Source organism: Stenella coeruleoalba (genome assembly GCF_951394435.1).
Source record: "Stenella coeruleoalba genome assembly, chromosome: 4".
Classification (NCBI taxonomy): Eukaryota; Metazoa; Chordata; class Mammalia; order Artiodactyla; family Delphinidae; genus Stenella; species Stenella coeruleoalba.
This window is the reverse complement of record NC_137149.1, coordinates 118,130,148-118,418,505: the sequence shown is the minus strand read 5'-3', so window position 1 is coordinate 118,418,505 and position 288,358 is coordinate 118,130,148. Positions and strand designations below refer to the sequence as shown.

At 40.7% G+C, this 288,358-nt stretch overlaps 1 protein-coding gene across 4 annotated transcripts; it reads left to right on the top strand.

Moving 5' to 3' along the window:
- Positions 1-57,866: 57,866 nt before the first annotated feature.
- On the top strand, positions 57,867-272,744 carry TRIM2 (tripartite motif containing 2). Of its 4 annotated transcripts, XM_079920734.1 has the most exons (16): positions 57,867-57,980; positions 68,781-68,915; positions 121,271-121,455; positions 126,165-126,402; positions 137,510-137,661; positions 139,084-139,264; positions 140,069-140,792; positions 153,903-154,006; positions 154,249-154,416; positions 200,264-200,329; positions 203,700-203,757; positions 207,003-207,151; positions 242,416-242,490; positions 245,630-245,744; positions 267,490-267,534; positions 272,581-272,744. In XM_079920734.1, exons 3-16 carry the CDS (start codon positions 121,322-121,324, stop codon positions 272,685-272,687), a joined length of 2,316 nt encoding a protein of 771 aa, XP_079776860.1. In that variant the 5' UTR covers positions 57,867-57,980; positions 68,781-68,915; positions 121,271-121,321; the 3' UTR covers positions 272,688-272,744. The 4 variants fall into 4 exon arrangements, with proteins under 4 accessions (XP_079776860.1, XP_079776861.1, XP_079776863.1 ...); XM_079920735.1 differs by lacking the exons at positions 57,867-57,980; positions 68,781-68,915; positions 200,264-200,329; ... (4 more) ...; positions 267,490-267,534; positions 272,581-272,744 and adding exons at positions 74,926-75,709; positions 161,406-161,574; positions 162,637-162,707; positions 167,393-167,533; positions 173,054-177,535; XM_079920737.1 differs by lacking the exons at positions 57,867-57,980; positions 68,781-68,915; positions 200,264-200,329; ... (4 more) ...; positions 267,490-267,534; positions 272,581-272,744 and adding exons at positions 161,406-161,574; positions 162,637-162,707; positions 167,393-167,533; positions 173,054-177,535 and having other exon boundaries at positions 121,280-121,455; positions 126,165-126,432; positions 137,462-137,661.
- Positions 272,745-288,358: the final 15,614 nt, after the last annotated feature.

Sequence of the window (288,358 nt, the reverse complement as noted above, 5' to 3'; positions counted from 1 at the left end):
TCACCTGACTTTCCCTGTTGATAGATCACAATAACCAGGAAGGATTTTAGCACTTGGCAGTTTTGTACCTTGGTTCTGTCCTGGAAGCGGGGCGGGGCGGGGGGGCAGTGGCGGGTGTGACATTTACAATCAGTAACCAAAGATCAAGGTCAAATGAATGGAGGGCCTAATTAGTTCCCTAAACAAAGAAATATGTCTGGTGCCTTCCTGGCCCTGTTCTCCTCTGAGGGTGCTGTTGGCTCCAGCCCAGAAGGCTCTGCATTCTTTGGTTCCAGTTCATGTTACTGAGATCACCTGATCTTAAATGACATTGCTAATGTCATTTAATTATTGCTAATAATAAATATTATTTAAATATTGCTGACTAATGCTAATATACGTATATTTTTAAAGTTTAGATGAATCATGTGTACCTCAAAGAGAAAACAGAATTTAAGCCTTGGAGTGAAATAGGGTGCTTAGTCTGCCGTGACCAAAGAGGACTGGAAATGACAGGAAATTGGGAAGGGGTGGGGGGTGAGGGGAGGTCCAGCCAGAGCAGCCCAAAGACTCAGCCTCAGCTGCTGTATTTCTCCCCTCTCAGCCCATGTGGTGACACTTTGAGTGCACCCTGGGCTTCCAGCCCAGAAAACAGAAGCCAGGATAAGTGGTTTCTATAACATAATGGGGCTAAATGAATGGTTTCTGACTCCAACTTTCAATTACAGTTTAGAAAATGTTTTAGTAATAGATTTGAAGTTAACAAGAGATCAGCTGGAAGAAAGATGTGGAATCAGATTTTCCAGTGTTCCAAATAGCTCTGGGGGACGGGCTATTCATTGATTCAACAAATATTTTTGTTATCCAGCAAATATTTATCCAAGGCCCACTCTGGGCAGATCCTGGGTTACAGTGGTGAACATGACCCTGTCCACATGGGGTTTATGGTCTAGCCCAGAGGAGATAAACAATAACCAAGTGACTGTGCAATTCCACTGAGGGTAAGGGCTGGGCATGAAACATACACGCACATTTATATATAGTTAAGAAAGTCTTAGATGAACTTTGTGGATTAAATGGGTAGAGAAACTCCCAGTATAGAACACCTTAAAATGCTGGATAAAATATAAAAACCTTAGTCTTTTTTGTCCATTCTGTTCAGGTATTATTTACATATAATGAAATTCACTGATTTTAACTGTACCATTCAGTGAATGTCGACAGATGTATAGAGTCACGTAACCAGCACCATAACCACGATACAGTACAATTCCATCACCCCACAAAGTCCCCTGTGCCCCCTTATTGTCAGTCCTTTCCCCCCCCCTCCCCCCTGGCAACCACTGATCTATTTCCAATTACTATAGTTTTGCCTATTCTAGACCTTCATATAAATTAAGTCATACAGCATGTAGTTTCTGTGTTTGTTGGAGGAGGTAATCAAGAGGACATGACCAATAGTTGACCCAAGAGCTGGGCAATTGGAGGCTCCTTACCTCCTTCCCTGTCCTTGGAATGTGAGCTTTGCCTGCCTTCCCTGTGCTAGAAGCCACCCAAGGACGCAGCCTGGAGATGGTGATGAGGTGCTGAGGCCATCGGGACAGCACACAGGACTAAACTAAGTTAAGGCCTCTACATAAATTTTTAAGATTCTGGCAGGCAGGTGTGAAGATGGACCCATCTTGCAGCTGCCCCAGACAAGCCTTGTAAGTAAGTTCCCTTGGTTATTAAACCTGCCACCTACCAATATGAAGTGGTCTGCCTCTTTCTTCTGTCTCTTCCTGCCCTCTGTGTATGGGAGCCAGTTTCAGGTTTCAGAATAAAGTAGACCAACCAGTATTCAAATTCTTCCACTGAGCACCATGATTTGGCGATTTCTCCATGCTGTTGTGCGTGGCAGGAGTCTGCTCCTTTCCTATTGATGAGTGGTGTTCCACTGAATGGATATACCACAATCTGTTTTATTAATTCACCAGTTGATGGATATTTGAGTTCTTTCTGGCTTTTTGCTATAATGAATAAGCGGATATAAATATTTACCTATAAGTCTTTGTGTAGACATATATTTTCACTTCTCTTGGGTAAATACCTAGGAATGGAATGGCTGGCTCATATGGTATGCTAAGCAGAATTCTGAGAAAGACTCCCAATGACACTCACCCTTGCCTAATTCCCTCCCTTTTGAGTGTCACTGGGACACGTGAATATGATGAGCTATCGCCCCCATGATTATGTTACCTTAACACAGCAAAGGGAGATTAGCTGGGTGGGCCTAATCTAATCATGTGAGCCTTTTAAAAACTTTCAGACAAAAAAAAAGTCTGAGAGATGTGAAGCACAGGGGAGATTCAATGCGTCCTCACTGACTTGAAGACAGAGGGGACCCCTAAGAAGGAATATGGACAGCCTTAAGAGAGAAGCCCTCACCTGACAGCCAGCAAGGAAATGGGGACCTCAGTCTTGCAACCACAAGGAACTGCATTCTGCCAACACCCTCACTGAGCTTGGAAGTGGATTTCATCCTAGAGCTTCCAGAAGAGGACTCAGTCTGGCTAACACCCTGACTTCAGTCTTGTGACACCATGAGCAGACAACCCAGCCACACTGTCCCAGACTTCTGACCTTCACAGCTATGAAATAAAAACCAACTGTAGTTTTAATCCACTAAATTTGTGGTTTTGTTATAGCAATAGAAAATGAATACATATATGTATGTTTAACTTCATAAGAAACTGCTAAATTGATTCCCAAAGTGTTTATACCATTTTAAATGCCCATCAGCAACGTCTGAGGTTTGCAGCAGCTCCATGTTCTTGGCAATACTTGATATTGTCAGTCTTTCTCATCTTTTGGCCATTCTTGTGTAGTGGTATTTCATAATTCGCATTTCCCTGATGTTCTTATTTGTTATCTGTATATCTTCATCAGTGAAATGTCTGTCCAAATCTTTTGCCTATTTAAAACAATTGAATTGTTTGTCTTACTCTTTCAAAGCACTGCGGAGCTGGTGGTAAAGTAAAGGGAAGGCAGAACTATGAAAAACCTTGATTGTAGAGGGGAAAGCAGGCCTTTGCTGAGAGGGATGAAGGAGAGGGGGCACTGGCCAACCCCAGAGTCTCAGTATGAATGAGCCACATCCAGGAGGCAGGAGATAAAAAGCAGTGGGCTTGAATAAGGTAGGAGGCAAGAACCCCTGAAAGAGAGCACAATGGCTATACCAGAGCACAGCCTGCCTGCGTAAGGAAATGTTACCTACCTCAGTCCTGGCACTGGGAAGAAAACTCTGCCCAAAGTACTTCCAATGTTAAGCTTCCACTCACAAGTGTTTGAGCCTGAAATTTACATCTCCTACATGGACCTGAAAACTTTAAACATAAAGTTTATTTTAAAGTGGTCCCACGTTGGTAGTGCTTCTACCTCCCCAGCCCAGCTACCTGAGCATTTCACTTTAACACAGGACTCAAAGAGGTCCCACTGATAAAGTTCAAAGGTATGTGAATTCACAATAAATAAGTCACTAAGGGCTTCCCTGGTGGCGCAGTGATTGAGAGTCCGCCTGCCGATGCAGGGGACACGGGTTCGTGCCCCGGTCCGGGAAGATCCTACATGCCGCGGAGCGGCTGGGCCCGTGAGCCATGGCCGCTGAGCCTGCGCGTCCGGAGTCTGTGCTCCGCAACGGGAGAGGCCACAACAGTGAGAGGCCCGCGTACCGCAAAAAAAAATAAAAAGTCACTAAATAAATAAAGAAATGAGACTCTTGTGAGCCAATAAACTGTAAAGGCTATGAATACTGGATGATTGGGCATAGAATATTAAATAAGTGTGTTTAATGTTTTTAAAGAGATAAGATAATGGAATAAGGGCATAACAAAGAACAAAACATTCAAAGTTGACAGATATCCAGAAAAAAGCGAAAATTACATGACAGCTATTCTTCATTAGCAACAGTGAAGCCAGGAGACAGTGGAATATCTTCAAAGTGCTGATTGAAAATAACCATGAACCTAAAATTATATGTCAAGTGAAGCCACATTTCAAGAAGAAAATCAAAAGAAAGACATTATCCAACCAAAACTGGGAGATTTCAGTAACAAAAATCCTCACTATGAAGGTTCTTAGGGATGTACTTTAAGGAAAAGGAAAGTAATCCCAGAGGAAGTTCTGAGATGCAAAAAGGAATGATGAGAAGTTTAGGTAAAAACTGTGGACAAATGTAAACAACGTTGCATATATGAAACAATAATTTCTAAAGGAAGCTTCAAAAATATTCAGTGTAGAATTAAAATCCTGGGAAAAGTAGCCTAAAAATTGGGATTCATGTATTTGCTATAATGAACACAGTGTCAGGCCCTGTGCTGAGGTCTTATATTACTTAATCCTCCCAACCACCTTATGAGGAAGGTGCTATTCTTAGCCAAGGTTTTCAAATGAGAAAACACACATAGCCAGGAAGTGTCAGCTGGAACTTAAGCCAAGTCTATTTGATTCTGAGCCTCCTCTCTCAAGCAGCCTACCGCACTGCTCTCACGGGTAATATTTGTTGTGGAAACCATAGGCAAGTGTAGAGAAAATATAGGCAAGTGATATAGGCAAGTGTAAAGCCAAGAATTCCCCTGCATCATCACTGTCATATGTACAGGTACACACACACATAACTTTGAAAACAATTGGGATCATAACTATCTACTGTTTTGAATCTCAGTTAATATTACCTATGAATACGATATTTTAAATATAATCGTCTTCCTCTTAATTATTTTCTGGAGCAATATTTTTAAATGGTTCATTGCTTAGTATTTTTTAACTGCTTTACCCCTATTCTTCTACAGTATTCACTGTTAAATTTTGTTAGACGTGAAGATAATCTATTTGATACTTTTATTTTCTCAAACTTGAAATGTAATAAGAGAGAGAAGTGGATGACTATTCTATTGCTGGCTATACTTTTTTGTTTTAGAGATCTTCATTTGCAGATAAACATCACATCACATGATTCCAAAATTATGCGCTTCAAAGCAGATTCAGGATACAGCATGTGGATTTTCAAAACATGTAAATTAGATGGTTCTTCTTGATGAAAATCTTTGCTTTATGACAAAAATTTCCTATATGTTTTCTTTCACATAAACTGTTTTCTTAAAATATAGAAATATCACTTCCTTTATGAAAATTAGGTGCATGTGGAACTTAACAGAAATGCATTTATGACTTTAAAGAGATGAGTTTGTGTATACACACACACACACACACACACACACACACACATACAAATATGTGTATTTCAGTCTCAACCCAGAGGTTAATTAAAATCATCCTATTATTATAATGTGTATAGTAAAATCTCCTCGATTCAAATATGCCATTGATTTTAAACTTTCAATAACTCAGATACTAAACATACAATTTAGAGTAAGGAGAAACCAATATGAGGTACGTGTGCATTTGTCTGCAATCCTATTATGCCTTGCTCGAAGCACATTAACTTGTTTCATTTTACGTGTGAACACCGACTTGCTTGACAAGTATCAAATGCCCATATCCAAAAGTAACAAGATGGCATACGAACCTTTGAACAAACATGGATAGTCTCATCCACCCTTCTCCTTTTCCCCACCCAAACCATCACATGAGTTTAATTTTGTAGCCATGTGTTTTCCGTGGCCTGATAGTGCAGAGAGTGCACAGTCAAATATTATTCACACCAGGTCTCCCCTCGGCTCCACACATCTTTGTGGGCCTCTCCTCACTTCTACCGGGAACTAGCTATTGCTCCGTCTGTGCAAAACAACTTTTATATAGTATCTTAAGTAGAATAGAGAAAAGGAAATATGCTGAAGAGAATGACGGAATTTGTTCTAGAACCAAGTGTAAACTCGTTTAGTGGGGGGGGGGAAGGAGGGGAGATATGCGGTCCCCCGGGCCTGCGACGTCCACTATCCCCACCCACAAGCAGGCTCCCGCGGCTCCGCCTCCATTCCCAAATATCACTCACTGCCCTCCTGTTTCTGCCCTCCCACCCTTGAGAATCTCTCTGAATCTGTGATTTAAAGCGGGCATCCATTGCCATCCTTCCTGGACCGCCTAATGCTAGGTCGCAGTTGTCGGGGTAACAGCGTGTCCAAAGCGAGGACTGGCTCTCCGGAGTTTCCACGGAAACCACTCCCCGCAGAAGCAGGTGCGGCGGGCGCAGCGGGTGGGGCTGGGAGGAACCCTCGGGGCGGGGCTGGCCCTAGCGCCCTGTACGGGTTATATATGTACTATATTTTATCAAGCACTACCTTCGGTGGGACATTTCACATGTAAAACAGAACCACTAATTCCTTCCGGCTTGATAAAAACCCAGTGGCTCTCGAGGCGCTGCCCGCGCTTTGGAGATGGTCCAGGTCGAGGAGGAGCTGCAAAGGAGCCCCCCACCCCCACCCCAAACAGTAAGGTTCTCCTGGCCAGTGTCCTCTGGAGAGGCTGGAGCATTCGTGTGCGCGACAAAACGTGAGCGAAACCCAGTTTGATGAGCTTCTTGCGCTTTGCATAGTGCCAGGATATTCCACCAGTGCCCAGAAAATCAAGTATTAATAGGTTTGAGGTTTGCTGCGTTCCTCTAAGTCCCCTTTACATTTGAGACGCCAGGTTGGGTTAACTGGAAAGGCACTCACCCTCTTGCTTTGTTTCACAAGTATCGTTGGGAAGAGTATCAGTTTTATGTTCAGAGCGACTAGGAAAGAACTGAGGTTTCTGGAGAATTCCTAGGTCAAGGCTGGAGTTTGAACCTTTTCCCGGTCCGTGCCTGCGCAGTCATTCCAGCTGCGGCATCGCTAGGGATGAGGCAGGGTGACTGCGGTCGAACATGCTCTCCTTGGTCCCCAGCCTGTCATCTTTGTGTCCCTTTTTGGGGGGAGGGGCTGTCTGACACAGTTATTAAACCTGGCAGCTGCGTTGGCGGCACCGAGGCGCATTTTGAGTGAGCCTGCAGAAAATGAGGGGCTTTCAGCGGGGCGCCAGCTTGTCACTTCTCGCTGCCTGAAAGGCGGCTCTCAGGGCGCTTTCTCTGGCTTCTATTAGTGGCCGCGGGGAGTGCGCGCATTTCACGAGAACAATTGGAAACGTGAGTATCTGTGGCTCCGCACTGCTTGCAGGCGACTCGGCTCCTAGGGCTTACAGCCTAGTGGCGGGCACGCAAAGGCAGCGGGAGGAGAGGCCGGCCCGCGGGGGATCGGGCTGCGGGAGGGCCTCGCGACGCACGTCGCCACGCCTTGTCTGTAGGTGGTGCGCACTGGCGCGACAAGGAGGCGACAACCGGGCTGGCTGCGAGAGGGGGCTGGAGCGCCCGGTTTCTAGCGCACGCCTTGGGATCTGGTCCTGTGCTTTGGGGACGGATGCACAAAGAAAAGACCTCGGGCCTAGACAGCCAGGGGAGACAGTCCTGTTCAGCCCCCAGTACCTCGGGTCCTTTTTGAGAAAGGGGAGAAGCTGCATTTTACGGTTGGCTCGAAACAATGAGATTAGGCCTCCCGCCCGGGAGGACCCTTGTGCAATGGCAGTGCCCACCGCGGCCAGGCCTGCGGGGAGGCCAGGCCTGCGGGGACCCGGGAGTGGCGGCGCCTCCAGGGTCGCGCCTCCCGACGTTGGCCCATCCGGATTCTTTTGCGATTAAAGAGCCTCTTGGGCCTCAGGTCCCAAACCCCGAGCTTGCTCCTTCCCTTTGCCTCCTCTCACACTGTGTTCTAACAGGGCAGATATTTTATGAACACCATGCGTAAATAATTCCCTTTTCTCCCCGAAGTATGAGTGTGAAGGGATGTGCTTTTTCTTACTATTGGTTGCTAGAGGGAATCTTGAAGTTCAGCTTCGGTTTTATATGTATTTCTGGACAAGATTTCCAACATTCCAGAGCTGACATCATGCCAGGGTGGCTCCGTGGTTTATGTATTCCTTAAAGAACCTTGGCTTTCCCCTAGGGGTTCCAAGGAGCGTTTAACAGCGTCAGTTGGCTCTGGAATATCATGTCCAATATTTCGTGTGCGTTTCCCTGTCGATCTGGTTCAGGCCTGAATGTGTGGTACCCAGACATTGTATCGAAAGCCTCACTCCTGCCATCTCTGAGGCTGGATTTCTTGCTGTGCTGTCTGATATCCAGCGTCAGGTAAGGTTCACCTTGCCCAGGGGGCCGGCCAGAGCCAGGACTCCTCTGATGTTGGGTGCGTGGGCAGTCAGCTGTGGGGTGGGAGAGCTTTTCCAGGCCTCAGTTTCCTAATCTATAAAATGAGCACAACAAAATAATAGAGAGATGCTGGTGTTTCAATCCCGTCTCCCACTAAGCAACTTTTCTGTTATAACCTGATAGTTGAGGATTATGTTAATGAAAACAAAAAGGAAAGAAAGGAGAAGCCTACAAAATGGAAAAAAAATTAAATAACCCTAAGAAAAGCAGTTATCAAGTTAGCTTGGAAATTCCCTAAAAACAGACTAGCCTGTTGGGAGGAAATTAATGTATAGGTGAAGAAGTAAAACTGTCATGGATGTGAATATGGCCTATTTATTTATTTATTTTGGCCACACCATGCCTTGAGGGATCTCAGTTCCCTGACCAGGGACTGAACCCCAGCCACAGCAGTGAAAGCCCGGAATCCTAACCAGTAGGCCACCAGGAAGCTCCCCGTATGGCCTCTTTAATTTTACATTATCAGGTTGTGGCCCGTGAGGAAGTTTGATGTCCCTCTAACAGGGAGACGAGGGTTGATATTCGGTGCTTTATTTGCCCCCAAACTTGGTTTTCCATCCTGGAGTGTGGTGTCTCAGGTTTTTGCAAATGAGTTCCTTGTTAACAAAAACCAGATGATAATTAAGTTTAAAAAAAAAAAAAAAAGCATTGTGAAAAGAAATTAATGTGGTTCTGAGGTGTTAAGTATGATATGATAGAACCAGGAAGAAATGCCCCTACCGAATTCTACTCTAGTAAAATAATGGTTAGGGTATTGTTTCTAATTTTGTCCATTGTACTTTAAAAAGAATGTGGAGAAACTGGAGGAGGGGGTTCAGAATGGAGCAACCAAAATAACAATGTAGCAGAAAGAGGAGAAGCTTTCAAAAAAAAATTTTTTTTTTAAATCCTGAGGCTGGGTGAGGTTCTGAAAAGAATGGAATAAGAGAAAACCAGATTTCGATAGAATAGAATGAACTTCTAAAATGGTGAAAGAATAAAATGAGGCACTGAGGAGCTTCAAAAGGAGGATAATTTACCACCTGCCCTTCATGGTCTAGCCCCCGCCCTGCATGAACCTGGCTGCCTGCTCGCATCATGTAGGGACTTTAAAACTCTTCTAAGGCCCAGGTCCCTCCCTAGGCCCAGATTCTGTCTTCACTCGTCTCAATGTGGGTGTGGATATTTTGTTAGAGCTTCCTAGGTGAAACCTGAGGTAGGGAAACATTGGTCACGCCTAAGAGGGCAAAGTCCATGGCTGCAGGGACCAGCAGGGAGCATAAATGCCGGAGGAGGGCCAGGGGCTGCTGGGGCTTAAGGAGGGAAGGCAGCTATGATCCACGCGGGGATGTCAGCCAGCTTTGCCACATCTTCCACTTTATCAGGGATTTCTGGAAATTCAGTTATCTATTTACTAATATGAAATCTTCAGATCTTTAAGGGTTGCAGCTAAGTAAGAGTAAAACATTGAAAAGTAAATTGTGCTTGCCAAACAGAACACATCCCACAGGCCAGATTAGGTAACCTCAGCCGCAGACTTGTGCCTTCTCTTCAGGGCTGGAGCAGGGGCAGGACTAGGGCCTATCCCAGGGCCTCTTCTAGTTTGAGTTCTGTTGTTTTGCTTTGTTTCGTTATTTGTTTTAGTAAATTTATTTTATCTATTTATTCTTTTTTAAGTTGAAATATAGTTGATTTACAATAATGTGTTAGTTTCAGGCATATAGCAAAGTGATTCAGTTATACTTATATGTGTATATATATGTATCTATTTCAGATTCTTTTCCCTTATAGGTTCTTATAAGGTATTGAGTAGAGTTCCCTGTGCTATACAGTAGGGCCTTGTTGGTTATCTATTTTATATATAGTAGTGTATATCTGTTAATCACCAACTCCTGATTTATCCCTCCTCCCCTTCCCCCTTTGGTAACCATAAGTTTGTTTTCTGTGTCTGTGGATCTATTTCTGTTTTGTACATAAGTTTATTTGTATCATTTTTTTTAGGTTCCACGTATAAGTGATATCATGTGATATTTGTCTTTGTCTGACTTACTTCACTTAATATGATAATCTCTATGTCTATCCATGTTGCTGCAAATGGCATTATTTCATTCTTTTTTATGGCTGAGTAATATTCCCTGTATATATGTACCACATCTTCCTTATCCATTCATCTGTTGATGGACACTTAGGTTGCTTCCACATCTTGGCTATTGTAAATAGTGCTGCTATGAACATTGGGGTGCATGTATCTTTTAGAATTATCGTTTTCTCCAGGTATCTGTCCAGGAGTGGGATTGCTGGATCATATGGTAGCTCTAGTTTTAGTTTTTTAAGGAACTTCCACACTGTTCTTCATAGTCCTGTACCAATTTACATTCCCACCGACAGTACAGGAGGGTTTTCTTTTTCTCCACACCCTCTCCAGCATTTCTTATTTGTAGACTTTGATAGATCTCTCTAGATTATTTGAATGAAGAAACATTCTCTGTTCCCTAAGCTTCCCCTGACTGTAAGTTAAAGGGGCTGGCACTGGGGATTGGGATAATGCCCACAGGCCCCCGAGGTAAGAAGCAACCAGCATGCCCCCTGCCCAACGTCTACCACTCAGAGTTTCTGGCTGCCTCTGCTGATCACAGAGATAAGGCGAGTGAGGATTGGGAGGCTTGATCCGTTCTATGGGAGGCCTGGGAACTGTCCTGAAGCCGCCTTCTGCTGTCACTTGGGTTGGGGGGAGGGCATGGGTACCATAAATTGTCCATGCATATAAGCAGCACTGATGTTGAAATGTGATTTCAAAAGTCCCCAGTTCAGGGTTTCCCTGGTGGCGCAGTGGTTGAGAGTCCGCCTGCCGATGCAGGGGACATGGGTTCGTGCCCCGGTCCGGGAAGATCCCACATGCCACGGAGCGGCTGGGCCCGTGAGCCATGGCCGCTGAGCCTGCGCGTCCGGAGCCTGTGCTCCACGACGGAAGAGGCCACAACAGTGAAAGGCCTGCGTACCCGAAAGAAAAAAAAAAAAGTTCCCAGTTCACACATCTTTTAAATTTCCCTCAAGCCTTCCCTAAGCTGCACAAGCAACGGAAGAAGGCGTGTCTCCACGAGCAAAGAGGAGGCATTGAACACCACTTTCCGCAGATAAGAGCTTAGCCAGAAGTAGAAAAACTCAGAGGACCTTAAAATGTGACTTGGCTGGATTCTCCCTGCCTTTTCCCTCTGGTTTAGGGCTGCTTTTATTTTGCTCGTATGTGGGGTCAGGTGAAGTAACAGGAAGGCAGAACACCTGCCTCTCTCTGGCTGTTCCTCCCACTGTAATGCTGAGACCAGGGTGGTACCTCCCTCCCCAGACACAAGGCAGCCTTGCAGGCTAACACACAGACCTGGGTGTGCACAGTGGCAGGGATTCAGCACAGAGGGGATGACCACTTACCCCAGGGCAACGAGCAGATGCCAGCTTTGTTCAAAACAGCTTTGTCAAGCAAGGCGGCCCGGTACGTAAATGAGAAAAGCACTTTAGCAGCTGCCATTTTCGCTTCCCATAGGCTCTGGGTAGGCAGGCAAAACCAGAGTAATTGAACAGATGCCTGGCTCCCCTCTACAGGCTGTGCAAAACCTCCCAAAGCCATGGCCATGTTGTCTTCAGTCCTTTTGCCAGCCCCTCGGCTCTCCAGTCAAAAAAGCAGTACCCGTGATCAAAGATTTCACTAGCAAGGAGAAAGGAAGGAGAGTTTTGCAGCTAGAATGTGGAAACAGTGCTGAGAAAGGGGAAGGAAATAGGATCCAGGTGTTTGGTTGGATTCTGGGTGCCAAAACCCAGAAATTAGTTGCTTGGAGGGGGCAGAAGCCGTATCAGCCCTAATGTTGAGCTGCCAGGGCCTTAGGCTGTGGCAGAGATGCTCTGCTCTGCTATAATCTTCGTCTCTCCTAAGGACTGCATAAAAAAAAGGGGTTGATTTGATTCTCCCATGGGAATCCTAGATGAACACATTCTATCCCATCAGCCTTTGCCACTAGCCGGGGACCAGCTTCGGAGGACCAGGGTGTAAGGTGGGGTGCTGTGAGGTCCCTTTGAGGGTCTGACTCACGTCACAGCACCGGTGCGGCCTCAGGACTGTGGCTCAGGAATGGGCCGCATACAAGACTGCTCCCACTCGTGCTCCTTTTAGTCCTGGGACCAACCTTCAGAGTGTTCTTTGGAATCAGCTTCCCTTTATGTCTGTCCTTCTTCCGGCCATAGCCCAGGCTGACTGTTAAATATACCAATTGCCTGCCCTCCAATGCCTGGAACAGCAAGTTCCGTCCATTTCTGGCTTGATAATGACAGGTTGCCTATGGAGCAGCCTGGCCGGTGTGCTGTCTACCAGGGTTACGCAAGCAACTTCTAGTTTCTCTTGAGGTAGTTTATCCGGTTGCCTTTCCATCCTATAAACTTCCTGTTGGCTCTTCTTAGTAAATTACTCTTAACAGAAGATCTCTTTATGTGTGTCTAGGGACAGAGAGAAAAGGTAAAACTCCATTCCACTTTTTTGAATTTCTTCATGATGGTGGTAGAAAAATTGATTAAGGGGAAATTTGATACTGTTGGCTAAAATGCAACTATATGTTCATGACCCTTCAATTCATCTCTGTCCTGCATGATCAAATATTCTTGTTATATGAGATTAATAAGAATATTAGTAAAGTTCAATTATGCAGTGATATGAACTATAAAGGGTTTAAAAAAACAACAATTCCATTGGAAATTTTATTTTAAAGTAGATTATTCTCATCACCATATAGTGGTAAGCCAAAAGTAAATTATCCTAATGTGTAGTTATATATAGTGGGTAACCAAAATGCAGAAAATTTTATTTTTTAAGTTTTATTGAAGTGTAGTTGATTTACAATGTTGTGTTAATTTCTGCTGTACAGCAAAGTGATTCAGTTACACATATATATTCTTTTTCATACTCTTTTCCATTATGGTTTATCACAGGATATTGAATATAGTTCCCTGTGCTATACAATAGGATCTTGTTGTTTATCCATCCTACATATACTAGTTTGCATCTGCTCACCCCAAACTCCCAGTCCTTCCCTCCCCGGCCCCCCGCCTTGGCAACCGCAAGTCTGTTCTCTGTGTCTGTGAGTCTGTTTCTGTTTCATAGATAAGTTCATTTGTGTCCTATTTTAGATTCCACATGTAAGTGATATCATATGGTATTTGTCTTCCTCTTTCTGACTTACTTAGTATGATAATCTCTAGGTACCTCCATGTTGCCAAAATGCAGAAAAATTTAAATTAAATCTATGAAATAGTTACCCTGTTTCTCCCACTAAGTATGAAAAAAGAAGGAAGCATATGACCATTTTAAAAACTAGCTCTTGCCATCATGGTTAGAAGAAAGATTTACACACACAAAAACAGATAAAGAGTATAACAAAGAAAGTGTTAGGTGGAGTGCTAGACTGACTAATCAAATGTGGGAGCAAGTGACACAGACAGTCTGTTCTATGCCAAAGCCAGAAAGGGGGACATTGATGCTTGTGGGTATAATCAGGTATTCTGTGGTGGCTCCAGGGCTTTGAGGAATGGTCTAGAACTGGAAAGGTAAGCAGAGAAGGTGGAGGTATTTTTCACCTAAAGGCAGACAGCTTAAGCAGTGGCTCAAAAGTCATGGATTTGGGAACTTATTTTTTTTTAAAAATTGAAGTATAGTTGCTGTACAATACTATATAAGTTACAGGTATACAATATAGTGATTCACAATTTTTAAGGGTTATACTCCATTTATAATTATTATAAAATATTGGCTGTAGTTCCCACATTGTACAATATATGCTTGTAGCTTATTTTACACATGATAGTTTATGCCTCTTAATCCCCTACCTCTGTCTTGCCCCTCCCTTCTTCCCTCTCCCCACTGGTAACCACTAGTTTGTTCTCTATTTCTGTGTGTTTCCTTTTTGTTATATCCACTAGTTTGTTGTATTGTTTAGATTCCACATATAAGTGATATCATACACTATTTGTCTTTCTCTGTCTGACTTATTTCACTCAGCATAATGTCCTCCAAGTCCATCCATGTTGCTGCAAGTGGCAAACTTTCATTCTTTTTTATGGTGGAGTAGTATTCCATTGTATATATATACCACATCTTCTTTATCCATTCCTCTGTTGATGGACACTTAGATTGCTTTCATGTCTTGACTATTGTAAATAGTGCTGCTATGAACATTGGGGTGAGTGTATCTTTTCGAGTTAGTGTTTTTGTTTTTTCTAGGTATATACCCAGGAGTGGAATTTGCTGGGTTATATGTAATTCTGTTTTTAGTTTTTTGAGAAACCTCCGTACTGTTTTCCACAGTGGTTGCACCAATCTACACTCCCACCAACAGTGTATGAAGGTTCCCTTTTCTCCACATCCTCACCAACATTTGTTGTGTGTGTTCCTTTTTTTTTTTTTTTTAAGGAAAATAGTTTATAATCATTGGAAGGAGGAGAGTTCTTTCTTTCTTCCTTTTGATGAAGGCCATTCTGATAGGTGTGAGGTGTTATCTCATTGTGGTTTTGATTTGCGTTTCCCTGATGATTAGCGATGTTGAGCATCTTTTCATGTTGGCAGCTCACTTTTGATGGTTAACAGAGAGAAAGAAAACAGGCCTTCTCTCTGGAGGCAGATGATAGGTATTTGTATCCAAAGATGTGTGACCTTGAGCAGTTTGCATAACACACATAGATGAGCTTCCTCATCAATGAGTGGGGATGACCTTTCCATTTTTAAGGAATAAAGGGAATTGATGTAAAGGGTTCCGCATGGTTCATGGCACCCAGATGATTAACCTATCATGAGTATTGTTTTGTTTTTTTATGTTTTTGTTTTGCGGTCTGTGGGCCTCTCACTGTTGTGGCCTCTCCCGTTGTGGAGCACAGGCTCCAGACGCGCAGGCTCAGCGGCCATGGCTCACGGGCCCAGCCGCTCCACGGCATGTGGGATCTTCCCGGACCGGGGCACGAACCCGTGTCCCCTGCATCTGCAGACGGACTCTCAACCACTGCGCCACCAGGGAAGCCCTATCATGAGTATTGTTAAGAAGAAAGACATACGGTAAGGCTCTACCCAACTTCAATATCCTCAAAGAATGAGGAATTTGAACTTGTTCTTAAGACAATATGGCACCATCGTAGAATCTTTAGGAAAAGGAAAATGTCTTGTACCACTTATAGAAAAGCTCACTAAATTTTTACAAATTCCTATATGACCATTTGAATCTCTGCTTGGATTTGTTTTCTCTTCTTTTTTGTGTTTGTAATTCAAACTTTAATACTTGGACAAATTAACCAGAATTTAAATACACTCCTCTAAATCTGTGAGAAGACTGCAGCTCAAGATGGTTTGTCAGGAAACTGTGTGATCTGTGGCCAGTATTGTATTGGCCTCCAGCCTCCCTGGAGAAATAACAGTAGCTCTGAGTTTAATGATGTGATAAACTCTGTCAGTTACTTTTTTGACAGATGAACCTTGTGAAAATTCACTACTCAAAAATTTTTATTAAATATATAGGACTGCCTCATTTCCACTAGCATATTATTCTTCTTGGACTTTTCCTCACAACCCTTTATTTTTAGCTCTTTTAAGTAAAAGTTACAACTTTACTATGCTTTTGGTTTGGCAATAAGCAATATGTTTCCATTGTTATATCTCTATTTTACAACTTTCCAGAATTGTTTGGTGTTATTTTTAGAATATGAGTCAGTTGCAGTCTTCACACTGTGGTTTTGAGAGTGTTTTTATAACCCTTCTGAGCGAAATGTTTCTCTGGAATTTTTCTCCCTACTCCTCCCCTCCCTCCTTTCCTTAATTCCTTTGAGTTTGTCTTTATTAAACATAATCTTGAAGCGGAGTAAACTTTGCTCTCTGACTCTCCCCCCTCACCAAGTTCCTAAGAATAAACATTTCTGAGATAATCCAGCAAAAATCACTGATTTCATTAGTTTCCCCAAAGGAAAACAAATCAGTCTTGTGAGGTAGTATCAGGATTTTTAGAAGATGATTATTTTCCAGGCTTAATTTTTAAAGGGGGGCGAGGAGGGCTGGGGGCCAGCTCTGTGCCTCACACACAGTAAAGACTTCCATATTCTGTTCTTTCATTCACATTTATGTTTCCCTAGGAGGGAGAGGGAGACCAGGCACGGTCTTCTTGCCAAGGTGAATTAGCTCTTCATTGGCCAGATTCTTTGGACATCCACTTACCAGCCATCCTCTAGTTTTCTGAGTAACGAAGATCTTGTTTTACTTGGAACTAACATAGGTCCTTTGTTCAAAAAGCTCAACACAAAATTTTGAAATGAGAACCGTAATCCTTCCTTTATAAAGAAATGCTTGGCAAAAGCTAATGTTTATAACCAACCCTACTGCTTTTACAAGCACAGAGATGGATCAAAGTTCCACCAGCACTCCGTGGATTAGCATGTGTGCTATATAGCAGACACTGTCCTTGCCACTGTGCAGCTGGGATCCCATTGAGTCCTAACAGGAATCCTGTGAGAAGGTGCTCTTGTCCTCATTTTAGAAGGTCCGAGAGGCTGGATCAGTTGTCCAAGGTCACCAGCTACTAAGAAGCAGGCCCAGGAGTCTGCCTCAGACCCGTCTGACTTTAAAGCCATAGCTCTTTCCAGTACACTCTACTCTATTCTCATACAGTATGAGACACAGCAGAATCCTTTGGAATAGTCTGTTCCCCAGTTTGGGTTTCATTAGAGTTCTCTAATGAGTGAATGGTTCACACTCAAACAATTCTCACAGACAAGACCAGGACTAGTTTTCTTTGAATCATCTAGTTCTCATAAACCAACCGGTACAAGGCAGGTCCAGCAAATTTCCTGGATGATTGACTATTGGCCAGTATTTCAAGGTGGAAAACTGTGTCTAAGACCCACTCAGAAGTGTAGTAAGGGTAGCTGCACGGACCACCAGCGGGTAAATGCACTGTGTCCTCAGCAGCTGGCCTATTAGGGTGTGGGAAGTTGTAGCTTTTCACTAGAACCTTCCATCCACTGGAAAAAAACAGATAAGGCAAGACTGGAAAAGCCAAGTACTTAAGCAAATTTGATGAGGCTCTGATCATGAATAAGCCTGATGAAGCCTGAAGCTCCTAAATGAAATTCATGCGTAAATTCTCTCTTGCCAGCTTACTCTTAGGAGAAACTATTTGTGGTCATCATTATTGTCAAATTTCTAAGTTTCCAAAGGTAAGGACCGTCATTTTAACTCTTTATCCTGGCACTTAGCTTGTTGCTTGGCACACAGTATATGTTAAATAAACATTTGTTTGAATGAGTGTATTAGTCAGGGTTCTCCAGAGAAACACAACCAATAGGATATTGATTGATTGACTGATTGGAATTGGCTCATGTGATTTTGGAGGTTGGTAAGTCCAATCTGTAGGGAGGACAGCAGGCTGGAGAGGCAGGGAGAGCCAATGTTCCAGGTAAAAGCCATCAGGCAGGAAGAGTCAATATTGCAGATGAAGTCCAAAGGCAGTCTGCTGGTTATCTTGCTCTTACTCGAGAGAAGGTCCATCTTTTTGTTTTATTTAGTCCTTTTAAAAAAATTTATTGAAGTATAATGGATGTACAGTATTATATAAGTTACAGGTGGGTGTACAATATTGTAATTCACAATATACTTCGTTCATAGTTGTTATAAAATATATGCTATATTCCTTGTGTTGTACGATATACCCTTGTAGCTTATTTTATACATAATAGTTTGTACATCTTAATCCCCTACCCTGTATGGCCCCTCCCGCTTCCCTCTCCCAAGTGGTGACCACTAGCTTGTTCTCTATATCTGTGAGTCTGCTTCTGTTTTGTTATATTCACTAGTTTGTTGTGTTTTATTTTTTTATTTATTTTTAAGCATCTTTATTGGAGTATAATTGCTTTACAATGGTGTGTTAGTTTCTGCTTTATAATAAAGTGAATCAGATGAGGCCCACCCATATTATGGAGGGCAATCTGCTCTACTCTACCAATTAAAATGTTAATCTCATCCAAAAACACAGTTGCAGAAACACCCAGAATAATGTTTGACTAGATATCTGGGCACCCCGTGGCCCAACCAAGTTGGCACATAAAATTAACCATCACAATGAGTGAGTGAGTAAATGAGAAGCAGCAGTTTCTGGACTGCAGCAGAGCAAGTGGGATGTCAGGGGTTGGTCTCTTATTGCAGGCTTCAGTTCAAATGACATCTTGCTAATAAAAAGGAATCTTCTTCCTCGTGGGGCAGCTCCAACAGACCACAGAGTTTGAAACCATGATGCCCAAGATTCTGGGAGAATCTTCCTTTGGCCACTTGTGCCCAAGTGATCAGTAACCACTGGATCAAGTGAATTAAAGGGGTTGACACACGTATCATGCTCTCTGGAATTGAGGAGTAAGATTTTTTTGGCATCAGAATCCTAAAAACATGTAAGAAGCTAGCTTTTCCAAGACGTAAGGGAAAAATTAACCTTTATGTTACCCGAGTATACATAGCCATATTCAAGACTACTTTCTTTAGTTGCCCTTTTTCTTTTTTTTTTTTTTTTGTGTTACGCGGGCCTCTAACTGTTGCGGCTTCTCCCCTTGCGGGGCACAGGCTCCGCACGCGCAGGCTCAGCGGCCATGGCTCACGGGCCAGCCGCTCCGCGGCATATGAGATCCTCCCAGACCTGGGTACGAACCTGTGTCCCCTGCATTGGCAGGCAGACTCTCAACCACTGCGCCACCAGGGAATCCCTCTTTAGTTGCTTTTTAACGCAGTTAGGTGGTTACTGAAGATTTCTGAAATTTGTAGATTATTGATTCTCTAAAATCATAACTCATGTCATGTACTCTGGGATCAGTTTTCTAGATTTACATGTTAAAAATGTGCTGTAATGTAAAGAAACTTAGGAAACATGTCCCTTCTTTGAGATTTAAGTAGTATTTCTTTTTGTTATTCTCATACAAATTTATTTTCTACTGTACCTTTTTAGACAAAAGGTGTTTGGGGGGAAAAAGGTGTTATTAAAGACATTAACATTTTGCTCACTCAGGGTTGACATCTGCATAAATTCCTGCTATAGCCAGTTTTCTTTCACCTCACCTAGTTTACCTCTACAATTGTTCTCATAGTCTAATGTTGTTCTGACTTTTTATTTATATAAATACATGCACTTCATTTTAAAAATAAAATGGTATTGTTAAAAGCTTATACCTAAATACAGCAGGCTCTTATCTGTTACCCCATCCCCCAGTTCTCCTTCCTAAAAATAACCCCTTTGACAGTCTTAACCATTTTTCATTAGCTGTTTCATGTTTCTAAAAATGATCCTCTTTCTGCTATCTTTTTAAATTATTTCTTTTCTTTATTCAAAAAGGTAGTATATCAACACAGTTCAAAATTCAAAAGAAAAAAGGGTAAAAATAATGAAAAGTCTCCTTTTAACCCTGGTCCCCAGACAGTCTAATTCCCTCTCTGGAGGCAACCAATATCACCCACCCCTCATGTATTTTTCCTGAGATTTCCTTACATATACATACACTACAGTTTACTGATCAATTTTGGGTATTATCTGTTGACTCAGTCACAGAAGATGAGAATTTAGGTTTCTCTCTTATACTCTGTTTCCTCACTTCCTTCCCCACAACTTAGTTATAGTACAAGTCTTGATTAAATCATTATTTACATTATGACCATATAAATGTTTCACTGCTGAGCAATGTAGTTTATATACTGTATTTTATTTTACCCAGAGCTAATAAACACTTCATTTTTTCATTAGATTTTCTATGGGCCAATTGTTAACATTTTTTTCAACTGTCCTAGCAGATGTGTCACATGGCCTCTGTTCTCCAGTTTGGACCGTTTTTTTGTGTTGTTTTTTTCTCTACTCCCAGTGAGCTGTTGTTTGGAGACATGCTTTTGTCAATTCTTCTGTGTTGGATTCTCTTTTCTTGGACCCCAGTGTCTTTTTCTTTCTTGATTTAATTCTGTTTTTCTGAAATACATTCTCCAGTAGCTTTTTAAAGAAAGGGTACATACAAGGTAAATTTTGAGTCCTTGTATATCTGAAAATGTCTTTATTCTACCCACTGACTTCATAGTTTGGCTGGGTATAGAATCTCTAGATGAAGATAGTTTTTCCTAGAATTGTAAAGGCTCATGTACTCGCCTCTGGTCTCCATTATTGCTACTGGGAAGTCCTTTGCCATTCATTCCCTTTCTCCATCTCCTTCAGTGTTTTTTCTCCCTATATATTCTGCTATTTCACAGCTATTTGCCATGATTTGAGTGTTTTTTCATTAATTATTCTGATCACTTGGCCCTTTTTAATACAGAAACTCATGCTTTTCTTTTCTGGGAAAATGTACTTTATTTTCACTTTACTGATTCCTTCCCTTTTATTTCCTCCTGTTTTCTCTTCTGGAACTCTGGTTAGCTGAACAACACACCACTTGAACTGATCTTCTAATTTTCTTATCTTTCATGCTATTGAGATCTTTTGTTTTCAAATTTTTAATTTCTAAGGTGTCATTCTTGGTTTTTAATTTTTAAAAAATATCTTGTCATTTCATGGATGCGTATCTTCTTTTTTGGCTCCAAAGATATTAAACACAGTGGATTTTTAAAAACCTTTCTTCTACTCCCTGTATTGTTTCTATGGCCTCTGAGTTCCATTATTTTTGTTTGTTTGTTTGTTTGTTTCAGACTCACGTGTCTGGAGATCTTTGTCCACACACAGTTAAGAGTGAGGCTGTAAAACGTTTGATTGCAGGCTTTGTGTAATTGATTGGTTTGGTAATTGGTGGACCTCCTTTGAAGAATGATCTGGCAGTGAGCCAAGTTTTTCTTCGGGCAACCCCAGAAGGCAGTGTTGTAAGGATTTTTCTTTAATGGGAACATTTAGTTTCTTCTAAGACTAAGAAATCTCCTAAGAATACTTCTGCTTTGGATGGATAAAATTGATTTCCACAATTCTGGGAGCATGAAAGAGAACAGAATCTGGAATGCTATCATTCGTTATGCAGACTTCATTTTAATCTTTAGCTTTCAGTTTGAGATGCTTTGACCTCCCAGGAGTCCATCTGGTGAACTCAGATTAAATTCTCCTCTCGAATAATTTTTAAACTTTTTACCTAACCACAAAACTGGGTGTGTGTGGTGGAATCAGCCATATAGTATATAATATCAAGAATTTAGACTCTGCAGCCAGAATGTTTGGGTTCATATCTCAGTTGTGACCTCGGTCAAGTTCCCCAAGCCCTGTAGTTCATGACTCCATGCTAAAGGTGAACATCGCAATGCCCAGGGAAGAAAAGAGCACATTTCTTTTTCAGGTTAAAGAGAATTTATTTCTCTTTAATCTGAACTATTGATTTTGTATTTTTAAAATGATTTCTCTTGTACAACCAAACCAATGAAAGCACAAAGGAGTACAATTGCACACATGATCTTTCTGCAAAGATGGTATGGAGTTTCCCACTGAAGTAATTCATTGTTCACAGAACTTGGCAAAAAGAAAAGAAAAAGGTCTCTAAACAAATAGCCCATTGAGAAATATAGCATGACAGGAGGATGATGCAATGGCAAATTGCAACATAGAAAGAAGTCCTGAATGAAAATTTTGTGTTACAAAAGGATCAAAAGCAGTCCAACGAAATGGCAAGGAAACAAAATTTATTTTGAAATCTTATTTGGTTTTCATGTTTGGAATCTTTAACAAGTTATTTATTTCCAGTTCACCACCACACGCCATACCTAGAGTTAGCATGAGCTAGTCCTCAGCTCCTGAATTCCCTTTGCCTCTGGGAAAAGTATGACTATGGGATGCAGAGAACCTGACACCTCCCACAGTGAGAATGGGAGTAGAGCAACTGCCCCACGAAAAGTGCAGGAGAGGAGAGATGCAGACAGACTTTGGTCAAAACCTCACTAACAACACAATTCAGGAAGGAGACAGGCCTGAGGTTCTGTCCCCCAAGGGCTTATGCTTGTTGTTGAAAGTGTCCCTAAATCCCTCCACCTAGAATTTCTCTTCTTCAGATTCTCTGGTTCAAAACCATAGAAAATGACAAAACATGAAGGGTTTGAGTAATATAAAATATAAAAACATGTACTTTCCATGGCTCATTTGCCAATTTCCTTGTCACTTAATTCTTGATTTATCTATGGTGATTTAAAGACAATAATAAAACAGGGGAAGTATAACCAGCTACTTATATGTAAAGAGAACATTTTTTTCTGTTTTGGCTGCACCATGGGGTATGTGGGATCTAAGTTCCCTGACCAGGGATCAAACCTGCTCCCCCTGCATTGGAAGCGCAGAGTCTTAACCACTGGGCCACCAGGGAATTCCTAAGAAAACATTTTAAATAGGAGAAATTTGCAAAGGTGTATGTACAAGAATTTTTTTTTTTGCATTTGTTTATAATATTGATTTATCCACATAGGGGATTGGTTAAATAAATTATACTACATCCATAAAACAGCATACTATGAAGCTACACACCCAAAAATAGGCTTATAGGCCCAAACATTTCCATAAGGGAAGTTATCCATGATATGTTATTGGTAGGAAGGTAAAAGAAATGATAAATTACTGTGAATTATTTTGTTTTAATAAGCACTGTTTTGCTAATATGTTTGCCTAGAAAACCATCTGACATGATGCTGAATTGTTAAGTAATCATTTCTGTGTGGTAGGATAATAGATGACAGTTGAACTTTTGCAAAGAGCATTTATTGCTTTTGAAACTAGAAAAAAAAATGTATATAGCTGTAAAGTGACCAAAGGCAGACAATGGGAATCAGGGAGTTAGAAAAAGACCTTAATATACACATAGTGGATAATCAGGATTGATTGAGATTAAAACTATAGAGACCTTCTTTGAAATAACTCAAAATGTTAATTTTCCATTTTCTCAAATGAAACCAGTTAAATAGGCTTAAAGATATAAAAATAATGTTTCTTAAATTAGAAAGCATAGTGATATACAGTGGTTGACTTAATTGCATTGTTAAAAGATCTTTAAAATACATTCCCAAAGTGTTGACTTTTCCAGCTCTAATCTAGCACTTACTCAAATTTCTTTAAAAGATTTTTATTTGATACAAATTCTGTGGTACTGGAGGCACCTTGTTCTCTTCAAGAAGTCAATCCACGTTGAAGGGTGGAGAGGTTGTTACTCATGACATAGTTAGAGCCAATTATTTCAAGCAGATTCTTGGAAGAAGTGTATCATTGTGACTGGCATGCCTTAGAAAATGTAGACTCACACACCATGCTTTAATATAGATTTAATGTTTCTTGTTTGCTTTTAAAAATTATCCTTACACTTGTTATCTGGAAGGCAGTAGTCTTAGTTATCGGACTAGTCAAAAAAAACTGTGTAATATGCTGTGCTATTGCAATCTACCTTGGTATATGAATTTGGATTTAATTTCCCTTGACTATTTGAGGCAGCATTTTTTTAAAATAAATTTATTTATTTTTATTTTTAGCTGCGCTGGATCTTCGTTGCTGCGCACGGGCTTTCTCTAGTTGCGTCGAGCAGGGGCTACTGTTCGTTGAGGTGCGCAGTCTTCTCATTGCAGTGGCTTCTCTTGTGGAGCACCGGCTCTAGGCACACGGGCTTCAGTAGTTGCAGCACGCAGGCTCAGTAGTTGTGATGCACAGGCTTAGTTGCTCCGCAGCATGTGGGATCTTCCCAGACCAGGGCTCGAACCCGTGTCCCCTGCACTGGCAGGCAGATTCTTAACCACTGCGCCACCAGGGAAGCCCTTGAGGCAGCATTTTTCACCTGTCATTTTTCTGGTGTCATGCAAAGTTTATAAATGTATGCAAATGTATACGTAATTATAGGGCATTTTACTAGAAAAGGTAGTCCTAAGCCATAGTGTTTGTAAAGATGTTAATATTGATGAAGGCTCCCTGTGATCCTTGGCCGTAGCAATGACAAAAGCGCCAACCTTATGAAATATTTCTCCAGCCTTCCAGATAGTCTGGAATGGATTTGAATATATTTGCATTTTTGATTTCTGAATGTCTACACATGGCATCTGCCCATGCCTGAATGTCCTGAATGTGGTACACGTGAACCATGTACATTTCCTCCTACAGCCCAGTGCTTTGCATGAGTGAGGCACGTGTCCCTTCACAATGGCATCCTCGCAGTCAGGCACATTCTAGCTTCATTTGCATCTACAAAACAGATGTGCACTTGTGTGACTATCCATGGAAGCGTTCATGGCGCCTGCAGCTGGGATGTGGATGGTACATTTCAATCCACCACATAGCAAAACACTTGCTGAAGTGAATGGCCTGATTGTTGGCCATAACAGTGTTTGCTTTTTTTTTTTTTTTTTTTTTTTTTTTTTTTTGCGGTACGCGGGCCTCTCACTGTTGTGGCCTCTCCCGTTGCGGAGCACAGGCTCCGGACGCGCAGGCTCAGCGGCCATGGCTCACGGGCCCAGCCGCTCCGCGGCACGTGGGATCTTCCCAGACCGGGGCACTAACCCGCGCCCCTGGAATCGGCAGGCGGACTCTCAACCACTGCGCCACCAGGGAAGCCCCCAGTGTTTGCCTTTTAATTAAAGAAGGGGTGTGGGGAGGAGGAGGAGAAAGAGGAGACAAAACAAAATAAGGGATAATCAAGACTAGTGATAAAGTAACTTTCATTCCCAGTAAAACAAGCAATTAATCTACATTAATACATTAGTCACCATTCCTATTCCCGTCATTTAGGAGAAATGAAAATACAATTTTAAAATCCATCAATAGGATTGAACACTAGGAATGGCATGTTTAACACGACCCCAGCACTGTGAGGTTAAGCCTGGTGGTGGAGGGGCAGAGTGGGCATGGGGGGAGTTAGTTGTAAAGCGTCTGCTGTATAGGTGGTTGTTTTTTCTTAACCTGGCAATCCTGCCACAATGACCCCCAAACACAAGTTGGTCAGCGCCAAGCACCAATGTGCTTTTTGAATGCTAAGCACATTCATCCACACGCTCAATTGTAGGCAAGCTCTGGAGCTTTCCTTCCTTTTGGGAAATTTGAGGGGGCTCAGGGTGGGCCTGGGAAACGTATGCAGAGGCCCCACCTATGATATACAGATTGAGCCCTACACAGGGGAGTCCGGCCAGGGGTAAAACCAGCCACGCCCTTCACCCTTGTTCCTGGCCGCGCCAGCCCGAGAAAAGGGCACTTTTTTTCTAATGACACAAAGGGCTACTGCTAGGCTGCTCTAACCACATCACGATGTTGGTTATTGTCATTGGCTCCGTATCAATAGCCTAAGCAGGTACTAGGCTAAGCCCGTCATTAATACTCATAACCAGCTCACGAAGTGGGTCCTGCCATTAGCTGCTTTTTATAAATGAGGAGACAGAGGCTTAGGAAGGGTAGGTGGCTGGTCCAAGACAGCCTGGTTAGTAAGGGGTGTGACCAGCTTTAGAATGGAGGCTGCTGACTACTGATGAGCATACCCAGCTTCCAGGAAGAGTCAGGGTTTTCCATGCCCAGGCAACCAAGTATAAACCACCAGAGATATTTATCCTGTACATATTTGATATCTGATCATGTCTTATGTAGCTCTGTACCCCTCACAGTTCCTACCTCAATGCTTTTCACATAGCAGGGTTTCAGTAACTATGCATTGAATTAACTAATGGAAAAAAGATGATACGACCTGGTTCAGGGGTTGGAGATTGTGGATTCCACTTGTAAAATATTTTTCTTTTGAAAGGTTTCAAAATTACACAGAAAGTAGAAAAAATGGTATCATGAACCTCCATGAATCCAAACTCGTGTCAACAATTATCAACATTTTGCCAGCCGTGTCCCTTCCGTGCCAACTTTTTGTTGTTTTGTTTTTTGCTGTTATATTTAAGCGAATCCCAGACAGGTCATTTCAACTATAAATACTCAATATGGATAACAGACTAAGACTTCAAAAAAAAACCCAACAACATAACTACCATGCAACTGTCATACCTAATGACATTAACAGTAACATTTTAATATCATGTAATACCTCATGCATATTCATATTGGTTGTCACAAAAACATTTTTTTATACTTTGTGGCATCAGAATGGAAATGATCTGCACATTGCATTTGGTTGTCTCTTGTATTTTTTCTTTTATAGTCCCTCCCGTGCCTCTGTTTTTAGTGACTGACTTTTTCTTTTTCCCTTCCTCCCTCCCTTCCTCCTTCCCTCCCTCCCTTTCCCTTTCTTTTCTTTTCTTTCTAGAAACCAGGGCATTTTTCCATTACAGTGATTTTTAGCTGACTCAGGAAACACTTCCTGGAGGGCGTTGATGGTGTCCAGTTTTCAGGAGTTCTTCACTCCCAGTATCCTCTGGAACGGTGTCTATGTTGATGGGATTCTGGGTTAGATCAAAATCCTTCCTTCAGCGCACAAATGTGTATTGAAGGCCTGCTGTGTACCTGCCCTGTATCCACTGTGGGAGATATAGCAGCATCGCAGTGGGGCTACAGCTGGATGGGGACAGAAGTTAGAGCACTGATGTCTCTATCTTTAGGTTCAAAGTTCTAAAAAAGAAATGCAGGTGACACACTCTCACAGTGGCCTCAGGAGAGACAGCCCCAGAAGTGCCAGGTCACAGGTGGGAGCAGCCCGCCACACCTCTTCTCTCTGGCCTGGAGCCCCACTTCCCTCTAAGCTGGCCCACCCTCGGCCATCAGAGCATGCACAAGGGCAAGGGCGCCTGCCTGACAGCCACAGCAGGAAACACTTTAACGACGGCTTCCTTCTCAGGGGAAACGTTTGCACTGACCATGGTTTTCTTCTCACCCATCCGGTGATTCTGAATCAATGCAACTGTAGTTTGAAGATGTGGCAGCAATTATGCAGACAGCGGTCTTCCCTGAACGTGCAATGACCCTCCCACCCCATCCCTATCCTTTCCAGCTGGCTGGAGTCTCCAGGCTGCAGCCTGAGACCCAAGTTCAATGGAGAGAAACAGCACGTAAGTGTCTCCTAGGCCAGTGAGGTTATCGTTAGGTGTGGGGCTTCCCTGGCTCATCAGCAGGATCCCCAAAGGTGTCCAAAGGAGGGGTCCTTGTCAACTCACTTATCAGGCCGCCTGCCCGCCCCGCAGAGCAGCAGCCAACCCGCCCCCGATGATTCCTCGGTAATTCTTTCTTGGGAGCCGAGAGACCATTTTAGACCATTTAGTAATATACCCATCTATGCCTATTAATAAATTTCATTAATTAAAAAAATCCTATCTCTTTCCTTATAAAATGGAAGGAATTGACTGGTGCCTAAATAATAAGCTCCGTGAAGATGCGTGGAGAGCTCTGCTGCACATCGATGGGTTGTCAGCAAGCCTGGTTCTTGCCGTAGAGACAGATATGGTGGAAATAAACCCTCAAGGATGAATAAATCATACCTCCTAAGTCACCTTATCAAATGCATTCAAGATATGGATTGCTGCTACATCTGAACAAAACTTAGACAACTGTTTAATGGCTGGTTACATCCAGGAGGCTTAAACGATCACTGTTCCCACCTCTTTGTCAAGTGCCCCGTGCAAGTTTTTCCAGTGTATTGAGTCCATCAGGCAGTTATTGGAAATGGTGTGCATGATGGCGTGATCTCCACTGCTGACTACCCCGTAGGTGAGAATTGCTAACACTGAAGTTACCACAGCCTCGCTGTGACTGGGACGCTCAGAACTCCTGGAAGTAGCATGGGGAATAATGGGAGAAGGGGGTGTGGGCAGATCTAGAAAGACACATTGGGGTGGGGGTGCTGCTGCATTCAGGGGCCTAAAATTGAGCTTGACAGCAGGAGAATGGCAGGTTTGTGAATCACTAAAGAGGTAGAAGTGGCGGTGAGCTGGATATGCAAATAATCTGATTTCTTTTTAATTTGGATTCTTCTTTTTCTTTTTTTTAAAGAAATACTCCATTAAAAATGGTTATCTGAGATACAACAAATAAATATATGATTCTAATTGGATCCTGAACTTTTTCTTATGGTTTATAACTTTTAATGAGACTGTCCTTTTTTATATAAGTTTTTATTGAAATATAGTTGACTTACAATGTTGTATTAATTTCAAGTGTACAGCAAAGTGATTCAGTTATATATAAATAGGTGTGTGTGTGTATACACACACACACACACACACACACACACAACACACATAAATATTCTTTTACAAGGTATTGAGTAGAGTTCCCTGTGCTATACAGTAGGTCCTTGTTGGTTATCTGTTTTATATATAGCAGTGTGTATCATCTAATCCCAAACTCTGAATTTATCCCTCCCTCCCTTTTGGTAACCATGTTTGTTTTCTATGTCTCTGTTCTATTTCTGTTTTGTATATAAATTCAGTTGTATCATTTTTTTAGATTCCATATATAAGCAATGTCATATGATATTTGTGTTTATCTGTCTGATGTCACTTAGTATGGTAATCTCTAGGTCCATCCATGTTTTTTATGGCTGGGTAATATTACATTATATATATACACCACATCTTCTTTATCCATTCATCTGTCAATGGACACTTAGATTGGTTCCATGTCCTGGCTATTGTAAATGGTGTTGCTATGAACGTTGGGGTGCACATACCTTTTCAAATTATAGCTTTCTCCGGATATATGCCCAGGAATGCTGGATCATATGGTAACTCTATTTTTAGTTTTTCAGGGAACCTCCATACTCTTCTTCACAGTGGCTGCACCAATTTACATTCCCACCAATAGTGTAGAAGGGTTACGTTTTGTCCACACCCTCTCCAGCATTTATTATTCATAGACTTTTTTTTTTAATTTTATTTATTTATTTATTTATGGCTGTGCTGGGTCTTCGTTTCTGTGTGAGGGCTTTCTCTCGTTGCAGCAAGTGGGGGCCACTCTTCATCGCAGTGCGCGGGCCTCTCACTATCGCGGTCTCTCTTGTTGTGGAGCACAGGCTCCAGACGCGCAGGCTCAGTAATTGTGGCTCACAGGCCCAGTTGCTCCAGTGGCATGTGGGATCTTCCCAGACCAGGGCTCGAACGTGTCCCCTGCATTGGCAGGCAGATTCTCAACCACTGCGCCACCAGGGAAGCCCCTATTCATAGACTTTTTGATGATGGCCATTCTGATCAGTGTGAGGTGATACCTCATTATAGTTTTGATTTGCATTTCTCTACTAATTTGTGACGTTGAGCATTTTTTCACGTGACTTTTGGCCATCTGTATGTCTTCTTTGGAGAAATGTCTACTTAGATCTTCTGCCCAATTTTTGATTGGGTTGTTTGTTTTTGAGCTGTGTGAACTGCTTGTATATTTTGGAAATTAATCCCTTGTCGGTTGCGTTGTTTGCAAATATTTTCTCCCATTCCGTAGCTTGTCTTTTCGTTTTGTTTATGGTTTCCTTTGCTGTGCAAGAGCTTTTAAGTTTAATTAGGTCCCATTTGTTTATTTTTTTTTTTTTTAATTTCCATTACTCTAGGAGGTGGATCCAAAAATATATTGCTATGATTTACGTCAAAGAGTGTTCTGCCTGTATCTTCCTCTAGGCGTTTTATAGTATCTGGTCTTAAATTTTGGTCTTTAATCTGTTTTGAGTTTATTTTTGTATATGGTGTTAGAGAACGTTCTAATTTCATTCTTTTACATGTAGCTGTCCAGGAAAAGACATTATTGGGGCAACTGGCAAAATTGGAATATGAACTATAGATTCGGTAATAGTATTGTATCAATGCTAAAGTTCCTGAATTTGGTGACTGTGTTTATGTGGGTGCTCTTGTCCTTGTTCACAGTGAAGTACTTAAGAGTAAAGGAGCATGATGTACACAGTTCCTTGTCAAGTGGTTAAAAATTGTGTGTGCATGAAGGGAAAGTGAAACAGAGAGGTTAAGAATGATAAAGCAAACGTGGCAAATTATTAACAAATTGGCAAATCTGGGTAAAGAGCATACCAGAATTCTCTGTAATATGCATGCAACTTTTCTGTAAGTTTAAAGTTATTTCCCAATACGAAAATGTTTAGGCACTATCTGTTGCATTAGTTAAGACTTAATTCAGCTGTGACAGAAAACCCACAACAACTTAATCAAGAGGAAAATGTATTTCTCTCTCAGGTAAAAGGGATCCAGAGGTGAGTAGCCCAGTTCATAAAGTAGTCAGGGTCTAGGGCTCCAGTGCTCACGTTTTTTTGGGTACCCTCTGTAACTGGCTTCTACCTCATGGACTAAGAGGGCTGCTTAAGTACCAGCCATTTCCCTCAATCTAGTCAGCAGGAAGGAAGGGTTTGAAGAAAAGGGTGAGGGAGAACAAAAGGGCCCAGGTCAGCTGTCCTAAAACAAGGTCTCCTGGAAGCTGTCACTCAGTGTTTCCACGTACATCTCACTGGTCAAAACGTAGTCTCTGGCCACAGCTCGTTGGAAGAGAACCTATGAAATGAATCCTTTATAGGTGTTCCTGGGTCCATTTAAAAATCAGGGCTTCTAGCAACCCCACTCTTGGGTATATATCCAGAGAAAAACATGGTTTGAAAGGATACATGTACCCCAATGTTCATAGCAGCACTATTTACAATAGCCAAGACATGGAAGCAACCTAAATGTCCATTGACAGATGAATGGATAAAGAAAATATGGTGTATATATATACAATGGGATATTACTCAGCCATAAAAAAGAATGAAATAATGCCATTTGCAGCAACATGGATGGACCTGGAGATTATCATACTAAGTGAAGTAAGTCAGACAGAGAAAGTCAAATATCATATGATAACACTTATATGTGGAATCTTTTTTTAAAAATGATACAAGTGAACTTATTACAAAACATAAAAAGACTCAGAAAACGAACTTATCGTTACCAGACAGGAAGGGTCAGGGGGAGAGATAGATTGGGAATTTGGGATTCACATGTACACACTGCTGTATTTAACATAAAATGCCTTTCCATGAAAAAAATTTTTTTTTTAAATCAGGGCTTCTGGTATATGGAACAAAGGGAGAACGGACAGTGAGCAAACAATTAGCAGCCTCGACCAAATGAGGTCACCTGACAGAGACAGCTTCTGCCCAGCAGCCTCCATGAACTTGTGGCCCAAGGGCCCAGCTGGGCCGTCAGCCCGGCCCCCCTGAATACAATTCAGGTAATGCAGTGGGTGACGCTTGCAGGCTGTTGGTGCCATAATACTCTGCCATTTCAGACAGCGCCCCACCACCACCCCAACCCCACTCAGCCAAACCGGATTTATAGGAGACTCACTTGCCAGGGACCAATTATTCTACTTGTTGAAGATTATTCCCTCAGAAGGTTTTGGTCTAAGAGGACAGACTATTAAACAAACAACAACAAAAAAAACTGAAGAGGATGTCTTGAGTCGGAATAAAGACTCTAGAGCCTTCTGGTTGCCTCCCGCACTTATGGGCAGACAAGTAATATTCTTCTGGGGCTTCCCTGGTGGCGCAGTGGGTAAGACTCTGTGCTCCCAGTGCGGGGGGCGCAGGTTCGATCCCTGGTCGGGGAACTAGATCCCGCATGCATGCCACAACTAAGGAGCCCGCATGCCACAACTAAGGAGCCCACATGCCACAACTAAGGAGCAGGTGAGCCGCATCTAAGGAGCCCGCCTGAGGCAACTAAGACCCAGAGCAACCAAATAAATAAATAACAAAATAAAAGAGTAATATTCTTCTGGCTGCTTACAGAGACACAAGAGTAATATTTATTTTGCAGTTGATGGAGGGTAAGAAGGCCTATTTTGTGGAAAAGTTTGCTATGCTAATAAGCAGTTTTCATAGTCCCTTGAGATATTGGCTTTGAGGCAAGGGGAATGAAAAATGATTTCTGGTCCAACCAATTTGAGGATCATGTATACTATAATCTTGTTGGAGGATCATGTATACTATAATGTTCACAATACATAATAATACACTAAAAACTCTGAAAAGTTCTGCAGTAAGGAAGGCTGTTTAATTCAGTCCCCAGCCTTCTTGTTGCCAACTTTTCATTTTTTCCTGCTGTCTCTTACTTGCTTCTCTCCCATGGAGCCCACCTTGGAAAATGGTATATCAAGGATGCTTTTGCGTCATGAATCTCTTATTAAACTGCTTTCAGCTTCATATTGATATAGCAACTCTGGATTCTGATGGTACATATTGTGCAAAAAATGGGGCATACGTCACTATTAAACATAATGACAGGTTTTTTTCAGATGGCTGAATTTGGAAGTAAACGGCAGCTGCAGTCCTGCGGGGAAAGGTGGATTGGCGCCTGAGTGGTTTCTAAGGAATGTGTAGAAGATCAACACATTGTTTGTGGCAGCAGGCCTGCCGGGGCCCAGAATGGAGATGGCCATGGCTCTGCGTGGGTTAGGGTGCCTCCTCAGGGGGAAGACAGCCTTATCTGTGAGACTTTCATCACCCGGTCTATAATGGTTAACCGGACAAGGAATGAAGGCCTGGAGTTCTCTTCCAGACTGTGTCCCGTGTTCAGAGTACATACTAAATGAAGTTCTATTTAAGCTGGTGAGGAGATGAGGACGGATAGTTTCACTTTGCATTTGAATGCTGCAGTGAATAAATGGATTTGCTTTTTCTTCAGAAAGCTGATAACACTGTACCCTTGCCTCTGGGAAGGGAACTAAACAAGAGGAATTGGTCTTCAATAAATGAACAGCCCCATTAACTCAATGTGTTTTGGGTACATTTTAAATAATGTTGCTTTATAGGAATAAATAGTAAGGTTTTCTTTTGCAAATTTCATGGCACATTTCCCATGCCATCTCATTAATTGTGACCATAGCCCTAGGATTGGGTGTTGTTATTCTTATCAGAAAAAAGAGGCTTTAGACAGCCTCAGGTGTTGTAGCTAATTGGGACATGGCTGGAAGCAGAGGCAGGGCTCCTGGTCCCAAGTCTTAGCTGTGTGAGCACAAAGCCTTTGAAAGGCAAGTTGGGGGGGTTGCAATCTTGCCCAGAAATTAAAAAAAAAAAACTCCTTGGGAAAAATACTAACTAGCCATTCTTGCTAGCTCCTAGGCATCGAACAGAGCACTGCATTCATTCATACGTTCAGTAAATATGTATGAAGTACCCACTGTGCCAGGCATTGTCCTGAGCACCAGGGGTGCCCCACCCTCAGAGCTGTGCCTGTCATTTGTCCCAAGTGTCACATAGAGCCCTCTGGGTGTGTAGAAAGTGACAAGGGCTGAGGAAGAAGACCACAGGAGAGTGAACATTTATAATTGTAATAATGAGAACAAGAGCTAACTCTCACATAAAGAGCCTTGCACTCTTCTAAGTACTTACTTATGTATTCTTATCATGATGCCGAAACTTGGCCTCTCTGCACCAGTTGCCAAATTGAATCTCGGAGACAGAGTTTTGGGTGAAGTAGAAAAGAACAGCTTTATTGCTTTGCCAGGCAAAGGGGGTCACAGCAGGCTAATGCCCTCAAAAACTGTGCGTCCCAACCCGGGAAGATTTGGTGAGGAGTTTCATAGCAGTGGTTCAAGGGCGGGGTTGCTGATAAGGATCAGGGTGTGTGCAGGGCCTGCATTCCTTTAATCTGGCCTCAGGTGATCTCCTGATTTCTGTGGTTATCAAACTGTGACCTTCTCTCTGAAATGAAGAACGCTTCTGCAGGTAGTTAACGTCTTCCATTTGTTGGGGGTTTTAGTTCTGTAAAGAGCTCAAATATATTGTTATGTGTATCCCTTGAGGTGGAACCAGGATCCTTTCCCAGGGCTGCACTATTGTTCCTTGACTGTTCCTCCCTTGTCTCTGCATCCCCTCCCTTCCCTGATTAGCAAATGTTTGAGCCTGCTCTTTGGAACGCAGGGAAGGTCATGGAGGCTGGAGTCTATTGCCTACAAACAAGAAACAGGTGACACAGAAAGGTTTCCATGCTCAGGAGCCCCACAGGGTCCTGCTCGGTTTCAATCACAACTCTTTGAAGTGGATACCGTGATTAAATCCATTTTACAGATGAGGAAATAGAGGCCCACAGTGGTGCAGTGACCTGCCCAGATCTCACAGAAGAGGTGGAATCCCATCCAGGCAGTCTGCATTAACCACTCAGCCGTACTGCCTCTCTAGAAAGCCCTTAAGAGGCAGGCTAGGGAAAGGAGGCAGTTCTGAAGGCCCCATGAGCTCTGATCACAAGTGTCAGGCCAGGGCAGTGGTTCTAGCACGCAAGGCAAGGACCATGTGATGGCCAAGGGCTGAGTCAGGTTGGGATAGCCGTTGAACAGAATGAAGGTTCACTGCCTTCCCAGCCCCCAGCAGACACACCACACCAAACAAACACCTTCCGGACTGTGAGAGGCTGTGCAGACTGTGGTCCTGCACCCCACCACCTCCCGGTCTGAAGGCAGCTCTGGCTTTCAGCCTTCCCTCACCCATCAAGGATAAGGGTACGGGGCCAGAATACAGGATACAGGGATGTGGCAGTAATGAGTCCTGGCGCCCCTCCCCTCTTGTTTGGACTCAATCCCAGCGTTCCTGTAGACCAGCATTCCTGTAGACCAGGGCTGCAGGTAGCACGCACAGGGCATCCTGCTTACTTGGGGCCGTCGTGGCCCAGCTCATGACTCCCTTCCTGTCCCCAGATGACACTTGGCGCCCTGTGCTGGGGATGGTGCTGGACAGGAGTCAGAAGACGTGGGTTTCCACCTTCCAGGCAGTTGTCTGGCAATGGAGTACTTTGCTTTTAGAAATGGGCGTGCTCTAGAAAATGGCGGGGCTGAGTCCTAATGAACAGGTTTGCTTCATCCGGGCCTCTGACTCCTTCTGGTATTTGAGGGGAAAGCTAGGAAAGGGCTGAGAAGACTCCCTACCCACTTTAATCCATTGAGGACTCACAGCAGCCCATTTTACAGGTGACAAAATTGAGGCCCTTGGACAGATAATACGTGATAGGAGGTGAGGAAGAAATCCTTTGGTTCAGAATCAGAAGTGAAGCCGGAGCGGCGGGGGCGCTGGGGTGGTGAGCCTCCTGAGGCTGCAGCCTGAACCACTGTACTTGCAGACACTGAGTATTTTTTGAGATCATAGAACTTGGGAATAGTAAAGAGACTGGAGTCCAAGTCAGGCTTCTTGATGTAGCTGCCCTTCTCCAAGGGCCTTAGAGAAAAGATGTCAGAAGTGGTGTTATGACTGAGCCCAGGCCTGGAGCCCGAGTGCGTGGGTTCGAGCCCCCATCTGCTACTTCTCAGCCATGTGACTTTGGGTAACGTGTGCCTGTGACTCAGTTTTCTCATCTGTAAGTAGGGCATGCTCCATAGGGCTGTTATTAGGATTGAGTGAGGTACTAAATGAAAATAAAAGCAGTGAGCACAGTGCCTGCCATGTAGTAGATGCCCACCCAGTGTTGGCGTTATGGAACAAGAGTTCATTTTCAGAATAATGCCATTTGTGGCAACATGGATGGACCTAGAGATGATCATACTAAGTGAAGTAAGTCAGACAGAGAAAGACAAATATATGATATCACTTATATGTGGAATCTAAAATATGACTCAAATGAACTTATCCACGAAACAGAAACAGACTCACAGACATAGAGAACAGACTTGTGGTTGCCAAAGGGGAGGAGAAGTGGGAGAGGGATAGAGTGGGAGTTCAGTTATATATATAACCGAATCACTTTGTGGTACACCAGAAACTAACACAACATTGTAAATCAACTAAAATTTTAAAAAGAGTTCATTTTCAGTATTTGGAGTGCATACAATATAGAATGGTTCATTTTACGATTTTGTGAATTTCTTCCCCAAACCATCAGGTGTTTCAGAATAATTTAATTCTTGAGTTAAGTTAGTAAAACTGTTACTGTCTTCCAGCCCCATTGGCCTCTTTGTGTTCCTCATTCTCAAAAAGTGCTTCCCTACCTGAGGGCTGCTCCTTCCTCGGCCTAGGGTGCTCTCCCCACTTCCTCAGGATGCACTTCCTGTCCCTTGGACCCTCTATCTCATCACCCTGGATAGTCCTTTAGAGCCGTTGTCGCAGCCTGTGATCCATTATTGTCTGATTTCCCCAGAGAGCATGTTCACTGCTGTATCTCCAACACCCAGCATAGGACCTGGAACACCATAAAGATTTGATGAATGAATGAATGAATGAATGGGCATTTGGCCCCAAAGCCTGAGCCCACCACACGTTACTGCCTCAGATGCCACTTGCTCTGGGGCCTTTCCTGCCTGTGCTGGTGTACAGCCACCCCTGTCTCTGCAGATGCAGCCTTTGTGTCTGTGGCGTCCCTGGGAGACGATGCATGGGCTCCTTCTCACCCCTCAGACTCGTCTTTATGATTTCACAATTGCAGGGTTTCCCATTCCCATGATGAAGCCCTGTGGCCTCAGTGGGATGACAAATGTTCCTGCATTGTGTGAAGGAAAAGAAAAAGACATCTGCTAGGTAGCAGAGGGCTGTATTGAGAAGGTGACAAAGCTTGGAACAGGGATGGGGACCATGCCTCCAGCCGCAGCTCTGCACACAGGTGCTGAGAACCTGAGCTACACCCAAGGGGTAAGACAGGATGGTCCAGAGTGCTATAGGGGAAGGGAGAGGATGATGTGAGATCAGGGCCACATCAGTACATCCGAATCTGTAGGAAGCTCATCCAGGAGAGAGGATGTGGAATGCAGGGGCCTGGCCTGTGGGTGAGAAAGAGCCTAGGGTGCCCCATGAAGGAATAAGCAAGGTCAGAGATTCGCAATGAGAAAAACACCCAAGCAGAAGTTAGCAGCCCTTGCAGGTGTGGGTCGAACGACAAGGAGCTTTCAGAGCTGTGTTCTATATAATTCCAGCTCCACAACACAGGTCAGACTTATCTTGGGCAAGTTTCTTAACTGTTCTAAACTTCACATTCCTCATCTGTAAAGTGAGGATGACAATTGCCAACCTCATAGAGATTCAGTGGGAGCAGCAGGGTAAAGCATGTACACCCAATAGTGTAAAAGCCAGGCTGCATGGGGATGAGCTTCCAGATCGGACTGTGTGAACCAAGGGCCTTTTACCTTGGGCAGGGCATTTGCTTGGGCTGTCATAACAAAATACCACAGCCTGGGTTGCTTAAGCAACAGAAATTAATTTTCTCATACTTCTAGAAGCTAGACGTCTGAGATCAGGGTGCCAGCATGGCTGGGTTCTGGAGAGGGCTCTCTTTCTGGCTTGCAGATGGCCACCTGCTTGCTGTATGCTTACACGGCATTTCCTCAGTGTGTGTACGTGGAGAGAGAGAGCAGAGCTTTTTGTTGTCTCTTCTTGTGAGAACACAAATCCTGTCAGATCAGGGCCCCACCCTTATGACCTCTTTTAACCTTAATTATTTCCTTGAGGGTCCATCTCTAAATACAGCCATATGGGGATTAGGGCTTCAACATATGAATTTGGGCAGGGGCACAAATATTCAGTCATAAACGGGGGGATAAGGAGCAGCTTGAGGGACAGGAAGTCCTCTGGGCACTTTGAAGAGGGCCTGTTCTCCCCAGCTGTAGCCTGGGCGGGCTTTGGATCCCAGGTGCAAGGATGGATGGGTTCAGCATTGCTCTCCTGTGATTGGCCTCACAGTGATATTCCCGTGTGCATGGCAAGGATCGGCCCTCTGGAATTCAGGACGTTTCCATCAGTACTGCTGCTTTTTTCCTGTCCTCAGGAAGTGGCATGGGGTCTCTCAGATACTAGAACCCTCACCAGAAGTACAGGCCCACCCTTCACACCTGGCGACGCCACCCAGAGCACCCATGTGCCCCATTATCTTCTCTGTGGTGGGGATGCCATGCCTAGTTTGGGGAGTCAAATACAGTCCACTTTCAAATGCCACTTTCTAGGACAAATTCCCTAGCAGGGCGTCCTGATGTTCCCTCAGCAGCATTGTTCCATAATGATTCGTCCTTTTTTACACATACATTCTTCCCAAGTATTTATTGAATGAATGGGTGAATGGATGAATGAGTCTCTTTCATTTTGACTGTAGTTTCCTGATAGCAGAGTTCCACAAAAGCTTTCTGGCTGAAAGAGCACCTAATATGGTTAGTTCCTTAAGGGACAGACTCATCATACAGCTATTTACTTAGTATATACATTTGGAAATCTCAGGAATATTTTCATTTTTGCTGTGTTGGCCTTTTTACTTCAAGTGAGTTCCAGCCTCACTTACATAAAGTGAAAAAGAACGTCGATCTTCAAGACTTTACCTCCGTGTGCTCACAGCCTGTGCGTTCTCCGGATGACTCCGCGGGTCTTGAGCCCTAGAGCGACTGCCCTTGAGTCAGTTTCCAAGGGACGTTCCTTTCACCTTTGCTCTGATGTTTACACGTGTGATCTGAGCAGCTGTGCCTTCGTGTTTGAACAGAGCCTTCCTGAAGTGTTGGTTGGCCAGTGGCCTTGGTGGTGCTTCTGTTTTGTCCCTAGCACTGCAGGCAGTAGGGGCGGCCATGGGTTGAGTTACGCCAGTCAAGGAGGATACACCTCTACTCTCAGGAGCTCAGAAAGGAGTCGGGGAGGCTGTACATAGACAGGAAATCAAGTGAGGAGAACTGATTTCTGAGGATCTGTTAACCCAACTGGGGCTCATCTCTCACTGAGGCATTTGATGAGAAAGGTTGAGTTTGATTAGCAGTTGGTTAGGAGAAGGGAACTGAGGAAGGGGGGCTTGTGCAGACAACCTTGTTATTAAAACTGGGTATCCCTTAGCCCAGCGTGGGAAGGGGGCCGAGGAAATTGCTAGACCAGTCGTTCTCAACCAGGGCTGATTCACCACTGCCCCACCCCGCCTGCCCCCCTGCCACCGGACATTTGGCAATGTCTGGGGACATTTTGGGCTGTCACCACGGAGGAGGGAGGAGAGGTGCTCTGGCTTCTGGTGGGTAGAGGCCAGGGATGCTGCTAAACATTCTGCAGTGCACAGGACAGGCCCACAACACAGAATTCTTCAGCCCAGATAGCAAGAGGGCCGAGGCTGAGAGCCCCCGTGATAGGCTGGAGGAGAGGCTGGAGTCCGGTCAGAGTGGAGGGAAGTGGGCCACTTCGCCTCCCTGGGTCACGGTCTCCTTATCTATGACGTAAAGGCCTCTTAGGTTACATTTGGCTCTAACATTCTGTGATGCAGTGAAGCTGACTCAACCTGGAGATTAAAGACGGGATGTGAATATCTTCAGAATTTCATGCTTTTAAAGAAGCAGAAGAAATGTGGAGGGTTTTTAAGAGACTTACTAAGAAATAGTGCTTAAACGTCAGGCGGATCTTTAAAAATTTGAACCATTTCATCCTCATAAAATCTGTAAAAGGAACTGCAAGAGCCTCATTCTCATGCTTTGTCACTAAGGAAGGAATTCTTGTTGGGACTCAAGGGACAGCCTGGAACAGAATCTTCTAGAGTTACACAGAATCTAAGATGCTAGCCGGCTGCACCTGAGGGCAGCTTTTCAAGTATTGTCCCAGCTGCCAAGTCCCTGAAAGGGAGGCACAGCTCTCTCAAGCCTGGGCCTTTCTTCCCTGTGCTCTGAATGAATTAGAGCCGCTCCCTGTCTGCCACCCATCTCTCTTGTTATCAGAAGGAGCCTGCTCTTCTAGACCTTAAGAAACGACCAGAAGGGAAAGAATGAGAAAATAAGCTTTGCCTGCGTGGGGAAGCTGGTCTATGGAAAACACAAACTGTTGGAGCTGCCCCAATAGATTGATGATATTACACTTATTGGTACTTTCCAGAAAAAGAAATCAATTCTAATAAATTAATAAATTTATTATTAAAATTATTAATAAATAATAAAGTAAAGGCTATTTTTGTACTGCAAAATTTTTTTTCCAGTATTAAAAATTCAAATCATACTTGTAAAACCCACTGTTTACAAAGAGAAAATTCTATATGATATAACTCTAATTAAGGATCTATTACCATATCACAAATATGATAAATTCGAATTTCAGAAAGTTTGAGCAATATTTTCATGGAAATATCAGAATTTATTTGTAGGTATTTACAGTCACCAATCATATATATGTAATTAGAATGTTAACACAGAATGCTTTCTGTATCGGTGAAATCAAAGTCTCCAAAGGTCAAGAAAAAGTTAGTAGATGCCGCCTACGCTCAGGAGCAAAAGCAAGATAAGTTCTCCGTGAAGGACTTACCAAGGCGGGGACCAGTACCTGTTTTGTGGCCCTGAGCCCATCACCCACTTTGAGGCTTTCTTTGGATCTTTGGAAAGGTTGTCACTGTGTGCGTTTCCCTGTCCCACCCCCGCCCATGGCCGAGGGAGGGCGTGCTTCCTGCTTCCTGCTCACCTTAAACCACGTGACAACCGGGAAATTCAAGAGGATTGTTCAGGGTTTGACACTCATCCCAAAGGCTGTAAGAGTGTAAGGACTAGTATGAGACAGAGGGAGAGGAAGAAGGTGACATTGAGAGTCACTGCTGCCCCCGAGTGGTGGGGACAAGTCCCCCTCTCCTGAGGGCCCAGTGGGAGCCACTTCAAGAGGCCCTTGCCCAAGAGGGCTGCGTGGAGGAATGCCTGGGCCTTGACAAAGGGAGAGTCTGTGTGAGGTCGACCCTGAATGGTGAGGCACTGACCCTCAGTGGCAGCCACATCATGGGAATTCCGACTGGGGTTCACAACCCAGCAAGCTCTAAGGCCCCCAAAAGCCTTCCAGGAGACAAGTACCAGCTTCAGACATCTGCCAAGTCCCAAGGGCACCAGTGTCCTATTATATCTGTACCCAAAGACTGTGACCATCTTTCCCCAATTCTCCCTCCTTAGGGTAACTCTAGAAGGTCAGAAACCTCACAGCATTGGGAGAAGGAAGTAAAATCTAGCAGAAAGAAAAAAATCCCATTTTTCCTCAAATCTCCACTCGGGTTTCCAGGATGAAAGCATAAAGGAACCGGGGAAGGAGAAGCCCTAAATAAACCAAGGGGTCGAAGTTGTCATCGCTACACTGGAAGGGGTAAGATTCCCTTTGTTAAGAGGTCTAACTTACATACAATAAACTGCACCCATTTTGGGTGCACAATTCAGTGAGTTTTGACAACTGTGTGTCAACTGAAAAAAAAAAAAGCACGACCTGAAAGCTGAGAATTACGTTTGATTTGGCGGACTAGCTGAGGACTTAAGCCTCAGAAACAGCCTCTCAGAGAGCTCTGAGGAACTGTTCCAAATAGATAAGGAGGATCCGGGATGTATAGGAGTTTTTGCAACAAAGTCCAGGCAGTCGGAACATCAAAAGATTACCGTTAATTAAAGAAAAGGAAACATCTCAAGTTAGTGCTTTTTTTTTTTTTTTGGCTCCGGACACACAGGCCCAGCAGCCATGGCTCACGGGCCCAGCCACTCTGTGGCATGTGGGATCTTCCCGGACCGGGGCACGAACCCGCGTCCCCTGCATCGGCAGGCGGACTCTCAACCACTGCACCACCAGGGAAGCCCACTGCTTTTCTGTCTATGGGAAGATACAAGAGTCTGGGCTTAACTGAAGTTGTCCCTTCGATAGGTGCCTTAGCTATCTATGGCCAGTATCATGTTTTTCTCCATCCTAAATCCCCTCAGCCTACAGTGGCTGATGGTTTGATGGCCACAGCATCCTTTGTTTACTAATATAGCCGGTGACGTTCTTTGACCACCTGTCTATACCTGCATACCCACCACACTGTCAAGACACACAGTATTTCCACCATCCCCAAAAGTTCCCTGTGCCCCTTGACAGCCATTCCCTATCCTCCCCCAGCCCCAGCTAACCGCTGATCTTCTCCCTTCTGCCCCTGCAGATTAATTTGCATTTTATACAATTTCATACAGATGGAGTCATACTAGTATGTACTCTTTCTTGTCTGGCTTCATCCACTCAGTGTAATATATTTGAGATTTATGCATGTCGTGTGTATCAGCGGTTTGTTCCTCTTTAGTGCTGAGTAGTGCTCTATTGAATGGATAGACCATAGTGTATTTTCCATTCACTTATGGATGGACATTTGGGTTTTTTCCAGATATGGGCTAATATTAATAAAACTATGAACATTCTTTACAAGTCTTCATTGTACATGATTTCATTTTTTCTGGGTAATTACCTAGGAGTGGAAATGGTTGGGTTGTTTGATAGATGTGTGTTTCCCTGTAGAATGAATTGTCAAAATGTTTTCCCTTACTGGTTGTTCCATTTTCTATTCCTCCAAACAACGTGTGAGAATTCCAGTTGCTCCACATCTTTGACAACTTTTGGTCATGTCAGACTTTTTTAAAAAAATTATTTATTTATTTATTTTTGGCTGCATTGGGTCTTCGTTGCTGCATGTAGGCTTTCTTTAGTTGCGTTGAGCGGGGGCTATTCTTCATTGCGGTGCATGGGCTTCTCATTGTGGTGGCTTCTCTTGCTGCGCAGCACGGGCTCTAGGCACGTGGGTTTCAGTAGTTGTGGCACGCAGGCTCAGTAGTTGTGGCTCACGGGCTCTAGAGCGCTGGCTCAGTAGTTGTGGCGCATGGGCTTAGTTGTTCCATGGCATGTGGGATCTTCCCAGACCAGGGCTCTAACCCGTGTCCCCTGCATTGGCAGGTGGATTCGTAACCACCACACCACCAGGGAAGCCCAGACTTTTAAATTTTAGCTATTCTAGTGGTTTTGTAGTGCTATCTCATTGTAGTTTTAATTTTCATCTTCTGGATGACTAATGATGTTGAGCATCTTATTATGCACTTATTGGCCATTCATAGACTTTCAGTTGTCAATGCCTGTTCAAATGTTTTGTCCTATTTTTTGTTATTTGTTTCCTTTTTTTTAAATCTTTATTGGAGTATAATTGCTTTACAATGGTGTGTTAGTTTCCGCTTTACAACAAAGTGAATCAGTTATACATATACATATGTTCCCATATCTCTTCCCTCTTGCATCTCCCTCCCTCCCACCCTCCCTATCCCATCCCTCTAGTTGGTCACAAAGCACCGAGCTGATCTCCCTGTGCTATGCGGCTGCTTCCCACCAGCTATCTATTCTATGTTTGGTAGTGTATATATGTCCATGCCACTCTCTCACTTTGTCACAGCTTACCCTTCCCCCTCCCCATATCCTCAAGTCCATTCTCTAGTAGGTCTCTGTCTTTATTCCCATCCTACCCCTAGGTTCTTCATGACATTTTTTTTTCTTAAATTCCATATATATGTGTTAGAATATGGTATTTGTCTTTCTCTTTCTGACTTACTTCACTCTGTATGACAGACTCTAGGTCCATCCACCTCATTACAAATAGCTCAATTTCGTTTCTTTTTATGGCTGAGTAATATTCCATTGTATATATTTGCCACATCTTCTTTATCCATTCATCCGATGATGGACACTTAGGTTGCTTCCATCTCCTGGCTATTGTAAATAGAGCTTCAATGAACATTGTGGTACATGACTCTTTTTGAATTATGGTTTTCTCAGGGTATATGCCCAGTAGTGGGATTGCTGGGTCATATGGTAGTTCTATTTGTAGTTTTTTAAGGAACCTCCATACAGTTCTCCATAATGGCTGTACCAATTCACATTCCCACCAGCAGTGCAAGGGTGTTCCCTTTTCTCCACACCCTCTCCAGCATTTATTGTTTCTAGATTTTTTGATGATGGCCATTCTGACCGGTGTGAGATGATATCTCATTGTAGTTTTGATTTGCATTTCTCTAATGATTAATGATGTTGAGCATTCTTTCATGTGTTTGTTGGCAGTCTATATATCTTCTTTGGAGAAATGTCTATTTAGGTCTTCTGCCCATTTTTGGATTAGGTTGTTTGTTTTTTTAATATTGAGCTGCATGAGCTATTTGTAAATTTTGGAGATTAATCCTTTGTCAGTTGCTTCATTTGCAAATATTTTCTCCCACTCTGAGGGCTGTCTTTTGGTCTTGTTTATGGTTTCCTTTGCTGTGCAAAAGCTTTTAAGTTTCATTAGGTCCCATGTTATTTGTTTTCTGATTATTGGGTTGTATGAGTCTTCATGTGGTCTGGACACAAGTTCTTTGTCAGATATAGTTGCTAATATTTTCTTTCAGTCTGTGATTTGCCTTTTCATTTTCTTAATGGTATCTTTTGGAGACCAGATTTTTTTGTTGTTGTTGTTTTTTGGCCCTGCTGCGTGGCCTGTGGGATCTTAGTTCCCCAACCAGGGATTGCACCTGTACCACTACAATGAAAGTGCCTAGTCCTAACCACTGGGCCACCAGGGAATTCCCCAGGAGACCAGATGCCTTTTGGGGGGGTGGGGTACGCAGGCCTCTCACTGCCGTGGCCTCTCCCGTTGTGGAGCACAGGCCCCGGACACACAGGCTCGGCGGCCATGGCTCACGGGCCCAGTCGCTCCGCAGCATGTGGGATCCTCCCAGACCAGGGCACGAACCCTCATCCCCTGCATCAGCAGGCGGACTCTCAACCACTGCGCCACCAGGGAAGCCCGAGACCAGATGTTTTTAAATTTTGATAAACTTCTGTTTATCAAATTTTCCTTGTTGTTGTTTGTGCTTTTTGCTTTATAAGGCATTCGAATTACTGAAATGAGGTTTTCCTGGTATTGAAAGTGCTCAGCAGACCTTTACTTATTTAGTTTTTATATTTGTATTTTAGATTTTTTGGTAAAATCCGTATCTATATATATTTTAAAGTTTCACGTATACAACATTACATTTCTAACAACACTTCATGAAGTTGTGAGACTGAAGGAAACCATGCTTAGTGCTCTTAGGACTGTGTGCCACATGATAGGGTCTCTATAAATACAGACTCTTGTCAGAACTTTTAATTACCTGCATGTGACTGAAAAAGCTATCGGGGACCTGCCAGCAATTCCATCCTAAGGCCGAGAAAGACCAGCTCCCTTGGGGGCCACCTCTGTGTCATGGGCCATCCCAGAGAAGGAGAAATCACTATAATTTGGACAGCTACCATCAAGTGGATGTGTAGAACACAATAATGAGGGACATGGGTACCTTTAAGCTTAAAAATGTTTAAATCAGAATGCATAGTTGTAATTGTACAACTGATTCAGTGTACACAGGGTTCAGTGGAACTCAAGTAAGCTGTGCTTGGGGAAATGTACTCGGGCAGAATTCTAGGGAGATGTTAGCTAAGATACCTGTTTTTTGTAGGAATATATATATATATATATATATATATATATATATATATATATATTCCCCTTCTTTTCAATAACTTCAGAGACTGGGAGTGAAACAATTTGCAGTGTTTTTTGTTTGTTCATTTGTTTGTTTACAAATGTCCTTAAAGTCATCATGCTGCAAGTCAAGTCAGTTTTCTTCCAGTTTGTTCTCAGAGGAAATGGGTAAGAACACATAAGCATCTCTTCTTCATACTAAGTAATTGCATGTTCAGATCCTAAAATGTCCCTTCTGGATTTATTTTCCAATTCTTTTATTATGTTAGTTACTCTCTGCTACAAGCCCGTCAACTATCTCCGAAATCCCTGTTGGATGCTAAGCCCAGATTTAAGTGGTCAGTCATCTAGTGAAGCCCTGAGGATAATGGGGTCGTTCCTAGCGCCCACTGCTCCGAGCATCGTGGTGATTGTGTAACCACAGTGCCACGCGGCCAACTCATTTCATTTCTATTCCACCATAACCAGCACTGTATCCATATGCTAAAAAGCATTAAGGCTCTAAATTCACAATCAAAGTCTCAATCTCTAAACATTTTGGAGGAAAAAAAATTTCAAGATATTTTTAAAATTTAAATGTCAAGGTCTGCAAGTAAAACTCATGAACTTAATGAAAGTTCAACAAATTGTGCCCATCCACAGTCAGCCAATCCGCAATAGCCCCTGAACAAGTAGATGCCAGGGCCTCTCGGCCTTTGTACCTGTTATTTACACTGCCAAGGATGGTCTTTCCCCAGGCAGCCCCATGGCAGTCTCCCTGGGCCCATTCAGGTCTTCCCTCAGAGAGCATCTTCCCAGCAAGGCCTTTCCTGGTCATCCTCACCACAGCTCTCTCGTTCAACCCAGCCCACTCCAACCCACCCTTGGAAATTCCCAGTCGTCCTTTTAGGCTATTTTACATTTCTTCACGGCATGTAACAGACATGGTCTATATTTTTAGTTGTCAGTTCGTGTGTTGTCTGTCTCCCCTAGTGGAAAGTAATTTGTGTATGTTATGTTCACTGCTTTATTCCCCAGCTCTTAGAAGAGTTCCTGGCACAAAGAGCTCCTCAATAAATAACTTTTGGATGAATAAATCTATGAATGCAAGTAGAATTCTTTGTGATGAGAAAGAGCATTTGAGCATTTACTTTTATCTCTTTATTTTATGGAAAATGTATATAATGTTTACTACGTGCTAAACACTGTTCTAAACTTTCACAAATATATCTCATCTAATCCTCATGACAATCGTATGAAGTAGGACTATTACTGTCCCCAGTTTGTGGATGAGGAAACAGAGGCACCTGCAGCCTGTTCCAGAGTCTGTGCTCTCAAACACTACCATGCTGCCTCCCCTAATTAACTGAAATATATTTGGCAGAAACCCAAAACTGCAGATTTGGGCTGGGGCCAACCATAGGATGCTTTCTGGGTAAGGTGATTGAGCACGGATGTTGGAGATGAGGCAGTGAATCACATCCAAGTGTAGAAGAGTTGAAGTTGGCAACTCGGAAGAGGCAAAAGAAATAAGGAGGCCTATGCAAGTGAGAGCAGGGGTGGGGGGACCCAGGTAGACATGGGGAGAGGAGTGGGCCTTGGGAGAGGCTGACGAGAAGCAGCTAAATTAGACTTCAGCAGCTGCCTTACTAGGACCCTACTCTCCAGCGTGGAATTCAGGAGCCAATGGCAATATTGGGCCAATGAGGGCCGGGGAAAGAAGTGTGGACATGGGCCTGAGCATGTGAGAATAATTTGGAGGTGAGGCAAGGAGAGAGAAGGAGGAAAGAAAGAGGAAAACCCAGATTCTGAGAAATTACCCTTCATGTCCTCTCATCTCTCCCCCTATCTTGGAATATCAAATTAATTCACTGATTAAAGCACTCCTTTAAGAAGTGAGAAGATAAACAAATTGTGCTATGTTCATATAGTAGAACAACATTCAGCAATAAAAAAGTATGAACTACTGATACACCCAACAATCTGGATGAATCTCAAAAAAAGGTGGAATAAAAGAAGTTTCTGTGGTCCGCATGTTCATGTCCCCCGCAAACTCGTATGTTGAAATCTTAATGCCCAATGTGATGATAGTATGAGGGGTTGAGGCCTTTGGGAGGTGATTAGGGCATGAGGGTGGAGCCCTCATGAGGGGGATTAGTGTTTGTATAAAAGAAGCCCCACAGACCTTCCTACTCCCTTCCACCACATAAGGATACAAACAGACATTTGCGTCCCGGAAGAGGGCCCTTACCATGCTGGCAGCCTGATCGTGGACTTCTAGCCTCCAGAACTGTGAGGAATAAATGTCTGTTGTTTACAAGCTAATCAGTCCGTGGTATTTTGTTCTAGCATCCTGAATGGACTATATTCTGTATGATTCCATTTTAAAATAAAATACTAGATAAACGGGCTTCCCTGGTGGCTCAGTGGTTGAGGGTCCGCCTGCCGATGCAGGGGACACGGGTTTGTGCCCCGGTCCGGGAAGATCCCACATGCCGCGGAGCGGCTGGGCCCGTGAGCCATGGCCGCTGAGCCTGCGCGTCCGGAGCGTGTGCTCCGCAACCGGAGAGGCCACAACAGTGAGAGGCCCGCGTACCGCAAAAAAAAAAAAAAAAAAAAAAAAAAAAAGCTAGATAAGCAAATTAATCGATAGTAGCAGAAAGCAGATCCATGGTTGCCTGGGGCTGGGGCTGGGGTACAGGAAGGGCAGGAGAGAGGGATTATAAAGGGCTACAAGGAAACTTTGGGAGAGGATGGATATATTCCTGTCTTGATTGCTGTAATGATTTCGTAGGCGCACATTTATGTCAAAACTTATCAAAAATAGTCACAAAAAATTGGGGATGATCAGATCCATAAATCTGTTCTTTGGGGTTGTTCTCCCAAGGCTTTTAAGTTGAGAACTTTCACCTTTTCCTAAGATTTGATAAATAATTTCTTTTCTTCTTAGTGTTTTTTTTAAGTCGGGGATGAGGGGTGGTAGTAGAAACACCTTTGCTCAGCAGATTTTCCCTGTATAGGGTTAACTACGCTTGCCCTTCTCTTCCTTTCTGATATGAGGAACCCTCCCTGGCCCTGGAGTTTTCTCAGGGTTCATAGTGGATTGAATTGTGACCCACAAAAGATATTCCACTTGGAACCTCAAAAGTGACCTTATTTGGAATAAGGGTCTTTGTAGCTGTAATTAAGGTAAGGATCTCAAAATGAGATCACCCTGGATTAGGCCCCACCCTAAGTCCAATGACAGTGGTCTTAAAGCAACATCAAAGGAGAAGACACAGACACGCTGAGGGGAAGGCCATATGAAGACAGAGGCAGGGGCTTCCCTGGTGGTGCAGTGGTTGAGAGTCTGCCTGCCGATGCAGGGGACACGGGTTCGTGCCCCAGTCCGGGAGGATCCCACATGCCGCAGAGCAGCTGGGCCTGTGCCATGGCCGCTAAGCCTGCGTGTCCGGAGCCTGTTGCTCCACAAGGGGAGAAGCCACAACAGTGAGAGGCCCGCGTACCGCAAAAAAAAAAAAAAAAAAAAAAAAAAAAGACAGAGGCAGAGATTGGAGTGATGCAGCTGTAAGCCAAGAGCTGCTGGCACCCACCACAAGGTACAAGAGAGGCATGGAACAGAGTCTCACCAAAGCTCCAGAAGGAACCAACCCTGCCAGCACCTTGATTTTGGACTTCTGGCCTCCAGAACTGTAAAGCAATAAATTTTTGTTGTTTTACACTTACAGTAATATGTTACGGCAGCCTTAGCAAACTAATGCAGGGCCCCTAGGTATTTTTATTCCTTACTATCCTTAGCTGGTTATAACTCTATGTCTTCTTTTTTTTTTGGCTGGTGCCACGTGGCTTGTGGGACCTTAGTTCCCCAACCAGGGATTGAACCCGGTGCCATGGCATGGAGTCCTAACCACTGGATCGCCAGGGAACTCCCCTTATACCTTATTTCTGCTGTTTGTTTTTCCTTCTTGGAACTAGTCCTGTTAGAATTTTATTTCCTTGGTATTTGGCTACTTCTACCTAGATGGCTATTCATTAACTTCTCTAACCTTCAGTTTCCTTGTCTGTAAAATGAGTGTGAGTACCTGCTGCCTAGGGTTGGTTGGGAGGATTAAACGAGTTAATATATGTATATGCTCTTATAACAGCACCTGGCATATTGCAGATGCTGTATACATATTTTTACCTCTATTCTTAAGTTCTGCTCCCACTTCTGAAGGGGTGGCTCAACTTGTAGCTTCCTAAAAATTGATGATATCTTTTCTTCCATCATATGGGTAATTGGTGAAAACACTGCATTATTCTTGGAAGGACCTTTTCTTATGGGTCCTGGTTTGAATTCTGAACTAGGTTTTCAGCAAACCCCCTCATGATCTTTACAAACTAATTGAAAGCCTTTGTGGTGTCAAAGCTTGTCACGCTTTAGCTCTATGGGCTGGGTGAGTAGATGGGCCTGAGGTCATTGCTTCGTCCACCATATAAGTCAATTTACCTCTCTTTTCCATGACTACAGCCTAACTTTAAGCATTATTTTGCAAATGTGGGCCATTGCTCATTTAGGGACACAGCAAAAGACTATAGGAGGCTTGTAAAAATCCACCAGTGTGGTTGGAAAAATAAAAGTATGTTCATGTTGATGTGTGGTTAGCAGAGTCCTCTTCATGGCCCATCTTCATCTGAACCTGACTTTAACCATTACCATTGCTGTCTTCCTCAGAGAAGTACAAAGATGTCAAATAGAATAATAATATTGGAACATCCACATAATTAGTTATAAATGCCTCATCTGCAAAGAACAAGTGAGTTTGAGGATGATGAAAATTTAGTGGAATGTGTTTAGAACTTTTCATCTCTTTAAGAGGTTGTGGGCAGACCAAGAATGAATGATTTTTATCCATAATTGACAATGCATTAAGGAGCAGCTAAGCAGAACAAAATCAAAAGCTTTGTCAAGTTAAGAAAATATTGTAACTCTCATTCCTTCTATCTACAAAGTCCTTCAATGTCACTGATGGTTAAATTTCAGCTTCTCCTCTTTATTAAGCCATGTTGCCTATTGATCACTTATATTTCCCTAAAAAGAAAGTAAAGGATTTAGCCTTAGAAGTTTATAATTTCCAGAATCTTCTGAGAAGACTTAAGGCGTCTGACCATTCATCCATATTTTACCCAAAGGACCTCTATTTTGACTACTCAATTCCATTAACTGTATGCTCTGCTAACATGAGAATCTAGTATTATTTGTGCATCACTTTAAAAAATATATCAGTAGACCATTTAATAGTTTTCCTTCAGTATAGTGTGTTGTATGTTGGCAACTCAGGGGCTTGATAATAAGAGAACTGTGGGATGTTGAAGTAAGTCAGTTAATTGAGGCTTCAGCTCTTAGGAGGGTTGGGTGAATGGGTAATTGAAGCTTCAGGTTGCCAAGAACTGGATGACTAAGAGGTAGCTGTTTCGGATCAAGGGTAAAATTTTAATTGGATGATGAGCGTTCTCAAAGGGGGTATAGCAATTTTCTGAATTGCATAATCCAATGGTTTGAAACTTAGAAAGTAATGATGTCACCTCCCCATCTTTTAAAAGAACATACATGTCCCTCTGTAATTATTTTTTGTGTATTATGTTTAATAACAGCAATAGGCCAATGTCAAAGGATACAGGGGTCAGGAAAGACCAGGCCTCAGGGGTGTGTGGGACAGCATGTTCAGAGACTTTCAGTCCTACGTGGTTGTGTTTTCTTGATTCACAAGTTATAATTTCTTTCTCACCTTTGATAGAGAGTGTGCAAGTGGGTCTCCTGGCACCCACTGCCCAACAGTATCTGATGCGTAACAGATGCTGGACAATACACAAATAATGAATGATTGAATAAAATAAATCTTCTTTAAAAATTTTTTCATACATATCGTTAATTAACTTAAATGTGAACGGATTAAATGCTCCAACCAAAAGACACAGGCTCGCTGAATGGATACAAAAACAAGACCCATATATATGCTGTCTACAAGAGACCCACTTCAGACCTAGGTACACATACAGACTGAAAGTCAGAGGATGGAAAAAGATATTCCATGCAAATGGAAATCAAAAGAAAGCTGGAGTAGCAATATTCATATCAGATAAAATAGACTTTAAAAATAAAGAATGTTACAAGAGACAAGGAAGGACACTACATAATGATCAAGGGATCAATCCAAAAAGAAGATATAGAAATATAGATATATATAGATATATGCACCCAACATAGAAGCACCTCAAAACATAAGGCAACTGCTAACAGCTATAAAAGAGGAAATCAACACTAACACAATAATAGTGGAGGACTGTAACACCTCACTTACACCAATGGACAGATCATCCAAGCAGAAAATTAATAAGGAAACAGAAGCTTTAAATGACACAATAAACCAGATAGATTTAATTGATATTTATAGGACATTCCATCCCAAACCAACAGATTACACTTTCTTCTCAAGTGCACATGGAACATTCTCCAGGATAGATCACATCTTGGGTCACAAATCCAGCCTCAGTAAATTTAAGAAAATTGAAATCATATCAAGCATCTTTTCCAACCACAATGCTATGAGATTAGAAATGAATTACAGGGAAAAAAACGTAAAAAACACAAACACATGGAGGCTAAACAATGCGTTACTGAATAACTAAGAGATCACTGAAGAAACCAAAAAATACCTAGAGACAAATGACAAGGAAAACACGACGATCCAAAACCTATAGAATGCAGCAAAAGCAGTTCTAAGAGGGAAGTTTACAGCAATACAAGCTCACCTCAGAAAACAAGAAAAAATCTCAAATAAACAGTGTAACCTTACACTTAAAGGAACTAGAGAAAGAAGAACAAACAAAACCCAAAGTTAGTAGAAGGAAAGAAATCATAAGGATCAGAGCAGAAATAAATGAAATAGAAACAAAGAAAACAATAGCAAAGATCAATAAAACTAAAAGCTGGTTTTTTGAGAAGATAAACAAAATTGATAAACTATTAGACAGACTCATCAAGAAAAAGAGGGAGAGGACTCAAATCAATAAAATTAGAAATGAAAAAGGAGAAGTAACAACTGACACTGCAGAAATACAAAGGATCATGAGAGATTACCACAAGCAACTCTATGCCAATAAAATGGACAACCTGGAAGAAATGGACAAATTCTTAGAAAGGTATAACCTTCCAAGACTGAACCAGGAAGAAACAGAAAATACGAACCCACCTATCACAAGTAATGAAATTGAAACTGTGATTAAAAATCTTCCAACAATGGGCTTCCCTGGTGGTGCAGTGGTTGAGAGTCCACCTGCCAATGCAAGGGACAGGGGTTCGTACCCTGGTCCGGGAAGATCCCACATGCCACAGAGCGGCTGGGCCCATGAGCCATGGCTGTTGAGCCTGCACGTCCGGAGCCTGTGCTCCACAATGGGAGAGGCCACAACAGTGAGAGGCCCACATACCGCAAAAAAAAAAAAAAAAAAAAAAATCTTCCAACAAAAAAAAGTCTAGGACCAGATGGCTCCACAAATGAATTCTATCAAATATTTAGAGAAGAGCTAACACCCATCCTTCTCAAATGCTTCCAAAAACATTGCAGAGGAAGGAACACTCCCAAACTCATTCTATGAGGCCACCATCACCCTGATATTGAAACCAGACAAAGCTACTACAAAAAAGAAAATTACAGACCAATATCACTGATGAATATAGATGCAAAAATCCCCGACAAAATACTAGCAAACAGAATCCAACAACACATTAAAAGGATCATACACCATGATCAAGTGGGGTTTATCCCAGGGATGCAATGATTCTTCAATATACGCAAAGCAATCAATGTGATACACCATATTAACAGACTAAAGAATAAAAACCTTATGATCACCTCAACAGATGCAGAAAAAGCTTTTGACAAAACTCAACACCCATTTATGATAAAAACTCTCCAGAAAGTGGCCATAGAGGGAACCTACCTCAACATAATAAAGGCCATATATGACAAACCCACAGCAAACATCATTCTCAATGGTGAAAAACTGAAAGCATTTCGACTAAGATCAGGAACAAGACAAGGATGTCCACTCTCGCCACTATTATTCAACATAGTTTTGGAAGTCCTAGCCATGGCAATCAGAGAAGAAAAAGAAATAAAAGGAATACAAATTGGAAAAGAAGAAGTAAAACTGTCACTGTTTGCAGATGACATGATACTATACATAGAGAATCCTAAAGATGCCACCAGAAAACTACTAGAGGTAATCAATGAATCTGATAAAGTTGCAGGATACAAAATTAATGCACAGAAATCTCTTGCATTCCTATACACTAATGACTAAAAATCTGAAAAAAAATTTAAGGAAACACTCCCATTTACCATTACAACAAAAAGAATAAAATACCTAGGAATAAACCTACCCATGGAGACAAAAGACCTATATGCAGAAAGCTATCAGACATTCATGAAAGAAATTAAAGATGATACAAACAGATGGAGAGATATACCATGTTCTTGGATTGGAAAAATCAACATTGTGAAAATGACTATACTACCCAAAGCAATCTACAGATTCAATTCAATCCCTGTCAAATTACCAATGGCATTTTTTACAGAACTAGAACAAAAAAATCTTAAAATTTGTATAGAGACACAAAAGATCCCGAATAGTCAAAGCAGTCTTGAGGGAAAAAAAACAGAGCTGGAGGAATCAGACTCCCTGACTTCAGACTATACTGCAAAGCTACAGTAATCAAGACAGTATGGTACTGGCACAAAAATAGAAATATAGATCAATGGAACAGGATAGGAAGCCCAGAGATAAACCCACACACCTATGGTCAACTAATCTATGACAAAGGAGGCAAGGATATACAATGGAGAAAAGACAGCCCCTTCAATAAGTGGTGCTGGGAAAACTGGACAGCCACATGTAAAATAATGAAATTAGAACACTCCCTAATACCATACACACAACTAAACTCAAAATGGATTAGAGACCTAAATGTAAGACTGGACAATATAAAACTCTTAGAGGAAAACATAGGAAGAACACCCTTTGACAAAAATTATAGCAAGATCTTTTTTGATCAACTTCCTAGAGTAATGGAAATTTAAAAAATAAGCAAATGGGACCTAATGAAACTTAAAAGCTTTTGCAAAGCAAAGGAAACTACAAATAAGACGAAAAGACCCTCAGAAAGGGAGAAAATATTTGCAAACGAATCAATGGACAAAGGATTAATCTCCAAAATATAGCTCATGCAGCTCAATATTAAAAAAACAAACAACCCAATAAAAAAAATTGGCAGAAGATCTAAATAGACATTTCAGCAAAGAAGACATACAGATGGCCAAGAAGCACATGAAAAGCTGCTCAACATCACTAATTATTAGAGAAATGCAAATCAAAACTACAATGAGGTATCACCTCATACCAGTTAGAATGGGCATCATCAGAAAATCTACAAACAAAAAATGCTGGAGAGGGTGTGGAGAAAAGGGAACCCTCTTGCACTGTTGGTGGGAATGTAAATTGATACAGCCACTATGGAGAACAGTATGGAGGTTCCTTAAAAAACTAAAAATAGAATTACCATATGACCCAGCAATCCCACTACTGGGCATATACCCAGAGAAAACCATAATTCAAAAAGACACATGCACCCCAATGTTCACTGCAGCACTATTTACAATAGCCAGGACATGGAAGCAACCTAAATGCCCACTGACAGATGAATGGATAAAGAAGATGTGGTACATATATAATGGACTATTACTCAGCCATAAAAAGGAATAAAATTGGGTCATTTGTAGAGACGTGGATGGATCTAGAGACTGTCATACAGAGTGAAGTAGTCAGAGAAAAACAAGTATTGTATATTAACGCAAATACGCGTAACCTAGAAAAATGGTACAGGTGAACCAGTTTGCAGGGCAGAAATAGAGACACAGATGTAGAGAACAAACGTATGGACACCAAGGGGGCAAAGTGGCAAGAGTGGGTGGTGGTGTTATGAATTGGGAGATTGGGATTGACATATATACTCTAATATGTATAAAATGGATAACTAATAAGAACCTGCTGTATAAAAAAGTAAATAAAATTCTAAAATTAAAAAAAAATTTTTTTCAGTATACTCGTGGGATGACCTTTCAAGGAAGGCTCCTGTTGACTCCAGAAGATAGTGAAGCTATAAAAAGTAAGATAAAACATAAAATTCACCATTTTAAAGTGAACAATTCGATGGCATATAGTATATCTGCAGTTATGCTACCACCACCTCTATCTAGTTCTAAAATAAACTCTGCATCCATTAAGCAGTTTCTCCCCCTTCCCTGCTCCCTCTAGTCCCTGGCAACCACCAATCTGTGTCTGTCCCTATGGACTTACCTGTTCTGGATATTTCACATAAATGGAATCGTACCATATGTGACCTTTTGTGTCTGGCTTCCTTCATTTACTATAATGTTTTTGAGGGTCATCCATATTGTAGTATATATCAGTACCTCATTCCTTTTTATGGTTGAACACTATTGCATTGTGTGTATGTACCACAATTTGTCCATTAATCTGTTGATGGGCCTTTAGAATATTTCTACCTTTTGGCTATCTGTGAATAATGCTGCTATGAACACGAATATACATGTAGTTGTTTGAGTACCTGTTTTCAGTTCTTTTAGCTACACACCCAGGAGTGGAATTGCTGGGTCACATGGTAGCTCTATGTCTGACTTTTTGAAGGAATGTTTTCCACGGTAGCTGCGCCATTTTACATTCCCACTAGCAATGTACTGTACAAAGATTCTGGTTTCTCCTTATCCTCCTCAACACTTTTTTTTTTAATAGCCATCCTAATAGTTGTGAAGTGCTACTTCATTGTTTTGATTTGAATTTCCCTAATGACTAATGATGTTGAGCGTCTTTTCATGTGCTTGTTGGCCATTTGTATATCATTTTTGGAGAAATTTCTCTACAAGAATTTTGCCCATTTTTAAATTGGGTTGTCTTTTTGTTGTTGAATTGTAAGTGTTCATTGTATATTCTGCATACTAGACCCATATGAGATATATGATTTGCACATACTTCTCCTATTCTGTAGGTTGTCTTTTCACTTCCTTGACAATGGACTTTGATACACAAAAGCTTTTAATTTTGATGAAGTCCAATTTATCTGTTTTTTTCTTTTGTTCATGCTTTTGGTGTCCTGAAGCTTTTTTTATGACAGAGACTTAATGCTTTAGAGGAAAACTAGACCTTTTCCAGAAGGTAACTTTTACTTTAAAATCCAGAGCCTTGCAAGTACAGATGTAACAGCTCCTTTGGAATCAATGGAAGAATAGAAGGGTCAGAAGCCACCTCAAGCACTGTTTAGAGAAGCTACTAGAGGAATCTCACTTCAATACAAATTAAACATCAGTGGCAGAATCATAAATATTTTAAAATTACCATAGATCAGAAAGGACAGTGTCTTTGAATTATTATTTTTAAAATCAAAGTCAGAAAGCTTGATACAAAATTTGTGGAAATGATTATACTGAGTTGGCCAAAACGTTCATTCAGGTTTTTCCATAACATCTTATGGAAAAACCAAAATGAACTTTTTGGCCAACCCAGTATTTCAACATTTTTCTGTTTCCATGCTAGTTAATTTTGATAGCTACTGTGCTTCCCTTTATAAATAAGGAGACTATTCCAAATTGCAATGACTGTATTTTTCTCAAAGTTTGTTTGCCTATAATTTACCTGATACCACAAATCAGCCAAATGGATCTTAACTTTATTTTTACCTCAGTGTATTATTTAGAAATATATACAGGGGAAAAGAAGCCACAGTTTATTTTCTGGTTCTTGTTTATTGTCATAGGGTATTGGAAGGTTAAGCTGATCTAGTAGCTTTACAAGCAGAATGTAGTTAAGCTCAGAAGAGAGAAAACAGCCACTGTATTTGCCTTCTCCCAAACTAACTTCTGTGTCGTGTGCGTAAGTATGATCAGATTAAGTGAGCATTTTTTTTTAATGTGAGGCATTTATATTTGGGGAATAAAATAAGCCCACTTCTCTGGGTTTTGAAGACAAATGTATCAAATGAAGCCTTTTCTCTGTAGATGTAGTGAGTACGTCTCATCGGATATTATATTCAACAAAATAAGTGGGTCATGAAAGCATTGTCCTTGGGCTTTGTTCCTTTCCTTTGTTCTTTGATTGAAAAATTCCATTCTACCCAATGAATACTACATTTTTTATCCCCAGGAGACCAGAGATGGCTAGTGCAACACAAAAGTCTGTGAGTTCTAAAAATATATATTATTATGTGCGAGGCATACAAACTCCTCCTTGAAAATGCTCTGCGAGCGGTGATTAAGCTTTTCAACTTGGACCCCTTTCATGCTGCTGGGCTGGGCCTTCCAGTGTTCGCTCTCTGTCTCCCCTTCTTCAAAATGAAACACAATATCTTAAGCTAACAGAACCCAAAGAGGCTGATCATTGGCTCCCATTGTCCCCTGAGGCTGCAGCCCCGCCCCCTTGGCTTGTGCTGACAAGCTGTTTATATTTTTGTAAGGGCCACCCTTTAACTGGGCAGCCTGATGACTATAATGGGCCCGATTGTCTGTGGGCTGCAGAGAGCTAAGTCCCCACATCTGAGGAGGCTGGGGCTCGTCTCTGATGCACTGGAGTGGCTGATATGGGACACTGGTAAGGGCGCTTCTAAGTGTGTGGTGATGCTTTTTCTGGGTTGGCTGGTTGATCCTGAGCACTGTTTTGGAGAAACAAGTTGTGATTGAATTGCTAGCTTTTTCCTGGTTTTAATTTTCTGCCTGCTAAAGACGGAAGGAAGAGATTGGTTCTCTGAATTTGCAGGCGAAGCTCGTAGGGATCCCTGTCAATGCTGACAAGAAAGGAGCAGGGAAGGAAAAAACTGGGGAGAGATGCAAGCAAGCGGGTTTGACACCAAAGCAACACGGAAGCGGCAAAGCGTAGGGCTACTTCGGTGATGCTGTGAGACTCAAAGCCTGTTTTATTTTCTAACTTAGCTGTTCACAGACGGGAGTTTAGCTTTGCCACTGTGGGGTTTCTGTAAGCCAGCTGTTAGCCCGTGTAACTCAGCTAACCCGCTTTGAAAGGGTCTAAGATCTGCTGGTGTTTTCAAAGGGCAAACCGTAGTAGTCTTGTTTGCCATAAATAGTTCTATTCAGAAATTTGGGAACGGTTTAGAACTGCAGGCTGTAAAGTTTTATTGCCCCATAAAAGTGCTCAGAGGGTACTAAAGCCGGCTGCAGTGGGGCTCAGGAATGACGGAAAGCCCCCAGCGATTAGAGCATTTGTCCTTGACTAGCCAAGAGAGAAGCCTGTGGAGCCAGAGGACATCACGTGAGAGGTGGGGCTGAGCCCTGAAATGGGTTTCGCTAGCGCTCCTGGGGCTCTGTCTGGTTTCCGGCATGTCAGTGAGCGAGGGCAGAGGGCTGTTCATCGGTGCCTGATTTCATCACCCTGGATGCCCCCCGTGGCGGAGTAGACACCTCTCCTAGGGCAGAGGGCCACACGAGGCAAGGGAGGAGGTGTGCTGTTGCTGGGCGGTCAGCAGGGGCGAGCGGATGGACCGTCATTTTCTTTCTTATTCTCTCTGCCCACCAGCTAGCTAGCTGTTTTAAGATCCACAGTGCGTCCTGCAGTGGAGGCAACTCTTGTGCCAAACGCTTATCGAAGAGGTGCTAGGGGCTCCTCACATCCCAAGACCGGCAGGGTTAGGAACCAGGATGGCTTCACATTCTTTCCTTTTCTGTCCTGCCGCTCTCTTCCTCGTCCTCCCTTCCTCGCTCAGAAATTTACGGATCCCTAGTTACTATGTGCAAGTCCCTGGGGACATAGAGCTCAGAAGCATGGTGTCTGCCCTGGAAGAATTCACAGTCTGTTGGAGAACCACCAGGGCAGAGTTATGATAGAAATATGTACAAGGCGTGGTGGGAGGGTGGGAGGGACCACCCTTAGCCAGATTGGGGATATCAGTGAGGGCTTTGTGGAGAAAGGGAGGATTCCAGAAGGGAGTCTTGAAGACGCAGGAGGAGTGGGTCAAATGGACATGGAGGGAAGGGTGACTAGTGCTAGAAGTCTCTGATGTGGTCGGTCAGTGGTGGGTCTTGTGAATATCTGTGTACCACGGCTGGAAACCACTGAGCCAAAGGGTCCAGAGGTAGGAGGCAGTATTCAGGGAACAACTAAACTGCTCGTTTAGTGTGGTTGAAACCTAGCATGTGAGTGAGTGAGTGATCCTGGCTGAGATGAAACTGACAGAAAATGAAGCCAAAGAAAATTGTTCCATAAAGATGAAGCAAAGTGGCAAGATCTTGACACCTGTTTTACCAGGGTAGTAGATATTTAGGGATCCGTCATCTACTTTTTTAAAAATATAAATTTATTTATTTATTTATCTTCGGCTGCGTTGGGTCTTTGTTGCTGCTCGCAGGCTTTCTCTAATTACGGCGAGCGGGGACTACTCTTCGTTGCAGTGCACGGGCTTCTCATTGTGGTGGCTTCTCTTGTTGCAGAGCACAGGCTCTAGGCGCGTGGGCTTCGGTAGTTGTGGCATGCAGGCTCCAGAGCACAGGCTCAGTAGTTGTGGCGCACAGGCTTAGTTGTTCCGCGGCATGTGGGATCTTCCGGGACCAGGGCTTGAACCCGTGTCCCCTGCAATGGCAGGCAGATTCTTAACCACTGCGCCACCAGGGAAGTCCTCCATTATCTACTTTTGTGTTTGTTTAAATTTTTCATAATAAATTTTGTAAAAAGTAGAATGCACCAAGACCAGAACATAGCTCAAACAGAGCTGAACTTGAATCCCAGGTCTTCTGGTTTCTAGTGACTACTGGAGACCTTGTCAGGTTACTGAACCCCTCCAGTTCTCATTTTCCTCAGCTGAAAATGGGAGTAATAATGTCCACCTCACTGGGCTGTTATGAGGACTGAGATGATAGAACATGCAGACATCCCTCCATAGTGTTTGGCATGGAATCATACCTTTTCCCTCTCAGATGAACCGTCTCATCCATTCTGATTGAGGTTTCCAGATGATGCTGTAGAGGGTTCCAAGCAGGGAACCTTGAAATGTTCTGTAAGCTACACAAGCAAGAATTGAGCTGGAAGCACATCTGGGGCTAGACAAGTGGCCTGAAAAACATTCACGCCACAGACTGACATGTGTGAGTTTACAAAGGTTAGCCCTGCAGATGGCTAAGGGCCAGAGAGCCCAGTGACCTTGGCTCTCCCAAGGCCTCCCCACCTAGAGCAATGGAACCCCAATTTGATTTACATTTATAATCCCTTGCATTTCACGTATTCTCTACTTAAATTGTCAAGTGAGACACACTCACGCCACCACTCACATGCAATTAATGATAACTAATAAGCATGCAATTTGGTCATCCTGGGTGTTAAAAGGACCCATCAAGAAAGATGGAAAGCAGATCAGAACCATAGACAGGGATTTCATCCCCTGGGGAGCCCCTGGGAGCCATTTAGATAAGCATCATCTCACCTCAAGCCAAACCTGCTGGGAACAGGATCCCTTATCACACGGGCAGTCCTGTTCAGCCTTTCAAGGAGAGCATTTCCTGGTATGTAGGTCTTTAACTACCAGGTGTGTTTGCCCACTCTTGGCCCTTGCTTTCTAGTACCATACCTGATGAGTCAACACTGAGGGAACGGCACACTTCACGTTTTGCAACTGTTGTGCAAAATAGAACTTCAGTGAAATTCCTCAACCTGTTGACTGTACAGAAACTGCAAGGAGCCAAAGGGCCAACCTCTGACTTTACAAACACCAGATACGCTTCTTGACACCCGTCTCTGGAACTAACTTGGCAAATGCTGTCCATCCTTAATGGTTGTGTAGGAGGGAGGTATTTAACTCTATAGCATGCTCAAAGCCTCGGTACAGACCTAGTCAGGGCAGACCGTGTCCAATGTGTGTTCTTCAGTGTGTTAGGGAGCTGAGCCTATCTTCACTGAGATCCCACCAGGGACCCTCCAAGGACAGAGTTCTCATTGGGTGCGTTTTCCCCCCCTCCGACTTCTCCCGTTCTGCCCACAAGGGTAAAACAGAGTTCACGCTGAACTTTGAAGCTGTAACCTGGCCTCAGAACTATGTACCATAAAGAGCACTCACGTGTCTTCCAAAGAAGTTTCAAGTCCATATAGTTTCCTAGTTGCAACACTGGGTGATTTCACTTTAACTGCAGGAGCTCTAAGCAGAATCTTTCTGAGGAGCCTCTTTGTGCAAAAGCCCTGTGAAATCTGCGAGGCCAACTCCTTCCGTGGTCCTCAAGCGCTCCGCAGGCACCTGGACCATCCCTGCATTTCCAGGACTGCCCAGGAGAGCCGAGTCTCTTTGCTATGTCACTGACACACAGGTTCTTTCGCTGGGAACCAAGCGACAAGAACCAGGACTCTTAGGATGCAGGATTCTTGTCCTGTGCTTCTCACTGGATGGTTCTATTATCTTAAGAGCATTGTTAAGGAGAAAACAGCAGCCACCGTTGATTTCTCAGAAATGTGGCCCATTTCAGTATACCCTCAGGGAGGCTAGCTATTGTGTCTTCTGGATACTCTCTGTGATCTGGGCACGCTGGCGGTGGGGGGCAGCATAAATATTAATTAATGCCCGTCCATTAGGAAAAGAAAATGGAAAGACCCCTATAGCAGTGACCCTACAAGCCCCAGAGGCCTTGCTGGAACTGTGACAAGGAAAGGCAGTGACACAGCCTGAGAAAAGCAGCCTTCTTCCCACACTCAACTCAGGCACTGAAGCAGGGGTGGCATTGTCTGCGCTGTCGCTGGCGGGCGGGAGGGGTCCCTGGCAGCCGCCCAGCATCCCCCATCGCTGTCCGGTGTATTCAGGTAACGCGGGCCTCCTTGCCGACCGACTGGGGCTCCCCAGCTGCCTTCTGCACATAGACCTGGGGCAGGATCCTCGGGGGAGGGAAGCTGCTGCTAGGGAGGGGACCTGGGCTCAGGGCAGAATAGGGCCGGTGGAAGGAGGGCTTGGCGACCGCTGATCCTTGCCCTTTCCGGGAATTGGAGTCACTGGGTCAGAGAAACGTCTCAATACCTTCCGGGTTTCCAAGGCTGGTTGGAAACCTGCTCCTTTAGGGTGGAAACCACGTCCTTGTATCCGCACCCTTATGAGGGTTTTAGGATCCGGGTGGGGAAGGGAGTCCCATCAGAGCAGCTCCCAGTTCTTTCTGTGGAAGCTGATACTGCAGATCTCCTCCCCCAAGTGGTTGTAAATCTCCCTTCTCCTCCATTTTTGTTCTTTAGTCTCTGAAAAGCCTGAGAAGGGGATGGGGGCGGCAGGCAGGGAGAAGAAAAGAGGCGGAGGGGGGCGGGGCTGAAGAGGAGGAAAAGCTTCCAGCTCCTTCCTCTCTCCAAGGCTTGTTTGTTACTGCGGTGGGAGTTTTTGTTTGGGGGCCTTTCGTTTTTCCTTTGAATCAAAGCAATCCGTTCTGATGCATCCCGTGGAACAACTCTTTCCAGCTCGTAGCCCCCAGGCCGAGGCTTGTGTCTCTAATTCCTTCTATTAACGCCAGAGGAACTTAGGTTTTGTTCTGATCTCCTCCAATTCCCAGGCACGTACTTTCCCAGCCCTGGACTGGGAAGCTTTGTGCGTGTGGTAGATCACAGAGCCGTCAGGCTCCAGCACTTAAAATGGAGGGACTAACACTGATTGAGCACCAACTGTATGCCAGGGACTGTTCTAAGTGCTTTGTGTATATGAACCAGTTACCCCTCCAAGGTAGGTATTATCATTCTCTATTTTCAGGTGAGGAAACCAAGCTTGGAGAGTTAAGAAAATTGTCCAAGGTTGCACAGCTGGTCAGGGGCAGGCTGGCATTCTGGCTCCGGAAGCTGCATTTTTAACCAATATGCGATACCCCCAGGGATGCGTTGTATTCTTTCGTATGTATACAGAAGAGTGTATGTATTCAGGCCCCTATTTCTGGTTATTTAACTTCGTTCAAAATTTTTTCCTATTATTGATAATATAATGATGAATGTTTCTGTAATAATAGCTAATAATTCTTAACATTTATTGAACTGCTAACGGTGACAGGCACTGTTTCAAGTTCTTTATGCATCGTAACTATCTTAATCTTTGTGACTACTATTAGTACTGTTTAACCAATGAGAAAAATGAGGCCAGAGCAGTTGGTTAAATATTTTGTCCCAGGTTGCACAATTAGGAGGTGGCAGAGTTATCTCAAAGCTGTTGGTCTTATGATGCTGTCTAGACATAGGTCTGTGACCACACTTCTGATATTGCTTCAGGAAAGATTCTGAAGCTGGAATTACTAGGGCAGAAGATAGAAATATTTTTAAGGATCTGGATATATATCACAAAATTATTTTCCAGGAACACTGGATACTTATGCTAATTTGTATTCCCATGAGTGCTATGCAGTTGATTAAGGAATCTAAAGAGTTGGATGAGCCCCTGGGCGATGTTCCATAAACCTTTTGGATATTGTCAGTTAATCCAGGCATTTACTATCATTAATGGTATTATTTTTATGAAAATAAAATATATGTCTGCCTCAAAACTACATTTCGGTGGGAGCATCTGAGGTGCTGGTAATGTTCTATTTCTTGATCTGAATGGTGTTTACCCTGTTATCACAAGGATGAATTATCCTTGTGATAATTCATGAAGCTATTGCCTTAGAACTTATGCACTTTTCTGTTTGTAATTTATACTTAATAAAAGTTTATTTACACACTACTATGTGTAAAATAGGTAAACAACAAGGACCTATTGTATAGCACAGGGAACTATATTCAATCTCTTTTAATAACCTATAATGGAAGAGAATCTGAAAAAGAATATATATAACTGTATCACTTTGCTGTACACCTGAAACTAATGCAACTTTGTAAATCAATTGTACTGCCATTCTAAAAATTTTAACATTAAAATTTATTAAAAAAAACTATCAGGGACTTCCCTGGTGGTCCAGTGGTTAAGAATCTGCCTGCCAATGCAGGGAACACAGGTTTGATCCCTGGTCAGGGAACTAAGATCACACATGCCACGGAGCAACTAAACCTGTGCGCTACAACTACTGAGCCTGTGCTCTAGAGCCCGTGCACCACAACTAGAGAGAAGCCCAAGCACCACAACGAAAGATTCTGCATGCCACAATTAAGACCCATCGCAGCCAAATAAATACATTAAAAAAAAAACTTTAAATATAACCTTTTGGAAGTTAGGGATAGAATACATTGGAATCCATTGTAAAGAATAAGAAAATGACTCAGTCATCACCATGTTTTCTCCACATGTTGGATAAAAGGAGATTTTACAAGAAACAGTTTCTTGATTCCTTTTTTTCTCATCTCTAATACGAGAAATGAATAGACATTAAACCACAACATTCCTAAGAAATACAGTTCTAAAAAAGTCCTTTGCCTGTTTCTATTGTTTTTGTTTTGTCCAAGAAAGGTTTTTTCTTTGAAACTTCAAAAGTATGACACAAATTTAAAATAGTCAGAGTTATGATGAATGAGTTTTTGGCAAGGACTTGAGAACAATGATTATGACCCCAGAGAGAGTTGTTCTCTTTCTGTCTTTGCTTTCTAATGTGTTCTTCCTTAATATTTGGTTTTGAGGTACTGGGTTCTGATATGGCCTGATGCCTCTATTCAGCAATGTCCCTAAAGACTCAGGTACATCTTTCCATGGCTAATGGATCAGCCCAAGAAGATCAATATATGATCATTTCAAGAAAACATTATAAGAAAGTATGTTCTTACTCTAATGGAAGCCAGTTGCAATTTCCTTATCAATTTCCCAGTTGTTGTAAAATATTATTTTAGTGCTTATTTCCCTCTGCTGACTTTATATTCAATCTAAAATTAATTATTTAGCCCCATTCAATTTCTTAGTTCCTGGACTCCAGTTGTAATTTTTATCAGTTTTTATTCCTCTGCCACAGAGGACTGAAGTGGCTGCAGGATGAGGACCTTTCATGACAAGACAAAAGGAGCCATGTTTCCCAATTCTCCCTTTAGCTTCTACCCCCACCCCCTGCCAAAGTCTCAACGTGAGATTCTGTGAGTTCTTTTATTGAGTTATTAATATTCCTTTATTTAGACTGACTTTCTTCCATTTCTACCAAATATCTCACCACTGTGTTAGTCTGCTCAGGGTGACATCACAGAACACGGTAGGCTGGGTAGCTTAAACAACAGAAATGTATTTTCTCACAGTTCTGGTGGCTGGAAGTTCAAGATCAAGGTGCCCACATGGGTGGGTTCTGATGCGAGCCCTCTTCCTGGTTAGCAGATAACAGCCTTCTCACTGTGTCCTCACATGGTCTTTTCGCTCTGCATGTAGAGAGAGAGAAATCTCTGGTGTCCCTTCCTCTTCTTATAAGGACACTAATCCTATTGGATTAGGGCCATACCTTATGACTTCATTTAACCTTAATTACTTCCCTAAAGGCCCTGTCTCCAAATATCCCTGAAATAAATGGGGGTAAGGGCTTCAACATATGAATTTGAGGGAGGGCACAACTCAGTCCATAACGTTACCAGAGTCACTACAATTAAAATTAAGCTTTGTTGGGACTTCCCTGGCAGTCCAGTGGTTAAGACTGCGCACTTCCAACACAGGGGGTGTGGGTTGGATCCCTGGTTGGGGAACTAAAACCCCATGTGCTGCGCAGCCTAAAAAGAAAAAGAAAAATTAAGCTTTGTTTTCCCTTTCAAAGTAGGTCTTTTTTTCCCCCTAGTGTTTCTGTTAAATGACATTGAATTTTTTAATATGTAAAACATTTTTGGATTTCTGCTAACCGTACTATGGGAATCCAGACATAAAGAAGACATAGACCCTACTCAAGTAGATGCCTCCAGGAGTTTATATAAAGTAATGAAGGAGATGATTGCATGCACAAAGAACCAGAATACCTAGAAGACTGGAGATTCTTTAAAAGACACCGTGCTATGCTATGGGATTCAGAGGAAAAGATTATCCTCCTCCAAGGGCCACCATTTGAGCATCATAATCAGGGACAGGCAGGCTGTGGACTGGGGAAGATATAGACAAGGCCACACCAGGCTCAGCAGGAACAGGCACCAGGAAGCAGGAAAGTGCAGTGCAGTTGGAACTGAGGGAGTCAGGAGGGAGCACTGTGGAGGCTAATCTTAAGGCATAAGAGCAGGTTGGTCACGCTCTGAAATCAGCATTTAAAAAGGGTCACTGTGACTAAATGGCCCTTGACAATCTGGATATTTTGTCTCAGTAATTCTGATGCCATCAATTTTTTCTCCAGGGTTGCAACAGACCAGTTTCTTTGTGCACCAGATGAAGTATGTAGCTGGCTGTGCTGTGTGTGGGAGAGGGAAGGGGAGACAGAGGAAAATGAAGGAATGAGACTGTATCTTCAAAAAATAAGATCACACTTACCTGCCGTGGCAGGATGCTCACACAAAGAAAGCCATGAGGACACCAAGACTAGCAGAGAGAACAGCAGAGTCTTTCCAAGTTCCCCCCCACCAAAATATTTCACTTACAACACTTGATGTAAACATATGAACTGGCAACATAAAGAAAATATTCTTGGAAGGGAGCATATTCAAAATGTTCCACATCACTAGTGATCAAATAAATACAAAATTTAAAAACAATGAGTTACTATTTTCTCCTTATCAGAGTAGCAAATATTTTAAAATGATACTGCTGGTGAGGGTGTGTGTCTCATGGCACACATTGCTAATGGGAATGTAAAGTGTTACAACCTTTCTAGAAAGTAATTGAGCAATGTTTTACTCTCTTGAGAGCCCCAGAAATATTAATACACCTTGATGGGATAATTCCACTTACAGGAATCTATGCTGAGAATACAGAGGTGTGGACAAAGGTGTGTGTTTAACAATTTCACTGAAGTTTAATTTATAATAATTGGAAATTTAGAAACAATCTAAATGTGAACTCTTGGAAAATTGGCTGCATAAATGACATATTAATTAATGGAATATTCTTCAGCTGTTTAAAATTGTGTTTTCAAATAATTTTACTGATATAAATTTGCATATTATAAATGTTTTAAAAAAGCATTTTCCAAAATTATGTATGTAATAAAAATATGCATGAGAAAAAATAGAGATAATAAATTGTAATGATATTTATTCATATTGCAAATATTTATTAAGCATATTGTATGTCTGGCAATGTATTCGTCTGTAGGTAGTGGGTCTATAGATGACCTATTTTATTCTTTATACTTTGCTGGGTTTTCCAAATTTTCTAGAGCATTTAATTGCTTTTTGTCCGAAATATGCATTTTAATAAAACCTTTCTTAATAAAACCTTTCTATCTTTTAGGGCCCAAGTCCACCCTTCCATAAAGTATTTCGTGGTTACACTAATAGGAAATAACTCTAGCTTTTCTATGACTCTTTCATACTGAGCTTAACATATATGGTCTTGAATTGGAGCCGCTGTATGTATGATGTTCATCCCAACTGGTTTGGGAACTACTGGAGAACAGGGATTATGATTTAGAGGTCCTGAGTATCTAAGCAAAAGCCTAGCTCTCCTTCCCCACCTTCCATAAAGCCTTTCCTTCTACTTGAAAAAGTGGGTGATTTTTTCTTCCCTTGAATCCTCAAAACAGCTTTTATGCCTCTTTTATTGGAGGTCCATTCTGCTTTGGATGATAGCTAATTGTGCTTCTCTTGACCCCCTATTCGTCACCCAACTCCTGATTATAGGAAATGTATCTTGTTCTTCTCTGTGCCCAGAGCGGTGCCTTGTATAAGGTGTGTGCTTAATAGACAGTTGGACCTATGACTGAATGTGTATTGTGTTAGAGAGTGTTCTAATTTCATTCTTTTACATGTAGCTGTCCAGTTTTCCCAGCACCCACTTAATGAAGAGACTGTCTTTTCTCCATTGCATATTCTTGCCCTCTTTGTCATAGATTAATTGACCACAGGTGCGTGGATTTATTTCTGGGCTTTCTATCCTGCTTCATTGATCTATAAGTCTGTTTTTGTGTCAATACCATACTGTTTTGATTACTGTAGCTTTATATTATAGTCTGAAGTCAGGAAGCCTTATTCCTCCAGCTCTGATTTTCTTTTGCAAGATTGCTTTGGCTGTTTGGGGTCTTTTGTGTCTCCATACAAATTTTGAAATTTTTTGTTTTAGTTCTGTGAAAAATGCCATTGGTAATTTGATAAGAATTGCATTGAATCTGTAGATTGTCTTGGGTAGTATAGTCATTTTGACAATATTGATTCTTCCAACCCAAGAACGTGATGTATCTTTCCATCTCTTTGTGTCACCTTCAGTTTCTTTCGTCAACATCCTAAATGTTCAGAGTACAGATCTTTTGCCTCCTTAGGTAGGTTTATTCCTAGCTATTTTATTCTTTTTGATGTGATGGTAAATGGGATGGTTTCCTTAATTTCTCTTTCTGATCTTTCATTGTTGGTGTATAGAAATGCGACAGATTTCTGTGTATGGACCTATGACTGAATGAACATGGGCTCTTTCCAGCTATTTCCAACAGGTGCCCTGCAGTTAGCACCTGCTCAGAAGAGTTGCAGACTGCTGTACAGGCCCAGGAGCAGAAGGTGAGATCAGAGATGCCTACAAAGACTAAGTAGCCCCAAAGCACTGAGCAGTGGTAGTCATGAAGCCCAACCCCCCAGAAGAATCTGCCAGGAAATAACTTCACCTTAGACCTGCAATGCCCCCAATACTACTCTTTAGCTCCTCTCTGGGTCCTGAGAACTTCATCTGTAAAGCTTTGCCTTCTTTCACCATTTCACAAACTCAGAGGTGAATTCCCCAAAGAATTCCACTTCTCCAGTCATAAATTGAACATCATAGATTTGCCCTGCTGCCCATTTCAGGCCCTAATCCCCCAAAGGTGGTCATTAAGAGAAAAGTTTAAAATCAACTGCATAAATATAATTTTAGAATAAAAAAACACAAGGAAATAAGGCACAAGATTTGGTTCCATGGAACTTGCGTTTATTGTGCTCCAAATTTTTGCAAAGCCTTGTCCTGGGCACTGAAAATAATCCAAAGATTAAATAGGACATTGATCTCATTCATTAGATCCCGCATGAATATACGGCACTGTAACAGGAAAGGGGGGAGTGGAGGGGAGGGGGGGGGTCACTGCACAGGGCTGCAGGGGTCTGCAGGGGTCTGGATAGAGGTGGAAAATAAATGGAAGAGCTGCTAGAAGTTATGCTCATAATTGTGGACATTGATACTTTGGGTCTGTGCCCAGGAAATGTAAGATGTGGGTGTAAAAGAGTTCTGAGCACAATTTTCAATGTTTGTATGGGGGCTGGGTCCCCCGACACCACCAAGCAATTCTCTGTAACACCAGCAGGGTGTCCTACAATTCAGCTCAATACTGACACTGCTACCTCGAGAGAGCATCAGACTCCACAGGTTAAAGGTTTGGTCGCACAAGACTACACCCCCCCACACATTCCCCCCCCCCCTTCCACCCCCTTCTGAGGCCAGTCACAAGTCCAGGTTGTCACCTATGCTTCTGATCCACCAGCTACAGACAAGAGGTTTCAACGACCCCCTCCTTGGGCTCGATTAATTGGCTAGAGCAGCAGCCCACAGAACTCAGAGAAACATTTTTCTTGCTCGATCACCAGTTTATTACGAAAGGCTATAACTCAGGAACAGACAGATGGAAGAGATGCACAGGGCAAGGTGTGGGGAAAGGGTGAGGAGTTTCTATGTTGTCTCCAGGCGCACCACTCTCCCCAGATCTCCATGTGTTCCCCAACCTGGTTCTCAGAACTGTGTCCTTCTGAGTTCTTATGGAGGCTTTATTACATAGGCACGACTGATTAAATCATTAGCCATTGGCGATTGATTCAACCTCCAGTCCCTCCCCCTCCCCAGAGGTCAAGGTGTGGACTGAACATTCCAACCTTCAAATGACAATGTTGGTTCTCCTGGCAACCAGCCCCCATCCTTAGGTGTGGTCCAAAAGTCACCTCATTAACGTAAAAAAAGACATTCTTAAGGGTCTCAACACTTAGGAAATTCCAAGAATTTTAGGAGCTCTGTGCCAGAAATGGAACGAAGACCAAATATGTATTTATTGTAAATCACAATATCATGGGGTGGGATTCAGATAGAATAGGAAAGGCTTTAGGAAAAAAAACAAAAAACAAAATCCTAAGGCAATATTGGATAGAATGTGTGATGTGAGACAGGTTGTTATAGAAAAAAAAAAAAAAAAAGACAGAAAAAGATGGTATTTAACAGAACCCAGCGCATCTGTCAATGTTCTTAGCTACTGTCAACACTAGTTAGTTTGAGCATAAAAGGAAGTTGTTAAAGAATATTAAAACACCATCAAGAAAGTGAAAGAACAACTTACAGAATTTAAGAAAATATTCTCAAGTCATATTCCAATAAGGGATTTGTTTCCAGAATATAAAAATTAAAAAATAAATTTAAAAAGACAATTAAAGGGACTTCCCTGGTGGCGCAGTGGTTAAGAATCCGCCTGCCAATGCAGGGGACATGGGTTTGAACCCTGGTCTGTGAAGATCCCACATGCCGCGGAGCAACTAAGCCCATGCACCACAACTAGTGAGCCTGCACTCTAGAGCCCGCGTGCCACACTACCGAAGCCCGCACGCCTAGAGCCTGTGCTCTGCAACAAGAGAAGCCACCGCAATGAGAAGCCTGTGCACCGCAACAGAGAGTAGCCCCCCGCTCGCCGCAACTAGAGAAAGTCCACGTGCAGCAATGAAGACCCAACGCAGCCAAAAATAAATAAATCAATAACAAGACAAAAATAGGCAAAGAGGGCTTCCCTGGTGGCGCAGTGGTTGAGAGTCCGCCTGCAGATGCAGGGGACACGGGTTCGTGCCCCGGTCTGGGAAGATCCCACATGCCGCAGAGCGGCTGGGCCCGTGAGCCATGGCCACTGAGCCTGCGCGTCCGGAGCCTGTGCTCCGCAACCGGAGAGGAGAGGCCACAACAGTGAGAGGCCTGCGTACCGCAAAAAAATGATGATTGCACAACAATGTGAATGAATGTACTTAATGTCACTGAACTGTACACTTCGAAATGGCTAAAGTGGTAAATTTTATGTATTTTTAACCACAATTAAAAAAAATTTTTTAATGGTTAAAGGATTTTAATAGACATTTTTTCAAAGAAGATACACAAATGGTCAAAAAGCACATGAAAAGATATTCAACATTATTAGCCTTTGGGAAATGCCAATAAAAACCACAATGAGATACCACTTTATACCCAGTGGGAAATTGGAACCCTAATATAATATTGCTAGTGGTAATGTAAAATGATGTAACTGCTTTGGAAAACAGTCTGGCAGTTCCTCACATTTTTAAACATAGAACTACCACATGACCCAGTAATTCTCCTCCTAGATATATACCCAAGAGAAATGAAAATATATTTCGGACAAAAGCTTGTACACAAATGTTCATAGCAGCATTATTCATACTAGCCAAAAGGTGAAAGCAATCCACTGATGAACGGGTAAACAAAAGGTAGTATATCCAGACAATGAAATACTATTCGGCAAAACAAGGAATGCTGTACGGATATGTGCTACAACATGGATAAATCTTAAAAAAATTTTGCTCAGTGAAAGAAGCCAGACACAGAAGGCCACGTGGTGTATGATTCCATTTATATGAAAAGTCCAGAATAGGCAAATTCACAGAGACACAAAGTAGATTAGTGGTTGCCAGGGGCTGGGAGGAGGGGGAAATGGGGAGTGAGCAGCTGGTGTGTGTGAAGTTTCTCTTCAGGGTGATGAGAATGTTCTGGAATTAGATAGTGGTGATGGTTGCACTACCTTGTGAACATACTAAAAGCCACTGGATTGTACACTTTGGTTTTTTTTGAAGATTTTTTTTTATTGAAGTATGATTTATAATGTGTTAATTTCAGGTGTACAACAAAGAGGTTCAGTTATACATATATATATCTCTTTTTTTTAAAGATTTGTTTGTCTTATAGGTTATTACAAGATACTGCGTATAGTTGCCTTTGCTATACAGTAGGTCCTTGTTGGTTACCTATTTTATATATATGGGTTGTCCACTTTAAATGGATGAATTTTATACTATGTGAATTATATCTCAATAAAAGCAGTTGTGGGCTTGGGTTTTTTTTTTAAAAGAATATTACATGACTCAGAGAATCTTCAAGAAATCCAGAGACTTGCATTTCTTGAAGGCTTGGAGGCTACCCCACTGAGAACAATGCCTGAATGGTATCACAGGATGGTTCCAGGATGAGCCCCAGTACTGCTCCTCCGGGCACAGGCACCTAGGACCTTCACCCCTGCTGCCTCTGGGCCTCCATCCCCTTCTACCAGACTCCATCACCTCACAGAAAGCAGCTTCCTTAGAGTCTGATTTCCCATATTGCTTTCCTCCAGACCGAAGCCTAGCATCTATCCTCCTGACTGCCAGAGCCTAGGCCGCAGTTTCGAGCCCTAACTGCAAAGGAGGCTGAGAAAGCAGGTTGGTTGTAGGAGACGAGTCAAACAAATGTCCACCCACCCCCTCCACTTCCCTCAGGGAGTTTGCTGGACAATGACTTTATTTTATTGTTTTATTTTAATGTTTATTTTTTTTGGCCATGCCGAGAGGCATGCAGGATCTTAGTTCCCCGACCAGGGATTGAACCCATGCCCCCTGCGTTGGAAGGGCGGAGTCTTAACCACTGGACCGCCAGGGAAGTCCCTGGACAGCGATATTAAAGTCACAAAATATTGGAGCTAAACAAGCCCTTTGAAGTTCATGTGTTCTGACAGTTCTCCAATGACTACCACACTGCCAAAGGCAATGGCAATTTCTAGTGCTGTCTTGGCTGACTTTGTAAGCATCTGGCAATATTAATCATTCCTCTCTTAAACATTTCTCTTCACGGTTTGTAGGTCACCCCTCTTGTACCTTTCTAATCATTTTTCTCTCACTTTCCACCCAGAGCTGCTCTCTTTGTCCACTTAAAACTAGTGTTTCTCCCCATCTCCAAACTCAATCCTGCTCTTTTTTTAGTCTTTATTGAATTTGTTACAATATTGCTTCTGTTTTATGTTTTGGTTTTTTGGCCAGGAGGCATGTGGGATCTTAGCTCCCCGATCAGGGATCAAACCTGCACCCCCTGCATCGGAAGGTGAAGTCTTAACCACTGGACCCCTGGGGAAGTCCCTTCAATCCTGCTGTGAATTCACAGTGTGAATGTTAGGGGTTAAATTGTGTCCCCCTAAAATCCGTATGTTGAAATCCTAACAGCCAGTACCTCAGAATGTGACTTTATATGCAAATAGGGTAATTTCCGAACAGGAAATAGAGATAAGGGCAGATGTAATTAGTTAAAATGAGATCATACTGGAGTGGGGTGGCCTCTAATCGAGTTATCACTGGTGTTCTCATAGAAAGGGGACATTTGGACCCAGACGCTCACACAGGGAGAAAGCCATGTGATTGAAGTACTGCTGCCACGAGCCAAGAAACTACTAGAAGCCAGGAGAGAGTCCTGGCACAGATCCTTCCCTGGCGCCCTCGGGGGAGCATGGCCCCATTGACACACTGATCTTGGATATCCAGCCTCTAGAACTGTGGGACAATAAATTTCTGCTGTTGGAGTCACCCAGTTTGTGGTACTTTGTTATGGCAGTCCTAGCAAGTGTGAATATCCTTTAGCCCCGTATTTATCTTCTTCTATTATAGGTGGGCAACTGCTTAATTTATGTTTTTAGCCCGTAACACCCCCAAATACCTTATAGATCCATGTGGCAGTGTTGTCTGCTAGGACATTTGCATGTGGATAGCCCACAGAAACTAGAAACTCTTAAACCACACTCGTCATTTCTCAGATGCCACTTGTTCCCCCTTTTTCATTTGTCTCTTGCTGAATCTACCCCATTGCCCACTGTCAGAAACCTGAGTGACAGCCTACAACTCTGCTCCCCCCCTTATGACGGGCCATCAAATACTAAAGGTTACACCTCTCACCCATCTCTGGAGTCTTTTCTGTCCACCCCAGACCCACCTCCACTCCCTTCCAGATGCCTTCCACAGCGATCTTTCTGAAACACAAATCTAATCAACTCACTTATCTGCTTTAAAAATTCTTCAGAGGGGCCTTATAGCTTCCAAACAAAGGTCAAATCCTGGAGTTTAGCTGATAAGATCTTTATGGTCTGACTGCTTGCCACCCTGGGTAACCCCATCTCTCACCTTTGCACCTTTCGCCTGCTTTCTGCTGACATACAGACGTTCAGATCTCCTCCTACCTGTCTTCATTCTACCTGATGCCTGCTCAGTCTTCAAAACTCAAACGCAGCCTCTTCTGGGAAGCCTTCCTTGATTTCCAGCATGATTCAAAACCTGCTTCTGGGTGCCAGTAACCCTCTGAGCGTAGACTATTACAGCAATTTCACAATGCACTGCAATTGTTGGTTTCCACCCCCTTTCTCTCTCCCCGCCCCCCGCCCCGCTACTAGTAAGGCACTTGAGAGTAGAGACTTCAGGCTTTTTCCAACTTTCTTTTCACAGCCTAGTGCCTGGTACACGCAAATGTTTCCAGGTGGAAGGAAGGGGAGGGGAGAGAGGGGGGGAGACTCTCTACCCTAACCTGTTTTACGGTGTAAAATATAAGACCTTGAGACGCAGTAATTTCTCCTCATTTTCGGTGACGATTGTGTCCTCGTTGACTCATTGTCAGAATTTACTGAAAGTAAACGCAGAGATTTTTTTCCTCTCTCACTTTCAGGAGTTGTGATTGCTCTGAGTAATGAGCCATTCTGTCCTGGAGACTGGCCCTTTGCAGCCAGGGCAAACTGAAGTCATTCCCCCGAAGGCACAGACTTTGCAGCGTGTTTACAGGGCTGGGGGGAGGACGCGTGTTCTGGAGTAGCTCTGAGAACCGCGCCCACCTTTCTGCCCGGGGACCGCGATTGGTCCTCCGCCGCGGCGGGCCGCGGGAGCCCGCAGTCAGCGCGCGCGAAAAGCAGTCAGGAACCGGGCGCCGCGTTGCGTGTGCTCTGCCTTACGCGTGTGCGGAGATTAGCGGCCGCGCCGGGGGCCGGAAACGCGGCGGGCGCTGGGCAGTGCGTAATCCAGGATTTGCCGCGGTCGCGCGGTTGATGGAAAACAGATGTCTCAGCCCTGGGCCTGAGCACAGTATGGAAGTGACCGATCCGAGCGCCTCTTGGAAGCGAGGACACCGAGTTGAGGCTCTTCGGGATCCAGCCGGGAGGCGGCTCTTCCTTGGCTCGTGGGTTTTCGCGGCTTCAGCATAGAGCCCGAGAGCGCCGGGCGGTGCCGCGGCTTCACCCGCCGCGGGCAGTGCGCGCCTCTTCTGTCGCCGAGCAAGTCGCCGTCGCTTAGTAAGTCGGTTGTTGCTGGGCCGCGGCCCGGGCTGTGCGTGCGCGGCTGCGCAGGTGGGCCCGACCCGGCCCCCTGGAGCCTCTCCTCTGGGCAAGGTTTGCGTGGACCGAGGTGTGCGGAGCCACCGGAGGCTCCGCTTCCGGGTCCTAGTCGGTAAGGCGGGGGTGTGCATGGGGGGGAGCCAGGGACCGGCCGCTAGCCGGGCGCCTGCCTCGCTCTCCTGGGGCGGGGACTCTCCGCCAGTCCCGAAAAGTGTGCGCCAAGCTTCGGAAGAAACGCTTTTCTCGTCATTTTGCAACTGAGGGGAATAGAAAAGAAAAGATATTCTTCAACCTTAAAGCAGTAGGTGTAATAATTGTTGAAAAGACGGGTTTCCTTCTCTCTGTCTCTTTACATTTCGGTCGTTTCCCTACAACCAACTACTGAAACCGATTTCCTTCCTAATCAGCCTCTACTCAGATCCTCTGCCCAAGTTCTTAGAGGAGAGAGATGTTGATTTTTGAGGGTTTTCAGGGCTTTGTTGGTTTGATATATTATGAAAAGGCATGCCCCATGTTGAAAACTGCATGCTGCGTACAAATTAGGTAAGAGGCTGGGAGTGGAGAGGAACATTTGTCGCGTGAAGTGCCTGTCAGATCCCAAGCTTTCTATGAACTCTAAATTGGTTCCCACCTGTAATCCAACCCCACAGGCAACTGGGTCTTCACCCCTCCCCTCCCCTCAGAATTCAGGAACCTTAATTTATGAACAGAGACAGCTTTAGATTCAACCGCTTTTGAAATGGTTGATTTTAAAGCACCTAGAGTTCCAGCCATCCAAAGAGTGGCTGAGCCCCTAGGGTGGTAGGTATGCTCACCAATGCCTTTTTTCCCCGACGAGACAGTTTTTAGCCTATTTTCTTCTAAAAATGGAGTGTAACTTTTCCATCAGTCATTTTAGAATACAGTTATGGGCTTGTTGCGCGGCTCCTTGTATTTCCGAGTCCTTTACGGGGGGGGTGGTGGTGGTGGTGGTGGTGGAAGAGGTAATGTGCTTGTTTCACTACCACCCTGCTCTCTTGACCTCCAGTCTCAGTTTGCCACGTGATTTCAACCCTGCAGACCTAGTACCTGCCTTTCGGTGGAAAGAAACAAAAGAGCAGGAATGACTCAGAATCCTTGGGTTACCACAACCTTAACCAAAGATGCAAGGGATTTGATTGAATTCTTTATTATGCACATTACTTTGTTCCTTCCTCTTCAAACCTAAGTATATCTAGCAATTAAGGATCAATTATAAAAAAACAAGCAAAAACTCTACCTCCCTCCACCCTTAGGATAAACACAGATTTGGTTGAGTCGGGCATGGCCACCAACACTAATGAAATGTCTTCATGGTGAGATAATTCATATTCTGGACTGGGTACAAGAGGATAGCACCAGATCACCCCCATATTTGCACATTCTTTTCCCTGGACCCTTCCTTTTTTTCCCTACCATTTTCTATACTCTTATTTAGGTACATACCATGCCACTCTTTTGGATCATGGAATCTAGGATATAATTACCTTTTAGAGTCAACTTTGTTTAGATGACAGTGTCCCCTTATCAGTATTCTCAGAACATTTTTCCAAATCCTGCCTTTATTTCCCTGGAAAACTCTTTGTCTATTAAATCCTCCATTGGAAATTCCGTTGTATCTTTCAAAAGCAAATAATGGCACCTACATCTTGAATTCTTTTTCTTGCATCATCATTTTAATGTTGACTTGCATGGTTTCCTGATTGTCTGGTCAGCTTACTTCTGCTTCATATGGAAACACAAATGGAAAGAACTTCGCGGGCTTCCCTGGTGGCGCAGTCGTTAATAATCCGTCTGCAAGTGCAGGGGACACGGGTTCCAGCCCTGGGCTGGGAAGATCCCACATGCCATGGAGCAGCTAAGCCCATTCGCCACAACTACTGAGCCTGTGCTCTAGAGCCCGTTCGCCACAACTACTGAAGCCCACCTGCCTAGAGCCCATGCTCCGCAACAAGAGAAGCCACCACAATGAGAAGCCTGCGCACCGCAAAGAAGAGTAGCCCACACTCGCCGCAACTAGAGAAAGTCCGCGCGCAGCAATGAAGACACAGTGTGGCCAAATTAAATAAATTAATTAATTAAAAAAGAGAAAAAAAAAAAGAAAGAACTTCGCATATAAGACACTGAATATAAGTGGGTTAAGGAGTCTCCCTGAGAATTAAGAGCACACACTCTGGCCTTTTCTTTGGTCTGTCCTAGGGTTGAATTCTGCCACTGGAGTTTCTGTCCACTGCTTCCTCTAGAAAGAGGCTGGATACTTACCTTGGGGCTCGGACGGGATCTGTTTATTTGGCCTTTTCTGAGCAGCAGTAACTCACCACCTCTCCAGCCACTGCTTGGTGAGAATTTGGCCTGCTCAACAGAGATAACCCAATCTGGTAATACAGCAATGCTGGAAAAACCTTTCAAAGCGCCATACTGAAATTCTAAAATCTGGGAAGATAACATGTTCTTCTTCTCTCATTACTCCACTAAAAATGACACTGCTTGGTTTATACCAAAATCCATCTTGGATTATAAATTCGCAGGAGACAATCTTAGCTTGATTTATACAGGCTCTAAAGGTTTATGCTGGCAGGTGTTGGCAGTATGCTTCTGCTGCTAATGATGCAGCTAGGAACGGTGACGGTTTTCCTTGGGGGTTTCATAAGAAAAATATAATACTTTCCCGAATATCTGTTTGAGTGGCTTCTCTGAGACTGTTATCTTACAAACCCTGAGTCAAGGCTGAGTCACTGGCATACTCCGTCTCCAGCATTATTTCTTATGCTCTTAGATATCAGACCTTAAGACTGACCTGCCAGTTGGCAGGTCTGAAAAAGTCACTGCAACTTATCTGAGAGTTTAGTTTATTTTCTCTGGAAGAGAATGGTAGGTCTTTGATATGGTTAGTATTTGTTCTTAGAAGAACTGGTAAATGCAACCTTTGAGATAAGTAGCTGGAGGGGAAATGAAGAGGAATAAACCTAGTGAGACTAAACCAACTGTTTACCAGCCACTCAGCTCTTATGTATTTTTTAAGAGTTTAGTGGAGGGCTTCCCTGATGGTGCAGTGGTTAAGAATTCACCTGCCAATGCAGGGGACATGGGTTCGAGCCCTGGTCTGGGAAGATCCCCTGTGTTGTGGAGCAACTAAGCCTGTGCGCCACAACTACTGAGCCTGCGCTCTAGAGCCCGAGAGCCACAACTACTGAGCCCAGTGCTACAGCTACTGAAGCCTGTGTGCCTAGAGCCCATGCTCTGCAACAAGAGAGGCCACCGCAGTGAGAAACAGGCGCACCGCAACGAAGAGTAGCCCCTGCTCTCCGCAACTAGAGAAAGCCTGCGCGCAGCAACGAAGACACGGTGCAGCCAAAAATAAATAAAAGAAATAAACTTATAGAAAAGAAAGAGTTTAGTGGAAATTCAACCTCAGAATTTGAGCTCTTGTTGGCAAATATTTTGCCTTAATGAATACTGATTCCTTCCTATGTAAAACTATTATTTTTGCATATCCTGCCTTTGAATCTCATCTTAATCCTTGAACAGAAATGTCCTCTCCCTAGAATTTACAATACCTTCTTCTTTTTCATAACATACTGGATGTCTAGATGAAATTTATTTAGGCAGAAGGGCTGGCCAGGAAGCTTAGGACGTGTCCTTGAGTCAGACAAAAACACCGTATAGGTCAGCATCTTTATTAATTTATGACAGTTTAGAAGGTCCCAAATAGAAGTTGTGAAATTGGTTCTCTTCCAACCCGACTGCAGTAAAATGAATCAACATGCAGACTTCTGGAACCAGAGCAGTTTGTACAAATATGCTGGAGGCAATTGGAGTTCTGGGAGTTGCTTAGCTTTCTAAATCACCGTTTCCTTATTAGAAATGTTTTTCAGGTTTCAGAATGTCTGCTGTTGGAGGGATGTCTTTTTTTTTTTTTTTTTTTTTTGCGGTACACGGGCCTCTCACTGTTGTGGCCTCTCCCGCTGCGGAGCACAGGCTCCGGACGTGCTGGCTCAGCGACCATGGCTCACCAGACCAGCCGCTCCGTGGCACGTGGGATCTTCCCGGACCGGGGCACGAACCCATGTCCCCTGCATCAGCAGGCGGACTCTCAACCACTGTGCCACCAGGGAAGCCCGGAGGGATGTCTTTTTTAGTTTACATATAGTAATTGATTTAAACCAAAGTATGGAGAGAGGCATAAAGTCTGGCTGACCTGCTTCTTTCCTATTAGGATCAGAGCTAGCATTTTAGGACTCTCATCGCTGACCTTCAGGGATGCCGATTGTGAGGACCAGGAAGCAAACAACATGGAAAGGTTCTCAGATTAAGACTCTTGAAAAGAGAGATCCGACTGAAGACCAAAAATGTGAAAGATTAGACCCAGTTTTGTTTTAGAGTGTTCTGTCCAATCAGGTAGAAGAAAGGAAAGCTGTGTTTCCAGCCCAGTCTGCCATCAAGACAATTTATTGAACAAATATTATGTTTCAAACCCCCTGCTTTATGATCTGAAAAGTACAATAGTGTAAAAGGCAGAGCATAAACCTTGAAGGGATTTTCAAGCCTTGGTGGTACCTTTAGACATTAGCGAGCATCTTTCTCCCACCTGTTCTCTGATTTCCTTACCTAGGAAACCAGGTCTAGGGCTGTGGTAGGAGCCCCCTCTGTAGTTCAGCTCAGATTCCTGAGGGAATCATGATGTCCCCTTGACCTGAGAGTTGATTCCTTTGGCAGCAGAAAGTGTGTTCCTGGCTCTTCACCACGACGCAGACAAAGTGACACTTTCTACCTATCCCGGAGACTCCTATTCGGTACAGGCTCTATTCCTATAATATTCCTTCCCCAGCCATCAAGCAGTTCGACAGTGACCAGGCTAGCATCAAAATTACCCATAATGGGGGCATAGCTATCCTTGAGATTTGCCTTAATTAAGAGGACGAGATCAGGTCTCCTTAATCATGAAAATAACCTCTCAGATTAAACAAAGACAGAACTGTCTCTTTTGCTGAACACATGCAAGTTATTTAAATTAGTGTTGCACATTCGACAATGGTGTCAAAGCTATATTATAAAACCACCTAAAAGAATGAATTTTCTGGGCCTTTGCTTAGGGATAAAAAAGGCATTAGCCACATTGCAGGGGATTTGCATCTTGTTAGCTTGTCTGGATATCCTCACTATTGGACACAATGGGAGGGTGCGCAGCTGTCTTTGTAGCTGGGCAGGCTGCCTTAGTTATAATTCTGCTGGGAATGAAGATAGTGAACTGGAGGCGCAGGATGGGGAAGAGAAAGGGCAGGAACTTGCAGGACTCAAAAGAAGGGAAGCTTGGGGTCAGTTCTGACCCCTCCCCTTTTTGTGTAGTTCAAGGTTAACAGCACGCTTTGCTTTAGTTTTAATATTTTTTTAATTGAAGTATAGTTGATTTACAATGTTGTGTTAATTTCTGTTGTATAGCAAAGTGATTCAGTTATACATATATATATATACATTCTTTTTTTAATATTCTTTTCATTATGGTTTATCATAGGATATTGAATATAGTTTCCTGTGCTATACAGTACGACCTTGTTGTTTATCCATTCTATATATAAAAGCTTACTTCTGCTAACCTCACCCTCCCACTCCATCCCTCCTCCAACCCCCTCCCCTTTGGCAACTACCAGTCTGTTCTCTATGTCCAGATTCCATTTCTGTTTCATAGATAGGTTCATTTGTGTCATATTTTAGATTCCACATATAAGTAATATCATATGAAATTTGTCTTTCTGACTTACTTCACTTAGTATGGTAATTTCTAGTTGCATCTATGTTGCTGCACATGGCATTATTTCATTCTTTTTTATGGCTGTGCCGTATTCCATTGTATATATGTACCACATCTTCTTTATCCATTTATCTATTGATGGGCATTTAGGTTGTTTCCATGTCTTGGCTATTGTGAATAGTGCTGCCATGAACATGGGGGTGCTGCCATGAACATGGGGGTGCATGTATCTTTTTTAAAATAAATTTATTTTATTTATTTTATTTTTGGCTGCATTGGGTCTTCGTTGCTGCACATGGGACTCCTCTAGTGTGACGAGCGGGGGCTACTCTTTGTTGCAGTGCACAGGCTTCTCATTGCGGTGGCTTGTACTGTTGCAGAGCATGGGCTATAGGTGCGTGGGCTTCAGTAGTTGTGGCACGTGGGCTTCAGTAGTTGTGGCACGTGGGCTTAGTTGCTCCGCGGCATGTGGGATCTTCCCAGACCAGGGTTCGAACCCGTGTCCCCTGTATTGGCAGGTGGATTCTTAACCACTGTGCCACCAGGGAAGCCCTGCATGTATCTTTTTGAATTATAGTTTTGTCTGTATATATGCCCAGGAGTGGGATTGCTGGATCATATGGTAATTCTAGTTTTTGTTTTCTGAGGAACTGCCACGCTGTTTTCCATAGTGGCTGTACCAACTTACATTCCCACCAACAGTGTAGGAGGGTTCCTTTTCTCCACACCTTTTCCAGCATTTGTTATTTGTAGACTTTTTTAAATTTATTTTTTAATTAAAAATTTTTTTTTGGCCATGCCACACGGCTTATGGGATCTTAGTTCCCTGACCAGGGATCAAACCTGGCCCCTCGACAGTGAAAGCGTGGCGTCTTAACCACTGGGCTGCCAGGGAATTCCCTGTAGACTTTTTAATGATGGCCATTCTGACTGGTGTGAGGTGGTACCTCATTGTAGTTTTGATTTGCATTTTTCTAATAATTAATAATGTTGAGCATCTTTTCACGTGGCACAGTTTGCTTTAGCGGCAGCGCAGGTGCACAGTCATCTCCTCGGTATTGGTGAGTGAATCACCTCCTTGCAGATTTGGGGCAGCTGGCTCTCCAGTATTGCTCAGCATATGTCCAGGGCTCCCTCTGCTTACCTCCTGCATTGTTTTTTTATTTTTTTTTTAAATTTTTATATTGGAGTATAGTTCTTTTACAATATTTTGTCAGTTTCAGGTGTACAGCAAAGTGATTTGGTTATACATACATATATATCCATTCTTTTTCAGATTATTTTCCCTTATAGGTTATTACAGAATACTGAGTAGAGTTCCCTGTGCTATATGGTAGGTCCTTGTTGTTTATCTATATAGTAGTATGTATATGTTAATCCCAAACTCCTAATTTATCCCTCCCCCCACTTTTTCCCTTTGGTAATCATAAGTTTGTTTTCTAAGTCTGTGAGTCTGTTTGTGCTTTGTAAATAAATTCATTTGTATCATTTTTTTTCAGATTCCACAAATAAGTGATATCATATGATACTTGTCTTTCTCTGTCTGACTTCACTTAGTATGATAATCTCTAGGTCCATCCATGTTGCTGCAAATGGCATTATTTCATTCTTTTTTATGGCTGAGTAATATTCCATTTTATATATGCACCACACCTTCTTTATCCATTCCTATGTTGATGGACATTTAGGTTGCTTCCATGTCTTGGCTATTGTGAATAGTGCTGAAATGAACATTGGGGTGAATGTATCTTTTCATGTTATAGTTTTATCTGGATATATGCCCAGGAGTGGGATTGCTGGATCATATGGTAGCTCTATCTTTAGTTTTTTAAGGAACCTCCCTACTATTCTCCATAGTAGTTGTACTAATTTACATTCCCACCAGCATTGTAGGAGGGTTCCCTTTTCTCCACACCCTCTCCAGCATTTATTGTTTGTAGACTTTTTTGATGACGGCCATTCTAACTGGTGTGAGGTGATACCTCATTGTAGTTTTGACTTGCATTTCACTAATAATTAGTGATGTTGAGCAGCTTTTAATGTGCCTCTCGGCCATCTGTACGTCTTCTTTGGAGAAATGTTTATTTGGATCTTCCTGCATTGGATTCTGCTTATGAAAGGCAAAATAATTGCCAGATTAGTCGAGGAAGGAGACTGTAAAAGTGAACCTCTTATGAAACATGAGCACGTATCCTGGATACCTTTCTTCTTTTAGTGTGACCAATCAGGAGTCACCCAAGGGAGGACGATAGAAAGGTACTCGAAAGGGCTGAGTGTTTGCGTCTTGATGGCTACAGAGCAGAAATGGCAAAACTTAGGTGCCTTTCTCTTCTAAATCTTAGCCAATAATGAGGACACTAATCAGAGCCAAACTTAACAAATAGCTACAGAACCTGGTCTCCAGATACCTGGTGCCACGGAAAAGAAGTCTTGTTTTACAAAGCTATTTCCATTTTAGGGAAGCAACGCCCGTAAATCTGTTGTGCCACCTACTCTACAACAAAAGAGCCTTAGATGACACATGCTGTCTTTTGCCCCAGGTCACCTGGAAGTCACACAGTCATGTTGTACAAGGAAGTAATGTGACGGGGTGCCATTTGCTTAGAGGAAGGATGAGCAGAGGCTAACTGGGGTCTTCGTGCTGTTTTTGTCTGCTTTCAGCCATCAAGTAGCAATTACCTTTTGACTGTCTTTCATCCCCTCCCTCCCCAGACGTCTCAATCCAGAAACCTGAAGTACAAAGTAATTGATGCCCGAAGGCTCAAAAACCCACTTGAAGCTGCAAGCCACCCATCAAAACAACATGGAAAGTTCTAGGAGTCTGAAATGGGAAGAGGCGGGAGTGTGAGGGGGTGTCTGTGCAAGCGTTCCTTTTTCCTGTGACATTTATTCTAATGTCTCTGCTTCAGCTACAGACCCCACAGAAGAAGATATGTTTTATTCATTTTTAACACAATGTCATTAAAAGAAAAAAAAAACAATAGGATCTGTCTGGGATTTCCTCTATAAGGCTTTTACTTGAGGAAATGCTTAAACAAAGCTTCTGAATTTTTAATAAGCATCTATCACAGATCAAATTCATACTACTTTCTAAAAAAGCCTTTACATGTCAAGAATAATTAAGAATTTGCTTTGAATAGTTAAAAGCAGTTTCTGTAATGGGAGGGGGCTAGATTTGTTGAGTTATAAAATTCTGAATTCCATCTGCATGGGAGCTGGTTTTCAATTTGTAATGCAGGGCAAGATATTCTTAGCATGTTCGGGGCTTATTCCACACAGGATGCTCCTTGCTAGAACTAAATCTAAATAGAACTGAATAGATTTCCTTTCTTAGATATTTTTCCCAAACCATTTCCTCTTCATCAGGTCCCTTGGGTAAAGACATTCACCAAAGTGCTGCCAGGTCTCTCTACGAGTCCTTTAGTCTTCAGTCTGCATTATTCAGCTGTTGAGCTAGAATCTGTCCATAGGTGGTCCGTGGGGACAGGAGGTCACCAGCAGACCAGAGGGAGGGAGTCAATCCCAGTGGAGACACTCAGACCTCCTGCTTGTCTCCTAGATGTATCTTCCAGGACGTAGAGACCCAAGGCTCAGCTTTCTGAATTCTACACATAAAAACTGCTACAACACGTACATTCTTAACATGCAGGCTGTATTTGGCATCCACAACTTAAGACGGATCAGTTAATTCACTCAAAATTATTGGCCAGGCTTTAAAGTTTTTGGAACAAGTACCAAAGTGAAGTAAAAGAAAAAAAGTTAATTTAACCCCTTTAAAAAAAGCAACATTTAAATTGAGAAAAACAACAAGTCTAAATTCATATGGCTGGGGAAAGTTTGGTGGTTTGGGGATGTGAATACTTACCAAACACGTCAACTCCATATACCACTAAAGCTTGTCTTCTTTGGAAATTGGAGAGAGCTTGGCTCTTCTTTGATTCGATATGCTCATGGGATGAACCAAATTGAGATTCAAAATTGACAGAGGTTGACTTGCTTTTTGTATTTCAGGCATATTTAGCAGTTCTTGTTTAGTTTTCAGTCATAAAACCAGTAGAATTAAATCACCAAATAAAACCAGAACAAAACATTAAACCTGTTGACTTCAGCATAATATATTACGTGCAGATTTATGGCACCAGAGCTGATGGTATCAGGGACCGTCAGTTACGTCTTCCGAGAGCCTGGGGTACTGCATGCCTTCAGGTAGATTGAGGTGACTGCACGCTATCTATCTTTTCTTTATGAAGGTAACCCTGCCGACCCACTGGATGTGCTTTGCGGTTTTCTCCATCCTTCTTCCCACTCTATTAGTCGTGAAATTTATTGGCCCAGGTGGCACGAATCTAGAAGAACCAGCTCACTTGACTCAAACCCATAATTTCTTCAGCAAGGCAGCTAACTAGGTCAGCTAACTTGCCACTGAGGTGATAATAATGATTTAATCTCACATTTGAGCAAATCTTTACCTTTTAAAAATCACTTTCACATAAATGGTTCCACTTATCTTTACAATGACTCTGAGAAGTAACATTTTAGAGGTGAGGAAAGTAAGGCTCCGGGAAGTCCAGTGACTTTTCCAGGAAAGGAAGAGTTAGGAATCACAGCTTGGATGTCCTTCTCGCTAACCCAAATGACACTCAGTAATATTTGATCGGATGTTATGTGATAAAATAATACAAGAATTGTGGGAAGCTCTGGACGAAAGGATGTTTTACTGAGAAAACAAATCGGAAACCACTTTTCCAAAGGTGTTCGGAAAAGTGGTTTCCAATGGGGACTTAAAATTTAACTCAAGACCCGAGACTTTTACACAAGAAACCATTAAGGAACTATGTGAACGAGACACGATCAGTTGTCAATTCATAGGATACAGACGATTAGTACATTGACAGTTCAGAGAAGGGAGAGAAAACAATAGTGACAGTGTAATGGAGGAAGAGGGACTGAAGTTTGAGCTTAAAGAATGTGCGAGGTTTAGATGGGAGAAAGAAGTGGGTGGGGTATAATAGGCTGTTGGGGACATCCCAAGTAAAGGCGGAGAGCCATTGCCAGATGTAGATTAGAGGGAGACACATCTGATTGGAGGAGGGACTGACCAGAAGGTCTAAGTAGGGAAGTCGCGGGAATTACGGTTGAATGGGGAAGATGGGACCAGATCAGAGATCTTGAGGGCCAAACGGAGAAACATGGACTGATGTTTTCGCCCATAACATGTGTGGGCAGAGTTGGCTGCTTTTGAGGGCTGGGAGGAAGTTGTTCTATGCCTGTCTCCTAGCTTCCGGTGGCTTCAGGCATTCCTTGGCTTGTAGATGGTCTTTTCCCTGTTCATGTCGTCTTCCTTCTCTGTATCCAAATTTCCTTTTTTTTTTTATAAGGACACCAGTCATATTGCATTAGGGTTCACCCTAATGACCTCATTTTCACTTGATCACCTCTGTGAAGACCTGTTTCTAACTAAGGCTCTTTCTGAGGCACTGGGGGACTTCAGCACATCTTTGTTTTTCCGTGGCGGGGCGGGGGGACATAATTCAGCCCATGACAGGAGCTTTTAAAGAGTCCTGAGCTGCAGAGTAAGAGGGGGAAAGGTTGTTTCAGTAAAGATAGACAAACAACAGAATACAGAGTACACTGGAGGGAAGGGAGGGAGCTGTAGGCTGGCAGCAGAGGATGGAGAAAAAAACAGGTGAAATCTACAGACATTTCAAAGGAGTGGTTGAAAAGATTTCAGGAGTAGAAATGATAATCAGTCTAGAACACGGCAGTTCACAACAGCATTTCCGCTGTGCTACCTGCTTTGATCTCGATGACTGTGTCTGGAATCCCAGGGTTTCTGGCCTGGGAGAAAGACCAACGGTGAAGTCATCCACACCAGTGAGGGCAGCTGGCAAAGGCAGCTGCACGTGCTGAATTTGAGGCGGTGACATAGTGGAGATGGCCACTGGGTCACTGGGAGCCCGAGCCAGCTGTCCTCTCTGTAGACATAGGTTTGGGAGTCAGAGGCACTCAAGCTGTCCTGTAATCCACAAGAGTGGGCGAGATCTCCGAGGGAGAGAATACAGAAGGGGAAGGCAGTGGGCTTGGAATTTTGGCAAATTCCCAGAGTCAGGATTGCTAGGACGTCAGAGCAGCAGCGTTTAAAGAGGTAGAGGAGGGATAGCGAAGTTCTGAATTAAAAGAGTTTCTAGTGGCAGTTTCAGGAGCTATAGAGGGTGGGAAGGGAATAGGAAGAGAACTGGGGGCGGAAGCAGTTGGGGTGGTGACCTGGGGGAAGACTTGGGTTTTAGCTCAAATGAAGACCACGGGGAGAGCAAGTGTGGGGAAAGGGAGGAAGGAAAAAAGAGGACGTACCCATAGGGTGGCAAGATTCAGAAACGGGGGAGTTATTCTGAAGTCATGTTTTCTTAAAGATACCGTTTACAAATCGTAAAATTCACCCTTCCTGGTGTTCAGTTCTCTGAGTTTTGACCGTACACACAGTCGTGTAACCACCACCACTACCAACATGGAGAGCAGTTGCAGCTCCCCCAACATTCCTACGTGCCGAGGGACTTTTGGAGAGGAAACTAGCGTGTATTTGAAGTCAGAAGGGAGGGAAGTTATGTTATAGGAGAAATAGGTGGCGCTAAAGAGGAAGGAAGGGTTAACTGAGGGAGTGAGACCCTGGAGGCCACTAAGAACAGGTCAATTCTAGTGAAAAGGAACATCTCCCCTCTTCCTATGAGGCAGCAGGGAGAGTGCATACGTTCAGGGTCTATGATATATTTTGGCGGTGGATTCCTAAAGTCCTGCCAGCAGAATCATTTCCTGCTGAGCAAGATGTTCACTGCCATATTCCATAACTTCCGCCTTGGAGGTATTGTTTCCTATTGCAGTTACTGTCTGCAGGAATTTGGTTTGCTTTGGGCTGTGAGCCCACATTCTGCTGCCACGGAAAACTGTAGCAATTTTAGAACTAACAACTTCAATATTCTCCAAAGTGCATCTGCATCTTTTCCTGAACCATACAGTGCAAACACTTGGCAGCAAAAAAGGCTTCCATCCCCATAAATGCGTGTGACAGGCAGTGAACAGCTCACTGCCGAAGGGCTAGCTTCCACAGACAGGTCCTCAGGGTGAAATTTGGCAAAAGAGATTCACTTCTCATCCTGTTATACTTTTGGCTTAAATCACCCTGCAGTGAAGTTCCCTCCTGTGGTCTATGATGTCGCTCACATCTCTCCTCACCTTTGAGGTCCCACCACTGTCACCGAGTTCAGGCAAGGGAGGTAGGAGGAGTTGGACAGCCGTTCTCAAACTGTGGGTTCCACAAGCAGGTTGTGAATCAAGTTGTGGGTTGCCAGCAGCCTATTTAAAATATGGAATAGAATAGAAGGCAGCAGGGGGCTAAGTGTGGTCTCAGGCAACTTTTGATTCAGTGAAATACACATTTCTGGACTGGACGGCAATGTAAAACGTGTTTCTATTGTGGATCACATTCACAAATGTGTGAGAAATTGAGGTGTGGTGTATGGGTCCTTTACTAATAGTGTGGCCCTAGGCAGGTCATTTAATGTCCTCGTGGCTTAGTTGGAGCCATAGTCTGTAAAATGGGGGAAATAACAATATCTATTTCATATGGTTGTTGAAAGGATTACAGAGAAAATACATGGAAAGCATTGTGGACTGTACCTGATTAATAGTCCATGCTTATGATGATGATTTCTTTTCCTGACCAGATCAATAGCCCAAACCTCTGTTTCCTACCCAGACCTTTCTTCTGAGACTAGAACTGTGAACCCAACAGTCCAAACTTGAACACAACTCATCAGCACCTTCTCTCTCCAATCCACCCCCTCCCACCGACCCATCCCCCCCCCCCAAGCACACAGAGCCCTCTGCTATGGAGTCCACTTTTCTATGAGAGATGCCCTCACTGCCCTCTCACCTAGGCTGTCTGAGCATCGTCTTACTAATTCTTCTAGGAAAAGAATTCCGAGCGTGGTCACCACCGAGACTCGCTGGATTAGTGAGATTCTGCCAGCAGTCTTTCCCCGCTCACCACACCTCGGCGCGCATGTGTCTGTCTCCTCCAGCCTTTCATGGAAGTCTTCGATGGCTCTTCGCGGGTTCCAAGTTAAAGTTCACACCCTTCAGCCTACAAAGCGAGGTCCACCGTGGCCTGGCCTCTGACTGCCTCTGCACCCTCATCTCTCCCACCCAAGCCTTGTGCCTCCCTCTCTGATCATTCCAAACTGCTTGGTGGCCCACACACGCATGCCTTGAGGTTTCCTCTGCCTGGAATGCTTGCTCCATCTTTCTGTTGTATAGCTCTTGCTTGTCTTTTCAGAGCTCAAGGTTAATTTTCAAGAGAGAAAGTTTTAGGTTTGAATCGCCTGATCAATAGTTAATAGCTGTGTGATTCTTTTTTTTAAGTACTAAAAAGAATTTTTATTTTAGTCCTGGTTGCTTTATGGTTTTTTAAAATTTCTATTTTATATTGGAGTATAATTGAGTTACAACGTTGTGTTAGTTTCAGGTGTACAGCAAAGTGATTCAGTTATACATACACATATATCTATCTCTTTTCAGATTCTTTTCCCATATAGGCCATTACAGAGTGTTGAGTAGAGTTCCCTGTGCTATACAGTAGGTCCTTGTTGATTATATGTTTTACATATAGTAGTGTGTATATGTTAATCCCAATAGCTGTGTGATTCTGAGAAGCAAATTTCTGAGGCCCTTGAAGTCAGTTTGTGCATCTGTAAAATGGGAATAGCAATGTCTGCCTCATAGAGTTGTGAGGATTAAATTAACAGTGTAAAGAATAGTGCCTGGTGCATAGTAAGTACTTAATGAATAAATGGCTGTGATTGTTAGTTTATTTAATATAATTATTTTTAATAAATAATAAAAGGTTCAGTTCACATCCTTCTGGACCAGAGCCTCTCGCAGACCGGAATGTGTCAGGTTGTCCAAGATCAGTGTTTTTGTACCAGCTGTCCCTTCTGACCAGTTACCCTTCCCACTCTTCTTCCCTTGACCAACCCCTACCTAACCCTTAAGATTCAACCCAAGGGTCACCTTCCAGGGCACCCTGTGCTCAGCTCCATCAGAGTTCTTGCCTCCTGAACTGTGATGCCTTTTTTCTCCCTGGATTCTAAGTCCTGAGGGCTCTGTGTCTTGTTCACCGCCGTATCCCAGTCTCCCTCAGCGAGTGCAGATGCCTGAAAATATATTACATGATCAATAAATGTATCCTCGATCAATGAATGGATGCATGAGCAAACTGCTGTAATTACTTCCTGACTGGTGTTCCTGCCGTCTCTCTTTCAGGAAATTCATTCTGTTAATTGCAACCAGATTAGTTCTCTTAGAGTTCTGTCATTCCCCTGTGCTTCTCAAACTGCTCTGGTCACTGCACTCTGGCAGTTAACGCTGGCAGTTAGGACTGCCCACAAGATGGCCTCTATTTAGTGTTCCAGACCTCTCTATCTTTCTCTGCCTTAACCATGGAAAAACAGGCTGTTTTCCCTCCCTGTGGAGTGGGCCCCACAAACCCTGTGAAGCCCTCTTCAATGCTAGTATATGACAATTCCAGAACCTTTCTGATCCAGTTTTTAATGACCCAAAGTAACTTTCCTCCATCCCCCTCTGCACCCTCTGCAATCTGCTACGGTCTTCTCTCCTGGAGAAGATGGTCCTCTATCCAGCAACTTATTTACATATTTGGTTTTGACGGAAAGTGTTTTGAGTCCTAGAATTGTGTCTTAAACGTCTATGTGAACTTTCCAGCGTCTGGAACATCACGTTACTTGTCGTTTCTCATAAGTAAGGAAACGAACAGAACTGAAAATCAACCAGATCTGGCTCTCCTTTCTGCTTGCTGCTTTAACTCTGGGGGTTGGGGTAGGAGAGATTAGAGTTTAACCCTTCCTTGCCCTTTGATTCTTAAATATAATTCATTTAACTGTACATTGGCACTGTGTTATAACCACATTGTACCAGGTATCAGTAAGCATGTTTGAGGAATTAATGATTAATTAGTGGTTTGGTTTCTTTTAGAATTAATATACCTTCAAGTCCAGTGTTTATGGTTCTTAGTGACTTAGGAGTGTACATACTAATAAAACGAAGAGTCAAAGTATATGAAATGTGAGGATGTAAATACACATACACATTGGTGGGTGGTAGTTGTATATCTATATATATACGTATGTACTCTACGTTATCAAGCAAAAAACTGGAGGATCAGGACAGTCTATGAATGGGCTTACAAACATTGAAACCTAATTTTATTTCTTTTTTCAAAGACGAGAAGGTCCATTGGTAGTTTGTTCTCCAACGCCATCCCTCTGTGCTCTGCAGCTTCCCTGGTTGTGCGAAGTTTGAGGTGTGTGATGGGCCATCTGCCATGGTGGTGCGGGGGGCCGTGGAATGACCTTCAGAGCTGGTCCTGGGTCCAGACAGTCTAAAGCTCAGTTTCTTTACACATGAAACTGAACTTCCTTCCTCTAAGCAAAAGGGCCAGGCAGTTGGACCTTCTGACCTTTATTTGTGCTTCTGTCCCTCTTTCCATCTAACCCCTGAGTAACTGTGAGCCTTAAGGTGGTGGTGGCTGTAGGTTTTGTGTGTCTGAGTCCAAACAGTACTCAGGAACAAGTTGACAAACCAAATTAACACAACAGTTTTTAGGGAAAGTTTGCCAGTTCTCAGTTGTGTATGTGTTTTGACGGCTCCTAACTTCCGAAATTATTAAGGCATGCTATGTGGCATAACACATTTCACAATTTACACCTAAGCAGATTTCCTGGAGGTAAAGATAATGAGTTCGCTGTTGTGAAATATCACATCTGCCCTTACTGACAGGAGAGACATGTGGAGTATATTGATGATAACCAAACCATGACTTCCGTGCGCTTTTGACGTTAGTCCTAGAAAACCACAAAATCAGAACAATAAAAGGTCATTTCTCTTGGCATCTGAACACCAGAAGTATCCAAACAGTGGCATTATTTTTAAAGAATTTTTTTCATCCAGTTTTAAAAATCATGCCAGTGTGATCATTGAAGAACATTTGCGCTGAGGAACAATGTGAGTGGGGATGCTGTGATCCACCAGCTTCAAAGGACTAGTGGGTGGTGTTGCAACAGCACAATCCACTGAATACAGGGTAAACTGGACCATGGTGGACCGCTCCACTAACATCAGGGTGTTCTTGCTGTCAATGCCAAGTTGGGTGGTTCTTGGTCATTTACATGTTTTGGTAGGTCCAGGCTATGCTCAATGTTAAATTTCAATCATTCATATAACACATGGTACTTGTTAAAGCACCATTTAAAAAATTTTATTGAAGTATAGTTGACTTACAATATTGTGTTAACTTCTGCTGTACAGCAAAGTGATTCAGTTATACATATGTATACATTCTTGTTCATATTCTTTTCTTTTATGATTTATCACAGGATATTCAATATAGTTCGTTCCCTGTGCTATATACTAGGACCTTGTCATTTATCCATCCTGTATATAATAGTTTGTATCTGCTAATCCCGAATTTCTAATCCTTCCCTCTCCCACCCCACCCCTTCACAACCACAAGTCTGTTCTCTTTATCTGTGAGTCTGTTTCTGTTTCATAGATATGCTATTTGTGTCATAGTTTAGATTTCACATGTAAGTGATATCATATAGTATTTGTCTTTCTCTTTCTGACGTACTTCACTTAGTATGATAATCTCTAGGTTCATCCATGTTGCTGCAGATGGCATTATTTCATTCTTTTTAATGGCTGAGTAATATTCCATTATGTATATATACCATATCTTCTTTATGTCAGTGGACATTTAGGTTGTTTCTGTGTCTTGGCTATTGTAAATAGTGCTGCAGTGAACATAGGGGTGCATGTATATTTTCGAATTATAGTTTTGTCTGGATACATGCCTAGGAGTGGGATTGTAAAGCCCCATTTTCAATCACTGCTTTTTTTTTTTTTTTGGCAGTACGCGGGCCTCTCACTGTTGTGGCCTCTCCCGTTGCAGAGCGCAGGCTCGGGACGCACCGGCCCAGTGGCCATGGCTCACGGGCCCAGCCACTCCGCGGCATGCGGGATCCTCCCAGACCGGGACACGAACCCATGTCCCCTGCATCGGCAGGCGGATTCCCAACCACTGAGCCACCAGGGAAGCCCCAATCACTGCTCTTTTAGAGTTAAGATAACTAAGCTCCAGAAATATTATCAATCCAAAATAGATTAGGTAGGTCCCTAGACATTTTGAATAAATACTCTTCTCTTATTTCTAATAAGATGGTTCTTTGGTCTCCATTTTATTCAAACCAATGATTCCTATCTTACAAATTTGTCTTGAGAATAAAATGGGGTATTTAACATAGAACCTGGTACATAGTAGGTGCTAAATAAATGTGAGTTCCCTTGCCATTCACATACCATGAACCAAAATGTGTGTAAGGGAAAAGTAATATACATAGAATAAGTGAGTGTTATTTACTGAGCACTTACTTACATCTAGACCCTGCTATATCCAGGGATAAAAAGACAGGTGAGGGGGCTTCCCTGGTGGCGCAGTGGTTGAGAGTCCGCTTGCCGATGCAGGGGACGTGGGTTCATGCCCCGGTCCGGGAAGATCCCACATGCCGCGGAGCGGCTAGGCCCGTGAGCCATGGCCGCTGAGGCTGCGCGTGCGGAGCCTGTGCTCCACAAGTGGAGAGGCCACAACAGTGAGAGGCCCGGGTAGCGCAAAAAAAAAAGACAGGTAAGGCCCGGTCCCGGAGCTCACTCTCTAGTAGGAGGGGCAGACATTTAAACTAATAATTGCTGCAGAGGGTGATAAGTACAGCAATAGTAGTACATACAAGGAGGGATGAATACCTTGCCTGAGTGAAAGGGCTATTGGGACAGTTTTCAGAATAGAGGTGATATATCAATTGAATCTCTAGCAAGAGAAGAAAAGGATTGGATTCCAGGCAGAGGGAAAGCATGTATAAAAGCACAAAGGTTTAAAAGACACAGGGAGAGGAATAACTCAGGACTCTCTGGAGGCCTAGAATGAGTGCAGTTAAAATCCTTCATAGAAGACTTGTTGGAGGGCAAGCCTGGAGCCAATAAGTACAGCAATTCCAGCCCCAATTACGTGCATTGCAGCAGCTGGCCTTAAGTGTCCCAAGGTTAGTCATGGGATCTTAGTGTGTACAGTGACCTGGAGTGGTTTCAATGCTCTAGTCACCGCAGGGGGGACCAGGATATGAGGTCACAGAGGCCAAAGAGGTCCAGACCCTCTTGTACCAAAACCTAAAGGCTCTTGTAATGGACTGAATGTTTGATTGCCCCAAAGTTCAGATGTTGAAGCTGTGACCTTCCAATATGATGGTATTCATTTGTAGATGGGGCCTTTGGGAGGTAATTAGGGTAGATGAGGTCATGAAGGTGGGGTCCTCATAGTGAGATTAGTGCTCAATCTCCCAGTTAGAAAATAGCAGTGGCTTATATATATATATATTTATATTTATATTTATTTATTTATTTATTTTGGCTGCACCAGGTCTTAGTTGTGGGATCTTTTAGTTGTGGTGTGCAGACTCCTTACTTGCAGTATGCATATGGGATCGAGTTCCCCGACCAGGGATCGAACCCAAGCCCCCTGCATTGGGAGTGCGGAGTCTTACCCAGTGGAGCACCAGGGAAGTCCCAGAAAGTAACTCTGGCTTTGATTAATTGTTCTAGAGATTTTTATCCTATAGGCAGCTCTCTTTTTCTTTTGCCTTTCTGTTTTCATATTCTCTTTCTAGTCCCTTTTGATCTAGAGAAAAAGTTATCTCCTTATTTGTAATCGTCAAAGAATCACCATCATACTGCTTTGACTTCCCCTTCTGTGCAGAAGTGCTGCCTGGTAAAGCAGTAACATTGTTGAGTGAAAGTGGAGGGTTGGAAGGGATAAATGCATGTCAGGAATCAGTGGCCTTCTCCTGGTCCTCTCTCCTTTTCTCTTCTCTCCACTTTCCTCTTCAACAAATAGCATGACTGTTAATCAGGTAATATCTCCCTTGTTCATCTTTGGCTTAATCAGAAGCAGAATTTTAGAGAAACATAAAATGTCCGTGCATGAGAGCATCTGAACTTCCTGCAGTGACAGATAGGATCACTAAAAAAAGCTGAAAATCACATCCATAATTCCTTATTTGAATTAAATATAAAAGATTATTACTGCCAAACTGTGCATAAGGATTGCGAAGCTATTTTTGGAAAGGTTTCCCTTTAATAAGATGGCAGATACTTAAGGCCAAGCAACAAAAATAAAGAGACACATCTTATTTGGTAGTGTTTTCTTTCCAATATGGTTTTAGGCTCCCTATTTGAAGGAAGAGGTTTTACATTGTAGTTTGAGCTACTCTTTCAAAACGACGTATTTGCATAAGCAGTATTTTTCTCTTACTTAAAAAAAAAAGAATATCAAATAACTTTTAATAGGCTACCTTCACCCACTGTGAAAGGACTTAGTCTGGGAGTAAAAGGTATCCTTTTCTCTGTCGCTTCTAGGACTCTACGTATTGTGAGGGCTTACTAATTCAGAATACATGAAAAAGCAAGAGTGAGTTACAGAATATTGAAAACCCTGTTTATTTTTCTGACTTCCAAGATTTACACTTATCCAGCACCCATGTAAGTGTGTTATAAAGCATACCTTTACCGGATGAAAACATTTTCAGTAAGTGGTACGAACACCTTTTCCTGGAATGTAACTCTTAAGCAGGTTACACTGCCCTGATCGTCTTGCTTACACCATTTTCCTAGCAGATCCCTTCTACAAATAAAGCTCAAAGTTATCTTTAGTGGAGGTTCAATCATAACAAGTATTTCTGGAGGTGTTTTACAGGAGAACCTGGCCAAGTGAGACTGTGTTCTCCTAGGCGCACTCGTCCAGCCCGGGGAACATGCAGGCTGGCCGACTCTTGGTGGGTCTGCCTCGTGCGCTATTGGAAGCCACGTGCCAGGACTGCATGTGCACTTGTGGCATCCTTGGGGTAGGACCCTGTCCCCATGGGGTTTACAGGTTGGTGGGGAAGACAGCTCTAACCAAGTGTGCAAAAAGATATGTCATTACAAGCGGTCCCAATTGTCATACAGGATTCCAACAGGGTAAAGTGCTAAAAAACAAAGGGGCGGACACCCACTTACAATGAGAGGGTCAGGGGAGGCCTCAGGGAGGAGGCATCATTTGGGCAGAGAACCAGCCTTGCACCTGGGGTGGGGGGCTGGGAGCAGTGGGACGGTAGGCACAGAGAGTCGTCCCTCGTGAAGACACAGTCATTTTGCCACTTACTAACGAGAGGCAGCCTCTTTCTCTGGACTTGAGATCTCAGTGGACTTGAAGTAATGGGTTGACTGGTCCTTTTGTTTTGTTTTGTTTTTTGGCTATACCACGCGGCTTGCAGAATCTTAGTTCCCTGACTGGGGATCGAACCCGGGCAGTGGAAGCACGGAGTCCTAATGACTGGATGGCCAGGGAATTCCCGGTTGACTGGTTCTTTTTTTTTTTTTTTTTTTTTTCCGGTACGCGGGTCTCTCACTGTTGTGGTCTCTCCCGTTGCGGAGCACAGGCTCTGGACACGCAGGCTCAGTGGCTATGGCTCACGGGCCCAGCCGCTCCGCGGCATGTGGGATCTTCCCGGACCGGGGCACGAACCCGTGTCCCCTGCATTGGCAGGCGGACTCTCAACCACTGCGCCACCAGGGAAGCCCGCGGTTGACTGGTTATTGAAAAGCCAGAAATAGTGGAGGGAAGAGCAGGAGCCTGAGGGCACAGGAAGGCTGAAGAAAGGTCCCAGGATGCTGCTAGGAGAGCCCTGACTGTTAGAATAAAAAGAAAAATAGAAATAAAACCTGTTTTTATCATGAATCAGCTTTATGGGCAAGTCTAAATTAAGACTGGGTTCTTCTATTTCCATTTCCGAGGACAAACAAACATGTGTTAATACCTTTTTAAAAATAGAATGGAAATTCTACCGGGGCCCATCAGGGAACAGAAAAGAGAAGGGCCAGAACACACTGGCCATCTGATGTCAACAGTACGCTCACGCTCTTTTGAGTAAACCTGTGTGCTTTTATCACTTTACCCTACTCTCAAATTTGACTAGCTGAAAAGGCTTCATATGCAGTCTATACAACAGCTAATGATTTAACTTCCACTCTTCTGTGTTTGTTTTAGTGTCAGGTTTTTATTGTCAAGGTCATTCTGAAGATATGCAGCTTCTTAACTGTGCAAAGTTGGTAAATATCCTCTATTACCTCTTGTATCTTTTCTTTTCTTTTTTTTCCTTTCTATTCCCAGGTGCCTGCCTTCTCTATGAATCCCGCTCTAACAGGATGTCATGGTTTAGTTTTTCCCTGCCCTTTGCCGAGTGGATGGCCTGGCATTTTAACCTTTTAGTACTCTCATCCTTTGTGGCGGGTTCCTGTTTTTCTGCTATCTTGGGAATTCCTGCTGTTTGACTGCAAGGTCTGCATATTCATAAACTCTGAACCTTTAACTCTTCAAGCAGACCAGCTGTAGTATGAGAGCTGTTTGTTATTCCTCAATATAGTTTTCTGTTTTCACTTGACAAGACCTACACCTGTGTTTGTATTTTCAGTCGTTTCTGTTGGGGAACAGTCTCCAGAGAACTAATGCAGTCATAATGAAACCCAGGCAGCCTGCAAAGACGGCTCCCCAGGTCTGCCTGTGCACAGAGGGCAGGGGCCAAACGGAGAGAGGAGTGCACTCAGGGTCAGGCTTTGCCACTAGCTAGTTGTACGGCATCAGGGGAGTTACGTCACCTCACCAGCCCTGTTTCATTGTCTATACACTGGTGATCTGGACTAGATATGGCCACAGAGGCCACAAGAGCTCCAGGTATTCTGAAGAGTTGCGTCAGGTCCAGCAAAGTGAGAGGCAGGCAAGTTGGCAGGGCCCCGAGGATCAGGACCAGGTCTTTAGAGAAAGTATTTTGTGGCTCTAAAACCATGGGACTGTATCATCTCTCAGTCCTTTCCAACTTTAAATACTATTGAGTCTTTGAAAGGATGAGAGTCTTGTGCCTTCCTGCTTCCAGTCACGGGTGGAGAGGCTCTGCTGGGGCAAGATGGGATGTGGATCGGGATTCAGGCCAGGAGCTGGGGTGGTGAACTGGGCCCCCAGTGGGACTAGAAAGTGATGGAGTTTATGCCCTTGATCCATATGACAAGGTCTGAGACTGAAGATCCATATGACAGAGCGGTGGCTTGTATCCCTTTGGAGAGTACCAGTGCCACGCCACGTGGTAGGGGAAAGACAAAAGAAAATGCCAGGTTCTTTGACCTTGGACTTGTGCTTCCGGATGGGCAGGGAGGGAGGATTGGGCGCTCCCTCCCTGCCAAGGTAAATCCTGGCCAAGGTTCCTTCCTAGATCCCAGCTCCTCACTTTTTCCTTTCCAAAGAAGCCTTGCTTTCTTTTCACATTGGGTAGCAGTTAAAACAGAGAGGCAGTTCAGCAGGGAGCCAGCAGGTTATTGATGACTTGAACTATATATACGTCCGTGACTGAGCTGTGCTTCTCCTGGGGAGAGTCCCCGCCAAGCTAGAGGACATTATTATGACGTCCGACCTTGAGGGCCGCTCAACAGTTCAGTCAGGCAGGATTAGCAGGTTCTTCATCCAATAATGAGAGCAGGACATGGATAACACAGTTTTGTTTAAATTTATTTTTTTATTGAAGTATAGTTGATTTACAATGTTGTGTTAGTTTCAGGTGTACAGCAAAGTGATTCAGTTATACATACATATCTATTTTTTTTTCAGATTCTTTTCCCTCACAGGTTATTACAAAATATTGAGTATAGTTCCCTGTGCTATACAGTAGGTCCTTGTTGGTTCTATTTTATATATATAGTAGTGTGTATAGTTTTAAAAAGATGTACAAGAACAGATTTGTTTCTTGGAATGGCTTTATAAGAAAGTCTTTGCATTTCCTCTGCGTCAAGGGAAACAAGTTTAATTATTAATTGCAGTGTATCTAGATTATGGCCTTTTTATACCATTAGAGAAAGAATGTCTGGCCTGAGAGGAATTTGATATGAACTAGAGAATGAAAACCTTCCTAGATTACAGTGGAAAGTAAAGCACAAAGTCCTATTTCCATCTGCAAATACTGAGGAAGTTTGGGAGGAGGCAAGGAGAGGCGGGAATTAGAAATTATGTGGCATTACTTGGGGTCCCTAACTGTTGTATAAACAATCATCTGCAATTTGATTTCCACGGGGGGTGGGACTTGGCCTGTTTTCTTGCAGGTGTCTCCTGCCCACCCTCATTTTCCCCAGCCTACTTCACTCGCCATGCATTCTGTTTTCTCTCACCCCCTATGTATAAAACTTAGGGGTGTTGTGACCCTCTGTGACGTTTCCTACAGCCGGGTGTCTCTGTATACAGCCCTGAGAAGTGAAGTACACACATTGCTAATTCTTGCACCTGTGGAAACAGCTTGCCTTTGTCTACAAAACACAGGGCGATCGTACATTTAAGGAACGGATTTTCTTTTCTGTTTCTTATCTTGGACACATGTAAATTGTAGGTATTGTTTTTCTTTTATGAGATTTTTGCCGTCCTTGGGTTGGTCTGGACACTTGTTAAAGGTCGTCAGGCTTGAAGTAGACACTGAATTATGGTATTATGGACCCACCAACTGGATTTCCCTTTGAGGCAAAATCCATGAAAGGAAGTGTCAGCCCTTTCATGAGGCTTGATCAGGGGTAGGCAAACTATAGCCTGTGGACCAAATCCAGCCCAGTGCCTGTTTTTGTACAGCCTGTGAATTAAGAATGGTTTTTACATTTTTAAGTGCGTGGGGAAAAAGTCAAAAAAAAATAATTTTCTGTGCATGTGAAATTTATATAAAGTTTCCCAATCACTGTTTGTAAATGGACTTTTATTGGTGCACAGCTACACTCCTTAACATACTGTCTATGGCTGCTTTCACTGTATGACAATAGGGTTGAGTAGTTCTAACAGGTACTGTGTTAACAGGCCCACAAAGTCTAAAATGTTTACCGATAAAGCTTGCTGACCCCCAGGCTTGAGTAATTAAAACCACCACCATAGTTGATGTCTTTTGAGTCTTACTGTGTGCCAGGCACTGTGCTCGGTGTCTTTCAGGCATTAGCGTATTTTAGCCTCATAATAACCCTTTTATTGCCATTTTACAGAGGAGGAAACAGAGGGTCAGAGAGGTTGTGTAATTTCCCCCAAATCACACTTCTGGTCAGCGTCAGGGCTGGGTTTGCATGCACATCTTTCTGATTCCAGAGTATGGAGTATCATCCGCCAGAGAACGCCGTCCCAGTCAGCTGGAGCAACACCTGTGAGCATCCTCGCTGGGTCTGAGGTGGAGGCCACAGATAAAAATTGTTCGAGATCAAATTTATTTTTATTTTTATTCGTTTAATTTATGTTTGAGACTTTATATTTGTCTCTCATGAGAGTGCACAAGTCCCTTAAGGTTGGTGACTGAATGTGGACCTCCACACAGTGCCCAGCACATAGTAGAGGGACATTAAAAGCTGGTTGAATGAAGGAAGTGGGTGGGGAGGAGGGAGAGGGCAGGAGAAGAGGGGAAGAAGAGTCACAGGAGGAGGAAAGACATTATCAAGGAAGAGTCGGGATGCCTCCGGCACTGGCCCTCAGGCCATGGATGGCTCCGCCTGGCACCAAGGTGGCTCACCCGGTACGGATCTCACAGGACGCCCTGGGCTGGGCAGGCCTGACGGGACTGGTGTGCACACCCCTTTGCTGCGGCCTAACTACTCCCATTCTCCTGCCCCGATCCCCTCGCCTCTAGTGGCACCGTGGCTTCCTGGCATCCAGCCCAGACACACTGCCAACCGCTGAGGGAGAGAAGAGAGCTGGGCCCGTCGGTATTTAGAGCAAGTCCATTCAGAGGAGGACATGAAAGCGAGGCCTCCCGTTCTTACATTTAGAGAGGATGACTTTCATCAAAGGGAAAAACTTTGGAAAGGTGCCAAAAGGAATCCTTTCTCTTCTTATCTTTCCAAGAAGGCTGCTGACTCTTAAAGCGAGAAACTGGTTGATGAGGACTCATTTCCACTGGCTGCTGACCAGCAGAAGGTACCAGGGCTGTTTGTCACAAGAATGAGGGGCAAGGGAGCTGGAGCAGAGACCTCTTCCTTCCTGGGGCTGACCTGAGATTGGGAGTTAGTGTGAGAACTCACCCAGAGCAACAAAGTAGCGCCGCAGCCTCCTCCTCAACTGTGTCAAAGCCAGCTGGGAGACAGCAATGCTAAGTGGCCGAGGCCAAGGGAGGTCTGTCCTGCCCGGATGATAAAAGTAGATAGATACATTGTTTCTGATTTTGCATGATTCTGCCCACTCTCATTTCTTGATTTATTTTAGTTGCCATAAGAAAAGAATTTAATGGGGAGTAGTATATTATCAGTCCATTCATTCAAATAAATGTTTTTTGAATCCCTACACAAGCCAGCCTCTAGGAATACAAAAGGGGCTCATTAGTCATTCCTAAAGGAACTCAAATCTAATAGAGGTGATACTGCTAGTACCACTGCTCTACTAATACATGAACTGACTGCTGTGTCAGGCACTGGGGTAGGTTCTCTTCATAGACTAAACCATTTAATTCTCACAATAACCCAATGAACTAGGTTATTATCCCCATTATACGGAGGAGGAAATTGAGGCACAGAGAGGTTAAATTACTTGCTCAAAGTCATATTTGTTAGAGCCAGGACTCAAACCCACCCTGGCCCTAGGCCCATACTCTCCACCACTGTCCTGGTCATAGTTACCTGAGACTCGCTGTGCATTGAGCAAGGTGCTAAGACACTTACACGCTATACCATTTAATCATCACGACAGCCTTGTGAGGTGATAGTTCACAAATGAGCTTACAGAGGCAAGGAGCAGCCTGATCGCAGAGCCAATACAGATGTGTCTCCAGAGCCTGTGCCTTAATTACAGCTTCATGCTGACATTCGCAGCATGATTCTAATATAGGTGACCAGTGTGGCGTGTGCCGCATTCGCTGCTTAGGAAAATACTCTCTCCTCATTAAAGGTATGGGGGAGGCAGCCTCCTGCGGGTGATGCCAAGTTCCACCATCCTCAGATTATTCCCCCTGCCCAGGTGCCCAGCCTCCTCCGGTAGTACCACCCTTCGCGTTAGAGCACAGAGCTCTAGAAGCCCTCAGGAAACTCAGGCCTGTTAACGGGCGAAAGTCCCCCCTGACTGCGTGGCACCTTGGTCACGTTAGCTCAGATGCGGAACCCAGCCGGGAGAAAGGCAGGAGAGCCGCAGTCCTGGGAATGGCAAAGGGCCGCAGTTGGCGCAACCACATTTCGGGAGGGGGCAGGCCTGGGCGATCCCTGGAACTCTGTCGCCGCAGTAAAAGGCTGACTCCTCCCCCCACCCCCACCGGCGCTGCTGCCATCGCCACCACTTGAATCAGTTATTTTATAGAGTCGTCCTTTCTCCCGGTGAGAAATAAGGTTAGGAAAGGAAACCTCCGGGGGGCGGAAGGAGATTTAAAATATAAGCTGAGGCGCGGACGCCTCTATGCAGAAGGCCTCTTGGGGAGGAGCCTGTTGCCATAAAAACCACCACGAGGTGGTGTGGGGACCGGTGAATGTTTCCGGGCTCCGCCTGGCCTGGGAAGCCCGGGCTGTGGGAGACTGGCCCGTATCTGTGATTATTCCTTTAGAATAGAGTTCTAGAAGCGGAATTACTGGGTCAACAGACATGAACTTTTGTAAGGTTCTGTCTGAACTACATGTTGGTTAAAAAATAATCCCTTTTATGGGACAGAGAGGAAGGAACATGGGGAAGAGGAAGTCAGCGTCTAGTAAGGCATCATCAGCGGCGCACCCACATCAGCCACCCCCGGCTCCCAGCTCCAGGCGCCTGCGGGTCGGGGCTCTGCCGGCCCCGCCCAGCTCAGGTCTGGGCTCTGCCGGCCCCGCCCAGCCCAGGTCTGGGCTCGGCCTCTGCGGCCTTGGCAGGGCAGTCACCGAGGGAAATTTGCTACCTAGGATCCCTGACTCTAAATCTCAACCTGGTAGTCAGAGCCCCTGCACTGATTAGTTAAACAAGGTAAACCGCTGAGGCAAGCAGGAACTTGGCACTGACTTGAATTTAATTGTCCAAATGGAAAGTGTAATCACGAAACTGATGAAGAGAAAAACAACACTGGGTCCTGTTGTGCTCATCAGTGTGGGCAGCGGTATAACTAGGGATCCAGAGTTAGGACTGGGAGGTTATCTTCCAGGAATACTCACGGCAGTCAGCTTAAAATTAGACAGGGCAGGGCTTCCCTGGTGGCGCAGTGGTTGAGAGTCCGCCTGCCGATGCAGGGGACACGGGTTCGTGCCCTGGTCCGGGAAGATCCCGCATGCTGCGGAGCGGCTGGGCCCGTGAGCCATGGCCGCTGAGCCTGCGCGTCCGGAGCCTGCGCGTCCAGAGCCTGTGCTCCGCAACGGGAGAGGCCACAACAGTGAGAGGCCCGCGTACCGCAAAAAAAAAAAAAAAAAAAAAAGCCAGGCCAAAAGAAGGCAAAACAAAAGAGCACTTAGTTTGCTTGCTTTTACTTGTTATTTTTGTCATAGTCAGACCAAGACAAAGAATAAGGGAGAGGAAGCATGCTGCTGGGGTGTCTGATGTATGTCGAATGGTAGAGCCTTGTGTTTTGCTTGAGTCTTCTGTGCATAGGACATCTTGAAGCTGAGAAGGGGCTTCGGGGGGCTAATAAGAAGGAACTCGGACCAGGAGAGGCCAGCAGCACAGCTGTGGGTTCAAGCTGCCAATCAGACTCACAAGACACAAAGAGGCTTTAATTTAAGAATATGGTTAGTAAGCACTGGCAAAGGAGGCAAAGCAGGAGATCCAGCACCTTCATCTCATCGGGAGGCCCAGAAGCTTCTTTGCCCCTCACCCACTTGGGGTATGTACCAGGGATGAGAGCCAGGGTGTGTAGCACTCACCTTGACACACACAAGTCATAGTCCCTTTATCCCACTAACCTTTTATGCCATCCTAGTTTTGCAGCCACCTCACAGCTCCACTAATGCACACCAGAAACAAGGCAGATAGAACATTCTCCATTTATCTCAACTCTATTTTTGAGAGAACAGTGCTGTGGGAAAGCCAGGTCATTTTCAGGTGGGCCGTTGTCAGCCCAGGCCTCATGTTAGCCTTTTACCCACAGTAGGCGTTATGGGTTGAATTACGTCCCTCAAAAAGATATGTTAAAGTCCCAAACCCCAGTACCTATGAATGTGACCTTTTTTGGAAATAGGGTCTTTGCAGATATAATCAAGATGAGGTCACACTCTATAAGGGTGGGCCGTAATCCAATATGACAGGCGTCCTTATAAGAAGAAAAAACAGAGATACAGGGACGGGAGCTCCATGTGAAGACATAGATATGTACAGGGAGAAGATAGCCATGTAACAGCAAAAGTAGATTGGAGTGATGTGCCTGCAAGCCAAGGAGTGCCTGGGGCCATCAGATACTGAAAGAGACAGGAAGGATCCTCACCTAGAGTCTTTGGAGGGAACTTAACCCTGCTGATACCTTGATTTTTATACTTCTAGCCTCCAGAAGTGTGAGAACATAAATTTCTGCTGTTATAAGTCATGCCAGTCTGTGGTATTTTGTTACAGCAGGCCTAGGAAACAAATACAGTAGGTAAAAATAGAAAATTCAGTTGCCCTAAATAAATGTTAAATCCCCTGGCTTCAGTAAATGACATTTTTTTAAATAATACATAGCCATGATTGCCCAATCACAGATCCTGAGTTTTATGAGATCTTAGGGAAAAGGTGAGTTTCTTAAAGACTGGAGGTGGGCAAATATACTTTTTATTTACAAAGATCAAACCCACAAATTGTAAGCTAAGGAGCTCTATCAAGTGTAATTTTATAGGGGAGTGTTAATGGGATGGTTTACAAGCATGTAGAAAAGAAAGCATCCTATGTTCCATATGAACAAATTATACCAGACCAATTTGGAGTCCTTTTTTTTAAATTAATTAATTTATTTTTTATATTTACTTTTGGCTGTGTTGGGTCTTCGTTTCTGTGTGAGGGCTTTCTCCAGTTGCGGAGAGCGGGAGCCACTCTTCATCGCGGTGCGCGGGCCTCTCACTGTCGCGGTCTCTCCCGTTGCGAAGCGCAGGCTCCAGACACGCAGGCTCAGTAGTTGTGGCTCACGGGCCTAGTTGCTCCGCGGCATGTGGGATCCTCCCAGACCAGGGCTCGAACCTGTGTCCCCTGCATTGGCAGGCAGATTCTCAACCACTACGCCACCAGGGAAGCCCCTAGGCATGAATTTTAATGATCTGTTCAATATGATTCAACATGACAAAAGTGCCAAGAAAGGTAAAATGAACTCAGAGGTCATAATAAAAGGATACGGCCTAGATCAAGGAAAATGATGGGTCTCCCTCTCTTCTGTGCTGGGCAGACCCTGCCTGGATTATGTCATCAGTATTAAGCAGCACCCCCTAGAAATGCACAGGCATCTGGAGGGGATGCTAAGGTACTGGGCAGGGAATCAGGGTGCTTGATCTGGGTCAACATTACTGCAAACACTCTGCCTGTCTGGGAAGGCCTGTCCTGACACCTGAGGCCCAGTCAACTTGCCTGTGGCTTGGATGCAGAAAACTCTGTCCCCAGGAGTGATTTTGAGAGGTTCTGCTCATGTCTTATTTATTTTTGTGTCATCGGTGCCTAGTATACCACCTGGAACATAATTATTTGTGAAATATATAACATTAAATGGTAATCCCCACCCCCTCCCCCAAATTGCATGGTAATCCCAAGACCAGTTCTCGTGTGAGTTCCTGGGCTGTAACTGGGTGAGCTGACTCTATTTCTATCTGCAGGATCCCTCTAGGTTAAGGCCAACTTGGACCATGTCTCTTCTTAAGGACATTTTTAAAGGGAAGATCCATTCTGCTTCATCACCATTATTTTCAAACAGTCCTGTTTGGTCTAGGACCTCCCCATGGCCACTAAAGAATGGCCCCTAACCCCCAATGTTGGGGGAGGGTCTCTGCAGCCTCTACCAATAGAGAGGAAGGAGCCTCTTGGGGTCCAAGCCAAACCACTCTCTCAAACTGGTTGCAAAGAGTCTGGACTGGCTGGAAGAGCCTGGTTCTGAGGGGTCCCACGTGGGGTGCTGACCTGTGAAATCCATCCTAACAATATCTCTTCTCCACTCACTCAAGCCTGAACTGAAGGCAGGAAATAAGTTTTCCTTACCATCTTCTTTCAGAAGACCATTTGGCAACAATTTTCATAAAAGCTTTTGCAAGCAAAGATTAAAAAAAAAAGAAAAAAACTAAATGATAATTGCATTGGGCAGACTTTATAGGCTCCTGATTTCAGGCTGCCTCCTCCTAGTTGACTGTATTTCTCTCTCACTGAAACACATCACCTCTCTAATCAGCTGGCTTTGTTCCACTGCGGAATTGCCTGATAACTGTCTCAGTTTTTGCCCATCCTTCAGGGGCATTGTGCACACTGAAAGCGGAACTATGCCAGTCACAAAGTCTGAACTCTAATTCACCTCTACTGCTTCATGGCTACTCCACTCTGGGCTGGTCCTGTAAACTTTCTGAACTTCAGTTTCCACTAAAACAATAATAAGTCTGCTCTTGTTACCAAGTCCAAGCTTGTTCTGCTGGCTGCATGACAGGCCAGTAAATAGAGACGAGTTGTTGAGGCAAGAAATAGTGACTTTGTTTGGAAAGACAGCAGACCAAGAAGGTGGTGGACTAGTGTGCCAAAGAACCATCTTCCCCGAGTTAGAATTCAGTCTTCTTTTATACTAAAAGGGGACGGGGTGTGCTTGGTTGCAGCAAACCTCTTGATGCCAGAATCCTTTGTTCTTGCAGCTGTCCACATAGATCCAGTCACAATGTTCCTATAAACCTCCAACAAGGTATTATGCTCTGTTCTGCAACTTTTTGTCTCTATATGAAAAGTGTTATACCTTTAGAGGTCAGAGCCTTGAGAATACACTATCCGGCATACTTCAGGCTATAGGCAACATTCTTAACTTGTAGCAAAATCAGTAGAATACAGAGGTTAAAGTAAAAGAAAAAAGAGCTAATGTGGAGTCAGATTTGTTCTTCCCTGTCACACTCGGTCTCTGGGCTTGCTTTGCCTTATATTATGAAGGTGCTTTCTAAATTCTAAACCAGCGATCAGATATGAAGAATTGCCTTTCCCTAATGGTCTCTGATCCAACTATTTTCTAATTCTGAGATGAGTGTTTACCTTTACATCATGTTATGTCACTCATCCATTTGTATCAATAGAAGGACGTCCATCATTCTGCATCTACTTATTGGGCACCTATTATGTGACAGGCACTGCATAGGGGCTGGGGAGTTAGAGGTAAAAGATGGAGCTGTCAGTAATTTTCAGCAAAGAATGCTATGGAGCACATGGGGTTGATACCCAGTCCAGACGGGGGTGGGAGGGTCTGGGATTGGAGGAGTCGCAGAGAATCCTCCCTAGAGTGCAGGTGTCTTTGCTGAGTTCTGGAGGATTTGAAGGAGTTAACCAGGTGAAGGAGTCAGGAGAGGATGAGCATTCCTCTCAGAACAAGTGGCGTGTGAACCTAGAGAATAGTGTTTCTCAAAGGGGGTGCTATCAGCAATTTGAGGGGACAAAGGTACTTGTATGAGACCCTCCCATGCATTGGAGGATGGCAGGCATCCCTGCCCTCAGGCACGAAATGTCACAGTACCTCCTCACCCTCCCATCCCCAAACACACAATCAATATGACAGTCAAAAATGCTCCTTCCCATTTACAAATACATACCTCACCACTCCATCAGGGAGACTGGTGCGCTTCCCTGGTTGAGAACCACTGCTATAAAATGAACAGTGGCATGACTTAGGAACCAGAGGATGATTGGGGAAGAAAAAAATGAGGAAAGCAGAGGCCAGATCATAAGTGGCCTTACATGCCATCCTAAGCAGTTTACTTTCTAGGGGAAACGTCCTTGATTAGGGATAGATAGATGGTATATTAAAGGGCTTTGGATTGAACCTGGCACATAATACATGGTCAATAAATTTCAGAGCTCTATATCTCTCAGGATCCTGCCAAACCCACTTCAGTTAGCACCTGTCCTGTTCTTATGCATATGCAGTGTCTGTACACTTCCCGAGTGTACATCTCAGTCAAACTGGCTGATGACGGTTAGCTCTCTAATGCCCATTCAACTGAAGGGAAACCCTGGGGAGGGGCAAGACGGCTCCAAGAAGTCAGTAAGGTGTGCAGCAGACTCAATCCCAAGGGTCTTGGGCTCTTCTCTGCTCTTATGGCCTCGCACTGTGGCTGCATAAGGTCCCAATACAAGCAGACTACAACTCAGAAAGCAACTGAGCCCTTCTATACCAACAGCCATGGCCATCAGTCAAGGCATCTACCACTCGCAGTTGCAATTGCCTGATTACTAATCCATCTCCCACACTAGACTATGACCTTCCTGAGGGCTGAGAAACCAGTCTATTCTCTGTATCCTCAGTGCCTACTCAGTGCCTGGCACATGCTGGACGTTCAGTAAGTGTTCATTGGAATGAATGACTGAGAGTGTAAGTGAACCTTCTCTGACTACAAGCCCAGCAACAAGACCAAGGATTTCTCCCACTTCTCTACCATCTTGTGAGAACAGAGACTCAGTCCAGTTGTATGCCCCAGAGTTTGGGTTGAGTGGAAGAAGAGAAGAAGAGAGATCGGGGAGAGGAACGTCACAGGGGAGGATCCACTTTTGAAGAATTTGGCTACTGGATTCATCGTGGTCAGTAAATTTCATCAGAAAACACACATAAGAAGAGGGGGCTCCTGTCTTGGCAAGTCAGGGACCATTGTGATGGCCTGTCTTAGGAAGAGGACATTGTAACATGCAGTGGGGTTTGCCTGCCTGTAGTTTCCAAAGTTGGTTCTAATTAAATTGTAACTTTCTAGGACAGAACACATGTCCACACAAACACAATAGCAGCATTATTAATAATAGCCAAAAAGTGGAAACAACTCAAATGTCCATCAATTGACAGATGGATAAACAAAATGTGCTATATCTATACAATGGAATATTTCTCAATCAAATAAAGGAATGAAGAACTGACACATGCTACAATGTGGATGCACCTTGAAAATGTCACACTAAGTGGAATAGGCCAGATGCCTAGGACCACATATTCTATGATCCCATTCATGTTACAGGCCAGAATAGGGAAATCTATAGAAATAGAAAGTAGATTAGTGGTTGTTTAGGACTGTGGGGTATGGGAGGTAGGGAGTGATAGCTAAAGGGTAGAGCTTTTTTTTAATTGAAGTATAGTTGATTAACAATGTGTTAGTTTCTGGTGTACAGCAAAGTGATTCAATTATATTCTTTTTCAGTTTTTTTCCATTGTATTTATTACAAGATAATGAATATAGTTCCTGTACTATACAGTAGGACCTTGTTGTTTACGTATTTTATATATGGAAGTTTGTATCTGCTAATCTCAAACTCCTAATTTATCCCTCCCCCTGCCTTTTCCCTTTGATAACCATAAGTTTGTTTTCTATGTTTGTGAGTCTCTTTCTGTTTTGTAGATAAGTTCATTTGTATCATTTTTTTTTAGATTCCACATAAAAGTGATATATGATATTTGTCTTTCTCACTTCACTTAATATGATAATCTCTAGGTCCATCCATGTTGCTGCAAATGGCATTATTTCATTCTTTTTTATGGCTGAGTAATATTCCATTATATATATATGTACCACATCTTCTTTATCCATTCCTCTGTCGATGGACATTTAGGTTGCTTCTATGTCTTGGCTATTGTGAATAGTGCCGAAATGAACATTGGGGTGCACGTACCTTTTCGAATTAGAGTTTTCTCCAGATATATGCTCGGGAGAGGAATTCCTGGATCATATGGTAGCTCTATTTTTAGTTTTTTAAGGAACCTCCATACTGTTCTCCATAGTGACTTACACCAATTTACATTCCCACCAGCAGTGTAGGAGGGTTCCTTTTTCTCTGCTCCGTCTCCAGCATTTATTATTTGTGACTTTTTAATGATGGAAATTGTACACTTTAAGTGGATGAATTGTACAGCATGTGACTTATATTTAATAAAGCTGTTAAGAACAAAACAAACTTCTAAAGCAGGGTGTTAACCTGGGCTTTTGAGAACTATGTACCACCCGGAATAGCGTGCCAGAATTGGCACGTCTGCATTTTCCCGAGTTTGTCAAGTTGACTGAATTCTCTGTGACCCCCCCTCCCCTCTGCAGAGCCGAGTGCCCCTTCACAGGGCTCACTGCAATGCCTGACTACATGGAAAGAACGTGATGAATATTAATGTCATCAAATATGCAAATTCGGTCTTAATTATTTAAAGAAAATGATTCGTGTCTACTTTTAAGCTAGTAACTAACCAAGGAAGAGAATGCAATAGGTTTCCCTACCTCCATTGCTGTAGAAAAGGGAATGACTATGACTTCCATTCTGATATGTAAGATTTTTTAATTCTAAAGTTTTATTTGTAATATTCTTTCTGGTCATTTTTATGTTATTCAAAGCTTTTCAAAATCAGTTGAATGACCTTATAGGGGTTATGTCAATATGTCAAGTTTGACAGGTTCTCAACCTTTAAACTGAAAACTTTTGCATCATCAGAAAAACAAAAGGTTCTCTTCACCCCCTGAATCAAGTAAATGTTGATTTATATGATTTTTCTGTAAATGACTAGAACCACAAAAAGCAGAGAAATGTCATTTGCATTATCTGACTTTGAGGAACTGTATTTTATAGACCCTTTTCTGGGTAAATATCAAGAGTAGTAGAGGCTTGTTGAACTGGGCTGTTTTGCGTTTTTAAAATTTGCATTGGTGTTTCAAGCTCCTTTAAAAGTCTAAGGAAATAGCCCCCCCTTTTTTTTTTCTTACTAAAGAAAGTGAGTGTGTGCTCACACTCACCCAAAACACTCCTCTAAATTTGAAATTTTCCTACTGAGGTCCCGTGTGCCTAGTTTTCTTTCTGGGATCCGGGATCCACTGCATCCCCTTTTGCTTACTTAACAGCACACCCTCTTTACAATTTGTAACCCAGCGCCTGTCCCGGCTGCGTGGCGCGGGAGATGTGCACGGGCAGCCCTCCCCCTGGTAACCGTGCAGCCACATGCTGGTGATGGACCCCAGCGGCCCAGCACCAGAACGTGGAAACAGCTGACTGCTGACTCAGAGGGGAAAGCAAGCCACCCACGAATCTCATTGCAGCTAGCTGCTGCATCCCTATCCCATAATCCCTTGCTTGGTCTGCTGCAGTCTTTTCAACAGACGCTGAGTGAGAAAAAGATGTCCTGTAAGATAAAGATTGATTGGTTTGAATACCGAAAGGGGTCTCCTACTTGTTAATGACCCAGAAACATTCCTGCCGACTTTCCTGAGCCTCCTCTTATTTCCTCCATTTTTCTCTTCCTCTCTTCTGTTCATGAGCTGGCACATCACTCCATAGAGCAGAAGATATGCTGGGCTTCTGATGATGGCTGCACTGCATGGTAGGGAATTTTAACCAGTCTCTTTGCATGGTGTTTCCAAACTTGAGATGTTAGCAGAAATGTGCACTGATCTTGTGGATTGTCGCGGGCTGCAGCGCCAGGCCGGGGAGGATTGAATTCTTTGCCTCGTTAATTAGTCTGTCTGCAGAAATGGGTAGGTCCTAAATGTTCGGATTGCTTAGTCTTACGCCAGGTGAATAACTAATTTCTTCTGCTGTCTCCGTTCTGGCTCCCCGAGACCCCCACCCCTTCTCTCTCATGGTGATGCTGTATGCTCTGTAACTATAAGATAGAGGGAGACCCCCACTCTGCTTAAACAAAAGCATCAAATTAACAAGAATAGGGAGAAAGTCATGCAGGATTTTTCTTATCACTTTTCTAATGTGATCTGACTAGATCTTTATTTTCACTAGTCTTTATTTTAATGTGTATGTCGGCCTATTTTAAATATAAGATTTGTTTTCCCCGTGCATCTCTCTGCTGGGTACAAAGATGGGGATGAAGTGTTTAATTTGCAGGATTCCTTCCTTGGTACCCCAGGGTGGAGGAGGCTGTGATTCGACCCTTCCCCCACTGTGTCCTCTGTTAGAGAACCCTGGGGTTGAGTGCCACAGTTCCCAGTTACCATTGGAAACCCATTCATTCATAATGCATGCCTCGACCCTCTGAATCCTGAATGCCATTGATAATCAGAAAATATGCAGGAGATCATTTGGGGTCTTTTCTGACATTTTTTTCCCTGCCTTTGAAATAGGCTCAAATCTGGGTGGAGTTCAATGGTAGCATTACACAGAAGGGAGATAAAAAAGAAAAAAAAAAAACTTGGGTTGGACCTTAGGTTTGCTTCCTGAAACAGTGGGTCTCATTTTGTATCATCTTTGCAGAAACAATGATGCCCCACCCTGTCGTTATTCCTTATTTGGTGGGGGCGGGGGGCGGGATAGGAGAGCAAGTAGGAAGGCTATTTATTTTAAACTAAAAATTGAATGTTAATCAGTAGATTTCTGAACATCAAGGTAAAATGATATTTCTGCCTTAAACGATGGTTTCAGTGTCACAGCTTTAAGGAACAGATCTCAATTCAGAATGAGGCATTTTAAAAATTATTAGTTCGGTTCTTTGGCTTAGATCATTTTACAGTAGTTTTACTCCTCGTGAATAAATTGTTAGAGGTTTTTTGTTCTTGCTTTTATTTTAATTCGAATATGTAAGGAGAGCCATTTGTTTGCCCAGTTGCTTGAATTGATCTCTTAGGTATTAGGATTCACTCCTGCCTACTGTGAACCTATTTTCTGGTGTCTTTCAGTATTTTCGGGCAGATGCTTCAGCAGCATCTTTCCCAAGCCACTGTAGTGTTAAATAATGCACGCCCCACCCGAGCGAGCACACAATGAGAAGTTTCCTGTGTGCTGTGGTTCAAGAAAGCAGCTTTCTGTTGCAGAGATGAGAACAGTGGCCTTTCCTAAACCTCTAAGTATTTCTTTCCAATTTTCTCCTAGAAAGACACAAGGGATCGGCGTCGGAAAGGTTAAAACACGGCTGAAGTAAAAATGTTCTCTGATAGAATGTGCTGTTTCAAGAAATAGGAATGTAGCGTATATATAACCCACACATTTTAAAAATGGAGAATAAAATCTATACATATTTTCACCATAGTTAATATTATAATCCTGAGATGACTTAATTGTTTTATTTATATGATAACGAAAGCTGAGTGGATTTTGTTGCTTGTGAAATGAAGTAAAAAATACTCATTCTTTGTCTTACTCAGAAATAAAAATGTCCTTCACTTGGATGCCATTAGACATTAATTTCTCCAAACTCATGACTTTCTTTTATCTATCCTTAAGTAGAAAAAAAATCCTAAATATGTGGCAATTTTAAAAAATTTAACCGAGCTTAATTTTTGACTCCCAGGTGACTTTTTTCATTATCTCTCAGATAAAACTAAGATTTTAACCAAACATTTGTGTGTATTATTGATATGTATAGAAGAGAAGTACTTTCAAACTTTAAAAAAAACTGCTACCAAATTATTTACTGTCAGGTTTTTTCTTTGAAAAAAAGTGACTGAATTACTTCTAATTGTGGCAAAATTCTCATTTGCACACACCTGTAATTGCTTTTTTTTAAAAAAAATCTCTGATGCCATCTGTGCCCCTTCATTACTTATGTAAGAATTTTAGTGTAGATTTTATAGAATATGCTCTATAATGAGCTTGGCTCTTAGGGTTCTTTGAATATTATTATTATGCAGATTGTTTGAATTTAACTGATCAGGTTTCCTTCTAGAATTTGAAGATTTAGATTAGACCAAATACTGAAGAAAAAGAAGCCCAATATAATTATTCAAATAGCATCATTGGAGGAGCCATTCATTCCTGCCTTTTGCATGTTAGTCTGTCAACCTTTTCCTAATTTGCCCTCTTCTGCCTTCTTATTCTCAGTAGCTTCCGTTCCTCTGTTAAGTGCTTTTTATTATTATTCTTGAAAACTTAATAGTTTAAGTAAACATTTATTTTAATAAACAACAGATTTAAATAATACGCTTCCATCCACCAGGGCAAAAAGAGGGGGTTGCTGTTTTTGTAGGACTGTGTCTTTTGAAGTTCTGATGTAGAACGCATTTCTCTTCCCCCTTCTTACTAACCTCACCCAACTCCCAGAGCTTAGGGCCCTGGCTGCCCTCTGCCTTTCCCAGAATATTCAGCCTCTTTGTGTAGTCCCCAAGGAAAGCAAGGGAAGAGACTTGGCAAGGTGATGAATGTGGGGAGAGGAGACCCCACTCACCCTGACTGCCCCAGGGCACTGTAAAGTGAAGGTCAGTTAGCCTGACCACTTAACACTTCATCACACAGGGCCAGCCTTCTGGAACTTAGAAAACCCAAAGTAGATCTTTCTTTTTTTTTTAATTTTATTTTTATCTTTGGCTACGCTGGGTCTTCATCGCTGCTCGTGGCTTTCTCTAGTTGCAGAGAGCGGGGGCCACTCTTCGTTGTGGTGCGCGGGCTTCTCATTGTGGTGGCTTCTCTTGTTGTGCAGCACAGGCTCTAGGTGCATGGGCTTCAGTAGTTGTGGCACGTGGGCTCAGTAGTTGTGGCTCACGGGCTCTAGAGCGCAGGCTCAGTAGTTGTGGCTCACGGGCTTAGTTGCTCCGTGGCATGTGGGAATCTTCGCAGACCAGGGCTCGAACCCATGTCCCCTGCATTGGCAGGTGGATTCTTAACAACTGCCCCACCAGGAAAGTCCTGAAAACCCAAAGCAAATCTTAAGAACTGACTACAAAAGGTGAGGACTTTTATGAAGAAGGTAATTACAAACAGTTATCTCTACTAAGGAAAGAGGTAGGGGAAACAGGCATAAATATTATAAAGACAAGTTGGGGCATGGCTTAAAAATCAACTTGCATATGGTAAATCCCAGCAATCTAGGGAAGCTGTCATACATCTGACCCTGGAGAGAAGGAGAGCCCTTGGAGAGCTTGGGCACATCCTTCCCTGGAGACAGAAGTTAAAGTGGACGGCCTCCTCAGGTCCCCCTCTTCACCCCCCCACACACTCACACACCTACTGTCAAGAAAGATATTGCATCTGGCTTTTCTAATTTACAAAATGGCCCATTTGGGATAGAGGCTTGACTTAACTGCAAATAGGTCACCCTGTTTTAATTTCACTGAAGATCGTCCTCTTTTCTTTCCTCTGGTTGAGTCCTCAGTAACGCTGCCGATCCCATTGAAGGTGAATAATAGTATGCTCATAAAGTTGAAAAATTCAAAATACTTTGTTTTTAAAATTGTGTTTGTGCCTGTGTCTGTGCCTTGAGCTCTAGGTACCACCTGCTCTGGCAGGGAAAAGGTAGCATACTGGGAGTTATAGATAATCCTAGTGGTTGAAGATCTACTTTCTATAAATGTAAAAGAAGATTTTTAACTTCTTGGGAAACTGATTTTAGCATGGCCGCACCACTGTCGTTGACCCAACCACAATAAAAAAGGTAAATATATTCATAAATAAATTCAGCTAAGTGGCAACAAAGAGAAGCCATAATCCAGGAATGCCATAAAATTAAACAATAGAAATGGAATCTAGTGCCTTTAAGATGATTTATAATCAAATATGCTCCTTCTTGCCCACAAATCACATGTTAAAAATTGATTTTCCTAAGGATTCTTGACCTGTTTCCCAAACATGTTTTCTAGCCCAGCTAGACAAGCTTTCACAAACTCCCTCTCCTTCTCCAGAAGATGCTTCAGTCTGTCTTTTCTCTTCCATCCTCTTTTCCTCCTCTTCCTCACTTTAGTGTCAGAAATAAAGGGTTTGGAAAGTCTTCTGATCTCAGTGGTGTAATTTGGAATGGGAAATACGGTTTCAACTTTGGAATGTGGACGCGGGCATTTTTCTGTCATTTCATCTCCTCCTATCAAATTCTTCTTTTCCATTTGGTTGTAATTTCCACCAAGTTGTAGATTTGAGAAAGCGAGCCGGGCAAAATACCAAGAGATGACGTGAGGAAAAAAAATGCTGGGACAGGGTTTTTCTATGCCCAAGGATTTTGTTTTGTGATGGTTGCATTGTTTTTACCCACACAAGCTGTGTTTAGTTGGCAAATCTCCACTAATAAAGAACTTATATGTCAACCTCCTTAGACTTTTTTATTTCCATGCATATGTGTCTTCAATAGTTCTCAATTTCTTTTCCTGCATTTGTGAGTGTGTTGAAATACGTCACTAAATATTTACCCTCTGGATCACGGATTATGTTGCTAAGCATTAGACTATCGCTTAGGAAGGCAGGTAATGTCTGACGTCAAGTGAAAATGTTCACATGAGATCAGCAAGTGCTGCTCTTTTCTGCTACTGGGACCGAGTCTGTTCCCATGTTATACCTCATTTGTTCAGTCCATTTGAAAAACAAAATGTGTCTACTATGTACCAGGCATAGTTCTAGGTGCTGAGACTTCTGCAGAGCAATCAGATAAAAATCCCTGCCCTCATGAATTTTACATCCTGGTGGGCGGAGGGGAGACACTATGCAAAATAAATACGTTGCACACTGAATTGGAGAGAGACCAGTGCTATGGAGAGAAACAGAGCGGTGATGGGGGTGGTAGCAAGTGCTAGGAGATAGGGGCAAGTTTCAGTTAGAAACAGAATGGTCAGATGAGAATGGTCAGGTGATGTTAAGCAAAGAGCTGGAGAGGAGAGTGAACCCCTCTGTAAGCAGCATTGTTGGTTTTCCGCCGACAAGGAACCTCAGCTGGTCTCCCCACACAAGAGCTCTCATAGCTGGTTCATGTCAATATTACACTCATGTTGGCTATATGTGTAGTTTTAAAATGGCTCTTCCTGCCTTCGCTTCTGTATCATTTCCTTTCTATTGGCCTTTTGTCAACGTGTCTGGTACTAGTTCCTGCATCTGAAAGCATTTTGGCTCCTTCAGAGACAAAGTCCGGCCAGGTATGTTTTCATGTGTTTCTCTCTAGGAATTAGTTTTGCAGATCTCCAGAAGAGCAGTTCTATATTCTGATATCTATCATCATACACTTATTTCTGCTGGTTATGTGAATAAGAAAGGTCTTTGACAGTTCAGAAACCAAGATGGGGAAAGGAGAACAGCCAAGAGTATAGATAAGTATTTACAGCTTTTCTAATCAAAGGAGACCAGAAACTGTGGTGTGCCCAAACACTGTGATGAAAAGCTGTCGGATATTTCGTGTACATTCCTTGTGGCACATTCCGTTGGATAGAAGGCTTCCCACAGTGCTTCTGAGCATGCCCCATGCCTCTATTTTCCCTTCAGGAGTAGTCAAATTCCTTTCTACTGTGGGTGTCCAGTTATATTCAGGGAACCATCCTTATCCTGGCAAAATCTTGGTTTGGGGCTCTTTGGGGGTTGGAAACCTTTTGTGTTGATTCTGGGAGTTCTGAAATCCAGATGTCTTCAACAGGTCACTTGTGAAAGGTTGTAATATTGTCATAATTTTAAATTACTGCTAATGAGTAAATTTAATTTACCATATAAATTAACAATACTAACAAAGACTTACTCTCACCCACTACAATAATTATCATGAAATTAGAGTGAAAATTAGAATGAAATGTCTTTTATTTCCACTTTGGAGAATAAAAATGTCAGCTCAGGAAATTTCATTTAGTCAACATATATCATTTGATTAAAACAAATGTTTTTTCCTTGCCAAAAATCCAAAATTCAAGGTTAAAAAAAAAAGTAAAATCCAATATGATGTTTTCTCCCTGCTTGTTTCAATACTCCACATGACTGATTATTTTGAAGGGTTAAAGGAACATTTTCAAAAGCTATTCAAAATAAAATTCTTTTTAACTGATTTTAACTGAAAAGTTTAATATGATTTTTTTTTAAAAATATGGAACGCTTCACAAATTGATGTTTCATCCTTGCTCAGGGACCAAACCAATCCTCTGTATCGTTCCAGTATTAGTGCTGCTGAAGTGAGCACTTTACAATTTTTATGTCACACACACACACACACACACACACACACACACACACACACACACACACACGCACGCACGCGCCAGGAAAGTGTTAAACTTGCTTAAGATTAGGTAACATGAGCTTATCAGATAAGGCAGAAATCTTGAAATCCGAGCTTTCTGATTCACTGATTTTACTGGATGACCTTGGGCAAGTCATTTAAACCCTCAGCTTAGGTTTCCCTTATCTTAAAGCCAGACAAATCCATTCCTTCCCTATGCTGATGTCTTAGGGATGCAGTTAAAGAAAAGCAGACAATGTGCCAACATTTTGAGCTCCTGAGAGAAGAGCTGCATTTAATCCAATCAGTGGGTATCATTCTCTACTCTGGTTCTTTAGGAAGACAGTCTATGAGAGTCAGCAGATAATGCTGGCTAATTAGGTATGTCACACCTACGCTGTTTAACTAATGCATGGAGTTCCGATTGAACGTGACACTCTTGTACAGCAGGTGCTTTTGCAAGCTTGATCTGTTTATTAATCGTGCTCTTTAGAGAACTTACCTAGAAGGCACAGAGTTGGAAAAAGGGGTGTGTCATGTTTGTAACTATACTCCAATATGTGTAAATAGCAGAATTTTCTGGAGAAAAGTTGACATGCTTTTTTAGAAGTTGGTGATTTGGTGGGGGAGAAAGAAGACCATCATTTATATTTGGAAAAGAGTGTTTTCTTTAGAAAATGTGGAATTGTTGTTTCTGTAAACACAGGTCCCAGGCCAAGTTAAAATGTTATATGTAAACCAAGCTTCCATAGCACAGCTTTCTGAAAACCCAAGGTCAAGGATTGTGGTTGTTTAAGGGGTGAAAATGTCATGGGTTTTGCATTCTGGCAAACTTCCTAACTGAGCCTCGGTTTTAAAAAATCTATAGAATGGGAATAATACTACTTCCTGCCTAGGGTCATATTGAACCTTAACTACTGTTTTTTTGGAAAGAGCATTTCCATTGGGAATTAAGAGGCTGTGGACACCTTGCAAAATATTTAGAAAATTAGGTAGTGAGTTTTAGCTCAGCTTTGGTTCACCCCTTTGGGATACAAGCCAGAAATTCTTTAAGGTGATAAATGGAGCTATGTTTTATGTTGTAGTTTTTCCCTCCCTTATTCTTTCATAAGCCCTCTGCTTTCTCTGTTACCCTCTTCCAATTCTCATTTTCTGGCCTGACGTTTCACATTTTGAAACCTCCTCTGAATTAAGTCACTCACCAGGCCCTCAGACACCCACACGCGAATACCAACAGACATTTCTTAAAATAATAGAGACTACCTCTAGCTTTTGTCCCCATTCCATGGCAAACACATTTTAGTTCTGAAGAAAATACTCTGAACCCCATACAAAGTTGTTAATGAAAAATTCTAATTATTTCATTCCTGGATATTAACAGTATGTAGGGAAGGAAACACTTTTCTTCTATACACTTAAGTTCTGTAACTGAAGCCTGTGAATTAAACTGGCAAAAGACAGATATCAGGAGAAAAAGGTATACACATTTTATTGATATTTCATTTTTGCAAAATAAAATATATATTTTATTAAACTTCATTGATTTACTATTTTAAATTTTACATGCATAGGGACTTCACGGAAAAGAAGAGGCCATTAGACCCAAGACCACAGATTATGGAGAATTGACTAGACAAAGGAAAAGGGAGTTTGGACTCCAAGGGGCAGTAAATTGTGGGAAGGGGACCAGGATATGTATGGTAGATAAGGGTGGTTTAGTAAGGTTTGTTATGCATACTCCTCTCTGGTGATTAAGAGTCTTCTTCTCTTCCTGGTATGGGAGAGTGGGGCACCTTTACAAATGGGAAATGTGTGTCCTGCTTTTAGGCAGATGGCAGAGGGAGAGGGCTCTTCCTCATCTGCTGCTTCTCAATCACCTTCAGCTCAAAATAATCCTTATATCAAAGTGGCTTATTTGGGAGTGGCATATTTTGACCCCCTTCAAGTATAATAGTTGGGAAAACACATTCTATCCTAGTAAGACTATTCTATTTAATATAGACTATAATAAGACTATATATATATATATATATATATATATATATATATATATATATTCAGATACAGTCATGGCTGGAGGCATGAACAGGCAGGACTATGTAAGTATTTATCCCTTCAGCTGCCCCCACTTTGAAACCCAGCAAGCTACCTCTCCTTTGTTTCTTGCAGTAATTTAATTTTTAATACAATTTTTAAAGGTTACTTTCCATTTAGTTATTTCAAAATATTGGCGCTATTCCCCATGTTGTACAACACATCCTTGAGCCTGTCTCAACCCCGGTAGTTTGTACCTCTCACTCCCCCACCTCTATAGCCCTCCTGCCCCAACTGGTAACCACTAGTTTGTTCTCTATATCTGTGAGTCTCCCAGCAAGCTACCTCTCTGTACAACATACCTTCTAATTTGTTTTCTTTGCATGCTGAACCTGTGATTACTTTATTGATCTACAAATAGGCCCCTCACTGTACACCCTCTATAGCGATGAGGATTGGTTATAGCCATGTCAAGGTCACAACATGGAATTCTACCTGTATTCATAACACAATGCCTCTAGCGAATAAACCAATGATTGATTTGCATTTGCAGATTATTATATGTTTTTCCGTTTTGGTTTTTCTGTCTGACAGCGGCAGCGTGCAGGGTCAAAGACAGCCGGCCCCCCATGTCAGTGGTCTAGGATGGCAAGTGAAGCCACCAACATCCCAAGTCCTGTGGTGCGCCAGATTGACAAGCAGTTTCTGATTTGCAGTATATGCCTGGAAAGGTACAAGAATCCCAAGGTTCTCCCCTGTCTGCACACTTTCTGCGAGAGGTAAGCCTCCTCTGTGCTCAGAGAAGGGGGTTTCACAGACTGACCTCCTACAACCTGCCAAGGGGTTCTTTCCAGAATTCTACAGTTACCTGTGGGAGACAATAAATCTTTTGTCCTTCTGATAGACATCTAGAAACGCAATCATGAGTTGCCAAGAATGTACTTTATTTCAAAGAACTATTATAAGCGGGAGAAAGCAATCCAATAGCTACTGATTTATTTCCACAGGAGATGGAACATTAAATATTTTAAGATTCAAAAAATTTTAAAATTTTCCCATTGTTCTTTGTGAAACAGTTTTTGCCAACCATAGATCCCTCATGGTGGGTTTTTGGTGATGGCCAATTAAAAAGCTATCATTTTCAGGACTTTCCTGGCTGTCCATTGGTTAAGACTTGGTCTTCCAATGCAGGGGGTGCCGGTTCGATCCCTGGTTGGGGAGCTAAGATCCCACATGCCTTGTGGCCAAAAAACCAAACATAAAACAGAAGCAATATCGTAACAAATTCAATAAAGACTTTAAAAAATGGTCCACATCAAAAAAATCTTAAAAAAAAAAACCCTATCATTTTCTCCCATATAACAAATCAGGTAAAATACCTACATATATGAGGGCTTAGTTGAAAAGAGGGGGCTTTCTTCCACAGGTATTTCAGAAGACACACACTAATGGCATATTTGAACATTATGATGTTTCGGATAAAGAAAAAAAACTATATACATTAAATGATTATAAATTACCTGAATATACAGTTTGCTACATATGAAAACACACTTCTTTTTTTTTTGTAAACTAAAATTATTTTTATTATTATTTTTAAAAATTTATTTATTTTTGAAAACACTTCTTTTTAAAAAATTTCTTGAATAGTTTTTTACATTAATCAGTCTTCAAAACATATTTTTACCTTCTCGTTCAACTTACCCCATCAGCAATTAAGCATTAAAAAATGTTATTGGGGGCTTCCCTGGTGGCGCAATGGTTGAGAGTCCGCCTTGCTGATGCAGGGGACACGGGTTCGTGCCCCGGTCCGGGAAGATCCCACATGCCGCGGAGCGGCTGGGCCCATGAGCCATGGCCTCTGAGCCTGCGCGTCCGGAGCCTGTGCTCTGCAACGGGAGAGGCCACAAGAGTGAGAGGCCCGCGTACTGCAAAAAAAAAAAAAAAAAAAAAAAATGTTGTTGGTAATTAGTTTATCTGTGGTCTAATTTTAGTATTTCCCTAGTAAGTTTACATATTTTTCTTAAAGACAAATACGTTAATTATGTTTTATAGCAGTTTATTAAGTACATTTTCATTTATTAATTAATACATAGTTAAAACTTTTTACCTCCTATCATAGAACAGGAAATTGGTATTTCCGATGACTTCAAATCAATGGTAATTATATTTACCATCCAGTTTAAGGTACATTTGTTATCTCATTGAACGTTCTTTGAGTTGATTTACCTTGGAAGGTCTCAACTGCAGCAGAATAACTACATCTTTGGTGGTGATGGATGGATGGAGAAGGTGGATTTGTTACTGGTGGTTGTGGTGTTTTGTTTGTTTTCCTTTCTTTGTTTTGGGTTGTTGTGGGGTTGTGTGTGTGTGTGCGTGTGTGTACAGTTTTTTGTTTGTTTTAAGTGGTGGTATATAGGGCACTGATACTTTGTACTTTATTCATAATTTTATACCTTGGCTTAAGTACTTTAAAATTCATATTCCAAAATGGCGAAATGGAGAGTGATTTTTTTCCCCCTCACTCAATGGATGTAGCTAAAGCATGACCACCAGCTTTAACTGTCCATGGGTCCCTGGGCTCACGTGGTAAGGGCATTACTTGAGAGGAAGCAGTCGACATAGCTGGGCACTCTTTATACATGACGCTGAGAGCTAAGCTTGAGCTTAGCAGGGCGGCCCCATTCCCCAGTGTTCAGTGTCTCGTCAGGCTGTTTTTGGCTCCCGTTTCCTTGCTCTTGCAGGTGAGAAGCAGCCCTTCCGGGCTGCCTGGGGTTGGCCTCCTGCCCTCTCAATTAGGTCTAGCCCACGCCACTTCCACTCCCCATCCAGTAGCTACTGCTGGAGATTTTCCGGATCCCACCATGGCCAGTCCCTAGGGAATGCTATGTGTTGAAATTGTTTTAGCATCGTGCACATTGAACTGATTTCCTTTGGAAGGTGCTGGCAACTTTCCCTAAGATGGGAAAATTTGGTTTATGTGGAGACAAAACTTCACAGCTTGTCACGGAGAGAGACCCAGGACCCCTTACCTCCATCTCCTGCTGGGCACAAACACCAGCTGCTCAGTGGACAGCCGCTCTCTTACTCTCATTTGTTCTAAAATGCCATCAGTGGGGCTTGGAGGACACAGACACAGTCCCTGGCCTTATGAAGCTTCCAGCCAAGTGCAGGAGCCAGTTATTAAACACCTGCTCACTCAGATTAATGAGATTAAACCAGTGACAAGGGCCATATACCAGAAGTACACAGGCAACCACGTAATAGGGGAATTTGCTCTAATCGGGGAAGGCTTCCCTGCAGAAGTGATGAATAGGCAGAAATCCCAAGGAGGAGGAAAAATTAATTTAGCAAAGGGGAGTGAGCAGAAGAAAAGAATTTCAGGTATGTGCAAAAGTATAGAGTGAAAGGGAATATAACACTTTGGAAGAACTTAGATAGGCCCAAATGTGCAGCAGATGAGGGGAAAAGACAGAAAATAAATAGGTCCAGATCATATAGGTGGGTAATCCGTATTACCACACATGGATCCTTGTCTTCATTCTAAGAACAGTGGAAGCCATGGAAGGGTTTCATCTTAGATGTGAGGGGGAGGAGATTTAAGTGGTCGGCTTTGCATTTGGAAAAGGTCACTCTGGTTGCAGTATGGAGAAGGGTGAGGGGGCTACAAGGTGGATGGCATTATACCAGGGGCAGGGCGACCTCAGACATCTAAGCAAGGGTGTCTTCATACAGATGAAGAGACCTGGGGAGGCTGGAACCATACTGAGGAATTTCCAGGCTTTGGTGATGGGTTGCATGTGGACAGTGAAGACCAGTATGGGAATTACTGTTTTTAGAATGACTCATACTTCTGGTTTGCTTAGATGAAGGGATGGAGGTACAGTTCACTGATGGGTGGACACAGCGTGCGGGAATACCGTGGGTTTGGTTTTGAACATGTTGAGTTTTAGGACCTGTGAGACCTCTAAGAGGAGATGTCAAGAGAGCAGTTGGTGTACAGTTATGGGGCTCAGAGGAGGCATCCGTGGGAAGAAACATAAATATGAGAGTGTTATGCTTATCGTGCATTATAATACCCCAGGGAAAGAAGAGGGCTTACGATAAGCCTTGATTAACTCCGAACTATATTGACTCAGTAGAAAAGAGAGCAGGCAGAAGGAGAACGAGGTGAGTGTGGTATCGGAAACCAAGGAAAGATAAAGTTTCATAAAAAGGAGGGGTGGGGAGGCAGTGCTCAAGCTTGACGAATGACAGAATCAAAAAATGTGTATTAGATTTAGATGTTGCTAGTGAGTGACCTTAGCAAAAGCTGTTTCCTCTCTGGTATTGATTCAGTGCGATCTACTGTGTGACATAGGGAAGGTCATTTAACCTCCTTGATGTCAGTTTCCCCATCTGCAAAATAAGAGAAATGGGGCGAAATCAGAGGTTTTCAAATTCGTTGGAGAAACTGGGAAACGTTGTAGTGATGTCGAGCTTAGATTCTGGTGCCAAATTGCCTGCGTTTGAGCAACCACTCTGCCTCTGACGGCCTAAGTCCCTTGGGCAAGTAACTTACCCTCTCTCTGCCTGTCTTTCCTCATACATTTAAAAGTGATCACAGGATTACTGGAAGTAAAGTTGACCCCCGAACAACACAGGTTTGAACTGCATGGGTTTACTCATATGCGGATTCTTTTCATTAGTCAGTATTACAGGATGACAAGATCTGCGGTTGGTTGAATCTGCAGGTGTAGAACCCCGGATGTGGAGGAACTGGGTAATTGGAGGGCTGGCTCTGAGTTACACGGGGATCTTCGGATTTTCCACTGCACCAAGGGTCGGCGCCCCTAACTCGCACGTTGTGCAAGGGTCAACTGTATCAGCCATACATTTCGCTAATTAAATGAATTAAGTTGATGGCTCTTAAGGAGAGGCTCTTAAGAAGAGATGGTGTTGGTGGGACTCTGGGTGTCCCGTCCCTGTTTCAAACAAACATTTCCACTTCGGTGTGTTTTTAACATCTGAAATCTGCTTATGATTTTGTATGTAAAAAGAGTTTCAGCGCTAACAGAAAAGTTGTGACATGTTTCTTCCAATTTGTGTAAAAGTCCACAAATTCGTGAACGCCCTACTAGGTATCAGTGCTTCTCAATCTTAAATGTGCATACACATCGCCTGGGAATCTGATTCATCAGGCCTGGAGTGGGTCCTGCGAGTCTGCGTTTCTTCCAAGCTCCCCGTTGAGGCCAGTGATGCGCACCTGTGGACCACACTTTGCCTGTGTGGCAAAGCTCGAGGAAACAGTACCAAAGTCAATGAGATTATCTGATCAGTTGACTGGTGTAATGTGAGGTGACCTGTTGACTTCAGAACTAATCTTTTCCTAGTGAAGGAGACCACAACGGAAGTTATGCAAATTAGCCCTGTAGTCACCGAGAACCTGTCTGGTAGCCCCTGCAGGAGCTCCACTGTGCTGACCGCCCCGCTTCTGTTTCTGCGACAGGTGCCTGCAGAACTACATTCCCGCCCACAGTCTAACCCTCTCCTGCCCCGTGTGCCGCCAGACCTCCATCCTGCCCGAGAAGGGGGTGGCCGCGCTCCAGAACAACTTCTTCATCACAAACCTGATGGACGTGCTGCAGCGAACTCCAGGCAGCAATGCTGAGGAGTCCTCCATCCTGGAGACAGTCACCGCTGTGGCTGCGGGGAAGCCTCTCTCTTGCCCAAACCACGATGGGAATGTAAGTGAGCGGATTGCAGGCACTGCCTGGGCCGAGGGGCTGCTTGATTTGGGGAGGCTTTGGTCAATCAGAGGGTATATACACTGAAACAGAACTCCACCTGGAAAACGAGTGATTGAAAACACTTTTTACCTGTCCTCAGACTATTTTGCCTGCTTCCTTTCTCTGACTCAATTTATTTAAATAATAAGATCAGTCTTCATTGTGCCGACTTAGCACAAATTGGTTTCCCCAGGAGAGCAAACCGACAACTGTTTGTAAGCTGGGCATACTTTGACCCACAAACATCTGTGTAATAAATTATGGAGAAAGATTTAATAGTAGATAAGTTCTGCAAAGTGAGAATGATTATTAAAATGTTATTTACAGTGTTTTATTTTTCTTGTGAGGGAAATTTTCCTCATGCTCCATTAGACCCTATTCCTTAATCATAAATACTCTGAAGTTATGTGAATCCCTGATCAGAGATTATATAGCCTGTAGATCCCAAACATACTTCCTGCTGCCAGCAAACACAGTAACCATCATACACTCGGGAGGACCGGTGTGTACCATCAAACGATGGATTCACAGCAGCTCTGTAGCCTGAAGAGGCAGCATTGCATAGCAGCTCACTGCCAGCGTTGGAGTCAGACTGCCTGATTCAAATCCTGCTCCTCAAACTCATTTCCTGTGTCAGCTTTGGGAAATGTACTACATTCTCTGCCTCACTTCCTCATCTGCAGAAAGAAAGTAATAACAGTCTCCCCTACAGGATTTTTTTGAGAATTAAATATTTTAGTCATAGAAAGCATACTGTAAGCTCTCTATAAATATTAGCTATTAACATGATTTCTAATTAATGGCTTATTTCATTTTTTTCTTTATGTAGTGGCCACTTCAAAAGTGTTTGAAACTGCTATAATCAAACCACTGAAGTAACATGAGGTTCCTAGGGCAAAGCAATAATTATTAGCCGTAACTAATAACTGTCGGTCTACCTCTCATAGACCCACTGTGCTGCAGCCTCACTGGCCTCCTCGAACTTGCCAAGTGGTTTCCCACCTTGCGCCCTGGCTGCTGTCTGTTCCTCATGCCTGGAACGCTCTTCGTTCCCTATTTATGTGGCCAGCTCATTCTCATTCTCCATGTCTCAGCTCAAATTTCTACACCAGGCAGTCCTCTCTAGCTCACTCTCTAGGGCAGAACGCCTCTGACACCCGGTTTCCCACCATCATACCATGTCTTCATTCCCTTCATGACATTTGCCGTGTTCTGCCTGCCTCCAGCTGTGTATCTGCTGGATTTCCTTGTAGAAAGTGAGCTCCAAGAGGGAGGGACCATGTTCCATCATTATACCCCTAGCACTCAGCACAGCATCTTACACATGGAAGTGTACATATAAACAGAGACCAACCAAATGAGGAATAGCAAAGGCTATTTACTCAGCACTTGCTGTAACAAGGAGTCAGACCATCACTTGTGTTTTGTCAGAGACTCAAAGTCAGGCAGAGGAGCTGGGAAAGCTCTGTAGTGGAAAAAAGGGGAGGCTTCAGCTGTGCCCTGATTGGGAGTGGTTGGCATGGGGAAGCTGGGGGCCAACTAATTAGAAGGGGGACATCCTACGTGACTCCTTAGGGGTGCAGATTTGGCTTTCTCTGGTTGGTCCTAAGTCGGAAGAGGGACAAAAATTATAGAAGCTGTTAATTATCAAGTCCTAGCCATTTGGGGTCAATTGGTACAGAAGTTATTGTTTAGCTTTTTGGATTGTTAACAGAGATTGCAGCCTGACTTATAGCAGGCCGGCTTCCTGGTTTGTTTCATTGTGGATAAGGGGGTTGGTTTCTTGGGCAAGTTGTGGGTCAGAGTTTTATTTTTGTATGGTCCGTGTGCATTTTTATATTCAGTCTCTCAGAAGTCAGTAGTACATATTTTTAAACAAATGGCCAGACACCATGCTAGGCTTCTCACACACCACTCTGTGTAAATTGGTACTGGTTACCTTCATTTTATAGATAAAGAAACTGAGACTTGAACGGTTTAAGTAACACAGCTAGTTGACACATCATGAAAGCTAGACCAGGAGGAAATAGCATCCTGAGCGTTTTGCTAGCCAAAACAAGAGAGACATCGTGGATTACATATCCTTAATTATTTAATCGAAAGCACACCAGGCTATTGATAACTGTAGATTTTCTGCACACTGTACTCCAAGGGAGAGTTACCATGTAAGTTTTGCAAAAGGAACTTTAAAGCGTGCCCTCTTATGACTGCTTCTCACACTGGCTCTTAGTGAATGCTAAGGCTGTCTCCCTCTGGGGCTCACATTCTAAATACTAGTCTGGGAAGGCATTTCCATCAGGTACCTGAGTCCCCTTCAAGAGTAGTCCAGGTAGGGCTCTCTGGACATCTGACTTGATAGGGGAGTAAAGTTTTAGAAACTTTAGGAGATCTACTATAGACACTGGTCCAAATTTGGGGTGTAAAGGACAATCGTGTGGAATGAGAAATAATGGCAACTGAAAAGATTACATCAATAAGTAAAGGCAAGAGTGTCGTGGAATTCAGGAATGAGCTTGCAGCTCAGCACAGCTAGAGCATGGAGATGCCCCAGTGGTGATGGGAGCATAGGTGGGCTGGAGAATACAGGATGAGTCTAGAAAGATAGAGGGGAGAAATTGTGACGAGCTAAGAATGTCATCGAGGAAAGGTTTGACCTAAATTCCATAAGCAGTGGAGGAGCATTAAAACCTTTTAAACAGGAGGTGGGTATGTTAATGGCATTGTGGAGGAATAGCGTAGCAGAGACTGGAGGCTGCACCACCAATTGAGTTTAGTATTGAGTTGTCCAAATGCGAGATGGTAAGGGGTAGAACAAGAAAAGCATCAATGGACTTGGAGAAGGAAGGATGAATTTCAGAGAAAAGAGTATTCTTTCACTTGAGAATCTGCCTCCCACTAATAAAAAGGCATATACTAAAATCAGTTCAACTAAGCTATTAAGATTGTGAGAATTTGAGCCATTCAAATTGATCATATAATAGGTAATTTTTAAAAAATCACTGTATTTTTCCATTGTGTAGACCAAGTTCCTGCACCACAATGCAATAAAATTACCCTAGTAACATATGTTACAGAAGAAACCCCAAATCTTTTTTAAAAGTTTATAATTATTTAATCAAAGAAAAAATAGCAAAATTGGACTATTTACAAAATGTTGAAAGTGTAAGCTTTATCTATTAAATGTATAAGATAAAGTCATTATCTACACTTAGGAAATTTCATATGTTTAAGTATTTTATTTAAAAAGAGTTCATTTCAAGAAGTTAGGAAAAGATCATTAAAATAAATATATGGCACACGAAAAAAAGAAAATAGTAAAGATAACCTTGGAGAGTTTGAACATAATGAAACAATTGTGTTGATGAATAAATCCAAGAGCTGAATTTTTTTTAATTAATGAAATAATCTGACATCTGATAAAGCACCAAAGGGTAAATATAAATAAATCAAATTGGGACGAATAAAGAGATATCTGTATAGATAAAAAGAAGATTTTAAAATTAGTAGATCAATTCTCTGTGCTAAAGGCTAATATAGTGAAAATTTGAATGAAGTGGATGATTATCTAGGAAACTACAAATGATCAAGAAAACCCAAATAGACCTATAATCTTGAAGAAAACTGGTGAAAGTTCATTTAAAACTGAATGCCTTCAAACCTGTATAAAACAGATATGATTCATAGTATTTATACTTCTGGATCATAAGAAAAGATAGGAAGCTACCAAATTCACCTATGATATACTCATTAACTCTGACACCAAAATCTAGTGAAGACAGAACAAGAAGAAAACTATGAATCATTCAGTTTATGAAAGTAGCTGTAAAATTCTTATTTAAAATACCTGAGCGGGGACTTCCTTGGTGGTCCAGTGGGTGGGACTTCGCTCTCCCAATGTAGGGGACCCGGGTTCGATCCCTGATCGGGAAACTAGATCCCCTGTGAATACCGAAACTAAGAGTCCGCATTCCGCAAAGAAGATCCCGCGTGCTTCAAGGAAGACACGGCGCAGCCAAAATAAATAAATATTTTTTTAAATAAATAAATAAATAAAATAAAATACCCCAGCAAAATTTTACCGTGTAAGAGCACTTACTTACTAAGAAAAATACTGGATATCACAAAAGAAAATGAGCCTAGAACTTGAAAAATTCACAGGAGATCTATAAACAGTTAATAATCATAGGAGAAAATAAATGTTAAGCTTCACAAAGGATTCCTAAAGATGTATTTCCTGAGAATGCCTGAGGAATAGAGACCCTTGGATGCCATAGGCTGCTAAGGAGAAACAGTCACAGAGATGCTAATTCCAGCAAAGGTAAAGAAGCCTTTAGGTTGAAACGTTCCCTGTTTCTCTACCAAACATATCACATCAAATCACATTAAAAGTTAACTCTAAAGAATTGGATCCTCCTGGAGGTGAATGAAGCTATTTAAAGTGTGTTTTGAGCACTTTTTCTATGCTGGGTCATTATGAGTCTTTGGAATCATAAAACGTATAAACTAGCAAGAGGCCTTGGGAAATTTACTGCGTGTCTTGAATCATTCTATTGTTCCACCATAGATTGTAGGAGTTCTGCATATTCAAGGCAAATGCATGCAATATTACAGATAAATGGCTGCAGTTAATTGCCATGGGTAAATCTTTAAAAACAATTCAAATGATTCAATAAAATCGGGTAATTAACAATGAAGCAGGATGTTGCCCTCATAAACTGCCTGGTGCTGATTAGCACATGTGGATGAACGCCTGTCATTTACTTTAAGTGCTGTGACACTATCTGTCTTCTAATTAAACTGCCATGGATGCATTGTTCAAATACAAAGAAAAATGGGAATAATGGTTAGTGATTTAAGAGGTTCTTTGCACTTAAGCAGACATTTGAGCTCATGCCTCAAAGTCCCAGAACACAAATGATCCTTAAGCCCTGTTGTTGCTGGCTTAGGTGCCTTTCTAACAAGCATGTTAAGAGGTGCAAAGGAGAGATCCTCATTAAGAATGCCCTGCCACTAATCAGCCCCCACTTCCAGAATCCTGGCCAGGGGTGGGTGGGTGGTGGTGGTGGTGGCTGCAAGGCCCTGACCATCCTTTTCAGCACGTTATTATGCATATGGTCCTGCCATCTCCTCTTCTAATGAACACAAATGGTGACTACCTGTCAACAACAACAAGCTCATCCTGGGCTCTGGCCCACCCACCCTTGGGAGCACCAGTGTCCTCTCACCCAAGATGGATGAGTTCAACTGAGTTGCTCACCTCCCACAATGAAGTCTCAGCTTGAGTCAAAGCTGTCAGAACCTGAGCACAAGCATTAGAGAATGACTAGTTGTAGACGCTTCAAAATGATTTCAGGGCCTTTACTTCCCAAGAAACACGCAAGATACAGAACCAGGGACAACTACCCAGGTCTGTTGCTATCTCTTCAAAGATGCAATCAGTTTCTTAAAATGGAGGTTAAAATCACTTAACGTAAAACTCAACATTTTAACCCCTTTAAAGTGTACAATTCAATGGCTTTTAGCATATTTAAAAGGTTGTCCAAACATCACCACTACCTAATTCCAGAAGTTTTTCATTATCCCCCAAAGAAACTCCATACCTGTTAAGCAGCCATTCCTCATCCCCTCCCCGACACCCCAACCCCTGGCACCCACCAGCCTGCTTTCTGTTTCTGAGGATTTGTCCATTGTGGACATTTGATATAAATGGAATTCTACAATATGTGGCCTTTTGAGTCTGGCTTCTATCACGTAGCATAATATTTTCAAGGTTCATCTATATTGCAGTGTATATCAGAACTTCATTCCTCTTGTATGGCTAAATATTATACCATAATTTGTTTATCCATTCATGAGTTGATGGATATTTGGGTTGTTTCCACTTTTGGGCTATTATAAATAATGCTGCTATGAACATTCATGTACAGTTTTTGTGTGGACATACGTTTTCAGTTCTCTTGGGTAGATACCTAGGAGAGTTGAATTGCTGGGTCATATGGTAATGTTTAACCTTTGAGGAACCGCCAACTGTTTTCATAGAATTACACCATTTTACATTCCCACCAGCAAAGTATGAGAGTTCTGATTTTTTCACATTCTCACCAACACTTGTTATCTGATTTTTTGAGTCTAGCCCTCCAAGCTGGTGTGAAGTGGTGTCTCACTGCCGTTTTGATTTGCATTTTCCTAGTGACTAATGATGTTATTTTCCTGTGAAAATTGGCCATTTGTTTACCCTTTTTGAAGAAATGTCTATTTAATTCCTTTGACAATTTTTGAATTGGGTTCTTGAGTTGCAGGGGTTCTTTGTATGTTCTGGATACTACATCGTTGTCGGATATATAACTAGGAAATATTTTTCCCATTCTTTTTACTTTCCTGGTACTGCCCTTTGATAGACAAGTTTTTAATTTGATGAAGTCCAATTTATCTACTTTTTCTTTTTTTGCTTGTGTTTTTGGCATCATATCTAGGAATCTATTGCCAAGTCCAAGGTCATGAAAATTTAACCCTTTGTTTTTTTCTAGGATTTTTATAGTTTTAGCTCTTACATTTAGGTTGTTAATCTATTTTCAGTTAATTTTTGTATATGGAGTGAGGTAAGGTTTCAACTTCATTCTTTTACACATAGATATCCAGTGGTCTTGACGTCCCTTGTGGAAAAGACTCTTTTCCCCCATTGAGTGGTCCTGGCACACTTTTCAAGAATCAGTTGACCATAAATGTATGGTTTTATTTCTGGACTCTCAATTCTATTCTATTGATCTATATGCCTATCCTTATGCTGGTAACGCACAATTTTTATTACTCTAGCTTGGTAGTAAGTTTTGAAATAGGGAAGTGTGAGGCTTCCAATTTTGTTCTTCTTTTGAAAGTTGTTTTGGCTATTCAGGGTACCAGTGTAATTTTATATAAATTTTAGGAACAGCTTGTTCACTTCTGTGAAAAAAGAAGTTGGAGTTTTGATAGATATTTCATTGAATCTGTAGATCAATTTGGGAATATTGCCCTCTTAACAATATTAAGTCTTCCAGTTCATGAGCATGGGATATCTTTCCATGTATTTCCATTATTTAGGTATTCTTTAATTTCTTTCAACAATATTTTGTAGCTTTCAGTGTACGAGTCTTGTACCTTCTCTGTTAAATTTATTCTTTAAGTATTTTATATTCTTTTGGATGCTATTATAAATGGAATTTTCTTAATTTCATTTTTGGATTGTTCATTGCTAGTGTATAGAAATACAACTGATTTTTGTTTGTTGATATTGTATCCTAAAGCTTTGTTGAATTCATTTGTTAGTTCTGATAGTGTGTGTGTGTGTGCACGTGCACATGTGTACGTTCTTTGGGATTTTCCATATATAAGTCATCTCTGAATAGAGAAATTCTTACTTCTTCTTTTCCAGTTTGGATGCATTTTATTTTTCTTGCCTATATGCTCTGGCTAAAACTTCCAGAACATTGTTGAATAGAAGTGGCAAAAGTGGACATCCTTGTCATATTCCTGATCTTAGGAGGGAGTCACCATTAAATAAGCTGTGGGGTTTTTGCAGATGCCGTTTTTCAAGTAGAGGAATTTTCCTTCTATTTCTAATTTGATGTGTTTTTTGTTTTGTTTTTTATCATGAAAGGGTGTTGGGTATTGTCAAATCCTATTTCTGTATTTACTGATCTGATCATGTGGGATTCTTCCCCTTCATCTTATTAGCGTGGTGTATTACATATATTGATTATTGTATGTGGACTACCCTTGCATTCCTGGAACAAATCCCACGTGGTCATGGTGTTTAATCTTTTTAATGTGCAGGTGGGTTCAGTTTACTAGTATTTTGTTAAGGATTTTTGCACCTATATTCATAGGGATTATTAGTCTTTAATTTTCTTTTCTTGTGTGATGACTTTGACTTTGGTGTCAGTATATTACTGGCCTAATGAATTAGGAAATGTTCCCTTCTCTTCTAATTTTGAAGAGTTTGGGGATTGGTGTTAATTCTTCTTGAAATGTTTGGTAGAATTCACCAGTGAAGCCATCTCGCCCTGGACTTTTCTTTGTTGGAGGTATTTTGAATATTGATTGATCTCTTTACTTATTGTAGGTCTATTCATATGTTCTATTTCTTCTCTGAGTTAGTTTTGGTAGTTTGTGTGTTTCTAGGAATTTATCCATTTTACCTAGGTTATTTGATTTATTGACCTACAACAGTCCATAGTATTCTGTTTGTCAATTTTGTTGATTCTTACAAAGAACCAACTTTTGGCTCATTGATTCTCTCTATTGTTTTTCTATTCTCCATTTTATTGATCTCCACACTAATCTTTATTTCCTTTCTTCCGCTTGCTTTGTGTTTAATTTGTTCCTCTTTTTCTAGTTCTCTAAGGTGGAAGCCTAGGTTATTGATTTGAGATCTTCTTTTTAATGTAGACATTTACAGCTATAAATTTTGCTCTGAGCACTGTCATAAGTTTTGATATGTTGTGTTTCTATTCATCTCAAAATATTTTGGGGATTCCCTGGTGGTGCAGTGGTTGAGAGTCTGCCTGCTGATGCAGGGCACACGGGTTCGTGCCCCGGTCCGGGAAGATCCCACATGCCGCAGAGCGGCTGGGCCCGTGAGCCATGGCCGCTGAGCCTGTGCGTGCAGAGCCTTGCGTCCGGAGCCTGTGCTCCGCAGCGGGAGAGGCCACAACAGTGAGAGGCCCACGTAACGCAAAAACAAAACAAAACAAAACAAAACATTTTGTACTTTCTCTTGTAATTTCTTCTTTGACTCATTATGTTTGTGTTATTTAATTTCCACATATTTGTTAATTTTCCAGATTTCCTTACGTTATTGATTTCTAATTTCATTCTACTGTAGCCAGAGAAGATACTTTATATGACTTCAGTCTTTTTAAATTTATTGAGACTTTTGTGACCTAATGTATGGTTTCTTCTGGAAGATGTTGCGTGTGTACTTGACAAAAATGTGTCTTCTGTTATTGAACAGAGTGTTCCACATGTGTGTGTTAGGCCTGGTTGGTTTATAATGTTGTTCAAGTTCTCTATTTCTTTACTGATCTTCTGTCTAATCGTTATATCATTATTGAAAGTGGAATATTGAAATCTCCAACTATTATTATTGAACTCTCCATTTCTCCCTTCAATTCTGTCAGTTTTTGCTTCATATATAGTGGGACTCTGTTGTTGGTTGCATATGTATTAATAAATGATGGCTTTACCATTTTATTATTATATAATGTCCTTTTTTTAATTGAAGTATAGTTGATAATGTCCTTGTCTGTCTGTTATAACAACTTCTGTCTTAAAGCCTGTTTTGTCTAATATTAGAATAGCTACTCCAGCTCTCTTTTGGTTACTCTTTGCATGGAATATCTTTTTCCATCTTTTTACTTTCAACCTAATGTGAGTCTCTTATAAACAGCATAGAGTTCACACATTCAGCAATGTTATTATAGATGTACTATGTGCAGGGAATTATCTAGGCTCTGGGTGAGAGAGTTTCAGTACTCAGTAACTTAAAATCTTATAAATATTTCATAAAAGGGGTATGAATAAAATTGCTTTAGTGGGTGCATTCACTTTATGAAAATCCATCAATCTGTGTTAGGATTTATGCCATTTTCTGTATGTGTGTTATACTTCAAGAAAAAGATTCCCCCCGCCCCAAGTGCTTTGGGAATTCAATATTGGAAGAAGTTATTTCCAGATGAGAGAATAAGGGGAATGCCTTCACAAGGAAACTAACCTTCAGGCTTTATGTTATATTGATACCGAGAGTTCACCACAGTCAGGGTAAGGTGGTTTTATTTTCAGGTAAGCAAATGATATCATCAGCGCCATCATCACTGCTACTACTTATTAAGAACTTACTACGTGCCAATGCCAGGCATCATCTGAGTTCTTTGTGCATATTAATCTACCAAATCCTCATAGCAGCCCTGTGAAGTAGATTAGTACGTTACATGACTGTCTCCATTTGCCAAAGCGAAAATTGAGACACGGTGAGGTCACGTAAGTGGTGGAGCCAGGATGCAAACTGTTGCATCCAGCTCATCTCTTATCCAAAGAGTAGCCGTTCTCAAGGTGCAATCCAGGAACTCTCATGGGTCTCCAGACCCTTTCAGGGGACCCACAAGGTCAAAACTATATTTATGATAATACTAAAACATTATTTACCTTTTTTTTTTTTTTTTTTGCGCGGGCCTCTTACTGTTGTGGCCTCTCCTGTTGTGGAGCACAGGCTCCGGACACACAGGCTCTGGACGCACAGGCTCAGTGGCCATGGCTCATGGACCCAGCCGCTCCGCGGCATGTGGGATCTTCCTGGACCGGGGCACGAACCCACGTCCCCTACATCGGCAGGCGGACTCTCAACGACTGCGCCACCAGGGAAGCCCTATTTACCTTTTTCACTCTCAACCTCTCAAGAGTATTCAGTGGCATTTTCCAGAGACTCTACTATATGTGCTAGCAAAACAGATTGAATGCAGCAGCAGATATGAGAATCCAGCTGTCTTCTATGAAGCCAGACACTGAAGAGATTTACAAATATGAAAAGCAATGCCATTCTCCTCACAAAATTTTTGTTTTGCAAAATATACTTTTCATATATTATTAATGTTAACATTTATTTTTGCTTTTGATAAATTAATCAATATTTTGAATGTTTCTCAGTTTCCATTTTTAACCTAATAAATAGCTATAGATATAACTCATATAAACACAAAGCATTTGGAATCCTCAATCATGTATAAAGAGTGGAAAGGGGTCCTGAGACCAAAAAGTTTGAGTACCAAAGCCCTATACTGTTCTGTCTTAGGGGAGTGGCCAAGAAAAGCTGGTTCTGTGGCCATAGCAACAGCTTTGGAGTCCGATCCACCTCTGTTCGAGACCTGGAACATAAACGTTTATCTTTCCTTTTCTCCTGTGAAACTGGATATAATACTGCCCACATCCTGGGGAGGCTATGAGAATTAACTGAGAGAGTGCAAGTGAAGGCTTAGTGCGTGGTCAGCACTCAGTCATGGCACCAAACCTGGAATTGCTCTTGTGTCACCCGCAGGTGATGGACTTTTACTGCCAGTCCTGCGAGACTGCCATGTGTCGGGAGTGCACGGAGGGGGAGCATGCGGAACACCCCACAGTCCCCCTCAAGGACGTGGTGGAGCAGCACAAGGCCTCACTCCAGGTCCAGCTGGACGCTGTCAACAAAAGGTGTGCATACCTCTGCCTGGCTCCTGACGGGCCGCCTGTGGCCTCAGGGTCTCGTGTCCCAGGGGGATAGAAGATTCGTGTCACCTAAATAAACTGTCCTTTGATCATAGGGCTGTAGTCATAAACTAGTGAGTGATGAGGGCCATCCCCTGCCCCTTGGTAAAATTCCAACCCCCTTTTGTTATGAGTGGTGGTTTTCCTTTTAGTACCTTAGTATGATTAAATGAACAAAATATACTCGAGGAAAATACACTCTCAGGAGATCTCTGAAATTTGTGCCTGAAACCAGGCTGCCTGAAGAGCCTTTCTTAGCTACTGTTCTTGACACACTTAGAAGCCACTGTGCCGACTGTGACTGGCTCATCTCTATCTGAGCCCAGCAAAATGGTCCTGAGCAGCAAGTGCTCAATTTTCCTTCTCCTTCCCTGCTTCCAGGCTCTTTATTTGGCATGGAAATGAAGAAACAGAGTAGCTGTGTGGTGCATGAGAAAGACCAAAGAGAGGAAATAAACAGCAAAATGAAAATAAATATCTTTACCAAAAGTTGAAGTGAGAAAAGTGTGGCTATTCTATACTAATTAAAAGAACTTGGAAACTTGCAAGAAATTCCCAGGAAACTCTGAGTTTGGATAAGTTTTTCATGTGATTGGGTAAAAAGATACAGCTATATATTTAGACCAGTGGTCCTCAACCAAGGGCGATGATACCCCCCAAGGGACATTTGGCAATGCCTGGAGACAATCTGGTGTCACAGCTGTGTGTGGGGGAGGGGTAGAGGAAAGGATGCTGTTAAACATCCTACAATTCACAGGACAGCCGCCTGCAACAAAGAATTATCTGGCCCAAAATATCAATATGTCAAGTTAGAGAACGCCTGATTTATGTTTTTTCTTTTTCTTCTTATATTTTTATTGAAGTATAGTTAATTTACAATATTGTGTTAATTACTGCTGTACAGTGAAGTGATTCAGTTATACATATATATATATATATATATATATATATATACATTTTTTAAAAAAATTCCTTTCCATTGTGGTTTATCACAGGATATTGAATATAGTTCTCTGTGCTCTACAGTAGGACCTTGTTGTTTATCCATTGTAGAGAACAGCTGATTTAGAGTGTGAGAAAAAGCCATGGGGTTCTGAGAGCTTCGAGGCTTTGTACCATCAATTTTTAAAATTAAATGATTGAGGTAGATTGAAATAGATGTGGACCCTCAAAATCTCTTCTCTCAAAGGCAGTAATTATGTCATGTCTTATTCACTCTGTTCTTCAGTTATTACTTTTTAAAGATGATGAAAGGCACAGAAGATGTTTCTTGACAAAATATAGTGTTTGGATAGTTTTTTTTTTTTTTTTTTTACCATTTCCGTGTGGATCTTATTATAATAACGACCTCTGATAACTGTCTTCCAGGCTCCCAGAAATAGATTCTGCTCTTCAGTTCATCTCAGAAATCATCCATCAGTTAACCGACCAAAAGGCCAGCATTGTGGATGACATCCATTCTACCTTTGATGAACTCCAGAAGACTTTAAATGTGCGCAAGAGCGTGCTGCTTATGGAGCTGGAAGTCAACTATGGTCTCAAACACAAAGTAAGACTCCACCCTTTCCTACAGACATCCCGTGAGAGGTGCACTATTGGGGGCCTCCCTGGCGCTAGCTTACTGTGTTCTACCAGCGGTAAAGGAGACTCAAATGGGTTAAGTGTCACTGTTGTTCATTAAACAGTAGTTTTTATCTAGTGGCTTATCCAGCTATTTCTTCCTTCCTGTTTTCAGCAGAACTATGATTCTGTGGCCTTAAGTACCACTTGATAACTTGACACAAGGCAAAGTTGAATATAAAGTAATGCTTTCAGGATTTAGGGTTAAACTGGATTGTTTTCCTTCCTTAATTATAATGTCTAATCGTCTCTTAATTGCTCTCTCACCCACACCAACCTGTTAGTCAACTTCAGAGTGAATCCTTTCAGCCTTTGTTTAACTCTGCACATCCCATCACAAAACCAGGGATGAAAGCTTCCGATATTCAGGTGTGGAGTTTTCGTTTGTCTGGTTTCTGTTCCTTTAGGTGGTGACAGGGAAGCTTTGGACATTAGACAAAGATACTGAATAATGAATAAAATTTCAGATGTCAGGCGTAGCAATCTGGTTGCCAAGCTGTCGGTGACGTTTCTGCTTGCGCCTATCCAAGACACATGACCCCATAAATATGTGTGTGGGAGAGACAGGCGAGGAGGAAGGGAAAGCGAAGGGACTGGTAAGGCGATTTAGGATTCAGCGTGAGAACGAGGTTCCCTGGGTTAAAACGAACACCCCCTGCCGGGGGCCAAGAGCGCGGGCAGGTGCGGGCCCGGGCGCCCTGGGAAGAGCTCACCCGGCTTGGTTTCCCCGCAGGTCCTCCAGTCGCAGCTGGATACTCTGCTTGAGGGGCAGGAGAGTATCAAGAGCTGCAGCAGCTTCACGGCGCAGGCCCTCAACCATGGCACGGAGACGGAGGTGCTGCTTGTGAAGAAGCAGATGAGCGAGAAGCTGAACGAACTGGCGGACCAGGATTTTCCGCTGCACCCGCGAGAAAACGACCAGCTGGACTTCATCGTGGAGACCGAGGGGCTCAAGAAGTCCATCCACAACCTCGGGACGATTTTAACCACCAACGCCGTCGCCTCCGAGACGGTGGCCACGGGCGAGGGGCTGCGGCAGACCATTATCGGGCAGCCCATGTCCGTTACCATAACAACCAAGGACAAAGACGGCGAGCTGTGCAAAACGGGCAACGCCTACATCACGGCGGAGCTGAGCACGCCCGACGGCAGCGTGGCGGACGGGGAGATCCTGGACAACAAGAACGGCACGTACGAGTTCCTGTACACAGTACAGAAAGAGGGCGACTTCACCCTGTCCCTGCGGCTCTACGACCAGCACATCCGCGGCAGCCCGTTTAAGCTGAAGGTGATCCGGTCGGCGGACGTGTCCCCCACCACCGAGGGCGTGAAGAGGCGCGTAAAGTCCCCGGGGAGCGGCCATGTGAAGCAGAAGGCTGTGAAGAGACCCGCTAGCATGTACAGCACCGGGAAACGAAAAGAGAATCCCATCGAAGACGATCTGATCTTCCGCGTGGGTAAGGGGGAGGCGGCGCTGCACCTGAATTCTGAGCTTTGCTTTGGTTAAGGGGTGACTGGGAAAGTGTTGCAAATTGCAGCTTTGCAGGTCACAACTAAGGCTGACGAGATATGCGTGTATTTTATTAGGTGAGCTCATGCAGTTTCCTTCTCCGGAGATTTTATGATTTATTTTCCCCTCCTCCTCCCTCATCCCTCCCTCCTTCCTTCTCCCTCCCCCCCACCCCCGCCTCTCTCCCATTCTTCCCCCCTCTGCCTCCTCCTCCTTAACACACAAGTGCTGCACATTCATTATGGAAAATTAGAAACTGAAAATAAGCAAAAAGAGAATTAGAAAAATCACAGCACTCATAATCTGGACTTTTTTTTGGGTAGCAGGTTTTATTTTTTTTACTTTTTATTTTATATTGGAGCATAGGTGATTAACAATGTTGTGTTAGTTTCAAGTGTACAGCAAAGTTATACATATACATGTATATATTGTTTTTCAATTTCTTTTCCCATTTAGGTTGTTACCTAATACTGAGTAGAGTTCCCTGTGCTATTTTAAATATAGCACTGTGTACATAATCTGGACATTTTAAAGGAACTGTTGGCAACCTTCCCCTCCGCCCCCCTGTGGGAATGTCTAGAGTACTCCTGCCTAACCCCAAGGCAGAGAGATACTTCTACCACATAAGTTCACGCATGTCTCTGGAATCTGCCAGTGTGGGCTATAACTGTGGGCAGAGGGTCTGATGCCTTCCTGTCACTGCTTCCTCATTGTAAGGATGGGGGGTGAGGGACATGGTGCATTGCAAGTTGTCATGTCCAGTCGCCTGCCTGTAGCTGGAGAGCAGCCCCGAAGAGGAAGGGGTGGGTGGAAACCTGGAGAATGGAATGGGGTTGGGGCGGAACGGAAGCAAGAAGGTTTAGGATGAGCCACGAGATTTGGGGATGCAAATAGCCCTTCCCTTGTCAGATTTATTGTGTCAGATGTTTTGAAGCTGTTTATTTTCTCAATAGAAAGCAAACTAAACGTAAACAGCCAACAATTTGATAATTCTTTTTTAAAACTTATTTATTTTTTGGCTGTCCCACACGGCATGTGGGATCTTAGTTCCCTGATCAGGGATCGAACTCATGCCCCCTGCAGTGGAAGCATGGAGTCTTAACCACTGGACCGCCAGGGAGGTCCCCACAATTTGATCATTCTTAAGAAAAAAGTCTGCATGTTAGCTACCATATCCAAAAGTGGCTCCAGCCTGCTTCTCTTTCTGCTTCTTCAGTCCTACAATGCGGTATACCTAAAAGGAGGCTGTGAGGTATGTTCACTGACACATGTAGAAAAACAATTCTGTGGTTCAGAAAGATTGGGGAAAGCTTAGCTTAAGTGAAGGAATCAGATTTTTTTTTTTTTTACTGTAGTACCTTTAGAATCTGTTGATGTGCACAGTCTTTTGTTTGTTTTTTTACTGCCACACTGGCAGTCTCAAAGGCAGTGGAGGGATAACAGGCAGCACTTCCAAACTTGTCTGACCATAGAATTTTTGCCATGGAACATCTTGGGAAAATAAGGCTCCTTGGAGCATTCTTGGGCAAAAGCTACTCCATTATTATTCATTTCTCTTTATTATTTAGTATTCTATATTATTTATTATTCTTTAGGATGAATCTTGGTAAAGACCATGATATGGTAAGGAAACTCTTCACTCAGGGCATGGAGGCCCTCGTGCATTCACTGCCTATTTACGCAGTGTGGGTACAGAAGCCATTGAGACACCTGCCAAAGCAGAGTGGGTGGGCCAGGACAGGCGCAGGATTGGAGCCTCCCAGACCTGCCACTCCGGTTCTACCACTTATTTCAACCTTGGCCAGGTCTCTCAGTTTCCCTGGCCTTCAGTTTCCATGTCCATAAAAAGAAAAGATAAAAATATCAGCATCTCAGGACTCAGTTCCAAGCTTCATGCCTGGCATGTAGGAGGAGCTAAATAAAGAGAATGATTGTTTTTGCACATGCTATTAGGGCTGTTAGGTGTTCCTTGCTGCCTTTTCTTCTAAAACAATTGACCTTGCTGCTCCCCATTGATCTGCATTAAGAACAAATTCTGTCTCGCATTTAGAGTCTCCTCTCCCCCAGCCACGGGACCCCAGTCCACTTCCCAGGCAGTGTGCAGAGCGTGCAGGTAGTCTGTGCAGTGTGCAGGCAGTCTGCAAAGGCCCAGATCTGGATATGATTCTGATTCTCCTTGCCGGCTGACAACTGGCTTGCCCCTTCTTAACCTGGTTTCTTCCTCTGTAAAATAAAGGGAATGAAATATTACCTAACTCTTAAGGTTGCTGGGGGGGTGGAATGAGAAGGAATTCTTATAATACGGCTGGTACTTGCCTATGTACAGTAACTGCTCAGTTAATGGTGGCAATCATTTTACTATTGTTATAATTATCAATCATCACCCTTCCACCTGTGATTCTCACCTGAGAAAAGAGATATATCTCTTAGGGTGTTTTTCCCCCAACTATATTTATTCTGAATGCCCAGCGCCCACCCTACAGGGAAGGGGATACACTCTTCTCCCCTCCTACCCATTGAGAAATGCAGCTGTAGTGATTCACTGGCACTGGTGGGAAGGTGTTTAAATGTTGAAGCATTTGTAAAATGCTTAGAACAGTACCTGGCATACAGCACTAGGTCCAGGTTTATTAATGCTGGAGCTGCCATAACAAAATACCACAGACTGGCTGATTTAAACAACAGAAATTTATTTTCTCACAGTTCTGGAGGCTGGAAGTCCAAGCTCAAGGTGGCGGCAAGGTTGGTTTCTTGGGAGGCCTCTCTTCTTGGCTAGGAGACGGCCGCCTCCTGGCTGCTTTGTCCTCTCATGGTTGTCCCTCTGTGCACGCACACCCCTGGTGTTTCTTCCTCTTCTTAGAAAGACACCAGTCATATTGGGTTAGGACCTCACCCTAATGGCCTCATTTTAAGTCAATCACCTTTAAAGATCTTAACTCCAGGGCTTCCCTGGTGGCGCAGAGGTTGAGAGCCTGCCTGCTGATGCAGGGGACACGGGTTCGTGCCCCAGTCCGGGAAGATCCCACATGCCGTGGAGCGGCTAGGCCCGTGAGCCATGGCCGCTGTGCCTGCACGTCCGGAGCCTGTGCTCCGCAATGGGAGAGGCCACAATACTAATAGCATGGATTAGGAGAAGGAATTTAAACCAGACGTGAAGGACCAATACAACTTATCCAAGTTGAAATGGCATCCTGGGCAAGCTACCTGTGTGGAGGACAAAGGCAAGGGGAAGAGGAGTGAACGTGATTAATGTTTTAGGGGGGACACATCCATGAGAAGATGCAGGGGGAACAAAGATCGGAGGGGTGGAAAGTGGCGGGGGCACTGGGGAGAGGAGCTGGACAGGTGAGTGTTGGAGTCCACAGCTCCTTGAACACCCTCTATGCTTTCACACCTGGGTACCTCCATCCATGAATTCTTTCCCCAATTCTATCCTTCCCTCAAGTCTCACCTTGTATTTTAGAATCCACTGTGGTGGATTATTATTTCTGCTGACGTCTTATTTCCTGATGATATTACGCATTACTTGAGGTCAAAGATGACATCTTTAATCATTTATAATCCCCAACCCACAAGAGCACTTTGCCTAAGTACTTTGCCTATTTGAATCGAATCAAGTCATGACTTACTGCATGATTTAACTTCCTGCTCACCACTGTCAGATTCCAGTTTTGAAGCCCAGGGACACACAGACCAGGCAACAAAGCACCAAGCTCAAGGGCAATCATCACATGTATTCCCATGCACAGGACTGTGCTAGGCAGTATTAGACAAACAGTACTGGCCTTCTAAGAACCTGTCTTTTCAAAATCTATACTGTTGGCTACATATGGGGAGAGTTTATATAAATAATTAGAAGAGTTCAACTTTCTTTTACAGTTATAGCTTTGTTTTAGGACTCTAAGCTTGTCTGTACTGTACAGTCAGGTTGTTAGGTGATTGTTCCATGATACTGGAACATTCATGATTAGAACAGTTCCCCCTCTGCATGTACTGAAGTCAGAATTCATTCAAATCCAGCTACACACATAAGCTGGCAACTGGGGTTCTGCTGTTCCCTCAACTGGTCCCACATACTGAGCTTCTTGAGGCCCTGATTTCATGTCGTAAGCTACATAGTTTTCATAAAATATGTATCAGGATTCATTTAACAACCTTAAATAACGTGTGTTAATTTTGTGTATTTGTGAAAGGGAACCATCACTTTCTGTGCGATATAAAGGATTTCCAGGGGTAATTTTGACTCACGTTTTCACCTTCCTCCCTGATTATCCAGCCCTGTAGTTAGATGGGCCCCTGCTGTTTGAGCTCCTACTATGTGCCTCATACGTGGCTGGGTCCTGGTATAAAGGGAGGGGTGAGATTCTGACCCTGACCTAGAGGAGGCCATAGTCTGGAAGGGGACAGGCGTGTGACAAATGTGGTACCTTCAGTACGCGTACCTTCAGAGGCTGGGGTGGGGTGGGGGATGAGGCTGGCAAGCAGCAGGGAGTTAAGGAAGGATCTAGAGATGATATCTAAACCAAAGCTGGCCTTGAAAGAGAAAGAGTCTGTCAGATGAAAGGAGGAAAAGGGAGGTTTAGATGAAGGGAAAGAAGATGAGAAACTAAGTAGTTTCGAGGAACTGTAAATGATTCCATCGCCTGGAGTGTTAAACGAAGTAAGATAGCAGAGAAGAGGTTCTGTTTCCTTGCAAAGGAGCTGAGACTTTGTTCTGTATACCTGTGTTTCCCATAAAGCACTTGAATTCCTTGGGGTACTTGGTAAAAATGAGAATTCCTGAATTCCGTACTGCATTTACAGAATCAGAATCTCTGGGAGAGGGACCAGGAATCTGCATTCTACCAGCTCCACGATGCTTCTGCACGCTGAGGTTTGAGAACCATGTGGGTGATGGGGAGGCACTGAACAGTGTAATGTAATGTAGTGACTTGCTGAGACACTGATTTTTAAAGAGGCTGGGGACATTATAGGGGATCTACTGACAGTGTGCCCCGGGAAGCAGGGAGCTGCTTCCTGTTGCAGTAGTCCGTGTGAGCTGTTACAAGTGCCAGAACTAAGAGTGATGCGCTGGAGTAGAGAGGACGTGGCAGATTGATAACACGCTTAGGAGGGAGAGCGCAGGACTTGAGGACCAAATTGAACTTCCAGCTGTTTGACTTGAGTGATGTAGGGGCGTGAGGTAGAAGCGTGAATGGTTAAAGCTGTGGCCTCGGAGGCTACGCAGCCTTGGGTTCCAGCCCCAGCACTGCCACTTTCCTACCCATGCAGTTGGGGAAGTTACTTCACCTCCAGTTGCCCCTCTCCAACCCTCCACCTCTGAACCCCAAGTCTGATCTCTTTTCTGAGTTTGGTTTTTTTTAAGACTCCACATATAAGTGAGATCATACAGTATTTGTCATTTTCTGTCTGACTTATTTCACTTAGCATAATACATTCAAGGTCCACCCATGTTGTTGCAAACGGTAGGATTTTTCTCCCTGTTATGGTTGAATAATGTTCATACACGCACACACACACACGGCCCACAACTTCTTTATGCATTCATCCATCGATGGACACTTAGGTTGCTTCCATGTCTTGGCTGTTGTACATAGTGCTTCTGTGAACATGTGGGTGCATGTATCTTCTCGAGTTAGGGTTTTTGTTTCCTATGCAAAAATACCCAGAAGTGGAATAGCTGGATCATATGGTAGCTCTATTTTTAATTTTCAAAGGTACTTTATACTGTTTTCCATAGCAGCTGTACCAATTTACCATCCCACCAACAGTGCACAAGGACCAACAGTCCACATCCATGCCAGCATTTTTTATCTCTTGTCTTTTTGTTGATGACCATTCTCACAGGCATGAGGTGGTATCTTGTTGTGTTTTTAATTTGCATTTCCCTAATGACTAGTGACGTTGAGCATCTTTTCATGTGGCCTTTGGTGAATCTTCTTTGGAAAAATGTCTATTCTGGTCCTTTTCCCATTTTTTAATTGGGTTATTTAGTTTTCTGCTACTGAATTGTATGAGTTCTTTATGTATTTTAGATATTAACCCCTTATCAGATATATGGTGTGCAAATATTTTTGCCCATCCTGTAGGTTGTCTTTTCACATTATTTTTATAAATTTATTTTATTTTACTTTTGGCTGCATTGGGTCTTCGTTGCTGCGCGCGGGCTTTCTCTAGTTGCGGTGAGCTGGGACTACTCTTTGTTGCGGTGTGCAGGCTTCTCGTTGCGGTAGCGTCTCTTGTTTGGAGCACGGGATCTAGGCACATGGGCTTCAGTAGCTGTGGCTTGTGAGCTCTGGGGCGCATGGGCTTCAGTGGTTGTGGCTCGTGGGCTGTAGTGCGCGGGCTCAGTAGTTGTGGTGCACGGGCTTAGTTGCTCCACGGCATGTGGGATCTTCCTGGACCAGGGATCGAACCCATGTCCCCTGCATTGCCAGGCGGATTCTTAACCACTGCGCCACCAGGGAAGTCCTTTTCACATTATTGATAGTTTATTTTGCTCATTGACAGAAATGTTTTAGTTTGGTATAGTTTCACCTGTTTATTTTTGCTTTCCTTGCTTGTGCTTTAGGTGTCATATCCAAAAAATCGTTACCAAAGCTTGAGTCAGGGAACTCTATTCCTGTTTTCTTCCAGGAAGAAATTAGACCTGGTTTCAGGTCTTATATTTAATCCATTTCAAGTTAATTTTTGTCAATAGTGTAAGACAGGGGTCCAGTTTCGTTCTTTTTTTTTTTTTTTTTTTGCAGTACGTGGGCCTCTCACTCTTGTGGCCTCTCCCATTGCAGAGCACAAGCTCCGGACACACAAGCTCAGCGGCCATGGCTCACGGGCCTAGCTGCTCTGAGGCATGTGGGATCTTCCCGGACTGGGACACGAATCCATGTCCCCTGCATTGGCAGGTGGACTCTCAACCACTGCGCCACCAGGGAAGCCCCCAGTTTCGTTCTTTTATATGAATATTCTATTCTAGCACGAAGTTTTTTCTCTCTTGAGTATTCTTGGCTCCCTTGTCAAAATATTAGTTGACTGTATATATTTGGGTAATTTTCTTGGCTCTTGATTCTGTTCCATGGGTCTGTTTGTTTTTATGCCAGTACCATACTGTTTTGATTACTATAGCCTTATATTATAGCTTGAAATCGGGGAGTGTGATGCCTCCCTGCTTTGTTCTTTCTCAGAATTTCTTTGGCTGTTCAGAGTCTTTTGTGGTTCCATATAAATTTTAGGAATGTTATTTCTACTTCTGTAAAGATTGCCATTGGAATCTTGATAGGAATTTCATTGAATCTATAGATGGCTTTTGGTAGTATTAACATTTTAACAATATTAATTCTTCCAGTCCATGAACACAGAATACCTTTCCACTTATTTGTGTCTTTTTCAATTTCTTTCAATATCTTGTAGTTTTCAGAGTAGAGATCTTTCACAAACTCCTTGGTTAAATTTATTCTTAAGTATTTTATTGTTTTTGATGCTATTATCAGGGAGATCAACATCTTTGTTTCTTTTTCAGAAAATTCATTGTTAGTGTATAGAAACGCTACTGAACTTTGTATGTTAATTTTGTATCTGCATCTTTACTGAATTCATTGAAATCAGCTGTGATGGTAGTATTTACACAATAGAAACGGACCAATGCTACAAATCAGAACTCCTCCCCCAGCCCTACAGCCCCTGCCCCTCAAGAGCCAAATTACCAGGACAACATATAATCATCCTTAGCTTTGAAGGAATGGAGGCTCAGGAGAGCCCAGGAAGGAACCCAAGCCACCTGTAACTCTGATGCCCCTGCCTTTTTAATTGCACGACGATTCCTCTTCATCTAAAATGTCCTTTAACTACTGTGGTTTTCCAAAGTTAAGATATATGACATCTCCCACACCTGAAAACATAATGCATGCCCACTGTGAATGAGCTATTGTCTTACTCTAATATTGAATTGCAAAACAGTCCTGAAGGAGTGTAGGGAAGTGGCTTAGAGCATGTGTTGATTCCTTGAAACGCAGGGATTATTTTTCCCTGCACTGTCAGAGTTTGCTGACTAGAAGCCATGAGCTGGTTTTGTCAGCTACTAAAAAAATCATTGAACAACGGGGAAGCCTGAAGAGGTGGGAGGGAGTGAAAGAATTACAGATGAATTGTTTCAAATTATGCAATTCATCCACCGTACCTTAATGAATTCTTGGGATGTGTTGAATGAACCGCTCATTTGTACTCTAGATCAGTGTGCTCTCTTGTCATATCAAATGGATGTGTAAAATCACTTGGCATGAGTTCAGAGGCTTTACAGGAAGATGTGATATTTTACACCCCTCTTCCCTGCCTCATCTCTGCAAACCATCACCTTCCCTGCCTAAAAGAAAGGGAGAGCATGCTAATTTGGCATCTGAGGTCATTATAGGAACCCTGTCCCCACCCCTTGAGAATCTCATCCTTGGAAACTCCTCTTGGATTTCAAATGTAAAATGATGCCACTGTTATGAGTGTCAGGCACTCCGCTGTGTTGTAGGATGCAACAGAGAACGGGACAGATGTTGCCTCGTCCCCCAGGGAGCTCATAGTTTAGTGAGGGAGACAGTGAACCAGTTAAAATGGAGTTTTCTGAAAGATTTAATGGAGAGAGCATGATCCATGTGAACCCAAAGGGTAATTATCCTCACCTCAGAAACCTGATATCCTAAGGTCCAATTAGAAGCAATGTGTGTATTTAAAAAATATATAAAGGGTCGGGAGAACCAGGTTTTATTCTTTGCTCTGTCTCTTCCCTACCTTTGTGATATACCTAGCTGCAATTTCTCATCTATAAAATGGAGTGATAATATTTATCCTGCTAACTCTTGGGATTGTTATAGGGAGTGCACAAGAGAATGTATATGAAAGTGCTGTAAATATTACTGAACACTTCCTTTTCCCATGATGTAATGTGGGTTGTAATTTACTCAGTCATTAATAATTCATTTAGGGACCCATTCATTCAGCAAACATACGTTAACACGTACTTGGTTAAAGATCCCGTGTTAGACCCTATGTTTGGCTCAATTTCATCCTCTTGCATTATCCCATTCTAAGTATCTAGTTTCATTTAGCATTAATTTTCTTACTAAGTTGGAGTGGGGGTGAGAGGAAATTTACAGTTATTGCTCCCCTATTTCAATCCAGGGACTTATTACCTTACCTCTGTCATCTTCCTGGAGGCAAGGGCAGGAGCACAGATAAGAAGCTGTTGGTTTGAAAATTCATTCTGTGCTTCATAGGCTAGTTTAAAATCTGGGAAGTCTGGGGAAAACAAGTGTAATTATCTTATGGAATTGTTGTCAAATTGTTTATAATTACTTTTAAAACTCACATTACTCATTTTACTAGCCAAAATCTAACCATCAAGTGAAATCTTTTACATCAGAGTAGACAGGAAAAGATTTTATAACTACTGTATATGTTTTATGTTACATTTATATTTGTTATGAAAGAACTAGTTTTCATTATTTAGAATACTTTGTGGAGGGTGGGGAAATTTTCTATAGACTAAATAGTATTTACTAAATATTTTGAAGAGGGATGCATGACCCCAAATTATTTCTAACTTCTGCAATTTCTGTTATTTTATTTTGGTCGCAAGACACTTTTATTTTGCTCCCAAGACACTTTACAAACACTTGGACTTCGGGCATTTCAGTGTAATGATACTATGCTGTAGTTCTGCATCATTACTCAACATTAAGATTTTTCTAGTTTAATTGCTAGTAAAAATAGTCAGCATTAATTGTCCCTCAAGAGTATGCTGGTGGATTTCCTTTAATCCTTAGGAGTAACACTATGTTCCTGCTGTACTTAAAAAAACACAAATAGAGTTTTTTGTAAAAAAAAAAAGAAAAATGATGATCAATAGCTCTGACAGGACAAAAGATGCTCATAAGAATCAAGTGTTGTTACGAAAATGCCAACCCCAGCTATTTGGAAACCGGGCCCTGTGGCTAAAAGAGAAAGATTTTTTAAAACAAATATAAAATTTAAGTGGCAATGCCTGTTGCATCTAGCTCTTTCAAAAGTATGTAAGCAATCTGGGACTAACAGATGTGCCTCCAACCCTGTGATTTTTTATTTACACGTGGGGCAGCAGACTCAAGCTCTAGTTAACTTGAGACCAAGAATAACAGGGGGCCAACGCATCAGCCTGGAGCTTGGAGGGGGTTGGAGAACCTCCTGCCAGCAGTGTGGTCCTCTGCAATGTAGATGTGTTGCTCTCATGGCAGGTACTGAGCATCCTCACATTCATTTCAGACTGGGCAGAATCTTCCTTCTCCTTGGTCCAAATGGTGCTGATAGAGTCCAACTAAATGTCTTCCCAAGTTTTAAAATTATACCCCCAAGTACAATTCTTTCCCATTTATACTGACACTCAAAAATGTGTGTTTATTTCTGCAGAGAAAAAAAAAGTGCTAGTATTTTTTGCTCATATATTTTCCTTCAGCATCACCTCTATTTTTTCCAAAGGACAATTAAATCTTTTTGGCTAAGGCACCCCTGAACTTCTACTAAAGCACGTGTCTCCATTTTTCCTTTCATTTCAAAACTCAACTGCTGCTGCCTGCAGAGCCTTCTCTGAATAGAATAGGCTTTGTCCTTAGCAGGATGGACCAAAGTTTAAACAGAAGAGGGCAGCAGGCAGGTTTAAGGACAGCAGACCAATGCTCATGTACTCTGTGCAGGTGCTTCTTACTCCCCTCCCCGTTTTCAGCATTTCTTTCCCCTGCCTGTATGTCCTCTGAGCCATGGGTGCACTTCCAATTTTACAAAAGCAGGATCTAGAACAGCCTGGGTTTTTCTTTACAGTCAATTCTTCTCCAGTCTCACTGGTAGGACTCTTTTTTATTATGTTTCTTTATTTGGTCCTCAGTTCTTCATCCCACTAATAATTTCCATGCTTCTATTTATCAACCTTTTTTTGTTTTGTTTTGGCTGCGTTGGGTCTTTGTTGCTGCGTGCAGGCTTTTTCCATTTGTGGCGAGCAGGGGCTGCTCTTCGTTGTGGTATGTGGGCTTCTCACTGTGGTGGCTTCTCTTGTTGCTGAGCACAGGCTCTAGGCACGCGGGCTTCAGTAGTTGTGGCTCACGTGCTCTAGAGCACAGGCTCAGCAGCTGTGACACACGGGCTTAGTTACTCCGCGACATGTGGGATCTTCCTGGACCAGGGCTCGAACCCATGTCCCCTGCATTGGCAGGTGGATTCTTAACCACTGCGCCACCAGGGAAGCCCTTTATCGTTTTTGATGAGTTAAGTTTTTATTCTTGAGAGACCCTGGCCTTGCCCCCACTACCTTTTAAAAAGTATTTATAAACTGAGTATTTTAGAAGAATTGTTTCTTTTCCTGGTCCTTCGGTTTTGCTGTACCTGTTAACCAGGTGTTACTCAGACATCAGAAGGAATGACCAAAAGCTAATACAAAGTGGGCACATACCTCCTTCAGGGGCCAACCACCCCTTACCCTGCCACCCACCAACAGATGCCAACGCACCATTTTTAGAGTGTTAGCTGATCCCATGGACTTGAATGCTATAGGGATTCTGTGCAGATCAGGTACAAAGATCATCTCTGCTGAAACATCTGAAATAAAGTAGAATCGTTTGTCCTACAACCTAGAAGACATTCTTTTGAGGATCTGGATCTCAGAGTTTTGTTTCATGTTAGGAAGAGATAGAGAGGCGGTGAGTCATCTTGTTAGGGTCTAGGATCTCAATAAAGCAACTACCCTGTGGGTCTGGTGAGAACCAGGTGATAAGATGGTTCACCCAGCAGTTCTGTTGTTGATTTTGTTCTGAGTTTAATTATATCTCAGTTTTACTTCCTAAGTGCAAAAACCAGTTTCCTAAGCAGGCTAAGCACGGGCTTGACATTGGCCATCGGCAGCATATCTTTTCTACTCTTTCCTGAGGCCCTGCATTGACGTCTAAAAACAAATATCAAGTTGCTATTTTGAATATGAATGAAATGATAAAACTGAGGCATAGCGCTCTCTCTCCAACTATGAAAATTTAAACCTCCTTCCTGATCATTTCTTTTTTTTTTTTTATTGTGCGGTATGCGGGCCTCTCGCTGTTGTGGCCTCTCCCGTTGAGGAGCACAGGCTCTGGACGCACAGGCTCAGCGGCCATGGCTCACGGGCCCAGCCACTCTGCGGCATGTGGGATCTTCCCGGATCGGGGCACAAACCCGTGTCCCCTGCATCGGCAGGCGGACTCTCAACCACTGCGCCACCAGGGAAGCCCACTTCCTGGTCATTTCTGAGCAAAGTTCCTTCTGTTAATATTTGCATGGTCTTATTAAAATAACTTATAAACACTTCATTTGAAACAAAAACAAACATCTGTTAACTGTAGTCACCTTAGCTTTATTTTTTCACCTGCTTCATCTCTTCCATAAGAAACTCTAGAAGGATGAGAGTATGACTTGGATTAATTAATTTTCTTTTGCCTTTCTTATTTATTTAATCTAGAAAACATGGTCAGGATATCTTTTACAGGAAAGATACACAACTTATGAGATACCAAGTCTTTGAAAATAAATCACTCCAGTGTATGAAAATCAGCCCGCTAGTTTTATAACATCTCTGACCTTACAGTTTGTTAAAAGTGCTGAAAGTCAAGTGTCCAGGTGTCTAAGAGCTGCTGAGTGAGAGGGTGGGATTTTGGCAGAGCTCCCAAATAAGGCCCGCTCCTATAAAGTGTCCTTAATTGTAACATTAGTTTTTATAATTGTGTCTTTGTGAAATCTAAATATATTTTAATCATGTTAATATGCAGCTATAGTTTAATAAGAGAAGATTGGTATTTGCCCCTCGAAAGGTGATTTTGCAAAGACTTTACAGAATTGGTCTGGAAGAGAAGTTTAGTAGAATATGGATTAAGTCAGGGGAGGGGTTCCCCTTTTTTTTTAAGTGTAATTTAAAAAAACATTGCATTCTCAGGCTACCTATAGAAGACTGAATGTTCTCTTGCCGAAACTGAGAAACCTAACTCTCTATTGTTTAATTTTCTGTGCTTTTATCGTTTATTTTCAGGAACCAAAGGAAGAAATAAAGGGGAATTTACAAATCTTCAAGGGGTAGCAGCATCTACAAATGGGAAGATATTAATTGCAGACAGTAACAACCAGTGCGTGCAGGTATGGCCCCTAATTGTATACCTTTAACCACTTACACTGATAAATAGATAGACCTGCATAGTTTCCTACTTAAGACTTAAGATGCAGGGAAAGAAAGGGAAGCTTATGAGGTATATATAAGCTATTTTTCAAATAGAGTTTGCATGTTCTGACCTGTAGTACTTATGACAGATGTTCTTGCCTGTCTTTCCCACTCATTTCTATGCTAGTTCACATTCCAATGAATGTAATTTGTTTTCCAGATATTTTCCAATGATGGACAGTTCAAAAGTCGTTTTGGCATACGAGGACGCTCTCCCGGGCAGCTGCAGCGGCCCACAGGAGTAGCTGTGCATCCCAGTGGGGACATAATCATTGCAGATTATGATAATAAATGGGTTAGCATCTTCTCATCAGATGGGAAGTTTAAGGTAAGATTAACTACAACTGGCCAGTCGAGAGAAGGGACAGGAAATACAAGATGAAATTGTCTTTTTCTTTGGATCTAGATCCAATAAAATATTCAGTTTTTCATATGTAAAGACGTCTTGACTTCGTTACATCCAAGATTAATGAAGTGAGAGTCACAATGACATTGTCATAAATCTACTCATGTATAACCTAAATGTGGCTTCATTTTATAAAGCAATTAGTTTGCTCAGTTGCTTTCTTTTATACATTTTAAAAAATATTCTTTTCCATTATAGTTTATCCCAGGGGATTAGATATAGTTCCTTGTGCTATACAGTAAGACCTTGTTGTTTATCCATTCTAAATGTAATTGTTTGCATCTGCTAACTCCAAACTCCCAGTACATCCCTCTCCCTCCCCTGCTCCTTCTTGGCAACCGGAAGTCTATTCTCTATGTCTGTGAGTCTGTTTCTGTTTCATAGATAGGTTCATTTGTGCCATATTTCAGATTCCATATATAAGTGATATCATATGGTATTTGTCTTTCTCTTTCTGAATGACTTCACTTGGTATGATAATCTCTAGTTACATCCACGTTGCTGCAGATGGCATTATTTTGTTCTTTTTAATGGATGAGCAGTATTTTATTGTATACATGTACCACATCTTCTTTATCCATTCATCTGTCGATGGACACTTAGTTTGTTTCCATGTCTTGGCTATTGTGAGTAGTGCTGCTATGAACATAGGGGTGCATGTATCTTTTTGAATTATAGTTTTGTCCGGGTATATGCCCAGGAGTGGGATTGCAGGATCATATGGTAGTTCTATTTTTAGTTTTCTGAGGAACCTCCATACTGTTTTCCATAGTGGCTGCACCAATTTACATTCCCACCAACAGTGTAGGAGGGTTCCATTTTCTCCACACCCTCTCCAGCATTTGTTATTTGTAGACTTTTAAATGATGGCCGTTCTGACCAGTGTGAGGTGGTACCTCATTGCAGTTTTGATTTGCATTTCTCTAATAATTAGTGATGTTGAGCATCTTTTCATGTGCCTACTGGCCATGTGTATGTCTTCTTTGGAGAAATGTCTATTAAGTTCTTCTGTGCATTTTTCAATTGGGTTGTTTGTTTTTTTGTTGTTGAGTTGTGTGAGTTGTTTGTATATTTTGGAGATTAAGCCCTTGTCAGTCACATCATTTGCAAATACTGATATTTTCTCCCATTCTGTAGGTTGTCTTTTTGGGGTTTTTTTTTGTTTTTTTTTTGTTTTGTTTTTGTTTTTATAGTTTCCTTTGCTCTGCAAACAGCTTCTAAGTTTGATTAGGTCCCATTTGTTTATTTCTGTTTTTATTTCTATTGCCTTGGGAGACTGACCTAAGAAAACATTGGTACGATTTATGTCAGAGAATGTTTTGCCTGTGCTCTCTTCTAGGAGTTTTATGGTGTCATGTCTTACATTTAAGTCTTTAAGCCATTTTGAGTTTATTTTTGTGTATGGTGTGAGGGTGTGTTCTAACTTCATTGACTTACATGTGACTGTCCAACTTTCCCAGCACCACTTGCTGAAGAGACTTTTTCCCATTTTATACTCTTGCCTCCTTTGTTGAAGATTAATTGACTGTAGGTGTATGGGTTTATTTCTGGGCTCTCTATTCTGTTCCATTGATCCGTATGTCTGCTTTTGTACCAATACCACACTGTCTTGATTACTGTAGCTTTGTAGTATTGTCTGAAGTCTGGGAGAGTTATGCATCCTGCTTTGTTTTTTTCCTCAGGATTGCTTTGGCAATTCTGGGTCTTTTATGGTTCCATATAAAGTTTTGGATTATTTGTTTTAGTTCTGTGGTAAATGTCATGGATAATGCTTTTTTTTTTTTTAAATACTATCAGGTTTACCTCAATTCAATGAAAAACAACAACCTTTAGAAAAGGTTATTAAGAGGCAATTTATATTTCCCAAATTAGCCTACAAGTTGTCATTTATGAAGTTCCTTCTACTTTCTCAGTTCCTATCTATCAGTACTTTCTGTGATAGATGATATGGGAGAAACAGAATTAATATGACATGGTCCCTACCTTTTAAAAATGTAGAAGCCTTTTGAGGAAAAAAGCCAAATACACAAGAGATAACAGAAAACAATTCATGTCAGCCTTTAAGCAATCATAAATTGTTTGGTACAATCTAGAACCATAGTGTTATAGTATATGATATAGGAATTGGAGGGAAAAGAAAACCGGGACCAGCTTCATGGAGAAAATGTGAGTGAGCTACACTTGGAGGGATCCCATCATTTGATGCACTTGCTGTTACTCCCAGCATCATCCTCTGTTTCTTCATCCAGTCAGTCACTGAAGAGTAGAGAGCCCTTTGATGACAACAGAAATCTCTCTTCTAAGGTGTCATCAAAGAATATTGTCATCCAGCCCATTTTCTACATTTGTTCACAAGAAGATTATGAAACACTTTGTCACAGGTGTTTTGAAGGCCGTGTTCACTATGCCTTCCACATTCCCCCGTCCAGGCTTCTCTTTCTGTTGACAACATGAGCTTTAAGTCAGATCAAACCACTGGAATCCCAGCTCTACGGTTTATTAACTGTTTGGCCTTTGGCAAATTATATGACTTCCTTGAGCCTCAATAGCCTCATATTTCAAATCTGGATTTAAAAAATCTGTCTTACAAGATTTGGGCAAGGGTAACATGAGATTTTATTTCTGGATTGTATATGTGCCTTGTATGAAATAGGCATCGAAGAAGAGTTCTTTTCCAGTGCCTCTAATGACCCTGCCCAAAACATGACGTCTGTTTGATCAGCTGTGATTTTGGCTTCATGACCTCATACCACCTGCTGGTGGTCACTCCTTTGTCCAAACTTACAGAGATGATGCTCTTCATAATCGATTCTGGAATTCAGAAGATACACGAAGTTCACTCATTAGTCTCTTATTGGAGGAATTTATATTTTCCTTTTTAAAGTCATTGGATCACCACAGTCACCTCATCATTTTCATTAAAAGAAGTTACTTATGTAATTATTCACCCTCAAGTTGGAGCCTCTGTTTTGCATGGGGCAGCATGTTTTCAATCTAGGAGAATAAAAACTGTCATCTCTAATTCCACCGTATTGCACAAGAATCTTCAATTGTCATTGATTTGTTTTGTTCCACTAGAGATTTGATGACTCTGTATGATGGCCATATACACAGGAAGTTCTTTTGCCTTTCTGCATCTCTAACTTCCTCCCCTTCTCTTCTGTTTTCATAATTGTATTTGTGGTAAGACATACCCAAATATGACAGCTTTAACATCAATAGAATGAACACTGTTTAACGACCTCTTGAAAATACCCTTTTAGTTTGGAGACAACCCATTTGTTCTGGTTTCATATCTTAGCAAAACTATGACCTGTCTTTTCAAATTCAGACTAAATTTAACTAACTAAATTTAAACTAACACTAAAATAGTTATTGAAACAGTTTTATATCTACTTTATTGAAACACTTTATCTCTAATATATTAAATTGAAACAAAGGTTTGATATTTAAGAGAGAAGCGTTTCCTAAATTAAGTATTTTTCACTCAGTGATTCAGTGTTCTAAATGTAATAGCCTTTCTTCTTGGAAGAACTGGATTCTGATAGTTGGAATACTGTTGGTAACAATTGGAATAAACACGAAAGAACACTCATGCCCCCTAGAGGATTGGGAGAATGGATATGGTGTAGTTTCATCATATTCCCTTTTTTTAATAGATACTGATCAAAACCCAAAGGGTAAAAGGATAGCAAGTGAAAACACTTTTGTAGTTTAATGGTATTTCCTCCAAGTCTGATGGCCATGAGCATAAACAGAGAGAAACTTATTTTCTTCTTTGGTGGAATTCAGTAAAATTAAACAGGTGCTCAGAAAGACAAACTTTTAACACAAATGTGGATTCTCTATATTTATTCCTAGTAGTTCTAGGGATACAATTTCTTATCTCCTTTTCTTTCTTTTACTCACCAATTTCTTAGCCCTGATTTTCATTCCTCTCTGCCTCGAATTTTTTGCTTTCCATCTTCCCTCCATCTAGGAAACTTTTGTGACCCCAGAACAGATGCAGAGACCCCTGGCCACCACGTATTCTAAAATATCTCATCTCTTCCCTCTTCAATTTAAGGACCTATTTGTTGAGTTAAATATTTCATTTAACTTTTCCAAAGCCAGGGTGTAAAATATCCTTGCTTAGTGTTCTGTTTAAGATGGCGGACACATTGTCAGGACACATTGTCTTATTTCCCTTGGTAGAATCTAGTGCAGCTAAACGGGGAGTGATGAAAGGAAATGGAAGGAAAAGAGATTTTGATTCAACATTTAAGTTTTTTCTTTTAGAAGTGCACTAGTTCTGATTATATAATAGAATGGCACTGGTCCCTTATTTTCTGTTTTTATGCTACATAGTTATCATCCACTTGGTATTATATGGCTGAGTCATTCTAAGTAACAAACACTGTTCATAATATTAGGTAGTGATAATATTCTTGTTAATACTCAAGAGTTTCCTCTCTTCCTTTTGATTTCTACGGACATATCTTCCATTCTGACATGAAAGAGAGTATATATATTTTTTTGCAAGCTATTATGTTATAGTCTCTGATCTTTGGGCTAGATTGCAAAATCAGAATTAAATTAACCAACAGATTCCCTTGCAAGAATGGCAGTGTTTCCTTCCTAAGTAAATGTACCTCTTTATTCTAAAGAGATCAAATCTGAATCTCAGTCATTTATAAACTTACAAGATCCTACAAAGTCTGAACCTCCACTGTGGAAAGGTCCCCATCCCTCTCTCCATACTCTCTCTGCACGTATCTTCATGTGTTTGGGGGAAAGAAGATAATCCTGCGCGTCAAGTATAATGTCAGCTGGATAGGGTGGGAGAGAAGGAGGTCGTGCTTGACAGTCTCCTTTATCCTTCAGAATCTGCACGACCCAGGAGGTAAATAACATAGCTGCCAGTTTATAGATGAGGAAACTGAGGTTCAAACTGGTGAAAGAAAGGATGAATTTTGCTTTGAAAGTTTGATCCTGGTCGACTGGACTAACTGTGGTGTCATAAAAATAATTAGGAAATCAGGAGGTGCTAGTTTGGGGTTTCTTTTTTATCTTTTTTTTGGTTTTTTGGTTTGTCATTGGTTGAGTTTGAGGTGATAACCTGTAAAATAGGCCATGACTAAAGATATGGATTTGAGAATCTTACACATGGAAGTGAAAGTTGATGCCATAGCATAAATGAGATTTTAGAAGTGTGTAGAGTTGTGCTGTCCAATATGGTAGCCACAAGCCACATGTGGATACTGATTTCTTGAAAGGGGGCTGGTCTGAATTGAGATGTGCCGTGAGTATAAAATACACACTGGATTTCAAAGACTTAGTCCCCTGAAAAGAATGTAAAATAGTACATTAATAATTTTTATATTGACTACATATTGAAATGGTACCTTTTTGTTATACTGGGTTAAATAAATACATAACTAAAATGAATTTTCCCTGTTTCTTCTTCTGTTTTTTGATGTGGCTACTAGCAAACTTTAAGTTACATATGTAGCTTACATTACATTCCTATCAGACAGCATTAACAGAGAGAGGGAAAGTAAGGGGACTAAAACAGAACCTTTGAGAAGGTAATTTTTTTTAAGTTTAAATTTTTAAGTTAAAAAGTAACACATGCAAATAGATTTTTCAAATAAGCCTACAGAGAAGTATAAAATAAGAGTTTTTCCTACCTTCACTAATATCACTTCGGAAGATATAAACACTATTTGGTTTCTTACTTTCTCTTCCAGGAACATGTATACATACAAGCACATATTTAATACAGATGGGCTCAGACCACTCACTGTTCTGTACCTTGCTTTGTTCAGTAATATATCTGAAGGTCCTTCATAAGGACCTCCATAAAAGGACCTTCATAAAAAGGTCCTTCAAAAAAGAGGGTAGGCGCTGTGTCTAACTCATCTTTGTCTACCAGGTGCCATGTAGTGGGTGCTCTATCAGTGTTTGTAGAATTAGTGAACAAATGGGTGAATGAGTAAAGTACTACTTTATAAATACTCTAGAAGATGGAGGTAGAAAAGTAAAGGTATAAGACATGTATTTTGCAACAAACAGACATTTATATGCATACTATAGTCTATTCAGAAAAATGAGTAAGATTTTAAATGCATATTGTTTAATAGAAATCTAATGCTTTTTTGTCATTTTAAAATACTGTGAAAACTGGAACCAATCATCATTATTACCTGTAACAATGCTAGACTTTGGAAGTTAATATATTGAACAAATATTTGTTGAGTACCTGTTAGGCACCAAGAAGTGTGCTAGGCTCTGAGTACACAGTGCTGGATAAAACAGACATGATTCCCACCCATGTGGAACTTAATTGTAGTAAAGTTCAATGGCAGATGCCTCGGAATTTCGATATTAATTACGACATATAATAATGACAGTGACTGCTTCCCTTTAATGACTGCTTCCCTAACATGTGCTATGCTCTACACTAAACACTTTACCTACTTTATTTTACTTAATACATATTCCAGAAATATCAATGGAAGTGACTGATGTCATTTTTTGACGTTTTTAATATATAAGGAATCTGAATCTTAAGAAAATTAAATCCATTTGTGCTATATCAGGTGTGTCCGAAGCAAGTGACAGGTGTGGGACGGTCTTCCTACTCCTCACTCGGTGATCTCTTGCTATACCACACTGCCTCTTTACAAGGGAACTGTGGCCCTAGTTAAGGAGATTCTAGAACAATTTTGGTAGTGATTCCTTAAAAAAATGATTTCCTGTAAATATCGGTAACGGATAATGGAGGTGACAAAGACAGTTTTCCAAGACAGACGCTCATTGTGGCCCTGTGCACCTCTGTTTGAACAGTCAAGTAAATGTTTGCTGACACCAGTGTCTGTCTTCATGTTCTGGAGTGCTTTCAACTTCATTTCTGCACTTGTTTCTAACAGACAAAAATCGGATCAGGAAAGCTGATGGGGCCCAAAGGAGTTTCTGTGGACCGCAATGGGCACATCATCGTGGTGGATAACAAGGCGTGCTGCGTATTTATCTTCCAGCCAAACGGGAAAATAGTCACCAGGTTTGGTAGCCGAGGAAATGGGGACAGGCAGTTTGCAGGTACACTCGATGGTAATATGTAAACCCCCTTTTTTATGCCTCTTCTGCTCACATTTGCATGATGTTGGAGCATGCTGAAGACGCCTCCTCCCCAGTGTTTTTGCTGGCTTTGGGAAAGATACTGGGGATGGAATCTAAGCGGAAGCATGGTTAGATGCTGCTCAATGACTCCGCCCACAGTAAGTTCAACTGCAGCCCGTGTGTGGCTTTTATTGGTGGCAGTTTACAACTCAGAAGTCTAACCTTCGAATATTAACATTAAATAAAATATAAGCTTTAAGGAAATGTTTTTTAAATAAAAATGTTTGACGAACCATGGAGAACCTCCTGGTTCCACCTGGCTGTAGCTTTATTTAAAGAGCTTCTGAATGAGAATACTTTTCACCTGTCTAGGTGATTATACGAGAGCAGGAGTTGAGAATATTTGCTAAGCACAGGAAGGGCGGTCTCTTTTCCTTCTTTTTCTGGTGTGCCACTTTGCAATCACTTCGTTTTTTACATCTGCAAGAAGAGGCTGAAAACAGTTGATTAATTTTCTTTTGGAAAGGATGCTTTTGGCAATTCGTGTTAATTTGCATAACCTTTCTTTATGCTTTGTCTCCAGTTCTGCCAGGTTCTGAATGTCACCCAAAATTACAAAGTGTGGGTTTCTGCTCTACTTGAAAAAAATGTTACATATTGGTGCTAAGAGTTACCATGTCTCTCCTCGGTGAGAGCTGAGGGTCCTATATGACTATCAGGGAAGCTGGCAGATGTGACTTTCAGATGGTGGTGCGGAGAATGATTCCTGATGCTTATTGCTCATTCCACTTCATGAGGGCTGCTGGAACTCTTAGCTTGATCTGGAAGAAGGCAGAGTAGACAGCCACAAGTGTAGAATGCTATCGAATTCATGTTATCTGGAGCCAGAGGTCAGGCTGAATGACCTTCAAGGACTGAGTTTACGATTCTTTGTTCTTTCTTAAATAACTAAGTTAATATATGAAGTTTCGTAACTACTGTGTTGTTGTAATCATTTTAGTTATTATGGTCATCACATATTTTTTCCTATCTTTATTTCAGGTCCCCATTTCGCAGCTGTAAATAGCAATAATGAGATTATTGTTACAGATTTCCATAATCATTCTGTCAAGGTACCATAAACACATCGATTGTTGTTAACTTTTAACTGTTTTTATTGAGAACTCAGTCTGGGAGAAAACATAACACTCATATATACACACAGGACCTAGGGGAGGTAGCCGAAAAGAGAAGATTTTTGTTTCTCCTTAAAGATGCGGGTTTTAATTTGGACATACAGACTTTGGAGAGTCAGAAAAGTGAACCAAATGTGGTGGCAATAAGTTTTTTAATTTGAAACTGGTGTAAATGGAGATAACTTGAAAATGAAATTCAAAAAAGCAGTTGCTTGGGGGCTTCCCTGGTGGCGCAGTGGTTGAGAGTTTGCCTGCCGATGCAGGGGACACGGGTTCATGCCCCGGTCCGGGAAGATCCCACATGCCGCAGAGCAGCTAGGCCTGTGAGCCATGGCCGCTGAGCTTGTGTGTCCGGAGCTTGTGCTCCGCAATGGGAGAGGCCACAACAGTGAGAGGCCCGCGTACCACAAAAAAAAAAAAAAAGCAATTGCTTGAACTTAGAGAGGCAGAACTTTCTGAAGCTTAACGTTTCGTGGCTATTCAGTAAATTAAAATGGATCACTTTCTTCAATTTTCTGCATTATAAGACCTTTCAAACAAAATTAGATATCAGGACTCTGCTACAGCAACAGATTTGGGGAGGGAAATAGCCCTGGCATGCATTCATGTAGTGTATTTCATACATCTTAGAATCCTTTCACACACTTGGTGTTCCTGAGAAAACAACGCCCACCCCCCTCTCCCAAATAGTGTAGTACATCTTTCTTACTAGGTAGAGGAGAGAAGAGAGATTTGACCTTTATTATGAGCAAACCAGGAAATACTAAAGTGATTGAAAACCAATGTCTCACTTACCGAAAAGAGAAAATGTTTAATGACATTGTAGACCAAGCTTCTCAAAGTGTGATGTGTGTTCCATTGAAGGGGAGGCCAGGTGGTCCTGGGCAGTGCACTGGCAGACATTTTTCTTTTAAGTGTTGTGTATATATTTTTAGAGTTACCTTCTGTTTACATCAAGTCATACTGGTTTGCACTTATAGAAGTGATATAAAGTTTTCCTTGTAAGGAAATTCATTTAAATTTTTTAAAGTGAGGCATTTCAAATGTGAGGGAGGATAAGAAAACAGCACAGGTGGTAGGCCAATGACTGAAGTTTGCACTTAGAGACAACCATTGAGCAACAAAACTTTAAAAACAATTTGCCATTGTTGACAGCTAGAATAGCTAGATGGGGATAGGATTTTAACACCCTAAGGTACTCTCTCTTCACTGCTTCATTTCCCCATCTCTTCCTGGAAGAAGGTACTTTTAACCTGAGTAAATGGGAAGGCCTTGAGCTTTTGAGATGGGTGTCAAGTCCCTGTGCAAAGAGGAGAGCACAGTGGGCCATGGTGACGGGGCAGGATGAGGGGAAATGGTGCCCGCTGCTGCTTACTTGTAAGGCTGCTTCCTGCCATGTAGTCTCTCCAGAGTTGCTACCATAGTGGTGGGGCTCCATTCTCATCTCCCCGCCTCTCTCAATGCCCAGCCTTGGTAAAAGGAAGAGGACAGTGGGAAAATCTTTGGAGGAGGAGAGAAACAGAGAGCAAAGAGGCAGCAGGGCCTGTGCTTGTGACGGTCCTCCCAGGGGGCTGTAACAGTCCTGTGTGATGAACATAACTATAGAAGGATAACTTGGCTATTATTACGCTTCCTGCCCTTCACTCTCTTTATAGAGGAATCCTTCATTTAACTGTAGCGCATTCAATGAGAAGAAAATGCATATAGATCTTAACAGTGTCAAAGGCCAGCAAAGCCTGGCATAGGTGCTGCCTACCCCCACCAGAAGACAGTGATGTTAATCAGGTTGCTCTTTTCTACTAAGCACACCTGTGGGCTCAGAGCCTTCCCCGTCCCAGTGCCCCAGGCAGCTCTCTGAACCACCTAGTGTTGGTATGTGGGAGGGCTCCTGTTTACCAGCCCTGACGGGTGCTGGAGGAGGAAATAAAACATGTGAGTGACCAGAATGCAAGGCAGGAGCAATGAATGACTTTTAAAAAATAGGTACATATAAAGTTCTATAGGTATCCAGAAGAAAGTACATGTCCATTGCTAAGATCGTCAGGGAAGACTTCCAAGTGGAGGTGGTATTGAGGTGAGCAGAATTTTGAAATCAGAAAAGGATTATCGTCCAACTTATAAAAACTTGCTATAAAAATTTGTTATCAAAAAGCAAAGCTATAAAAAAGATTTCATCTCATACTTCTGCCTCTTAATATGTTTTCATCTGAATAATTTATAAATAATGGAATGACATTTTTAGATGGGAAAAATAGAAAATATGTGACATCATGATTAAGATTATGAAAACACTTCAAGTTTTCAGTACTGTAGAGGCAGTTTAGTTATTTAAACTCAATTTTCCTCTTATTTAGAGGGAAAAAAACCCAGTCATTTTGTTTTTTCTCTTCTCTTTGACAGTTGTTGCCATATAGCTCTTATGGACTAGTTGGGCTTTTGTTTCCTATATAACACAGGGCAGTTAACAAGATTTCTAGTATTCAAGTTACTTCTATGTTGGTAAATGTAAAAACCAGACCTATAGGTCAGGGCTAAGGAGTGGGCTAGTTAGTTCTTCAGCTACCTTCACTTTATACCTTTTTCTCATTGCAAAACAGTTAAGACTAAATTTGGCTTTCTCCATTATTTCAAAATGGAGCAGAAGCACGTAAGCTGTTTGAATTATGCCAAGGAAAACATACTAACTCAGAAAGATAAACACAAACAAACAAAAAAATTATTTGTACAACTTCTTTTTTCATTTTTGTATTGGAGTACAGTTTGATTTACAACGTTGTGTTAGTTTTCAGGTATACAACAAACTGATTTTGTTATACATGTATGTATCTATATATCTATATATCTATATCTATTCTTTCTCAGATTCTTTTCCCACGTAGGTTATTACAGAATATTGAGTAGAGTTCCCTGTGCAATTGAGTAGGTCCTTGCCGATTGTCTATTTTATTTATAATAGTGTGTATATATTAATTCCAAACTCCTAATTTATCGCTCCCCTGTACAACTTAATAAGGGAAAGATCAGAGAATAATCAGTCGTGTCCTCGCCAGCATACAAACACTCCTTTTGGTCTTTAAAAGTAGAATGTTTATGTGAAGGAGATAAAAAGAGTCAGGAAAGATTTTAAATGATATTTTAGGAAAAGCTGGTTCCTATCTCTGTCCTTTCCAAAGAACCAAAGAGGTAGCTTACTTACTTGGCAAGTATGTAATTAATTCAGGAAGTGGTCATGACATTTTTTTACCTTAAAGAATGTTTAGGCTTTAGAGATGGAAATGTCTCACTTTCCCATCATAAGAAACTAAAAGAGGAACTTCCCTGGTGGTCCAGTGGTTAAGACTCCATGCTTCTGCTGCAGGGCATGTGGGTTCGATCCCTGGTCAGGGAACTAAGCTCCCGCGTGCTGTGTGGTGTGGCAGAAAAAAACCCAAAAACCAAAAACAAAAAGACAAAAAAAGAAACTAAAACAAATAGCATCATTTTAATCTTTTATAACCACAGAGATGGCAATAGGAGAATCTCTAAAAGGTCCTGAGATCATCTTCAGATTAGATCTGTGCTCAGACATAGAGACCTCTCTCAGGTCCATATTTTAGGAACCTTACCCTCATGGGTGCCTGGTGTGTAACACTTTCTGATTCGTTAATGAGTACTTCTACACGTGTTGCATGATAATGGAAGCTTAAAATAATTCCCGAAGACGTTTCAAAGTACCACCAGAATCATCAAGATAAAATCATGCTTACTATAGTGTTATCATTAAACACATATTAAAATTTTAATTCTCTCAAGATTAGTAATCTGAGTAATCTGCAGTTGATACATATACAGTAACACTCTATTAATAAGAATATTTAATTAAGCACAACAGCCCAGTGCTTGACCATATCAGATATTAGAGAATTTGAGAGTTCTTAAGAGTTCTGTTTAGCCCCGACTTCTGTCAGCCTCCCTCTCTCATGGGCTCTATTCATCAAAGCCTTAGGGTTGTGTAAACTCTCTATTCTAACTAAAATATATTCTGAGAAAATCTATTTTAAAAAGTCCTTTTCTTATTCCTCACCTGCTGCCATCACACACACATACACGCACACACGCACTCACTCATTCGATGAATTTTCCTTATTATAAATGTGTGGTCCAGCCTACCACCCTTTCTTGTTATGTTGACTTAGTAAAATGGTAGTAAATTCTGAGTATCTGGCTTAACAAAAAGCTCTTACTTTCTGATTCAACTTTGAGTGATCATCCATCTTGTTAGAAATACAATGCCTGTTCTTGAAATTAGCTGTTTATTTAAATGCAGAAAGAATAATGTTGGAAATTACAGCTCTACTTACTCGTATTAGCTTATGTTTTTATATATTTTATAATTTATAACAAAAGTCTTTTCACATAGTAATATAACCAGATATAAGCTAGAAAAAGAAGTGATTAACAAATGCTAAATCAGATTTAGACAGTAAATTGGGGAACCACAAGTGAATGGAAGTCTAGCTTATAGACTTCCCCCCTCTTTTTAAAGAATGTCTTAAATAACCTGCTCAGATATTTTTAAAAGCCATAATGTTTGCTTAACTATTTTAATTTAAAATAAAATAATCTTAAAATATTTCATACAGGTGTTTAATCAGGAAGGAGAATTCATGTTGAAGTTTGGCTCAAATGGAGAAGGAAATGGGCAGTTTAATGCTCCAACGGGTGTAGCAGTGGATTCAAATGGAAACATCATTGTAGCAGACTGGGGAAACAGCAGGATCCAGGTAGATTAAAATACGGATTTATTTGTTTAGAGTGATTGGTGTTTGTTGAAAGTGGAGAATCGTCTGTACCCCAGACTGGAATGTTTTCCATTTGTTCATTGATTAGGTAATTAGACTGTAAATAATCAAGGTAAAGAAGGTGGAGTAGAAAAAAGTCAACATATTACCAGAGTGAAACCCTCTAAATCAGGGATTCTTAGCGTGTATCCCACACACCCCAAAAGCATTTGTAGCTAGAATTTAAGAGATCCACTGAACAAAAATATTATATCATTATTTTGACTAACTTCTAACTGAAAATTATAATTTCCTTTAATTATGAATATAGGCAATAATCACAGTACTTATAGTGATACCTATAACTTTGTCACCAAGAGAAATTACAGAAATTTTCGTATTAACAGTCGTAGACGTCTCGAATTATCATTTATACTGATCACTACTCAAAAATTACAGTCATCATTACACCTATTGTTGTTCCTTGTTATTTAATGTGTTAATTTAAAAAGCACCCATATTACTATATCACAGTTCTGTAGCACTTTGATGACTCTATTTTAATATAATTGTTTTCCTGTATAATCCCATGTATTTTGTCCTATGCACTTAAAAACATTATTTTGCTAAATAACCCATGAGTCAAAGAGGACGTCTCAAGGAAAATTTAAAAATATATTGGAGTGAATGAAAATGCAAATATTGCATATCAGAGTTTGTGGAATGCAGCTAAAACATTGCCGAGAGGGAATTCTTTTCCCCCAGCTCTATTGAGATGTAATTGACATAGAACACTGTATAAGTTTAAGGTATACAGCATGTTGATTTGATACACTTATATATTTCAAAATCACATCACATAATTACCATTTCTTTTTTTGTGGTAAGAACACATGTACTCTCTTAGCAACTTTCCAGTACATAACACAGTATTATAACTATAATCAGCACCCTGCGCATTAGATGCCTGGGACGTATTCATCTTCTAACTGGAAGTTTGTACACTTTGACCAATTTCTCCCCACTCCCTACCCTCTGGTAACCACCATTCTACCTGCAAGGGAAACTAATAACACTAAATGCTTACATTAGAAAAGAGAATATGTCTTTAATCAAGAACCCAATTTCCCACCTCAAGAAGCTAGGAGAAGAACAAAAACTGAAAGCAAGCTGAAGGGAGGAAATAGTGAAGATAGTATCAGAAATCATTTACATTCAAGAGGAGATCAATGAAACAGTTATTCTTTGAAAAGATTAGTAAAGCTGACAAACCTCTAGCAAGACCGACAAAGAAAGAAAGACAGAAAATGCTAGTATCACTACAGACCCTGCAGACATCAAAAGAATAGTAAGGAATTCTGCGAACAACTCTACACGCATCAGTTTGGCAACTTAGATGAAATGGACCGATTTCTCAAAAAGTACAAACACCTCAACTCACCCAATATAAAGTAAATAAATTGAATAGCTCTACAGCTATTAAGGAAATTTAGTTCATAATTTAAAAACTCCCCCAAATGAAATCTCCAGACTCAGAAAGTTTCACTGGAGAATTCTACCAAATATTTAAAGAAGAGTTAGCACCAGTTCAGTTTCTTCTAGAAAATAGAAGACAGGGGAACACTTTACAGTTCACTTTCCAACTCAGCTTCTGATACCATGATACCAAAATCAGACTAAGACAGTACAAAAAAGAAAAGTACAGACCATATTCCTCATGATTATAGATGAGGAATATTTTAATATTCCTTAAAATGTTAGGAAATAGAATTCAACAATATGTGAAAATCTTTCCACGGCCAAGTGGGTTTTTTCCCAAGAACGCAAGGCTGATTCAGTATTTAAAAATCAATGTAATAAAGGGAGAATTTTTAAAAAATCAATGTAATCCACCCCATTAAAAGGCCAAGGAATAAAAATAATATGATCATATCAATTCATGCAGAAAAAAGCATTTGGTAAGATTCAATACCTATTCATGATTTTTAAATCTCAGAAAACTAGGAATATACAGGAACTTTCTCAATTTGATAAAGAATGTCTGTGAAAACCTACTGCTAAGACCATACTTAATGGTGAAAGAATGAAAACTTTTCCTCTAAGATCAGAAACAAGGCAAGGATGTTTGCTCTCACCATTCTTATTCAACATTAGTGCTGGAAGTTCCAACCAATACAATAAGGAAAGAAAGGGAAATAAGAAGATTACAAATTAGAAAGAAAGAAAGAAACTATCCCTATTTGGAGAGAGCATGACTGTTTACATAAAAACATATCAAGGAATCTACAAAACAGTTCTTAGAACTAATAAGAGAGTTCAGCAAGGTCACAGGATACAAGATCAGCATATAAAACTCAATTGTATTTCTATATAGTAGCAACGAACACGTGGACACCAAAATTTTAAATACAATACCACTTAAAATTGCTGAAAAAATGGAAATATCTAGATATAATAACAAAGCATGTCTAGTATGTGTATCTGAAAGCTTACATGCTAGTGTAAAAAAGAAAAGAAGATCTAAATAAGTGGAGAGACATACTGTATTCATGGATTGCAAGGCTCAAGAAAAAAGTCTGTTCTCCTCAAACTGACATACAGGTTTAACACAGAATCCCAGCAGGAATTCTTGTAGATATAGACAAGATTATCTTAAAATGTATGTGGAAAAGTAAAGGGACTAGAATAGCTAAAACAATTTTGAAAAAGAAGAGAGAGGAATCCCTCTACCTGAGTTCATGACTTGTTATATAGCTATTCTATAGCTGCAGTAATCAAGACTGTGTGGTATTAATGGAGGCATAGGCACATAGGTCAAGGGAACAGCATAGAGAATCCAGAAATAGACCCACACGTGTGCAGCCAACTGACTTTTTGACAAAGGTACAAAATTTTGCAATTTAATGGAGGAATGGTAACCTTTTCAACAAAAGGTGCTAGAACAATTAAGATCTCCATAAAGGAAAGAAAATGAACCTCATGTTATGTAAAAGTTAACTCAAAAAAGATTATAGATTTAAATGAAAAGTGTAAAACTATAAAACTTTTAGAAGGTTCTAAGAGAAAATCTTTGGGACATATGGCTTGCTAAAGAATTTTTAGACATGATACTGAGAGTATGATCCATAAAAAAACAAAATCAATAAACTGGACTTCATCAAAATTAAAAACTTTTGTTCAGTGAAAGACTCTGTTAAGAGGACAAAAAGATAAGCAACAAACGGGGAGAAAATATTTATAAACCACACTATCCGACAGAGGACTTATACCTGGAATATATAATGATTTTCAGAATTCGACATAAAAGAACCAAACAGTCCAATTAGAAAATGGGCAAAAGACATGAAGAGAAGTTTCACTGAAGAGGTTATAAACATGAAAAGACATTAGGGAAGTGCAAATTAAGACCATGATGGGATACTACGACACACTTATTAGAATAGCTTAAATTAAAAATACTGATGATACCAAATGCTGGTGAGCATGCAGAAAAATTAGATTTCTCATACATTGCTAGTGTGAATGTAAAATGACAGTCAGCCTTGAAAACAGTTTGGCAGGTTCTTAAAAAATTAAGTGTACACTTACCATACAACTCAGTAATTGTACTCCTGGGTACTTATCCCAGAGAAATGAGAACTTACGTCCACAGAAAAACCTCTGCATTGTTGTTCATAGAAACTTTATTTGTTATAGCCAAAAACTGAAAATAACCAAGATGTCTTTCAGTAGGTTAATGGCCAAACAAACTGGTATATCCACACTGTGGAATAATACTCAGCAGTTAAAAGGAACAGAGTGATGACACCCTCAACAACTTAGATGCATGTCAAGGGCATCATGTTGAGTGAAAAAAAGCCACTTTCAAAAGATCACATGCTGTATGATTGCATTTAGGTAACATTCTCAAAATGACAGAATTATAGAGAAGGAAAACAGATAGTGGCTGGCAAGAGTCAGAGATGTTGGGAGAAGGGGAGTGGGTGTGACTATAAAGAGGCAGCATGAGGCAGATCTTCGTGATGATGGAATAGTTCTGCATGTTGGTTGCAGTGGCTACGTTAATCTATACTTGTGATAAAAGGTACAACTATACACACACATTCCAATGTCAGTTTGCTGGGTTTAATATTGTACTACAGGTATAGAAGATGTAACCATTGGGAGAAACTGGATGGAGAGTATGCAGAATCTCTCTGTACTATCTTTGCAACTTTCTTATGAATCTATAACTATTTCAAAATAAAAAGTGAACCAAAAAAGAGAGTAACAATAATTAATTCAAATATGTTTCCATGGTTTAGGAATAATGTATCTTGAATGGCATTTGGCATTTTGATTGGATATAAATAATAATAAAAGTGGCTACATTCTGGAAAAAAAAACTATTAAAACACTATTTTGAGATGGGCTCTATAGTCTTTGTCAAACTACCAGAGGGGACTGTGACACAAAATTTTGATTTTCCTCTAAATTAAGAGCAAAGCTTTTCAGTCCTCACTGAAGAAAGACTTTTCTTTTCTCCCATGTCTCTTGTGTAGTCACCTGCATGTATCTAAACATGCATTTACAGACGGGGCAATTCATCCTCACCTGTGTGGGTCTGTGCAGTGCACCTGAGACCACAGGGTGCTCTGGGTAAATCTAGGAGCATTCTGATGTTACTGTGAGGACAGCAGCTGAGCAGTTGAATCTGATATATGTATCCACTTCTCAGGAAAAGGGTTGAGACTTTAAATGTAACACTGTATGCTTTAATTTCTCTAGTATATTTATCTTGCTTAATTATCCCAGTGGACCTCTACATTTGGAAGAGGCGTCTATATCTGATGGGAAGCCAGAAGCAGACAGGAAACGAAGTTCACAAAGCAGTTCTGTATCGGACCACAGATGCTAAGCTGTTTATATTGTGGCCCTCATCACACCTGCCTTTTGAAACACCTACGGGCCAACCAGAATGGTTGAAAGAAACCAGCCTGGGCCTGGGAAGGAGGAGTGTTCCTCTTATTTCCTCATAGCAGAAGCTTACAGACCAAAAAAGACCACTTTCTATCTAAATGTACTTGTCGAACCATTGACTTCGTATAGCTTACTCTTTTCTGAAAAGGAAAAAAGTAATTTCTGTTTTCTCGTTGCACATTGTGACTCAGGACATTCTTCTGTGGCCTAGTTGCTGATTTTTCTCTCTTATGATTGGGAATAAGCTTAGAGTGAGAAATAAGGATCTTTTATTTTTCAGGCAGCATCCAGGGCCATTCCCCTCACATGTGACCACTGTAAGAGTATAAGTGGAATCCTATGGCCAGTGGCACATTCCTTGTCAGTGACTGTGGGGCATAGAGAGTGAGGGGAGGGAGAGCAAGGTAAGTGGAGGGAGGGGTTTTCTGTGATAGTGACCTGAACAAACCTGGGGCGTTGCACACATGCTTCTATACTAAAAACATTAGCATTAAGGGTTTTCTAACCCCTATTTCATCGTATTACTGTAACTTTTCCTATTACACTCTGACTTTATATTTACAGGTTTTTGATGGAAGTGGATCGTTTTTGTCCTACATTAACACATCTGCTGACCCACTCTATGGCCCCCAAGGCCTGGCCCTAACTTCAGACGGCCACGTGGTGGTTGCAGACTCTGGAAACCACTGTTTCAAGGTGTATCGGTACTTGCAGTAACAGTGGGCAACTGGACAACCCCTTACAAAGATCTTACACATAAACTGGAATGGATTTCTCAACGCAGGACCAGATTATACTAGACTTTTCATGCTAGAAGGAATCATCGGTGAACTTTCCAAGGTTATTTCTGAATGTAACGATTTCCTTAAAAACTGCATATCTGATTTCCATAATCCACATTTAGGGTTGAAAAAAAAATCTCTTCTACTGAATCTATAAAAACTGCAGAGTTTTACACCTGTGAACTATGGCTTATAGGACAGGGATTTATGTAGCTAAACTAATTTTGCAAATCAAATAAGCATTAAAAAGCAACTAGAATATGTAAAGGTATTTGTTAATCCTGTGAGTGGTAGCTTTTGCGCAGAGCTTCCAAAAACAAAACAAAAACAAAATCTGTTGTAGTTATATACTTTATTTAACCTCGGTCACAAGACCCAGGGGATCTTCTAACCTCACTTTTACAGTAGGTATTACCCTTGTGACATTTTTTTGGTTATTAGTAGCTACATATAAATTACTTCGGGAAAAATGGAAACTGTCTTGCAAAATCCTCCCAGCTGGGATTAGCGAGCGTCTTGAGTTTAGCACTTAAAAAAATCAATGCAAATTTCCTATCCTTTCTGAGTTAGAGCAAAGATCTTCTTCATGTGTTCTTTTCATCTCTCCTGCTCACCCTGTATCAAAAAACAAAGTTCATTTTCAGGGAATCCTGAAATTCCTAATACTTTGAAAAGCATATTACACCAGCCCCATTAACTCCAGATTAATGCACTGGAATGTAATCAAGAAAAAGTCAGTCACATTTTCTGTGCCACGTTCTCACATGTGTCTCTCCTTTTCCACTTCACGAATGCGAAAGCTTTACCTCCTGCAAAATGTCAGCACATGTAGTAGGACACCAGTATCCTAGGACAGAGAGCCATAAGCAGCCCTTTGGAGGACTGATGGTGTCAACCAAAGGCATGTGATTGATCAATGGTTTCCTTTTAGAAACAAGTGTTACCAAAGTTGTGTTATCTCAAAAGCATTACAGGTAAGGGCATGTTATGGTTATTTATCATTGTCTAATGACTAGTAGAGGCATTAAAGGACTATATATACATGATTAGGGTAGGGTAGAATGTATCATATATAGATATATATAGCTGAATCTTTGGTGTATTGAAATAGGCAGCACTCTGAAAGACAGAAGCATCTTCAGCACATTCCTTAACTGCACAGTTTAAAGCCGTCCTAGTAGAGCAAGCCCTAAAGCAGATGTAATTTTTGCCATTTTCCAGGAATGCTTGTATTGGCTGACTTTTAGTCAGAAAATGGCCTTCTGTGCTTTCAAAAACAAAACAAAAAACAGGTCAAAAGAAAAAAAAGTTCAACTTGAGTTACATTTGACTTTAAGTATATATGCATTTTGAAAAATGTTAAGAATAATTTAGTCAATCTAATACTGTAAAATAAGATGTGGTCTATTTCCACTGTTTAATTTTCTACTCAGTTCTACCAAACAGGATGTCATGTTTGGCATTTCCAGTAAGGACTTTGGGACCTTTTTCACTGAAAGCACCTTAGAACTGTACTATAAGAAAACATTTCCCACACATATAACTATATGAATGTGATGTTTCTTGCTTATTAATTTATAATTCAGCCATTCTCTTATATAGGACTTTTTTAAATTTAGAAGGGAAATCTTCCAATTATCTATCAAATTTATTATGCCCAAATCAACCTCTGAAAAAAATTTTTTTCAGGAAGATTTACATTTAGGTTTAGTATTTTTTTAGTTAGGTAGAATTTTCAAAATATTTGAGACTGTCCATGATAAAGTTAAATAAATCAATGACATTTTTAGAATGTTAAACTAAGACACTGTTTCCTAACGTCAGTGAAATAAGTCTTTGAATTTAAACATTCATATTTAATGAGCGCTTACTGGGTGCCAGAGGCTATTCTGGGCACTGGGGATAAAGTAATGGATAAAACAGACAAAAATCCCTGCCCCCTTGGAGCTTACACTCTAGTGAGGGAATTTCATTTTACCGTTTCTTAACATTCTGCATAAAAGATAAGCTAGACCCTTGACAACTTCTGGAATGTTTAAAAGGAAACTTTTTAAATTGGTTAAATGAATTTCAGTTTCTTTTCACAAGTAAAAATGGCTTTCTATGTAGATTCTGTCATAGGCCATTGATCTTAAGACTAGTTTACTTAAAGAGGTTTTTTTGCACATTTAAATTATACTTGTGAATTTAGAAATTAACCAACCATCATACCATATGAGACTGGATATCTCGATAGTAGATTGAATACAAAGCTAATTTTTTTACATGTCAATATTGGAATGAAACTGGAATGAAAGAAGAGATACTTTGATTCAGACCTGTTCCACGGTCTGTTACTAAAACACATGCTATGGGCACTCCAGGAAACACTATATATCCCCCAAATATGTGTAATCATATATGTTAAAGGATAGATAACATTTCAAATTTGGATACATATGTGCATTTACTGTATTAGTAAGCATATTTTAGGGGGAAAAGTGCTGCTGATAAGATACGAATAGACAAGATTTAAGTGAAACTTTGTCACATTCTTTGAAAAATGGTTTCTAGTAAACTGAGAAGGATAGTAAAATAAGTGACTTTTTTTCTGGGCTACCATTATTGTTTGATTTCTCTTTGTCAAGTGTACAGAACCTGTCATACATTCACGATAAGTAGCGCTGAAAAATTACCCATTCAGATTTCCCCTGGGCACTTATGGCAAAATGTTGCCAGTTAGAATGTAAAGGTAGGTGACAATGCCTTCCCTCCCCGCTTATAGATATTAGTAACTGTATCTCTGACACAGACCTCCCCTGCTGGACACAGGGAGGTGAGTGGAGAGTCACTTCACCACCTAGAAACGCATGAATAAAAAGCCTTTATGACTGTTAGCCATTTTTAAAAAAATGGTTCTTAGTATCTTGATCAAACTTTAATCTCTAGTAACTAAAGTCCCCAAGTTTCCTTCTTTTAATTTACTCTTTGACTAGATTTGAAGCAAATAAATACTAAGAGATCCATGCAACTAGAGCACACTTGATTCTACTACTAAATATACAAGGTATGTCCTAACAGAGTTAACTGGGAAAGCAGTACGCTAGCAAGTGTCTATGGATCCTTAACACTGAAGGGTTCACATAAATGCTTTGGTAATACCTATTGAGTTAATTGGAGAAAATAGCAAATAAGCATCAGGTAATCTGCAGATTACTTCAGATGGGAAAAATCTTTATGTACATTTGGACTCTATCTTATCCTCCCTATTCACCAGCTTCTGAAAAAGGAGGAATATTTTTAGTATAATTTAAAAATAAGACATTTCAAGGTAGGATAAAATTGAAGTTATTTGCTGCAAACATTGTCTAATTTTGCTTAAAATCAAAAGTCGTAATACTGTTGCATTCTGTAAATGTTGCAGGGTTTTAAACTTTAAAATTATTTTAATATTTTTGATAACTAGGAATCTAGCATTGCCATAAAGGAAACGAAGTGCCCATCAAAAATTTGGTATAAATAAATAATTTTTTTTGTTTTAAATGACAGTAAGCCACAAATCATGATGTTAATCTTAAACTTTCTGAAGATGAATTGTGTGGCAGTGATTGTGTGGTCTGTTTGTGGAGAATGTATGAAAGCTATTAATATTCTAAAACATGAATAAATTGGCTATGTTGTTCCCGTGAATGTACAGCACTTCCAGTAACTTTTGAAAGCAACACAGCCTTAAACTCAATGTTTTTGCTTTATGACATGGGAATGTTCTGTCATGAACAGAGTGTATTCTTAGAATTCTTTATATTATTCTCAATTCTATAGCCTTTCAATCCTAGGTATGAGTATGAGGGGCTTTCACTTGCTTTGTTTTCTTTTTAAATTTTGTACATTCCACCTTTATAGGTCTGTTTCATATGTTTTGTGTATAGAACACTTAAGTCTTGCGCTCTCTGACATTGATACTGATATATTCTCATCATTTGTTCCTTTATGAATCAAAATGCTGACTGCCTATTTGAAGAAAAGAATGAATGCTGTGCATCAAAGTGTTTGTGTGTTCATAGCTACCTATGTACCACAGTATTTTGGATGCTTTAGTCTACAATAAATCTTTAAATTAATTCTGTCTTGAAACATAGGAGAAACAAGATTCATGTGTATACCTTTACCATGCACAAAATCTCAAATCATCATAATAAAGTTTGTTTTCTCCATTTCCAGGGTGAATGTTTATTTATTTAAATATTTAAGCTATTTATTGTCCTCTTTCTTAGTGAAGGAATAAATGAAGGTATGTTCTAGAATATGTGGAAGATATCAATACCTCAACCAAACTGTTTATACTAGGGAGAAAAAGTTTAGTTAATGGGATTGTTCTCATAATTTCTCTTTCTGATAATTTGTTGTTGATATACAGAAATGCAACAGATTTCTATATATTAATTTTGTACCCTGCAAATTTACTGAGTTAATTTATTCTAATATTAATTAGTTCTAATAGATTTTGGTGGCATCTTGAGGATTTTCTATGTATAGTATCATGTCATCTGCAAACAGGGACAGTTTTAATTACTTCTTTCCAATTTGGGTTCCTTTTATTCCTTTTTCTCCTCTGATTGCTGTGGCTAGGGCTTCCAATACTATGTTGAATAGAAGTGATCAGCCTGGGCATCCTTGTCTTATTCCTGATCTTAGAAGAAACGCTTTCAGCTTTTCATCGTGGAGTATGTTGAGTATACTGTTAGCTGTGGGCTTATTATATAGAGTCTTTAATATGTTGAGGTATATCCCCCTATACCCACTTTGTTGGGAGTTTTTATCATAAGTGGATGCTGAATTTTGTCATTGAAGCATCCTTGCATCCCTGGGATAAATCCCACTTGATCATGGTATATGATCCCCTTAATGTACTGTTCAATTCAGTTTGAATTGAATATTTTGTTGAGGTTTTTTGCATCTATGTTCATCAGTGATATTGGCCTGTAATTTTCTTTTTTTGTGATACCTTTGTCTGCTTTTGGTATCAGGGTGCTGCTGGCCTTGTAAAATGAGTTCAGAAGTGTTCCTCCCTCTGCAATTTTTTGGAATAGTTTAAGAAGAATAGATGTTAACTCTTCTCTAAATGTCTGGTGGAAGTCTCCTGTGAAGCCATCTGGTCCTGGGCTTGTAATGCTATAAACTTCCCTCTTAGAACTGCTTTTGTTGCATCCCATAGATTTTGGATTGTTGTGTTTTCATTTTCATTTGTCTCTAGGTATTTTTAAATTTCTTCTTTGATTTCTTCAGTGATCCGTTGGTCATTTAGTAGCATATTTAGCCTCCACCTTTTGTGTTTTTGCAGTTTTTTTCTTGCAGTTTCTAGTCTCATAGCATTGTGGTCAGAAAAGATGCTTGATATGATATCAGTGTTCTTCAATTTACAGAGGCTTGTTTTTTGGCCAGAATGTCATCGGTCCTGGAGAATATTCCATGTGTATTTGAAAAGGAGATGTATTCTGTTGCTTTTGGATGGAATATTCTATGTTTATCTAGTAAGTCCATCTGGTCTAATGTGTTATTTAAGGCCAGTATTTCCTTATTTATTTTCTGTCTGGATGATCTGCCCATTGATGTAAGTGAGATATGAAAAGTCCCCTACTATTATTTACTGTCGGTTTCTCCCTAATGTCTGTATGCTTTATGTATTTAGGTGGTCCTATGTTGGGTGCATATATATTTACAATTGTTATATCTTCTTCTTGGATTGATCTTTTGATCATTATGTAATCCTTCTTTGTCTCTTGTAACAGTCTTTGTTTTAAAGTCTATTTTATCTGGTACTAGTAAGGCAAGTCTGGCTTGCTTTTGATCTACATTTGCATGGAATACCTTTTTCCATGCCCTCACTTTCAATCTGTGTGTGTCTTTAGATCTGAAGTGAGTCTCTTGTGTGCAGCATATATACAGGTCTTGTTTTTGTATCCATTCAACCACTCTATATCTTTTTTAAAAAATTTATTTATTTTGGTTGCACCGGGTCTTAGTTGTGGCTCGCAGGCTCCTTAGTTGCAGCACACGTGCTCCTTAGTTGCGGCTCACGGGCTCCTTAGTTGTGGCATATGAACTCTTAGTTGCGGCACGAATGTGGGATCTAGTTCTCTGACCAGGGATTGAACCCGTGACCCCTGCATTGGAAGGCAGATTCTTAACCACTGTGCCACCAGGGAAGTCCCCACTCTATGTCTTTTGATTAGAGCATTTAGTCCATTTACACTTTAAGTAATTGTTGACATGTATGTAAATCCTTATTGCCATTTTCTTAATTGGTTTGGGGATGTTTTTGTAGTTCTTTTTTGTTCCTTTCTTCTTCTTTTGTTCTCTTCCCTTAAGATTTGATGACTATACTTAGAGTTTGGATTTCTTTCTCTTTTGTGTGTGTATGTGTAATAGATTTTTGGTTTGTGGCTACCATGAGGTTTATATATAGCAATCTACAAATAGATAGATGATTATTTTAAGTTGCTGCTCTCTTAATTTCAAACACATTTTAACAACTCTACGCTTTTACTCTCCTCCCCTCATGATTACTGTTTTTGACATCATATTTTACATCTGTTTGTTTCGCGTATCCCTTAACTGCGTAATTTGGATATAGATGATTTTACTGCTTTTGTCTTTGAACCCTGCCAGCTTTGTACATGGTTGATTTACTACCTTTACTGTATGTTTGTCTTTACCAATGAGCTTTTTCCTTTCATAATCGTCATATTTCTAGTTGTGGCCTTTTTTGCTTAGAGAAGTCTCTTTCACATTTCTTGTAAAGCTCGTTTGCTGGTGCTGAACTCTTTTAGCTTTTGCTTGTGGGTAAAACTTTTGATTTCTCCATCAAATCTGAATTGAGAGCCTTGGCAGTTACTCTTGGTAGTAGGTTTTTCCATTTCATCACTTTAAATATATTGTGCCGCTCCTGGCCTGCAGAGTTTCTGCTGAAAAGTCAGCTGATAGCCTTATGGGAGTTCCCTTGTGTGTAGCTTGTTGCTTTTCCCTTGTTGCTTTTAATATTCTCTCTTTATCTTTTCATTTTAATTACAAAGTGTCTTAGTGTGATCCTCTTTGGGACTTTCTGTGCTTCCTGGACTTGGATGTCTGTTTCTTGTCCCAAGTTAGGGCATTTTTCAGCTATTATGTCTTCAAATATGTTCTCTGCCCCTTCCTCTCTTCTTCTGGGACTCCTGTAATGTGAATGTTAGTACCTTGATGTTGTCCCAGAAGTCTCTTAAACTGTCCTCATTTCTTTCCATTCTTTTTTTCTATTCATCTTTATTGATATCTACTACTCTGTCTTCCATCTCACTGATCCATTCTTCTGTATCATTTGGTCTATTGTTAATTCCTTCTAATGCATTTTAAAATTTCAGTTATTGTATTCTTCATCTCTGTTTGGTTGTTCTGTATATTTTCTAACTCTTTGTTAAACACTTCTAACTTCTCATTCTGTGCATCCATTCTTCCCTCCAGTTCTTTGATCATTAGCTATCATTAGCTTGAACTCTTTCTAGGGTAGATTGCCTATTTCCAGGGTTTTATCTTGTTCCTTCATTTGGAACATGATCTTCTGTTGCCTCATTTTGCCTCACTTCCTTTTTTATTTCTATCTATCTGGTAGGTTGGTTATGTTTCCACACCTTGGAGAAGCGGCCTTTTCAAGAAGTCCTATGCATCCCAGCAGCGCACTCCCCTCTGGTCACCAGAGCTATAAGCTCTAGGGGTGCCCCCTACATGGGCTGCGTGGGTCCTTCTGTTGTGGTGGGCTGACTATTGTGGGTGGTCTGGTAGGTGTAGCTGGCCCTGGGTCAGTTGGTTGCCAGGCCCTGCCTTGTGTGGAGGCTGCCAGCCACTGGTTGATGGGGCTGGGTCATGAGGTGGCTGGCTTTGGAATCTTGGGGGGCCCTGGGGATAGCACTGGCTCACTGTTGGACAGAGTTGTGACCCAAAAGACTCTGGGGCTGGTGCCTGAGCACTGGTGGGTGAGCCAGGTCCTGGGGTCTGGCTGTAGGATCCAGGGGTCCTGGAGCTGGTGTTGGACCACTGGTGGGTGGGACCAGTTCTTGACACAACTGGCTGTGGGGTCTGGGGTATTCCAAAGCTTGTGTTGGCCTGCTGGTGGTCAGGGCTGGGTTCTGTCATGGCAGGCTGCGTGGCTGTAGTTGTCCTAGGGCTGGTGTCCCTCCTCTGGTGGGTGTTGCTGGTCTGAAGGCTAGAGGAGGCTTACTGGTGGGTGGACCCAGAGCCCAGCAGATTCTGAGGCTGGTGTCTGCCTACGGGTGGGCAGGCTTGGTCCCAGGGTTCTCTGGCTGCAGGGCCCTGGGGATCCCAGGTCTAATGCCTGTATACTGGTGTGTGGTGCTGGGTCCTGGGCCTTCTGGTGGGCAAGGCCATGGCCAGGGATGGCTCAGAGATTCTTTTTTTAAGATACTCAGTATTTACTACTGCCTTTGGGAAATACATTGACTTATTTTTTTTAATGTTATTTTATTTATTTATTTATTTATTTATTTATTTATTTATTTTTGGCTGTGTTGGGTCTTTGTTGCTGTGTGCTGGCTTTCTCTAGTTGCGCCTAGCGGGGGGCTACTCTTTCTTGTGGTGCACAGGCTTCTCATTGCGGTGGCTTCTCTTGTGGAGCATGGGCTCTAGGCATGCGGGCTTCAGTAGTTGTGTCACGTGGCTCAGTATTTGTGGCGCACGGGCTCTAGAGCGCAGGCTCAGTAGTTGTGGCACACGGGCTTAGTTGCTCCGTGGCATGTGGGATCTTCCTGGACCAGGGCTCGAACACATGTCCCCTGTGTTGGCCGGTGGATTCTTAACCACTGTGCCACCAGGGAAGTCCCACTCAGGGATTCTTAAGATTGCCTATCTGCTGGTCTGTGGGGCTGTGTCCCTGCCAGTTAGTTGCTTGGCCTTTGTTGTCCCAGTACTGGTGCCTCCAAGCTGGTGGGTGGTGGCGGGGCTGGGTGGCTGGTGGCTGGTGGCGGGGCTGGGTGGCTGGTGGGTGATGGCGGGGCTGGGTGGCTGGTGGGTGGTGGCGGGGCTGGGTGTTGAGACTAATAAGCTAGAGGGAGGATTCCAAAATGGCACTTGCCAGCACCATTGTCTTTTTGGTAGAACAGGTTCCCCAAAATGGCTGACCCCAGTGTCTGTGTCTCCAGGCTGAGCTCCAGCTGCCTCCTGCCTCTCCAGGAGGCTCTCCAAGATCAGCAGGTGGATCTGACCCAGGCTCCTTTCAAATTACTGCTTCTTCCATGGGTCCTGGAGTGTGTGAGATTTTGTGTGCCCCCTTTGAGAGTGGAGTTTCTATTTCCCTCAGCCCTCTGGGTCCCTCAGAAGTAAAGCCTGCTGGCCTTCAAGACCAAATACTCTGGGGGTTTTTGCAGGACCTCTGGGCTGGTAAGCCCAACCTGGGGCTTGAACCTCTCACTCCTTTGGGAGAACCTCTGCAACTGTACCTATTCTCTCGTGTGTAGGTCACCCACCCAAGGGTAAGGGTCTTGACTGTATCGCAACTCTGGCCCTTCTACCTGTCTCACAGTTCGTTCTTTATATCTTTAGTTGTAGAAGAGCTTTTCTAGTAGGTTTCAGTCTTTTCATCGATAGTGATTACTACTTACAGAGTTATGATTTGGGTGTGCCCTTGAGAAGAGGTGAACTCAGGGTCTTTCTACTCCTCGTTGGGAACTCTCTCCCATCTGATGGTACCCCACAGGTCTTGAGGATAAGTAAGCTCTCAGTCTTGAGTGGTGTATGGACTTGATGATTATTTGTTTGTTTTCTTGTAAAGGACTCTTGTCCTCCTTAGTTGATTGTAAACAAGTCATTGGCTTACACATAGGCATACAACATTTTTCCTGATGTATTTATAACACTTTTGGGTTTTTCATTAAGTCTGTGATCTATATTTTGTGTGATGAAATGAACACTAAAAGTTATCATACTTAGAATAGCCTTTGTTAAAAGTGGAGGGGCACTACAGAAATTTCTTTGTTTTGTTTTTTGGAGGATTAAAATTCTATAACAGATTGAAAGTCTGAAAGAGGTGAAAGTCTGGGAAGGAGAGTTGAAACAAAAATGAGAAAAAGACCAAACATGACACTGCTAGCTAGTTAATGCGAACATTAGTATTATTGACACCTGATTCCATTCCTCACTTATTTTTTTCTTTTAACCAAGCAGGCACCATTGCCATCGTGGGCTCTTTGGAGGTTTTTAGAGTCAGATTGAGAGGGAGGCACCTGTGCCAGGTTATAGCATATCTCAGATTGCTTTTTAGGAACTCGGTTCATGTAAAGCCAAAGGCACCCCTTTCCAGAGCAGACAAAGGGTTTAATTAAAGCTGCAGTTTGTTATTGCCTATGTTAAGAGGCAGGGAGGGCAGGTGACATTCTATCCTCAGCCCCACCTTGCTGCCTCTTTTTTTTGCTGCCATAGTCTTTGAACAAATATCTGAGCACCTGTGGTATATACCAGGCTTTGGGCTATGTGTAAGGGCTGTTAGAACGAATAATAAAGCCTGTAACCTCTAAGAGCTTACAGTATGGTTGATGAACCGGACCAGGTGATTACACCATGAGCTGCTTTTATATACCTTCATTTGCAAATATTTACTGAATCTAGCGTCCTGCTCTAGCTACTAGGGAATAGCAGTAAACACCCTCCTCCCCCGCAAAAAAGTCCCTGTTCTCATGAAGCTTTATTCTAGTGGGATGAGACTTAAATGAATATATACAGGGCTGGCTACATAATTCGTGATAAAAAGAATGAAAAAGGCTTTTTCCTTCCTTCTGTGGTCTCTCTCTCAACCTGTGATGGTGTTTATTTGCTACTTAATGTCACAGTCCCTTGGGCATAGGGTGTTTGACCGGTGAGTGCAGACCCTCACATATACCTGAGGCCCCGCACCATGACTCAGACTTGCCCCATGCCTGTGCCCAGCCTCCCACCAGGAGTGGAGGGTGGAAAGGGTTGCTGAGTGGCACCAGGGATTCTGGCAGCTGTTAACTCACCCTGGGAGAAGGCAAAGAGGTGGTGTTAAGGGGGATCGCCAAGGCTTGCTAAAAGAGGGCAAGAGAGCATGAGTCGTCCAGGAAAGAACAAATAGTTCAATATCGCGAGGCCAGACGACACTCAAGAAGAAATGATGAGAGATGAGGCAGGGTTACACAGAAGAGTTATTACTGTGCCTGTTCTCAAGGAGTTTACATCCCAGATGGAAAGATTTAAAAAGCATCAGTACCTATAATACAGAGCAATTTAAGAGAAGAGCCATAGAAGAAGTGTCAATAAAGCATGATGGAAAATCCAAGTTATCACATAATTGATGGGGACAACCTGCTTTATGCGTATCGTTCCAGCATAATTGTAAAGAGCAGTCTTTCTTTCTTTCTCAGGAGCGTCCCAGTTTGGATGAGAAATTATATTCTCACGCTACACCGGTGTTTCTCAGCCTTTTTCCCCATTATCATCCCCCTAAGGAGCTTTTTAGACATCTTTTCCCTAATCACCCCTTGCCCCTTGCCCCCAGCCCATGACGCTTTAATGCCGGAGGTATACTTTATATCTGTTTATGTGCTACAGCCCTTTGGAGGCCCATAAACCATTGTACCACAAACGATCCAAGATTTTTTCATCCCCCAGGAACCAGTTTTGATATTACCCCCTTTGAGACTGATGCTCTGCACAATGACGTAGTAGTAGTGTCATTTCTAACTTAGGAGATGTGACTGAGAGGTCAATAATGTTTACTATTTCTTCCTTGAAATTTTCTCCTCTTGTTTTTTCATTCTCCTACTTTTTTCTACCCTGTAGACTTTTCTCTGTCTCTTTCAAATGATGTTACTTTCTTTTCCTACTTCCTTAATAAAGAAGGTTCTCCTATAGGTCCTGCTTTTCAGAATTTCAAGGAAGGGGCATGAGAAGATTGTCTTCAGTTAGGGGTGCATTCCTGAAAATTCATGGGAAACACAGGCCGTAGAGCATGTCTCTTCTCCTTTCTGGTGGTCATTCTGAGTTTGATATTCCAAGACTGGGGTGCACACCAGAAATCTCAGAGAATGGTAAAATTGGCTCAGTGACATTTGGGATACAGTTGCAACTGCACTGACCAACCCTCTCTATGTGCGGTTAGTACTCATCATTCCCAAGAGAAGATCCAGTGGGGTCAATGTATCACTGACCAGCGCCATTTTGGACACCTCAGAGGCAAGTGGCCTGCCTTATGTTCATCCTACACATGTAGCCTTTGGCTTGATCACCTAGCCCTGGTCTAGACAGGCATGGCCCAGCTGGCAGAGAGTTCATTGGATGGATGTGGCAAGAACCACAGATCTAAGCAGAAAGAATTCTGGGGGTTTAGAAACTCAGAAAGCAGCCAAGGGCCTGGGAGGCACCTGGAGCTTCAGAACATCCTCTCCAGTGAAGTTCTGTCATCAGGTCTTGTCTCTCCTGTGTTCTCTTGAGATTCCCACAAACTTCCATTCTCTTGGGCAAAAAAAGATGGGTTTGTAAAGATGTCGAAATGCCCAAACAGAGAAGGGCACACATCTTTAGTGGCTTTTCCTCCCTCCTGTCTCATCCTTGTTGTTTCTTCTCTCCCACATAAACTATAGGCACTCATCAGAGATATTGCAATAAAGTATGATATTGCAATAAAGTCACACGAATTTTTTGGTTTCCCAGTGCCTATAAAAGTTATGTTTACCCTATACTGTAGCCTATTAAGTGTACAATAGAATTATGTCTAAAAAATGTACATAATTTAAAAGTACTTTATTGCTAAAAAATGCTAACCGTCATCTGAGCCTTCAGCAAGTTGTAATCTTGTTGCAAGGCAGAGGGTCTTGCCTCCATGTTGGTGGCTGCTGACTGATCAGGGTGGTGGTCACTGAAGGCTGGGGCTGCTGTGGCCAGTTCTTAAAATAAGAGCGAAGTCCGCCACATCGATTGACTCTTTCTTTCATGGATGATTTCTCTGCAGCATGTGGTGCTGTTTGATAGCATTTTACGCACATATAACTTCTTTCAAAATTGGAGTCAGTCCTCTCACACCCTGCTGCTGCTTTATCAACTGAGTTTATGTAATATTCCAAATCCTTTGTTGTCATTTGAACAGTCTTCACAGCGTCTTCACCAGGAGTAGACTCCATCTCAAGAAACCACTTTCTTTGCTCATCCATAAGAAGGAACTACTCATTTGTTCAAGTTTTATCATGAGATTGCAGCAATTTGGTCACATCTTCAGGTTCCACATCAAACTCTAGTTCTCTTGCTATTTCCACCACATCTGTAGTTACTTCCTCTGTTGAAGTCTTGAACCCCTCAAAGTCATACAAGAGAGTTGGAATCAACCTCTCTCAAACTCCTGTTAATGTTGATATTTTGACCTCTTCCCATAAACCACAAATGCTCTTAGTGGCATCTAGAATGACAAATCCTTTCCAGAAGGTTTTCAATTGACTTTGCCCAGATACATCAGAGAAATCACTACCTATGGCAACTAGAGCCTTACAAAATACATTTCTTAATAAGACTTGAAAGTAGAAATTACTCCGTGATCCATGGGCTGCAGAATGGATGTTGTGTTAGCAGGCATAAAAACATTAATCTCATTTTACATCTCCATCAGAGTTCTTGGGTGACCAGGTGCATTATCAATGAGCAGTAATATCTTGAAAAGAATCTATTTTCTAGGCTTTCCTGGTGGCACAGTGGTTGAGAGTCCGCCTGCCGATGCAGGGGACATGGGTTCATGCCCCGGTCCAGGAAGATCCAACATGCCGCGGAGCAGCTGGGCCCGTGAGCCATGGTCGCTGAGCCTGCGCGTCCGGAGCCTGTGCTCCGCAGCGGGAGAGAGTAGGTCTCAACAGTGGCTTTAAAATATTCAGTAAACCATGTAGCAAACAGATGTGCTGTTATCCAGGCTTTGTTGTTCCGTTTATACAGCAGAGTCACAGTAGATTGAGCATAATTTTAAAGGGCCCTAGGATTTTCAGAATGTTAAATGAGTGTTGGCTTCGACTTAAAGTCACCAGCTGCATTAGCCCCAATAAGAGAGTCAGCCTGTCCTTTGACGTTTTGAAGCCAGGCATGGACTTCTCTCTAGCTATGTAAGTCCTAGATGGCACTTCCAATAGAAGGCTGTTTTGTCTACATTAAATATCTATTTGTTTAGTGAAACCACCTTCATTAATTATCTTAGTTAGACTTTCTGGATAACTTGCTGAAACTTCTACATCAGCACTTGCTGCTTCACCTTGCACTTTTATGGAGACAACTTCTTTCCTGAAACCTCATGAACCAACCTCTGCTGGCTTCAAACTTTTCTTCTGCAGCTTCCTCACCTCTCTCAGCCTTCACAGAATTGAAGAGAGTGAGGGCCTTCTCTGGATTAGGCTTTGACTTCGGGGAATGTTATGGGTGCTTTGATCTTCTATCCAGACCACTCAGACTTCCTCCATATCAGCAATAAGGCTGTTTTGCTTTCTTATCATTCATGTGTTCACTGGAATAGCACTTTTAATGTCCTTCAAGAACTTTCCTTTGCATTTACAACTTGGCTGTTCAGTGAAAGAGCTTAGCTTTCACCCTGTCTCTGCTCTCGACATGCCTTCCTCACTAAGCTTAATCATTTCTAGCTTTTGATTTAAGTGAGAGATGTGTGACTCTTCCTTTCACTTGAACACTTAGAAGCCATTGTAGGGTTATTAACTGGCCTAGCTTCAACATTGTTTTGTCTGAGGGAATAGGGAGCCCCAAGGGGAGGTAGAGAGACAGGGAAATGGCCGGATGGTCGGTGGAGCAGTCAGAACACACACAACACGTATCAATTCACTTCTCTGTCTTACATGGGCATGGTTCATGGTGCCCCCAAACAATTGCAATAGTAACATCAAAGATTACTGATCGCAGATCCCCATAACAGATATAATAATGATGAAAAAGTTTGAAATATTGTAAGAATTACCAGAATGTGACACAGAGACACAAAATGAGCAAATTCTGTTGGAAAAATGGCACTGATTGACTTGCTCGACCCAAATCTTCAATTCGTACAAAATGCCATAGCTGCTAAGTGCAGTAAAGTGAAGCATGATAAAACGAAGTATGCCTGTACCAGCACATCTTTGCCTCAGGCTTTGTCATTCCACGAACTCAAACTAAGGCAGAGGATACCGGGTTCCCAGGTTCCTGGTCTAGAAAGAAGGTAGTGGGTTACAGATGGGCATGTCCCTTTCGCCCTGCAGACTCCTTGGATATGGGGAGTGATGAGGCTGGAGCAGGGCCAACATAGCCCCAGAGCAAGGTCCAGGGCAAGGGCCAGTTGCCCAGATGGAAGGGCAGCACTGACTGGAATATAAACTGCTGACGGGTGTGGCCTGTCTGCTTCATCCTCACATATTCAGCCAACAGCAGATATTCAAATTTTTTAAAATGAAATTAATGTGTGCTTAAGGTTTTTGTAAAACATGAATTTGTTGAATAAACAAATGGCATTTAGGTACCATGACAAATGCTAAATTGTGGATTCATGATCCAAATGTATGATGCTACAGATATTTATTTGCTTTCATACTTAACTCATATACTACATCTGCCTGCCCCATAATATTGCAAAACTTGGAGCATCTCAAGACATCTGAATGGCATATCAGATAATTTCAGAATTCTATTGGTGAAAATAGTAAATGCGAAAGCACTACTTGATGCAAGTAAAGATTTTTCAAAGTAAAATATCCTTTGTTTTTTTCACCTGAAAACCATATCTAGATATCCCTAAGTAAATGACGAGATGGTATTCTTGAAAACCTGGTACCTTTATTTAATACACATTTATTGAGTGTTTATCACGTGTCAGGCACTGTGCTAGGCCTTGGTGATACCAAATGGTTGGCTTAGTCTCTGCTACAGAAAGGAGTTTGATATCATAGGGAAGTTGTCCAAGTTAATAATTACAAAATGAATCTGGGATGCTGTGATAAAACTACAGAGACCCTTTTTTCTTGTCGAGGGTGGCATGAGGAAGCAGAGAGAAAAAGACTCCTGGAGGCTACCTCTGAGCTGTTGAAAGGATGGGTAAGAGTTACCCAGGTGAAGAAAAACTGTTCTTGACGAGCAGATGAGTATGGCAATCCACGAGGAGATAAAGGCAAGGCTTCCCACAAATGCCACTTTTATGGTTTTTGACAACTTTACATAGCACCAGTAATAACAATATTTTTCTTAAATATCACTTTAATTTTTAAAAATTTTTTACTGACATACCTACTTCAGCTGTATCTTAAGCAATACATGAGAAATCTAGGGTATGGTGTGTTAATTATACATTTGCTAGTACTAATATTAAAACACTTACTAAATGGATACCCTTTTACTCTCTTAAAATCATCTCATCAATTGAATTGTATCAAACTGTAGGAAAAACAAAATGGAACTCTTGTTTAAATTAATATACCCTTACCCTGCAACAGGAGATAATTCGTTTTAGATGCCACTTTTCTTCCTAGTAGAATTACTATACTTTGAAATGGTTCAAAATAACGTACAATAACCTTCAAAGTAACGGAAAAGTCTGAGTTAATTTTCTGGCACCTTGAGGTAAAGGGACCCGAGCTTTTGATCTGAATCCCCATCGAGTAATGACGCAGCATACTTTCGACCGTTTTGATATGAAATTCATTCTCTTGTATTAAGAAAACAAAACAAACAAAAAACCTAAAGCAAAGGCAGACATACAAAGGGATTTTTAAAAGCTGGAAAAGCAGTGGATATCGGTGGGATAGAAGATTAGGCGTAAAATTAGAAAAGGGAAGAAAGTCCGCCCCGGACCAGGCAAATCCGCATGGATGGAGGCAGCGTTTCCTTCTCCAGCAGCCAAACTGCCTCTGTTTTTTAAGGCAAACTTAGGCCGCATTTCCGCTGAGCGAAGAAAAAAGTCAAGGCGAGGGTTCGACTTTCTGAAAAAAAAAAAAAAAAAAAAGGAGTCACAGTCAGCACGCAGGACTGAAGAGGCGGAAGCAGCTGGGAGACCCTGCTCGCCAGCATCTTGAATCGACCAGGACGGACCGGCGGGCAACCAGGCCCCGCCCCCAGGGCAGGCCTCGCCCCACCCCGGCCGGCCGGCCGCTCCGCGGAGCCACCAGGAGTCGCTGCGCGCCGTCTGGGCGACTGCCGGTCTCTCTTCCCTACCTCCCCTTCGCTGCTCCGCCCCCGGGGCGGTGTCGGCGCCAAAATCAAACCCGCCTGGGCCCGCCCCGCCTCTCGCTGCGCTCAGGCCCCGCCGCCGGAAGACGCGGCACCCGCGCAATGGTAAGAGTAAGGGGCGCGCTCCCCGGTCCCCTCCTCCACAGTGGCCCGGCTGCAGAGCCCCTCGGCTGCGTGCCACCCGGGCCCGGCGTTGGCCTCCGGGTAGGCTGCAGAGGCCGGCTCCCCCGCCAGGTCGACGCCCCGGCCGCCCGGCGCTTTTCGGCTCCCGCCGCCTGAGCCCCTAAGCTGAGGCGCCGCGCTGGGATCCCCGTCCTTGTGCCCCCCGGCTCCCTCCCGGCCAGGTCAAGTTAAATACGGGCGTTCGAGAACGTGCCCCGAGTGTCTCACGAATTCATCAGTCTGTTAGCAAGGCCACGAGCCACTTCAGAAGCGGTGCCTAGGCTCCCCGCTTCCGGCCACCAAGGCGCCGCCCCCGGTGGAGGACAGGGAACGGGTGTCGGCGGGCAGCGCCGGGGGTTTCCGGGGGCCCGAGGAGCTTGCTTGATCTTTGAAGATTGAGTGGTTTGGGGTGTTGTAGCATTTAGAGCACATTTCAGTATTGCTCACAATTTCCAAAGTGACCTGACAAATCTTCATTTTATGCCAGTTAGAGGATTTCTGTGAAAATGCGTTGGTTTTTACGAAGGGCAGGGCTGCCCTTTTGTGCTTTCGGAGTCGCTTTATTAGGGAAGCACCGTACCGACTTCGTCTTCCTTGCATTGCCTAATGGGTTAAGTCCTGGTTAGATTCCAAATCGTCTCTTTCTCTTTGTGAATTTAATGTCTTTCTGCTCATCAAATCATTTTCATAAACCTTCAGAGTTCCATCCCCCACCCCCTTCTGTTGGCAGAGAATCACCGTCTAATGAAGTGGATCTAAGATTTTAATATCTTAATTAAGTGGCCGTTATTTTGCCAAGCTGGTGGTGGACGGAGATATAGGTTGTACGATGTTTATCTGAAGATATTTGCCCAGATGTAATCAAATCTGATAACGGTTTCTTTGTGGTTAAACTAACAACCCAGCCACCTGGGCATAAAATGGTGTAGGAAGCCAAACAGGCCCACACTTAAATCTGGTACCAGTGTTCCGTGATACCATATTTCTCCTTTATAGAGTTACTGGCCTGATAGAACTGACTACTGAGTACTATGCAGCCCATATGCATTAATTTTTTGGTTTTTGTCTTTCTACCTAATATCTTTCTACACCTACATCACCTTCTAATACTAAATAGTTTAATGTGCTATTAACTCTTTTCTGATGTTTACCTCTAGTAATGGAGAAACATGGAACAAGTTAGAATAAAACTTTTTGTAAGAGACATACTTCCTATTTTTCATGTATTGTTAAGAACTAAGTTTACTGTTATGTTGATCAAAGATAACTTTTGTTCTTTTCCTGATTGTGAATTAATAGCTGTTTGTTTCGATTTTGGTTGCGCTTGCTGGGTAAACAGTAGTTATAAGTCCAAGCATATTTTTGGAATTGGAGAAATGTGGTGTGGTCAGCCACTTCTGAGGGCAGCAAATACCATCTACTTTTAATTCTTCAAAATTGTATTAGTGGGCTTCCCTGGTGGCGCAGTGGTTGAGAGTCCGCCTGCCGATGCAGGGGACGCGGGTTCGTGCCCCGGTCTGGAAGGATCCCGCGTGCAGCGGAGCGGCTGGGCCCGTGAGCCGTGGCCACTGAGCCTGCGCGTCCGGAGCCTGTGCTCTGCAACGGGAGAGGCCACAGCGGTGAGAGGCCCACGTACCGCAAAAAAAAAAAAAAAAAAAAAAAAAAAAATTGTATTACTGATCAACAGGGCTAACTTTAGAAAATTTTTTTGCGGGAACTTAGTTCCCCGACAAGGGATCGAACCCATGCCCGCTGCAGTGGAAGCGCAGAGCCCTAACCACTGAACCACTTAGAATTTCTTTAACTCCTAGTTGGAGAAGTTTCTTTCATTGTCCTCAAGTCAAATTTTGAGCCCCCTTACTTACTAATTTGAGTGTATCTCTAACTTATACTACGAGGAGATTTTCTTTAATCCTAAGTTATACATGAGCCCTTGTTGATTTTTTGGAGAAATTTCTAAATATGAAGTAATATGGCATCCTTTTACATTACTTACTTGTAAAAGGCCATGATACTCTCCCACGGTGTTTAGTAATGAAAACTCTTTGTAGTGGTGAAGGAGACTGATGAATAAGTTAGCCTGAAATCAGTGTTAGCGGATGATACACCTCATCCATATTTCTTTTTTTTTTTAATATTTTTATTGGAGTATAATTGCTTTACAATGGTGTGTTAGTTTCTGCTTTATAACAAAGTGAATCAGTTATACATATACATATGTTCCCATATGTCTTCCGTCTTCCCTCTCCCTCCCTCCCACCCTCCCTATCCCACCCCTCCAGGTGGTCTCAAAGCACCGAGCTGATCTCCCTGTGCTATGCGGCTGCTTCCCACTAGCTATCTACCTTACGTTTGGTAGTGTATATATGTCCATGCCTTTCTCTCACTTTGTCACAGCTTACCCTTCCCCCTCCCCATATCCTCAAGTCCATTCTCTAGTAGGTCTGTGTCTTTATTCCTGTCTTACCCCTAGGTTCTTCATGACATTTTTTTTTCTTAGATTCCATATATATGTGTTAGCATACGGTATTTGTCTTTCTCTTTCTGACTTACTTCACTCTGTATGACAGACTCTAGGTCTATCCACTTCATTACAAATAGCCCAGTTTCGTTTCTTTTTATGGCTGAGTAATATTCTATTGTATATATGTGCCACATCTTCTTTATCCATTCATCCGATGATGGATACTTAGGTTGTTTCCATCTCCGGGCTGCTGTAAATAGAGCTGCAATGAACATTTTAGTACATGACTCTTTTTGAATTATGGTTTTCTCAGGGTATGTGCCCAGTAGTGGGATTTCTGGGTCATATGGTAGTTTTATGTGTAGCTTTTTAAGGAACCTCCATACTGTTCTCCATAGTGGCTGTACCAATTCACATCCCCACCAGCAGTGCAAGAGTGTTCCCTTTTCTCCACACCCTCTCCAGCATTTATTGTTTCTAGATTTTTTGATGATGGCCATTCTGACCGGTGTGAGATGATATCTCATTGTAGTTTTGATTTGCATTTCTCTAATGATTAATGATGTTGAGCATTCTTTCATGTGTTTGTTGGCACTCTGTCTATCCTCTTTGGAGAAATGTCTATTTAGGTCTTCTGCCCATTTTTGGATTGGGTTGTTCGTTTTTTTGTGATTTAGCTGCATGAGCTGCTTGTAAATTTTGGAGATTAATCCTTTGTCAGTTGCTTCATTTGCAAATATTTTCTCCCATTCTGAGGGTTGTCTTTTGGTCTTGTTTATGGTTTCCTTTGCTGTGCAAAAGTTTTGAAGTTTCATTAGGTCCCATTTGTTTATTTTTGTTTTTATTTCCATTTCTCTAGGAGGTGGGTCAAAACGGATCTTGCTGTGATTTATGTCATAGTGTTCTGCCTATGTTTTCCTTTAAGAGTTTGATAGTTTCTGGCCTTACATTTAGGTCTTTAATCCATTTTGAGCTTATTTTTGTGTATGGTGTTAGGGAGTGTTCTAATCTCATACTTTTACATGTACCTGTCCAGTTTTCCCAGCACCACTTATTGAAGAGGCTGTCCTTTCTCCACTGTACATTCCTGCCTCCTTTATCAAAGATAAGGTGACCATATGTGCGTGGGTTTATCTCTGGGCTTTCTATCCTGTTCCATTGACCTATCTTTCTGTTTTTGTGCCAGTACCATACTGTCTTGATTACTGTAGCTTTGTAGTATAGTCTGAAGTCAGGGAACCTGATTCCTCCAGCTCCATTTTTCGTTCTCAAGATTGCTTTGGCTATTCGGGGTCTTTTGTGTTTCCATACAAATTGTGAAATTTTTTGTTCTAGTTCTGTGAAAAATGCCAGTGGTAGTTTGATAGGGATTGCATAGAATCTGTAGACTGCTTTGGGTAGTAGAATCATTTTCACAATGTTGATTCTTCCAATCCAAGAACATGGTATATCTCTCCATCTATTTGTATCATCTTTAATTTCTTTCATCAGTGTCTTATAATTTTCTGCATACAGGTCTTTTGTCTCCTTAGGTAGGTTTATTCCTAGACATTTTATTCTTTTTGTTGCAGTGGTAAATGGGAGTGTGTTCTTGATTTCACTTTCAGATTTTTCATCATTAGTGTATAGGAATGCCAGAGATTTCTGTACATTAATTTTGTATCCTGCTACTTTAGCAAATTCATTGATTAGCTCTAGTAGTTCTCTGGTAGCATCTTTAGGATTCTCTATGTATAGTATCATGTTATCTGCAAACGGTGACAGCTTTACTTCTTCTTTTCTGATTTGGATTCCTTTTATTTCCTTTTCTTCTCTGATTGCTGTGGCTAAAACTTCCAAAACTATGTTGAATAAGAGTGGTGAGAGTGGGCAACCTTGTCTTGTTCCTGATCTTAGTGGAAATGCTTTCAGTTTTTCACCATTGAGGACGATGTTGGCTGTGGGTTTGTCATATATGGCCTTTATTATGTTGAGGAAAGTTCCCTCTATGCCTACTTTCTGGAGGGTTTTTATCATAAATGGGTGTTGAATTTTGTCGAAAGCTTTCTCTGCATCTATTGAGATGACCATATGGTTTTTCTCCTTCAACTTGTTAATATGGTGTATCACATTGATTGATTTGTGTATATTGAAGAATTCTTGCATTCCTGGAATAAACCCCACTTGATCATGGTGTATGATCCTTTTAATGTGCTGTTGGATTCTGTTTGCTAGTATTTTGTTGAGGATTTTTGCATCTATATTCATCAGTGATGTTGGCCTGTAGTTTTCTTTCTTTGTGACATCCTTGTCTGGTTTTGGTATCAGGGTGATGGTGGCCTTGTAGAATGAGTTTGGGAGTGTTCCTCCTTCTGCTATATTCTGGAAGAGTTTGAGAAGGATAGGTGTTAGCTCTTCTCTAAATGTTTGAAAGAATTCGCCTGTGAAGCCATCTGGTCCTGGACTTTTGTTTGTTGGAAGACTTTTATTCACAGTTTCAACTTCAGTGCTTGTGATTGGTCTGTTCATATTTTCTATTTCTTCCTGATTCCATCCATATTTCTTGAGTGACTTTAATAAGCTGTTGAGCTGAGTGATAAGAGCTTTCCTAAAACAGTGTGCCTTCAGGACATTAGTTTCTCCTCATTGCCTGCCTCTGCGTGGCAGATTCTTGCGGAGTCCAGGGTCTCTCAGGGAGCTGTTTATAATAACAAAATATTAGGAGCCTTTTCTAAAGCTTTGGCTCTATTTTCCACTGATGCAGCCACAGACTAAAGTCCTAAGGGAATTCTCATTGCCCCACAGTGCCCCTAACTTAGCCTTCAGATTCTGGGCTGAGAGAAACAGTGTTTTCAGTCCTGGGGCACAATTAAAGCACCTCAAGATTTTAAAAATATGAGGCCAAGAGGCCCCATTTCAGAGATTCTGATTCATTTCTTATGGGATGTGCCTGGGCATCAGTAGTTTTAAAAGCTCCTGAGATGTTTCTAATCTCCGTATATGGCAGTTTGAGACCAAGTGGACTAGAGAAATAGCTGAATGGGCCTTCTGAGTGTGGATATCTTGCTTTATTCAGATACTGCAGAAGCCAGCGTGAAGGGAGGCTAATAACGTCATACTGAACTCTAGCTCTCTACCCTAGGTTTAGTGAACGTGTCTTCATAGTGTATGGTTTCATGGAACTGAGATTCCTTTGGTTTATCTCTCCAAGTAAGGCAATATCTGGTTATCACAGACTTCCTTATTATCAGTTCACCCTGAAATGTATCTATGGGAGTGCAGAGAGGTGGTGTGGGATTTGGGAGTCTGAATGGCCTCAAATCTTAGATACATGGTCCTGAAATTGAGGGCTGGTCTTTACAACTGCTCTTCTAACCTGGCACTAACCTCTGGGAAGGCAAAGGCAGTTCATGTTCTGAAGAACTCGTTTTGTTTTGTTTTGCTTTGTTTTATTGAATGAAAGAGTCTTTAAATTCTATAGTACTTTACAGTTTTCAAGTTTCACACATATGATTTCATATAATCCCATAATAACACTTTTCTCCCCCACCCCTATTTTGCCCCTCCCCCACATCCTTCTCCCCACTGGTAACCACTAGTTTGTTCTCTATATCTGTGAGTTTGCTCCTTTTTGTTTTATTACTAGTTTGTTGTATTATTTAGATTCCACATATAAGTGATATCATACAGTGTTTGTCTTTCTCTGACTTATTTCACTTAGCCCTCCAAGTCCATCCATGTTGCCACTTTTTTATGACTGAGTCATAAAAATCCATTGTGTGTGTGTGTGTGTGTATGTACATATGTATATAAGTACATATGTATATGTGTATTATACATATACCACATTTTCTTCATCCATTCATCTGTTGATGGACACTTAGGTTGCTACCATATTTTGGCAAATGTAAATAATGCTACTATGAACACTGGGGAGCATGTATCTTTTTGAGGTAGTGTTTTTGTTTCTTTGGGGTATATACACAAAGGAGTGGAATTGCTGGGTTATATGGTGGTTCTATTTTTAGTTTTTTGAGAAAGCTCCACATTGTTTTCCACAGTGGCTGCACCAATTTACATTCCCACCAAAGTGTACGAGGGTTCCCTTTTCTCCACATTGTCACCAGTTTGTTATTTGTGGTCTTTTTGATGATGGCCATTCTGACAGGTGTGAAGTGATATCTCACTGTGGTTTTTTTGTTTGTTTGTTTCGTTTTGTTTTGTTTGTTTTTGGGTTTTTTTTTTTTGTTTTTTGGCTGCTTTGGGTCTCTGTTGCTGCACATGGGCTTTCTCTAGTTGCAGCAAGCGGGGGCTACTCTTCATTGCGGTGCGCGGGCTTCTCATTGTGGTGGCTTCTCTTGTTGCAGAGCATGGGCTCTAGGCGTGCGGGCTTCATTAGTTGTGGCTCGAGGGCTCAGTAGTTGTGGAGTGTGGGCTCAGTAGTTGTGGCTCACGGGCTGTAGAGCACAGGCTCAGTAGTTGTGGCGCACGGGCTTAGTTGCTCCGCAGCATGTGGGGTCTTCCCGGACCAGGGCTTGAACCCGTGTCCCCTGCATTGGCAGGCGGATTCTTAACCACTGGGTCACCAGAGAAGTCCTCATTGCGGTTTTGATTTTCATGAGAGGAAGGTGTTTTAGATAGAAGAACATTTTTAAAAAGGCACAGAAATGGGAAAGAGCATGCTGCAAGTGGAGAATTACAAGTAGTTTTTGTATTACAGCTTAAATTGCCTAGTTCTTCATGTTGTTATGGTAAATTTGAGGTGGGGAGTGGTACCTGTGAGAGGTAGGTTGGGGTCAGGTGACAGAAGGCCTTGTATGTCATTCTAGGGTGATTGGATACTTCTGGATGGTTGAGAGCCACTGAAGAGTTTTAAGCAAGGGAGAGGCATGGGTAGGCATGGCAAAGGAGAGGTTTGCTTTTTGGCAGCGTGGAATGTGGCTGGAGGGTGGGACAAAGCATGGTTAGCGGACTGCAGGTATGTAGTAGGGAACAGATAAGGTAGAGGTAGTAGGTAGAGGTAGTAGGGATGGAGCAGACAGGATCGATTTGAGAAACAGTTAAGCCCTGAAATTGGCAGAACTGGGTGTTTGGTTGGATGTGGAGTAAGAGAGATGAAGGAACCTAGGGTGACTGCCAGGCCTCTGGCTCGGGTAACAAGGTGGAATCTAACTGAACTCAAGATCCAGAACAGCAGGTTTGGGGAGTAGATGTGGGAGAGGAGAGGTCAGTTTAGACCTCCTGAGTTTGATGTCTATTCAGCAGACAGGTAGGTACGTGAGATTGGAGCTCAGGCGCCCACTTAATCCAATGATGTAAAGATTTGAGTTCTCAGCATAGGTGTTTGTTAAAACCATGAAAGCAGGTGAGATCAAAGAACAGGTGTGAGGAGAGAGGGGATCAGTAGAGAAAGAACCCTGGGGAACTGCAGTATTTAAAATTGTGGACAGAGGGAAAAGAGAAAAAGATAAACTTTGAGGCTACTTATTTTACCTGTGCAACTCATCAAGGAACACTGGATGATTTGCTGTGAAAGGGGTTAATGGGTTTCTAGACCATGTACTCTGGAATGCATTCAGAATGGCAATTCCAAATTCCTTTCCTTGTCTAGTGTAGGCTCTTGTTTCTGATGGAGTTTATGGTTGGATAAGTTTATTATTGTTGGTTTATTTATGTCTGCTTTTTATGTGGTATAAAGTATTTTAAAGTTCTTACTAAACAATTTATGTTCCTCTATAATCCCATGCAATTTTTAAGAAAGATGCAGATTACTTCAGAAGCATTAGTGTGGAATCCTCCATGAGAGTACTAGAGATTATGGTTCTCGTTCTCTTTTGTTATTTTCTGTGAATATTTGCATTGAGGAAATTTGGCGTTTTGAAAATTCAGACTTTAGCTTTAGGTATATACCCTATATAAAATATATGGTAAAATTTATTATTAAAATACATATCAGTTACATCTTCTAAAAAATATTTATTTATTTAATTTTATTGTTTATTTTCTTTATTTTTTTGGCTGCGTTGGGTCTTTGTTGTGGCACGTGAGATCTTTTTCATTGCGGTGCATGGGCTCTTCATTGTGGCCTGCAGGTTTTCTCTCTCTAGTTGTGGCACGCAGGCTCCAGAGCACGTGGGCTCTGTAGTTTGCGGCACGCAGTCTCTCTCGTTGAGGCACGCGAGCTCAGTAGTTGTGGTGCATGGGCTTTGTTGCCCCGCGGCATGTGGGATCTTAGTTCCCTGACCAGGGATTGAACATGCATCCCTGGCATTGGGAGGCAGATTCTTTACCACTGGACCACCGAGTAAGTCCCTCAGTTACATCTTAATTATCTTAATTTCAAGTTAGCTGAAGGGTAGTGACAGGATAATAATAACCTGAAGTAGGCTTTCATTTTCTACTTGGACATGGTTTTCCTTCCTCCAGCCTTCCCTCCACAATGCCACCCAACTTATCTTGTCACTCCCTGCTTTAGAAATTGCTCAGTAGCTCCTCGTGGCCTGAAGTAAAGTCTGCTCTCTTTGGCTGGACAGTCAGCCTTCCATAATCTGGCCCCAGACAACCTTTCTTGTCTCATCTGCCACTCCATCTACATACTCCACTTGTATAATAATCATCCCTGAGTGTTTGTCTTTCTGGAGCATTCCATGTACTTCTGTAACACTGTGCCTGTGTGTGATCTGTCCAGGACACCCTTCTCACCATTTCTCAACTTGCCAAAATCTTGTTCATCTCTAGCCTTCCTAGCTAACCCTCCTCCCTTTCCATGGTGGAATTAATTTACTCTTTCCTGGGTAGCAATTTGTACATGTACCTGTTCATTAACTATAAGTAGTTATGTCTATTTATTTTCCTTGAGAGATTAAGTCTTTTGAAGGTAAATACAGTGACTTATTGGATCATTTGATAAATATTGAGTTTCTACAAAATGCCAGGCACTGTCTCAGTCACAGTTCTTATTATTATACTGGCAGCACCTACCACAAGGCTTGGCATAAAGTAGTAGAGTTGTTAAAATCCATCTTGAGGCCTCGCTCTGAGAGTTATTAAACCTCTTGGTCTCAGATGAGACCATGCATTATTTCTGATAATGTTTTGAACCAAGTTGTCTTAAAAAGCATTGTGTTGTGTTTTTTTTTTAATTGCACTGTTTACTTTTTAACTTTTGTGCTTTAGTCAAAGAAAAAAGGACTAAGTGCAGAGGAAAAGAGAGCCCGCATGATGGAAATATTTTTTGAGACGGTAAGTCATTTTCCTTAAGATTTTTAGTATTTTGTGTAATTTTCTCCTTAAGTTTATGTCATCCCGTGTTAACTGTATTTTTTTATTAGAAATCAATAGTGACCAATTTCCTAAAGAATGAATAAAATTCTACAAACACTTGTGGTTCCTGTGAGCTGTGGAGCATGAAAGAATCCTATCCCAGGGTTTGTAGAGTCTCTTCTATCCAGACTGCCCTATACTCTGGCACCATAATTAACTTTCTGAAGCATATATTTGATTGTGTCCCCTTTTACCTGAAAATAATAATGACAGTAGCTCACATCTACTGAGTGCTTCCTAGGTGCCATTCACTATTCTAAGCACTTGGTGTAGTTATCTGATCTTATCCTTTTTAACCCTCTGAGATCCTCATTCTACAGATCTGGACATCTGAGACACAGCCTAAGATACCAGCCCTGGATCTCAAAACAAGAAGTGATAGTACTAGGATAAAAACCCAGGGGGGATCATCTGATTATAGAGATAGTGCTAAATACAGCCTCTTTACATTTATAAGCCTGCATATGGTATAACACACATGTGACGGTACATAGCCTCCTTAATTTATTCCAGCTATTCGTGCCTGCCACTAACAGGAAATACGTTTGAAGTTTCTGCTCCTAAGTGGCAGAACCAGGATTCAAACCCAGTCACCTGGCTCTAGAGCCTGTTTTCTGTACAATGGCTTTTCTTGCTTCCAGGTTAAAATCCAAACTTTTGACCTACAAAAATATTAACTTCTTACGTCTTACCTCTTGACAGAACGTTCAAAGTCTGGTTTGGCCCCAACCTACTGGCTATTTTCATTATTTACAAATATCAATATGAAGAAGGTGGGGAAAACGGCAAAATAGAATGTAAAATTAATAAGTAATGATAATACTTGACATTTTCATTTTGATAATGCAGATTCTCAGTGAAACAAGTGAAATATTGTGGGCACTTTTTTTTTTTAACTGTTTGCCCTTTAAGTGAAATCTTACTAGTCTTCCTTAAATACAATGACTTACTAAAAGTCATTGGCAATTCAGAACAGAGTATCATATTAATAATGATGATATGATTAGGACGATAAATTGATTACGTTTGTAGGTAAAGATTATGACTACTTATTCTGCTGAGTTGAAATATTTTTCCTATGGTCTTAGAGCAAGAAAAGTAGATTTAATTCCTAGCAGGCAGTGGAAAGCTGGGGAGAGTGGTGAGGGGAGTTAATTTGTTCTTTATGATATTGTTGGCTGTTTTTGATTAAAATTTTTTCAACACTGCTCTCAATGACATTAAGACACTAATGACTAAGGCACCATGACTATAATGAGTATTAGAGGTTAAAGAAGTTCAATAGTTAATGAGTTTTTAGGTAAAGATAGGAATTAATTATATTAATTGATTGATTTCAGTTCATATATTCCTATACGTATCAATTCATATGAATACATACATAGATTTATTTGAAGTTACTAATTCTTTGCCTGTTACACTTAGGAAGAACATGGCCACAGTACAGCTCAAAGATAGTGAACTTGTATCTGAAGTCTGTATTACCTGATAGCTTTGTGACGTTAAGCAAGTTACTTGACCTAAGTCTCAGTTTCTTCATCTATTAAAAAGGCTAATAATAATTGTACCTAGTTCACAAAGTTGGTATGAGGATTGAATGAAATAATCTGTGTAAAACATTATAATGCTCAGGTCATAAGTGCTTAATTAAAAGTTATCTAACTTTATAACTGTGTGTCTTCCATGGTATCTTTACACATAGTTTTTTGTTTTTGAGAGCTAGAACCATTGTGTTCATCTCTCCTTTATTATCTCTGTTTAATGTAGGGGAGAACCAATATTTACTTGAGACCATTTTCTCTGTCCACTTAAATGACCACACTTTAGTTCTGAGGCTAGTTCTTTGCAAGCGCATTTATTTACATAGCAACCCCACGGGGGCAGCCAGTATGTCTGGGGCTTTTCCTTGATAACCACATCTAGGCAGATGTCTCAATGAGTTCATGTTCTTTTTCCTAAGGTATTTGCAAATAGGTTTGATTAATTGGGTTTTTTTAAACGCATTAGAGGCCTGAAGTTAGTAATTTACTACATGTTCTCTGAGACCCTACAGAATTCTCTTTTAATAGTTTATTCCCAGATGTGCAAAAATTTATTTCACACTCTAGGACCAATGACTTAGTATTTTCCTTAATTTACTAAATCTTAAGTGTACTGAGGTGAAGTTACTTTTCTCAACATTTCATTATTAAAGAGGAAAGAATTTCACTGTGAATACCTATATGCCCAGCTTAGATTCTACCGTTAACATTTTATACTCTACTTGCTTTATCATATATATATATATATATATATATATATATATATATATATATATTCATCTGTCCATTCCTTTATCCATCTATCAGTTCATCTTTTTTGCAGGGGGTTGTATATCTGGGCTACTGGTCTTTTGTCTGGTATGTTTTGTGAATATTGTCTTCCAGTCAGTCTTTTCAGTTTCTTAACAGTGCACTTGGATGAGCAGAAGTTTTAAATTTTTATGATGTCTAATTTCCATCCTATTGAAGTTACCTTTTCAAGTTTATGTTGGAAGAAATAGATCCCAGATTTCCATAACACTAATCACAATAATTCTGTTCTAATTACTGAATACTTCAGTCTTTTCAAATATTTCACTTTTATTATCCAAGTTCTTTTTACCAGTTCAACCACAGCTTATTACAAGAAGAAAGGAGTATTCGGCATAGAGTTTTTTCCAATCATAAGATTAAATATTCTCTGTGTATATCTTCCCATAATGTTTTGCTTTGCATGTGGTGGACATGCAGCATGTATGGGTGAATGATTGATAGACAGCCGTAAATTGTATGTTTTTCTTACTTAGGTGTGGCTCTTCCATGAAACCTTAAATGTAAATAAATCTTGACAGCTGTCTGTTTTGCTTTTAGTTAGAACTGCTAATCTGTGATGTATGGTATATGCTAAGCAAAGCACTATTTGTGTTTTCTTCAAATCAAAGTGTCAGAGAAGCTGATTATCTCATGTTAACAAATGATTCATCATAACTAGATTTTATACTTCATTGGGAAGATGTTTTTTGCATTCTGCCCTCCAGTTACTTTAAAGAATTGTATGTTCATGCAAAATCTGTCCATTTTAGGTTCTGTTGAAGGTATTGAACAAGATAATTACAGTTTCTTCTAGCTCTAAAATTCTCGATTCTATTGCACTATTCACTTCCAGTCATGGTTTTTTAGTACAATATTTTATAAACATAATTATGGTAAATATAAATATATAGTAGAAAATAAATGCATGTTTTTCATCTTTCAACTCTTTTAAACAGAAAGATGTATTTCAATTAAAAGACATGGAGAAGATTGCTCCCAAAGAAAAAGGCATTAGTAAGTATCAAAATTGTGCCAGAATGTTTTGGTAAATACCCATCATCTTTCCTGCAACAGTCTTTCACTTCATGGAAACATAAATTTCTAGAGATGAATAATGTCTATAAAAGTCCCAATGTAATGTTTCTGGGCCATGACCATGATTCTTGTGTTTGAAGTATCTGCTGTAGGGAAACTACAGTGGAATATGCATGCATGCCTGTGTGCGCACACACATACGTATACATACACACAATTATACACATTTATTTATTTATGGGTATAATTTACTTCAGAAGAAGTAAAAACTTCTTCATGTATGTTCTGGTATTTGTTAAATGTGATTTACATAGTGTATTAGTTTTCTACAGCTGCTGTAACAAATTACCATAAACTTAATTTCTACTTAACACAGTAGAAATTTATTTTCTCATAGTCTGGAGGCCAGAAGTCTAAAATCAAGGTGTTGGCAGGGTTGGTTCCTTCTGGAAGCTCTGAGGGAGAATCCATGTTATGCTTCTCTCCTAGCTTCTGGTGGCTGCCCACAGTGCTTGGTTTATAGACACATCATTCTAATCTCTGCCTCTGCCTTCACATGGCCTTCCCATTTTTTTTTTTTCTCCTCTTCTGTGTCTTATAAGGACACGTGTCATTGGATTTGGGACCCACCCTAAATCCAGGATGATTTTATCATGAGGTCCTTAATTACCTCTCTATAGAACTTTTCCAAAATAAGGTCACATTCACAGGTTCTGGAGGTTATCTTTTGAGGGGTCACTACATATGATATATATATTTTTAAACCTTACTTTCTGATTATATAAGCTATACATGTTATTTTAACAGATTTGGAAATTATAAAGAATATAATAAAAATAAAGGTTGTTCATAATCCCTCTATTCTGAGATCACCACTGTTAACATTTTGGTGTATTTTGATATCTTATTCTTAGGTTCTGTTTATCTGTGTTTGTATGTATCTGTCCATTTCTCTGAGAGGGAACCATGCTGCATATACAGTTTTGTGTTCGTGTATTTTTCCATATACCATCATATCATCTACACTTTCCTATGTCATTTGCTTTAAAAAAAATGATTTACAACCTGTGCATCTCCTAATGTTTCATTCTGTGGCCACCCACTGTGCCATAATTTGCTTAGCCCATTAGCTATTGTTGACCATCTAGGTTGTTACCAAATTTTGCTGCTAAAATTAATGTGTAATTAACATGCCATCCATAAATTTTTTCTAAGACTTATTTTTTGAGTATTTTTAGTTTCACAGCAAAATTGAGAGGAAGGCACAGTATTTCTCTTATACTTCCTGCCCCCACACATGCATAACTTTCCCTATTATCAACATCATTTACCATCGTACATTTGTTACAGTTGACAAACCTGCATGGACACATCATAATCACACTAAGTCCATAATTTACATTAGTATTCACTCTTAGTGTTGTACATTCTATGGGTTTGGACAAAAATGTGTAATGACATGGATCCATCATGACGGTGTCATTATGGTATCATACACCATATTTTCACTGCCCCAAGAATCCTCTGCGCTTCTCCACCTATTCACCCCTTCCTCTCCCCCTGCTGTAAACTTTTTTCCAAATCTCATATTACTTCATTAAGAAATGTCCCCAGAAATTGAATAGAAAAAGAGACTTGTCTAGTTTTAGGCTTTTCATGTGTGTTCTCAAATCGCCTTCAGGAAAGGCTATTATACCCAAATTCGTTTCTCAGAACTATTTTCATTTTTAGAATTCTTTGACATTTCATTTCAGTTTGTACTTCTTTATACATGAGGTTGAATGTTTTGCATTTGGTGTAGACTTTATTATTTTATTTATTAAATCTTTAAATATTTAATAGATTTTATTAAATTGGGGGATCTGCTCTAGGGAAAATTAAAATGGACTTTAAAATATGGATAATTTCTTGGTATAGTTTTACTTGATAGAAAGTAAGAATGGTTTATAATTTCAGACATTTGTGAAATATGACTTTGTATTTTTACATGCTATTTTAAAAACTCTTTTCTGATTTTTAATCTTACCCCTAACCATAACATCCAATATATTTATTTATTTATTGTTTAATTTTATATAGTAGTTTTGTTTTAGTTTCCTTAGCAAGAAAGGTAATACATGTTCATTGTTGGAAAAAAATACGAAAAATAAGCAAGAGGAAGGAAATAAAAATTGCCTCTTAACCTTAATTCAAGATAACTACTGTCACATAAGTGCATACTGTCTTTTAACTTACTTTTCTATATAATACATTTTGGATGTATATATATCCAGGCCATTAAATATTTTATAATGTAAATTTAATGAATGCATTGTATATCATTACAAAAAAAGTACTTTTGAGTCCCGTTATTGTACTGATTTCCAGGGTTTTGCTGTTGAAAACAGTGCTTTGACAAGCATCCTTATACATATCCATCATTATTTTCTTTAGCTGAATTTATAAAAGTGAAATTTCTGCATAAGAGATATGCATAAACCTAAGGTTTTAGGTACATATTGCCACATTTTTCCACCCATGTTGAGAGTACCCATTTCCCTGAATCCTTTATTACAATTTTTAGTGTTTTAAATTTGGTAGTCGAGAGATCGTATCTCATGCTTTATTTTGCATTTCTTCAATTATTAGTGGGTTTGAACATTTTTCTTGTTTATTGACGATATTATTACAAATATCGTACATTTAAAAAAATATTTATTTATTTAATTTATTTTTTTGGCTGTGTTGGGTCTTAGTTGCAGCATGTGGGCTCTTCGTTGTGGTGCATGGGCTTCTCTCTAGTGTGGCGTGCAGGTTTTCTCTCTCTAGTTGTGGCGCGTGGGCTTCAGGGCGCATGGGCTCTAGTTTGCGGCACGCAGCCTCTCTAGTTGAGGCATGCGAACTCAGTAGTTGTGGCACGGGCTTAGTTGCCCCCGGCATGTGGGATCTTAGTTCCCCAACCAGGGATTGAACCTGCGTCCCCCCTGCATTGGAAGGCGGATTCTTTACCACTGAACCACCAGGGAAGTCCCTGACCATACATATTTTATAGATGCCCATTGATCTATTTTATTTTTCTGTTGGAGTATTTGTCTTCTTTTGTTATTATTTTTAAAAGCTCCTTATTTATTAACTTATTGACTCAATCTATAATATTTATTGCAAGTGTTTCCCCAGTTCTTGACCTTTTAATTTGATTTATGATGTGTCTTAATATGAAGTCTTTAAAAAATTATCTCTCCTAGCTGCTATGTCAGTAAAAGAAGTCCTTCAAAGCTTGGTTGATGATGGTATGGTTGACTGTGAGAGGATTGGAACATCTAATTATTATTGGGCTTTTCCAAGTAAAGCTCTTCACGCCAGGAAACGTAAGCTGGAGGTTCTGGAATCTCAGGTACACCACCACAATTTTTTTTTTTTAATATTTATTTATTTATTTGGCTGCGTCAGGTCTTAGTTGCAGCATGAGGAATCTTTAGTTATGGCATGTGGGATCTAGTTCCCTGACCAGGGATTGAACCCAGGCCCCCTGCATTGGGAGCGTGGAGTCTTAACCGCTGGACCACCAGGGAAGTCCCACCACCACCACAATTTAAAATAATAGATTTGCTTTGTAAGAAAGAAATTTATTTTACTTAATCCTCTTTTCATTTAGTGGCTTCCGTTAAATTTTTAACATGCATTGTGGTACCATGACAATAACCCCATAAACAAGATGGCTACTGAGTGACTAATGGATAGGATACACTGGACAAAGGGATGACTCACGTCCCATGTGGTATGAAGCAGGAAGGTGCGACGTTTCATCATGCTGCTCAGAATGGCATGCAATTTAAAACTTATGAATTGTTTATTTCTGGAATTTTCCATCTAATATTCTCAGACTGTGATTGACCACAGGTAACTGAAACCATGGAATATGAAACCACAGATATGAGGGGACTACTATATAGGCAAGGAATGAAACTTTAGGGAAAGGGGCTGTGGACTTGTTTTGGGGTGAAGGGAGAAAGAATCCCGATTTTTCTGGAAGATAACAAGAACAGGAAAAGTTAAACAACAATAGTAAAGTAAATTAATTTCTCTCTGTTTAGAGGTTATGTGAGATTGTGTTTCTTCACAGGAAAATCCTCCTGAAACACCACTTTTTACAATGATGCTCCTGGGTTTAAGAAGGTTCAACTTTATGGGGAGCCTTTTTTCAGTCAGTGTTCTTAATTACAAGCAACACAAACTAACTCTGGCTGACATTAGCAGAAAAGAAATTTATTGAAAGATATAAGATAGACTTCCAGAATCATGGGGAAGGGTGGACACACAGTTCTAAAAGTAGGCAGGAACTGAGGGAGGATACACAGCCAGACCACAGCCAGAACACACCATGAAGCCTTTCTGGTGAGGATACTGGTGCCTCAAACACTGCACCGAACTCTATTGACATTGCTGACCTCAGAAGATAACTCCACTGGCACTCCTGGCTGAAGAACCAGATGTTGCTGCCACCAAAATAAAACAAACAAAAAACCACCAAGAAACTTCTGTACCAGCTCACAGTTCTGGAGGTACATGAGACTGGCCAAGCCTCGACCATGTGCCCACACTCTAGTTATCAGGGGAACTGGGGAAGTAAATAATTGGGGTTTCTAGTTTCTATGGTGGGAGGTAGCTGCCTCCTTTTGGTGCCTGCAATTCGCCAAAGTAGGAAGGGGGTTTGGATCCTCCCATGATAGATACATACCCACAAAATAAATCAAGTGAAAAAGAACACAGGATTTGAAGTCAAAATAACAACAACAGATTTATTGGATACTTACTTTCCTCGATGTGCCAGATACTGTTCTAGGCATTTGGAATCCATTAGCGAACAAAGAATGGAAGCAGGAAACCAGGTAGTTAAGTTCTTGGAATCATCCAGCTATGAAGTAATGGTGGTTTGAACCAAGGCCATAGCAGCCCACCTACACCCCCTCAGCCCTAGGCAACCACTAATTTACTTTCTGTGTCTGTAGATTTCCTTGTTCTGGACATTTCATATGAATGGGATCACATAATATGTGTCTTTCTTGACTTGCTTCTTTCATTTAGCGTAATGTTTTCATGGTTAATCCATGCTGTAATATGTATCTGTATTTCATTCCTTTTTACGGCCAAATAATATTCCATTGTTTGGATACACCACATTTTGTTCGTCTCCTCATCAGTTGATGGCCATTTATGTTTTTTCCACCTTTTGACTGTTATGAATAATGCTGCTATAAAATTTAATGTACAAGTTTTTATGTGGACATATGTTTTTATTTCTCTTGGGAATTTCTGGGTCATATGATAACATTATATTTCATTGATTGAAGAACTTCCAGACTGTTTTCTAAAGTAGCTGCACCATTTTGCATTCCCAGCAGTAGTGTATGAGGCTTCCAGTTTCATCACATCCTCACCAAAACTTGTTGTTACCTGACTTTTTGATTCCAGCCATCCTAGTGGGTTTGAAGTGGTATCTCATTATGGTTATGACTTTCATTTCCCTTATGACTAATCATGACCATCTTTTCATATGTTTACTGGCCATTTGTATATCTTCCTTAGAGAAATGCCCATTCAGATCCTTTGCCCATGTCTCATCTCTTAAACATGATGCTGCATTTTTAAAATTATTATTAGAGTATCGTTGATTTATAATGTTGTGTTAGTTTTAGGTGTACAGCAAAGTGAATCAGTTATATATATATGTGTGTGTGTGTGTGTGTGTGTGTGTGTGTGTGTGTATTCTTTTTCAGATTCTTTTCCATTACAGTTTATTATAAGATATTGAATATAGTTCCCTGTGCTATACAGTAGGAGCTTGTTGCATATCTATGATGATGCATTTTGTTTCCTTGCTAGGAAACAACATGCATATTCATCACTCAGGATTTTTTTTAAACTTAGTTATGCAATTAAAAACTTTATACAGGGTAATTTATTTTTAGGCCTTGTTACATTTTCCTGTCTTCATGACTTTTTGTTCTTGCTTTTATCCCCCTTGAGACTTCCCTCGTCTTTCCTTTCTACCTAGCCAGTTCTAAACATCTCCCCTCAGAAACCTTCTCAAGCTCCCATAGCTTACTGTGTTCTTGCCCTTCTATAAACTCCTGCAATATTTTTGGTTTTACCATAAACAAAATGTATGACTTTAGCAAATACTGCTGGTTGCCTGTCTAATAAACATTGCCCCCTTCTTCATTACTAACAAAACATTTACTATGCTGAGGGAGCAGTGTGTCTTGCTAAAAAATGTTTATCTTCCCAGATTCCCTTGCATCTAAGAATGGCAGTGGGAAACACTTTTGATGAATGAGATGTAAGTGGAAGACTAGCTTGAGGTTTCTGAGAAAATGTTCACTTTCCTGATAAAGGCAAAACCCCTTCTTCTTATCTGTGATATGGACATGAGATCATATTGTGACCCTAAGGTAACAAGTGTTAGGATGAAGACATTCCCTAAGAATGGCCGGGCCTGGATTAAACGAGCTTGGGTCTCTGGTGGCATTTTGACACACTGCACTAGCCTTAGAGTGCCTTACCTTTGGACTTCAAATTGCATAAGAAAATTAAGCCCCCATTTAATGTAGTTTTAGTCAAATACTCTCTTTGTATTCTAAAAGTATATATCCAAAATGGCTAAATTTGCTTTGAAGACTTTTTTTATATAAATGTGACTTAGATCTTGTATTAGTTATCTATTGCTGGAACAGAACTGCATACCCCAAAACTTCATGGCTTAAAGAAACAAACATTTGTATCTCACAGTTTCTGTGGATCAGGTTTAGTTAGGCTCAAAGTCTCACATGAGGCTGTAGTTTAGTTAGGCTCAGAGTCTCACATGAGGCTGTAGTCAGACTGTTGGCCAGGGCTGCATTCTCATCAGAAGGCTCATCTGGGAGAAGATTTACTTCTGAACTCAATCTTAATGGTTATTGAATTTAGTTCCCTACAGGCTATGGGGCTGAGGTCTTCAGTTCCTGGAAGGCTATTGGACTGATGGCCTTAATTCCTTGATAGCTTTTAGCCAGCTGCCTCCCTCGTTCCTTATATCATGAGCTTCTCCATAGGACAGCTCACAATGTGGCAGCTGCCTTTCCTCAGAGGAGATGTGTGTGGAGAGTCCAAGACAGAAGCCACAGGGGTTTTTGTATCTTAATCTTGGAAATGACATCCCATCACCTCTGCCTCATTCCATTCCCTAGCAACAAATCATTAAATTTCATATTCAAGGAAAGATTATACATGGGCATAAATACCAAGAGGCAAGGATCATTGGAACCATCTTAGAGGATACATATCACAGATTTTTCATTCTTTTTACTTCCCAAATGTATAAATCTTATCTTTTTGATTATTTTTTTAAAAAAAGCTTTATTGAGGATTAATTGACATACCCAAGTTGCTCATATTTAAAGTTTATATACTGATAAGTTCTTTTTGTTTTTTTTGTGTTTTTTTGTGGTATACGGGCCTCTCACTGCTGTGGCCTCTCCCGTTGCGGAGCACAGGCTCCAGATGTGCAGGCTCAGCGGCCATGGCTCATGGGCCCAGCCGCTCTGTGGCATGTGGGATCTTCCCGGACTGGGGCACGAACCCATGTCCACTGCATTGACAGGCGGACTCTCAACCACTGCGCCATCAGGGAAGCCCTATACTGATAAGTTTTGACATATATATACATCCATGGAACCATCACCACCATCAAGATAAGGAGCATACACATCACCCCTAAAATTTTCTTCATTCCCCTTTTTAATCTTTGTCTCCTGCCCACCACTCTCCCCCACCCCCCAACACACACACACACACACACACACACACACACACACACACACACACACACACACTGCTTCCCTTGCCCCCATCCCCAGGCAACCACTGATTTGCCTTCTGCCATTATACATTAGTTTATATTTCCTAGAATTTTATATTAAGGGAATCATGCATTATATACTCTATTTCCTGGCTTCTTATACTTAGCATAACTGAGATGTATCCATTTTGCTGTATATATTACTCATGCATTTTTATTGCTGAATGGTATTTCATTGTATAGATATACAACAGTTGTTTACCTGTTGATGGGCATTTGGGGGTTTTGTTTGTTTTAGTTTGGAGTTATTATAAATAAAGCTTCTATGAATATTCATATATGTCTTTGTATGAACATATCTTTTAGTTTATATTGCGTAAATACCTAGGGACGGAATGGCTGGATCATATGGTAGTTGTATGTATAAATTTTTAAGAGATTGCCAAGACTGTTTTCCAAAGCGCCTGTGCTATTTTAGGTTCCTGCCAACAGTGTTTGAGAGTTCTGATCTCTCCACATCCTCATTAATACTTGGTATGATACCCATTCTAATAAGTATGTAATGATATCTTGTGGTTTTAGTTTCCATTTCCCCGGTGACTAACAGTGTTGAGTATTTTGCATGTGTTTGTTTGTCATCCATATATCTTCATTGATGAAGTGTCTGTATACAGATCTTTTGCCTTTTTTAAAATCTATATGTTTGTTTTTATTATTAAGTTTAGATAGTTCTTTGCACATCCTAGGTACAGATCCTTTATCAGATAAATGCTTTCCAAATGTTTTCTTCCAGTCAGTGATTCATTTTTTTTTGTTTTATTAACTGTGTTTAGGAGAGTTGAAGTTTTAAGTTTTTAGGGAAGTCCAGTTTATTAACTTGTTTCTTTATGGTTGGTGTTTCTGGTATTGTTTCTTACCTTCTTCCAGACAGTTATTCATGCCTGAAACTAGCCATAACAGGTGCTGATTAAGCATTTCTTTTTTGACTTTGTAAACCAGAGATAATCTGGCCAAATGTATGCTTTCCATTTCTTCGCCTCTGGATTTAACATAATCTCTATTTAGCAAGTGAAGGAGTTTGGCATAAAAAGTAAGCAAGAGATTCTTGCTAGTGTAGTGAATCTATTTTTAATAAGTGAACTTAATATCATTGTTTATTTATTCTGAATGAGGGATAAGATGTTCTAATTAGTTGCTGTCAATAAACTCCTTTCCCTACTGGTCTGAGGGTTGGCTTCCAGTGTGTTTGGTGACATACTCCTATCCTCGCAGCCCCATATACAAGCTGGAGGTCAAAGGTTAATCTCACACTCTTGCTCAGAAGTCACAGTTCAAGTCATAGGCAGTAGGTCCTATACCTTCTGTTCTCAGCACTGCAGAGTGAGATTTTGATATGTCATTCATAAAAGATTGATATCACTTGGTATTTGCTATAAATATTAAAACACACACACACACACACACACACACACACACACAAAAACTCAGTACTGAGAAGCAAGAAAAACTACAATCCTGCAGCCTGTGGAACAAAAACCACATTCACAGAAAGATAGACAAGATGAAAAGGCAGAGGGCCATGTACCACATGAAGGAATGAGATAAAACCCCAGAAAAGCAACTAAATGAAGTGGAGATAGGCAACCTTCCAGAAAAAGAATTCAGAAAAATGATAGTGAAGATGATCCAGGACCTCGGAAAAAGAATGGAGGCAGAGATTGAGAAGATGCAAGAAATGTTTAACAAAGACCTAGAAGAATTAAAAAACAAACAGAGATGAACAATACAATAACTGAAATGAAAACTACACTAGAAGGAATCAATAGCAGAATAACTGAGGCAGAAGAACGGATAAGTGACCTGGAAGACAGAATAATGGAAATCACTGCTGCGGAACAGAATAAAAAAAAAGAATGAAAGAAATGAAGACAGCCTAAGAGACCTATGGGACAACATTAAATGCAGCAACATTCGCATTATAGGGGTCCCAGAAGGAGAAGAGAGAGAGAAAAGACCCGAGAAAATCTTTGAAGAGATTATAGTCGAAAACTTCCTTAACATGGGAAAGGAAAGAGCCACCCAAGTCCAGGAGCGCAGAGAGTCCCATACAGGATAAACCCAAGGAGAAACATGCCGAGACACAAAGGAATCAAATTGGCAAAAATTAAAGACAAAGAAAAATTATTGAAAGCAGCAAGGGAAAAACAACAAATAACATACAAGGGAACTCCCATAAGGTTAACAACTGATTTCTCAGCAGAAATTCTACAAGCCAGAAGGGAGTGGCATGATATACTTAAAGTGATGAAAGGGAAGAACCTACAACCAAGATTACTCTACCCGGCAAGGATCTCATTCAGATTTGATGAAGAAATCAAAAACTTTACAGACAAGCAAAAGCTAAGAGAATTCAGCACCACCAAACCAGCTCTACAACAAATGCTAAAGGAACTTCTCTAAGTGGGAAACACAAGAGAAGAAAAGGACCTACAAAAAAACCCCAAAACAATTAAGAAAATGGTCATAGGAACATACATATCGATAATTACCTTAAACATGAATGGATTAAATGCTCCAACCAAAAGACACAGGCTTGCTGAATGGATACAAAAACAAGACCCATATATATGCTGTCTACAAGAGACCCACTTCAGACCTAGGGACACATACAGACTGAAAATGAGGGGATGGAAAAAGATATTTCATGCAAATGGAAATCAAAAGAATGCTGGAGTAGCAATACTCGTATCAGATAAAACAGACTTTAAAATAAACAGTGTTACAACAGACAAGGAAGGCCACACATAATGATCAAGGGATCAATCCAAGAAGAAAATATAACAATTATAAATATATATGCACGTAGGAGCACCTCAATACATAAGGCAACTGCTAACAGCTATAAAAGAGGAAATCAACAGTAACACAATAATAGTGGGGGAATTTAACACCTCACTTACACCAATGGACAGATCATCCCGAAAGAAAATTAATAAGGAAACACAAGCTTTAAATGACACAATAGACCAGATAGATTTAATTGATATTTATAGGACATTCTATCCAAAAACAGCAGATTACACTTTCTTCTCAAGTGCGCACAGAACATTCTCCAGGATAGATCACATCTTGGGTGACAAGTCAAGCCTCAGTAAATTTAAGAAAATTGAATCATATCAAGCATGTTTTCTGACCACAACACTATGAGATTAGAAGTGAATTACAGGGAAAAAAACATGAAAACCACAAATACATGGAGGCTAAACAATACATTACTAAATAACCAAGAGATCACTGAAGAAATCAAAGAGGAAATCAAAAAATACCTAGAGACAAATGACAATGAAAACACAATGATCCAAAACCTATGGGATGTAGCAAAAGAGGGAAGTTTATAGCTATACAAGCCTACCTCAAGAAACGAGAGAAATCTCAAATAAACAATCTAACCTTACACCTAAAGGAACTAGACTAAGAAGAACAAACAAAACCCAAAGTTAGCAGAAGGAAAGAAATCATAAACATCAGAGCAGAAATAAATGAAATAGAAACAAAGAAAACAGGAACAAAGATCAATAAAACTAAAAGCTGGTTCTTTGAGAAGATAAACAAAATTGATAAACCATTAGACAGACTCATCAAGAAAAAGAGGGAGAGGACTCAAATCAATAAAATTAGAAATGATAAAGGAGAAGTTACAACAGACACTGCAGAGATACAAAGCATCCTAAGAGACTACTACAAGCAACTCTATGCCAATAAAATGGACAACCTGGAAGAAATGGACAAATTCTTAGAAAGGTATAACCTTCCAAGAATGAACCAGGAAGAAATAGAAAATATGGACAGACCAATCACAAGTAATGAAATTGAAACTGTGATTAAAACTCTTCCAACAAACAAAAGTCAAGGACCAGATGGCTTCACAGGTGAATTTTATCAGACATTTAGAGAAGAGCTAACACCTATCTTTCTCAAACTCTTTGAAACAATTCAGAGGAAGGAACACTCCCAAACTCATTCTATGAGGCCACCATCACCCTGAGACCAAAACCAGACAAAGCTACTACAAAAAAAGAAAATTACAGACCAATATCTCTGATGAATATAGATGCAAAAATCCTCAACAAAATACTAGCAAACACAATCCAACAACACATTAAAAGGATCATATACCATGATAAAGTGAGATTTACCCCAGGGATGCAAGGATTCTTCAATATATGCAAATCAATCAATGTGATACACCATATTAGCAAATTGAAGAAAAAAAACGTATGATCATCTCAATAGATGCAGAAAAAGCTTTTGACAAAATTCAACACCCATTTATGCTACAAATTCTCCAGAAAGTGGGAATAGGGGGAACGTACCTCAACATAGTAAAGGCCATATATGACACACCCACAGCAAACATCATTCTCAGTGGTGAAAACTGAAAGCATTTCCTCTACGATCAGGAACAAGACAAGGATGTCCACTCTCACCACTCTTATTCAACGTAGTTTTGGAAGTCCTAGCCACAGAAATCAGAGAAGAAAAAGAAATAAAAGGAATCCAAATTGGAAAAGAAGAAGTAAAACTGGCACTGTTTGCAGATGACATGGTACTATACATAGAGAATCCTAAAGATGCCACCAGATAACTACTAGAGCTAATCAATGAATTTGGTAAAGTTGCAGGATACAAAATTAATGCACAGAAATCTCTTGCATTCCTATACACTGATGATGAAAAATCTGAAAGAGAAATTAAGGAAACACTCCCATATACCATTGCAACAGAAAGAATAAAATACCTAGGAATAAACCTACCCTAGGAGACAAAAGACCTGTATGCAGGAAACTATAAGACACTGATGAAAGAATAGTTTCTTTCTTTCTGCAACAGATGGAGAGATATACCATGTTCTTGGATTGGAAGAATCAATATTGTGAAAATGAGTATACTCCTCAAAGCAATATACAGATTCAGTGCAATCCCTATCAAATTACCAATGGCATTTTTTACAGAACTAGAGCAAAAAAAATCATAAAATTTGTATGGAGGCACAAAAGACCCCGAATAGCCAAAGCAGTCTTGAGGGAAAAAAACAGATGGAGGAATCAGACTCCCTGACTTCAGAGTATACTACAAAGCTACAGTAATCAAGACAATATGGTCCTGGCACAAAAACAGGAACATAGATAAATGCAACAAGATAGGAAGTCCAGAGATAAACCCATGCACCTATGGTCAACTCATCTATGGCAAAGGAGGCAAGGATATACAATGGAGAAAAGACAGTCTATTCAATAAGTGGTGCTGGGAAAACTGGACAGCTACATATAAAAGAATGAAATTAGAACACTCCCTAACACCATACACAAAAATAAACTCAAAATGGATTCAAGACGTAAATGTAAGGCCGGACACTATAAAATTCTTAGAGGAAAACGTAGGAAGAACACTCTTTGACATAAACCACAGCAAGATCTTTTTGATCCACTTCCTAGAGTAATGGAAATAAAAACAAAAACAAATGGGACCTAATGAAACTTAAAAGCTTTTGCACAGCAAAGGAAACCATAAACAAGACCAAAAGACAACCCTCAGAATGGGAGAAAATAATTTCAAACGAATCAACGGACAAAGGATTAATCTCCAAAATATATTAACAGCTCACGCAGCTCAATATTAAAAAAACAAACAACCCAATCCAAAAATGGGCAGAAGACCTAAATAGACATTTCTCCAAAGAAGACATACAGGTGGCCAAGAAGCACATGAAAAGCTGCTCAACGTCACTAATTATTAGAGAAATGCAAATCAAAGCTACAATGGAAAAAAAAACTATAATGAGGTATCACCTCACACCAGTTTGAATGGGCATCATCAGAAAATCTGAAAACAAATGCTGGAGAGGGTGTGGAGGAAAGGGAACCGTCTTGCACTGTTGGTGGGAATGTAAGTTGATACAGCCACTATAAAGAAGAGTATGGAGGTTCCTTCACAAAGTCAAAATAGAATTACCATATGATCCAGCAATCCCACTACTGGGCATATACCCAGAGAAAACCATAATTCAAAAAGACACATGCACCCCAGTGTTCACTGCAGCCAGGTCATGGAAGCAACCTAAATGCCCATCGATAGATGAATGGATAAAGAAGTTGTGGTACATATATACAATGGAATATTACTCAGCCATAAAAAGTAACGAAATTTGGTCATTTGTTGAGATGTGGATTGATCTAGAGACTGTTATGCAGAGTGAAGTAAGTCAGAAAGAGAAAAGCAAATATCGTATATTAATGCATATATGTGGAACCTAGAAAAATGGTACAGATGAACCAGTTTGCAGGGCAGAAATTGAGACACAGATGTAGAGAAGAAATGTATGGACACCAAGGGGGGAGAGTGATGGGGGTGGTGGTGGTGGTGGTGTGCTGAATTGGGCGATTGGGATTGACATGTATACACTGATGTGTATAAAATGGATGACTAATAAGGACCTGCTGTATAAAAAATAAAATAAAATTCAAAAATTAAAAAAGAAACTCAGTACCATTTCACCAACCTAAACCTACTTTATTCTCTCACTGAAATTTAAGAGGGAATGTCAGTATCATACTATGCCCTTCAACCATGGCTTTGAAGGGCGCTCATCATTTTAGAGAAGCAATATGGCTTAACGGGAGGAGAAGTAGTTAGAAATCAAACATGGATTGAAATCACAGTTTCACTTTTTACTAGTTGTAAGTATCTTGGAAAAATTTCTTAAGCTCTTTGAAACCTTTAAAGTTTCCCAATTTGTAAAAAAATGTTTATATCTACTTCAAAGGGTTGAGTGGATTAAGTGGTGTATGTAAAGTGCCAGTGTACATAGGCACTCAGTTATGTAGTGGCTGGAGATTTGACTAAATTAGTACTCACCCAGGAGTATATACTGTAAGTTTATTTGTTCAGTTAGAACAAATATTTGAGGGTCCACTGTGTGCAAAACATTTTACCAGATACTGGAGGTAATTCGAAAAAGTAGAAATCAAGATCCATGCTTTGTTAAGAAAGAACCTGTAACCTGTGCTGAAGATAAGATATATACACATGAAATAGTAAAATGAAAAGTGAAAAGTGTTATATGGCTGACTGCCTGAATGAGTGATAAAGATTAAAAATGCTGCAAGAGATGGTGGGATTTATATAAAGATAGAAGTCACTCAGCTAATTTTGAATTGAAGCAGATTCCAAATTCAAGTGCACTGAAAGATCAGTTTGTTCAACATATTGCCAAAGTAAAATGTTAACTTCTTTTGAGTTTCTTGTTAATTACTTCCAGATTAGAGAGAGGGAGATCTTAATTTTTTTTTTCCTATCGTTCTGTTCTGCTTCGCTTCTGCCAGTGATTCCAATTATGTACAGGAATGTACTTGTCTCTTGAGAATGGGCATTCTTGTAGCAAGTCTGAAAATTAAATCAAGAGACATTTTTTTTTCTCTCTTGCCTTTAGGTTGTATATGTTGATCATTATTAAAGACAGTCTAAAAATCCTCATGGTTATAATTTATGTTTCTCTTTGACATTTTCTAAGATAGCAAATAAACCATCAACTGTGTGTGGATTGTATTAACTGCTTCTACAGATATTCACTGTGTGCCTCTGTACATGCTTGGTGCTAAGTTCTTTGAGCAATATAAAAATAACAGAATATGTGTTTCATGTTGAGATAATTTATACTTCACTCGGTAGGGCAAGATAAATACCTTACGTAGTTAATTAACTTTTAATGAAAAGATGTTAATTAGCTTTTATGAAAAAAAAGTCTATATAGTTAAGGGAGACTTTTTAGAAATGATTATTTTGAGCTGAAAGTTGCCTAGATTTAGATGGATGGAGATTACTGAGGGGAACAGAGGGAGCCACTGATGCTGTTGTGGTAACGGTAGCCAGAATTTACTGAGCACTCAGCCAGGGACAGTTTTAAGAGTTTATCTTAGTCCATTCAGGCTGCTGTAACAAAATACCACAGATTTGGTAGCTTATAAACAACAGACATTTATTTCTCATGGTTCTGGAGGCTAGAAGTGAATGAGAATTAGAGGAAACAAAAGATGTGAAGTTAGTCTTGATAACAGTCCACTGATTCAGAGAGTTTCATCAGTGCTGCAGCAAGTCTTTGTAGCAGTTTTTAACGATTTTTTAAATTTAAAGGGTCAGAATTACAGAAATCATACCCTTTGTTTTCTTGCTCTGCTGAGATCTTCCTTAGTTCTTCACCAAGTTCTGGTTTGCAACCTATTTATTACTAGTGGAAGGTAGTAAAAAAACCTTTTTACCAGTTTTTAGAAATGAGTACAGATCTTCCTCCCCTTACAGTGGGGTTACGTCTAGTAACCCCATGGGAAGTTGAAACTATGGCAAGTCAAAAATGCATTTAATACACCTAACCCACCGAACATCATAGCTTAGCCTAGCCTACCTTATAAGGGCTCAGAACACCTACATTAGCCTGCAGTTGGGCAAAATCATCTGACACAAAGCCTATTTTATAGTAAAGTGTTGAATATCTCATGTAATTTATGAATACTGAAAGTGAAAAACAGAAGTGTTGTCTGGGTACAGAATGGTTGTAAGCATGTTGGTTGTTTACCCTGGCGATGGCATGGCTGCCTGGGAGCTGCTGGGAGCTGCTGCTCAGCATGCAGCATCACGGGGAGTATGTACTGCCTATCACTAGCTGGGACAAGATCCAAATTCCAAATACAATTTCTACTGAATGTGGATCGCTTTTGCACCATCATGAAGTTGTAAAATTGTAAGTCAAACCATCACAGGTTGGGAGCCATCAGTATATGGAATTCTTTATTGGTAAAACTGAGTGGATAGAGAGTAAGTCCACTCTTGGGCTGTGTGGACAACTTGAAATGTTTTTGAATAGAAATAGGCATTACCTCTATTGAAATTCATTCAATTCAGTAAATGTTTAGTGAATGCTTGCTGTGGCAGGCATTGAGACTAATGAGAGGGATATAATGATAAATTAGGTAGTTCCTGTCCTCCAGGACTTCAGTCTAGTGAGGAGACACACCCGTCAACAAATCTCTGCAGTATGGTGTGGTAATGTACAACATGGAAGAGGATGGCAGAGGGTGAAGGTTAGTTCTGCTAAGGAAAGGCTTTACAGTTAAGGAAGGAGACATTTAAGTTCATTCTGGAAAGATGTATGGGAGTCCATAAGGGAGTTGAGGGTGAAGGACATTCTGAGTACAGAGACCTGTGTGTTAAGGCAGTGTAGCACAGTGGTTTAAGAGAGTGGACTCTAGACCCAGACTCTCTAGATTCAAATCCAACTTCTTCCATTTACTAGAAACCTCTCGTGTCTGTGTTTTCTCGTCTATAAAGTGGTCGTAATATTTCCTACTTCACAGGGTAGTTGTGACAATTAAATGTGTTGTATATAACTGCCTACAACAATGACTAATCCATAGTAAGTGCTTTAGCTTTTGTTATTATATGCCAAGACCAGATAGATGTGTATAGACTACATAATGTATGAGAGAATCTTGAGTTGTTTTGTACCGCTCAATTGTGCGTGAGGGATGAATGAGCCAAAGCTAAATTGGTAGGCAGATCCTGATAATGAAGGGCTCTGTGTATCTAAGCTGAAGAATTTTGAGTAGGAAGTGAGACCGTCAGAACCTTATTTTAGAAAGATGCTTCCACTGGCAGTATGGAGGCCACATAAGGCGTGTGCACTGTGAAATTGCCCAGCTAGCCATTGTCCCAGGCCCACTCTGCTCCAGAAAACAGAGGCAAACATTGCACCTCCTGTGCCATGATGGTGTGGACAGTACCTGTGAGGCTGCTTCTTCCCAGGGTTCCAGACAGGAAGTGATAGGTTTTCTCTGTTCCTATGCCCTCCAGGTTTTCTAGTTGTACTCCTGTATCTGTATTTGTAGCTAATCTTACAATACCAGAGAGGGTAGATAAGGGCCCTTATCAGAAACCCTCAACAGTGTCTAATGTTCTTCCTTTCCTCTTAGACTCTCCTGCCTCTCCTGTCTTCAGTTTGTCATTTGAAGAGGACAGAACAGGACTGGTTCTGGCTGGTCTTATATTTTTCTGACTTAAACCTACACTTTGACTTTCAAAACAACAATGAGAAAAAAATCTCATGGTTCCTCTTTGTGCTATCATTGAAGTTTGTTCATGCTCTGTTAGAGCATTTATCACACTTGTCTTGTTTACACATCTCCCTCTTGTATTGAGTGTGAGTGACTCAAGCTAAAAGCCATATTCAACTTTCTGTCCTCAAAACCTAGTACTAAATTCTGGTGTAAAGTAGGCATTTAACCATGTAAACGAATGAATGAACACATCAGACAACTGACCAGCTTCTAAACCATGTTCTTGTTAGCCTGAAAGGTGTATGTTTGATCAAGAATGCTTTTGTCTAAAAATAATGGAATATCTGACTAACAGTGGCTTAAATAAATGGAAGTTTATTTTTCTCACATATAGTCTAGAGGTAGGTATCTGTTAATGTTGATCGGTGGCTTAGTGGTATGTCCGCATCTTTGTGGTCCTCTTGGCCTTTCCATCATGGTCATGAGATGGCTGCCACGGCTCCTCTTGCCATATCTGAGGGATAGTATGGAAGAGGGGAAAGGGAAGCTGCTGGAATGTCTGTCTCTCTTAGCAGGAAAACAAAAGCTTTCTCAGAGCTCTCCAACAGACTTTGGGTTACATCTATAGAGCGAAACAGTGTCACATCTCTCTATAGAGGAGACTAGGAGTGGAAGTGGGTAAAAGGGAGGAAGGAGGTTGGGGACGGCTTAGATGAGTCAGTCAACCAAAAGGGTTGGCTGCAGGCATAGCGTTATAAATAGGATGTTATTTTGTGAGAGTATAAATTCTGTAACTGCAGCACGATTGATCAGTTAAAAGTGTTTAATGGTTATGTAGCCTGTTCCCTGTGAATACATGGGTTGTACAGAAAATGCTCTGCTTTATCGTTGATTTTTTCCCATTTGGTTGTAGGGGTGATGCAGGGCATCAACAAAATAATATTTGTGCTTTTATAGATCCTTGAAATAGGGAAATACTTGCCCAATATCTTATTTGTTGTATAGATAACCTCTTTTTTGCTATTTTTGCTGTACAAATATATTTTCATTGATACGTGTTCACATTTTGTCTGCTGAGATTTTTTAAGTATCAGAGGCTCTTATTTATTTTAGAAATTTTAGTTTCTGCATTGAAAGGTTCTTCTTGATCAAAAATGCCATTTTATTCTAATCCCTTGTTTCAAAGTATTAGTATTAGGGGACTTCCTTGGCGGTCCAGGGGTTAAGACTGTGTGCTTCCAATGCAGGGGGCGCGGGTTTGATCCCTGGTCGAGGAACTAAGATCCCACATGCCGCACGTCACGGCCAAAAGCAAAACAAAACAAAGTATTAATATTAGCTAAGTATATGCTTTATAGCTCAAAATATAGTTTTTTTTTCCCTTGGAGATGCCTCCCTTGAAATTGTTCTGGACATTGTGTATTTGTATTTAGAAAGTTAACAAATTTAATGTATTAGTATGATGCCCAGAGGAACAGGATTCTCAGTGAAAAACATAGGCTTTGGTATCCAGATGACCTGGATTAAACCAGCAATATTGCCCTTTACTACCTGATCAAATTACCTAATCTCTCTGGATCTCAGTTCCTTAATCTGTAGAATGGCAATATCAAAACCTCCAATGAGGTCATGTATATACTGCATCCTCTGCAGGCCTGGCTCTCTAAAGGCAGTCATTGGTAGCTATTATAACAGGTAAGTGACTCTTGACAGGGGAGAGTACACAGAGACTGTATGGCTTGTTGCATTTGTAGTTTGTTGCTCGTCATTGTTTTTATTTACATAAAGAAAGAAAAAAAATGAAGAATGTGACAATTTTTTGAAGTGACATTACTTGCTTCTTTAGTTAGGATTATCAGGTTATGTTCAGTTTATTAAAATAAACTGATTTGTTTCATAGAAGATAGTGCAACTTTCTCTCTCAAAAAAAGTTTTATATTTGCCTCTCCCATGTCAAAGCTCCGTATCCCTTTGTTAATGAGACAAGAATTCCATTGACTTCCTGTAGTAAGCCAGAGGCTCATCACCTAATGGCATAATCACATTATAAACTTCCATAATTATGCTTAACTAATGTTCCAAAATGGACTTTTCTTAGGAAATAAAACTGTGAGAAGTAATATACATCAAAATCAAGCCAGTTTTTCTCAGTGGAAGTTCTTTCTGTCTTTATTGTATTGGATATTACCTCTTCAAATAATTTTCAATAAGGATTACAAGTCACCACTAGACATTTTAATGATTCCATTCTTGATTTATAATTTTTACTATCTCTTCCAGATAAGAAGGAACTTTTATTTTTGTAGCATTTGATATCACAAAGTTCACATATATATATATAAACGGTAAACAGTTGGCAACTTTTCATTTCTCCTCTTAATAAGCTAAATTACAAAGCTACTTCCTATTTGTAGTTCTTAAGTAAAATTACCAGTTCCTTTTGGAGTTTTGATATTGCATTCTACTTGATGGAAAAGACTGAGAGCATCAGGTCTTAGCTTTTCAAACTTTCTCACATACAGACGTTCATTTATTTTTCTACTTCCCCTATCCCTACTTTCTTCACCAAGGCCACCTGTGCTCAATCACACCTATGGCAAGTCTGTGTGTTTTCCATCGCTTCTTTCTTACCAGCTTTCTCTTCCTTTCCTGGATTTTTCCAGTATCTGAATTTGAAATATCCTCAGATACTCACAGTGCTGAGAAAGTATTACCACACCGTCTGGTAGACTCTCATTTTCTGTCTGTCACTGTGACTCATGTGTTTATTTATTGAGCAGACTCTGGGCCAGGTACCATTCAGGGTGCTTGGGTCATGCATCAGTGAGCAAAACAGACAAAGATCCCTACCTTTGTGGAGCTCACATTCTAGTGGAGGGAGACAGACATCAAACAATAAACATCACTAAGCAAACTATGTATTGTATGAAAAAGTGGTGGGTATGTGAAAAAAAATTTTTAAATAGTACTAGAGTTGGGGGGTGGGGTGCAGATTTAAAATACAGTAGTCAGAGTAGACCTTGAGAAAGTGAAATTTGAAGGAGGAGAGGGAGTTAACCTGTGAATACATCTTGGGGAGAAACATCCAGAGAGAGACAATGTTTGGACAGAGAAAACAGCCAACACAAAGGCCTCAAGACACCAGCATACCCAGTAAGTTTAAGAAACGTCAAAGAGGCCAGTCTGGCTAGAGTAAGTATAAGTGAAAGGGAGTAGTAGAACTCAGAGCATAGAGATAAAGTGGGAAGGTGGCCAGGCAATGTAAGGCCATCCATGCTATCACATAGTTTTATCCTGAGTAAAATGGGGAGCCATTCGGTCCTTCAGCAAGTTCTTGTGAAGTACAACCATCCTTCAGCATGTACTGTGGCACCATGCTAGGTGCTAGAAATAAAAAGATTAAGACATAGCCCTGTCCTCAGTGAATTCATACTTTAGTGCAAAGACTAGACCGTAAATAAATTGAATTAATTAATTAACGCGTGTTTAGCAAAAGAGAAACGAGCAGGCACTATTATAGAATGGAGAAGAGGTAGCAAAATTCTGTTTTGCTTTTGATACCTGCTGCCTCAGTTTCGTCTCTGGAATTTCGCTGCTTTTAGTGCCAACACTTAATGCTTTCAGTGCCGTTCTTCTGCCTTACTCTCTTCATAACCCCTTCCTTCTAACAGTTTTGATGAGGTTGACTGTCTCTTAGAGCTCTTTACTCTTGATAATTAATCTTTCTCTGACCATTCTGCTTTCGTTTACTACTGTTTTCTTCTCTCCACTTCATGTTCTTCAAGAATCATTCTAAAGGATGTTTTCTTCTCCATACTTACTCCCTTAGATCAGGGGTCCCCAACCCCCAGGCTACAGACCAGTACCAGTCCATGGCCTGTTAGGAACCAGGCAGCACAGCAGGAGGTGAGCAGCGGGCGAGCAAGCGATGCTTCACATGTATTTACAGCCGCTCCCCATTGCTCGCATTACCTCCTGAGCTCCACCTCCTGTCAGATCAGCAGTGGCATTAGATTCTCATAGGAACCTACTGTGAGCTGCGCATGTGAGGGATCTAGGTTGCATGCTCCTTACGAGAATCTAATGCTGGATGATCTGAGGTGGAGCTGAAGGGGTGATGCTATCGCTGGGGAGTGGCTGCAAATACAGATTATCATTAGCAGAGAGGTTTGACTGCACAGAGGCCATAATAAATCAGTTGCTTGCACACATATCAAAACCCTATCAGTGAGTGGCAAGTGAAAACAAGCTCAGGGATCCTACTGATTCTGCATTATGGTGAGTTGTATAATTATTTCATTATATATTACAATGTAATAATAATAGAAATAAAGTGCACAGTAAATGTAATGTACTTGAATCATCCTGAAATGATACCCCCTTCCCTTGGTCTGTGGAAAAATTGTCTTCCACAAAACTGGTCCCTGGTGCCAAAAAGGTTGGGGACCACTGATCTAGGCTATGTTTTAGATTCATGACTCTATTGCTTTATTCCCATTTTATTAAAAAAATTTTTTTAAATTTATTTATTGTTGTCTACATTGGGTCTTCATTGCTGTGCGTGGGCTTTCTCTAGTTGTGGTGAGGGGGGTCTACTCTTTGTTGTGGTGCGCAGGCTTCTCATTGCAGCAGCCTCCCCTGTTGCAGAGCATGGGCTATAGGCACACAGACTTCAGTATTTGTGGCACGTGAGCTCAGCAGTTGTGGCTCGCGGGCCCTAGAGCGCAGACTTAGTAGTGTGGCACACGGGCCCAGTTGCTCCACAGCATGTGGTATCCTCCTGGACCAGGGCTTGAACCCCTGTCCCCTGCGTTGACAGGCAGACTCTTAACCACTGCACGACCAGGGAAGCGCCCCATTTTATCTTAATTTTTATTGACTATATTCCCCATGCTGTACATTTCATCCCCATGACTCATTTATTTTGTAACTGGAAGTTTGTACCTCTTCATTTCCTTCACATATTTCACTCGTCCCTCACCCGCTCCCCTCTGGCAATCACCTGTTTCTTCTCTGTATCTATGACTCTTTTTCTGTTTTGTTATATGTGTTCATTTGTTTTGTTTTTTAGATTCCACATATAAGTGAAATTATATGGTATTTGCCTTTCTCTGACTTATTTCATTTAGTATACCATCTAGGTCCATCCATGTCATTGCAAATGACAAGATTTCATTCTTTTTTGTGGGTGAGTAATATTCCTGTGTGTGTGTGTGTGTGTGTGTGTGTGTGTGTGTGTGTGTGTGTGTGTGTGTGTGTGTGTGTGTATCATCTTCTGTATTCATTCATCTATCGGTGGTGGGCACTTAGGTTGTTTTGTATCTTGGCTATTGTGAATATTGCTGCAAAGAGCATAGGAATGCATATGTCTTTTTGAATTAGTGATTTTGTTTTCTTTGGAAAAATACCCAGAAGCAGAATTGCTAGATCATATGGTAGTTCTAGTTTTAATTTTTTGAGGAACCTCCATAGCCTTTTCCATAGTGGCTGCCCCAATTTACACTTCCACCAACAGTATACAAGGGTTCTCTTTTCTCTGCATCCTCACCAACACTTGTTATTTCTTGTCTTTTTGATGATAGCCATTCTGACAGGTCTGAGGTGATATCTCATTGCGGCTTTGATTTGCATTTTTCTAATGATTAGTGATATTGAACATCGTTTCATGTGTCTGTTGGCCATCTGTATATCTTCTTTGGAAAAAATACCTGTTCAGATCCTCTGCCCATTTTTTAATTGAGTTGTTTGTTTTTTGATGTTGGATTGTATGAATTCTTTGTATATTTTGGATAGTAACCCCTTATCAAATATATCATTTGTAAATATCTTGTCCCATTCAGTAGGTGGCCTTTTTGTTTTGTTGATGGTTTCCTTCACTGTGCAAAAGCTTTTTAGTTTGATGTAGTCCTGTTTGTTTACTTTTGCTTTTGTTTCCCTTGCCTGAGGAGACATACCCAAAATAATATCTTGCTAAGATCCATGTCAAAGAGCATATTGCCTGTGTTTTCTTTTGATAGGTGTATGATATCAGGTCTTACATCTAAGTCTTTAGTCCATTTTGAGTTTATTTTTGTATATGGTGTGAGAAAGTTCTAGTTTGATTCTTGTACATGTGGCTGTCCAGTTTTCCCAACACCGTTTATTGAAGAGTTGGCTTTTCCGCATTGTATGTTCTTGCCTCCTTTGTTGTAGATTAATTGACCATAAGTGTGTGGATTCATTTCTGAGCTCTCTATTCTGTTCCATTGATCTATGTGTCTGTTTTTGTGCCAGTACCGTACTGTTTTGATTACTGTAGCTTTGCAGTATAGTTTGAAATCAGGGCACATGATACCTCTAGCTTCGTTCTTCTTTCTTTCTTTTTTTTTCTATTAATAAAATTATTTATTTATTTATATTTATTTTTGGCTGTGTTGGGTTGTCATTTCTGTGCAAGGGCTTTCTCCAGTTGCAGCAAGCAGGGGCCACTCTTCATCGCAGTGCATGGGCCTCTCACTGTCGTGGCCTCTCCTGTTGTGGAGCACAGGCTCCAGACGTGCAGGCTCAGTAGTTGTGGCTCACGGGCTTAGTTGCTCCGTGGCATGTGGAATCTTCCCAGACCAGGGCTTGAACCCGTGTCCCCTGCATTGGCAGGCAGATTCTTAACCACTGCGCCACCAGGGAAGCCCCGTTCTTCTTTCTTTAGATTGTTTTGGTTATTTGGGGTCTTCTGTGTTTCCATACAAATTTTGGAATTATTTGTTCTAGTTTTGTGAAAATTGCCATTGGTATTTTGATAGTCATTGTTTTGAATCTGTAGATTGCCTTGGGTAGAATGGTTGTTTTAACAATATTTTTCCAATCCATGAGCATTTTGTCTTTAATTTCTTTTGTCAGTGTTTTATAGTTTTCCAAGTAAAGGTCTTTATCTCCTTAGTTAGATTTATTCCTAGATGTTTTACACTTTTTGATGCAACTGTAAATGGTAATGTTTTCTTAATTTCTCTTTCTGATAGTTCATTATTAGTGTATAGAAACATAACAGATACTTTATATTAGTTTTGTATCCTACAGCTTTACTGAATTATTTTATTAGTTCTAACAATTTTTTGGTGGAATGGAAGCTGTGAGAGTGAGCATTGTTGTCTTGTTCCTGATCTTGAAGGAAATGCTTTCAACTTATAACCATTGAGTATAATGTTGTCTGTAGGTTTGTCATATACGGCCTATATTATGTTGAAGTATGTTCCCACTATACCCACTTTGTTGAGAGGGTTTTTTATCATAAATGGATGTTGAGTTTCGTCAAAAGCTTTTTGTTTTTGCATCTGTTTAGATGATCATATGATTTTTATTCAATTTGTTAATGTGGGGCTTCCCTGGTGGTGCAGTGGTTAAGAATCCGGCTGCCAGTGCAGGAGACATGGGTTCAAACCCTGGTCTGGGAAGATCCCACATGCTGTGGAGCAACTAAGCCCATGCGCCACAACTACTGAACCTGCGCTCTGGAGCCCGCATGCCACAACTACTGAAGCCCGCGTGCCATGACTACTGAAGTCCACGTGCCTAGAGACTGATCTGCAATAAGAGAAGCCACCGCAGTGAGAAGCCCATGCACCGCAACAAAGAGTAGCCTCCGCTTGCTGCAACTAGAGAAAGCCCACACACGGCAATGAAGACCCAATGCAGCCAAAAATTAAAAAAATAAAATAACTTTTTAAAAAACTAAAATAAAAAATTTGTCAATGTGGTGTATCACATTGACTGATTTGTGGATATTGAGCCATCCTTGCATTCCTGGGATAACTCCCACTTGATCATGGTTTATGATCCTTTTAATGTGTTGTTGAATTCGTTTTGCTAACATTTTGTTGAGGATTTTTGTGCCTATGTTCATCAATGATAGTGGCCTATAATTTTCTCTTTTTGTGGTGTCTTTGTCTGGTTTTGGTATCAGGGTGATGCTGGCTTCATAGAATGAGTTCAAAAGTGTTCCTTCCTCTTCAATTTTTTAGATTAATTTGAGAAGTATAGGCATTAATTCTTCTTTGTATGTTTGGTTGAATTCCCTAGTGAAGCTGTCTGGCCCTGGACTTTTGTTTGTTGGAAGCTTTTTTCTTTCTTTCTACTGATTTAATTTTATTTCTGGTAATTGGTCTATTTATATTTTCTATTTCTTCCTGGTTCAGTCTTGGGAGATTGTGTTTCTAGGAATTTATCTATTTCTTCTCGGTTGTCCATTTTATTGGCATACAATTATTCATAGTAATCTCTTATGATCCTTTGTATTTCTGTGGTGTCTGTAACTTCCCCTTTTTCATTTCTGAATTTATTTGAATCCTCTCTCTGTTTCTCTTGATGAGTCTGGTTAAAGGTTTATCCGTTTTGTTTATCTTTTCAATGAACCAGCTCTTAGTTTTATTGATCTTTTCTATTTTGCTTAGTCTCTGTTTTATTTATTTCTGCTCCCCATTGCATTTTAAGTTTTTTTTCCCACTTTTTTAAACTAGAGATACATATGACACCAATGAAAGCTTTTCAAAATTGATGTGAAATAACTAGTGCTAACATACTTAGTTGATATAAATCTAGGCTTTAAAATAATACTCCAGTCTCCCTAATTGAGTTTATTCTTTCCATTAGAGTCTCATTTTTGAAGAATTACCATTTAGAAGAATTTAAATCCTGAGATTTTAGCTAGCCTTTGTAGCCCCATCTTAAGTAAATACATGTTTTCTGTTAACATTTTTGAAATGGGGGGGGAAAGCCCTCAAAGCCAGACAGCCACTCTTGACATACTAAGGACCCACAGACTGGACCATAGCCTTATATCCTCAGTTCCTTTCCCTAGCTCTGCACACTCTTCTGGGAGGTCTCATCTACTCCTATGGCTTCCATTGCCACCTGTATACTTCTGATTCCCTGGTTTTATCTCCTGCCTATACCTCTGCACTGAACTCCACATCTGTGTATTCAGCTACTCACTACACATCCCTACTTGAATGGCTGGCAGGCAACTCACATTCAGTTTGTTCAAAACTCAGTTCTTTACCCAAACCTGCTCCTCTGTGTCTTATAGACTCTGAAACTACTATCCCCTTAGTCGCCCAAACCAGAAACCTGGTAGTTTACCTTAGATTTTTTTTTCTCTCCCTTTTCTCCACACCCAGTGGGTTCCAAACTCTTCTGATTCAACATAGTTATATCTCTCAAATCTCTCCCTTCCTCTCCATCTTCACTGCTACTGTCTTGACTTAGACTCTCATTATCTCTGGCTCAGAATTTTGAATTAGTGTCTTTACTGAACTCCCTGTCTCCAGTCTTCACTTTCTTCCATCTGCTGTAGTAGTGTCTTTTAATGCCATTTGGATGGTTTCCTGTTCCTGAATAACAAGTCCAGATTCCTCAACCTGACTTTAAGGCTCTCTGTAATCTAGCTCCTGCCACTGGCCAGACTAATAACCTGCTGTTACCCTTCTACAACCCTACACACCAGTTTAACCAAATTGTTTACACTGTTTCATGAATGCTGTTCATTTTATTTCTTGTGTTTTCACATGCTGCACCTGACTGGCTCTTTTTACTTGTCTACCTAACAAACTCCAACCTGTCCATTAACCAGAGATATTTAAGACCTACATCAGAAATCTTTTCTTCTGGGAAGTTTTTATCCCCTCCTCAGCAAGTTCAGTACTACTTTGTGCTTTGTCTCTCTTACATATATTTCTTTTATAGGGTGAAGTCTTTATGTGCCGTATTACCACGGCAGACATTCAGAGAGCAGGGATATCTTAGCCATGTTTTATCCCCAGCATGGAATGCAGTTACTGAGACACATAGAAACAAAATACATGTTATTGAATGAATGAGTAAATCAATACAGCACTGCCTAGTCTCAGTCCTAGCTATTGTATACTTGGTCTAGGAGCCTTCCCCCCGAACATATTGATATCAGAGGTCTGGACTGGCTTCTCTGATGGTTTTTGGCTTTCCCTTTTTGGATGCATGTAGCTACTACAGCAGCTATATCTTCCCATGACGGTGTCCAAAGCAGGAATAATGATGGGCTTTCTTCTTATACATCTCTCTCTTTCTATCCAGGAGGAAAATCCCAGAATGCCCCCTTTCCCTAATAGGCTTCCCTTTATTGTCTCATTGGCCAAGTCTGAGATACATGTTCATGCTGGAAGGGTTAGCCATTATAGTTTAACCTCTGGGACCTGTTAAATGGGAGGGGACACTTTCTCTCTGAGCACACTGCCATCCCAATCTGAACAAAGTTGGAGTTCTGTTTACAAAGAACAAAAGGCTTTAGACATGCAACTAACAAGATCTGCAAAATTATATCTTTAAGCACTTAAAAATCATGTCTTTTTTTTTTTTTTTTTTTTTTGCGGTACGTGGGCCTCTCACTGTTGTGGCCTCTCCCATTGCAGAGCACAGGCTCCAGACACGCAGGCTCAGCGGCCATGGCTCACGGGTCCAGCCGCTCTGCAGCATGTGGGATCTTCCCGGACCAGGGCACGAACCCGTGTCCCCTGCATCAGCAGGCGGACTCTCAACCACCGCGCCACCAGGGAAACCCAAAAGTCATGTCTTTTAAATTGAATGTTTTTATTCTCTCCACTGTCTCAGATAATCAAGAATTAAATATATTTGTTGAGGTTGAGTGACTCAAAAATTGTGGGTAGGTAGGGGAAGTATGTAGACAGGATTTTTATTAGTAAATAATTTTAAATAATAAAAATTATAATAGTTAATATTACAACTTGAAACTTGCAGGAATTTTTACCATAGAACTTAAGATTTCAGTGATTTATTTTTTATATTTGTTTGTTTTGCTTTTGTAGTAGGTAGCTTTGGGCTAGGCTTCTGAACCTTCCCCCAGTAATTATTCTCCTTTGTTGTTGGATTTACTTGCTGGATGAGTTTGAGAAGCCTGACTCCAGAGATATAGAATTCCCTATACCATACCCCAAACATTCTTCTGTGCTTCATATGGGTTACAGGTTTGTAACAGCTGTTCTCATTCATAACTATTTTCTCCCCAAATCAGCCACCTGGAAAAACTTATTTCACAAAAAACTGGACCTACAATTTTGGTGTCGTGCCACCAGGTGGTGGCAGTGTCAAAGTCATATATATCCTTAGCTTCCTGGGATAGCCCTAATTTCATTTGTCTTGTTTTGCCCTCAAAAAGTATATCAGTATTTTGTACATTTTAATATATCAGTGTTCATAATGTCTCTGGCTGTTTTATATATTTAGAAGTTTCACAAAAATAACCCTATTAGTTGGGTGCTTTTTTTGTTTAAAGTATGGTGCTTACTTGACCAAAGGGCATGGGTCCGAACTTCCAGGCCTGCATTTCATCAGATTCAAATATAGGGCTTTGTTCAGGTTCCCTAGTATTTATATTTATTTATAACCATAAATTTCCTAGTCTATAACTTTTTTAAAAACTTCAACTGGATGCAAAGAAACCTCAATTTAAATTTTTTAAATTATTATAGTTTTTAAAGTTAAATTCATTTTTACCTTTTCAGTGATTTCTAACACTTAAACTTGCCACAAATCTTAGTTTGGCTGGCTGTTCTCAGCTCTTGAGTTAGTTTATACCATCCAAATGTGTTAGGTTGCTCTCTTCATTCTGCTAAAGCTGCTTAGGCTGTGGAAGAGAAGGCCTTTCTTAATCCTTTAAAATCCAAGTTTTCTTGAATCTTTTCACTATAAGAGGCAGAAATAGAAGAAAAAAAGAAGAGCATCATTCTCTTAAAAAGATAAAAGCCTTTATGGGCAGCTACTTTATTCAGCCACTATTTCTCAGCACTGTTGTCTCTTTATGACTTTTTCTTTGGCTTTATAAATTTAAGGTGAAGTTTATTATAATGTATATTTGAGCTTAACTTAAGCTCTTTAACTGATGCTTCTTAGCAAGTAATTTGTTGTATTTTCAGTGAGTAGATTCTAATGAAACTAAATTACTTAAACTGAATAACTTATTAGATCAAAACATTTTAAGTAGTATTTAAGTTAACGTTTGTATTAGAAATTTCAATAGTGGACAGTGTTAATTCTCACAAGAAGTATTCATAAATGTTAGGAGTGAAATGTGAGCATATCATTTCCCAGTGCTCTTGAGAGACAATAGGAAAATAAGCAATGCCTTATGTAAAAGTAATTTGCTGATTTTAGCATCTATGTAGATCTATTGGTAGATTCTGTCAATTATTACAATACATAAAAGTAAGGAATGGGCCAGCAATCCTGGAGTTTTTTGCATACATGAATGTCCCTGTGGACCACATGTGAGCCAACACTCAAAAGTGAGAGAACAAGAGCCCATCTGGAGGCACGTTACATTCTGTTCCAGAGGGCATTGAAACCTAACACTCTGTGTGTGTGTGTGTGTGTGTGTGTGTGTGTGTGTGTGTGTGTGTAATGAATCTGAAAAAACAGGCTGGAAGTGGGTAGGAGGCAAGCTAGGGAAGGGGGACGGTGAGCGGGAATGTTGTGGAGCCCCCAGAGCAATAAAATGTGTCTTCTGCATCATGGAGATTACAGACAGTGGAACCCTGGGTTCTTACTACAAAAAACCCAGGAGCGCAGCCATGCAAGAATTCAGCAAACATGTCAGGCCCCGAGAGCACTGAGACATCTTAACGGTAAGGTATTTCAGGTCCCCTTTACTTGTTCTGTTCTCTCTCCCCTTCTCCAGGCTTGGTAGAGGTGGGGAACAGGCGGCAGAAACTTCAGTCAGTGGACTAAAGGGAGGACAGAAACTCTAGGCCAGGAAAGAGAAAAGGACAATGCACCCTTTCCAGCAAAACCCACTGGCAGCCAGCAGTTGCTGAAAAGGAGAGAAGTCTTACCTTTAAATCAAGATTTGAAGTGTTGATTATTATGTTAGACATTCTAATTTCTGAATTAAGGCTTTGTTTGGCAACTTAAAATAATTGTAGATCTTGATTTAGAGTGATGAAAAACGTCATGGGACTCCCAACTCTTCGTTTAGTGGCAGAGGAAGTACTTCCCTCACTGAGCTGTTTCTAACATGGCAGATGTGGGGGAGGAATTAAGTTGCTTCTATGGTTTTACCCTATGAGTACAATGCAAAATATGTATAGGTTATTTCTTAACACAAAGGTATTAATAATACAGATCTGCTCATCTTTATAATTAATTTTAAATTTCCCCTTGATTTAAAAAAGTTTACTTGTTAAACAATTCTGTCATTCCAAATAATTTCAGCGTTGCCCTTCCACCGAGTGGATTTTGGGTTTTCTTGTCAGATGGATTTCTTAACAGACTCCCTATCTAGGACATATTCTTGCCCACAGCACTGAAAGATAATAATTCCTATTTATTTTCACTATCGTTTGAAGTCCTATTACTAAGAAAAAATGGAAGTTGGCAGACAATTCGTAGCCCCTACTACTTAGCCCTCATTTCTGAATTTCTCATATTAGAACCCAGTTCTCATGTCTGACGAGTCTATGTTCCTCCATAACTTTGTATCTAACTTCCCTCCCAGTATCATTTGGATTTTGCATGGCTTTGGCTTTCAAAATATCTGAATGACTTCTAACTGGATTCTGCATAAGGCTTTGACTATAGTCACAACTTCTAACTTCATTCTCATGATACCAGAAGGCTTCTGTTGGAGCTTCTTTTTATATCTTCTGTATCTCTTAACTACTTCTTAATATTTTTTTTACTTAATTTTTTTTTACTGCTTCCTAGAAATTAAAAATAGTTCATCTACAATAGTTCATTTTCAGATAGTTGATTTTCAAATCTTGCTTTTTTCTTCTTGTAATTTCTTTAGCTTTCTGTTTCTCCTTTTATCACTTTAACCTTATTGAACATATTCCTGATATTTCTAGTTGAAGGAATGCTAATCTCTTGTTTGTTGTGCACTGCTCTAACAGTTTGTTTCTTTACACTGTAATGTTTGATTACCATGATCTCATCTTCAGCAGTTATTATGTGTGGGTGTTTGAATTCTCCTCAACTGTGCACTTACCGAGTGGCTTCACTTTCCCTTTATGTTGCTTTCCTGATGGGATTCCCATGTTTTTCCTGTGTCCATTATTTAGGATTCCTGATATACTTTTCTCAGGTTCTTTAGTGTGTTCCACAGGGCTGGATTGCTGGAAATTTGATCTCCTGGTTAAATGGAATATTAATATGCTGTATTTTTACTAGCTTCATGGAGTGTTATCTTTTAATGAGCATTGTCTTGTAGCATAAGGAAAATATTTCAAAAATACTCAACAGACATTCAATGCTCATACATGCCTTGATTTATTTGTTACTATATTTATTTAGTGAAAAGGTTTGAGCCAATAGTATTGTAACTGTGTGTATAGTGAGCACTTCATAAATGTTCATTGAATGAAGAGCCTTCCTGGTATATATTACTTTACTCATTCCTATTCTTGAAGACTTAGTTCTATAACCCAATATAGAGGAATAAGAATCTTTTAAATTTGATGTCTTCCAAAATATTTCACAGCTTTCATAGCTGGCCAGCACTGTATGAAATAGACTATTGTTAAAGCTTTATCCATTGTAGCAGTTACAGTGTTTACTGTGGTAAAGGTAGAAAAACCGAGTTTACTTGGTATGAGTGATAACGGTGAGATTGATTTAGTGGCTCATTTAAATTAAAATATTTCAAAAGTAGAGCATGCTTCAGGCATAATTTAATCAAGATTCTGACTCTGTTTCTCTTGGTTTTGCCTTTTGTGTAATGCCTTTGTCCTCAAGTTGGCTTTCTTCATGGTTCTAAGATGGCTGCCAGCAGTAAGTTGGTTTGTTTGCTTCCCTGTAGCTATACAGTTTACAATCCAGAGGGCAGGAGAGAGTTGTTTCCCACAACCATTGAACAAAAGACTTTGATCTTATCCTGATTCAACACTTGAAATCAACCACTGTGAAGAAGAGCATTCATACAGTGACAGGCTTAGGCCTGGGGTCGTTGCCTATCCCTCAGCACCAAAACCAGTATTGGGCTTCCCTGGTGGCGCAGTGGTTGAGAGTCCGCCTGCCGATGCAGGGGACGCGGGTTCGTGCCCCGGTCTGGGAAGATCCCACATGCCGCAGAGCAGCTGGGCCCGTGAGCCATGGCCGCTGAGCCTGCGCATCCGGAGCCTGTGTTCTGCAACGGGAGAGGCCACAACAGTAAGAGGCCCACGTACCGCAAAAAAACAAAAAAACAAACAAAAAAAACGGATTAAAGCCTGACAAGAAATGGGCAAGGCAAACATGAAGAAAATTGCAAAACTCTACTGAAGGACATGAAAGAACTCTTAAGTAAATGGAGCAACATATTCATGAATAAGTAAACTCAACTATAAAAACATCAATTTATGTCATTTATATGTTATGGTAACCAAAATCCCACCAGATTTTTATGGGTAATTCTCAAGTTCATGTAGTAGAGAAACTACAAGAAAGACCAGGGAAGTATTTAAAAAGGAAGAACAATGAGGTAGGATTTTCCCTATCAGATATCAAAATATAATGCTACAGTAATTAAAACTTGCTAGTTGTGTAAGAATAGACAGATAAGTGTAGCAGTACAGAGAAGCCAATTGCATTCCTCGAGATTTACTCAGATGGGTGGAAAACATGTGCATACGAATGTTTATAACAGTTTTATTCATGATTGCCAAAACTTGGAAGCAACCAAGATGTCCTTCAGTAGGTAAATGCATAAAAAAACTGTGGTACATTCAGACAATGGAATATCATTCAATGATTAAAAGAAATAAGCTATCAAGCCATGAAAAGACATGGAAGAACCTTAAATGCATATTACTAAATGAAAGAAGCCAATCTGAAAAGGTTACATAATGTATGATTCCAACTACATGACATTCTAGAAAGGCAAAACTACATAGATAGTGGTTGCCAGAGGTTGGGGGGAGACAGGCGTGAATAGGCAGAGCACAGAAGATGTTTAGGGCAGTGAAAATATTCTATGATACCATAATGATGAATACATGTCATTATACATTTGTTACAACCCATTGAATGTACAACCCCGAGGGTGAACCCTAACGAGAACTATGGACTTTGGGTGATAGCGATGTGTCAGTGTAGGTTCATCAGTTGTAACAAATGTACCACTCTGGGGAATTATGATTGGGGGAGCCTGTGTGTATGTGGAGGCAAGGGTTGTATGGGAGCTCTCTCTAACTTCCACTCAATTTTGTTGTGAACCTAAAACTGCTCTAAAAAATAAAATCTATTTTTTAGAGAATGAAGAGACCTTAGAAAATATGTTGACATGAAACATAAAGGATAATTCCATGTGTGTTTTGACATGTTCTCCACATTGATCATATCAGTATATGAAGCAAAAGAATTGGGACAAGAAGGATGCCCCCTAGACTTTATAGGGGTCCCTCCTTAGGAGGGGGGTAGTGGTGATGGTGCAGAGGTGGAGAGCAAAGGGGAATTTGTTTAAATACTTCTGTATTGTTTGAGTCTTTTAAAACAAAAATGTACTCATTTTAATCTCTTGAAAATATATTCATATATTGCTTATAATGGGAAAATAATTTTTTCTTCAAGTTTTATTGAGATATAATTGACATATAGCACATACAAATTTAAGGTGTACAGCATAATGATTTGATTTACATACGTCATGCTGTGATTACCACAGTAAGTTTAGGGAACATCCATCATCTCATATAGATAAAAAATTAAAGAAATAGAAAAAAATTTTTCTTTCTTGTCATAACTAGGATTTACTGTCTTAACTTTCATATATAACATATAGCAGTGTTAATTATATTTATCATGTAGTACATTACATCCCTAGTACTTATTTATCTTATATCTGGAAGTTTGTACCTTGTTACTGCCCTCATCCAATCCCCCCAACCCCTGTCTCTGGTAACCACAAATTTGATCTCTTTTTCCGTAAGTTACTATACTTTGTTAGTTCCTATTACACAACATAGTGATTCTGTGTTTCTGTACATTTCAAACTGATCACCATGATAATTCTAGTTATGATACATCACCGTACAAAGATATCACATAATTATTGACTATATTCCCCATGCTGTACGTTTCATACCCATGACTCATTTATTCTGCAGTTGGAAATTTTTAGCTCTTAATCTCCCTCACCTATTCCTTTCCTCCCCCTACCCCCTTTCCCAGGAAAAGGATTTTTTAAGTAGTAGTTATATGTGCTCATAATATAGAAAATTTATAAGTATGTTCCACAATACAGAGGTAACCATTTGTTAAGTTTTGTGCACTTTCTTTTAGTTTTGGGGGGGTTTTGAGTTTTTTTGGTGATAGATAGGCTCTCATGTATTGACACTTTTGTTTCCAGTTTTTTTAAAACTCTGTTCTGTGTCTGTCATTAAAAGTTCTTTTAAAATGTTTCCCTTGGCTACATAATTGTGACACATCCATACTGTGAAATAATGATTTAACATTTCTCTATTGTTAAGACAATTATATAGCTCCCATCTTTATATAGAAATACATCTTTATAGTGTTCATTGTTTCCTTATGATTGATTCCTAAATGGAATATTGCCTTAAAAAATAAATTTGAAAATTGTAGAGACACTAATAAGAGTTTTTAAACATATGAAATCTTAAATTATACTGCCTTGCTTTTTTTTTTTTTTTTTAAGGAAAAACAAGACATAGAACCTTTTTTTTCCATAACATACCGTACATGAGTTTTGATAAAGCAGTAGACTGTTCTGGTTTCTCTTGCTATTACCTCTTTTCCCCATCCTCTGTTCCTTGACATTCTTTCCCACCTATGAAAACTCTATATTTTTTTCATAATGCTTTGAAATTTTTTTTATTTCTGAAAAGGAGCAAATCAGAATTCCAGTGCAGCCAGCTTGAATCAATCTTCCTGTTCCTCTTCTGAATAGGCAGTTCCTCCAGGCAGTGAATTAGCTCTTTAGAAAACACTGGCATTATGTTTCTGAATCCTGAGTATCTGTATAGGTGGTCTGGAATGCATTAAAGAGAACCATTGTGTCAGATCCTTCCTCAAGTATAAAGATGACATCCTCTTCTTACTAATTACAAGACATTTTTGTTGTTGTTGCTGCTGCTGTTTTTTCTGAGTTACTTGGCTTTAAAAATTATTATTTGCTTTAGTGAAAGTTGGAAATGGATTTGTTACAGTGTTAATATATATAGTTGGTTCTTGTTTTATGTTATAGAAATGTGTCAAGAGTTTGCCCTTTAAAGGAATCCTGTGGTGAATACTTTTCTTAACTATAGAGTATCGCTTCTTTTTCTATTTTTGTAAATGTGGACTTTTGTATTTCTTTCAGTGACAGAAATATTGAGATATTTTGTTTCTAGTTCAGACTACAGTATTTAGCAATAATTCATTTTTTGCTGATGAACTAGGTAATATTCTCCCATATATTAATATCTTGTGTGTTTTAGTTGGGTTTGTTACTGCAAGAAAACAGGTTTATGTGTAATCCAGTAGTTCTCAGAAGTGTGGTGCCCCTAACCAGAAGCATGTTAGAAATGCAAATTATTAGGCTCTATCCCAGACCTCTACTGTTCAAAACCTGGGAGGTGGAGCCCAGCAACCTGTGTTTTTAACAAGCTGTTCAGGTGATTCTGATGTGTGCTAAAGTTTAGAACTTGTGGTTTAGATAATACCTATAGAGTGGCTGAAAATCTCAGCTCTTAATCACTTGAGGCCTGGATTTGGTTTAATTCCAAGGTATGTGTTAGGAACTATAGCAGTATTCCTTCTAAGCGATATGTAGATGAAAAACTGGTAGCAGGGGCTGCCTCACAAGAGTTGCTTTCATTGTTTCCAGTAGTTGAGATTTTAAGAACTAAACAGAGCCAAGAAGCCTTCACTACTGAGTTGGCCAAATTGTTTCAGTACTTAGGATAATTAGCAGAAGCTTCTCATTTGATAACATCATTTAGATTGTGCCTCCCTCCATTACCAAGATACTTAAAATGACGAGTCATGAAATCACATTTAAAATACATAAGGTTATCTTCAGAGTTAAGGAATTCCTGAATTAATTCTCTTCCAAATGTTTTTAAGTTGTAAATAATTACAAGCAGACGTACAATACCGGGGAGACACTTCATTAATAGAGTTAAGATATATGTCCATTAATTATTGGCTAAGTTTTACATAGTTCTTCATTTTTTGGGTAACATCTGCCTACTTGGTTATTTTTAAAACATTTGTAATGGAAAAGTGTTATGCTAATGTACGTGTGTATTTTTTCATTGGAAAATTCTCTACTCCTGAATTCAGATGTTACATGCATTTATTAATTATTTCAGGTGGGTCCTTCAGGGTAGAATATTAACCTTTTAAACAGAGTGTTATAAGTGAGAACCCTTGTTTTAAAGAACAAGGTCTCTTTGCTAAATTTAGGGCTTTAAAGCTTATTTTGGCTCTTAACTCTACAGCAGATTTTTGTTTCTTTAACTTAGGAAGATAATTACTCTCAAGAAGAGGTATAACTGGTTTGGTCGTGGTGTCTTCTTGGCATCACAGATGGATCTTGTTCATGCTATGGATGAGAATCAGGGACTAGAGAGCCATTAAAGGAAAACTGACAATATTCCCTTTGTGCATATTGAGAAGTGGAACATTTCCCAAAGTCAGGGTTAAGCTACAAACTTTTTGAAGATACTGTTTGTGATTTTTAAGAAAAAAAGGGTATCTAAATATAATTCACCCTCTACATATAACAAGGTCATGTGGTGAAAGGTCAGTTTCTTAGAATCAGCCAAAAGAAATTACTCATCCATTCGTTAATTATTTCCCAAATGATCATAACTCAAGAGTTAGTGAGGAGTGGAATATATTTTTAAAAAGCCCTTACCCAATCAAATGAGTCTAAAATTTCTAACTAGTTTATGTAGCAAAAAATGTGATGGAGAATTTAGTACTGAGAATTTCCTGTGATTATTTATTTAATCTTGGGCCCAGGTGAGATTAATAAAATTGAGACGGGGAGGCAATGTTCTGAAGTTAACCAGTCATTTTTGGTGTGGGCCCAGCCACATGCTAATGAATATTCTGTATCTAAGGTCTCTTTAGGCTGGTATTATTTAATCCTTTTACAATATAACTTACTACTTTCTAAGCTTCGTAAAATGCTTAAACTGCTCACTTTTAACGTATGTAAAGCATGCCTAAATTTGGCAACAATCTAATAGATTTTTTCTTCTCTAAGAACTTAGTATACAGTGATGTGTTCATTTTTGACTCTATGTTAGTGAAGCAGGTCACAGTACTACCAGCCTATAAGAAACAGTATAGAGTGTTTCAAACAAGTCTTTCGTCAGAAGTGAAATGAAATGTGAAGAGAGAATTTATATAAAACAGATTTTTTTTAACTTTCAAGTTAAATTTTTAACTAAATAATATACCTCAAGTTATTTGTGATGGGGGCGGGGAACCTAATAAATCAAGACTGTAGAAAAGATTGAAAGCATATTGTATACTTTTTTGTATAGTATAAAAAGAAATATTTTAAACTTTTTTTTTTTCAGCCTGCCCTAATGATTCATGGTACTTAGTTTTCTTCAGGTTAGAGAAATTAGTTCCCAACGTAGTCTTTGACATTTTTGTTATACTGACTTGGGCTGAAGACAAATCTCATTTTGTCTTCTTGATTCATAAACTTTATGTTAAGCAAGTTTATCTTAGCAAACCATTTTATTTGTTTCAATTCTCTAGTTATCTGAGGTAAACCAAAAGCATGCAAACCTGCAGAAAAGCATCGAGAAAGCTAGAATTGGCCGACATGAAACGGTAAGTTTGTATCTGTAGATTCTTTAATAATGTCAATTCTAAATAGAAGAATAAAAGCATCGAGCTTCCTGTGAGGAGGATGCTGTTCCCACTAGAAAAGAAGTGAGTCACAGCAAAGGCTGTGAACATTTGACCTGGTAGGATTCCCTAATTGTGAACCTAGATTTATTATTATTGTATTATATTGTGTATGGCAGTGTAGCATAGAAGCATAAACCCTGGAGCCAGACTGCCTGGGTTTGAAAGTCTCCTAAACTCTTTCTTCTCGATTTTCTCAGTTGTAAAATGGGGAATAATAAAATCTATGTCACTGAGTTATTGTGTGATTAAACTAGCTAATATTTGCAAAGCACTTAGAAGAGAGCCTGGCACAAAGTAAGCCTTATATAAATGTTTATGTAAATTTTTAAGAGTCAGCTTTGTAAGAGTCTTGGCACTGAATAAATTGAAAACTATCGGACTTCCCTGGTGGTGCAGTGGTTAAGAATCCGCCTGCCAATGCAGGGGACATGGATTCAATCCTTGGCCCAGGAAGAGCCCCCATGCCACGGAGCAGCTAAGTCCATGCGCCACAACTACTGAGCCTGAGTTCTAGAGCCCCAGAGCCACAACTACTGAGCCTGCGCTCCACGACTACTGAAACCCACATGTCTAGAGCCCATGCTCTGCAACAAGAGAAGCCACTGCAATGAGCACACCACAATGAAGGGCAGCCCCTGCTCGCGGCAACAAGAGGAAGCCCAGGCACAGCAACAAAGACCCAGTGCAGCCATAGATAGATAGATAGATAAATTAAAAAAAAGAAAGAAAACTATCAATACAGTGTTTTCATGGCCTTGTAACATTTCTAAATTATTTACATGAATTTTGACCTATTATTTTATTTTTAAAAGTGTTAGGGGTTTTTAAAAATTCACTTTACTTTTTAGTTTTATCATTATCTCAGGTATGGACTTGAAAAAGTTATGACTTGAAAAAATGTTGAAGATCAACATGAACCTCTAAGCATTTCATCTCAACCTCTATTTGTACGACTTGTGAAAGAGACTCAAAAACTTGTCACATTGTATTGGGTTGGCCAAAAAGTTCGTTTGGGTTTTTCTGTAACATCTTACAGAAAAACCCAAACGAACTTTTTGGCCAACCCAATAGAAAAGAATACATCACAGGTTTACATGGCTTTATGCTTTTCAGAGTTATTTTACATACATTCTTTCATGTGAATAGTCAGGACAGTGATGGATAGGAATTGGAGAATGGTAATTGCTGAAGAATATTTAAGGGAAGGTAAGTTCTGGACATAACCTGAAACTGTTTTATTTCTTCTTCAGTTGACAGCAATTACCACTTCTTTATTTGATCCTGTTTTTTTCCTTTGATTTGGCAATAACTTGTAGAAGCACCTTCAACTAATGGTGACATGTTCATGCCACAAAGTAGTCAGCCAGTCTGCTGAAGGTTACCCAGTCCACTGTAACCACTGAAACTAGGAAAAAAACCTACTAGCAAACCCAGTTGGTACCTACAGCTATCAGAAGATTATAGGCGTTCAGAAAGACTCCTGAGAAAGATGAACTCTTGTGTTCATCTTGTGTTCACTAGTCACGAGTTTTCAGAAATATCTGAAAGCTTTTTCTATCTCCTAGATATTATTCATGGTGATGATGATACTGCTGATGATGGTAATGAAGAAAAAGAAATAGCTAACATATATATTCTGCTTACTATGAGCCAGGCAGGTACTGTTCCAAACGCTTTTTCTATATTGAATCCTGCCAACAGTCTAAGGAGGTAGCTACTATTACTATATTCATTTTTACATTTGAGGAACTGAAAGCACAAAAAGGTTAAGCAATTTGGCAAAGGTCTTGGTGCTAATAACCAGGCTCCCAACTCAGGGTATCTGGAGAGCTGTCATTGCATCCACACAGATAGTCACCACCCTGCTTCTCCTGTCTTCATTAGCTTTTTCTCCTCTTGCTTTTCATTGTGGAGTATGTATAATTTGGGTGTTAATAGCAAATAATGATCATCTTATATTGCAGTTAATTTTCAATCTCTCCTACGCTATGCTAATGTGGTATACACTAATCATATGTAACAATTTACATTTGAATTAAAATTAAATACGATTAAATTCAGTTTCTCAGTAACAGTCACATTTCACGTACTCAGTATCCCTATGTAGTATCCCTATGTAGTTTCCTGCATTGGAGAAGACTAATCTAGAACATTTCTGTCATTGCACAGTTCTGTTGGACTCTGCTACTTCAGAGGTCTGTACATGCATTCTGTTATATAACTTCTAGCAAAAGTAGCTTTCTTCACTTGGAACCAAGAAGAATAGCTTAAGGCAAAAGTAGAAAAATACAAGTACAAAAATACAAGCTAGCAAGGAACCTTAAACAAGTCCCATCAGGCAGTTTGAACTCTTATTTGGTTTTGCCTCAGACTTTTCCTATAATTCTGTACCGTAACCTTTTCCAGTATTTGGTTTTTATTTGGACTTATTTTTCACACATATGAACTGAATACCGATAGCACTATTACTTCTACCTGTTAGTGAAAACTATGGCTAGAAATTTCAAATGGTGTTTATTGGATCATTTTGTGTAAAAGCTTTATTCTGGTTTACCTTTAAAGGAAAGTGATAGGAGGTCACAAGCTACAGTTCTGTTATTTCTGATATTTTTAAAGGTTAATCATCCTTGAAGTGTGGAAAATTATCTAGAACACTTTCAAGGAAAATTGTATAATGATTGATGTTGCCATAAAATATTACTTACATATATATAGATACAATCTTGCGAAACTACCCAAGAAGTGGTATAATTTTTTTCCTAATGTGATAACAGTCCTCTTTTGAGTTCAGACATAGTTGGTAACCTCTCATCTGTTTATGAGCCTTCCATTCTACATATTAATTTCCATTCAGTTAACATTTATATAAGATAATTGAGATTGCAGAGAAAAATGAGAATTGAGTTCGTTCTTATACTGTGAATATATATGTATATGCATATATAATATCGTCAAAACCTAATGCGTATCAGTTATGAGAAAATAAAATGTTTATAAAATGTATAAACTTATGGCATTTTGTTTGTCTTAATTGTACATAATGTTATTTTGAATACAGGAAGAGCGAACCTTGCTAGCAAAAGAGCTTTCTTCACTTCGAGACCAAAGGGAACAGCTAAAGGCCGAAGTAGAAAAATACAAAGAATGTGACCCGCAAGTTGTGGAAGAAATACGTAAGTTTGTATTACACCTTGAGGGTTTTTATCTTTGCTAACAAAGATACTTTATACTTCTGGTTGCCTGATAACCATTCTCCACGTATATGAGAAAATAAAGCCCTTAATAATATTAATATTGCATTAATATTTGCATTAAGGAGCCTTAATGTTAAAGCACTGAACAGTGACAACTTTGAAATTATGAGCATTTCAAGAATAAGGACGGTCGGTGGGGTAGGAGGATAAAGACATAAAATATAGGCTTAGGAAACTGAGAAGTCAGAGAAGGAGTTAAGTTGGCCTCAAGTACCTTGACTCCAGAAAGAAATCCACCATTATCTTCTAGGAAAAGTAATACCAAAAAATACGAGTTTACAAGTTGCAGAAAAGTAATCTGTGTATTGACTTGCTTTTTAAATATTCCAATGATGTTTTTCCTTACTTTTAAAACAGAGTCCCCAAAGCTTCATTTTCAGTATATTTTTTATATTTATATAAGGATAGAATTTTGAATATTTGAGGAAATGAAAGATACTGCATTTAATTGCTTAGAAAAGTATGCATAACTTTCCTTATTTTTCTGTTTTAGCCTGTCTTTTCATTTAGGAAACTTTATCAAGTGAAATATCTAGAAAAACTGATATTATAGTATGTGATTGAAGACTTTGAGAGAAATTGAAAATATTTGGTATTTTTAAATTAACCTGAGAATAGTTTGGTTACAATTAAGTTTGATGGTATTCTTTACAATTAAAAAAAAATTTAAGCAGTTCAATTAGTATAATCTAAAGTTAAACTTAATTTTAGAGACAGGTTCTGCTTTGCACAACTCCAGGAGATGCCATGCAAGTACATGTAGTCCATGCATGGCCTAGAAAATATGTAGTAGCCCTGGTTCAGCTGATTACCCAGGGTGATTTTCAAAGCAAAGTGGAGGCAGAAGAATTCTCTGAGCCAGTCATTTTCTGTGAATTAAGTACTTGGGGAGCTCTTTCGTGCTGCCCATGGATTCATTTCATTTCTCATCTTCCTGCAGAAGAAAGTACTAACCGAATGTGCTACAAAATTAAGCACTTTAATCTGTTTTAAAGTTTTAACTAATATCAAGTGACCCTCAGTGAACACAAGCACATCAAAGCAGCAGGAGGCAAGTTAGGAGTTCAGTACTAGGAAGTGAGGGCTGCTCATGATTCACCTTTAAAAGGAGACACAGACTGCTTGTTAAAGAGGACATCAAATGGTGTGTATCCTATCTAGAGCATTTTCTTGTGAAAGAGCATTTTAAGAACAGTTTTCTTACCAGATTTTTAATACCTTCAGGTGGTTTATTTTCCGGATCAGCATATCTATGCCCTCCAGCAGTTGATCATGGAAATTCTGTTTTCGCAGTAACCAAATTTGATCTTTCATTTATCACTTTTACTTGGTTCTACCTTCCTTCCTGATTTTAGTTTTGTGTAGTTTTTGGACTTTTTTCTTGAAGTACCAACTCTTTGCTTACCCGCCTCATTCCCTTTTCTGTCTAGGGACCCATAGCTCTTAGCCATACCCAGTGAAGGCTTCTGCTTTTTCACTTTGTGGTCCCCATTGTATTGCCACAGCTCTTTCCCTGGGCAGATGACCCTGACTGATACCACCTCCACTTGTGACCTCTCATTTTTAGTCCTTTTCACAATTTGATGATATCTGTCCACACAGAAATGACTAAAAACTCTTATTTAGACTTAAAAACTATTCTGAAATATACTGATTGTGATCCTAAGCCAGTGGATCATCTTGAGGTACAGAAAATCACTAGGGGTAAAGAATTATGCCAGACTAATTCACGAAGTGGGAAAACTCATTTCAAGCATGTAACTTGAGATGTTGATATTCCTTGTACCTCTGAATCATGCAGCAATTTTGGCAAGTGCATCACCTCTTAGAAAGGTAATAAAACTTGAAGGAAGACGTTTCAAGTATGTTAAGGATGGTGTGTTTTCTGGAGAGTAGAATAGCATAGTTGAGATAGAAGTTGCAACTATAATTTTATACTGGTTGCCTGAATTCTGCTCTCCGTCTTTACCCTTAAATTTAACAGTTTGGTAATTTATTTCTCAACCCAAGGAAAACACACCAATGTGAATGAGTAATAATCAGGGTATGAGGTCTAAGTGAATGAGCAGAAAGTTTTCTGGTTTACAGTGAATTAAGAGACTTTATGTTTCTTCATCAACATCACATCTAGATTATCTTTTAATATTTATGCATCCACATAAGATGGATCTGTATTTGGGCCTTATAGAATTTATAATCATGAATCTATTACACATATGTGAATTTTTGAAATTTTCACATTGTACATTTTTTATCTTAATAGTGGAATGAGAGGATAAGAGTCCTTCCTTCCTGGCTTTGTGCTATTACTTTTTAATTCCATTAAAAAATCATGTATTTTTATAGAATACATAATTATAGAAAATTATAACATATTTAATAGACAGTAGATATGTAGAATAATTACATTATTTTATAAATATATTTTAGATGTGACGGTAGGATTTCTTTTTCTATGGAAAGCTATGGAACTACAATCAGAAGAAAAAAAACCTGTCAGAGCCTGTATACCTATAGAAAGGATTTTTAGACTAACTTTAGTTCATACTTTTATACAGTGATGTCCTGTCCTCTGCTTTTAAAATTCAGAACAGCTAACAGAAATTTATTCAAATGTGGCACTTTGACTTTCAGCCAAGATAGAATAGTAATGTACTGAATTTATCCTCCCACGTAAGAACAAAAACAAACATAATATATGGAATAATGACTTTCAAGATACTTGACATCAAACAGCAAAGGGAAGCAATTCCTAGAAAAAGGAAACAAAGTAAGCCTTACAATTGTCCCAGCTTATTTTGTTGAGAGAGTTTCCTGGCTGCAACACAAGGAAGAAGAACCTAGGCAGAGACCTACAGACTCCCTGAGTCAAGGAGGTGGAACTGAGAATCAGGGAGACCAACGTGGATAGAGTTCACAGAATACCATACTAGAGAGGAGGGGGTAACACAGAAAGAGAACCTTGGGTATCTAGAGAGGTTTCCTCTCAAGTATTCTATGCATGCATATGAGGAAACTAACCAAAACTGGGGAAAGAACCATCTCAAAGGACTAGAAGAAACAGTGCCAGGCACTCACGCAGGACCAGGAATGTGTCTATTCTCACCAGCCAGATTAGAAAAATTTATAATTCACAAGACATTGAGTAGAGTACTCAAGAAGGTCTTGCTTCAATAGAAGGTAGTAGCCCTAGACTGAGCTCTGCTGTCAACCCCCCTAACAAACCATAAGAGCAAGTCTTCAAGGCAACAAACTACTGTAAAATAACTTAAATGCATTCCAGAACAAAGCTCAATAATATTTATAGGAGTACAAAAATATCTAGCACCCAGCAAGGTAAAATTCATAATCTCTGGCATACAATGAAAGATTACCAGGCATGCATAGAAGTAGGAAAAACATAATTGTTAGTGAGAAGAATAATCCTCCAATCAAAACTAACCCAGAATTGACACAGATAGTAGAATTAGAAGACCATAACATCAATAATTATTATAAATGTATTCTATATGTTCAAAAAGTTAAGTAGAAACATTGACGATATAAAAAAGACCCAAGTCAAACTTTTGGAGATGAACAATACAGTGTCTGAAAAGAAAAATACACTGAATTGGATTAACAACAGATTAAACTTCCACAGAAGAAAAGATTAGTGTATTTAAAGACATGGCAACAGAAACTATCCAAAATGAAACTCAGGGAAAAAAAATTTTTTTTTCATGAAAAATAGCATCCATGAGATATAAGACAACTTCAGTGACCCCAATATATGTGTAATTAGAGTCCCAAAAGGAGTGTATGTTGGGGGTGGGGGCAGGGCAGGGGTGTTTCAGGCCAGAAAAATATCTGAAGAAATACGTATCAAAAGAAATAAGGCTAAATTTTTTTCAAATTTGATAAAAACTATAAACCCACAGATTCAAGAAATTTAGATATGTAAGTAGTAAATGGCAGGAATCTCCTTATCACTAAATCTAGAGAACGTTTTAGGTTTTAACTTGACTCACCCCAAATCCCCTTTCCCCAATGAGATTATTGTTTTTCTTTCTTTCTTTATTTTAATTTTTAAAATTGGGGTATAGTTGTTTTACAGTGTTGTTAGGTTCTACTGTACAGTGAAGTGGAGTTCCCAGTGCTATACAGCAGGTTCTCATTAGTTATCTATTTTATACATATTAGTGTATATATGTCAATCCCAATCTCCAAATTCATCCCGCCCACCCTTTCCCCACTTGCTGTCCATACGTTTCTTCTCTATGTCTGTATCTCTGTTTCTGTCTTGCAAACCAGTTCATTTTTCTAAATTCCACATATATGCATTAATATGCTGTATTTGTTTTTCTCTTTCTGACTTACTTCACTCTGTATGACAGTCTCTAGGTCTATCCACATTTCTACAAATCACCCAATTTCATTCCCTTTTATGGCTGAGTAATATTCCATTGCATATACGTACCATATCTTCTTTATCCACTCTTCTGTCGATGGGCATTTAGGTTGCTTCCGTAACCTGGCTATTGTAAATAGTGCTGCAGTGAACATTGGGGTGCGTGTGTCTTTTTGAATTATGGTTTTCTTTGGGTATATGCCCAGTAGTGGGATTGCTCGGTCATATGGTAATTCTATTTTTAGTTTTTTAAGGAAGCTCCAAACTGTTCTCCATAGTGGCTGTATCAATTTACATTCCCACCAACAGTGCAAGAGGGTTCCCTTTTCTCCACACCCTCTCCAGCGTTTATTGTTTGTAGGTTTTTTGATGATGGCCATTCTAACCATTCACCTCATTCTGAGGTGATACCTCATTGTAGTTTTTATTTGCATTTCTCTAATAATTAGTGATGTTGAGCATCTTTTCACGTGCCTCTAGGCCATCTGTATGTCTCCTTTGGAGAAATGTCTACTTAGCTCTTCCACCCATTTTTTATTGGGTTGTTTCTTTTTTTTTTTTTTTATATTGAGCTGCATGAGCTATTTGTATATTTTGGAGATTAATCCTTTGTTGATTCGTTTGCAAATATTTTCTCCCATTCTGAGGGTTGTCTTCTCATCTTGTTTATGGTTTCCTTTTCTGTGCAAAAGCTTTTAAGTTTCATTAGGTCCCATTTGTTTATTTTTGTTCTTATTTCCATTACTCGAGATGGGTCAAAAAAGATCTTGCTATGATTTATGTCAGAGTGTTCTTCCTATGTTTTCCTCTGAGAGTTTTATAGTGTCCGGTCTTACATTTAGCTCTTTCATCCATTTTGAGTTTATTTTTGTGTGTTATGTTAAGGAGTGTTCTAATTTCATTCTTTTACATGTAGCTGTCCAGATTTCCCAGCACCACTTATTGAAGAGACTGTCTTTTCTCCATTGTATATCCTTGCCTGTTTTGTCATAGATTAGTTGACCATAGGTCAGTGGGTTTATCTCTGGGCTTTCTATCCTGTTCCATTGATCTATATTTCTGTTTTTGTGCCAGTACCATACTGTCTTGATTACTGTAGCTTTGTAGTATAGTCTGAAGTCAGGGAGCCTGATTCCTCCAGCTCCATTTTTTTTTCCTCAAGGTTGCTTTGGCTATTCGGGGTCTTTTGTGTCTCCATACAAATTTTATGATTTTTTTGTTCTAGTTCTGTGAAAAATGCCATTGGTAATTTGATAGGGATTGTACTGAATCTGCAGATTGCTTTGGGTAGTATAGTCATTTTCACAATATTGATTCTTCCAATCCAAGAACATGGTATATCTCTCCATCTGTTGCAGAAAGAAAGAAACTATTCTTTCATCAGTGTCTTATAGTTTTCTTATACAGGTCTTTTATACCTCTGTAGGTAGGTTTATTCCTAGGTATTTTATTCTTTTTGTTACAATGGTGAATGGGATTGTTTCCTTAATTTCTCTTTCAGATCTTCTGTTGTTAGAGTATAAGAATGCAAGAGATTTCTGTGCATTAATTTTGTATCCTGCAACTTTACTAAATTCATTGATTATCCCTACTAATTTTCTGGTGTCATCTTTAGGTTTTTCAATGTATAGTATCATGTCATCTGCAAATGGTGACCATTCTACTTCTTTTCCAATTTGTATTCCTTTTATTTCTTTTTCTTCTCTGATTGCCATGGCTAAGACTTCCAAAACTATTTTGAATAATAGTGGTGAGAGTGGACATCCTTGTCTTGTTCCTGATCTTAGAGGAAGTGCTTTTAGTTTTTCATCATTGTGAATGATGTTTGCTGTGCGTTTGTTGTATATGGCCTTTATTATGTTGAGGTAGGTTCCCCCTATGCCCACTTTCTGGAGAGTTTTTATCATAAATGGGTGTTGAATTTTGTCAAAAGCTTTTTCTGCATCTATTGAGATGATCATATGGTTTTTATTCTTCAGTTTGTTAATATGTTGTATCCCATTGATTATTTGCGTATATCAAAGAATCCTTGCATCCCTGGGATAAATCCCACTTGATCATGGTGTATGATCCTTTTAATGTGTTGTTGGATTGTGTTTGCTAGTATTTTGATGATGATTTTTTCATCTATATTCATCAGTGATATTGGTCTGTAATTTTTTTTTTTTTGTAGTATCTTTGTCTGGTTTTGGTCTCAGGGTGATGGTGGCCTCGTAGAATGAGTTTGGGTGTGTTCCTTCCTCTGCAATGTTTTTGGAAGCGTTTGAGAAGGATGGGTGTTAGCTCTTCTCTAAATGTTTGATAGAATTCACCTGTGAAGCCATCTGGTTCTTGACTTGTTTGTTGGAGGATTTTTAATCACAGTTTCAATTTCATTACTTGTGATTGGTCTGTTCATATTTTCTCTTTCATCCTGGTTCAGTCTTGGAAGGTTATACCTTTCTGAGAATTTGTCCATTTCTTCCAGGTTGTCCATTTTGTTGGCATATAGTTGCTTGTAGTAATCTCTTATGATCCTTTGTATTTCTGCAGTGTCTGTTGTAACTTCTTCTTTCTCATTTCTAATTTTATTGATTTGAGTCTTCTCCCTTTTTTTCTTGATGAGTCTGGCTAAATGTTTATCGTTTATCTACTCAGAGAATCTGCTTTTAGTTTTATTGATCTTTACTGTTGTTTTCTTTTCTTCTATTTCGTTTATTTGAGATTTTTCCTGCTTTGTGAGGTAGGTTTGTATTGCTATAAACTTCCCTCTTAGAACTGCTTTTGCTGCATCCCATAGGTCTTAGGTCATTGTGTTTCGTTGTCATTTGCTTCTAGGTATTTTTTGACTTCCTGTTTGATTTCTTCAGTGATTATTTAGTATTGGTTATTTAGTAGCATGTTGTGTAGCTCCCATGTGTTTGTGTTTTTTACAGTTTTCTGTTCTGTAATTGATTTTTTTTTTTGGGGGTGCATTGGGTCTTTGTTGCTGCACATGGCCTTTCTCTAGCTGCAGCAAGCGGAGGCTACTCTTCATTGCAGCGCGCAGGCTTCTCATTGTGGTGGCTTCTCTTGTGGCGGAGCACAGGCTCTAGGCATGGGAACTTCAGTAGTTCTTGCACACGGTTCAGTAGTTGTGGCTCACGAGCTCTAGAGCACAGACTCAGTAGTTGTGGTGCACAGGCTTAGTTGCTCCATGGCATGTGAGATCTTCCCAGACCAGCGCTCAAATCTGTGTCCCCTGCACTGGCAGGCGGATTCCTAACCACTGCGCTACCAGGGAAGTCCCTGTAATTTATTTCTAATCTCATAACACTGTGGTCGGAAAAGATGCTTCATACGATTTTAGTTTTCTTAAATTTACTGAGGCTTGATTTGTGACCCGAGATATGATCTATCCTGGAGAATGTTCCATGAGCACTTGAGAAGAAAGTGTATTCTGTTGTTTTTGGATGGAGTGTCCTATAAATATCAATTAAGTCCGTCTTGTTTCATGTATCATTTAAAGCTGTGTTTCCTTATTTATTTTCATTTTGGATGATCTGTCCATTGGTGAACGTGGGGTGTTCAAGTCTCCTACTATGATTGTGTTACTGTCGATTTCCCCTTTTATGGCTGTTAATATTTGCCTTATGTATTGAGGTGCTGCTATGTTGGGTGCATAAATATTTACAATTGTTATATCTTCTTGGACTGATCCCTTGATCATTATGTAGTGTCCTTCTTTGTCTCTTGTAATAGTCTTTGTTTTAAAGTCTATTTTATCTGATATGAGTATTGCTACTCCAGCTTTCTTTTTTTTTTTTTTAAAGAAGATGTTGGGGGTAGGAGTTTATTAATTAATTAATTTATTTTTGCTGTGTTGGGTCTTTGTTTCTGTGCGAGGGCTTTCTCTAGTTGTGGCATGCGGGGGCCTCTCACCATTGCGGCCTCTCTTGTTGTGGAGCACAGGCTCCAGACGTGCAGGCTCAGTAGCTGTGGCTCACGGGCCCAGTTGCTCCGCGGCATGTGGGACCCTCCCAGACCTGGGCTCAAACCCGTTTTCCCTGCATTAGCAGGCAGAGTCTCAACCACTGCACCACCAGGGAAGCCCCCAGCTTTCTTTTGATTTCCATCTTCATAGGATAGCTTTTTCTATCCTCTCAATTTAAGTCTTTATGTGTCCCTAGGTCTGAAGTGGGTCTCTTATAGACAGCATGTATATGGGTCTTGTTTTTGTATCCATTCAGCCAGTCTGTGTCTTTTGGTTGGAGCATTTAATCCATTCACATTTAAGGTAATTATTGATATGTATGTTCCTATTACCATTTTCTTAATTGTTTTGGATTTGTTTTTGTAGGTGTTTTTCTTCTCTTGTGTTTCCCGCTTAGAGAAATTCCTTTAGCATTTGTTGTACAGCTGGTTTGGTGGTGCTGAATTCTCTTAGCTTTTGCTTGTCTGTAAAGCTTTTGATTTCTCTGTCGAATCTGAGTGAGATCCTTGCTAGGTAGAGTAATCTTGGTTGTAGTTTTTTCCCTTTCATCACTTTAAATATATCCTGCAACTCCCTTCTGGCCTGCAGAGTTTCTGCTGAAAAATAGCTCATAACCTTATGGGGATTCCCTTGTATGTTATTTGTTGCTTTTCCCTTGCTGCTTTTAATGTTTTTTTCTTTGTATTTAATTTTTCTTTTTTTTAATTTTTGGCTGCATTGGGTCTTCATTACTGTGCGCAGGCTTTTCTCTAGTTATGGTGAGCAGGGCCTACTCTTTGTTGCGGTGCGAGGGCTTCTTATTGTGGTGGCTTCTCTTGTTGTGGAGCACGGTCTCTAGGTGCATGGGCTTCAGTAGTTGTGGCTTGCGGGCTCTGGAGTGCAGGCTTAGTAGTTGTGGCACATGGGCTTAACTGCTCCGCGCCATGTGGGATCTTCCCCGACCAGGGCTCAATCCCGTGTCCCCTGCATTGGCAGGTGGATTCTTAACCACTGTGCCACCAGGGAAGTCGTGTATTTAATTTCTGATAGTTTGATTAATATGTGTCTCGGCGTGTTTCTCCTTGTGTTTATCCTGTGTGGGACGCTCTGCGCTTCCTGGACTTGACTGACTATTTCCTTTCCCATGTTAGGGAAGTGTTCAACTATAATCTCATCAAATATTTTCTCAGACCCTTTCTTTTTCTCTTCTTCATCTGGGACCCCTGTCATTCGAATCTTGGTGCCTTTAATGTTGTCCCAGAAGTCTCTGAGACTGTCCTCAGTGCTTTTCATTGTTTTTTCTTTATTCTGCTACACGGCAGTTATTTCCACCATTCTATCTTCCAGGTCACTTATCCATTCTTCTGCCTCAGTTATTCTGCTATTGATTCCTTCTAGAGTATTTTTAATTTCTGTTACTGTGTTGTTCATCACTGTTTTTTTTTGCTCTTTAGTTCTTCTAGGTCTTTGTTAAACGTTTCTTGTATTTTCTTCATTTTATTTCTGAGATTTTGGATCATCTTTACTATCATTACTCTGAATTCTTTTTCAGGTAGACTGCCTATTTCCTCTTCACTTGTTTGGTCTTTTGGGTTTTTACTTTGCTCCTTCATTTGCAGCATATTTCTCTGTCTTCTCATTTTGTTTAACGTACTGTGTTTGGGTTCTCCCTTCTGCAGTCTGCAGTGTCATAGTTCCTCAGAACTTCTGGTGTCTGCCCACAGTGGGTGAGGTTGGTCCAGTGGCTTGTGTAGGCTTCCTAGTGCTGGAGACTGGTGCCTGCGTTCTGATGGGTGGAGCTGGATTTTGTCCCTCTGATGGGCAGTGATGCATCTGGTTGTGTGTTTTGGTGTGTCTGTAAGCTTAGTATGACTTTAGGCAGCCTGTCTGCTAATCGGTGGGGTTGTGTTCCTGTCTTGCTAGTTTTTTGGCGTGAGGCGTCCAGCACTGGAGTTTGCTGGCTGTTGGGTGGAGCCAGGTCTTAGTGCTGAGATGGAGACCCCTGGGAGAACTCTCACCGATTAATATTCCCAGGTGCTGGGAGTTCTCTGGTGGTCCAACATCCTAGACTCGGCTCTCCAACCTCTTAGGCTCAGGCCCAACCCCTGGCTGGAGTACCAAAACTCCGCAAACCTCAAGGCACAAAGGAAAAGGAAAAAAAAGAAAGAAAAGAAAATGAACAGAGAAATAAAACCCCAATACAAATGGTAAAAGAATAACCAAACAGACGAAAACACACAAAGAAACACACACACATACACAAGAAAAAAAAGAGAGAAAACAAAAAAAGAAGAGAACAAGCAAACAAATAAATGAACCCAAAAACAAACACTAAAACTCAACTAACAAAAACCAAAAACAAATCAAAAGCAGAAGCAAGCTAAAAAAAGGCAAAGAAAGCATAAAACACACAAAACAAGAGAAAGATAAAAACGAAAGAAGAAAGCAAAAGGAAGAAACACAAAACAGCAAAATAGTAAAGTAAAAATAGAAAAATAGAAAATATAGTTAAAAAGAAGAAAAATAAAGCAAAACAAGGGAAAAAACAAAGGCAAGGGAAAAAACACTATAATGAGAAAGTAAAGTAGAAATAGAAAAAAATGTTTAATATTAAAAATAAAAGGATAAAAAAGAAAGGAAAAAGTAAATAAAAGTAAAAATTAAAAGAACAATTAAAGAAGAACAACAGAAGAAAACGAAGAAAATAATAATAATAATAGTATTTTCCTGGACCTTCAGGTGTCGGTGTCCTGCCCCCACAGTGAGCCACAGCCAATCCCTGCCTGCCCAAGATGTCCCCAGTACTTCTAGGTCGGTCCCTGGACCTGCTGTGGGCACTGTGGGGCCAGTTCAGACTCTGATGTGGCCTGACTCCCGTGTGTACTTGCCCCCAAACTCCACAGTTACCCCCAGAGTCTGCAGCCTCAATTGTGGGAACACTCCTTGTCTATTCATATATTCCACAGATTCAGGGTTTATCAAGGCGACTGTGGGGATTTAATCTGCTGCTCCTCTGGCTGCAAGGGCATATTCCTTCTCTCTTCTTTGGTCACACTGCCCCTGGAGTTCGGCTTTGGTTTTGGCCCCACATCTGTGTGTGGGCCACCTGCAGGCGTCTGTTCCCCACCCAGGCAAGAGGAAGCGAAGCAGCGGCTGATTAGGGCTCACTCAGGCCTGGGGAAGGGAGGGATACAGCAGTCACCATTGGGATGTGCGGGAAGTGCCTGTGGCAGCAGAGGCCAGCAGGAAGTTTGCAACAGCCTGAGGCACACCATGCGCTCTCTTGGGGAGGTTGCCTCAGATCACGGGATCCTCAGCAGTAGTGGGCTGCACAGGCTCCCAGGAAGGTGTGGGCAGTGACCTGCACTTGCTCACAGAACCCTTGGTGGCAGCAGCAGCAGTAGCCATTGTGCCTGCTTCTGGGGTCCGAAATAATAGCTACAGCTCACTCCCGCCCCTGGAGCTTGTGTAGGCAGTTTCCTGCCATCTGAGCACATGGAGCAAGAAGCTTCTATTTCAGGCCTGCCCCTCTCCTTGCACACCCCACAACAATGGTCCCTTGCGTCTCTGGCAGACCCAGGCTTCTTTCCAGACTCCCTCAGCTGTGGCACACTAGCCCCTTCGGGCTGTCTTCACACAGCCAATGCCAGTCCTCTCCCTGGGGTCTGACCTCTGAAGCCCAAGCCTCTGTGTCCAGCCCCTACACCACCCCAGTGGGCAGACAAGTGTTTCAGGCTGGGGAGTTCTGGTTGGCACTGATCCTCTGTGCGGGATCCTCCGCTTTGCGCTCTGCACCCCTCCCTGTTGCTGTGCTCTCCTCTGGCTCCAAAGCTCCCCCCCAGCCAGTCCCTGTCTCCGCCAGTGAAGGAGCTTCCTAGCGTGTGGAAACTTCTCCTCCTTCACAGCTCCCTCCCAGAGGCGCAGGTCCCGTCCCTATTTTTTTGTCTCTGTTTTTTTTTCTTTTGCCCTACCCAGGTACGTGGGAAGTTTCTTGCCTTTTGGGAAGTCTGAGGTCTTCTGCCAGCATTCAGTAGGTGTTCTGTAGGAGTTGTTTCATGTGTAGATGTATTTTTGATGTATTTGTGGGGAGGAAGGTGATCTCTACGTCTTACTCGTTGCCATCTTGAAGGTTCCCCCCAAGATTATTGTTTTTAAAATATGCTTTTTGATAATGATGGGCTTCATAGGATTTGGCCATGTGTTATTGCAGAACAGATTATACTAGATTAAAGGATTATGAGTTTCACAAATTTAATAGGATTGGGTTCTTAATAACATGGCTATAGTACCCAAATTATAATAATCAGGCTTATCTCTAAGTCCATCATCGCTTATTTTGAAACAAGTTTTCTGCTGATAATAGCTGTAACTCTTATGTTCATGTAGATAGAGCTATGTATTATCTCTTATTTCTCAATAATTCCTGCAGGAAATATTTATATTTCATCATGCCAATTGAATTATTGATATCACTAAACAACTATTAACAAGATTAGTTGCAAATATCCAAGAAATGAGAAGTAAAAGCAATAATAAATTTTTATTTTAGCTACTCTGAACATTATTTAAGTGAGAACAGATAAAATAAGTTGTAGTAAAAACTGAGTTCTCACAATAAAGGGTTTGGAAAGTAAATCTTAGGAGTACTTAAGAGATTTTCTTAGAAATAAATGCCCAGATGACAATGAAAATGGTGGAGTGAGGACCTTTGAAAATGTACACTTCCATTAAAACTGGCAAATATTGTTACAACTTTTCCAGAATTTAAGAAACTAAATGAAGAATTGCCTGTTCAAGAAAAATGGTCTGATCTCTGCATGAAGGGCAAGCTTTGTGGTGTTTAACTTGCCCTATTCTCCTCTCCTACTCTCCAGCTCAACAATAATCTTGAAAAATAACGGCCCTGCCTTCTTGGTATCAAGGGAATAGAATGGACCTGGAGCTCTTTAAGACCCTCACTCCAAAGAATTTTCATTATTTGGCGTCTCTGGTGCGTCCCTAAAAGCCACCAATAGAAAGGATTGTGGGGTTTTTTGACATGACTTGGAGTATGCCCATCACTAACAGCGTCTTCCTGGGGAGCATTTGTCTAAAACAATTACAGGCAAGAGTTTTAACTTCATAGCTGTCTTGGGTGATGAGTAACAGTTAAGGAAAAGAGTAGACTAACCATAAAGTTTAAAAGGAGAGGCCAAAAGAGATGTTCATAGGTGCCTTGAAATTAGCATATTCCTGGAAATCTAGAATGCCACATGCACACCTTGGGCTGTGCACATTCTCAGAAAAGACCTGAGATGGTCCTAATCTCCCACTGCTAGCTGACCTTGACACTGTACAGAAGTGGAGGCTAAAGCAGAGTTGTAAATTGCCTGAGTATTGCTGAAACCTGCCCCAGCACACACACACAGACTCTCAGCAAAGACTTGAAGATTTAGTCCGGGTGTTTAAGGAAATCTCTGTTCAATCATTGACTGATCAGTAAGCAAACTGACTAGAGACTTCAGTAGCCACACATAACAAAGAATATAGACTTTACAGAATTAGTTCAGAGAAATCACTAAATTATCAATAACTACAGGTAGCAGCAACAGCAACCCTGGGAAGGTGGGAAGAATCTGATTTCCAGAGTTGCAACATTATATTAATTTAAATATCCAGTTTTCAACAAAATGTTGCAAGACATGAAAAGAAACAAGAAAATATGACTCATGTATGATTTTGGACTTTAAATCAGCTATTTTAAATATGTTAAAAGAGCTAAAGAAAAATATGTCTAAGGAACTAAAGGAAAGTCTGAGAATGATATCTTACCAAATACAATAAGTCCCCTACATACGAACAAGTTCTGTTCTGAGAGCATGTTCATAAGTCCAGTTTGGTCTAAGTCCAACAAAGTTAGCCTAGGTACCCAACTAACACTATCGGCTATAAAGTACTGTACTGTAATAGGTTTATAATACTTTTCACACAAATAATACATAAAAAACAAACACAAAAAATAAAACATTTTTAATCTTACAGTACTTGAAAAATTCAGTAGTACAGTACAACAGCTGGCATACAGGGGCTGGCATCGAGTGAACAGGCAAGAAGAGTTACTGACTGGAGGAGGGAGAGGAGGTGGGAGATGGTAGAGCTGAAGGATTTTCAGCAGTAGGAGACGGAGGCCAAGCTGCAATTTCACTCACGCCTGAAGTTGATGGCACAGTTTCTGGTTCCTTGCTGGATTCAATTCTGTCTACCCTCTTGAAAAAGCGATCCAGTGATGTCTGGGTCATAGCTCTTTTTTTCTCATCATAGGTGACACAGTAGCACTGGATTGGATTCTGAACGGCTGCTTTAACATTCGGGTCCTGTGCCTCAAAAACTAACAGTGCCTCCTCAAATAAAGAAAATCCCCTTGCCATATCCTGCGTCATGAATCTCTACGGTTCTTCAGTTACTTCTTCTTCCTCTTGTCTCTCTTCATCCTTTCTCTGGGCCTCCAATTCCATCTTTTTGCCTCATTCCACTGCCTCAATTATTTTCACTATTGTTTCCATTGTTATCACTTGGCAGTTCTTAGCTGTACCAGCTACATCACCACTGCTCTTACGCTTGCTTCTGGGCATCCTTTGCTTGAAATAAAGATACTGTACTATTTTACTCTATATAGTACTGTAAGTAAAGTACACGAAAGCACAACCACTTGTAGAGGATGCATGCACGTGACAGTGTACGCCAGATATGTGAACTAACTTACTTGATTGGACATGCAAACACATGTTCGCATCTTTGAAAGTTCACAACTTGAAGTTTCATATGTAGGGAGTTTACTGTAGAGAATATCAATAAAGAGGTAGAAATTATTAAGAAAAAACCAAATAGAAATTCTGGAGCTGAAAACTATAGTAATTAAGTAAAACATTCACTGGAAGGATTAACAGCAGATTTGAGCAGGCAGAAGAAAGAATCAGTAACTTGAAGGTAGTTCAATAGAGATAATCCAATCTGAGGAACAGAAATCAAAAAGAGTGAAGAAACTTTAACAGAGTCTCAGAGACCTGTGGTATGGCATCAGGAATGCCAACATACTCACAATGGTAGTCCCAGAAAGTGATGAGAGAGAAAGGGCCAAAAGAATAAGGCTGAAAATGTCCCAAATTTGATGAAAAACATTAATTTACACATCCAAAAAGCTTAATAAACTCCAATTAGGACAACGTCAAAGAGATCCACACATAGGCTTACCATAATCAAATTGTCAGAAGATAAACAGAAGCTTGAAAGCAATAAGAAAGAAGCAACTCATCATATATAAGGGATCTTCAGTCAGATTAACAGCTTTTTTCTTATTAGAAGCCATAGAAACCAGAGACATTGAGATGACATATTCAAAGTGCTGCAAGAAAAAACTGTCAACCAAGAATTCTATATACAGAAGTATTTTCCTTCAAAAATGAAGGGCAAAGTAAGATAGTCTGAGGTAAATAAGTGAAAGAGTTTGTCATTAGCAGACCTGCCCTTAAAAAAAAAAAAATGGAAGTCCTTCTCATTGGAGTGAAAGCACACTAGACAGTAACTTGATCAAGATGAAGTGATAAAATAGATTTACATAGGTAAATCTGAAGGACAGTATGTGTGTATTTTTGTTTGTATCTGTTATGTTCTATCTGATTTAAATTACAGCTGCATAAAGCAATACTGATAAACATGTTGTTGGGCACACAATGTATAAAATATATTTTGTGACAATAACAGCATAAAAGTGGGGAGGGGAATGGAGCTACATAGGAGCAAAACTTTTGTGTACTATTGGTCATTCTAATTAAGATGTTAATAGTAATCCCCAGGGCAATCACTAAGAAAACATCCCCCAAAATATTTGGTAAAAGAAATAAGGGAATTAAACTGATACACTAAAATATCTGTTTGACATAAAATGAAGCAACTGTGGAAGAATTGAGGAACAAAAATTCATATGACTTATAGAAAATAAATAGCAAATGGCAGATGTAAATCCTACTTTGTCAGTAATTGTATTAAATGTAAATGGATTAAACTCTCCAATTAGAAGGCAGGGATTGGCAGAATACTTTAAAAACACATAAACTATATATTATCTACAGAAGAGTCACATTTGACTCAAGGACACAAATATGGTAAAAGTAAAAGCTGGAAAAAGATATTCCATGAAAACAATAATCAAAAGCGAGGTAAAGTGGCTAAACTGATACCAGAGAAAATAGATTTTAAGACAAAAATTGTTACTAGAGACAAGTACAGTTTATAATTGTAATGATAAAAGGATCAACTCTTCAAGAAGATATGACAATTACAAACATATACACTTAACAATAGAGAACCAAAATACATAAGCAAAAACCAAAAGAATTGAAGGGATAGACAATTCAACAATAATAGTTTAAAATTTAAATACTCCATTTTGAATAAAGAATGGAATAGCGAGATGGAACATAAGCAAGAAATTAGAAGACTTAATGCTACAAACCAACTAAATCTCTATAGAACATTCAACAACAGCAGGGGACACATTCTTCTCAAGTGCACATGAAATATTTTTCAAGGTAGACCACATATTAAGCTTAAGTCCCAATAAATTTAAATGGATTGATAATACAAAGTATGTTTTCTGATGAGAGTGGAATGTTATGGGATAAATTACAGAAGGAAATTCACAAATATGTTGAAATTAATCAACACACTCCCAAAAGGGATGGCTCAAACAAAATCACAAGGGAAATTAGGATATACTATGAGATAGTGAAAATGAAAACATACAAAAACTTATTGGGTGCAATGAAGGCATTGCTCAGTGGGAAATTTATTAATATTTTAATGCCTATGTTGAAAAATAGAGAAAACTTTCAAAACAAAAACCTAGACTTCTATCTTAAGAAACTAGAAAAAGAAGAGCAAACTAAACCCAAAGCAGATACAAGAAAGGAAATAAAATGACTAGAACAGAAATAAAAGAGCTAGAGAATCGAAAAACAAGAGAAAGTCAATAAAACCAAAAGTTGGTTCTTTAAGCAGATCAACAAAATTGGCAAACTTTGGCTAGACTGACCAGGAAAAAAGGAAGATTCAAATTACTAAAATCAGGAATGAATTAGAAGGATCATTGTTGACCTTACAGATAGAAAGAGGACTATAAAGGAATACTATGAGCAGTGGTATGTCAATGAATTTGATAAGTTATATGAAGTGAACAAATTTCTAGAAGGATACAAGTTACCAAAACTATCTCAAGCAGAAATGAACGCTGTAAATAGATGTATAACATGTTAAGAGACTGAGTTAGAAATTAAAAACTTCTTACAATGAAAAGCCAAGTCTACACTGGTGAATTCTGTCAGTTTAAAGAAGTAACTTTTCAATTAAAAAAAAATTAGAAAAGAGAGAACACTTCCTAACTCATTCTTTGTAGTCAGTATTACCTTGATACCCAAACCAAAGACTTCGTAAGAAAAAAAACTATAGTTAAGTATTGCTTACAAATATAGATGTAAGTATTCTCAACAAAGTTCTAGCAAATCAAATCCAGCAGTATATGAAAAGGATTATACACCCTGATTAAGTGACATTTATCTCAGGGATGAAAGGTTGGTTCAACGTACAAAAAAAATCTAATGCAACCTATTTATAGAATAAACGTGGATGTAACCCCACATAATTGTCTCAATAAACAAAGTATTTGATAAAATCCAACACCCTTTCGTAATAAAAACACTCAACAAACTGGGAAAAGAAGTGAACTTCCTCAGTCTAATAAGAGTGTGTCTGTGGGCTTCCCTGGTGGCACAGTGGTTGGGAGTCCGCCTGCCGATGCAGGGGACACGGGTTCATGCTCCGGTCCGGGAAGATCCCACATGCCGCAGAGCGGCTGGGCCCGTGAGCCATGGCCGCTGAGCCTGCACGTCCGGAGCCTGTGCTCCGCAATGGGAGAGGCCACAACAGTGAGAGGCCTGCGTACCACAAAAACAAACAAACAAAAAAGTGTATCTGTAAAAAATGCACAGCTGGGACTTCCCTGGCGGCCCAGTGGTTAAGACTCTGCGCTTCCAATGCCGGGGGCACAGGTTCCATCCCTGGTTGGGGAATTAAGATCCCACGTGCCATGTGGTGCAACCAAAAAAAAAATGCACATCTAACTTTTTTTTTAACATCTTTATTGGTGTATAATTGCTTTACAATAGTGTGTTAGTTTCTGCTTTATAACAAAGTGAATCAGCTATACATATACATATATCCCCATATCTCCTCCTTCTTGCGTCTCCCTCCCACCCTCCCTATCCCACCCGTCTTGGTCACAAAGTACAGAGCTGATCTCCCTGCGCTATGTGGCTGCTTCCCACTAGCTATCTATTTTACATTTGGTAGTGTATATAAGTCCATGCCACTCTCTCACTTCGTCCCAGCTTACCCTTCCCCCTCCTCGTGTCCCCAAATCCATGCTCTATGTCTGCGTCTTTATTCCTGTCCTGCCCCAAGGTTCTTCAGAACCTTTTTTTTTTAGATTCCATATATATGTGTTAGCATACAGTATTTATTTTTCTCTTTCTGACTTACTTCACTCTGTATGACAATCTCTAGGTCCATCCATCTCACTGCAAATAACTCAATTTCGTTTCTTTTTATGGCTGAGTAATATTCCATTGTATATATGTGCCACATCTTCTTTAAACATTCATCTGTCAATAGCCACTTAGGTTGCTTCCATGTCCTGCCTACTGTAAATAGAACAGCTAACACATTGAATGGTGAAATGCTGTATGCTTTCCCCAAGGATGTCCACTCTCACCTCTTCTGTTCAACACTGTACTGGAAATTCAAGCCAGGGCAGTTAGGTAAGAAAGAGAAATAAAAAGCATCCATATTGAAAAGAAAAAAAGAAAACTATCTCTATTTTCAGTTGACATGATCTTAGATAGATAGATACCCCTAAACAATCCACAAAACAACAACAGCAAAATACAACTATTAGAGTTCACAAGTGAGGTCAGCTGATTGCAAGATAGAAAATCAATATATAAAAAACACTTGTATTTTATAAACTATCAATAAACAGCCTGAAAATGAAATTAAGAGAGAATTCCACTTACAGTAGCATCAAAATGAGTAAAATACTTAGGAGTAAAATTAATCAAAGAAGTGCAAGACTTGTACTGAAAAGTAAAAAACATTTAATGAAATTAAAGACCTGTATAAATAGAAAGACATCCCATGTTCATGAATTGAATGACCTAAATGTTGTCATGGTGGAAGTACCCCCCAACTGGTCTACAGATTAACTGTAAAACCTCCAAAATTCCAATTTCTTTTCTGCAGAAATTGATATTAGTCCTAAAATTCATATGAAAATGCAGGGGACCCAGAGCAGCCAAAAGAACCTTGGGGAAGAAAAAAGTTGGAAGACTCAAATTTCCCAATTTCAAAACTTTCTACAAAACTTGAGTAATCAAGGCAATTTGGTACTGGTATAAGAATAGACATACAGGTTAATGAAATGGAATTGAGCGTCCAGAAGTAAACAAGGTTTTGAGCAAGGGTACCAAGACCATTCAATCAGAACAAAATAGTGTTTTCAACCAAGGACGCTGGGCACAACTGGTTATTCACATGCAAATGAATCAACCTGGCCTCCCACCTCACACTGTATACAAAAATTAACTCAAGTAGAGCAGAGACCTAAACGTAAGAGCTAAACCTATAAAACTCTTAGAAAAAAAAAACATAGATGTGTGTCTCTGTAGCCTAGTTTTCTTAGATATGACATCAAAAGCTCAAGCAACCAAAGAAAAAGTAGATAAATTTGACTTCATCAAAATTAACAACTTTTGTGTGTCGAAGTACATTGTCAAGAAAGTGGAAAGAAAACCCACAGAATGGGAGAAAATAGTTGCAAATCCTGTATCTGACGAGTGTCCAATATCAAAAATATACATTAAAAAAACTCTTATGACTCAACAATAAAAAGAATTTAAACACAGACAAAGGATTTGAATAGACATTTTTCCAAGGAAAATATACAAATGGCCAATGAGCATATGGGAAGATGCTCAACATCATTAGTCATTAGGGAAATGCAAATCACAACACAATGAGATATCCATTAGGATGGCTATAATAAAAAGAAGGCAAAATAATTATTGGTGGGGATGTGGAGAAGTTGGAACTCTTAGATTGCTGGTGGGACTGTGAAAATGATGCAGCCACTTTTTTTTTGTTTGTTTTTGTTTTTATCTTTATTGGAGTATAATTGCTTTACAATGGTGTGTTGATGCAGCCACTTTGGAAAACAAGTTATCTGTTCCCCAAAATATTGTATGTATAGTTACCATTTGAGCTGGCAGTTCCACCCCTAGGTATGTACCCAAAAGAATTGAAAACATGTTCACACAAAAATTGTTAAATTATTCATATTAGTAATAACAGCCCAAATGTCCATCAACTGGTGGGCGACTAAGTGAAATGTGGTATATCCATACAATGGAATATTATTTGGCAGTAAAAAGGAATGAAGTATTTATACATGCTACAGTTGACAACCCTTGAAAACATTGTGCCAAGTGAAAGGAAGCCAGACATATATGATTTCATTTATATGAAATGTCCAGAATAGGCAAATCCATAGAGACAGAAAGTAGGTAAGTGGTCTCCAGGGGCTGGGGGTAAGGGGAAGTGGAGTGACTCCTAATGGCTATGGGATTTTCTTTTGGGTTATGAGAATGTTCTGGAATTAGGTAGTGGTGATGGTTGTACAGCCCTGTAAATATACTAAAAACCGCTGAATAATACACTTTAATATGGTGAATTCTTTGGTATATAACTTGTATTTCAATAAATAAATAAATGCTATCATTATGAATACTATTTATGCCCAGGTGATCATGGCATTGTTATGTGCTGTGCAGATTAAGTTGAACGACATCATATAGATACAGATAACATGTAATAACAAGAAGTATAATTAAATATAAAGTAAATATTTCCTCCTTCAGGGCTACTGTATGGCCATTAAAATTATATTGTCAAGTTTATTGTTGTCTAATATGTATACACTAAAATGCTTATCATTAAACTTAAATTATTTTATCTTCTTCTGGTGTAAATTATTTGAGAAACATCTCGGTTAAACATGTTTTTAAAGAGGAAGTACCATAATAGTGGACATTTAGGAAAGGGAAATTGTTCACATTGACTTTCTATTCATGACTAAGATAACTGCGACTATCTAAAATTTCCTTGGGAAGTTGAGCAGGTTTGTGAGATACAGTGTCACTATTTGAGCTTTTTTTTCCGAAAAGGATGAATCTATATATATATGGTTGGGTTTTTTTCAGGTCAAGCAAATGAAGTGGCCAAAGAAGCTGCTAACAGATGGACTGGTATGTATTACAGTGGCACTGATAAACTAGTCAAACTCTTGTACACTTACTATGATGTGAAATGCAGGAACTATTGTTCCTGGTTAAGTTCAAGAAAAGACATTTCTGAAAGTGTATGTATTAATCAAGTTTTTATATCTTAAATCATTTCATTTACTTGAGGAATTTTTAAAATCTTATTATGAGTCATTTTGTAAAGTGTAAGGCATTTTTGTAAAACCAATGATTACTTTAAGTTTTGTGTAACTTTTCCTAGATAAATCACTTGGGCTAATCACTTAACCTTCTTATATATTAATGCAAGATACAACTTTTAAGAGTTTCATGCAATCCTAAAGATTTGTCTTCTTGCTCATAATAATAATTGCAAACATTTGTCAAGGGCTGATTATGAGCCAGGCATTATAAAGCGTGTCTGTGCTGCATTCTCATTTTATCTCCACAACAATCTTATGAGGTAGATAGGATTATTATCCCTAATTTTAGAGATGAAACTGAGGCCACTAGGAACCCACAGTCACACAGGTGCTAGGCAGTGGAACAGGAATTAGATTTCAGAGTCCAAGCTCTCACCCACCACACGGGGTAGTCTTCTCTGTGTACCTGCTTTCATGTAAATGCCTCATTAATCCATTTGCCAATGGATACACCCTCTGGTCTATACCAGGTATATACTAAGAAATGGGAACTAATGAGGCATTATCTATGTGTCTTAAAATTTAGAAGAACATTAATAAATAATGATTGTTGTGAATTATATACAAGTATGATTATTATTGTTAAAACCTGTCTGGAAGTTACACTGATGTTTTTTCAGTATTTAATTATGAAATAATGGTAATTGAACCTTTCCATCCTGGTAAGAGTCTTTAATGCCTTTATATGTGTTACCCTTATTCTGTTTCCGTGGGACAGCATGGATAAGATTGCATTGACACAGAGATGCAGAAAGCTTGAAGTAGCTGCCTTAAGTCAAAGGTGATTAGTCACTGGATGAACAGGGATTAGAGCCAGATTTCCCTGATTCCATGTCCAGACCTCTGTATTTCACAGAAAACTTAAGAATCGTTTTTCCTTGTCTATTTTAGAATTAAGTACAGTGATAAAATCAATATAACTGGCCTTTGGTCCCTATAAAATTGCAGTCTTATTTATTACAAAGTTATTTCCTAGTGTAATGCTTTAGTGATAAGAACAAAGGAGGGTAAAAACAGCAAACTAACATTAAATAAAAGAGAATAATGAAATGTGTGTCCAATAAAGTATAAATAAATAATAAATACAGTGATATCATATAGGTTTGAGAAATATAAAATTTTGAGTAAGTAAAAAAGCAAGTGGATTTTTAGGTTAAAAATAAGACAAGAGTCACAAAATGATTTCCCCTAATTAACAAAGCAGCTCAGCAAACAGTAGGCACAGGCAGCCTGTGTATATAGTGGGAGGAACTTGACTTTCAGAGGAATCCAGGTTGTTCTCCTTATTTGCTATGTGATTTATTGAACCTCTCTGACCCTGCTTCTTCATCTGTTCAATGTGGATAATATCTACCTCACATTTTGGAAGGATTAAATAAAACAGTTTGTAAGCCGTTTAGCACACCATTAGACACATTGATAAACAAATACTCCCCTTTTCCCTGTCTCTTAAAAAAATCCTTTCATGTTTTCCAGTTGATCATAAACTTCAAAAATTATAATTAAAAAAATGTGAACAACTTTTTTTTCCCTTGTGTTATTAGCTGAGAAAGAACCTGAAACTTTTTAAATCATACAGGAAGGATAATATTTTCAGAACAGTAGAAACAGCTGTTAAGAACAATATTTCTGGGGGCTTCCCTGGTGGCGCAGTGGTTGAGAGTCCGCCTGCCAATGCAGGGCACACGGGTTCGTGCCCCGGTCCGGGGGGATCCCACATGCCGCGGAGCAGCTGGGCCCGTGAGCCATGGCTGCTGAGCCTGCGTGTCCGGAGCCTGTGCTCCGCAACGGGAGAGGCCTCAACAGTGAGAAGCCCACGTACCGCAAAAACAAACGAACAAAAAAACATATTTCCATTTGAGTTTACAACTTGCTCCTTCCAACATAAAAGTGTTATGAAAAAATCATGGAGTTAAAACGAATTACACCTCAGAAAACCTTCCTGTTTTCAAAACAAACAGAAAGAAAACATCAATAATACTTATAACTAAAGATCGTTATATAATTATTAGTTAAGATTTGGTTTCTTTATACTGAAAAGGTCCCTAAAATGTATTTTTAATTGAGCATACTTACTGTTCAGTAATTCAGTATTTCAATTTTATAGAATGAGAAGTCACCTCAGGGTATAAATATAACTAGAAATATAGCATCTAAATGTTTTGCGACATTAAGTAACTTTAAAAGTGACTTATCAAATTATATAAAATCTTGCCTAATAACTAAGATAGTGGAGTTTTTACGACTTTGTATGAGAGACATCTAAATGAGTGAGGGGGGAAAGATGTTGTGAGGTCCTAACATGCATGTGATATTGCCCATCCTATTCCTGTATATATCTTGGGTTTGCCACCATATAAATTAATATGAATTCTACCAGTCTTAAGGTTGTTTCTTTAAAAATAAAAGTATTTTTTTATCCATTCATAAACATTTCCACATAATAGAAAAATTAATTGACAGGGATGAACTATCAAAATTGCGGGTGACTTTGTCTTGAAGGCAGACATCGAGTGGCCCAAGGACATATTTAATCAGAGTCTTTTTGAATTGGTCCATTAAGCATTGTATACAGAGGCTTTTTATTTGTTTATTCTTTTGTTTGTTCTTAATCTTTGAAGGTTTATAATAAAATGGTTTCTTGCCCTCACATGAACCAGGAACTCCTTCCTGCAGAGGCTCTAGTCTTACTGTGGTGCCTCGTTTTCTTCTCTCCTGTTCCCGGGTTGAAATACATTCCTCCAAGGCTCCTACAGCGTTGCATCTGTCCTCTTGTTTTCTGGAAATCTTTCTGTATTCTTGGAGCCTATTGTACAAGCTCTACACATAACACTTGATCTTTTCTCTCTAACACACATATCACTTTGGAATTGTTTAGTGATAAATTGATTTTTCTCTCTCTACTCTTGTGTCAGTTTGAAGGCATAGGCTCTTTATGTTCTGGAATACCTGTAATACACTTAATAGCTGTCTTACGTAGCAATGGGCCCTCTATAAGTATTTGGTTGTGACTGTCAAGATTGCACAAGTTGTGCAGACACTAATCAAATTAAACAGATTATTCTAGAGTGCTATTAGTATTCTCTCTTAGGTTCTTATGAAAAGTAGAGATTTGGTTTAGATCATTACATAAAGATTTATTTTAATATCTGTTGATATCCTATAACTCTTTATTTAAAGAAATGAGGATATTTTGTTAACATTATTCTATTTGATATAGTAGTATTCACCTCAGCAGTGAACTTCGTTCCAAACATTTAGTTATCAATATTCGATACTTGGAATTAAACTTCCTAAAACAATATTTTTAAGAGTGATTGAACTTCATATATTAATTTCCTAATGGTACCATAACAATATACTTCAGACCAGGTGGCATAAATAAAGAAATTGATTTTCTCACAGTTCTGGAGGATGGAAGTCCAAACTCAAGGTGTAGGCAGGTTTGGTTTTTTCTGAGGCCTCTCTCTCCTTGGCTTCTTCTCCTTGTGTCCTGACAGAGTCTTTCCAATGCCTGGCCCTAGTGTCTCAGTGTATCCACGTTTCTTTTTCTTGTAAGGACACCAGTTAGATTGGATTAGGGTCCACCCCAGTGGGCTCATTTTAACTTAATCACCTCTTTAAAGACCCAATTTCCAAGTACAATCATATTCTGAGGTAGTGGGGTTTAGGACTACAACATATGAACTAGGGGGAGGTGATAATTCGGCCAATAACACTCCAAAAGAACCTACTTTAACCCTTCATTTCATTATCACAACTAACACAGTGCTTAATGTTTTATGTCTTTTTTGAATTATGAATTCAAAAAATGTCTTTTTTGAATTATGGTTTTCTCAGGGTATATGCCCAGTAGTGGGATTGCTGGGTCATATGGTCTTTCTATTTATAGTTTTTTAAGGAACCTCCATACTGTTCTCCATAGTGGCTGTACCAATTCACATTCCCACCAGCAGTGCAAGAGTGTTCCCTTTTCTCCACACCCTCTCCAGCATTTATAGTTTCTAGATTTTTTGATTGCTTTTATTTTTTTCTTTTGTTACACTGGGATGAAGATTTGCTCATAAATCTTTGTACACAATTTATTTCCTTGGGATAAATCCCTTTATATAGATGTAACACTTTTTTCAGTGGTAAACTGCATTTAAATTCCCTAGAAGACATTCAGGATATATGTGTTCCTCTTTTAGTCTTAAGAGAATCCCTTCTCTCCTCCTCACCCCTTCTCCCTGGCCTGATTGTCTGGAAGCCATTCTCTCTGTGGGGGAGGGAAAGGGGTTCCATTTGGGAACAGGAGCAACTCTAATTCCTGAGGTAACAGAATCCTGCCTTTGCTGTGGAAATGTGGAAGAGGCACCATTAACCTCTCCCTGGCTTTGAATTATTCTAAAGGGTATTCTTTAGTGGCAACTAATTTACTGAATTTTTTTTTTTGCGGTACATGGGCCTCTCACTGCTGTGGCCTCTCCCGTTGCGGAGCACAGGCTCCGGACGCGCAGGCTCAGTGACCATGGCTCACGGGCCTAGCTGCTCCGTGGTGTGTGGGATCTTCCCGGACCGGGGCACGAACCCATGTCCCCTGCATCGGCAGGCAGACTCTCAACCACTGCGCCACCAGGGAAGCCCCCTACTGAATTTTTTAATATGAAATCTGTTTATTCAAAATAATCATTAAATCTTTTCTTTCTTCTGAAGTTAATTGCTGCTACTCTTGAAAATACAGAAAACTCCTTATTTTGATACTTCTAAAAGTAATAGAAGTAAAAAAAAAGGCTGAATGTAATTATATTTGAAATGTTTTGTGATTATATTTTCAATTCTCAAAAATATTTCTCAATTTTCTTTATAGATAACATATTTGCAATAAAATCTTGGGCCAAAAGAAAATTTGGGCTCGAAGAAAATAAAATTGATAAAAATTTTGGAATTCCAGAAGACTTTGACTACATAGATTAAAATGTTTGGTGTCAGTGAAGGAGCTATGTGCTTGTGAATATGTAAATTTTTATATTATCCAGCTAAATGTACTGAATTTTCATTTACCTATAACTGTGTTTGTTTTATTAATTTTAAATAAAGTATAAAGTGTAGATGTTTTGCACTCTTTTTGATCAGTCAAAAGCAGAATAATAGCCATGTTCTCTCAGTGCTCATTAGAGTAGGAGAATGCAAGTAAAGTCATCCACCTGTTAGTTTTACCAATAATTTTTTATAGATTAAAGCCCATGACATGATAACATTTTTTAGTTTCTCTCAAATATTAAATATTAAGAACTAAGGGTAATTTTGAAGGCTGTATTATACCTATACGCCCATACATACATGCTTGGAAATAACCTTAAAAACTCTAATGGCTGCTTTACTATTTCTCAGTATTTAGTGGAAAAATGTGAGGGAGTGATTTTCAGTGTATAGCATCATATTTGCAAATTTCCCACAGGAAAAAATACAGAAAGTTGGTGTTCCTCAAACTTGGAGTTAGGTAGTAATTCCTCAGACATGAAAACTACTTTCTTTGAATGTTTGATGCCTTTCTACTGTAAAGAACAAGCACGTGGCCCTTTGTCCTGATTTATGCACTTTCTATAAGATGATATAGTGGTGTTAGTATTGCACACATAACCAGCAAGAGTTCAGGGATTTTTTTTTCAACTACCTAAAAAAGAGGAGGTTAAAAATAATGTATGCCCTGTGTATATATCTTTTTCCAGTGCAGCTTAGGCATTTAGCGTATTTGCAGGCACTCCAAGACAAACTTAAAAGAAAAATCAAAACTAATGTGTGGGGGCTTCCCTGGTGGCACAGTGGTTAAGAATCCGCCTGCCAATGCAGGGGACACGGGTTCGATCCCTGGTCTGGGAAGATCCCACATGCCACGGAGCAACTAAGGCCACGTGCCACAACTACTGAGCCTGCGAGCCACAACTACTGAGCCCGCGTGCTGCAACTACTAAAGCCTGCGTTCCTCGAGCCTGTGCTTCGCAACAAGAGAAGCCACCACAATGAGAAGCCTGTGCACCACAAGGAGAGTAGCCCCTGCTCGCCACAACTAGAGAAAGCCTGCGACAGACAGCAACAAAGACCCAACACAGCCAAAACTAAATAAATAAAATTAATTTAAAAAAAAAGTGCCTTAATAAAAAAACTAACATGTGTAATGCCCGTTACACATATGCCTTAATTTTTTTTCACACTGTGCAATTTTGATATTCTTTTGAGTGACTTGAATGAGGTACTCCGTATGTCTGCAATGACCCAGATGGTATTCATGCCGTTTGTTAGTGAATCTGGGCTTTGTATTGCATGGACTTGCCCTAGACCTACTTAATCACTTCCTGGATGTGGGCAGGAGCTTATTGGTCCAACTTTGTTCTCAAGGCCAGTCTGTGTTGCCTTCGGGCAATAGCTCTTCTCACAGGAGAAAGTATTTGAGGTGAGAGACAAAGGACGAAAAATAAAAATAACCCATCGTAAGCCTTTCCCTAATACACTAATGGGAATTCCACGATTTCTCAGACCCAGTTTGCTATTTATTAGCAAAGGTGCTTCTGGGAATTCCCTGGCAGTCCAGTGGTTAGGACTTCGCGCTCTCACTGCCAGGGGCCCAGGTTTGATCCCTAGTCGGGGAACTAGGATCCCACAAGCTAGGGCTTCCATGGTGGCGCAGTGGTTAAGAATCCACCTGCCAATGCAGGGGACACGGGTTTGAGCCCTGGTCGGGGAAGATCCCACATGCCACTGGGCAACTAAGCCTGGGCGCCACAACTGCTGAGCCTGTGCTCTAGAGCCCACGAGCCGTAGCTTTTGAGCCTGCATGCCAGAACTACTGAAGCCTGTGCGCCTGGAGCCTGTGCTCCGCAACAAGAGAAGCCACCACAGTGAGAAGCCCACACACCGCAACGAAGAGTAGCCCCTGCTCGCCTCAACTAGAGAAAGCCTGCATGCAGCAACGAAAACCCAACGCAGCCAAAAAAAAAAAATGAATAAATAAAATTAATTAATTAAAAAAAAAGATCCCACAAGCTACTCAGTGTGGCCAAAAATACTTTTTTTATTTTAAAAATTAAAAGATGCTTCCTTGTTCAGAGAGAAGGTATGTATGTTCAAAAAGAAATCCATTTCTAATGATCCCTAAAAGATTCTATTTCATAAATATTTAGACAACTTCAAAAATTTTTTTTGAATATTTTATGAGTCTAGCACAAGAATGATTGAGATGGAGTCTGTTCATGAGCTATTTAGAAGTTATGGTATCCTCCTAAGCCAGAAACGTGCTGGTGGATGTTTAACTAAACTGACTCTTTGGAAAGTGGAGTGGGGCCTGGTTTATAGTATTTGCCTATCTGTGTGGTATAAATACTCCCAGCATAGCCAAGTTCAGATTACCAACATGATGACAGTGCAGGGCTGGGGAAAGATGCTCAGTAGCACCCCATTGTATAGTATTTCTACCATGCATATACAATAGATGTAAATCTCAAGAGCACAGATAATGGTAAAATGTACAATAATTAGGGAGTGATGAGTTTTTAGTTTTAGTACCATTGCTTTTTTTTTGTTTTTTGTTCTTTGTTTTTGCAGTACGCGGGCCCCTCACCGCTGCGGCCTCTCCCGTTGCGGAGCACAGGCTCCGGACGCGCAGTCTCAGCGGCCATGGCCCACGGGCCCAGCCGCTCCGCGGCACATGGGATCCTCACAAACCGGGGCACGAACCCGCGTGCGGACTCCCTGCACCGGCAGGCGGACTCCCAACCACCGCGCCACCAGGGAAGCCCAGTACTATTGTTTTTCATGTAATATAGTTCATCATAATTTATGTGATTTAATCTTAGTGATGTTGGCTGGCTCACTACTAAGTTGGCTTTTGCCTGTTCCAGCACATCAGCTCTTCTTCATCTTGAAGAGCTGCTTTTGAGCTTGCTCTGCCCTGTAATTAGAGATACTGATTAAGAAGCCCAGGGGCATTGGTCCAGCCGAACTCTAGGTAATCCTTAGTCCTGGGTTGGTTTTGTAATTGATCTGAAGACTGAGGGCAACTTAGGTAGACCTAGAGTCAAATGACTAGTGATCCAGGATCAAATTTGATTCAGTAAATGTTATAATTGATACTCCCAGTATCGTTTCAATGAACTGTGAAGTTTAAAAGGTATTTGAGAGCTGATTTCCATCTTATCAATCTTCTTCACATGTAGTTATTTTTAAAATCTCACTACCTGTCTTATTTTTAAAGGATTCTAGAAGAGATTTTACAGTTTCCTAGTAAGTTTCACAATGGTTCAGGGTCAGGTCAGATCACTGAAATGTCACTTCTGAGGTTGGGCCAGGACCAAAGCAATCCATAAGGATGAATTGGATATGACTTTTCCTCTGATGTTTGCCGCATCATTAGTCTAATAGGATTATAAAGTTCTTGGTCTGTCTCAGAAATAGGTGCTATTATCCTGAACTTTATCAAACATGATTCTAAGGGATTAGAAAAGGAAATGTGTACAGCTGACAGCCAAGAAGCAAGAACCACCCTAATAATTCCTGAGCAGAAAGATCTAAATTGTAAACCCGATAACACTGGGGCTTTTTTTTTTTTTTTTTTTTTTTGGCGAACATGATTGGAGTAAAATAGAAAGCATTTTCCAGCTAATATGGCATCATTTGTAAGAGCAGTTACAATGTGACAGTTGGGGGGAAGGTGTCTTAAAATTATACATAAACTCCCTTTCAGGATGTGCTTCCTGAATATCGGGAGGGAAATGTACTGCATTATGAGATGTCCACTGCAGTGAATTTATATTATGTTTATCCCAGCTTGACTTTTTAAAAATTATTTGTAAGAGAGTTCAGGTAATATGGCTATCTTTGAAACTATTCATTGACTCTCAAGGCTAATGATTTCTATTAACCAAGAATGGCAAACTGCCACCCTGAGCGCCAAATCCAAGGCCTGTTTTTTTACAGCCTTTGAGCTAAGAATGCCTTTTATACACATTTTTAATGATGTAAAAATAGGAGTATGCAACAGAGGCTGTATGTAGCCTACAAAGCCTGAAATATTTACCATCTGACGCTTTACAGAAAAAGTTTGTCAACTTCCAACAGATCAAAAACTGACTGCCCGTGGTCTAGATATGACCTGCGAGGTATATTTTATTTTGCCTAACCTGTATTTTATTTTTAATTTAAATTAGTTGTCAACATATTCACATGTAAAAGGTCACATGCAAATTGAGATTTCCAGCTTCTTTTGGAAACTGGCTGATTTAGCAACCCACATAGCAGCAAATCTGCTAGAGGTGAATAGGACTGGCTCAGTGGTGGCGAGTTCATTTCTGAGAGGAATGCCAAATACAGCTTTCTTCCTTAAGTCACAGTTTTGCTCCAAGTTGACAACTGACTTGAGATCACACTTTAGTTTCAACTTTTCAAATTCCAGAAAAAAAATCCAGGTGCTATTTTTTTATTGAGATTGTATTAAAATTTTAAATTAATATAGACCTGATATCTTGATGATGAAACATTCTATTCAAGAACAAGGGATGTCTTTCCATTTGCTCAAACATACTCTTATGTTTTTCCAGCAAACGCTAAGTTTTCCGGAAAACTATAAAGTTTTCTTCATATAAAATTTTTGTATTTCTTAAGTGTTTCTTAAGTATTTTATCTTTTTTTGTTGCCATTTTAAATGGAATTTTCTCTTCCATCTTATCTTCTAACTGGTCATTATTTATGTATCTGAAGGCCATTGGGTTTTGCATATTAACTTTATATCCTGCTATCTTGCTACGTTCTTTTTTGTTTGAGTTTGTTTTATAATTAATTCTTTGAGGTTTTCCAAGATCATATCATCTTCAATAAACATAGTTTTTTTTAATCTTTGAAAATTAACACTTTATTTTCTATTCCAAAATAAAAATATCAATAAATATCAATCAATAAATAGCTGTAAATGTAACATAACTAAAAACTGAAGGGAAAATAAGGGGATTACTGAACTTCAGATCTTCTCTAACCAATAGATAATTCTTGAAAGAGACTTCTGAGAAAAGAAACAAAATTAAAGGGGGCTTCCCTGGTGGCGCAGTGGTTGAGAGTCCGCCTGCCGATGCAGGGGACACGGGTTCGTGCCCCGGTCCAGGAAGATCCCACATGCTGCGGGGCGGCTGGGCCCGTGAGCCATGGCTGCTGAGCCTGCGTGTCCGGAGCCTGTGCTCCGCAGCGGGAGAGGCCACAACGGTGAGAGGCCCGCGTACCGCAGAAAAAAAAAAAAAAAGAAAAAAAACAGATTTGTAAAAATTACTGCCTTTTAGCTGAAATTTATTAATGAAAAAGAAAATTTGTAATTAATGCTCAGGTGTCTTCAGGTTAGCTTTTAGAAGTGAAATCCCAAATGCTTTCTGAAAAACCTCTCTAAAATGTACCTTACCAGTTTGGAGACTGGATTTGATGCAGAAAGGGCAAATTATTTTGCAAGCCGGAGCTTGGAAGGCATCATGTTTCTCATAACATTTTGAAAAGTAACTATGGGAACTTTTTACACATTTAAATTGAACAGATGTGTAATTTTTTTCTGTCCAGTTGTGGTTGTTACCATGTTTAAGTAAACGTACTTCTTGCTTACATGTTTTTCCTGTGTTATGTGAGCTCTAGGGACCCACACCTGACTGAGTTTAACTTGCTTATTAGCAAGTTTCCATCCGAGCAGATTTGGTTTGATTCTGAGGTCAACTGGAACAAATATTTTGCCTTTAAGGACCCTAATAAAATCAGTTTGTATATACAGGGACTGAAATGGCCTGTTTGTTTGTTTTTAACAGATAGAAATATACTTTCAATGACAACAATTTCCTTAATGCACTTAGAAAGATAACTTCTTTTTCAGCACGGTGTCAACATTTGACATAGCACAGCTTGAGGGATTAAAGTACCTGGATATGAAAATTATTTTGTATAACCATATCTGAAAGTTTCTAAGAGGTTGCTTAACTTTTCTCACATATAGACAATATTTAGAAGCAGTGACAGCCATATTATATGGCAATATTAACTATGTTATAATAAAACCATTTAAAGAGTAAGGTGGTAGTGTTGGAACTAAACATATTTTGAAGATACTCTTCTCCATACTAGACAAAAGCTACTTGAGGGCATGTTGATTTTTAATCTCTGTAGGGCCAGGGCACCTCACATATTATTTGGCACAAAAGAATTGCAACTTCATAATCTCCTGCCTCAAATAGACTCTCAGCATTGCTTATCAACGCTTTTACTTAAAGATATAACTGGCCTTATTCCAGAAAGGCTATAAAGCAGCTGTTACTTTCAATCAGCTTTTCCTCTCAGTCCCTAAAACTATTTCAAACATTTGCCACCCAGGCCTCTCTATTCAACTCTACTTTCCTCAATTTTCTCTATTTATTTTAAAAAAAATTTTTTTAATATGAGCTCTTCAGGCATAATCTCAACTCCCTAACCCCCTACCTCCAGTTATTTTCACACCCATACTTCTGCTTAGACTAACATCTCCACTGTTGCCGAGGCCCAGCTCCCTCCTGGTTGCTCCAAGAACTTGCTTTGCTTCATTTTTTCTCCTCTTTCCCTCCCCCAGTATCTTCACTCTTCCTCTCTACTGTCTGATCTTTCTTTACACGCCTCCACAGTGTTGCATCAGACCACATTACCAGATAGGATAAAATACCATTTCTTCTCCTAATATTCTAATATCCTAGGGTTCAGATAAATTAAGTCATTTTTGAAGGTTACTCACAGTCACTTTTTCTCTATGAAATCATTTGAACATTCATTTAATAATCTCATATTTGCCAGGCATTATATTAGATGTTGATGATACGAAGATAAATGAGTTCTATAGTCCTTGCCTCAAAGGATTCCAGTTAAGTGAATGAGGCAGACACACAAGCAGGGAATTATAAAACTAAAGAAAGCCAAGGTGAGGAATGTACAGGTGTTAGGGTGATGTGGTAGAGGAGCACTGCCACACCAGCCTACACCCACACTTCCTAGCATGTAGTTCCATAGATATAAAATTGACCGTGGGTGGGTCCACCTCTGGAAATGACTGTTCCTATTCTGGCTCCCAGTTATTGATATCTGTTTAATAAATCCACAGTGGGAAACACTATTATATTTTAATAATTAAACATAATCATTTTAAATAGTAAGAAAAACATATACAATAGTAAATTATTGCTATCCAAAATTTCTACAGACCATATTGCTACCTTTTAACAAAGGGGGAAAGTAACACATATAATTGCTTGTGTCTACACACACACACACGAAAACCTGAAAGGATGCACAGGAAACTTAATAATGGTTACCTATGTGAAAGGGAGGGATTTTTCCTCTGTTCCTTTTTATAAATTTTATTTTTGACTGTATATTGCTTGTTCAAAAAGTTGAATTACAACAAAGAAATCCTAGAGGTCTCTGCGCCATCTGGCCCCAACTTTTCAATTTTATTTTACACTTCTCTGCAGCATGATACAAATTAAGCTAGTCTCATCTCTTAATCGAAGGATCATTAGCATGCAAGTTTTGCTCATCTGAGCCCTTCATCAGGCATGTCCTCTATCTAAACCCTATTTCTTCAAGGAGCAGCTCAAGTCCAGCATCCTTCATGAGGCCTTCTCTATTAACACCAGCTCACAGTAACCTCCCGTAAGCCATCGCTCTATATAACAAGTTACGGTATATCCACTCATGTGGCACTGGTCATTTGTAACGTTACCTAAATAATCTTCGTGTTTGGATGTTTTGTATCCACTAGATTCCCAGCTTATACCTCCTTGCATCATCCACATATAAATAAAGCACTTAATATTTCTTGAATCAATTAATCCAATCCATTCGCTGAGCAGGATAATTTTGTCTTAATGAAAACCATTGAATGAAAATAAACAGTAGACTGTTGGAAGTGTTTCCTAAGTCCCTGGAGAACAGTATGGATCTGGGTCAAACAAGCTTGAGTTCCAGTGCTGGCTCTCACTGTGAATTTAGGCAAGTTACTTAACATCCCTACGCCTTCCTGCCCTGTTTCTTTCTTCTTTATTTTTTTAATTTTTATACATGCCATTTACAGTTATTACAAAGTATCAGCTCTATTCCCTGTGTTGTACAATAGGCTTGAGCCTGTCTCACCCCCAGTAGTTTGTACCTCCCACTCGCAGACCCCTCTTCCCCTGTTTGTTGCCCCTCTTCCCCCCTGCCCTGTTTCTTGAATCTAGATAAAATAACTGGCCTCAAAGATCTGGAGTTTGTTTGGAGAATTAAGTGAAATGATGTAGATACAGCAATTAACACTGTGCTCTAGCACAGAGTATAGGCTCAGCAGAAGATAGTCATGTCATTCTGAACATTTAGGAAGTTCTTGTCAGGAGAAAATAAAATACTGCAAATACAGTGATGGTGGTTACTTGCACAGGTGCACTGCCTTCCAGGGTCTGGGTGCCACCAGACCTCACTCTCACCTTGGAGCCCTTGGTCTTGCTGTGGAGTAGCCTACACTTGCCTGCATCACCCTCACCCCCAGCCAGCCTCTGCATTCAGGGCCTCCTGCACTCCTGCCAGGACAGGGGAAGATGAGTTACAGGAAGGCCAGCTCAGAGGTTAGGAAACATTTTCTTACAGAAAAGCATTGTCATCCATGGTGGTCAGGGTCTTTAGTAAAATTAGGTTAATGGACTTCTTTGGCCATATCTGGCCATCTGAACCACCACATCTAAAATTGTTTCTATGGGAAACTATGTTCCAGCCTAACGACTGACTTAGAAAGGACCTATTGGAATGCACCTTGTTTGGGGACTGTTGGTAGATCAACATGCATAACTCATTGTCAATGAAAAAGGAATTGACATTTCTCCTGCTGAAACATACTGTACATACATTTTTACAACTGTTTCTTGGGGACACCAAGTATCTAAAGTTATTGAAAATAGCAGCCGTATAAGCCCATCAGATTGAATTGATTTTCTGGGTCTAATTATATTTAAGCTTCTAACTCCAGCAACTGAAATGTGATCATTAGGTGTCTCTGAGGCATTTTTAGAATTCAATACTTTGAAGCAAGGCAGAGGGAGCTTTTCCCTTTGCAGCGCCCCCCTTGTGGTTACATAACACTGTGCTGAAGTGGCGCCCCTCCCCCACCCCTCCTAGAAGCCTTCCTGCCCTTGTATGGCAGCTGTTCCACTGCAGTTCTTGGTACTGAAGCAAGCAAGTCGAACCCTTATTAGGATCCAAGTTTAAAAGTTAAACAGCTCAGGGGCTAAGATTAAGGCTGTCCTGTGTGTAGAATCTGGAAGATACTACATGAATCAACTATACTGTTTCGGATGAAGCTGCTAGATATGAATATAGGTGATCTGTATGAGATTGCTGTCCTAACACAAAAACAGTTACTTGTTCTGTTTTAAATCCATCCTAAGTCCCAAGAAAGCATTTTTCTAACTCTCTGATGTTTCCATGTTGTGTAATTACCACAAAGAGCATCAAGAACGTCTTTTCTTTCCTTTTGCTTCTCTTTCTTATGTCCTTGTGGATGTGGGCAAAAGCAGCATCCACGTATTCTCTGCTGTTTATTCCAGGTTTACGCTCAGTTCCTGAGTCACCCTCTCTTTTAAGTTAGTTTCTCTAAGAGGGAGAAGAAAAAAGCAGAACCAGGCAGACAGTTAATTCTCTTGTTCTACCCCCTCGACAAAGCAAGTTCTCAAGAAGGGTAGGATATAAGCATTTAATATACCAAAATAAGCCTTATAAAGATACCCCACACAGAATGGAAACTGGTGCCATTATGGAAAACAGTACGAAGGCTCCTCAAACAATTAAAAATAGAGTTGCCATATGACCCAGCAATCCCACTCCTGAGCACACACCCAGATAAAACTGTAATTCGAAAAGAGAGACTGGTTCAAGATGGCGGAGTAGAAGGGTGTGCGTTCACTCCCTCTTGCGAGAGCATCGGAATCACAACTAACTGCTGAACAAGCATTGACATGAAGACACTGGAACACACCAGAAAAGATACCCCACATCCAAAGACAAAGGAGAAGCCACAGTGAGACGGTAGGAGGGGCACAGTCACAATAAAATCAAATCCCATAATGGCTGGGTGGGTGACTCACAAACTGGAGAACACATGCCACAGAAGTCCACTCACTGGAGTGAAGGTTCTGAGCCCCACGTCAGGCTTCCCAACCTGGGGGTCCAGCAACGGGAGGAGGAATTCCTAGAGAGTCAGACTTTGAAAGCTAGTGGGATTTGATTGCAGGACTTCGACAGGACTGGGGGAAACAGACTCCACTCTTGGAGGGCACACACAAAGAACTGTGCACATCGGGACCCAGGGAAAGGAGCAGTGACCCCATAGGAGACAGAACCAGACCTACCTGCTAGTGTTGAAGGGTCTTCTGCAGAGCCAGTGGGTGGCTGTGGCTCGCCGTGAGGACAAGGACCCTGGCAGCAGAAATTCTGGGAGGTATTCCTTGGCATGAGCCCTCCCAGGGTCTGCCATTAGCCCCACCAAAGAGCTGGGCAGGCAACAGTGTTGGGTCACCTCAGGCCAAACAACCAACAGGGAGGAAAGCTAGCCCCACCCATCAGCAGACAAACGGATTAGTTTTACTGAGCTCTGCCCACCACAGGAACACCCAGCTCTACACAACACCAGTCCCTCCCATCAGGAAACTTGCACAAGCCTCTTACATAGCCTCATCCACCAGAGGGCAGACAGCAGAAGCAAGAAGAACTACAATCCTGCAGCCTGTGGAAGGAAAACCACATTCACAGAAAGACAAAATGAAAAGGCAGAGGACTTTGTACCAGGTGAAGGAATAACATAAAACCCCAGAAAAACAACTAAATGAAGTGGGGATAGGCAACCTTCCAGAAAAAGAATTCAGAATAATGTTAGTGAAGATATCCAGGACCTCGGAAAAAGAATGGAGGCAAAGATCGAGAAAATGAAAGAAATGTTTAACAAACACCTAGAAGAATTAAAGAACAAACAAACAGGGCTTCCCTGGTGGCACAGTGGTTGAGAGTCCGCCTGCTGATGCAGGGGACACGGGTTCGTGCCCCGGTCTGGGAAGATCCCACATGCCGCAGTGGCTGGGCCCGTGAGCCGTGGCTGCTGAGCCTGCGTATTCAGAGCCTGTGCTCCACAACGGGAGAGGCCACAACAGAGAGGGGCCCGTGTATGGCAAAAACAAAAACAAAAAAAACAAACAGAGATGAACAATACAATAACTGAAATGAAAAGTACACTAGAAGGAATCAGTAGCAGAATAATTGAGGCAGAAGAACAGATAAGTGACCTGGAAAACAGAATGGTGGAATTCACTGCTGTGGAACAGAAAAAAGAATGAAAGAAATGAAGACAGCCTAAGAGACCTCTGGGACAACATTAAATACAACATTCGCATTATAGGGGTCCCAGAAGGAGAGGAGAGAGAGAAAGGACCCGAGAAAATCTTTGAAGAGATTGTAGTCGAAAACTTCCCTAACATGGGAAAGGAAATAGCCACCCAAGTCCAGGAAGCACAGAGAGTCCCATTCAGGGCACAGCCAAGGAGAAACACGCCGAGACACATAGTAATCAGACTGACAAAAACTAAAGACAAAAATTATTGAAAGCAACAAGGGAAAAGCGACAAATAGCATACAAGGGAACACCCACAAGGTTAACAGCTGATTTCTCAGCAGAAACTCTACACAAGCAAGAAGGGAGTGGCATGATATATTTAAAGTGATGAAAGGGGAGAACCTACAACCAAGATTACTCTACCCAGCAAGGATCTCATTCAGATTCAACAGAGAAATCAAAAGCTTTACAGAGAAGCAGAAGCTAAGAGAATTCAGCACCACTAAACCACCTCCACAACAAATGCTAAAGGAACTTCTCTAAGTGGGAAACACAAGAGAAGAAAAGGACCTACAAAAACAAACCCATAGCAATTAAGAAAATGGTAATGGGAACATGCATGTCGATAATTACCTTAAACATGAATGGATTAAATGCTCCAACCAAAAGACACAGGCTCGCTGAATGGATACAAAAACAAGACTCATATATCTTCTGTCTACAAGAGACCCACCTCACAACTAGGGAAACATACAGACTGCAAGTGAGGGGATGGAAAAAGATATTCCATGCAAATGGAAATCAAAAGAATGCTGGAGTAGCAATACTCATATCAGATAAAATAGACCTTAAAATAAAGAATGTTACAAGAGGCAAGGAAGGACACTACATAATGATCAAGGGATCAATCCAAGAAGATATAACAATTATAAATATATATGCGCCCAACATAGGAGCACCACAATACATAAGGCAACTACTAACAGCTATAAAAGAGGAAATTGACGGTAACACAATAATAGTAGGGGACTTTATCACCTCACTTACACCAATGGACAGATCATCCAAACAGAAAATTAATAAGGAAACACAAGCTTTAAATGACACAGTAGACCAGATAGATTTAATTGATATTTATAGGACATTCCATCCAAAAACAGCAGGTTACACTTTCTTCTCAAATGCACACAGAACATTCTCCAGGATAGATCACATCTTGGTTCACAAATCAAGCTTCAATAAATTTAAGAAAATTGAAATCATATCAAGCACCTTTCTGACCACAACACTATGAGATTAGAAATCAATTACAGGGGAAAAAAATGTAAAAAACACAAACACACAGAGGCTAAACAATACGTTACTAAATAACCAAGAGATCACTGAAGAAATCAAAGAGGAAATCAGAAAATACCTAGAGACAATTTACAATGAAAACACAAGGATCCAAAACATATGTGATACAGCAAAAGCAGTTCTAAGAGGGAAGTTTATAGCAATACAAGCCTGCCTCAAGAAACAAGAAAAATCTCAAATAAACAATCTAACCTTGCACCTAAAGGAATTAGAGAGTAGAAGGAAAGAAATCATAAAGATCAGAGCAGAAATAAATGAAACAGAAACAAAGAAAACAATAGCAAAGATCAATAAAACTAAAGTTGGATCTGTAAGAAGATAAACAAAATTGATAAACCATTAGCCAGACTCATCAAGAAAAAGAGGGGGAGGACTCAAAGCAATAAAATTAAAAATGAAAAAGAAGTTACAACAGACACCGCAGAAATACAAAGCATCCTAACAGACTACTACAAGCAACTGTATGCCAATAAAATGGACAACCTAGAAGAAATGGACAAATTCTTAGAAAGGTATAACCTTCCAAGACTGAACCAGGAAGAAAAGAAAATATGAACAGAAAAATCACAGGTAATGAAATTGAAACTGTGATTAAAAATCTTCCAGCAGGGGCTTCCCTGGTTGCACAGTGGTTGAGAGTACACCAGCCGATGCAGGGGACACAGGTTCATGTCCGGGTCCGGGAAGATCCCACATGCCGTGGAGTGGTGGGGCCCATGAGCCATGGCCGCTGAGCCTGCGCATCCGGAGTCTGTGCTGCACAACAGTGAGAGGCCCGCTTACCACAAAAAAAAAAAAAAAAAAAAATCTTCCAATGGGGCGTCCCTGGTGGTGCAGTGGTTGAGAATCTGCCTGCCAATGCAGGGGACACGGGTTTGAGCCCTGGTCTGGGAAGATCCCACATTCTGCGGAGCAACTAGGCCCGTGAGCCACAACTGCTGAGCTGCACGTCTGGAGCCTGTGCTCCGCAACAAGAGAGGCTGCGATAGTGAGAGGCCCGCGCACCGTGATGAAGAGTGGCCCCCGCTTGCCACAACTAGAGAAAGCCCACGCACAGAAACGAAGACCCAATACAGCAAAAATAAATTAATTAATTAATAAAATCTTCCAACAAACAAAAGTCCAGGACCAGATGGCTTCACAGGTGAATTCTATCAAACATTTAAAGAAGAACTAACACCCAAACTTTTCAAACTCTTCCAAAAAATTGCAGAGGAAGGAACACCCCCGCACTCATTCTATGAGGCCACCATCACCCTGAGACCAAAACCAGACAAAGATACTACAAAAGAAGAAAATTACAGACCAATATCACTGATGAATATAGATGTAAAAATCCTCAACAAAATACTAGCAAACAGAATCCAACAACACATTAAAAGGATCATACACCATGATCAAGTGGGGTTTATCCCAGGGATGCAAGGATTCCTCAATATACGCAAATCAATCAATGTGACACACCATATTAACAAATTCAAGAATAAAAACCACATGATCATCTCAATAGATGCAGAAAAAGCTTTTGACAAAATTCAACACCCATTTATGATAAAAACTCTCCAGAAAGTGGGCATAGAGGGAACCTACCTCAACATAGTAAAGGCCATATATGACACACCCACAGCAAACATCATTCTCAATGGTGAAAACTGAAAGCATTTTCTCTAAGATCAGGAACAAGACAAGGATGTCCACCCTCGCCACTCTTATTCAACATAGTTTTGGAAGTCCTAGCCATGGCAATCAGAGAAGAAAAAGAAATAAAAGGAATATAAATTGGAAAAGAAGTAAAACTGTCACTTTTTGCAGATGACATGATACTATACATAAAGAATCCTAAAGATGCCACCAGAAAACTACTAGAGGTAATCAATGAATTTGGTAAAGTTGCAAGATACAAAATTAATGCATAGAAATCTCTTACATTCATTCCTATACTCTAATGATGAAAAATCTGAAAGAGAAATTAAGGAAACATTCCATTTACCATTACAACAAAAAGAATAAAATGCCTAGGAATAAACCTGATTAGGGAGACAAAAGACCTGCATGCAGAAAACTCTAAGACACTGATGAAAGAAATTAAAGATGATACCAACAGATGGAGAGATATACCATGTTCTTGGATTGGAAGAATCAATATTGTGAAAACTACCCAAAGCAATCTACAGATTCAGTGCAATCCCTATCAAATTACCAATGGCATCTTTCACAGAACTAGAACAAAAAATCTTAAAATTTGTATGGAGACACAAAAGACCCCGAATAGCCAAAGCAGTCTTGAGGGAAAAAAAACAAAGCTGGACAAAAATTGAGCTGACTTCAGACTATACTACAAAGCTACAGTAATGAAGAAAATATGGTACTGGCACAGAAATGTAGATCAATGGACAAAGAAAACCCAGAGATAAACCCACTCACCTATGGTCAACTAATGTATGACAAAAGAGGGAAGGATATGCAATGGAGAAAAGACAGTCTCTTCAATAAGTGGTGCTGGGAAAACTGGACAGCCACATGTAAAATAATGAAATTAGAACACTCCCTAACACCATACACAACAATAAACTAAAAATGGATTAGAGACCTAAATATAAGACCGGACACTATAAAACTCTTAGAGTAAAACATAGCAAGAACACTCTTTGACATAAATCACAGTAAGATCTTTTTTGATCCACCTCCTAGAGTAATGGAAATAAAAACAAAAATTAACAAATGGGACCCAATGAAACTTCAAAACTTTCGCACAGCAAAGGAAACCATAAACAAGAAAAAAAAGACAACCCTCAGAATGGGAGAAAATATTTACAAATGAATCAATGGACAAAGGATTAGTCTCCAAAATATATAAACAGCTCATGCAGCTCAATATTAAAAAACAAACAACCCAATCCAA

Bases quoted from the DNA above. Each gene is read 5' to 3' on its own strand.
- TRIM2 (XM_079920734.1), top strand. From the start codon at position 121,322: ATGGCAAGTGAAGCCACCAACATCCCAAGTCCTGTGGTGCGCCAGATT. The intron at 203,758-207,002 runs GTAAGTATCAAA...TATCTCTCCTAG, and splicing joins TCCCAAAGAAAAAGGCATTA to CTGCTATGTCAGTAAAAGAA. The intron at 207,152-242,415 runs GTACACCACCAC...TCAATTCTCTAG, and splicing joins TGGAGGTTCTGGAATCTCAG to TTATCTGAGGTAAACCAAAA.